Genomic DNA, 219,762 nt, shown 5'->3' with positions numbered 1-219,762 from the left:
GCTCTGTCACCCAGGCTGGAGTGCAGTGGCCGGATCTCAGCTCACTACAAGCTCCGCCTCCCGGGTTCACGCCATTCTCCTGCCTCAGCCTCCCCAGTAGCTGGGACTACAGGCGCCCGCCGCCACGCCCGGCTAAGTTTTTGTATTTTTAGTAGAGACGGGGTTTCACCGTGTTAGCCAGGATGGTCTCGATCTCCTGACCTCCTGATCCGCCCGTCTCGGCCTCCCAAAGTGCTGGGATTACAGGCTTGAGCCACCGCGCCCGGCCAAACCTGACTTTTAAACATAGCTCTGCCACTTGCTGGTTGGGTCACCTGGGGCAAAATGGCTTCATTTTCTGAGCCCAGTTTTCTCATCTACAAAATAGAGGAACATACTTGCCTCTCCTTCCAGAATATTGCAAAGATTTTGTGAGTCCATGCACAATCTCCTGGCACAGTGATTGGTACATGGCAAGTGCTCAGTAAATGACAACTTTGTCATTAGCACGATTGTCAAGGTGGAGGAAGGAGAATGTGAGCTAAGTCTGTACAATTATAAGTCAGACCCACTCACTGGAACCTGTCACAAAATAAAAAAGACAGCCATCGGTGCCTGGAACAGGCGAGCATATGATAAGTATGTGTCACTTGCATGGCAGTTAATACAGGTATTTGCCATTGCAAAGGTAACACTTTCTGGGACAGAGCTAGATCAAGAAATGTCTGGGTGAATTTGTGCCAGGAGAACACATGCGACCCTGGAGAGAAGGGAGTGAGGGCCTCACCATGCCAACCAGTCGGAGTAGGGCAGGTGTGTCTGGGAAAGGACCTTCCTGCAGGTGACGGGGAAGAAGGCAAGCCTGGCAGGTGAGACCGGGTGTGGAGAGGATGGGGGCTGATGAGCCAGTGGGTGTCCCAGCAGGTGAGTGGAAGAACACAGCCACTTGTGAGCAGCTGAGGGGCGGAGACCCAGGCAGGTAGGTGGGAGACAGTTGGCACCCACTGCGTGTGGAGGTGCAGAGGAGGGTTCTGGGTTTGGGGACAGGGATGGCCAGAAGAGAGAGTGAGACACTCAGCAGGGGCTTGGGTCTAAGAAGCAGGCTTCATTCAGTTTGGCAGCCAAAGGGAAGTGCAAGGTCAGAAAGCTTTGTCATCTATCCCCCAGAATCAGCAGTGATCTGGGGGTGGGTGTGCTGTGAATCCCCCCGAGGCTGCCCTCAGTGCTATTGAGATGCCCCAGCCCCTGGCTTCCCCAAGCAGCTCCCTCGTGCTCAGCAGGGTGGCACAAACATCACTCGCTCTCCTTGTCAGTGGCTGTCACAGCACATTTGTGGCAGCAGCGTTCATCCACGCTTCAGGAAGTCGGTGAGGCTGGGTGCTTCAGGGGATGGCCAGATTTAGCGATGCCTCATATCCTCGGATGACATCAGAGGACTCACTCCCTGACCAAAGCAGTGGAAAATGGGACTGGAAAACAAAAAAGGAGGAAGAATACATCTATTCAAATGCTACCACCTTGATTGCATGGGGCCTTTTAAACCTGTCCTGAGCAGGGACAGAGAGAGAGGCCTCAGTTCTCATCCTTAGCTCTGTCATGAAGTAACTGTGTGTTGCAGAAAATATCACTCTGGGCTTCAGTCTCTTCACCTGTAAAATGAAGATAATTACACCTGCCTGGACAAATGGGGCAAAAGTGAAGCTCGAATGGAGAGCACAGACTCATAGGCAAGGTGACAAGTGCAGGTTATCTTGGGTGTCAACTCTGCCTGGTGGTGGCTGCCTGATCCCTGTGTTGAGAACAATGCTGAAGCCAAGGCCAAGCTGAGCCAGAGAGAGTGCTGTGATCGATTAGTTATGCCTGCCTCAGGTGCCAGATTGGAGGGCGCTCCTGCTATGCTATGTTGGCCATTTCTGTCCTAAATGGCTTTTAGGTATCATTATTATCATTTCTTCTTTACCCAAAGCCAAAAGCACCCTGAGAAGAGGCCAAAGGGCAGGTCTGCACCCAGGAGGCTTTGGTGCTAATCCCACAGCCCACTTCTTCCTTTTTCTTGGTTTTGTTTATTATCTTTTTTTTTTTTTCCTTTTTCTTCCTTTATTTTATTTTATGGGTAGCATAACCAGGTGAAGGAGACCCAGGCGACACTTCAGGATGAAGATCAACAATGTCAAGCTCTGAAAGGCAGAAGGAACCAGAAGCCAAGGTCAAGTTGGCAGAAGTCAGAGACAGTAGAAAGACGGCAGACAACCGAGCCCAGCAGCAGAGTGAGGGAAGGCGCCTTTCAGTGGGCAGAGGTCAGACACACCTGAGGGCTGGGGGTGGAAATGAGCATGAGGAAACTCGGCAAGGAGAGCAAACCTTTCCTCTGTGCGCCTTCAAAAAGCCCCAGCTCTGCCGTTGGCTCAGCGCTCTCCAGCTGTGCGGCTCAGGGGAGCTACTGCTCTCAGAGCTTCAGTTTCCTCACCTGCAAAACAGGTTGTTGTGAAGACTAAATGACATTATGTCATAGCAGTGTCTGATGGCATCCCCCTCCCACCAGCCTTTGGGTCCCAAGGTCACCCTTGCAGGCCCAGCCCATCGGCTCTGTCTGGGAGACCCAGGGCCAAAGAAGCAGAGTGGGCCCATGAAAGACAGGAAGTGTGGTCTGGGCCATCAGACATTGAGAGCCACTCTTGTGCCTGCTCCCAGCCTCTGAGCCATTCACCATATCCCAGATTCTAAGTTGCCCGGGATTTAGACCTGTTTCTGCTGGGGGATCTCCAGTCCCTCTAGAAGCAGCTTGGAGGGGTCTGGGAGGGAGGACACGCGTGGCTGCTCCTTTGTAGCAGTTCTAGAACTTTCCAGCAAGGGACAAAGATCATCATGATCATTTTGTTCATCCTTCAGGGCTCCAGCCCCTTCCCAGAGAGTACTGTCAGGTTCAGGGCCCTGCATTCCAGTCCCCACGGGCCACTTCCTGGCTTGGTGACCTCCGGCACCACTCTGGGCCTCAGTTTCCTCATCTGTCAGCTCCCTCCCAGCTGGGTGGCCATAGGTCTAAATAAGATCATGTGAATATATGAAAGGCCTCTGCAAACGGCAAAGTATTAGCTATACGTTAACCTCTGTCCTCCCTGAAATTCACAACTCATGGAATTACTGGGGGCCTTCTCTAGCAGGACAGTGACGGGAGCAGACGGCCCCGGTTCTCTGAGTCACACTGCACGGTTGTCCCGCCCCCACAACTGCCTCATTTTCAACTGCATCCTCTTCCCTCCACTCCAGTTCAAAGAGCCTTTCAGTTACTCTAATCACTCTATACATTAATCGCAGGCCTCGGGGCCTGTGCTCAAGCTGATCCTTCTGCCTGGAATGCCCTTTGCCTCCCTGCTTGGCAAACTCCTATGCATCCTTCAAGACTCAATGCCAATGACAGTTCCTGCCTGATACCTTCCCAAGGCAAAGGGTGTGCCTCCCTCACTGGGCTCCCCAGCCTCTATTTTCGAACTGGACGAGTGAGAACAAACCGAGTTGGCTTGACAGACACACTCCTGCGCTGCACACAGTAGGTGCTTAGCTGGTGTGTGGATTTGAACCTGTTGCCTTTGCCTCACTCACCCAGGACTGGTCTTGACATTCAGAGCTCAACTCACACCCTGGGTTGTGTCCAAGCCTTCAATTCTGTTTGGCTTAGATGGCCCCACACTCCCCGGGGTAGAGCCGTCCCGAGGCAGCCTCTGCCTTCATGATGCTGTGTCTCTGTGTGTTGGGGTGTGTGGCCGTGGAGGGGCTGTGGTCACAGAGGAGCCAACCAGGAGCACTGAAGGCTGCCCGTAGCCATGGAGACAGGGCCCCTGGGCCAGCCAGGCCCGGGCTGGTCAGTGAATGAATAAACGTGGCCCATTTTTCTGCCTTTGTCCGGAGCCTCCCTGGGGCTTCCTGCTGTCAGCCCCAGCTGTGGGGAAGGCGGAATTTGCCTGATATCGCGGAGCCGCCGCCTGGCAGCGCTGAGCCTGGCCCCGGCCGCCCCACGCCAAGATTCATGCCCAGCTAACAAGCCCCACTTTGTTCCTGTGGGAAAGTCCAGCCTCTCAGGAAAGAGCCCTCTCTCCGGCCGGCCCCTGGTCTGGGGACTCAGTGAGGCAAACAAAGCCTCCATCCGCTGGCAACGATTCTCAGGCCCCAAAGTCCACCTCCGTTCCCTGGCCAGGGGAGGAGCTGCTCTGGGAGGCGGAATTCCAGCACATCCCTTTGTCCCACTCATCTGGGAGGCCTGAGATGCCACCTGTCTGGCAGGTCTCCCCCACTGCCCTGCCTCGCCTCTGGCCACAAAGTGTGGGCTGTGTCAGAGCAGCTGGCCTGAGCTGGGGCACTCAAGGCCTTGGGGAGCTCGGCCTGGCCCCTGCTCCCTGAAGTTGAGGCCCAATGGACCTGCAGATACGCCCCAGGGACTGGGTGGAGTCCTGATTGCACTGCTGTTCAGACGGTGACCTTGGCCTCATCATAGCACCTCAGCAGGCTCAGGACAAGGACACTAAGCCCGGCTGCCCCCTCCGGTGTTGGAGTTATCTTCTCTAACCACAATGATAAGGAGTGGCTTTATTTAGCACTGGGCCTGTGCTGGGCTCTCCACCGAGGGCATTGCATGGGTGAACCATTGGAGAGATTCTCCCATGTGTGAGCTCGGCTCAGACGTCTATAGGGGAGGACAGAAAGGTTATGGGAAGGACGGATGCTGCTCTGGGGATGGAGCAGCAGGCACTCTGCCCTGCCTACCACGTCCTCAGCGATGCAGCTCTGGCAGCTATTACCCTGTAGAAACGTGGGTCCAGCCTTGTCCGATCTTCCGATTGTCTTTCAAGGGAGTTGAACATTTCTATTTTGATGTGAAATTTCCCAATTGTAAAAACGTAAAACGAAGCAATATATCGTGGCTGAAAGCCCTCAGAGTCCAAGTTTTCTCATCTGTAAGGGAGGTGTCAGAAACAGGTGGCCTAGGTGCAGCCAGCAAGTAGGGTTTATCTGGTCCCCAGATAATTTTACAATAATTTATTATGGAGTCTATGCCATGCATTCCAAAGAGGAATATATAATGTATGGGTAAGGCATGAAGAATTATGAAATACATATCCCTGAACCCACCTCCCAGATAAGAAAATAGACCAACCCCAAGACTGCCCCTGCCAGCCCCTCTCCCTGCACCCCAGAGAGGTACCCACTGTGCTGAATTTTGTGTCTACTATCCCCAAGCTTTATATGTAGTTTTATTTTGTGTCAGTTAGTGTATTCAAGGTCACACAACACAACTCTCGCTGACTCCCATCTTTTGGGTCCTTCCAGAAGCAGAGTCTGAGACAAGGGTAGGAGGGCAGGAGATTCCAGAAAACACGAGCTGGGCAGTGGGAAGTGAGACAAGGACAGCAAGGGGGCCCATGAAAGGTGTATTATCAAGTGGCCGCTGTGTGGCAACTGGAGCTCAATCCTGCTGGGGGCATCTGGGAGACTGGGTAGAGCATGCACCTCCAAGCTATCCTACCTAACGGACCAGGAAGCTGGGGTATTTATACCCCACTCCCATCAGTCACTGGTTCAGGGCTGCTCCCAGGAAGTGCTAATTCTCCAGCATTTCCAGCCTGCTATTTGCAAGGGCAGAGTGGCTCTAGGGCCAGAGAGAGACCTCAGGAAAGGGATGCAGAGCGGGCAGTGGAAGTCAGGCAGATGTGCACTGAAGGGGTCAGGCGAGGGGCTAGACCAGGACACCCACAGTCTCTGCTACACTACTTGAACTGACTTTGAATCCAGCAGCTGGGCTTCCTACACTATAAAGTCATTTGCCTGCTCAAATTCACCCACCAGAGGCGCTTTCTATCCCACACCTACTGAACAAAAATTATATATGGGGGGAGGTCTAGGCAGTCCTGTTTTCAACACAGTTTCACAGCATCTGGATACTCACTGAGGTCCGAGCCACTGGCCCAGGAGATAAAGTGCATATGCTCAGCCTGTCATTCAAATCTGCTACCGCACTCTGCTCCCACCTTTCCCTTCCTGTCCCTGTCCTGCTCCCTAGGCCACAGTCCCCTCAACCTGATGGATTGCCTCTCAGAGGAACAGCCAGCCTCAGGAAATGCAACACTTGCAGGGAAGTTCATGTGCACTAATTGCAGAGTGGTAGGATTTAAGAAATGGCCCAAATTAAGGGTTTCTGAATTACTGTACTTATCTCTTCTTGGCCTTAAGACTGCTTTTTATAAATTGAGATGATGGAAATGTTTCTCTCTTCCCCTGAGAGGCATAAAGGGAACCAATTCCATTTCATAATCCAAAACGTAAGCCTTAATTTTCCATTTCCTCTGCAGCCACAGTAAAGCTGCTAATCCTTAAACCTGTGCTGATAGTCCCCATGTTGGATATCAAAGGAATCTATAAGCTTACCCTGCTTCCCTGTGGTTTATCTGAATTGAACCCGGTACAACAGACATGGGAAGCAAAAGCCTTGAGGTTATTAGGGGCTCCTTTAAGACAAGGGATGTATTTGCACTCTGTTGTGCAACATTTAGTGAGTAACTACTATGTGCCTGGCACTGCACTGGATCAGGGAGACACAGAGGTGAGTAAGTCCCAACCTCTACCTACAGATGGAGCAACTGATTACTTTCTTACTATACGGTGAGTGGGGAGGTACAAGATGCAGGAGTATGACCCTGATGGTGGTACCCTGGCCCCATGAGTTATCAAGTGATGCAGCAGTCAAGACTCCCCTTTGTCCTACCCAGGGATGACTCAAGATTGAACCTATGTGGAATACAGCTGGGACTGCTTCTACATTAGCCTCTTCCTCACTCTTTGCAGGTTCAGTTCTAAAGACCACTGGCCCATCTGGACTGTCCTGGACATTCTGGCTGCAGCCTGTCTATTCGGCAAGTGCAAGAAACTGCTACCAATCCACCCCAGCCTCTTCTTGAGTGTTAACTGCTAGATCAACCCTGTGGACAGCCAATTCCTATATGGATCATCCCCATAAAAGTGGTTCCCAAACCTGGCTGCCCATTGGAATCATGAGGGGGATGTGGACAGCATTTAGAAAATGCCCATGCTTGTTCTGCCAACAGAGATGGTAAGGATATTGGTCTGGGGTGCAGCTTGGCCATCAGGATGGCCTTAAAAGTTCCGCGGCTGATTCTAATGTGCAGCTAAAATGACGAACACTGACCTAGAAGGACAAGGCAGTGGCCCCGTGGACTATCTCCTTCTTTAAAATGGACAATTCACTTGGTATTAAAGGCTCTGACACCCTGCAGTAAAGACTCCTGTTTAACTCAGTGGTTCCCAAACTTATTTAACCATGGAACCCTTTCCTCTCCCAACAACTGTTGACATTGGAAAAATAACATTCTGCAGAACACACGTTAGGGCATGCCAGGGATGGAGCATCCACGGAGCCAGGGGTATGTGGAATGAAGAGGTTTCAGACAAGCCATCCTCGAGGGTGAGAAGGTCCTGGGAATACTAGAAACAAAAGCTCTATAGAGGCAGAACTCATTCTGACCTTTGCCCATCATGAAGATTGTATTGTTGATCAAAAGATGCGCTCTCCATATGCTGACCACTGGCTTGCCTATGTGACTTGCTCTGACTAATGAAATACAATAATAATGACACTTATCCCTTCTGGGTTGAAGCTTTAAAAGCTGTTGCCTGACACCATTGAGTTCTCTGGTTTCCTTTCATCATGAGACCTCAACATCCCTGATAGGGGCTACTCCCTTAACCCAGGTCCCGGGGTAAAGGAGACACAGAACAGAGTACAGCCAATCCCCCATGGACAAGTAACTTCAGCAAGAAAGAAATCTTTGTAGTTGCAAGCCACTGATATTTGGGGGCTCACTTGTTACCACAGCATAGCATAGCTTACACTGACCGATGCACTCATGGAAATGGTTCTGGTAACATGCTTGTTCTCGCCATAAAGCACTGCACATTTAGGCTGAGCATTCAGATCATCTCTATCATGTGAATCTTCCCTCTTGAGCATGTATTCCATTAAAAAAGGAAAATGTGTTTCAAGTTTCACCCTCATGATGACCCTTGTAGATGAAATCTCTCTTCTGCTCAGGCTGGCAGGGTCAATTGGAAGCTCTAAGTGCATTCTTTGCTCAAATAAGACAACAAAATGCCTTTCCTGGAGGAGATGCCTAACCTTTAAAAAGTATTATTTCAGAACTTAGATGTGCAGAAGGGAACGCTTTGGGGGACATGACTTTAAAACCAGTGAATGTTATTTTTGGTCTCTGCCCAATACACACAGGCTCTGGGTCACCCACCTGGAGGGGAAATGGCTCAGTCAAAATGTCAAGGCAATAACTTCCACAAGACCTTTTGGTTTGCTGCTCTGGGGACAATTAGGCAACAGAGAGTAATGTATATCCAGCCCCAAAAGAGATGTCCAGGAACAGCATGGAGCTCGGCCTCCCGCTGGTTCACCGAAGCCAGCTGGATTCCCTAAATCTGACCGCTGCTGAAAAACATCTCCCTCACTCAGCCTATCTACCGTGGTTCCTGTGGTCCCGCATTGCTGCCTTATCCCTTGAAGTTTCCCGTAAAGCTCTGTGATGGTGCTTTGCCCAATGGAGGCCAAAAGTGAGCTGCTGACTTGTGAATACGAATGTGTGATTGGCGTAAGTTTTGAGGATCAAAAGCGTGATGTTATGGGATGCAGGTGAGCCAGAGGCAGCAGCACATGCTGTTCCTTCTGCGCCCAGGCAGGGATGAGGCTAAGATGAAAATCAGCCCAACGCCACAGACCTGGTCAGGGCTCAGCAACAGGCAAACTGGGATTCAGCTGGTACACACTGGGGCACCTGAGCCTGCAGTTGAAATACGGAAATAGTTCCCCCATGTTGTAAATAGCTGCTGTCATTGAGGATTAAAGGTTTAGTTGGGGAGTCCCAGGTGCAGTGACAGGCAGTAGGAGGGTGCCAGCTACTCCCTGAGGTCCCATTCCCACCCTCCTTACACTCCCATCCATGCAGAAACCAAAAGACATGGAGCTACCTGGTCACCATGCCCCTTAAAAGTGATTTTTTTGTTTTGTTTTGTTTGCCAGCTGAGAGAAAGGCCCATGGAAACAGAACCTAGCTGGTAGGTTACCAAAAAGTGAAAAAGAGGCACAGAGGGAGGTAGAGGCAAGAGGAACCCAGAGACAAAATTCTCCAGCTTCTTTATGTGCAGTGGAGCCACAGTGCACTCTGAAGAAGGCAGCATCAAGCTGCTATTGAGAGGTAGGGAGGAGTCTCTCAAATGATTGTATTCAGTGGGTTTCCATTGGGACCAGAACTGAAGTCCTCAGGATGAAATATCTGAGTAAGAGGTAGGGAGGCTTCATAAAGGACCTAAATACCTCAAGAGTGTCCATCAAAAATAAAAAGCTCCTGAAAATCAATAAAAAGTCAGATATTCCAATAGACATCCAGGTAAAAGATTAGAACAGGCACTTTACAAAATGGCCAATAAGTATATGTAAGGAGGTTCGACCTCATTAACAATCAGGGAAAGGCAAATTAAAATCACTAACATAACATCAAAGTAAAGAAGCCAGACAGCAAACAAACACTACACACTGTAGGACTTATTCATACACAGTTAAAGAGCAGACTGGTAGAACTCAGGATAGTGGTTATGCTTGCTGTGGGCGGGGGGCTCATGACTGGGAGGGGACTTTGGGTCAACAGAAACTCTAAGATGCTGGTGCTAGAAGCTTTTTGACCTGGGTGCAAATTTCATGGATGTCTCATGGTTAGTTTGTGAAACCCATTGAGCTATCATTTAGGATCGTGCATTTTCCTATATGTCTGTTAAATTTCAGTAAGGATCAGTGGGGAGAATCTCTCAAGAAGATAATTTTATATTCATTCTCTCAATTTTCACACATCTGGGGGCAGAAAAAGTACTGAGAGAAAGATCTTCCCCGAAAAATATTTACCTGACTACATTTCCACCCCTTTCCTCAACAGTGAAGGAACAGCCATGTCTGCTAGCTAACACATGCTGTTTATAAGATGTGTTTGATGTGCAGAATCTCCACGTGAACAAGCCAGAGGCCTCCCTCTGAGAATTGTTTGTGTATCCCCTTCTAGGGGACAATTGTCTATCCAGCAACTGTGCATGCTGGGAACTTCCGCCTGCGTCGTCCCAAATCAGGCTCCCAGGAAGCTGTGAGGGAGATTTGGTGAAGGAGGGTTGGCGGCCTGCACTTTACAGCCAAGGAAGCTGAGACTCAGAGAGGGATAGCAGCACTCACAAGACACCCAGCCATGTGCCAGGCTGGGAGGCGAGCCCCTGGGCATCTGGCTCCATGTCTGGCCTTCCTCTGTCGGGTCACAGCTGTCTGTTCTCATGGGAGCAATATTCTGAAAGTTGAAAGCAATGGAAATTCCAAACCAAGCACCATCATTTATTAATTGTACGCAGTTTCCCTTCCATCCATCTATTTCCTTTTAATTCAGGCAAACACACATCCACATGCTGCGCAAGCAGCCTGCGCCCAGGCCTGGGGACTGGGTGCCCCAGGGACCCCAGGGTTCTGGGGGTGGGTCATGGGAAAAGGCTGACTCGGTCCATGTTTGGGCAGTTCGAGGATGGCTGTGGCTTTTTCCTGGACAGCAGGGACCTGATACCTGTCCAGGGGCCTGACACAGCCTTCAAGACAAACTTACAGATGCCAAGCCCTGATACTAACTAGAGGGAGGAACTTCTGTCCCACTGCAGAAAGTGGGGAGGGGTTTTCTGACCCTGAGTGATGGAGGGACAGACGCCTGGGACTGGGTGTCAACTCCAGCCTCCCGGAGGTAGGGATGTTCAAGTCCATCTGCATTCGGGTTGATGGAGCTCTTCCTTTCTCCCTCTCACCTCCTCCAGGTTCCTGGAGAGCCCACACCTCTCTCTTCTCCTGTCCTCAAGGAAAGGCCCAACCACCCTGATGTGTGACCTTGGCCAAGACCCCTTCTCCCTCCCAGCTTCAGTCTTCTCATCCAGAAAACAGGAAATCTGGACTCTGTAATGTCACAGTCCCTTTCGGCTTTCATATTCAGGAGTTTTCAGGCTTTGTTAAAAGCAAAATGCCCAGGCCCATTCCCTACAGATTCAGGATGTGGTGCAGGCTCAGGTCAGGGCTGGGACTTCTGCAGATTTCAACATCATCCCTGAGGAGCTGTCTGATACCTATTAAAGTGAACCCTCTACGACAATGTGTCCCGAACATGGCTGAGTCAGTCTCTTGAGAGCTCTTGCTGGAAATCAGCATTTTTGAACACCTCCCAGGAGATTCCAATGAGTACAGGTATGAAAAATGCTGGTCTCCAGAGAAGGCAATTTCTGCTGGCCCAAGCTCCCCCAGTTGGTACCCCAGTCTAGCTGTCTAACTGTGCCTCAGTTTCCTTATGTATAATGTGGAAATCATGCTTTCCTTTAGCCTCTAATGGGCAGGCAGTAGACACAGCAGGTTCCTGGAGCTGTGTGGCAGAGTGCCTGATCCTGGGGCCCCACTGGGGAGAATTCCAGCCTCTGCATCTCCTGGACTGGGCAGGGTCAGGCCGTGGAGGGAGGCAAGCCCAGCCCCATCTCATAAATCACAGGCCAGGAAATGCAGGGCAGGCGCCCCTGCCTCCATATATCCCACATATTAGATGCTTCACTGGTGTCCCACAAGCGAGCTTTGTGAAGCCAGGCTCAAGGAAGAGGGGTGGGCAGTTACCAGAAATGAAACCTCAGCCAGCTCCCTCCGGGGTCGTCCGGCCCCACAAGTCTCCTAGTGCAGGGGCTGGAAGCACGGCTGTTATTTTTTTTTTTCTTTTGGAGGGGGAGCATTTGGCCCCAGGTTTGACGGCACATAAAAGGCCCTCAAAACGGAGACAGAAATCTATTACCCGCCTGGCCAGAAATAGCCCCGGGGGAGGCTGGGCTGAAGCCAAGGCCAGAAGCTGTCCAGGGGACCTCGCAGAGGCCTCTGCCAGGGGAGCAGGGGACAGCTCGCTGGCTCCCCCGTGGGGCTGTCGGCTGCAGGGAAGGGCTGTGAGGGATGTTTTAGCCTCAGGAAATCTTGGGTTTCATTTCAGGCTCTCCAATAGCAGGGGTTCCTGTTGAGGAGTGACTCAGGGCATCTGGAAGCCATGACTGGTCAGGGTTCAGGTAGGCGGGCTGTGTCCTGAACTGAGGGCACTCAGGTGAGGCTGGAACCCCAGGGCTGCACCCACCAGAGAGGGCACCCTTGTGTCATTCATCTGCCCAGAGTGGGAGCCTCAGCCCCACTTAGACAAAGACTCCAACAGGCATCAGGAGACCCTGGACAGATTTCCCCCACTTTACCTGGCTCAGGAGAACGTCGAGGAAAGGGATACACCTGTGCATGATGGCTGAGCAGGGGACAGCAGACCAGTAAGGGCACTGGATAGAGGTGGAGGGGAGTTGATGTTAGTCACCAGCAGATGGGGCAGTGGAGCATCAGGCAACAGGATAAGCTGCAAGTACACCCACGTCAGTGCCTAGAGGAGGAGATGCTCCTGGGGTGTGCATTTGCTCAGCCTAATTAACAGTGACTGTGCCCATTTGTGAAACACTCACTCTGTGCCGGGCACTGTATTGAATGCTATCCATGCGTTGGGGAACAGTTCAACTTAATGGTTAAGAACACAGATTTATTGTCAGATCTAGTACTTCCTAGCTGTGTGATCTTGGGTATATAATTTCACCTCTCTGTGCTTGAGTTTCCCCAGCTATAAAATGTGGATAATGTAGTTGATTTGAGGATTAAGTGAGACAGACCATTCATGTTAAGAACAGCACCTGGCACACAGTAAATGCTCATTTCACGTAACTGCTATGTGTATGCTCCCTTTAGCTCTTCATAACATGGAGATATGATTAGGTATTGGCTAGGGTAATGCCAGCTGCTATAACAAATAAACCTCCACAATTCAGTAGCTTAATGAATATTTTTTGCTCAAATAATACAATGCTGGTACTTCTGGTTAACAGGCAGCTCTCCTCCATATGGTGATTCAGGGACCCAGGCTTAGAACTCTGGAGTCCCCTGCATCTGGGGGGATGCTGGGAGAGATGGTGAAAAAGGTAAGTTGGTACCTCAACCACACTGGCCTGGAAGTGACAGGCCTCCCTTCCACTCATTTTGTTGGTGACAACTAAATGATAAATAGCAGTCAGTTCAGTGTAAGGAATGCTCAGAAATGTAGTCCCTGCCCACGCAGCCTCGATCTCACTTGTGCTCTAGAAGAGGGGGGACAAACCATGGGGGATGGTTAGCCATCTCTGCCACATATCATTTAAGTGTTAAGATGCTGAATCTCAGAGAAATTAACTCACCCAAGGCAGAGCAGCTTGCAAATGGCAGTGCTGAGGTAGGAGCACATAGCTGTTTGCCTCCTACTCTTGATATCTTTCCACCAAACGTGACTGCCTCAGTCCAGGGCATTTCATCTCTTTCTGCCTGTCTGAGGTCAGGTTCTTCAACTGATGGGAGGGGAAGAGTGAGGACCTGACTCTCAGGTTGCAGCTGTACCAGTCTCATGGCCCGACAGATTCAAGGGCCTTAGCTGATGCTGGGAATGGCTGCTGCCACTGGGACAGATAGAGAGAAGGGTGGGACCCAGATGATGGGCCGTATTTAAGACCTCAGTGGGCAAGACCCCAGCTGGGAGTCAGGCCTCAGTCCTGAAGGTGGCCTGAGATGCAAGTTGGAAAGGAAGTGCAGGGAGAGAGGGAGGCCCAGCTGCTGGGCTGAACCATGTGGCTGATCAGCAAGGGAGAGTCCTTGGGGGCGCTTGTCCCTGAGCAGGGGGCAGCCAGGAGATTCTGGGAATGATGTGTGTGGCTGTCCTGGTTTGGTGCTCTCTGAAATACACTTGAGACAAGTGGTCAAGCATGAACAGTTTATGTGGCAGGCGATCCTAGGAAATACCAGTTGAGTGGGGCTGGGGAGGAGGAGGCAGGGGCAGGAAGGCTGTTATGGAGCACATGACCCTGTGGGTAGATGGAGCTTAGTCTTGCTGTGGACCTCTGAAAGACACTGTAGAACATCCCTCAAAGTCATCCCAGCAGGGGCTTTTACCCACCAGTTCTCTATAGGAAACCCACCAGCATGCAGAGGGAAAGTGGGGCGTCAGCAGCACCTGCCCACTGGGTGTTATTTTCCTGGGGCTCAGAATTGTCAGGCGTGACTGGATATTGATGCCAATGCTGCTGGCATATTTCCTGGGTTGACTTAGAGATTGGGGTGCATGTTCAGGCAGCGAATGGCCAGGTATGACCCATGAATGGGAAAGAAGGGGAGTAAGTGTATTCTCCTGAGGCAGGAACAAAGGCAGGGGGAGGGTGGCCCAGGAGCCGCAGCCATGCTTCCAGGGATTCCCCACCAGCAGAACGCGTCCATTCTCTCTGCTTCCCCTCTCTGTACTTGCTAAGTCCACATCCAGGCTGCCTCACTCGAGAGCACACAGCAGTTCTCCATTCTGCACATCAGGGCGGTCAAGCAGGTACCCATGTGAGCAGGGAAGCCGGGTGGCTGGGGGCTCCTTCTGAAGTATGCAGGGCCCCGCATGTGACCATCCCAGCTCCAGAGAGAAGGCCCTTTAAATCATACCTTTGAGGTATTTTCTCTCCTGTTTCAAAAGTTTCCGTGGAAAATTCAGGAATGAATGCCCCATTAAATACATTTAACGGTAATGAAGTATAATTTCCCTGCCAGAAATACAAAGGTGGCAGGTGGCTGGTGGGAACAGCAGCGCCTTTCAGCCAATTCTTGAGCTCCCAGATTTGTGTCCAGAGAGGGATGGAGAGTTTGGAGGGGTGAGGAAGGATGCTGGGCTTGGGTCGGTGACTTTGTCCTACAAGAACAGCACAAGGACACTCAGAAGCGCCTGGTGAGTGCAGGGTAACTGTTCCATGGACGGGAGATGCGGGCTTACACCAGCAGTCAGTACTGAAGCCCCTCGGCCTGGCTGTAGAGGGCTGAGTGGGGAAGAATGCCCCAAATGGGGCTGAAGGTTCAATGTTCAAGTTGGAGAGAGCCTGAGCTTTGCACCAGACAAGATTGGGGTTGAATCCCTGGTTCATTACTCACAAGTTCCTTGACCTTGACCAAGGAACCTCACTTCTTGAGCAGCAACTTCCTTATCTGTAAAATAGGAACTATGATTGTTGAATCTACCTTCTAGGGTGGAGCAGAATTAAATGGGAGAAGCCATAGAAAGCACCTGACATATAGCAGGCGCTCGAGTGTCATTGATTAAGGAAGACAGACGGTTGTAATAAAATGGATAGAAACTCATGAGGTGCCTACTATGTGCAGACACTCCCAACTGTGCTACAGGCATTTGCTGATTTACTTAAGCAAGAAGCCGGGATGAGACAGAAGTGGAGACTGCACAGACTAAGCCGGCAATAGGGAGGGTCCCACGGATGGTCAGCCAGGGACAGTGGGAACACCACTCCTGGGGTTGGCTGTGGCAGGCATCCATAGAGAGGGCGCCTGATGTTCTGGGTGTGGCAGGAGAATGCAGGTTGCAACGACACTTGAAGTCTAGCAAGCAGTGGATGTGACCTAATTGGGATGCCATGTCTGTGGCCTGCCTGCCACCACTCTGCAGCCTATGTCTCTGGCTGACATGACAAACCCATTGCAGAATATACCCCCTGGGAATCTCTATGTCCTTCTCAATGAGAGTTGCCAAGTGAAGTTACATCAACTCGCCACCTTTGTTTTTACAGATGAATCCACAGAGAAGGGGGTGGGTGTGAGAAACAGAGCCTTTCACCTGATATTGGGGTGCTGCTCTTGGACCCCGGCCTTAAAACAACTTCCCCTTCCCCCATAACATACACAACCCTGTGGGACAGGATGAACCCAGGAAAGGACTGGAAGCTGAGTCTCCAAGTTCAAGAGCTCCAGGACTGCAGCTGAGCAAAGGCTGGGGCTGGCAGAGGCCACTGACAGATGGAAGATGCAGGGCATGTGCAGGCTCTCCAATGGCCTCCACTTTCCTAAAACCCAGCCAGCCAACCCTGCTGCAAGAATGTCTCCAGAGAAGATATTTGTGGCAAGGAGCCCACATTTGGGTCTGGCCCCCAGGAACTCCCCCTGGGAAAAGTTGAGGGTGCACAACCAAGATTGGAAACCACAAGTCTGACAGAAACCAGCTCCATCAGGCATATTGTGGCATTTCTCAGAGTCTCTCCTGTTCTCCAGCTTCCTCCAAGTGTAAATTGTTCATTTTATGTTTTCCCTGATTTCACCACTCAATTAACCCCACAGCAGGTGCCACCTCCTCCATGCCACCTCTAGCACAGTACAGGAATTACTAGAAACTTCTGCCCTGTGAGGACTGGCATTCCTTCTGTTTCATGTTCTGCTCCATCCGGGACACTACCCTCCCCTGCCAGTTTCTCCTGCTCACCTTCATTTCCATGTGTGTCACTTGTATTTCTTCGCTGTCACTCATCTGAGTTTTCTCAGCTCAGAGTTGTAAACTGTGACTTAAAATTCTTCTTCACCCTGTTTCATATGCATTTTGACTGATGACATGTGTGTTGATGCCTTCTTAGAGACTGATCATGACTCAGACTGAGCATGTGCATGGATTTTAGGAAAGGATAAAGGAATTGTGTAGATCACAATGCTGAAGCCATTATTGAGATTGTTTTCAGTGTCTGAAACCCTTTTCAATGCCTCTGGCTTTCTGTTCCCCACAGGTGCTCCTTTCCCCTTATTCTTGTTCATTACCTGCTCAGAATGATTTCCGCCCCTTCCTCCCACCTGGAATCAGATCCAGGCGCTGGTGAGTGAGCTCGGGCATAGTGGGAGGCCCCAAAGCCACAAAGGGTGTGAAAGGCAGGTTGCAGCCAGGACAGACGCGGAGATTACAGGCCAAGGTCAAAGAACCGGGAATGTTAGCTGAGGTTGCAGGGTGATAGCGATAGGTAATCTGTTGCTAAGGCAAAACTGGGCTTGGCATTGAGAACCAAGAAAACTACATCTTGGGGTAAGGTCTGAAAGCAAAGTCTCCAGGGCCAAAGTCCTCACTGTGCATCTCTCTATACAGCCCAGTGCCACCAGGCAACTTTTCCGGGTGTTTTTGAGAGCACACCCCATTCCCAATAGCACCATTCACACGGCAAGTAGGTGTATTACCCTGCATTGCTCATTACTGTTGCATTTGTGGACACCTTATCTCGTAAGTGAGACTATAAGACTTAGTGAGGGGATACAGGGTCTCTGTCTTCTTTTTAAGACCCCAGGCGCTCAGCACAGATGATTGTGGAAGTAGCAGTGATGTAACTCTGGCTGGCCTGGGTTTGGATAACAGGTCTGCTGCTTATGGCTGTGTCTAGGGGCAAGTCACCAAACCTCTCTGCATTATTCAGCTCGGATGAATAAGGTACAATGGAAAGGGCTGTTGTGAGGATTGAATGAGATTATATAGAAATCACAGGGTCCCTGGATGCACACAGTAACCGTCCATTGTCTGTTCTTCTTTATCAATTAGTATATGTCTACTGATTGCTTTTCTTGAATGAACGACTTATTTATTTGCAAATGTCAGGGCACTAAAGCATAGGAAATGTTCTCATCCTTCAAGCCGCTTCTGCTATTTTGGGGTGAAAAGGAGATTCAGGAAGCAGGAGTTGAACGGCTGCAGCAAGTGTGGTGAATGAGAGATGCCATGACTTCCTAATTCCCATGATCATCTTGCCTTCTGTGTTAGTTTGCTGCGGCTGCTGTAACAAAACACTGTCAATCAGGGGTGGGCTTAAGCAATAGACATCAATAGACATTCATTTTGTCAGCGTTCTGGAAGCTGGATGTCTAAGGTCAAGGTGCTGGCAGGGCTGGTTTCCTCTGAGGCTTCTGTCCTGGGCTGTTTCTCTACATGGCCATTCCCCAGTGTGGGCACCCCTGGTATCTCCTTCTGTTTCAGAGGGACACCAGTCAGATTGGATTAGGACCCACTCTAATGGCCTCTTTTTAACATAATCACCTATTTGAAGACCCTCTCTCCAAATCCAGTCCTATTCTGAGGTACGGGGGGTTAGGGCTTCAACATGGAATTTGCAGGGGATGCAATTCAGCCCATAGCACCTTCCCCTCTTGCTAACTATGCCACTGCACAGGGCTTCGTGCCCTCCTATGAGCTCAGTTCCTCAAGAGTCCCAGCACCCCTGAGCTCCAGCCACAGGGATCACCTTTTCCAGGCCCTGCTGAACTGGGCTGGCAGCAGGCCTACCTCATGAACAGCTCACTTATGCAGGCTCTGCTCTCTCTCCTGGGGGTCTCACCTGAGCCACTCACTCCCCAACCCACAGGGCCTCCCAGGAACTGCAGCCACCTTCTGAGCAACATGGCAGGCAGGCATCAGGAAATTGCCTGGCGTGGAGCTCTCCTCTGCTCTCGGCCCCTGCATTCCCCAGTCCAAGGTCCTGCTCCTGGGAGCGGAAGGAGGCAAATCTCAGCCCCTCCCTCCCACTCCCCATGGCTAGGGTGGGGTATGGCTCATGGATCCCAAACTCCTCCTGCAGGGGCACCTGAACTGGACTCCGAGTTCAACCTCTGGTGCCTTGTGCCGCGGAGGTTCTCCATATAAGACAGTCTTTCTAAAGCACAAAGAAGGTGGTGACACTCCCCCATGCAGCCTTCAGTGACTGTGGCCCGAAGACTCACCGGAGGTGACACGTGAGGCTCTACACCCTGGGGTCCACCTTCTTGCAGGCACATCTGCTGCCACACCCCAGCAAGCAAGCTGTCCACGTGTCCCTCTCTGCTGTTTGCTCAAGCAGTCACCTCTCCCTGGATGCCTGTGGCCCTTCTTCCACCTGGCCAGCCCCTGCCAGCTCTGCCCTGTTCTCTGCTCCCCTAGTATGGGGGTCGGAGCTTTGGGAACTGACCTCTGTTTCCACCCTAGTACCATCACGCTGCAGCTAGGTGGTCTCAGCCACACCAGCAAACATACCAGGCATGCTATTTAAAAAAAAAAATCCCATTTTCAGAGTACTGGGGTTAATTCAGACTCACATTAAATGTTCACCCTGTTTCTTATCCATCTTCACAGCCAGCAGAATGAAGTGCCTGGGATACCTGGCAAACCTTATCATCAAAGACAGATTCAGTGATATCCCCTGGACACATGGGTGGCCTAAGGCCCTGACTGCCACCCTGTGGCTGGAAAAAAGGGACACCCTGGGTGTGGGGAGCCTGAGGCCCTTGAGTCATTGGTGAGTGCTCTGTATGACCCAGCAAGTGAGGTCGCCCTCTCTCTCACCATCCTCCTTTCTCTCTCACTTGAAAGCACTGTTCGGTGCTCACTCAACACAGTCCCTGTTGGTCATCTCACCCACCTCCGCGACCTCACACCTACCCAGGCCCCAATGACACCCAGACATATTTCCCTCTCTGGCCTCTCCCACACACTCCAACCCACACAGCCAACAGCTGCCTGGACACATCCACCTGGATGCCCCCTGGGCAATACCACTTCATGTGTTCAACATCAAAGTCATCGTTTCCTCTGATGGCCAGTCAGCTCTTTCTCCTGGGCTCCACAGCTCAGGAATGTAGCCTGTATCCAGTCAACCAGGCCAGGGCTTGAGCACCTCATGAAGTTCTTCCTTCACTCACTGTGTCTGGCCAAACCTACCTGGCTTGCCAAGTGGTTCTGTCATCCAGCCCTCCTCGTCCTCCGAGGTCCATCCCTGATGTAGGCCACCCGCATCTGTCTTGAGGATGAAAGCACATCCTCATCATATCACAGTCTTCCACTTCACTGTCATCTAGTGATTCTTCCAGAACATACATATCTGCTCCGGTCATTCTCTTGCTTATGCGAGTGCAAGCTGCACTTCATGAGAGCTGGGATCTCGATTATTATTTTTGTGAGTAATGGTCCTGCGGAGAGACAATGGCACACATACCAAGCTGAGGAACTGAGCAAAGTTTGATAAAGGGACTACTTACAAGGACGTGGGCAGAGTTTAAAGAGAGCAGCAAAGATGGTGTGACACCCAGGATGAGTAACGGTGGGGATCCATTGCCAACCTAGCCTGGAGGGTCCTGAGAGGCAGCGGTTTCCTTGACCCAGAGAGAGTTGTTTGGAGAGGGCAGCCTGCCAGCAGCAGTGGTCAGGGGATTCAGTCTCCGCGGGCCCACAGGGGAGGGGCCTGGGGTGATAAATAGCCCATCACTCTCTCCCTTCGCCCTCTGGTCTCTTGCTGGTGCGACTAATTTGCCACCTCTAACCAGCAGCCAGAGGGCAGGTGGCCTGCTGATGTGGTCAGCCTCCCAGGTCAGAGGAGGGTTCCCAGAGGCTCTGAGGAACCAACCGAAGATCCCAGTTCATCACTGTTTCTCTGGCACCCAGGGACCAACCAAGCAATGAATCAATAAAGGTTTCCAAATGCACGTGAGGATGATGCCAGACTTCTTGGCCTGGCATTTAAAGTCCTTCGTGAATCTTACCCTTTCACATGTCCTACACACAACTTCCTGCTAGGTGGGTACTTCTCCTTCTCTAAGGCACAGCTCAAGTGGCATCTCTTCTGGGAAGCCCTCCTTCACTCTCCTGAAAAATCAGCCATTCTGCTCCTACAGACCTCACTCACCCCTCACCTTTCCAATAATATGTATTGCTTTCTGTTCAGATCTCTTCACAGGTCTCTCTTTCCCAGCCACGATGAGCACCATCATATTTACCTCTCTGTCCCCAACATCTGGCACATAGTAGGTGCTTAATACAACATTAGTAAGTTAATTAAAAATGTCAGGATATAATTGAGATACGATCATTCCTAATGCCTACAATGGAGACATTGAGTTTTTCTGTGCATTGTCAAAGATGCTTAGGGGCTTTTTTTCACCTTATGATTTTAAAAAAATGATTGTGATATCTTACAGATTTGACATGGAAAGTTGATTTAATTTTTTTAATGTATAATAAAAGGACCAAAGTAAAGGATCAAAGGTGCTTCCATTCAGACCCAAGCAAAGCCAAAACCAATGAAGCTGGCACAGAGGGAGAGCTCCCCCATTGACCCTGAGGTGTGCCAGCTTGCAATTCCTGCTTAGCCTCTCAAGCATCATAAACTAATGGAATTGAAAGCCACTACTTGGAAGCAGAGTTTACAGTCCACTTACCGATGAAGAGGCATTTTGCGGACACAGGCTATGAAGCCTGTTTTCATTTCGATGTTTTTAAAATCTAATTTCCATGCAAATAGGAAAGGATGTGTTTAAGAGTGTCGACTTTGGGATTTGTTTGAGTGTCAAACGGCATGACTAATATTTGGGAATTGAAAAGTGTCCAAGGACACTTAAGGAATTCCAGTACTACAAAGGAAGCCAAATATGTTGTGATTAGAGCATTCACTGTCCCAAGAAAATAAATGAGCTGGCTCAGAAGACAAGCCACTTTGCACTGCCCATTGGCTTCTGAGCAATTCTGTTCCCAAGAATCTGCGATCATGGAAGAAGACCCATTGTTGCAACACTGGTTAAAAACTCATTTATTCAAGTGTTTTTAAAATGAAATCTTAAATATCCAGAGGGAAAAAAATTGCCAACGTTTAGGCCCGAGGGGAAGGGCTGTACTAGTAGAGTTTTAACAGGTAGTTTGTTTTTGCATTGTTTGCAGTGAATAACACTGACAGTCTGAAATTTAAAAGCAGTAGTAAGAAGGGAAGTAAGAATTTAGTTGTCTGGGATAATTCTTCTGCTTAAAAAGGAGAACTGTCATGCAAAACTGGTATGAGGAAATTGGATAGGTTTTAAGGATATTTTAAGAAATCTTTTAAGGAACCAGGCATGGTGGCTCATGCCTGTAAGCTCAACACTTTGGGAGGCCAAGGTGGGGGAATCTCTTGAGCCCAGAAGTTCAAGACCAGCCTGGTCAACATGGTGAGACCATATCTCTGTAATAAACTAAAACACAAAAAATTTAGCCAGGCATGGTGGTTCATACCTGTGGCAAGAGGATCACTTAAGCTCAGGAGTAGGAGGCTATAGTGAGCTATGATTACACCAGCTATGATCACGCCACTGTACTCCAGCCTGAGTGACAGAGTGAGACCCTGTCTCAAAAAAAAGTCTTGGAGTATGACATACAAGAATGGAGCTTTGCCCTTCAGGTAGAAAAAAAATTCTTATATTTGAATAGTGTGGGGTGGAGGCGGGGGGCAGGGCGGTGGGCAGAAAGGAGACAAGAGAGGTAGTTAGCACAGAAAATTCTCAAGTTGAAATAGTTTGAAAAGGGTAATTACCTCCTTCTATCTGAAAAGAGCAAATGAATAGTTAAAGGCTTTTAAGATAAATAACTTGAAACCCTCACAGAGAGAAATAAAAAGTTGAGCGGGGGACCCAGGAGGCCCAGAAAGCCACTGTTTCTTTCTAATGTCACACCAAGGACCAACTCTACATATACAACATTAGAAACCAGTTGAAGTTTAATACAAGAGGATATCCAAATTGGATTTGTAATTTCCCTATTTTATTCTAAATTTGATATCAAGACTTTATAGTTTTAGAGTAGTTGAATAATATTTGCCATTGTTCTGATAAAGAGTTGGACCTTTCTAAGAAAAAACAGACACATACACATGCACACACATACCATTTGATCTTAGTTACACACACTGGTTCTATTGCCCCAAATCTTCACGAATCACTGCCTCCCCTAGTGGCCATTTACATAATTGCAGGCTTGTGTCGTTTGCCCATTGGCAAAGGCCCCCAGGGAAATTTACTCTCAGTGAATTTGATTTTACAAAGATTCCTGGTGTCTTCTTTGTTCCAGGGCACCACTGACATGGAGGTATGAATACCAGGGGCTCTGAAGGTTCAAACTGTGACTTTCTTATCACATGCCTGGAAGCTTCCATTTTGAAGTGGAGCCTCTGGTTCTGGAAAGTACATTTGCCTCCTTCCTTCCTTCCTTCCTTCCTTCCTTCCTTCCTTCCTTCCTTCCTTTCTTTTCTTTCTTTTCTTTCTTTTCTTTCTTTTCTTTCTTTCTTTCTTTCTTTTTTTCTTTCTCTATATTTAAATTTAATTTGCAATTTCTTTCTTCTTTCTTGATTTCTTGGTGCATACCACAAGAAGTACAGCTATGTAGCCCTTCTCTGTCCCAAGCATAAGTCCCCTTAAAGGGCCAAAGAACTATTGGTCCTTCCTTCCAGACAGGAAAAGCTGGTTGAACCCAAAAGGTCTGTGACTTGACATCTATTGATGTGCATATCGGTTTAATTCTTACTCCTGCTCACAAATCTCCCAGAGTGCATTTCTGTCCCCGCTTCAGTCTGGTGTCCTGGCAACCACCTCCAGGTGGTAACCACCTCCAGGGTTCTACTCTCTGACAGGAAATGCAGTTGGGATGGAGGGTGGCAGAAATGTTTCTTAATCACTTCCTCCAATGTTGGGGAACTCAGTTTTCTGACTCATGCACTATTTTAACAGCTTCCAGGAAATCCTTAGCCTGAATATTTGGAGTGATTGCAGGAAGTGATTTCTAGAAACATCGGAGGAAACATTGAGGAAAGAAGACTGGACATGAGGAAGGGGAACGTGGAGAGAATGTGGAGAAGGAGGAAAGGAGAGAGGAAGGGAGAGAAGGAAGGGATGATGGGGAGGGAAAGAAAACATAGAGAGAGAAAGGAAAACAAGGAGAAACCACAGCAGGGAAAGAGAATACTGTGGCCACCAGGTGAGAAGTCGCCTATAGGCCCTAATACCTCAGTAGTGACCCAGGACCAATGAGTGGGTAAAATTACTACCCTGACATTTGCCCTGTTCCAGTCAAAGATGGCTCACTCAGTGACCCTGGGAACTTAGGACAGTCCCTGCTTCCTAAATGAGAGGATCGGGCAGGCTGCTGGGCAGAGGTGAGTTTAGCTGAGGGACTCATGGCTTGGCCTGCACTTGTTTCTGAACTGGATGGACCTTGCTAGCATCACCCTCAGATCCTAGAGAATTATTTTCTGACTCATGCACTATTTTAACAGCATCCAGGAAATTCTTGGCTTATTTGGGGTGATTGGAGGAAGTGATTTCTAGATTGGTTCTTTACCGACCAAAAGAAGGTCAACTCTCCTGATACTCCTGATAGTGTAAACACATACAGCAGTTTTCCTTGGAAGTTAAGAGACTCCTGAGACTCCTAGCAACCTATATTTTCCATTTTATCTTAGCACAGAAGATAGGCTTAGCAAAAGAATGCCTCAGGCACTCTAAAATATACCCCCACCCTGCTGGAAACCAACAACAACCTTTAAGCATACACTTAACAACAAGTGAAATGTGGTCACACACTCCTGTAATATTTTCCCCCAAAATGTTGAGATGACTTTTCTGGATTTGCCCATTGGCCACATTCGTGTGTTGATAAGCTAGAGTAACCTCTCTGGTTCAGGAAACTTAACGGGGAGCTGACATTCATACTATCATGCTGAAAGGGGAATGTTATGCCATTATCCCTTGAAAAACACAACTTGCTGAAACAGAAACAGAAAAAAATAGTGAATCTGAGCAGTCCTATATTCCTTTTTAAAAAAAGACAAATAACTCTTCCAATACTTTAAAAAATGCCAATCTTACATTGTCTTTTCCAGAAAACAAAGAGGGAACATTTCCTGCCTTTTTATTTTGAGACAAGCATACACCTGATAACCAAAACTGACAAAGATATTACCAGCAAAGACCATTATAGGACAATATTTATCTTGAATACAGATGCAAAATCAGAAACAAAATATTAGCAAATTTATATACAGTGATACATATAAAAGGATAACACAGCATAACTGAGTGAGGTTTAATTTAAAAATGCAAGAGCCATTTAACATTCAAATATCAATATATTTTACCATATTAACAGAAATAAACTCAAGAGATTTAGAAAAAAAAGCCTTTGAGAAAATTAACACCTATTCATGATAAAAATCTCTCAGCATTAGGAATAGAAAGGAACTTCTTTAAACACATAATGCATATGTACAAGATATCCACGCCTAGTATGATGAAATGTTGCATTTAATGATGAAATATTTCTCTCTTTCCCCTGTGGTTGGGAATAATGTAAGGATGTTCATAACCTTGCTCCCAATCTCAGGGCCAAAGCAAATAATTAGAATAAATACATGAAATTGTCAAGGTCACTAGATGCAAAATCAATACAAAAAATTAATAAATGTAAAATAATTTAAATTATGTAAATCAGATTCTTAAATCACAGTGGAATTAAATTAGAAATCAATAGTGGAAAGAATATGGAAAATTCCAAAATATTAAAATACTAAGCAACAAAGTTCTAATTAAGCTATGGGTCAAAGGAGAAATTACAAGGAAAACTAGAAAATATTTTGAATTGAATGAAAATAAAAACACAACATATCAAAATATGTGAGTTTACAGTGCTTAAGTAAAATTTGATACTAACAAATTTATACTAATGTACTAATTTTATAATAAGTATAACATTTATACTTTAAAAAGAAGACAGGTTCTATGACCTAGCTTCTTAATAATCTAGAATAAGAACATAAATGTAAATTTTTAAAAAAACAGAAAAAAAGATGAAGCTAAAAAAATCAATGAAACAGAAAACAGAAAAATAACAAATAATACAGGCAATCAAAATCCCTTTTTAAGATCAACAAAAGTGATGAACCTCAAGCCAGATTAATCAAAACAATTAAAGAAAAGAAGAGATAAATTAATACAGAAATGAAAGAAGAGACATCACTATAGATCCTATTGATGGTAAAGTTATTAGAGGAATATTATATACAATCATATACCAATAAATTCAACAACTTAGATCAAGTGGAAAATTTCTTGAAAGACACAAACTACCAAAGCTTACAGAAGAATAAATTTATATCCTAAATAGCCCTATGCCCATTAAATAACTTGAATTTGTAGTTAAAATCCTTCCCACAAAGAAAACTCCAGACCCAGATGGCTTTACTGGCATTTTCTATGAGGCATTTAAGAAAGATAATATCAGTTCTACACAAACTCTTCCAGAAAATTGAGTAGAAAGCATCACTTCCCAAAAAATTACATGAGGTCAGCATTAACTCAATAGCAAAACTGAAGACATTACAAGAAGGAAAAGAAGGAAGAGGAAGATGAGAAAAACTACAGATTAACACATTCATAAACATCATTATAAAAGCATAAAATTTGAATAAATCATAACTATCATATACAAAAAGATTACGACCAAGTAAAGTTTATTCCAAGAATGTAAGGTTGGTTTTACAACTAAAAATAAATTAATTCACCATACTTAAAGACTAAAAGAGAACAAAAAAGAGTGCAAGCATATAATCATCTCAATAGATACAAAAAATAAGAAATAAAAAATTGACATAATTCAACAACCATTTATGGCAGAAACTATGAATAGAAACAAACTTCTTCAACTTGATAAAGATGTTCTATAAAAACCTAGCTAATATCATCATACTTAGTGGTGAAAGACTAATTTCCCCACTAAGATCAGAAGAGGGGCAAGGATGTGCAGTCCCTCTATTTCTATTCCACAATATCTGGAAGTTCTAGTCAGTACAAAAAGGCAATAAAAAGAAACATACAGTTTGAAAAGGAAGAAGTACAACTCTACTTATTTGCATGCCAACATTCTATCTTTGTAGAAAATCCTTAAGATTATACAAAAAAAGTACTGGAACTAACAAGTGAGTTTAAAAAGATTACAGGATACAAAGTTAACATACAAAATTAATTATACTTTTATATACCAGCAAGAAACAATTTGGAATTGAAAAATTTTTTAAAAACTTAATAATAACATCAAAAATATGAAATACGTTGTGATAGATTTGAAAAAACTGATACACAAGTCTTGCACATCAAAAACTACAAAACACTGCTGAGACAAATTAAAGAACACCTAAGTAGATGGAGAAATACATGATATTCATGAATTGGAAAACTAAATATTGCTAAGATGCTAATTCTTCCCAAATTGTTCTAAAGATGTAATCAATTCCAGTCAAAATCCAAGAAGGATTTTTTGGAGAAATTTGACAAATTTATTATAAAAGTCATATGGAAATCAAAGGACCTAGAATACCCAAAGTAATTTTGAAAAAGAATAAAGTTGGATGACTTAGCCTATCTGATTTCAAGACTTATTATGACTCACACTGTAATTGAGGCAGTGTAGTATTGGCAAAAGGTACAACTTCAATGGAACAGAAGAAAAAATCCAAATATAGACCCTCAGATATATGGTCAATTGATTTTCAATGAAGGTGCTAAGGAAGTTCAATGGGGGAAAGGATATCTTTTCAACACATGGTCCTTGAACAATTGAATACTCAAAAGTAAAAATTGAATCCAGGTTCTTACCATATCATTCTATGTATAGGCATTGACTGAAAATGGATAATAGACTTATATGTAAAGACTAAAACTATAAAACACTAGAAGAAACCATGAAAGAAAACCGTAGTGACCTTGGATTTGGCCAAAGATTTCTTTAAAAGGACATAAAAGGCACACAATATAAAGGGGAAAAAATAGGCTAATTGGACTCTTTCAAAATTTAAAACCATTGCTCCTCAATGGATACTGTTAGAAAAATGAAAAGGCATGCCACCAACTGAGAGAAAACATTTGCAAAATATACATCCAACAAAGGACTTGTATCTACAACCCAATTAGAGATGGCCAAGAGGTTTGAACTGACACTTCACCAAAGATATTCTGGTGGCAAATAAGTGTATGAAAAGGTGCTCGACATCATTAGTCATTGGGGAAATGCAATTTCACATCACCATGAGATAGATATCACTATGCAGCCAATAGAAGGACTAAAATTAAGACTGACCACTCCAAATGTTAGCAAGGATATGAGGCAACTGGAAATTTCACTCTGCTAGTGAGAGAGCAAAATAACATAGTAACTCTGAAAAACAGATTGCAGTTTCTCAAACTGTTAAACATACCTTTATGACCTAATCATCTCATTCCTAGGTATTTTTTCCCCAAGACAAGAGAAATGGAAGTAAATATCCACCGGAAGTCTTGTGCATGAATGTTCACAGCTGCTTTATTTTTAACAGCCCCAGTGTGGAAATAGTTAAAATATTCATCAGCACATGAATGGATAAGTGAACTGTGTTGTATCTGAACACTCAGCAACAACTATTGATACATGAAGCAACATAAGGGATAGGAGTGTGGATAGCAAAGTGGCACAAGGAAACCTCTGGGGGTGACGCACGTCTGCATTATCTTGATTGTGTGATGTTTCACGGTGTGTATGTTCCTCGAAATTCCCCAGCTGTATACTTCAGTCATGTGCAGTTTTTTTGTACCTCAATTATACCTTAATCAAGCTGTAAAAATTAATTATATTCAACTATATTTTTATATATTAAGCAACAGGCACTGGGAAAATGAAATTTTAAAAATATCATCTATAAGAGCACCAAGAATGTCAAATACATGAAAATAAATCTAATAAAAGATGTGCAATCCCTCTGCATTGAAAGTTAGATGACATGACTGAGAGAAATTACAGAGAACATACTAAAATGGAAAGATATTCCATGTTAATGATAGGAAAACCCAATATTTTCAAGATGTCAATTATCCTCTGAGTGATCCATAGATTCAACACAACTGCAATCAAAACCCCCAATGGGTTGATTCCAAGTCTTTGCTATTGTGAATAGTGCCGCAATAAACATACGTGTGCATGTGTCTTTATAGCAGCATGATTTATAATCCTTTGGGTATATACCCAGTAATGGGATGGCTGGGTCATATGGTACATCTAGTTCTAGATCCTTGAGGAATCGCCATACTGTTTTCCATAATGGTTGAACTAGTTTACAATCCCACCAACAGTGTAAAAGTGTTCCTATTTCTCCACATCCTCTCCAGCACCTGTTGTTTCCTGACTTTTTAATGATTGCCATTCTGACTGGTGTGAGTCCTTTGTAGGGACATGGATGCAGCTGGAAACCATCATTCTTAGCAAACTATCACAAGAACAGAAAACCAAACACCACATGTTCTCACTCATAGGTGGGAACTGAACAACGAGATCACTTGGATTCGGGAAGGGGAACATCACACACTGGGGCCTGTCATGGGGACGGGGGAGCGGGGAGGGATTGCATTGGGAGTTATACCTGATGTAAATGACGAGTTGATGGGTGCTGATGAGTTGATGGGTGCAGCACACCAACATGGCACAAGTATACATATGTAACAAACCTGCACGTTATGCACATGTACCCTAGAACTTAAAGTATAATAATAATTTAAAAAAAAGAAAAAAAAAACCCCAATGGGTTGGAGGGGTAGAAATTGAGAAATTATTTTTAAAATGTATATGGAAATGCAAAAGATCTAGGATAGTTAAGATAATGTTAAAGAACAAGACAAAGTTTGGTGGACTTATGTTACTAGATTTCAAGACCTAGTAAAAAAACTACAGTAGTTAAGACAGTGTGGTATTGACACAAGAAGGAACAAATAGACTGATGGAACAGAAGGTCTTGAAGAGATTCACATGTATATGGTTACACAAGTTTCACTGCAATTAAGTCAAGAAAGGATGTTTTTTCAATAAAGGCTGCTAGAGTAATTAGATATCCACATAGAAAAAAAATAATCTTGCCTCCTAGCTCGTAACATACACAAAAGTAAATTCCAGATGGTTCATAATCTAAATATGAAAGGCAAAACAATGTAATTTTTAGAGGAAAACATAAGAGAAAATATATACACCCCTGAGTATGCAAAGATTTCTTAAACTGAAAAAAAGCACAAAACTTGAAGAAAAAAAATGATGAATTGCATTTCATTATAAGTAATTAAAATGTTGGAAAGGAAAGCCACATAGTGGGAGAAATATTTGTGTTACATATATCCAATGAGACTCATATTCACAATTTAATAAGAATTCCTACAAAAAGTAAATTTAAAAGGCAAACAGCCCAATGGAAAAATGGACAGACAACCTGAACAAGCATTCCACAAAGGGTAATATCTAAATGGTCAATAGACATATGAAATGTGCAAAGTGTCATTACCCTCAGATAAATATAAAAAGGTAAATTAAAAACCCAAAACAATACTGTTACACACCCAGGAGAATGGCTAAAATGGAAAAGGCAGACAATACCAAGTGTTGACAAGAACAAGGAGCAAATGGAACTCTCCAACATTACTGTTAGGTGTTCACTATATAACCATAGTGAAAACTCTAGCAGAATTGACTAAAACTGAGCACATATATATCCCATGATTTAACATTTCTACTTCTTGGGTATATACCCAACAGGAATGTGTGCAAGTGTTCACTGAAAGACACATAGAAATATTCACAGTAGCACTTGCACTATCAGTCAAAACCAGAAACAATTCAAATGGCCATCAAACTATAGAATAAATAAATGGCAGTATCTGCACATCGTGGAAACAAACAATACCATAACTATGTAGAGGAAGCTCAACCATGTGGTTATAATGTTGAAAAAAAGAGCCAGATACCAAAGAGAACATATGGTAGGATTCCATTTACATAAAGCTCATACCCAGAGAAGAGTAATCTACAATGTTGAACTCAAGGTAGTAGCCACTCTCAGGAGCAGTAGTGACTGAGAGGGGATGTGAAGGGGGCTCCGTGTGCTGGCCCGGCTCCATGACTTAATCTGGGTTCTGGTTATGAAGGTGTGTTCACCCTGTGAAAATTCACCCAGCTGTACCATTGTGATTGCTACCCTTTTCTTATATATGTATGTCACACTTTAAAAAAAAAAAAAAAGATTTGTTTGGCTTACTGTGGAAAGTGCTGTGATGGAAAGCAACAGGGTGCTGGAGAGAAAATCTGGCTGGGGTGGTCAGTCAGGGAGGGCTCTTTGGAGGAAGGGATGTTTGGCTGAGAGCTGGAGGGTGAGGTGGAGCCTGCTATGAGAAAAGCAGCCGGGAAGAGCTTCCAAGGCAGGGGGAACTGATGGACAAAGGCAGGAAGGTTGGGACATGAGTGAAGCTGTGATGCGCAGGAAGCTGGCTTGTGCCATCAATGAGAGCCAGTTCTGAGCATCTGGCCCCAACTCTGTGTTCAGTGAGGTCACCATGGTGACTTGGAATATGCAAATGATGTGGGAAATCAGCAAATTGTATCAATCTGGATTTTTTTTTCCTCAGAAAATCGCCAGCTGTACAGCAATGACCATAGCTTGGCAGACCTGTCATGATTGGTCATTTAACCGTCTTTAAAATTCACTCTATTACATCCTTGGCTTTCTTCTCTATCCTGCTAGGAAAAAAAAAAAAAAAAAAGTTTCTTTGGATGCAACCAAAGAGAACCTCTGGCTTCAGCTTGTCTGTTACTTACCCTTAGCTGTTAATTATTTTTGTTTTGTGTAAAACAAGAGTTGGCAAACTGCGGCCCTTGTGTCAAATATGATCCACGGCCTGCTTTTGTAAAGAATTTTATTTGTTTTTCATATTTGTCTATGGTTGCTTTTGCATTACAACAGCGGAGCTGAGTTGCTGCCACAGAAATCTTACAGATGGCAAAGCCTAAAATATTTGCTATTGGCCCTTTAAGGAAATCATTTGCCGACCCCTGTAGCTTGGCAATAGTCATCCAATCCCATGCACCCTTATGGCCAGTATTTTCTGCACCCACGTCAAATACCCAGTGCAGTATGCTGCTAGTGCATTCCCTTCCACAGGTACACCCTACCAATCCCTGCTGGTTAAATGTTTAGCTTTTGGGCTATCTCTGCTCAACAGCCACCAGTGATGGGGACCTTCCCCCCAGCCAGAGGTGAGGGATCTATTTCCCAGAGGCCATCTCCTCATCTGCTCTCTCAGACCAGTCCTGGTGCCAACTGTTGAAGGTTGGGTTCCCCAAAAGTAGAGGCTGACAAAGAGTTTGAGTGCAAGATGCTTATTAGGGGGTCAATACCTGTGGAAGGAAGAGGGAAAAGTCTTGAGGTTGTGATTTTGTTGGGGGAAAGGGGAGCTCTGGTCCAGTCCTGACTACCAGGGTAGCCTGCACCAGCCAAAATGGCTGGAGATCTATGGAAGGGCATGATCTCAGTGAGGGTTCTCCACAGCTGAAGCTGACCCCGAAGGAGCCAGTGCTAGAGGCTGCTTGCAGATAGCACTCTGCCATTGGCAGCAATGTGTCCCTAAAGGAGGGTCTGGACAGCATGCACCAAGGTCTGCCATAATCCCCACCATGCGTCCCTGATGTCCCCACTTTCTCCCCACTGTGGCACCCTTTTATCATTTCTTCACACCTTCCAAAGCACTACATCTGAAAAACTACCACACTGATAAAAAGGAAGAGAACTTCTGTCTGTCGGCAGGCTACTGTGTGCCAGTTGCCCTACAGAGGTGACCTCATGAGGGAAACCCGTTGACGCTCCACTCTGCAGACAGGGAGACTGAGGCTCCCCAAGGGGAACTGAACTGCCCAGGGTCACACAGCTGGGGAGTGCAGGGCTGGTATTCAGATATAGTTTGCCTGGCATTGCAATTAACCTGCTGTTTTATGTTTTGTTTGTTTTGTTTTGTTTTGTTTTTCCGCTCTAGGTCACCACCTCTTATAAAGCAATTATTATGTATCATAACACTTTATCAATCAAAGACAAATAATGGGCCATCAGATCTTCTGGTCTGTGTGAGCTGGTCAGAGTCACTCTTGCACAGACATAGGGACTTGCTGAATTGCACGCTCACCAGGGGTCAGGTGCCGCACTGAGCAGTGTGGATAATCCCCACGGCAGCGCCTGAGGTAGGTGCTGCTATTATCTCATTTTACAGATGAGAAATTGAGGCTTAGGAGAGGTTGAGTAATCTGTTGAAAGCAAGACATAGGTCTGTTTAATGACTGGACACAACTTCCTTCTTTCCTGGGTGGAAGAAAGTCTACCTCCAACAAAAGCAATTACTGTGTTTTTTCCCTTGTGTCCTCCTAAAGTGGGGATCTGCATAATCTTAAACTCTTGGAAATATGTAATGTAGCCCAAGCAGTCTCCATTGCCTTCACAGACCTGCAGGACCCTGGGCACACAGGATGAGACCTACTTGCTTATGGCAATGACAGGGCCTGGGAACAGAGTGCTGGAGCGGTGTCCAAGTATAAGGAGAGGTGTAGGGAAGAAAGCCAAGTGATCTGGGATTCTTTTCTCTCCACTGTTTTTGTTGTTTCATTTCTCCCTTGAAGATCCAGAATTACACAAGGAAGCATTTACTTCACTTAGTTTTGTTTTGTAACATGATGTTGTTAAACAGCATGGGCTCTGGAATCAGGCAGACCAGCATTCAAATCTGGATTCTGCTTCTTACTACCTGTGTGGCATCCACCCAAATGGCTTCACCTCTCTGAGCCTCACTTTCCTCATCTGTCAGGTCTGACTTAGAACATCCCTATCTCCTGAGCTGTTGTGAGGGAATGTTGATAAATCTAAACACACAGCACAGCCTGCAGAAACCTCAACAAATGGCAGTTGAGCTCTGGTCTCTATGGGACCCCAGCTCTTTGGCCACTCAGGTTGATGCCTCTTGTTTTCAGCCCAAGATCATCCTCTCAGCACAGAAGCATCAGTTCATATGTGGCATCTCTTCTTCCCTCTTCAATTGCCAGAGAGTACTATCTCCCTGACCAAGGATGGATTTTTCCCATCACTTCTGAAGAACCACATAGTGAAGAAGTGAGGAGTTGGCCCTGGGAGTCAGGCTGGTTTGAGTTTCATTTGAGTCATTTCTTAGCTGGGTCACCCTGGACAAGTTTCTTAACCTCTCTGAGCTTCCAATGTCTCATCTGCACAATAGGTAAAATTGTACTCATGACATGGTACCATGGTGAGGGATCAATGGGCATGGCATGCAGAGGCTCCTTACATACTGACTGGTACACAGAAGGTGCTCAATAGATGCCTGTTCTCATCTCCTTCTGCTATTTTCACTTATTCTAAGCCAATACTTTCCAAGAGACTCCTAAGAGGTTGTATCCTAGCCCAGGCCTTTCTACAATCTCGGTATAGCTATTTAAAGAGACAAAAATCGGTCATAACTTTGTTCTTAATAACGACCACAATAATAAAATGGCTACAATTTTGCATATAAAATCAGTCCCAGTTCATGCCCACATGATGCATGATGGGGAGAGTGGACATTCATCCACAACCACAATCTCTGGGAATGAGAGGTACATGTGACAGTGCACTTACTTCTCAGAAGGACCCTATAAGTTGGAGACTATTATTATACTCACATTTCAAATAAAGAAACTGAGACTTGGAGAAGTTATGCTTTTTTTCTCTGGGCCACCCAATTGGTAAGAGGCAGAACTAGGATTTGAGCCCATGTTCTTCTCATATTCTAGCTGTGAAACAAATGTGGGAGCAATAGATAGACCTCTCTTGTTAGGCAGAGGCTAGCCATTCAAAATTTTCTAGCAGGAGTCAGCTTCGGTTATTAAAATTGTTATTTGAAGTGTATCTGAGAAGGAGAGAGGGAGGACAGACCCCCAAAGAAGCCAGTGCTGTGATGTCTTGATTTATTCACAGTCACAGAGAAATCACTAGCAACAGATCACTCTTTGTGGCTATATAGCAAATCCAGAAAAGACTTTGATTGGTTCTTCTGGATCACTTGTTCATTCTTGCACCAATCATTGTGGCCAGAGGGCAGCCATAGCAATGAAAAGGAGGGCAGAGAAGACACCCCGAGTGACAGTTCCATCAAAACCAACCATTCCTCCTTGAGATGCCACACTACTGGATGCTGTTCAGGGCATGGGCATGAATGTTACTTCCTCAGGAGGCTGCTCCCAAACACTTTACCAAAAGTAGACCCCACCCCTGACCCTGTTTGCCTGTTTAATGTTCTCAATAAAACTCACTGCTCTGCTATTATCTTCTTTATTTTTCTTTCCTTGCTAGAATATAAATAAACTCCTTGAAAAGAGGGGCTTTGTCTGATTTCTTGATTACTCTGTTCCTGGTGTCTAGAACATTTATAAAGTTGCTCAATAAATATTTTTGAATAAAGAAATGAGTAGGTGCCAAGAAGACACCACAGGGAAACGATAGTCTATTCCACAAATGGTGCTGGGAAAATTGAACATCCACGTGCAGAAGAATGAAATTGGATTCTTACACCATACACAAAAATTAAAATGAATTAAAGACTTAAACATAAGACTTGAAACACTGAATTCTGAAAAGAGAACATAGAGAAAAACCATGTTGACATTGGACTTGGCAATGATTTCTTGGATAGGCCACCAAAATCACAGAAAACAAAAGTAAAAATAAAAGTAGGACTACATCAAACTAAAAATCTTCTGCACAGAAAAGGAAACTATCAACTAAATAAAAAGGCAGCTTATGGAATGGGAGAGAATATTTACAAGCCATATATCTGATACAGGATTACTATCCAAAATATATAGGGAACTACTATAATGTAACTGTAAAAACCTCTGAAATTTTATAATGATTTTACAATGGGCAATGGAATTGAATAGACATTTCTCAAGAGAAGACATACAAGTTGCCTATATATATATATATATATGAAAAGGTGCTCAATATCACTAATCATCAAGGAAATGTAAATCAAAATCATGAGATATCACCTCACATCTGTTAGGATGGCTATTATTTTAAAAATAGCAGAAGATAACAAGTGTTGTCAAAGATGTGGAGAAAAGAGAACCTTTGTACACTGTTGGTGAGAAAGTAAATTGGTGCAGCCTCTATGGAAAAGCGTGTAGGGGTTCCTAAAAAAATTAAAAATAGTACTACTGTGTGATCCAGCAATCCCACTTTTGGGTATATACCCAAAGAAACTGAAATCAGGACCTAGAGAGATATCTGGATTACATGTTGATTGCAGCATTATTCATGATAGCCAAGAAATGGAAGCAACCATTTTCATGATATTGATTCTTCCTATCCATGAGCATGGTATGTTCTTCCATTTGTTTGTGTCCTCTTTTATTTCACTGAGCAGTGGTTTGTAGTTCTCCTTGAAGAGGTCCTCCAAATTGCTTGTAAGTTGGATTGCTAGGTATTTTATTCTCTTTGAAGCAATTGTGAATGGGAGTTCATTCATGATTTGGCTCTCTGTTTGTCTGTTATTGGTGTATAAGAATGCTTGTGAATTTTGCACATTGATTTTGCATCCTGAGACTTTGCTGAAGTTGCTTATCAGCTTAAGGAGATTTTGGGCTGAGATGATGGGGTTTTCTAAATATACAATCATGTCATCTGCAAACAGGGACAATTTGACTTCTTCTTTTCCTAATCGAATACCTTTTCTTTCTTTCTCTTGCCGGATTGCCCTCGCCAGAATTTTCAACACTATGTTGAATAGGAGTGGTGAGAGAAGGCATCCCTGTCTTGTGCCAGTTTTCAAAGGGAATGCTTCCAGTTTTTGCCCATTCAGTATGATATTGGCTGTGGGTTTGTCATAAATAGCTCTTATTATTTTGAGATACGTTCCATCAATACCGAATTTGTTGAGAGTTTTTAGCATGAAAGGCTGTTGAATTTTGTCAAAGGCCTTTTCTGCATCTATGGAGATAATCATGTGGTTTTTTGTCTTTGATTCTGTTTATATGCTGGATTATGTTTATTGATTTGCATATGTTGAACCCGCCTTGCATTCCAGGGATGAAGCCCACTTGATCATGGTGGATAAGCTTTTTGATGTGCTGCTGGATTCGGTTTGCCAGTATTTTATTGAGGATTTTTGCATCGATGTCCATCAGGGATATTGGTCTAAAAGTCTCTTTTTTTGTTGTGTCTCTGCCAGGCTTTGGTATCAGGATGATGTTGGCCTCATAAAATGAGTCAGGGAGGATTCCCTCTTTTTCTATTGATTGGAATAGTTTCAGAAGGAATGGTACCAGCTCCTCCTTGTACCTCTGGTAGAATTTGGCTGTGAATCCGTCTGGTCCTGGACTTTTTTTGGTTGGTAGGCTATTAATTATTGCCTCAATTTCAGAGCCTGCTATTGGTCTATTCAGGGTTTCAACTTCTTCCTGGTTTAGTCTTGGGAGGGTGTATGTGTCCAGGAATTTATCTATTTCTTCTAGGTTTTCTAGTTTATTTGCATAGAGGTGTTTATAGTATTCTCTGATGGTAGTTTGTATTTCTGTGGGGTCGGTGGTGATATCCCCTTTATCATCTTTTATTGCATCTATTTGATTCTTCTCAATTTTCTTCTTTATTAGTCTTGCTAGCAGTCTATCAATTTTGTTGATCTTTTCAAAAAACCAGCTCCTGGATTCATTGATTTTTTGAAGGGTTTTTTGTGTCTCTATCTCCTTCAGTTCTGTTCTGAATCAATATCATGAAAATGGCCATACTGCCCAAGGTAATTTATAGATTCAATACCATCCCCATTAAGCTGCCAATGACTTTCTTCACAGAATTGGAAAAAAACTGCTTTAAAGTTCATATGGAACCAAAAAAGAGCCTGCATTGCCAAGACAATCCTAAGCCAAAAGAACGAAACTGGAGGCATCATGCTACCTGACTTCAAACTATACTACAAGGCTACAGTAACCAAAACAGCATGGTACTGGTACCAAAACAGAGATATGGACCAATGGAACAGAACAGAGCCCTCAGACATAATACCACACATCTACGGCCATCTGATCTTTGACAAACCTGACAAACACAAGAAATGGGGAAAGGATTCCCTATTTAATAAATGGTGCTGGGAAAATTGGCTAGTCATAAGTAGAAAGCTGAAACTGGATCCTTTCCTTACTCCTGATATGAAAATTAATTCAAGATGGATTAGAGACTTAAATGTTAGACCTAAAACCATAAAAACCCTAGAAGAAAACCTAGGTAATACCATTCAAGACAGGCATGGGCAAGGACTTCATGTCTAAAACACCAAAAGCAATGGCAACAAAAGCCGAAATTAACAAATGGGACCTAATTAAACTAAAGAGCTTCTGCACAGCAAAAGAAACTACCATCCGAGTGAACAGGCAACCTACAGAATGGGAGAAAAATTTTTGCAATCTACTCATCTGCCAAAGGGCTAATATTCAGAATCTTCAAAGAACTCAAACAAATTTACAAGAAAAAAACAAACAACCCCATCAAAAAGTGGGCAAAGGATATGAACAGACACTTCTCAAAAGAAAACATTTACACAGCTGACAGCCACATGAAAAAAATGCTCATCATCACTCGCCATCAGAGAAATGCAAATCAAAACCACAATGAGATACCATCTCACACCAGTTAGAATGGCAATCATTAAAAAGTCAGGAAACAACAGGTGCTGGAGAGGATGTGGAGAAATAGAAACACTTTTACACTGTTGGTGGGACTGTAAACTAGTTCAACCATTGTGGAAAACAGTGTGGTGATTCCCCAAGGATCTAGAACTAGAATACCATTTGACCCAGCCATCCCATTACTGGGTATATACCCAAAGGATTATAAATCATGCTGCTATAAAGACACATGCACACGTATGTTTATTGTGGCACTATTCACAGTAACAAAGACTTGGAATCAACCCAGATGTCCATCAGTGACAGACTGGATTAAGAAAATGTGGCACATATACACCATGGAATACTATGCAGCCATAAAAAACGATGAGTTCGTGTCCTTGGAACTCATCGTTCCAAGGGACATGGATGCAGCTGGAAACCATCATTCTCAGCCAACTATCACAAGAACAGAAAACCAAACACTGCATGTTCTCACTCATAGGTGGGAAGTGAACAATGAGATCACTTGGACAGAGGAAGGGGAACATCACACACTGGGGCCTATTGTGGGGAGGGGGCGGGGAGAGATAGCATTAGGAGATATACCTAATGTAAATGACGAGTTAATGGGTGCAGCACACCAACGTGGCACAAGTATACATATGTAACAAACCTGCACATTGTGCACATGTACCCTAGAACTTAAAGTATATATATAAAAAAAGAAATGGAAGCAACCTCAGTGTTCATTGACAGATGAATGGATAAAGAAATGTGATATATACATACAACAGAATGTTTTTCAACTTTTATTAGAGAAGAAAATCCTGTCATTCAAGAAAACGTTGATGAACCTGGAGGACATTATGCTAAGTGGAATAAGCCAGATACTAAGCACAAATATTACACAATACCACGTATAGGAGGAATCTAAAATAGTCTCATAGAAACCCAGAGTAGAATGGTGGTTCCCTGAGGCTTGGGGGAAGGGGAAACAGGGAGATATCAGTCAAAGGGTACAATGTTTTGATTATACAATATGAATAAGTTCTAGAGATTTGTTGTGCATAGCACCTATAGTTAACAATACTGTAATCCATGCTTGGAATTTGCTAAAAGAGTAGATATTATGCTAAGTGTTCTTATAATCATCATCACAATAACAACAACAATCATAAAGAGGGCCCCAGGTAGAAAAAATCTAGGAAATACCATTTGGGACATAGGCCCTGGCAAAGATTTTGTGATGAAGACTCCAAAAGCAATTGCAACAAAAATAAATTGGCAAGTAGGACCTACTTAAAGAGCTTCTGCACAGCAAAAGAAACTATCAACATAGTGAACGGCCAACCTACAGAATGTAAGAAAACATTTGCAAATTATGTACCTGACAAAGGTCTAATATCCATAATCTATAAGGAACTTAATTAAGCAAATTAACAAGCAAAAAACAAAGAACCCCCTTAAAAATAGGCAAAGGACATGAACAGACACTTCTCAAAAGAAGACATATACATGGCCAAAAAGCATATGAAAAAATGGTCAACATCACTAATCTTTAGAGAAATGCAAATAAAAACTAATATGAGATACCATCTCACATCAGTCAGAATGGCTGTTATTAAAAAGTCAAAAAACAACAGATGCTGGTGAGGTTGTGGAGAAAAGAGAACACTTATACACTGCAGACGGGAATGTAAATTAGTTCAGCCCCCGTGGAAAGCAGTGTGAAGATTCTGCAAGTAACTTAAAGCCGAAGTACCATTCAACCCAGCTATCCCATTACTGGGTATACAGCTAAAGTAACATAAATTGTTCTATCAAAAAGACACATGCACTCATTTATCCACCATAGCACTATTCATACTAGCAAAGACATAGAATCAACCTAGATGCCCATTAACAGTGGACTGGATGAGGAAAATGCAGTACAAACATACCATGGAATACTGCACAGGTATAAAAAAGAACAAAATAATGTCCTTTGCAGCATGAAGGATGCAGCTAGAGGTCATTATCCTAAGTGAATTAATGCAGGAACAGAAAACCACAAACCACATGTTCTCACTTATAAGGAGGAGCTAAACACTGAGAAAACATGGACACAAAGAAAGGAACAATAGACACTGGGCCCCACCTGAGGGTGGAGGTTGGGAGGAGGGACAAGATAAAAAAACTAATGAGTGCTATGCTCATTACCTGGGTGATTAAATTATTTGTACACCAAACCCCAGTGACATGCAATTTACCCACGTAACAAAACTGCACATGTACCCCCTGAACCTAAAATAAAAGTTGGAAGAAAAAGAAGGGCAGGAGGAAACTTTAGGAGGTGGTGGGTGGGCTTATGGCACAGATTGTGGTGATGGTTTCACAAGTATATACTTCTCTCCAAACTCATCGAGGTGTATACATTAAATATGCATAGCTTTTTGTATGTCAGTCATACCTCAATAACATAGTTTAAAAAGAATGAGTGGGGCAAAATTTTCCAGAGGATCTGGAGGAAGATAAAAGGGAAAAGAAACATAGCTTCTGAGCAGACATATACCACTGCCCACAGCAGCTTGCTATGGAGTTCTTGGCAATCATTTTTTTAGAAAAAGCGATAAAACAATTATTTTTTCAATCACAGAAAAAGGATGTCGGTGGGAGGTCTGGGATCTTTGGCTTCTCACCTATCTCCTGGACTAGATAGGCACCTTCTTGATGGCAGAAAGGGGGAACTTATTCTTCTCTGTATGCTTAGCACTTATCAGAGCCTGGCACATAGTAAGTGCTGAAATCAGGGTTCTAGATGAATAAGCCCAGCTGTAATAGCTTAGTCTGGGTTTCTGAAATGTTACTGTGTATTTGAATCACCTGAACATCTTGTTAAAACGCAGACTCTGACTCAGTAGGTCTGAAGGGAGACCAGAAATCCTGCATTTCTGACAAGCTCCCAGGTGATGCCAATGCTGCTGGTATGGACCACCCTTTGAGCAGCATATCTCAGTCTTCTGACAAGGAATCTCTGGGCGCCTCATTATGCAAAGAGAGCGGGCTCTAGGAAAAAAAAGTGATAGGAGGGTCAAGAGACCTGGATTCTAGCTCCAGATCTCCTGCCTAGGAGCTGGGGAACTTGGGCAAATTTCCACACTCCTCTGAACAACAATTCCAGCTGCCAGGTTAGGATTCCCTGCCCTGCGCTGTCCTGCCCTGTCCTGCCCTGTCCTGCCCTGTCCTGCCCTGCCCTCTCACACAGTGTCTGAGCTGCTGCAGTGAAGGCTGGGACTAAAAGGGCAGCATTTAAGGCTGAACCAGACTCATCACCGCCCTGGATAAGCTTTGAGATCACATACATTAATATGCTTTGCAAGGATGTGAGGAAAAGTTAAGATCAACCAACATACCCTGCAGAAAAGAATGCCTGAACTCTCGCAGCTGCCACCCAGCAGGCTGATCTCAGATTTTATATTTAGCCCTACCTCATAAATTCTCTGCCATCCATATTCTGGTAGTCGTCATTTTTTCTAAGCCGGCTCTTTCTAACCAGATGGACCCCCTCTTTACTAAGGACCTTCTGATCTCTCACTCCCACCCCATCCTCTTCTTGAAGAAAACAAAATCAAAGCCCCTTTTCTACCTTTGTCAATGCCTCACGAGCAATAATAAAATAATAGCTCAACATTTATTAAGTACTAACTCTATGCCAGTTCTACGATAAGATCCTTACCTAGACTGTATTAGGGTTTCCCAAATGGTAAACATTGATTATAGCATGTGATACAGACACATGTTGTTTTGATCATTATGTTATTTATAAGTCACCTTGTATTTATGGTAACTAGTACTGTCTTTCCACTTAGGGTAGCACTGTAAAGTCTAGTTTAAAATAAATATAGATAAAATGAGTCAACACAAGAGGAAAGCAAATCAAAACCATAATGAGATACCACTTCATGCCAACTAGAATGGCTGCAAGAAAACATACCAACAAACAAAGAAAAACCTAGATACTAACAAATGTTGGCAAGGATGTGGAGAGGTTGGAATTCTCATCCACAGATGGTGGGAATATAAAATGGTTCAGCTACTTTGGAAAAGAGACTGGTAGTTTCTCAAAAGGTTAAACAGAAAATTACTATGCAATCCAGCAATCTCACTTCTAACTATATACCCACAAAGAAAATGTATGCCCATGTCAAAATTTATACAGGGATCTTCCTAGAATTATTCATAATAGCCCCAAACTGAAAACAACCCAAATGTCCATTAACTGATGAATGGATTAATAAAACACTATGGAACATTATTCAGCATTGAAAGGAATGCAGTACTCATGAATGCTGCAACATGAATGAATCTTGAAAATATTTTGCTAAGTAAAAGAAGCCAGCCACAAAAGGTCACATATTTTATAATTCTATTCATATGAAGTGTCCTGAATAGGCAAATCCATGGAGACAGAAAGTAGATTAGTGGTTGTCTATGGCTGACAGGAGGAGTTTTAGGTGGGGAGAATAAGGAGTGACTACTGAAGGGTGCAGGGTTTGTTTTGTGGGGGTTAACAAAAATTGGGATGCCTGAAAATGTCCTGTGTTGATGGTTTGCACAACTCTGTGAATATACTAAAACCACTGAGTTGTATGCTTTCAACTGGTAAATTGTATGATATGTGAAGTATGTATTAATAAAACCATTATAAAACATGTAAAGAATGTATTAGATAATACTATAGTTGGAAAGCTGATCACAATCTCAAAAGGCACAATCTCCAGTGCCATAATCCCAAATGTTGAAATCCAGAAAGATCACAACCCGAAAATATAATTCTGGAAAAAGAATTTTACAAATTATTTTAAAGGTATTTATTTACATTTTTAAAAGGAGATTTGGGGCTGGGCACGATGGCTTATGCCTGTAATCCCAGCACTTTGGGAGTCCGAGGCAGGAGGATCACGAGGTCAGGAGATTGAGACCATCCTGGCTAACACGGTGAAACCCCATCTCTACTAAAAATACAAAAAATTAGCCAGGCATGGTGGCGGGCATCTATAATCCCAGCTACTTGGGAGGCTGAGGCAGGAGAGTCGCTTGAACCCGGAGGTGGAAGTTGCAGTGAACCGGGATCGCGCCACTGCACTCCAGCCTGGGAAACAGAGGGAGACTTCGTTCTAAAAAAAAAAAAAAAAAAAAAAAAAAGAGGAGGTTTATTAAAAAACAAAAAAAACAAAAAAAAACCATAAATCCACAACAGAACTCCTCATAGGGCACTTTATATAATAAAAGAGGCAATCATAGATATATATTTTTGCGAAAACAGGGGCATAACTGTTATGAACAGGTGACTCTTATTCATAAAGGAATAGTATAAGTGTACATCACTATGGTTGGTAATTGCGTGCACCCGACTCTATAACTGCAGTCACCTGAAATACCATGATGGACAGTCTAAGCCTATTGGCGAGACTGGCCAAAAACATGGACGGGTCTGCACTGCTTTATCATAGCACCAACCGCCCAATAGTCAAGATCTTGACAAATTTTAACTTTCACAAATGTAGATGCACAAAAAGGACATGCTTTCACTTACTGGGGGAGTTTTAATGTTTTTATGGATTTGCACAATGCTTACACACTAAATCAATGTTGTGACAATGAACTTTCAAGGAGTCACATTTGCAAAAAGAATGCATGCAGAGAATTACAACTCTCTAAAAGTCTTTACGTAATTTACACTTTCAGGATTGGAGATGATGTGAAGAAATAGATAGCATAGTGATTGTAAAAAACAATGCTGACAATTTAAAACAGTAAAAAAAAAACTAAAGAAAAAACAAAAAAGAAAAAGAAAATTTGACATATGAAAATGTATATTACAGGGTTGGGTAGATTATGAGCAATCGCGCAGTTAGTCCATAAGAGCTGGCCAGCTTTCACGATCATTAACTCTATTTTGAAGTCATGTATCACAATGAATAGCTGTTTTTCTTTTTCTTTTAGGACATCGCTTTCCTTGGAGAATATATTCATATTCAATTTCTACCTGGCACTTCTCTTTTTAAAATTCTTCTATGATTCGATATACATGAACATGAGCATTCCCTATTCAGTTTTCCCCTCTTCTGTGCCATGATTCTAATCCTGTTTTGGGTACCCAGAAGTCCATTTCATGAGTACTTACACAGAACACAAATTTGGTGGAAAAAATATTGGTGATCAAATAGCAGCACCATTGCATAAGTGTCTTCTTATCCTACCATTTACATAATTATTTTTGAACCAGTCAGTAACTTTGCTTAGTTTCTTCAGACAAATGTAGCTTTAATTCATTAAAAGCTCCTGGAATGTCATCAGCTGGAAAGGAATGCCAATGCAGGAAAATAACACATTTTTAACCCAAAGTTTCCCTTGTATGGCATAGTAAGCCAAGCTACTCATCTGAATTTTCTGCCAAATGCATTGGGCTGAATGGAAAAAACAAACTTTATTGGTAACACCTTGAAACTCACTTTTAGAAACCTTAATCACACCTAATTCCAAATCTGTTACTATGGTTTGGAGATTGAAATTGGTTTTCTTCTCCATAAAGGAAATATCAAGGTAATAATTCTTCTTGACATAATGCAACTATTCTGTGATTGAGATTTTCAGAATTTTAGATGACAGGGATTTTAGACTTCAGGAAGTTTGATATTTAGGGATTTCAACGTACGGGATTATAGCTTCTGAGACTGTGTTTTCAGGATTATGATCCAAATCCCTACAGATGGCACATGAATATTAAAAAAAATTGAAGAGGCTGGGCTCAGTGCTCACACCTGTAATCCCAGCACTTTGGGAGACTGAGGTGGGCGGATCACAAAGTCAGGAGATCGAGACCATCCTGGCTAACATGGTGAAGCCACGTCTCTACTAAAAAAACAAACAAACAAAAAAACAAACAAACAAAAACCATAGCTGGACTTGGTGGTGAGAACCTATAGTCCCAGCAGTTTGGGAGGCTGAGGCAGGAGAATCGCTTGAACCCAGGAGGCGGAGGTTGCAGTGAGCTGAGATCATGCCACTGCACTCCAGCCTGGGCAACAGAGTGAGACTCCATCTAAAAAAAAAAAAAAATTGAAGAGATAGTTATGGTAAAGTTTAGGAAACACTAGATATAGATCAGTAGTCCTTCCAATAACCCTTTGAGATAAATGCTACTTTCTTTTCCTGTTATATAGGAAACTGGCTTCCAAGAGTTAAATTACTCATCCAAGGATATAGACTTCAAGTGAGTTTTGAACCCAGACAACTGACTCCAGAACCAGTGCTCCTACCTGACATGCTATACTGCTTCCAGTGTCCCCAACCCCCAAGTTCAGCCCTAGTCAAGCTTTGTATAATGATGCCCCTTGCCAGTCTCTCTGACTTGGATCTGACCTGTACCAGTGAGCATCACCTACTGCTTGACAGAGGCTGTAAGACGACACAGAAAATACTAGTAATAATTCCAGGCAGTGGGAAAGAACAAACTCATTGTACAGAGGGGGAAACTGAGGACGAGGTCATATAGATAGTCAGAGACACCACCAGGACTCCTTGGGAGAGCTCTATGGCCAAGATGGCCAGTTATTCACCAAATATCATCCCTTCCAGAAGAAGGGCTATCGCTGGGAAATGCCTGCTCAGCCAGGGACGTCATTTTCCAGATGCCCTTACAACTACATGTGACCTCAGTGGTAGCCAGTCTTCAAGATGGTCCTCAATGACCCCTGCCCCCTGTGTGGCGTCCTCCCACAGTGAATATGACTGGCCTGTGTAACTAATAGCTATTACTACAAAAATGATGGTGTATAATTTCCGAGGGTAGATCATAAAAGATATTATAGCTTCTACCTTGCTCTCCTGGATCACTTACTTTGGGGAAAACCAGCTGCCACGTTCTGAGGATACTCATGCAGCTCTATGGAGTAGTCTATATGACAAAGAATTGAGGCCTTTTGCCAACAGTCATGTGAGTGAACCATCTGGGAAGCAGGTCATCTGGCTCCAGTCAATCCTTCTGAGCACTGCAACCTCATGAGAAGCCTTGAGCCAAAACTACCCAGCTAAGCTTCTCCTTAACTCTTGACCCACAGAAACCATAAGGTAATAATACTTATGGCTTTATCCACTAAGTTTTGGGATAATTTGTCATGTTGTAAGACATAACTAGTATACCCTATGACTAATTCTTGCCAATGGAATGTGACCTCACAGGTTATGTGCCACTGCCAAGCACGTATGGTTAAGATCCAGTTTCTTCCCCCTCCCACAGAGATTTTTTTTTGAACAGATATCTATACACTCAGGTCCATAGCAGCATTATTCATACTAGCCAAGAGGTGGAAGCAACCCAAGTGTCCATCAATGGATGAATGCAAAAACAAAGTGTGGTCTACACATACAACGGAATATTATTCAGCCTTAAGAAGGAGAGAAGTTCTGACACATGCTCTGTACAGCATGGAAGAACATTGAAGACATTATGCCAAGTGAAATAACCCAGTTGCAAAAGGACAAATACTATATGATTTCACTTATGTGAAGTACTCAGAATAGCCAAATTCATAGACATAAAGTAGGATGGTGGTTGCCAGGGGCTCAGCGGGAGGGAATGCAGAGTTAGTGTTTGATTGCTATGAAGTTTCAGCTTGGGATGATGAAAACATTCTGATGATGAATAGTGGTGATGGTTGCATGACAATGTGAATGTACTTAATACTACTGAACTGTACACTTGAACATAGTTAAAATGCCAAATTCTATGTTATGTATATTTTACCACAATAAAAAAAGGCATTGTGTGCCGAAAAGGAGTTATTTCTTCTGCTGTCTCGTACACACTCAACTAAATTTCTGCAAGAGCTGGGGCTTGTGGGTTGAGTAACATGTTTTTCTAGCCAATATTTGCTGGGCAGTGTACTGCTGTGAACAAAAAGGGCAGGATCCCTGTACTTAGGATCTAGGTTCAGCAGCATGTGACAGGTATCCAAAGCAATAGTGGCTTAAGCCAGACAGAAATTCATTTCTCCTGCATACAGTCTGGAGATGGCAGTGTCAGGCTGGCTGCTGACTCCGTTCCATGAGGTTATTCAGGGAACCAGGCTCCTCTCTTGTATTCTGCCATCCCTAGGATGTTTCTCTCACCGATGTGGCTCAAGACAGTTTACTACTACATCCGCTTTAAGCAGCAAAGAGAAGAAAGAAGGGAAGAAGAGGCATGTTTTCTGCCTTCAAGAAACAGCCATTTTGGTTCTCTGTACTAGAAGTGGAATGTAACTACCACTTGCCGTACTGTCTGTCCCTCACATCCTCCAATGGGAAGCCCCCACAGAGATCTTGGGAGCCCCATGTTGACAATGATAGAGCCCCAGCATGGGTAGAATCTGGATCCCTGCATCACTTCATGGAAGGTTGTCTGCCAAACATCTGCATAGGACTTTGAATAAGTAAGAATAAACCTCAAAGGTGTTAAAGTACTGAGATTTCAGAGTTTATCTGGTATAGCCACCAGCATTATTTTAACTAACACAGTCTTATGATTGAAGCTTGGGAAGCTGGATGACACTATAAGACTGAGGCCAGGTTGGGCAATGAAAAGATGGTTCTAGAGTTGGGAGACCTTCGTGCAAGTCCCTTTGACCCCACTTACAAACTATGTGGGCTATTCAAACTCTTCCAGTCTTGGTTTGCTCAAATGTAAATTGGAGATAATGAGAATACAAACTACACTATTTGTTGTGTGGACTGAATGAGGGAATCTGCAAAAGAGACAGCTGAGAAAGATCTGCTTGGGGCAGTGACAGACACCTGTACCCTTGCCATTCTCCAAAGAGGAGAACAGATGGGCAGTTAGACTTGGGCACAGCACATCATAACTCACAGCTTGATGTGAAGCAAATGGCCCACTGGGGGTGCCTAATCTCTAAGTCACGGCTGAATACCCAGACTCAGGCAGGAAGCCATCTGACTTGGATTTGGCAGTATCTCCAATTTGAGACCTAAAATAGCCCAGCCAAGAACTTACTTGGTTGGCTTTTGGGTACTTAAATTGGGTTTGCCACATGGGCCGATTTTTTTTTCCCAGGTAGCCCAGGAATGACAGTCAAGTCCTCCTGTCTTTAAATCTCAACTGGACAGTGCTGGCTTAGAAAAGCAGGCATGCTCACTGCTCGGGCTGCCACTCCAGGGAGTATGACAACCACACAAGTGTCAGGGTCAAAGCCACAGATACTTCAGAGGCTGCACAGAGAATGTAAGAGTGTGAAGATGCCGGGGCTCACATAGCAGCAGGTGGTGGGTATTGTGAATCTTATGGCACATCAGGCAGGTCCACAGGCTCATTTAATCCCATAGCTGAACGAAAGGCTCAAATCTGAGTTTATTGCCTTCTGGTGCCCCAACTTTTCCAGATTAATCCCCATTAATTGAAATATAACATGAGTCACATAAGTAGTCTTCTTAGTTTGCTAGTGTTACTATAACGAAAATGCTACAGACTAGATGACTTAAACAACAGAAGTTTATTTTCCCACAGTTCTGGAGGCTGGATGTCCAAGATCAAAGTGTCAGCAGGGTTGGCTTCTTCAGATGCCTCTCTCCTTGGCTTGTGGGTGGCCATCTTCCCCTGTGTCTCAATGTGGCCTTTTCCTTGGACATACACATCACTGTCTCTTCCCCTTCTCATGAGGACACTAGTCCTATTGGATGGAGTCCTCTATGAACCTTAATCACCTCTTTAAAGGTCTTATCTCCAAATACAGTCGCACTCTCAGGTACTAGGAGTTAGGGCTTCAACATAGGAATTTTAGGGGAATGCAATTCAGTCCATAATAGTAATTTAAAGTATTCTAGGAGCCACACTTTTAAAAATATGAAGAAAATAATGAGATTAATTTACTTATTTAACCCAATATATCCAAAATATCATCATTTCAATATGTAATCATTAATAAATATTAATGAGACATTTTACATTCCTTTTAAAAATACTAAGTCTTCAAAATCTAGACTGTGTTTTATACAGCTCCATTAGGACCAGCCACATTTAAAAAACCTAGTAACTACATGTTCTAGGTACTTGATGCCCTCAAACCCACCAGGAACTGTCCCATATCTGGGCCTTTGCCTACACTGTTCCCTCTGCCTGGAATAGCCTTCTCTCCTTTCCCCACTCATACTTCAAGGGCTTAGCATTACATGTTACCTTGTCCCCAAAGTCTTATGCAATCCCCCAGAAGGAGGGTTTCCCTTTTTCCCTGTGTCCTCACAGGACCCCATACCCATCTCTGTTTGAGTGCCTGCCATACCAGCTTATTATCTTTTCAATGTCACTGAAAGGCCAAAACCATTTCTGAGCCACCAGCACATAGCACATTGCTTGGCACATGGTAGACACGCAATAGTCATTGCTGGTTTTAGGGGCAATTGGGGGCTTGCTCTGAGATGAAGGTATTAGATTACCAGGAAAATTTGTTCTAAAGTTCCCCCATTATTGTGTGTGTGTGTGTGTGTGTGTGTGTGTGTGTGTGTGTGTGAGAGAGAGAGAGAGAGAGAGAGAGAGAGAGAGATGGGTCACAGTAAAGAAAGTGGTAGAAAATATTGCTTAGGGTATTATTGTTTCCAGAGAGACTCTGAACCAAGGAGTTAGGATTTGAGGCTGTATGTAGCTTTACTAGTTGTTCCATTCTTAGTTTACGATCTTCTCTAAGAAATGTTTGGGCCTTGATATACAGCTACAAGGCACTGTACATCTGAAGCTGATGGGCTTATAATCATCAAGAAATACATGATTAATTTCACAAGGGTGGCAGGGCAGTTTACCAGCTGAGTGACCTAAGGGCAGTTTTGACCTATAATATGGGTCTCAGGGTCCCCCTGTTGCACAACTCCAGGGCACTGCAGAGTGACCATATGAATGGTGTCCCTGGAGCTGAGCATGCACAGCCTGTGTGGCTGGATGCATTCATCCTGAAAGTCTACCTGTGGGTGAACATCTATGACAGACCACTGACTTTAGACATCTGAGCCAGGATCTCAGGAGATTAAACACAGGGAAACTCAGAACATAAGAAACTGTGTGCATTCACACACACAGATGCTGCCCACATCCAGAAGAACTGTAGCACAAAGGCCTAGTATAAACTCAGTGTTTTGGAAATTGGAAAGCATTCTCTCATAGAAACAGGGCCCACATAGGGGCTTTTCTCCCCAGGTTAGCATTCGACACAATGATTATCTTTAAAAACAAAATAGCTGGCTGGGCGCGGTGGCTCAAGCCTGTAATCCCAGCACTTTGGGAGGCCGAGACGGGTGGATCACGAGGTCAGGAGATCGAGACCATCCTGGCTAACACGGTGAAACCCTGTCTCTACTAAAAATACAAAAAACTAGCCGGGTGAGGTGGCGGGCGCCTGTAGTCCCAGCTACTCGGGAGGCTGAGGCAGGAGAATGGCATAAACCCAGGAGGCGGAGCTTGCAGTGAGCTGAGATCCAGCCACTGCACTCCAGCCTGGGCGACAGAGCGAGACTCCGTCTCAAAAAAAAAAAAAAAAGAATTAAAAACAAAATAAAAATGAGTCTCACAATATTGTCCAGGCTTGTCTCTAACTCCTGAGCTCAAGCAGTCCTCCCACCTTAGCCTCCCAAAGTGCTGGAATTACAGGCATGAGCCACTGCCATGCCCAGCCCAATGATTAAGTTTTAAGCTAACATTCTTGGGCTTTTCCCTTCAGATGAAAAAAAGGACATGAACTTCCTCCTTTGTCCCATCTATTTTCTACTTAAATCAATTATAGAAGACAAACTTCATGTGGGTGAAACCTCTTCTGGCTAGAAGAGGTCTGAAGTGGGACCCACTAGGATGTAGAGTGTAAGTCAGAGAACTGGGTTTGAATTCTGGCTCCACTGTGTGATTTTGGACAAGTTGCTCAATCTGAGCTTCAGTTTCTTTATCTGTAAAGATATTCCCATCCCTATCCCATAATGCTGTGTAGCATAATAGAGACAGGGTACATGAGGGCCTAAGCACAGGCTGTGCGAAGTGTATCAGTCAGTTGTACTGTGTAACAATCTCGAAATGTCAGTGGCATATAACAATGAGCATTTATCTCTCATTCCTGTGATTGTAGGGTTGGCTGGGACAGCTCTGCTTCAGGCTATGGATCTGAAGTTTTGGCTAAGGTATCTCTGCTCCATTATCTCCTTTTGGGGCCCAGTCTGGAGAGGCAGCAGCTAAGTGAAGTGTGTTCTTTCCACAGTAATGTAGGCAGATAAGGGGGCAAGCCCAACTATGCAAGTACATTTCAAACCTCTGCTTGGCCAAAGTGAATCATATGGCTGAGCCCAAAGTCAAGGTCTGGAGAAGCAAAGTCTGTCAACCATGGGCCACAGCAGGAGTGAGGATGTAGCATATAATTATGAGGGAGTGAGAAGTTAGGACCAGTAATTCGTTACTACAAATAGAAATAGTATACACATAGAATTATCATCTGTTCATGTTCACTCATCCAAATATTTCAGTGGAACAAAATGGGTAGTTCTTAGAGTATCTTCTTCTTTCAAAGAAATGTCTTAGGCATTGTGGCAGAAGATGAGTATATGGTATAAAAACGTAGGAGATTGCCGATGGGTAAGGGGAAGGACATGTTACCAGAAGAGGTCGCCCCATGCTTCCATCTTGATTCTGGCCCTAACAGTAAAAAGATCATGCCCCGAACCAGCACTGAGGCCATCAAAGGAAGAAATGTTTCTACAGTTACCTGGCCAGGGTAGCTCCTAAACAGGTATGTAAAGGTTGCAAAATGATGCTTCATCTTGGGCATTAATGTCATCAAGGAGCCCTGAGAGTTGAGAGGGTAGAGAAATCATTTTAGAATTCACCCAGAAGGTAAGCATTAACCTGGGCTTAAGAGGATAGGTTATATCTGATAAGCAGAGGGGAGCTTATCCCCTTTCAGAAAGGGGAAGGGCATGAGCAGAAGCCAATACTCGGTGGCAGAAAGCAGCAGACATTTATTATTGTAGCTTGTAAGTCATAAGGCTGGAGGTTGGCTGATGTGGGTTGGGTTTGCTCATACATCTTTGAGTCTGGTGAGGCCTCTGCATTAGTCTGGGATTTCCTGGGGGCACCTCAGCTGGGGCCATTCTACTCTGTGTGTATCTAGTTTTCCTCTTGGACCCGCAGACTGACCTGGGGACATCCTTCTTGTGGTCATGGCAGAAGTTGAAGAAGGCAAGGTTTGGGATTGACACATATCAGTATATCAATTCTGCCTCATTCTAGAGGCCAAAGCAAGTCATATGGCTGAACTTGTGTATTGCAGGGGGTGCTACAAAGTTACATGGCAGATGGCATGCATACAGGGAAGGGTAAAGAATTGGGATCATATGTGCAAACCTACTAGAAAAAGTCTGGTGGTAGTAACAAGGTAAGGGTTTTACAGAACGTTGCAATTGAAGACTCATGATTCAGAAATCCCATCTCAGACTCCAGTGACTGGGAAGTCCCCTCATGGTATCCCTGCCTTAGGCTATGACAGTCCAGCTTCTATGTCTACCTCTCCCGTGCGGCTTACCATGCCTGGGGAAGATTATTCTGTCACTGAATGACTTGTAGGAAGTTCTTCCTGGCATCTAACTTCTTCCTGCTTCCTCCCCAATTCTAGTTCACCATGTAGGCTTTTGGCTTGGCAGCCATTCACGCATCTGAAGACAATCCACTGACCCAGTGGTTCTGGTTTATCACACCCTAAGTGAGACAACCATGGATGCATTGGCACAAAGCGGAGGGGGACTTTTACCCTCTCGATGGGCTGCTGTAGCTCTACTAACCCAGGAGATGTACTTGACATCTTCCCTTCCCTCATGCTCATATCCAGACCTAGTTAAGTCCTCTGAGTTTAGCCTTCAATGTCACTCTCCTCTCTCCAGTCTAAGCTGCCATCACCTCTTGCTTGGACCAGTGTGGTAGCTTCTTCACTGCCCCCCACCACCACCCCGCCCTATAATCTACTTTTCACGCTGTGTCAGAAGTCATCTTTTTACAATGTGAGTGTGTTCTCATGGCACCCACTGCTAAAAATGCTTCACCTTCAAGCACATCTTGTTCCACACCATGCTCTCCAGCCTTGACCCTGGCAAGCATCCTCCGGAACCCCAGAACCTCCTTGTTCAGTTCACTGTTTTTCTCCCTTCAGGCTCCCGCTCATCTGTCAACTTGCTCAGGGAGCTCTGCCTTATCTCCTTGCCAAGGCTAGATGGCTGGGTTACAAGCTCTCTAGCAACACAGCCTTTTCCCTTGCACATCGCTGAGCACCTCTAACTTTCATTTCTATGATGGCTTGGTTAACATCTGCCTCCACCACCATCCTGTAATGGGGCATGCACACTGGCTGGTGAGGGTAGGGCTGATCTGTGGCACTTGCAAATTCCCACGGTGTAAATGCAACCACCTTGGAAGATTTCAAGATACCAACAATGGCGCCTTGCAAAATCCCTGAAAATGCAATAATCGGCTGTCATGAGCTAGTGTGAGCCAGCTCGAGCATACCATTGAGGTGAGGCTTATATCTGGTGTTGCTCCCTAGTGACCGATATTGCATCCGGAAAATAATTAAAGAGCCAAAGCAAGGCCGGGCATGGTGGATTACGCCTGTAATTCTACCACTTTGGGAAGCTGAGGCAGGCAGATCACTTGAGGTCAGGAGTTTGAGACCAGCCTGGCCAACATGGTAAAATCCCATCTCTAATAAAAATACAAAAAAAAAAAAAAAAAAAAAGCACCAAAGCATTTGGTGAATGAATGAATGAATGAGCAATGGTGAAGTTTCAATGAGCCTCAGGCCAGCAACTGCTGTTTCCAGAAGATGGAAAACATTGAGTGCTTGCCCCAAGAAAGGAATAAGGGAGCCATGACATTTCTGTCCTCTGAAGACTGCTTATAACAAACATGTCTATCAGGCACAAATCCAAGTGCTTTACAAATACTAACCCACTCAATCCTCATGACAACTAAAAGGCAGATACTATTACTACCCTGGTTTTACAGCTAAGGAAACGGAAACTCAGAGACATGAAGTCATTTTCCAAGGTCATTTGGAGTTGGCTTTGAAACCAGGCAGTGTCACTGCAGAACCAACATTCTTACCCACTGTGCTGTGTTGCATTAGGGCCAGCCCTGGGGATAAGATGTGTGTTCCATTTGTGTCCCAATCCCTGTATATCGACCCCACAATCAGTGTGTGCTCTTCAGCCCACTGTCCCTCAACAAAGAAATGAAGTGGCAAAGGTCTAGAGATGAGGTCCTGCAATGATGAAGCAGATGTGGACTCTTCTGGAGAAGGACAGAGTAAAAAGATCAAGGCTTTTCAAGGGCCATATAATAACCAAGGAGATGGACTTTAAATATTTACTTACTAAATTCAAATAGGAAATTGACCTGGCTAACTTTTACAAAGGGAACCATTCAAACCTGAGAGGTGAGTTTGCAACATTAGTATTTGTACAATGTTCTTCCCTGCATGTGATCTCATTTTGCCTTGATGACCACCCTGGGACGTGGGAATAATTGTGCTCATTTGAATAAAATGAGGACACCAGAGCTCAGAGAGATTGGGTGATGTACCCAAAGCCACAAAACCATCCATCAGCAGAACTGGGCCTGGGTCCCAGACCAGATGATGGCCAGCCCCAGCCCTCTGTTGCTGGTTCAGTGTTACTTCCCAAGCAGGTCTGGTAGAATCACAGCTGCTCAGAGGAAGTCAATTCCTGGAGCTAATTATGCTGAGCGCCAGCAGAAGCGAAAATGTAATTAGTTTCAAAGGAGCTTTGTACAGATTCTGGAGCGACAGCCTAATATTGCAATAGTAAGATTCAGGAATATGTCTAACTTTTGATGTACTTGTTCATTTAACAAATTGGCTCCTAGCTACTATGTGCCTACTCTGCATAAGGATCATTGGGGTTGAAGGTAAATTCCTTCCTTTATTCTATATACGGCATTGAGGATCATCCAAAAGAAAACAAAAATAATGATGTCTTAGTGTGGGAGAAAAATGGCATTCAAAAATGGTAGAAGGAAAGGTTGGGACCATTTGATTGAGGGGGAATTTTGAATATTGGGGCCAGGAATTTGGTTTTATCCTGTAGGAAAAGGAAGTTCAATGAAGGTTTTTTTGTTTGTTTTTGCAGTCAGGATCTTGTGCTGCGCTCCAGATTGGAATGCAGTGACATGATCATGGCTCACTGCAGCTTCGAACTCCTGGGGGAGTTCAAGCTTATGCCATCCTCCTGCCTCAGCCTCCTGAGTAATTGGGACTATAGGTGTGCACTCCCACATCTGGCTACGTATTTTATTTTAATTTTAAAGATAGGGTCTTGCTACGTTGGCCCCCCATTAGGGCTTTTAAGCAAGGGAATGAACTAACCATCCTCCTCCTCCTCACAATACAAACAATAGCTACTGGCCAAGCGTGGTGGCTCACGCCTGTAATCCTAGCACTTTGGGAGGCTGAGGCGGGCAGATCACCTAAGGTCAGGAGTTCAAGACCAGCCTGGCCAACATGGTGAAACCCTGTCTCTACTAAAAATACAAAAATTAGCTGGGTGTGGTGGTGGACACCTGTAATCCCAGCTACTCGGGAGGCTGAGGCAGGAGAATTGCTTGAACCTGGGAGGTGGAGGTTGCAGTGAGTCAAGATTGTGCTATTGTACTCCAGCCTGGGTGACAGAGTGAGACTCCATCTTTTAAAAAATAGAGATAATAAATAACAATAATAGCTACTATTCACAGAGCTCCTGCTGAAGCTTTTAACCCTCACACCCACCCTATGAGGTCAGAACGCATGTGAAGCCCACTTAACAGGTGAGAAGCGTGAGGCAAAGAGGTAACAGAGCACCTAAGGGGCAGAGCTTGGATGCGAAGCCACATCGATCTGAATTCAGTATACTCTCACCCTGAACACCGCAGCATCTTTGCTTTTAAACGTAACCTGGGCAGCACATGGGGACACAGGTTTGGGAGGCACCCACATTTAGTTCAGTGGTTCAAGATATGAGAAAGGCTGAATTTAAGGAGAGAGAAAGGAGAACCAGAGAAGCAGGGAGAGAAACGGTAGCTGTGTCAGGCAATGCCAAGAAAACCACACCAGTGGGAATTTTAAGAAGCAAAGGAGGGAGCAACGGTGCAGAAAGTTACCTAGAGGCCAGGCAGGATGGGGATGGAAAAGGAACCGCAGAATTTGCCAAACTGAGAGGGCGTCCAGGACTTCACAGCATTTTCAGAGGAGTGGTGGGGGTGGGTGCCAGATTGCTGTGGGCTGAGGAACGCGTGGGAGGTGAAGACAGGGCTGGCAGCCTGTCAACTTACTCTTTCAAGAAATATGATAGTGGGGGGGAGGGGAAAAGGGAAGATGGTGGAAGGAAAGGCTTTCTGGGGAGATGGAGGTTGGGAGAGACTTGAGCAGTTGTGAGCCAGAACGAAAGAAGCTGAAGGCAAGAGTTTGAAGCCTACAAGGCAGGGAGCCTGTCCCTAAGAGAGGTCCAGAGGGAGGTCCAAGGAACAGATGGAGAGCAGAGCTGGTGGGGGCTCATGTGGCTGGACTTCTCCAGGCCTGTGCAATGGAAGAGGTGGAAGTATCCATCTCTGTGGCCCCCAGCAGCTTTAATAGTCTTTCCTTCTTCCCCTTTTCCTCTTCCTTCCTTCCTTTCTCTCTAGCCACAAATATTTATTGAGCACATACTATGCACCAAGTCTTGTGCTAGGTTCTGTGGCTATTATAATGAACAGGACAGTGTATATCATCCTTACAAATGAGGAGACAAATATTATACAAGAAGATGGACAAATGTGTGTATGTTTACACGTTGTATAATACTAAAGTGGGCAATGTTCATTGGGCACTTTCAAGGTATCAAGACTTTTATAAGCATTTAATAACCTTTTACCTAAAAATCCATCCCCTACATTAAAACCTACAAGACCCTACTGGTATTACCTTTTGCAGACCAGGAAACTGAGGCACAGAGGGATCAGATGACTGACCAAAATCACACAACTTAGATTTACCTGTTTCTAGACACAAGCACTTAACTGCCACCCGGTCCTGACTATGTTGAGAGCTGCGGACACCAGTATGAACAAGACCTGCAGGGTGTCTAGGGCTGGGAAGAAGCCACAAGTTCATTTGCACCCTTTCCCTCAAGGTGTGGTCCCTGGACCAGACATAATGGCATCACTGGGGAGCTCGTCAGACACGCAGGCTCTTCAGCCTACTGTGATCTACTAGACCGTGATGTGTAGTTTAAACATGACCCGCAGGTGTCTGGTGTGTAAGTTCAAGTTGGAGAAGTCTGGTCTAGAGCCCATTCCTCTTATTAGAGACGGGAAACTGAGGCCCAAGCATTTGAAGGTTATGGACGGTGGTAGAACTTTGGCGTTTAGTGAGTGGTGCCAGCCTAGGCCTAAATAGGCGCTTCCACTCTTGTCCCAGCAGGTCAGTGGGTAGGGCTGCGGGAAGGATGGGCGCTGCAGGGGCTCGGCGCGCGCAAGGTGCTCGCGGGCTCTCTGGCCCAGCCGGGCTGGGGTGGCGTGGGCGTCCTGCGGGCCGGGCCTCCGCGCCGCGCCGCGTCCCAGTCCCAGTCTCCGCGCTGGCCTGGCCCGGTCCCTCAGCTCCACCCCCTGCCTCCCCCTCCCGCCTGCTCGCGCCTCCTGAAAAGCCAGCCCGCCCGGGGCGGCGGCGCAGAGCCGGGCCGGCGCACGAGGCAGCCAGCGCGGCCATGACGGCGGAGAAGGCGCTGCCCCTGGGCAATGGGAAGGCTGCAGAGGAGGCGCGGGAGTCCGAGGCGCCGGGTGGCAGCGGCAGCAGCGGGGGCGCGGCGCCCGCGCGCGACCCGCGCGACAAGCGCGACAAGGCGGTCCACGAGCGCGGCCACTGGAACAACAAGGTTGAGTTCGTGCTGAGCGTGGCCGGGGAGATCATTGGGCTGGGCAACGTGTGGCGCTTCCCCTACCTGTGCTACAAGAACGGAGGAGGTGAGGTGATAGGGAGGAGAAGGGGAGGTGGCGCCACCCGCCCGGTGGGGGCGGGGAACCAGGGGCTAGCGCGAGACCCCCTCCCGCGCCTGCGTGGAGCGGAACCCGAGCGGAGAACCTCGACTCCAGGCACCTGGCGCGTGAGCTCGCTCCGGAGCGCGGCCCACCTGTGCCAGTGCGCACGCGCACGTGCCAATTCGCGCCTGAGGGTTCCACCGGCCAGCGCGGGGACTTGCCCGCGTTCTGTCCTCAGCGTGAGATGCAGAGCGAGGCCAGGGAGCCCTTGCTTTGGGTACGCGCCCTGATGTTTCAGGCACTTGGCCCCTTTGAGCCTCAGCTTTCCTAACTGGGAAAAAGGCCTGTGGAGAAGGGACTCCTGATGATCAAAGTGGTCTCAGTTTTTGCACGCTTACTGAAGTGCCGAGCACCTTTGACCTATATCATCTCATCTCATCCCCTCGGTCACTTTCGTAGGCAGGGGTCTACCCATTTTGCAGATGAGGACACTGAGGGTCAGAGAAGTCTCACTCGACCAAAAATAAAGATGGGATTCTGATGTCAAAGGCCTTGTTTTAAACTGGAACTGGACTCATCACAGGGAGAACTTTTAGGCGAGGCATTGCTCGATGGTTTCCTGTCTAGTCTTTCGTCTACTCTTAAGCCCATTTTAGGGCCACTATTTGGGGCCCCTCTGGTGGAAGAATTGGCAACAAACAGTTTATTTTACGGGTCTGAGAGTCACCCACGACAAACAGCAACACTGGTTTAATGCTGATGCTCTGCCGTAGAGATGTAGAAGGGCAGAGGGAAAGGATGGTGACGAGAGAGTCCTTTCTAGTGACAGCCTCTCAAAGTCAGTTTGACAAAAGATGCAGCAGCGAATCCGTAACTCTCCCAGCTCAGGGAAGGGGCTCCAGCCTTCAGGACCCCCTCCTGTCATATCAGCAGGACAGCTGGGCTGGTCCATGGCAAGGGATCTTATAAAACCTCCTTCGGTGGCACAGTTTCTCCAAGGAAGAGCCTGTATCTGTATATTCCCTCTTCTCTTTCCTGTGCCCCTGCCCCTCCAGCAAATTCCCAAACCCCAGCGAAGGTGGCTCAGAAGTTGGCTGGCAGGGACCGCGTTGTCTGAGCAGAGCAGGACTTCCTGTGCGAGCAGCTGCCGGGAGAGCGAGAAGGGTACTGCTTGGCCCAGGCCCTTTCTTTGGGGACATTCATCCTGAAGGCACAGGCTGCTCCAAGCCTGCTCTGCACTGGTAATGAAGTGGCCGCCGGTGTTGATGGCTTGGCAAGGGAGAGAGAGGGAGTGGACTTGGAGACCCCCAACGTGCCCTGTGCTCTCGGCTCTGAATCCCGCCTCTCTTTGCAGATTCAGCGTTTGTAAACTGCGTCCACTTGGAAACCTGTGGAAATCTAGGGTAGTCCCCAGGCACAAATTGTTTTAACATCTTTTTTTTCCATACAGGAAATGTTGTGCCCAAACAAAAAGCATTCCTAAAAGCAGAAAACAGGGTAAATTGGGTTAATTACAAATTCTGTCACAGATTTTTTTTTTTCTTAAAAAAAAAGGGTTGTAGTGAGTAAAGTTTTTAAAATGAGTCATTTTTTTTTCTTCTGACTTGTCAAGAGTTTCCATGAGATGCATAGATCTCCTGGTTTGATTGAGTTTATTATCCTAAGGATTAGTAGCTTTGTGAATACACAGGTCAAAAGGCTTTCCGAAAGTGTCATACGTTATACGTTAGATTCTAGAGGTTTCACAGGTAAATAACAGCATGTTAGGGGACCTGCTGCAACTGATTTTAATCACTTAGATTTAGATTCAGTAAACAGATCCTCTTATCTCCTTTTCCACACTTTTTGCTTTCTAATGTAGTTGGGATATCTGCTTCTCAACTGTTTACCTTTTAAAAAACGTCCATTCTGCCCTCCTTATAGATCCCAACAATAGTTTAAAGTATTTATTTCCCAATATGAAACTTTAAATTAGCTGCTTGCCCAGAAAAGCTAAGACACTTTCAAACGCTGGTAGATACGGTCCTGCTATCAGGATTGATCAAAATTGTTGCTATTAATCCTTGCAGTTAAGGAGACTTCATTTAGCAAAAAGCACTTTCAGTTAAAGCCTTCATTTGTGAGATCAGATGGTAGCAAATAGCATGTGTTTCCATGCTTTGTTATTAGACAGGAGGGACAGAATGAGGGATTTGGAAAAATCCCCATTCTGGGTGTAATAGTTCATGCTCACCTCAGTTATTTAATTTGTTTCACAGAAAAACCCAGGCAATGGGTATTGTGTTTCAAATAGAAACACTAATGCTTAGGGTGGTCTCTTCCTGGACCAATTCAAAGCCAGCCTTTGCTAGATAGATTCTTTTTGCAGACTCCTTGCAAGTTGACACCACACCTGGGCCTCATGTGTAGGGGTACTTAATTCTTTGAGGCCTGATATTGTTCATTGTATAATTCCCTGAGAATGCTCTTTATGACAAAGATTGTTTGCAGGTCACTTCCAAAGTAAGAGGAAGGGGTGCCCCTCACCTGGTCTGTTGAGGTCACTTTAAAATGAAAAAGGGTGCAACATTCAGGGAAGGAATGAATTTGACCCATGCTGGAGGATGAGATGTAATTTTTTTTTTAATGAGCCAATGAAACAATTTCTTTTACATTATCATCTTAGCTGCATTACAATTCTATGAGGGAAGCAGTGCAGATGTTAAAAACTGAAGCTCCATTTTACAGATGGAGAAGTTGAGGCTTGGAGATGTGAGGTGGACTCACATAAACGTAGCCCTGTTTTCTGACTCTGGTCCTCATAATGGGAACTTGAACTCAAGTTCAAAGAACATCATGTCTGGCCTGTAGTAGGTGTTTATTAAAGAGTTCTTGTGCCAAGTATGAAACGGCAGGGACAGTTTTCATCTCATTCCTTTGCATCCTTACAGGGGCATTCCTGATTCCCTACGTGGTGTTTTTTATTTGCTGTGGAATTCCTGTTTTTTTCCTGGAGACAGCTCTGGGGCAGTTCACAAGTGAAGGTGGCATTACGTGTTGGAGGAAAGTTTGCCCTTTATTTGAAGGTATGTGTTGAGTTAATGAGAAAATAAAATTTTGCACAGGGAATGTAAACTGCAAAGGCAGATTGTTTTGAAAAGATAGACTCAAGTTGCTTCCTTTCTCTTGTCCCTTCAGGCATTGGCTATGCAACGCAGGTGATTGAGGCCCATCTGAATGTGTACTACATCATCATCCTGGCATGGGCCATTTTTTACCTGAGCAACTGCTTCACTACTGAGCTACCCTGGGCTACCTGTGGGCATGAGTGGAACACAGGTATGGCCCCACGGAGGTCTCTCTGCTGGTCCTGCTGGGTGACCTGGGATTGGGGTTTGTTTGTGCCCTCCAGGCCAGTCCTGGTCCCTGGCCTCTCATCAAGAGTCTAGTTTTCTAGGGTAGTCTTGCTGAAACAGGGGTCAGCTCTGCACCTGTTCTGGTACGTTCTGTGAGTTGCAGCCCTAAAGGCTGAGCTGAGCATTGGCCCATAGACTGGCATGGTTAGGAGAATGGAGATGTTCTGTCTTCTGTCAAATGCAGAGACTGAACCCTTTGGGGGTAGCATGGGGGTGTGAGGAAGAACACTAGACTTAGACTTAGGGGACTAGGGCTCCAATACCAGTCTTGCCTCTCGTGTCAAGTTTTCCCCTGTAAAACTGGGGTTAGACCAGATCAAGGGCTGCAGACAGAGGACCTACAGGCCAACCAGGCTTTAGATCAGTGAATGGCAAACTTAAAAAATGGATTTGGTTGCCAAAATTTAAAAAGTTGGAAGACTTCACCTGAAAAATTCAGGTTTCCAGCCTATCTTAAAAACTTAAACAATCTGGTGACACCAGACCCACTTTCCTGCTTGACGGCAGTGGCTATAGCCAAAAGGTGGCTATTGCCTTCAGTGACAAATCTGTCATTGAGTTACCACAAACCCCACCCAGCTCACTTTATTCATTTACTTTATCAATCCAACCCAGCTGACATTTGAATTTAACCCCCAACCCCACTCCTGTTGGAATGGATAATCTTTTAGATTATTTTTGATTCCGATATATTCTTTGTTTTTCCATATATCCTCCTATTAGCATTGAGTTTGATAATCCAAGGAAGGCATTTCCCTGCCCAATCCCTGTCTAAGCTGGCCATACTCACAGAAGACATCGCTAATCAATTGTAGCACTCTTTCCTTCTCAGTCTAGTCTTGGCCTTAGAACCCTTCTCCAATAGTGCTCCAGACAGCTGCTGCCTTTTGACTGGAATTGGCACACACACTTTGACCTGTTCACCATCCATATGATAACCTGTGTTAGATTGTGTCTGGAAGTGGCCTGCCATCCTGAGGGCTGAGATCCAGTAAGATTGGGTAGGATGTTGGTGACCAGTAGAAGGAACCGCAGGTGGTAGACCTAGAGATGCTGCAGTGTGGCTTCTAGCCCTATGCAATGCCTGACTCTGCCCTACTCCCCCACTCCCCCAACCCCTGGCTGTTGCATTTTGTGGAGCTTTTGCTGTTTCTCTCTTTAGGGCCCTAGTTTTTAACCTTCCTTTGGCCAGGGAACTCATAGAAATGTTTATCAAACTATAATTCAAGGACATTTTCTTGGAGGCCTGTGAGTCCTCTAGGATAATTTAATTGTGTGTACTTATTTTGAGGATACTCTAAAAATATGCACATGTTCTGGATGGTCTGAGCAAACACCTTATAACTGAGGACAGTCAGGAGGTTCCAGTGGCTTACTTTATGCATGTTTGTAATTTAAGATGCATTCGTGGCAAATAGAATGATGGTGGCCAAGGGAAAAAGACCAGAAAGATTTAATTCATAAATAGAGCATTATTACTAAGTGAAGTCCAGTTGAGAATGCAACACACCATGGGAATGAAAGTTTTGCAGAAGTGTAACCAGAGGAAAATGGTGTAATCAAATCTCAAATAGTTCATGGAGGAATAAACCACCTGAACTCAACAGATTCTGCTTCTTATATGTCAGTTTCATTTTTCTGTTGGGAAAGCAATATAATTTTACCAAATGGCATTATCCTATGCATCTATTTTCTGTTATCACTTTAAATTGTGTTGGTTCTGTAGTTTGCTTGGTATTTAATTTATACATTTAATTTGGCTTTTATAATTGTATGAATACTACAATCACAAAGACTTTATAACTCATTGTTTATTTGTACGTGGTTAAATATTTTAATAAAAATAACTGGTCAACTTGGGTGTCCAAGAAATTTTTTTTTTAATCTAGGAAGAAAAAAAGAATTGAGAAATCCTATTTTAGGGAATCTGATAAAAGTCAAGGTCTCCTCTCTCCAGAAAAAGGCACAGGACACATTCAGAAATCTTGCTTATAATTTCAGGTTTCCAGGCTCCTCTCAAGCCTGACTGAGGACCCACAGACCACCTCCTTTCAGAACATAGGTAGCGCTTGCCAAGAGGATCAACAAGCAGGCAGACAATCTGGATTTTCCCCAGTGGACTGCAAACCTCTTTCTTCAAATGGTTTGCAATCCCCTTTCTCTAAAGGTGTGTGAACACTTGCAATGTGTGAACCATCACATATAGGAGGTGATTCCTGCCTGCAGAGATTACAGATGTGATTTGGAGCATTCATACGTATGTGAGATGGAAGACATGCAAGAGTGAAGCCAACCGGGCACCTGCTCCATGCTGGCCATGGTGCAGGGTGCAGGGGCCTCTGAGGTGAATGGATACAGGAGGCCTTGCCCTCGGGGAGCTCATGGTCTGGTGCCCCAGGTGTCTCTAAACAGAGGGACATGGGTCCCATGGTGGTGGACTTTTCTGGGCAATACCCATGGCAAAGTAGATGGAGCCCTGGCTGGAGTTTATTTCAGTTCTATCCACAACTGGTCAGTGACTTTATATAGGAGGAAAAGGGTATAGGTGGGGGTCCCTTGACTATTTCTGAACCTTAGATTCTTCTTCCTCAAAATAAAGGGAGTTGGAGCAGGTGATTCCTTGGAGGGCCTTTGAATTCTTGCTTTCTTAGATTTCAGGGGAGGGAGGTTGGGGAAGCCCTCCTGGAGGGAGGGGTTAAGGCCCAGGGGCACTGGGCCTTGAAGGATGAATACTAGGTTGCTTTTACTTGAGATTAAATCTCCCTGGGACATCAAATTTCATGAAATGAGAAGAGGCATTCAGTAAATCCTTTCTGATTGACTGGATCGAGTGAGGGAATGATGAAGAAACCAGGGATTCTTGACATATGTTGGCTCACACCATTTCCTCCAATCATCACATTTTGATGAGACAGCTGTGGCATTAGCCCCTTTTCACATAAAGTAAAACAGTCTCAGCTGCATTACTGCCCCAAGGTCACCATGGATGATCCATTCCTTTAGTCCTTCTATTCCACTAGAGCCCTTCAGCCAGACAACTAAATGCTACTGATGGGCATCAGATAGGGAAGTGGAAAAAAGAAAAGAAGATTTGGGAACAAGGGTAGAGGAGACGGTTTGATAGGGAGTGTTGGTTGGGAATGGGAGAGAGAAGGTCCCCTTCCCCATAAACTTTTCCTCCTGTTCTAATCAGTCCAAACCTCTTAACTGTTTGTAAAATATTGATTTTCCCCAATGCCCTTTGACGCATGTTTACTTGGAGCGGCTACATGAAAATGCCTAGTTGCACATCCTGAATGTTTTTCAGGATTCAGCTTTCATGGAGGTTAATTTTCTTCTATTTCTTGTCTGTTTCCACTGTAGAGAATTGTGTGGAGTTCCAGAAACTGAATGTGAGCAACTACAGCCATGTGTCTCTGCAGAATGCCACCTCCCCCGTCATGGAGTTTTGGGAGTAAGTGGAGAAGAACTTGTCTCCTTTGGCCTGTGGGGGCTCTGTCCTGGTTCTGCTCACTTGGTCTTGCCCGTATTCCTGGAAAAAGCCTGATCCTTCATTCCAGCCTGGCACTTCCTGGCTTCTGTGAGCATTCGACGGCTTCGGAAGCAAGAGTGCACATCTTCAGAGGTTTCCCAAAGGGGCAGCTGAGAGAAATGTTTTCTTGTTCTTTGATAACATGTCAGCGTGCATAGTTGCTTATTAGGGCAGGAAGTGCTTAGTGAAAGGATAGACAGTTTAAAAATTCATTTTGAGCAAAAGAAGAGATGCAGCCTGTTTGCAATAAGCTAAGTCAAGAGTGTATTTAGCCTGGAAAGCGTAAATCTCTGGGGGGGATGGATTAGCTTTCTTTCAGTAGCTGAATTGTCATATGGAAAGGAAGGAGATCAACTTTAATGGATAGAGATTATAAAGAAGCAGGTTTTAAATGTGCATAGGGAAGAGCTTGGTCTCACAGCATTGCATTGTCTGGAAGTACTTCAGAAGGTTGTGAGCACCCGTCCCTGGAAGTTGACCAGTATAGGGTTGCCAATCATCGTTGGGGGTGTGTCTGAATGCACTGAAATTGTAAGTAGTACTTGTGTGGATGGGCATTTTCCCAGAAATTGGCCTAGTTTTATCAGAGTTCCAAAGGATCTGTGACCCTCACAGGTCTGCCGAGTGTGGTTGTGTACACTGCACACTGAACAACCCAAGGGGTCATAATTTACATTATGAAATATACATTCCAGAATTGTGTGGTGCCCGACCTGTATAACCATACGCAGTGGCCCTGACTTGCAAGTTTGTTATAAAGGTAGAAGGATCCCTTGCCCCAGGTATTGGAGAGAAGTTTCCTGTATGGGTCAAAGGCTGGACTAAATGCTTTCTGAAGCTTTGCAATCTAAAAAGTCCTGGCTTCATTGAAGAAGCCTCCATTACTCTGATGATGATTAATAGTAGTGTATGTGTGTGTGGTGGGGCAGTGATTTATGAGTGATTTTTATTCTTTTCCCAGATACCATTCATCTCCTGCCCTCTCTAGAGGTCATTATGCTGAATTTAGATTTACCACTCTCATGTACATCTTTATACTGGCGTATATATATCCCAAATAGCACCTAGGTATTTCTTGCATATTTTTCAAATTTTATGTTACTAGTATCTATTACTTACATTTTCTATAACAACTTTATTTCTTTTCTCAATATTGGTTCTTAGATGTATCCATATTGGCACATGTAGCTTTGGTTCTTTCATTTTTCTACCAGAGTATTTCATTGTATGAATGGCCTATATTGTATTTATCCAGGTCGTCTGATGGGCATTTAGACTATTGCCCATTTCTCACTATTATTAAGTACACTGAGTAAAAATGTCTAGTCTGTTCTTCCTTGAGTGGAATTGCTGGGTTGTGGCATACATGCATTGTCAGTTTTATCATATAATGTAAAATTGCTTTAGAAAGAAATTAATCTAGGCCAGGCATGGAGGCTCACATCTGTAATCCCAGCACTTTGGAAGGCCTAGGTGGGCGGATCACCTGAGGTCAGGAGTTTGAGGCCAGCCTGGCCAACATGGTGAAACCCTGTCTTTGCTAAAAATACAAAAATTAGCTGGGTGTGGTGGTTCATGCCTGTAATCCCATCTACTCAGGAGGTTGAGGCAGGAGAATCGCTTGAATATGGAAGGCGAAGGTTGCAGTGAGCTGAGATCACGCCACTGCACTCTAGCCTGGGCGACAGAGCGAGACTCTGTCTCAAAAAAAAAAAAAAAAAAAAATTAATCTAATACACTCCAAACAAGAGTTTGTGAGAATTTCTATAGCTTCACATTTTGGACAGCACTTGGTCTGTTCAGTTTTTGTTTTGCCAGTGTAATGGGCATTAAATGATATCTTAATTCACATTTCTGTGATTACTTGTGAGGTTAAGCACCCTTTCATGTTTTGTTTTGTTGTCTGTTTTTTGCTATTTGATTTCTGTACCTGTGAACTTCAGGTTTATATTATTTTCTATTTGGATTGTTTGTCTTTTCTTACAGATGGAAATTGTTGATACATTCTAGATATTATCTTTTCCCAGTGTGTGGCTTTTCTTTGTTATTTACGGTATACCGAAGTTTCCATTTTACTGAAGTCGAATTTGTCAATTTTTCTTCTGGGTTTGCACAGTTGGTGTCTTATTTAAGATATATTTCCCTACCCCAAAGTTGAAAAAATTTTCCATAGTTTCTTCTAAGAGTTTTACAGTTTTTTGTTGTTTTTTTTTCACATTTAGGAGTATAATCCATCTGGAATTTTATGTTTTTAATGTTGTTTTAGGTAGAAATCCAGGTTTTAATGTATAAATAACCTATTTTCCCAGCAGGAGTTACTGATCATTCATTCTTGTCTGATTTGTAGTGCCATCTTCTACACATAATTTCCTTTAAGCACAAGTCTGTGTTTGGGCTCTCTGTTCTGTTCCATTGGTCTCTTTGTCTCTGTGCCCATACCACACCTATAGTTTTTTTGTAAGCCTTGAGCCTGTAAGGCAAGTCTCTCACTTGTTCTTTTCCAAAATTGTTTTAGTCTTCTAAATGAATGTCAGAATCAGTTTGTTGAATTAAACAAGAACAGCAATTAAAAAAAAAAACTCTGTGAGAGTTTTGATTAAAAGTCTATTGAACTCATGGGTTAATTTGAGAAAATTTGACATCTTTATGATCCAACCTCTCTGTCTATGGACATGGTGTAGCTAGTTCTCCATTTGTTTACATCTTTTAAAGTGCTTTATAGAGTAGTGCTACTTAAATATGGTCTACAGAGTAGCAGTATTTTAATCACCTGGTTACCTACCCCAGGCCTACTGAATCATAGTCTCAAATCCATTAGATTTGTACTTGAAAGGAGACTTCTGTGCTGGGTGGGCCTTTGTGGTCTTTCCCAGTCTCATTGGGCTGAGGTTTCCTGGAAGAATGTCAGAGACTTGTATTGGACCTGCACATTTGGGGTTCTGCAGAACAGTTTCTGTGCTCCTTTAGAGAATTCACCCTGAAACTCCAGACTGGACAAGGTCTCTGTGTTAGTTACTGTTGTTTTTGCACCATTCATTTCCTTTGTAACATATATGGAAAACCTTAATTAAATCATTATTTGTATAATATTTGTTCATTGTCTGTATTCCCCAATAGGCAATCATGAAGCGGCACCTTGTCTGGTTTTACTCATCATTGCCAGGCTATGGAAGGCCCTCGGTGAATATTTATAGACTAGATGGACAGATGAGGAAGGCAGACAGGCAGGCAATATGTCCTAGAAAATACTATATGAGAAGAGTCAAAGTGGGCTCTGGCAAGAACACATGCTGTCATTAAGCCTCTCACCCAACAGCATTGATTAATTCCAGGACCCCTTTGCAATATCCATATTATCCATTTATTTGGACACCAAGTGCAGGCAAGGGCAGTTTGTCTGCATGCTCATCAGTATGGACCATCCTGCCAGCTACTTGGTTACTCAAGATGAAAGTTCATGAGAAAATGAACCCATGGTTCTAGTTTTCTATTCAGATTGCATCTCTGTTTGTATCATCCATGCAGTGTTGAATCCTGTATCCTAAAAGTACTCAAATACTAGTGGGACACACACCCCTTCATACAATTATGCTTTTGTCAGACACCTCTAATTCTTCTTTACCCCTGAGCTGAGATTGGAATATAGAGATTGTGTGAGATGTTCATATCATCCTATGAAAAGCTTTTGAGCCATCTAAGTTTGAGAAGGGATGAAAGCTGTGTCGTTCAGTGAGAATATCCATTTACCTTTGCTGAACCCAAATTCCCAAACTTATTTTCCTATGGACTAAATTAGAATCCCTTCCCTCTCTCTGACCCCGCCCCAGTGTACTCCACCCCCTGAATGCTCGCATTCTGCTAAATGCAGTCTGGGAAACATTTTGCTAGGAATAAGTTCTTCCTTAAATTCAGCCAAAAGTTGATTTCTGGGGCTTTGATATAGCATACCTAATTGCTTTTCTGTGTGACAGCACTCTTCAAGTATTGGATCAAGCTTCCTCAAAAACATTTCTTCATCTTTCTTTGTTGTTTCCTTGTGTGTCTGGTTTCATGGGATCCTGTTGTCCTTTTCATACTGCCTCCAACTCCAGGGACTTCAGTGAAGGCCACATTGCTCAAAGTAGACTGCCTAGGCTGTCTGTTATTATAGTTCATTCATTTGACAAACATCTGAGCTCCTGGTACACGTAAGAAAGACACGGTGTCTTCTTTAGGGGAAGCAAAGATGGAAGATGAAGTTCTAGTCTCTGGAAGCAGAGGTGAGACAAGCCCACAGATAACCTTAAAATCATTTATATAGGGCACTACTTCTCTGCCTGGATCTGGCCATGGCTTTGCCTTGGCCATGGGCACCTGGCCTGCCCACCCCCATCTTGAAGTGTCAATTCCCTTTTCAGATGTAATTAAATTTGCTGGCTTAGCCCATGAGAGAAGCTCGGGCCCTAGATCAGTCCTGGATTCTGACTGTTATGGGGGGTCCTACAGGGCCAGGGCTGCTTGTCTTCCTAATGTCAGGCTTCAAAATTAGGCCACCCTCGTTTCCCTTAGTAACCCATTATGCATCTGGCATCCGTGCATTTATCTAAATGTGTCTGCAGTTCTAAATTTTGAGCCTGTACCCTCTGGTGGGATTGAATGCTATTTAGTGCATAACCAATATTGTGGCATCAGATGGACATTGATTCATCTTCACTTCCCTTTCTCAAGCCTCCAAGTCCTGTTAGTCCAGGGTTGGGGGAGCAACTCCGTTCTTGCTATGTATACAACCAAAATTGTTTTTGCGCAGCGTCCATTCAGCAAGCACATGTTGAGCACATATTGTGTGCTGGGCCCAAATTAAGCTCTAAGGGTATTCAGTTCTATTTATTCAGAAGGATGAGGCCTTATTTTTCTGGTTTATCTTCACTGGAGGAGTTTTGTTTTTAGTGTTTATTTTTGAGTCACGTGGATATTTTAATTGTTTTTCTTTGGACATGAGATTTGGGATCAGAGGAACTAGAGTGAAGGTTGGTTCTTTCTGTGGGACTGGGGTGACTCCCTGCCTCTTTCCCAGGCCTGTCTTCCCTCTGCACATTACTCTCCTCCACACTGGCCTTCTTTCTGTATATTCGGATATACGGGCCTTGTCCCAGGGTCAGTCTCTTGGCTTTTGCTTTTCCTTTTGCTAGAAGATTTCTCACCAGATCCTGTGTGTCTGGCTCCTTCTTACCATTGAATCTTCATTCAAATGTCAGTGTCATATGGGGAGCCCTCCTTGACCATGCCCATGGAATCTGCACCCCAGTCCCTCTCAACCCCATCACTCTTTCTTAATGCCCCATCACTCTTTCTTAATAGTTCTTATATTATCTGAAATCCTTGTATATTTATTTGATTATTCTGTCTTTCTCCATCAGAATTTAAGTTCCATGCTGGCAAGGACGATATCTGTTTTGTTCATTATTGTCTTGCCAGCACATTCTAGGTGCTCAATAAATATTTGTTGAAATGGATGAATGGAAGAGTGAATGAATGAATGTTTCTTACCCCCTTGGATCTCAGTGTCCACATCTGTAAATTGGAAATGATGATAACACCTACCTGAACACCCACCTGCAAGGCTGAGATGAAGATTGAATGAATGAGACTTCTCCTGTAGGAAGCCCAGCCCATCTTAAGCTCTTTGGAAAGGTTTTAATATGTAAATAGATTTTTGCAATTGGTTCTCCCATATATGAAATGGGGTTAACTCTGTTCCTTGCCTTACCAACCTCTCCGGGCTGCTGTGAAGATTAAATGAGATAACACATTCTGAGAACTTTGATGGGTCATAAGTGGGGTGCCTGTGTTAGTTCTGGCTACTGGAGGCACAGGGTCCCTTCCAGCCCCATCTCTACAGCTACAGAGTCATGGTTGGGCCCAAGCTGCCAAGGCCTGTGCACAGTTGGTCTGTTGGCCTACAATAGCCTTCCTGCCTCCTGATTCAGCATCAGAAGTGCCCTTCGGACCCTTTCCTAGGTCAGCACTGCATGCTGTGTGGCAACATCCTGTTCTGCTAGTTTGGATTACCTGGCCCCACCATACCCCCAACACATCACCCCATAGCTAAAGTGCAGATTTTAGTGGCAAGTTCTACAGCCCAGTTTAAGCAGCTGCCCCTTCCACCTGTCAGGTGTGTGACCCTGATTAACCTGTAGAGCCTCTGTCTGCTCCTCTGAAAACGGGATGACATATGGTAAACGTACCCACCCCGCTGTCAAGAGCATGGAATGAGATGATGCTTACAAAACTCCTAGCATGTGGTAAGTGCTAATAAATAGTAGCTGTTTTTACACAGGAGACTTTATCCAGATCTCTACAAGTCTGTGTGGATTCTTTTGAAGATTCTTTACAGAAGGCTTATCAAGCAAGGCCTTGTTTTCCCCTCACAGTAGGCATGGTGAGCTTTCTCAGTGTATTTTTTCTTCACTTAATTGTTCTTTTGACATTTTTCTAAGTAAATACTGGGTGCTGGACATCTTATAAGTAGCCAGAAAGATGAGGAGGAGGACACTGGCTCTCCCTGAAGAAGCACATAGCCTGGCAGGGGAAGCTGGGAAGTAGGAAAAAAAAAAAAAAGAGTTTTTGAATTATGAGGTAACAGATATATCTGTAGGAGGCTTGCAGAGCGAGGCTGGGGAAACCTGGATACCTGGACTTTGGGGAAGGCTACATGGAGTTGGTGATACTTTAGCTGGGTTTTGCAGGATGAATAGAAGTTCTTGTGGTTGGCTATGGAGTGAGTAAGTGACATACCAGGTGGAGAGAATAAAAAAAGCAAGAGCGCAGAGATCTGAAGTTGTGTGTTGCAGCTTATGGATTTTACCCACAATGCTACTGCATTTAGATCCTAGGGGCTAAGGGTAAACTTTACTGAAGAGCAGGCAGGGGCCAGAGCATCTATGCACTTACAGGTCTTTATTGAGCACCTACTATATGTCAGGTCTCATTGCAAGTTCTGGAATGCAACATGAACAAAACAAAAACTCATCCTTACAGATCTGAGAGCACCAATAACCAAATAAGCAGAAAATATTGGATTAAGCTGAGTTCAGTTTCCTGAAGAAAAAGTCAGCAGGGTTAGAGGGCAGAAAGTGTCCGAGGGTCAGCGAAGGCTTCTCTGAGGAGGTGGCATGTCAGTCAGGGAACTGAGAGAAGTGAGGGAGCAAGCTGTGTGGAGGTCCCAGGAGCTACAGGACCGAGGGAGCAGCGGGGGTGGTAACCCCATAGTGGGAGGCTCTTTGGGGAATGGCAAGGCAGTCAAAGAGCCTGGAGAAGAGCATGAAGGGCCTCTGTACACTTCTAAAGGGTTTGCAGTGATTCTGTGGGATGCCTGCAAATGTTCTATTCTTAGAGTTGTGTAATCAGGCCTGAGGATAAGGCAGCCTCCCCAGGTTGCGGGTGGAGGCCATGGATGTGGTCCAGGTGCAGGAACCTAAGGCCCCTTCCTGCGGAGGTGGAAGCTGGGTGGTGGTGCCCTGCACTGTTGGGAAAGACAGGGTAGAAGCAGTCTTGCCATGCTTGTCCATAGAATACACTGAAGGGAGTAAGAGAACGGTCTCTCTGATGTATTAATTCCTCCGTAGCCTCCCACTTGCTGTGAGGTCTTCTAACCTCATGCGTCCTCAGCGAACTTGTTCTGATGAAGGCAGATGGGCAGCTCTTAATCTGCCTGAACTCTCAAGGCCCCATTTTTTTTCTAAACAACAGCAACAGAAGCCAATTTAGCAATAACCTGCAGCACTGGGGCTGCACATAAGTTTTGTCCCCAAATCCTACTTCTGAAAGTTTATTCGCGATATGACCTCGCTAGTTACATAGAACCTGCGCGTGTCCTCAGCACCACTGTATATGATAGTTAAAAAGGACATGTAAAATGTTCTTAAATATGATACCAATTAGATAAAATTATACAACTGCTAAAAAAGAATTAGGCAGAAAATGTGTTGACACAGAGAAGCTAACAGTAAGTGAAAAAGGTGAGTTGTAGAATGTTGTGTATGATATCGTATGTAATACATGTGTTGTATATGCCTTTATAACCATAAACCATGTCTGGAAGTATACATAAGAAACTATTAACAGATTACCCAGGAGTGGGACTCGGGGGCAAGTGAGGTTATAGAGAGAGGCTTACTTTTTGCTTTGTACTTTTTTGTATTATTTAAATTAGAAACAAAACTAGGAACATGATTTCATAATTTAAAAAATAGGAGCCACAGGGTTAGTGAATAAGCTGTTATTTATCATTATGAACCCTCCTGTTTGTGTAACAAATCCCATTTACAGTAGTTTGTAGGCAGACATTGTGAAGAAACTAGTAGTTCTTTCTTTCTCCTATATGTGCCTACAGGCCCACAGAGATATCTAGCCCTGAAGAGTAAAATGAAGCTTGCTTTCTGAATGCTTCATCATTTACTGTTTCCTTCCAGTGAATGGAAGATTGTAACACAAAGGGGAGTTTGTAGGCAGACGTTGAGAAGAAGCTAGTAGAAGCTTCCACCTTGTTAATCTTTATGTATTTATTTGTTTAGTTACCATTTGTCTTGATTTTAGTTCATTTAATTTTTTAAATGAACTAATGCCTGTAATGCAGGCAGAAGAAAAAAAATTCAATTTTACCATTAACTAAACATAATTTTGGAAACGCTGAGGGATTTCCCAGAACCCAAAACCAGCTTCTTGGCTCCTAGTGGCCCCAAGCAGCCCTGGTGCCCCAAACCCACCAACCAGCTGCCCCACAGAGGATCTCTTCTCTCAAGGAGAGGGCCGTTGTTACTCCTCCCCACCAGGGAGGCACTGGGGATCCTTGGTTAGGGTTTGGGGGAACAGGAAGAGGTCCCATTGAGGACACATACCAGACTTGTGCTGAGTGGGAGCTTGGGCCACATGCAGTACTCTCAGGAGATTCACCAATTCACCAAAGCAAACCCAGATTGACACTTTGTTGCCCTAACAGGGTGTTGTGACCTTCTTGTTCTAATTGTTGAATATTTAACTGATGTTAAAAATGGTGATTATTGGCCGGGCGCAGTGGCTCACGCCTGTAATCCCAGCACTTTGGGAGGCCGAGGCAGGCAGATCACGAGGTCAGGAGATCGAGACCATCCTGGCTAACATGATGAAACCCCGTCTCTACTAAAAATACAAAATATTAGCCAGGTGTGGTGGTAGTGGGCGCCTGTAGTCCCAGCTACTCAGGAGGCTGAGGCAGGAGAATGGCGTGAACCCAGGAGGCGGAGCTTGCAGTGAGCTGAGATCACGCCACTGCACTCCAGCCTGGGCAACAGAGCCAGACTCCATCTCAAAAAAAAAAAGTGATTATTGTTGTAAGCAGTGAAAACACAATAGACATATAAATGGGATACGTTTGTATGTCAGATTAAATATAACCTATAAATGTGTCTCCCCTAGCCCTTTTCCCTAAGAGAGAACTCTGTTCACAGTTGAGTCTCCTCCTGCCCATATTTCCCTGTACTCTTGGTACCACTCTTCTTACTCTCCTTTTTGCCCTGTCTGTCAAAGCATACAAGTTCCCAGGTTCAGAAATTTAATTCTCCTCTTCCGTTGGTTCCCTTTCATAGAAACAGGTTTTCCAGTGGACATTTGATTTCTTTAGTGCAAAAGTGATCTGTGTCCTTTTTTGTAGAAAATGCAGGAAGTAGGTTTAAGTAAAAGAAGAAAATACAGCATACAACAGGATTTGGGTTTCCAAGCTGCTGAAGTAGGGAGGGGCATGCCAAGTCTGCAATTTCACTCCCTTGTCCCCAGCCAGACCCACCCTGGTGGCCATCCCTGAAGCAAGAGCCAGGACCCCTATCTGCCAGGCACCAAGAAGCACTTCTCCACTGCCAATTAAGTTTTTTTTTTTTTTTTTTCTTGAGACAGAGTTTCGCTCTTGTCGCCCAGCCTGGAGTGCAATGGTACGATCTCAGCTCACTGCAACCTCCACCTCCTGGGTTCAACCATTTCTCCCACCTCAACCTCCCACGTAGCTGGGGTTACAGGCACTCGCCACCACACCTAGCTATGTTTGTATTTTTAGTAGAGTTGGGGTTTTACCATGTTGGCCAGGCTGGTCTCAAACTCCTGACGTCAGATAATCCACCCACCTTGGCTCCCAAAGTGCTGGGATTACAGGCATGAGGCACCAAGCCTGGCCCACTGCCAATTAAGTGTAAGGGGTGGAGGCCTGAGGGAGAACCCAAGGTCTGTTTGCCTTAAACCATCAATGCCAGGGATGGCCTCCTGCCCAGAACACCTCCCCAGAAGGACCGATTAATGCTTCTAGTGATGACACCATCCGAATACTATACTGAAAGCCCTTCAGCCGAGGATCAAGGTTCTGCTTGTATGCACAGTTGTTGAAACGCTATTTAAAAGTGCCGTGCTGTGGTGTGGTGTGGGGACCTAGAGACTTGGGCTTTGGCGCCAGAAAGCAAGAATTTGAATCCTGCTGCTTCCACTTGTTGCTTAAATCTTTCTGCAATTCACTGTCTTTGTCTGCAAAATGGGAATAATTGTTGTTATAGCACTACTAGTAGTAATTGGGCTTAATAAATACTGAATAGCTGTGGTCGCCTGTTATTATTAGTTCTTGATCATTACAGTAAACATATTTGTGTATAAAATTAGCCAGATGGTTATTTGTATTTTTCACACTAGATGTCTTACAGTATAGAACAGGAAGCAGCAACTTACTGAACTGCAAGAGTTTTGTATGAGGTTCTTTCTACATCCTGATGGGTGCAATAGAGAAAAGGAAGTCACATTTGGTTACTAAGCACCTACTGTATACCCTGGCCCTGCACAGGGCCCTCTAAGCACATGACCTCATTTAACCCATCCACCCAGGTTATAAATGATGTGGTATCAGTATCTGAGTTCTCATCTCACACGGGGGATTCTGAGGACGTGAGATACTAAGGGACCTGACCAAAATGCCTCTCATGGTGGGCCAGAGCCCGAGCTGGTCTGAAACCCAGCCACCTGCATCTCTCCGCCGTTCCAGGCTTCTTCCTGTGTGTGAAATATGGTCAGCTGCCTGCTTTATCCCAGGTGCAGAGTTGGACTGCTGTATGCCGCCTCTCTGCAGCCCCATGGATTCAGGCTCTGGAAAGAAGTTTTTTTTGTTTGTTTTTTTGTTCTTTGTTTTTCAGCAGATGGGGAATATATTTGATAGGAAAAGGGAGGAAGGGATGAAGGAAGAAACTCATGAGGAAGTTATCAACTGATGCTGGCCTCTAGTGTGTGATATGTGGCCCTCCAGCCAGTGGCACAAGGCACTGATGAGTGAATGATTTAATTCAGGGTCAGGAGCAGAATAACTTGACTAGGTTGTTTTTAATAAAACAATGAGGAAGTATATAAAACTCTCCAGGGTCACACATGCACACCCAAACACACACATCCCTTGCTTGTGCTTTGCACTCTTCTCACTAAGGGGCAGATGGAAGACATGCAGGATGGGGGAGAAGCACCAGAGCTGGGGCAACGTGACCTTTTCATTTAGGAATTGGGACCCTGAGCAGGTAATGCCGAAGCTCAAGATTCCTCCTCTGTAGAACGGGTGTAAATAGACAGCACTTAAAAGTGCAGTTGGTGTGAAGTGAGCTGTGGACAGTGCGACATTGCCGGTCAGCGGTAACTCCTCACAATCCAGTCCCCTTCCACAGACCTCCCATCCTCACTTTCATTTTAGAGCTGAGGTGGATGAAGTGACATTCCAAAAACAGGTGACCACCTGTGGTCTCCCAGTGGGATGCGCCCAGACTGGGACCAGACATCCACTCCCCGCTCTGACCTCCTTGGGCAGGGCTGCTCCTGAGGCTCTCATGCCTATCCTGGCCACCACCCATCCAGGGCACACAGTGGCTTCTTGCAATCCTTAATGCAGACCACTTCGGAGGGGCCAGGGCACAGATGGGCCAGCTTTGAGCTTCTGGCTGCTCCTGAATGCAGATTTGCTTCCCCTTGGGCACGTGTGGGGAACCTGTGGGGCAGCCGTGACCTGGGTGGCATTTTTGAGCTGCTTGAGTCCTGGGAGGAGGAATAAGGGGCAGGAATCTAAGGACCCGGACCCCCGCTGTGGGGTGGGGGAGGCCCTTCCTGCCACCTGGGATCCACGTTCTGCAAGTGAGAATGGCTGCGTTATGACCCGTGGTGGATTCCTCACAGCTGCAGCAGCTCCTCTGTCTCTCACCTTCCCCTTATGCACTCTGCCTCCTGACCTTCAGGACCTCTGTTCACTTCTCCCTGTGAGTCCTAAGTTTTGAGGCATTTCCCTGGGTTCCTGCTCCTCTGGAAAGTCCCCACTTCTAGATTCACTTTCCTCCCTGCACTCTCTCCTGCTGCCCTCAGTCTCACCCTCCAGCCACAGAGGGGCAGCACAGGCATTAAACTTGGGATCAAGGAACAGGTTCAAGACCAGGCTCTGCTACCTACCGGTTTTGTGATCTTGGACAAGGTAGCTATTTCTGTGGAGCCTGAGTTTCCTCTGAACAATGGGTGTGCAAGATAGCACACGAAAGTGCCTGACACGCCTTCCCAAGTGTGTGTTCTCCAGGATGTTAGGAAGTATTGCTTTGGAAAAGCAGAAACAGGGATGGGAGAGGGGAGCCCTTCCTTCTTAACTTTTTAGAAAGTTTATTGTAGTTTACATGCCATAAAATGCACTCCTCTTAAGTGTACAGTTTTGAGTAAATTTACCAAGTGTGAAGCCCTCACCACGATACAAGTTTAGAGTGTTTCTATCCCCCGAATAAGAGCTCTCTGCCCATTCACCATTAATCTCCATTCCCACTTCCAAGCAACACTCAGCTATTTTTTTTTTATCTCTGTGAATTTGCCTTGTTCAGACATTGCATATAAATGGAACCATACAACTTGTGGTCTTTCGTGATTGGTTTCTTTCGTGTAGCATAACACTTTCAAGGTTTATCTATGTTGTAGCATGAATCAGTACTTCATTCCTTTTTGTAGCTATATAAAATACTGTTGCATGGATAGACCATATTTTGTGTATCCATTCATCAGTTGATGAACATTTGGATTGTTTCTACCTTGGGCTATTACGAAAAATGCTGCCATGAACATTTGTGTACAAATTTTTGTTTGAACATATGTTTATTCTCTTGGGCTTATATCCAGGAGTGAAATTGTTGGGTTTTGTGTTTAACTTTTTAAGAAAATGCCAAACTGCTTTCCAAAGTGGCTGAACTATTTTGCATTCCCACCAGTAATATATCAGGGTTCCATTTCTTCACATCTTCACCAACATTTGTTGTTGTCTGACTTTTTGATTATAGCTATCCTAGTAGGTGTGAAGTGGTATGTCTTGTGGTTTTAATTTTCATTTCAATGAGGAACACTTCTCAATAAATTTGAGAAACATTGAGTTAGATAAAGCTATGCAAATGTTGTTTCAGGACTTCTCAGAGCCTTTAATATTCTGCTAAGCAATGAACATCTCTAAGAAACTCTAGTGTGCAGTAGTTTCTCAAATGAGAGCCCAGCCTGACCTGGGAACTCAGGACATTGGAGGATTAGTGTTCTTTGGGAAACATTAGCCTAGGACAGGGGTCAGCAAACTACTGGCCAAATCTCAGCTGCTGCCTGTTTTTGTAAATAAAGTTTTATTGGAAGAAAGCCACACCCATTCATTTACAAATGACCTGTGGTTGCTTTCACCCTGCAGGAATAGAGAATAGTTCGGACAGAGACTGTATGCCTTGCCCTTTACAGAAAAAGCTTGCTGAGCTCTGGCCTAGAAGTCCCTGGTACACAGTGAGGTGCTCTTTTGCTTAGCGTGAATGGCAGAAGGGGCTGGTCCTGGGGTTGGGGTGGGGACCAAGGAAGCACTTGTGAGGCTTAGTGTTATTTGAGCTGGTGCTTGAAGGATGGTTAGAATATAGATAGCTGGGGAGAATTGGGAAGGATGTTCCCAGCTGAGGGAATCATGGGAGTGAATGCTGCAATGTGAGGAAGTGCAGGATGTTTGGGGACTGATGGAGTCTGGTGTGTGGACAAAGAGTAGGATTTTGCAGGGTCAGAGGGAATTGGAGAGGTAGCTCCAGACCCCTTAGGCCTATGTCGGTCCCTGATTGCACTCCCTGGCTCCCCAGGGTCCTGGCTCCACTGACACCCATAATCACACAATTCCCCATCTTTCCCAAGACAGGGCAGTGATTCTGAGCTCTGCCTCTGACATTGAACCAATACGGCTTCAAGATCTGTCCCCGCTTTCTGGGCATGTCACCTGCCTGAGCCACACTTTCCTTATCTGTAGAGTGGGAATAATAGCTGTCCTCGCCTGAGAAGATGCAGAGAAGGTCAGATCAGATTTTACACGTGGCATGGTGAGCAGGTGCGAAATGCAAGCTGTAACTATCCTTGTTGATACCTTTATACCCCTAGACAGTAAGTTCCCTAAGGTGGAACAGCCTGCTTATTCATCACTGTAGCGTGGACTGAATGAGTGTGTGATGCAGAGGCCTGAAATTCCTGCAGAGGAGGCCTGGCTGAGTCCCTGGCTTGGTTTAGGGGCCCCTGCTGTGGACTCTGTCAGAGTCCCCCGTGAATGTGGAGAGTGCAGGGGACTGTACTTCTTTCTTCCTGGAGAAGTGAGAGCAGACTCCCCAAGGCAGCGGCCAGCTCCCCGGCAGGGGCCAGGAAAGCACATTTGTTTTGGTGATGGGCCTTTTTTGGTTTGTGTGTTTGTTGCTTTGGGAGACCAGCAGGGCTATTTATAGCTCAGCCCCTCAGCGCCAGCTTTTAGGGCGGTCTCCAGGGCCCTGGCAGCACTTTCCGCGGTGGCAGGTTAAAGAAAGGTGATCTGTTTGCCGGCTCCGTGCGCGACATGAAGATGAGGCCACCCCAGGCTGGGCTGGGAGCTGTTCCCACGTGGCCCTCCTGGGTGCCAGGCTGGAGGGAGTTCTGCTCCAGCTCTGCTCTCCGTGCAAACCAGCCCTTGTGCTGGGAGCCGGAAGCTTCAGGTGGGACGCTGTTTCCTTCTCTCCAGACTCAGCAGCTGTGTGTATGTGAGCTGCCCAGAGGGAACAGACATGGGATTCCAGCCACTATCCTTTGACCATCAGGCACAGGAGAAGGCCTGAGTGAGAGACACCCTCTCAACCTTGGGCTCACTTTCTGGTGTAGCCAGAAGTTCTTGGCATCAGAAGAACTTGGTTTCAACTCTCAGTCTGGGGCAGGGCATGGTTGGCTCACACTTGTCATCCCAGTACTTTGTGAAGTCAGGATAGGAGGATCACTTGAGGTCAGGAGTTCAAGACAAGCCTGGCCAATATGGTGAAATCCTGTCTTTATTAAAAATACAAAAATTAGGCAGGCATGATGGCAGGCACCTGTAGTCCTAGCTACTCAGGAGGCTGAGGCAGGAGAATCACTTGAACCCGGGTGGTGGACGTTGCAGCAAGCCAAGATTGTACCACTGCACTCCAGCCTGGGCTATAGAGTGAGACTCTGTCTCAAAAAAAAAAAAAAAAAGACTCAATTTGGGCAAGTTGCTTCACCTCCCTGAGCTTCCTCATCCATGAAATGGATATAATCATGCCCCAGCAGTGGTGTTGCCATGAAGACTGAATGAAGCGAGATGGGGGAGGGTGTCAGGTGGTGCTGAGCACAGTGCTCACCACTGCCATCTCCTCCCAGTTCCGCTCCTTCCTCCAAGTCTCTTAATAAGGAAGGATGTAGTTTGCTTTTGAGCCACCCTCTTAGCTTCCCCCACTCCTTCCCTCTTGTTGAGTAGAAAGGACATCTCCATGCCTGGCTGGCCTAACACCTCCGCCTATGGATTCTCTCCCTTCCACCATCGTAAGGGCCTTCACTTCTTCTCCTCCTCTCTTATCCCCTGTTCCCTCCTGTTTCTGAAATTTCTCCCTTCTTCCATATCTTTCTGGTGAATTAGCCCAGTTACACCAACCTGAAAGCAAAACAAATGTGGATCAAACAACCCTTGTACCCTGTGGCCCCTTTAGCTGCTGCCACCTCTCCCTAACTCATCGTGGCTAAACTTCCTGAAGGAGCCACGTGGCTCAGGGTCTCACCTCTCATCTGCCCCCAGCCCAGTCTACTCTAAGATCAAACAGTGGCTCTCCGGGCCTCCTTACTGCTGGTCCCAAGTCCCGCAGGCATTGCCCTCTCACAAGGCTGGCCTGCAGCCTTTGCAGGTCAGCTACTTGCCTGCTGGAGATGCCCCTTCCTCTGCCTTGAGGATACCCCCTCCTTGGGTTGCTCCCCTGACTTTCTGCCCACTCCTTCCCTGCTTCTCCAAGGGCTACTCCCTTCCTTTTGCTGCCTTAAGATGTTGGGGTTCTGGGGGCTTGGTTGTAGGCCCCATCTTCCCCCTTCTCTGGTCTCCCGCGATACTCTGAAGGCTGAGGGCTCAGGTATGAATTCCCTGTCTGCATGTCGTTTCTGGGGGGCATTCAGAGACCCAGTAGCCTCTGGGCATTGCAGCAACCTGAGTGTCTTGCCAACAGCTCCACATCATCTTATCTAAAAGAATGATTGGCCATCATCTCTTCCTCTGTTCCGAGCACCACTTCACTCCTGCTCAGCCTAAAGACCCACCCTACCCATCCAAGGATCTGTGGTGTGAACCTGGTGTCAGCCTAGCCCTGGCTCTTTCCTGCCGCTGGCTGCCCCAGGCAGTCACCTTGTTCCTCTGCTGCTCTCCAGCCACCCATTCCTCTCTAGGACTATTCCCTTCCCTATTGCTTGCTCAAATGGAGGCAAACTCCTCTGCCCCACCCTGACCGTTCATTCTTCCCATGGCAGCCACAGTGTTCTAAAACGCACATCTGATGGGGTCTCACCACTGTTGAACACTTCCCTAGGCTTCTGTCACCCGCAGGAAGAAGCCCTGGCCCCTCAGCAAGGCTCACAGTCTAGCCCCTGCTCCCCATGTGGCCGCCTCCTCACCCTACTTCTCACCCAGCCCAAGCTGCACTCACCTAGCCCACCGTGCCCTTCTTTGGCCTTGTGGTGTTCTTCCCAGCCTCCTGGCTTTTGCCCTTGGGGGCCTTTCTCCTGCATATGCCCCCTCTTCTTTGCTAACTTTCCTCCTACCCTTCAGGACCCCCAAACCCCCACTCTGATACTGATCCCCACAGGGGTCTCCTGCTGTGCCTGGGAGCTTCCCCCACCTTTCTCTGTGCCCACCCTCTCCATGTGCTGCTGTTTCCTTATCTGCTTTCTCCACTAGACCACGGGCTCTTTAAAGACCCCCAGGCTTAGCTCCGTGTCTGGCACACCGATGATGCTTTCGTAAGTATTGTTTAAATAAATTACTGAATGTGTGAATGCCATGTTCCGTACACTCCTCTCTCCTAGTACACAAAGACATGTAAGACAGCTTTGGGGTGTGCATTTACTGTAGCTTTAATTTGTTAAGAAAGGAAAGTGGTGGGTGATGCTAGGGTTATGGAGGAATCAAGGCTGAAAGTGTGGGCTCTGGAGCCAAGATCCCGGGGCTCAAATCCAAGCTCTGTTTCTTGCTGAGGATGTGAGTTTGGGCAAGTTACTTCGCCTCTCTACACCTCAGGTTCGCTGTCTTTGAAATGGTGATGATAACTGTGCTCATCTCAAGAACTGTGGGGGAGGGTTAGATGCATTCATGCTTGAAAAGCCATTGAAGGTAGGTATCATTATTCCCATTTTACAGATGAGGAAGCTGAGACTCAGAGAGGTGATGCCGCTTCCCCGAGGTGGAGCAGCTGGTAAGGAGAGGGCTGGGATTTGAGCAGCTTCTGGGTGGAAAGCTCCAGATATACTACTCTACTATGGCCTGAAAAGGGTGCTTCGTGAAGAATCTGCTGTAGGGCCTGGCGCATAGTAGGTACACACTAAATATTACTCATGTAAACGGATCCCTCTGCAGAGACCCATCTAGGCTTCAGCATTTCCCGCTCCCTTAACAGTGTCGGGGGAGGTCTGTCTCTGGGTCCTTTTTGGCCAGGGTGTTGGCAGCAAACTCTTCCTTATTCAGACCTTTCTTCTGTCCCAGCATTTCATGGGGGAGGGTCATTAAGAAAGCTTTTTCCCAGGAAGAGCTGTGCCTTCTCCAAGTCTCCGGAGTTGAGTGCCCCAGCCCCCATCCTCTCAAAGGCTGCCCTTGTGGGTTTCAAAACAACCCCACTGCCCTACAGGCTGAGAACCTGGCCCCTGAGCCCCCTTTCCTTTAGAAACCAAAGGTCCATTCCTAGTTAAAGTCAGCGTTGGTAAAACCTGAGGAAAATAGTTTGAGGATGTTTTCAAACAGTGTCTGGTAAAACAAAAGAGCAATTCATCCTCCGTAGCTTTTAGTAATCTGCTTCCCATTCTGGGAATTAGATTGTTCAATTAAGCGAGAGGGTGCCGGAGCAGGCTGCATGACTCAAAAGTTTGCAGCATCCACATTGTGGAAGAGAGGGGATCTGAGCCAGCTTGTGCCTGGCGGGCCTGCCCCGCTTTCTCCCTCTGTCCCCATGCGGGTTCCAGTTTTCAGGTCCCAGGTTCAGAAAACAACTACTTCAACAAGAAGGCACGTGTGTGTGTGTGTGTATGTGTGTGTGTGTGTGTACATGCATGTGTGCATGTGCATACGCGTGCATACACCCCGGCTCAGTAGGGACCTCATGTGTTCCTCCAGTGACAAGCTCAGCATCTCGAGTGGGCTGGTGCAGAGTACACCTGGGCTGTTTCTGTCAGCAGCAGCCCTGATTCCTTGCAGCTCTGGGTTGTCCCTTGTAGTTCACCAGCTGATAGGCATTGGGGATGCTTTGGGTGGCCGTGTGTAAGGCAGGGTAAGCCCACACAGCTCTTAATCTGGGCAAAGGAGAGCCAGTAGGTACCTGAAATTCCTGCAGCATTTTGGGAGCCAGTGTGTTTCTCTGGGGAGAAAGTCCATCCCTTCGGTAACTTCTCAAGGGATCCATGACTTCCTCCCTCAAACCCCTCTCCTCCTCCCTCCAAAAAAAATAAGTTTAAAAATGATTCGGGTGGCATTTGGAGATCACTCCTTCATTACCAAAAACTGTACTTCTGTAGTGCTCAAGCCTTACTGTGTATGAGAACTCCTAGGGGAAATCACAAAGTGTAGCTCCCTGGGAGCCACTTTGCAAAGGTTGGGACCCAGTGGGTCTGTGGGGGTGCAGAAAGGTTTGTATTTCTGGCAAACCTTTGGGATCAGGGATCATGCCCAGGGATCATGCTCGGGAACATGCTACTCTGTTATACTCATAGATTCTCTTAAAGGCCTCATTTAATAAGGCCTGTGGTTTTAAAATGAATTAAAGCCAGAGACTGCTAAGACATAAGAAGCAAATAAAATAACAATTGTTATTATAATTAAATGGCTGCCTCCTTTCCTTCATAAATAACTGGGACCTTTTTTTGGTCCACCTTATTCTAGTAGAGAGCAAGGGCCATATGATGCTTATCTTTTTTATCCTAGGGTCTGACATAGTGCCTGGCACCTAGTAGGTGCTCAGTAAATGTGTATTGTATTTCAGTGGATGTTCCCATTTCTCCTGGCTAAGGGTATGAAAGCTGATTTCCTTTTGAGTAAATCTATGACTGCACACAGTCTGATTTTGTTTGGGGGCCTGCCTGATTTCTCTGGCGGGGCTGGGGCTGGAGGGAGCCTGTAGACCAGTGCTAATTGGTGTCATTGAGTAATTAATGCAGAATCAGGCCCTGAGCGGATTCCCAGGGAGACAGACACTGAGGGTGGCTTTCATGCTTGGTGGGATGGGAGCTCCTTTCTCAAAGGACGTTCCCAGAGTGCCGAGGCGACTGGCTTGGTCTGGTGGGGGTTGGTTTGGCAGCCGGAATGGGATTCGTGGAGCAAGCTTGGAGAGGGGGTTTGTGTTGGTGCCATAGTTCTGCACAATATGGAGCGTGGCGAGTTTGACTTTAAAGGAACACAAACCCCAGGCATGGGCTCTGAGAGCCAGGCCTGCGTCAACTCTGAAGAATTGATGGGTTCTGAGGGAAGTGAGCCTGGTGGCATTAGCTTAGCTCACCCAGAGTCCTCCCTGTCCTGTGGCCTGGGCCCTCTGGGAAGCCTCTACACTTTGGCATGATAGTCAAGGCTCCCCCTGGTACCACCTCTGCTTACCTTTCCTGCTGTTTCCTTCTGATCCCTGCACCCCAGCTTGCTGTTCCCAAAGCACACCATCCTCTACTTCTGGTCATGCCGTTCCTTCCACCTAAAACCATCTCTACTTCCTTCTTCTTCTGACCAAATTCCACTTACCTTTCACAATTTGGCTCACATATCACTTCTTTCAGGAAGCTCTCCCTGACCCGCTGTAGCAGTCAGGATATATTGGGTTATGCTGCAGTGACAAATGTCCCCAAAGAGCTCAGTAGCTTCAAGCAACAAAGTTATTTCCTGCTCAGACTATGTCTCTGACACAGTAGCAGGTGGTCACTCAGGAACTCAGGTTTTTCAAGGCTCTGTCTTGACACATGCTTCTGTAATGACAGCAGAGTTAGGGAGAAGAGATGATGGAGAACCATACCCCCAGTCTCTGGAAGCTTCTATCTGAAATGGCACGTGTTTTATTGTTGGTCAAACAATGGTCAAAGCAAGTCCTATGGCCCCCCTCAAGTTTGTCAGGGCAGGATGTAGGGGCTCCCTTCAGGGAGGAATATAGGATATTTATGGCTGGTAATATGATCTCCTGGGAACCCCAAGGTAGGCTGGATGCATCCTCCATCGGAGCCCTTTCCATGCTGTTCTTGTCCTACATTTGTAGACTTGCCTGTCTTTTTCCCCAGAGAATGAATCCATGATCCAAGGTCCAGAGGGCTGCGTCTTGTTCCTCTCGGAGGCCCCATGTCCTCCCCAGAGGAGACATTTGGCCCATGGTGGACGTGGGTGAATGAGCACATGGGCCAATCCCTGCTCCTCTGCAGCACTAGCTTTGCTGAAGATGGGCCAGCCCCAGCCCCAGCCCCAGCCCCAGTGACTCTCCACCCTACCTTCTGCAGGCGCCGGGTCTTGGCCATCTCTGATGGGATCGAGCACATCGGGAACCTTCGCTGGGAGCTGGCCTTGTGTCTCCTGGCAGCCTGGACCATCTGTTACTTCTGTATCTGGAAGGGGACCAAGTCTACAGGAAAGGTAAGAGGTCAATCTTCAAGCAGCTAATCGTGGCAGGGGAAGGCATGAGCTCACAGATGACCCAGAGAATAATGGGGAGTTCATGTTGCAGAGGCTAGCACTTAAGTTGGGAGGCGGGAGGAACACTGGACCAGAGTGAGCTCTACCCACCCTCAGCACTTATTGGCCGCCCACGTTAGGACAGTTCAATTTTACCTTCTGAGCCTCAGTTTGCGCGTCTATGAAATAATAAAGCCTTGCCCTGTCTGTCTTATTGAGTTGAGAGTTATACAAGGTAAGAGGGTTAAAGTGCTTTGAAAATTGGGAAATGCTGAACTACTACAAGGATTCTTTGGTAATGAAGACAGGGGTTCTAGGTGTGCATGAGGGCAGGTGATGCTGGCTGCCTCCACTGACAGACCCCAAGATCTCAGGGGTGTATTCCTCCCTCACCTGGAGTCTGGAGGAAAGAGAAACTGCTTCATCTTGCAGCCTTGCCGTGTCACCTGCACCATGCAGTCTCCCGGGTTGCTGCCTTACCAGGGAAGAGAAACTGGAGGAGGCTAGCTTTTAACTGCCATGGTCTGGGAGTTACACGTGGCTCTTCCACTCACAGGCTGTTGGCCAGAACCTGAGACACGGTGTCACCTACCTGAGACACGGTGTCACCTACTGCACAGGGGCTGGGAAGCAGAGGGGACCATGGGGACATTTGGGGAGTGAAAATGCTGTGCACTGCAAGGATCAGTACAGAGGTTAGAAACTTGCAGCCAAATCCAACTCACTTCTGTGTTTACTTTAAAAAGGCGGGGAGGGGAAGAATTCGTTGACAACATTTAAAAATCAGGATATTTCATGTGGAAAAAAAAAATCTGATTCTGGCATCCCTTGGAAAGTAAGATTTGGCAACCCTGGACTTGCCTGCCCACACAGCGGCATGTGTTTGAACTGAGCAGCTGCCACCTTCTTCCAGGGAGCTCTGGTTGGCCACAGTCCCCACCATTCCCTATCGCCGCCAATCCTGTGGCTGATTGTCGATGCCAATGGTTTCCTCATTTTGCTATTCATTTTTTTCTTACAAAAAAGGGGGAAATGAAGCATCTCTTATGCCTGGGTTGCACTGACCACATCCCTCCTTGCCTGCCTCCTTCCCATAGGCCATTGCTCATAAACTCTAAGTTCTTGGCTGGGGCTGCTGCTGGAGATAAAACCTCCAGGGAAACAGGAACTTAACAATTCTGGGCCCTTTTCCAAAAGATGTTCCCCTCAGCTCCCACAGTGGTGGGTAGGATGAAGAAGAAACTGCTAGAATGTTTGAGGTGGGCAGATCTGCAGGAAGGAAGCCAAGGTGTTCCGTGCTACGGGCTATCTGGAAGCTGAGGGTGCACTTAAAACAGTCACACAGATGCAGAGGGACCGCAGAAAGTAGAGCAGAGATTCTCATGTCCCTGCAGCCAAGGTGATTTTGCTTATATTTGCTTTTTGTAGTTTGTATCATGAAGAAAATAGGATTTTTCTTTTTCCAACTATAAAACTGTGTCATTATTGATCTACTTCTTCAGACTCCACACACAGTCTCCCATCGTCTTCCTTGCTGCCTCTTCCAGGAAAAAAGCTGGAGGGTATAAGAGTAAGGATTCAAACCCCAGGTCTGTCACTCTCTAGTCGTGACCTTGGGCATGTCGCTCCACTTCTCTGAGCCTCAGTTTCCTCTTCTGTAAGATGTGATTGATAAGTGAGCTTACCACCACATGAGGTGGTTGTGAGGATGAAATGCAAGGAGAGTTGAGTATGGCCCGTGCTCAACAGAGAGAGTAACTAATAGTAAATGCTGACTAAGTGGCAATCTTTAAAAATCTCATTATAAAGATAATTCAAGTTGTTGTTTCTGAGTATTTACTATATACTTAGCATTATTCAGCAGGTTTCTAAAGATGAATAAAACACAGCCTCTACCCTACCCAGACAATATATGAAAGTGCTTCATGAACCGTGAAGAGAAGGGAGGAGGTATCATGGTTGGTATTATTACTAATTCTGCTATGGTTACCACCTCTTGGGAGTTGACACAGAGGCCTGTGGGGCTTGGCGGGATGGCGGCTGTGCGTGGGTGCAGGAAAGGTTGCCTGCACGAGGCTTGTGTATAGACATGGTTGGACTGTTCCAGGACCTCATATGGCCTTGAGCTGCAGGCCCCAGACTGTGGGCTGCAGCAGTGCGGTTTTGCTTAGCCAGCAGGAGAAGACTCAGTCCGGTAGTGGGGCCCTTCGCTGCTGACTGGGCAATTAAGTCTGAGCGCTGGAGAATTCTAATGCAAAGAACTGAGTTCGACGAAGGGCCGACAGCTAGAATCTCAGAGATTTCACAAGAGGCTTATGGGGAAGGCAAGGGAGTGAACACTTATCCACTGCTTTCCACTCCCTGGCATCTTGCAAGAGCTACAGATCCTCACAGCCTGGCGAGCTGCTGCCTCTACCTTACCAGTGGAGAACCTGGGGCTAAGGGAGGGCGGGCAGCCTGGCCATCGTTGCATAGTGACCCTGCTTCAACACTGACCCCAGGCAACTCCCTCCTTGCCTCCCCCTGGACTCTCAATTAAGATGTAGAACATTGTGTTGTTTTGAGTGGTGTCTTTTCACACATCTTCCCTGAACCTCGTTTTTCTCATCTCTGGTAGGAGTGGTAGTGATGGCAGCATGATAATTATCAGTAGTAATGGTTAATATTTATGAGTGCTTCCTTTGTGCTTCTCATGCCTACTGCATTTAGGCTTTGAACAGCCCCATGAGATGGGGGCTGTCGTTATCCCCATTTTACAGATGAGGAAACTGAGGCATGGAGGGATCAATAATTTGCTCAAGGATCCTCCAGTAGGAAGCAGAAGACTGGGATTAACTTCCAGCATTGGGGACCATGCAGTCCATGTCCTGGATATACTGTCATACCTGTCATCTGTGATGGGAGGACTATGGTGATTTTCTTATGGACTGGTTATGAAGAGGTATTTAATGAGATAGCACATAGTAGGTGCTCAAGGATTATTGGCTGCAGCTCTTTCTAAATGGTGCTTTTAAGGGAAATGCTGAAACCAGATGAGCCAAGTAAGTATTTTCCTGAAGACTGGGTTTCTCCTCCAAGTGTCCTGTGCCCAAGGCCAGCATTAGTATCCTGGATGAGATGCAGTTTGCTGGAGCTGTAAGAATCCTTAGAAATGGTTTGGTTCACCTCTGCCCTTATTTTATGGATGAAGAAACTGAGACTCAGAGAGTGGAAGGGCTTGCCTGAGGTCACATAGTGAATAAGTATCAGGCCAGGAGTGACAGCCTGGTCCCCAGTTTCCCAGCTTGTTATGAATGATGAGGTTCTGTGGGGGCACATCTGGCAGTTTAGAGAAACCCCAAGTCCGTGAATTGATAGGTAGGCTTTTCAGGGGAGGATCTGGCACTTTTGTTCCTGTTTACAACTTGCTTCACTTTGGAGACGAGCCCAGCACCCAAAGGTTTTTTTGTGTTCTGTACAAAAACAGCTAAAAATAAAACATGGGGTCATTTGAAACTTCCCAAGTGGGCAGAGGTCACCCCTGCCCCTGGCCTGTGGGAACCTAGCCAGATCCTTTTTCACGAGGCTGTTCGAATAGGAAGAAACCCATCTCCCAGCTATTGTCCAGCTGCGACTAGCTTTGTGTTCCCTCTTCATCTCTTCCCTGAAGTTCCAGCTTGCTGCCCATACTCAAGCCTCAGCACAAATTTCCATTTATAATAAATGTTTGTTAATTCAAGAAAAAGTCCCCAGACCCCACCTATCTCCAAGGGATAGTAAAACAATATCCCCAACTTTAAGTCAATTCAGTGAGCATTTCACCTGCTCAGGGAGGCAGACACTGTAGACCTGGCCTTTCAGCAGGTGGTTCTGTAAGTGAGGATTTGGGATCAGGTCATGAATAAGTTGATCTGAAATGGGGCTATAACAACACCAGAGGTGAAGTCCTAGAAGCACTGGTGTTAGCGTCTCCCTGCCGGGACAACATCCACACATGTTCTTCTCCACGAACCCCCTTGGGCACCTCCCAGTATGCCTCACAATCTTTTGACGTTAGGCATGTGGGATTTCCCCCAACCTCGGGGTCTGATGAGCAATCTGTTCGCTCAGAAGCAGTTTTTTTAGTTCTTGCTCTAGACACTACTGGAAATTTCAGAAATCTCCTATTTAAAAAAAGCCTTTCTCAATTGTGTGTTAAGTCCTGCGAAAACATAGGATTCTAAAGTGCTTGCTTTCTTCAGGAGAAAACTTCCAGACTGTTTGTATCTTCTGGATGATGCAAAGTTTCAGTTTGGATAATTGGAGTGGGGATAATTGAAATTAAGTGACCAGAAAGTGGAGACGTCTTTGTGATTTTCCTGTGTCTTTGTTTTTTTCATCAATTGAATCCATCTTGCCCATTCCTGTCACCAGCTCCTTCTCCTGGTCTCCTGGGTCTGAAACCACTCAGGCATGTTGGATACCTCTCATCCAATTATTGACCAAGTCTATTTTTGTTTAAAAAGAAAAACACCAAAAACATCCTGTCCTCTCCATTTTTGTTTCCCACCCACACATTCAAGAAACATTGAACCTTCAGTAGTTCCCTAGTACCTCCAGAATGAAAATTGCCCTTAGAATTTCCCATTTGCACAAACATTGCAGACATGCAGAATGATAACAACTGAAATGCTTTATATTCTATGAAACAACAATTTCACATAAATTCAGAATTGTAAACTCTATCTTAGGCCAAAGCATGCACAGCAATATTAATGTTTTGTGATATTTTTCTAGTATCTCTGTGCATATTTGTTGAAGCCAAAAAAAAAAAAAAAAAACCTTTTCATTACTGTGTGTCCTTCTCTTGTGGTTTTGGTAAGCTTTAATCTAATCCAGGGATTGGCCAACTATGGTTTTAGGGCCAAATCCAGTCTGCGGCCTGCTTTTGTAAATAAAGTTTTAATGGAACACAGCCACATCCATTCACCCACATATTATCCCTGGATGTTTTTGTGTTTCTACGGAGGCAGCGTGGAGTAATTGCCGTAGTGTGGCCCATAAAACCTAATATATCTGTGACCTGGCCCTTTATAGAAAAAATTTATGGACTGATGGTCTAATTTATTAAAATAATTTATGCAAACAAATTCTCACTTAACAAGAAGCTAATATGTAAATTGCTATCACCCAAAGTGTGAACTATTTCAAATATTAAAAAGCAACATGATGGTTTTCAGTGGAGAGCTTTTCTAAAGGATCCTTAAAAATTTCACTCCAGCCTTCCAGCCCCAAATGGGATATTTCCCATGTCCACATGTTCACTTGCTAGAGAGGTTGCTCATTCACTCGCTTATTCATTCACTCACCCAGCAAGTATTTACTGTGTACCTGCTACACCAGGCACCAGGCTGGGGATTCTTTTCAATGGCCAGTGAACCAGACCATGGGGCTTACCATGGGCTAGAGAGATGGAAGATAAACCAGCAACATAAGTACAGTGAGAGGAAGCATGGGGCTGGGAGAGGGAAGCATGAGGGCAGGTGTCCTCCTCAGAGAGGTCAGGGATGGCCTCTGTCTGTGATGAGAAGGATGGGACGGGGCCAGTGAGTGGCATATGTGAAGTCTCAAGTGGGAAGGACCTGGTGAACTTGTGAGGCAAAGCAAAGTCAGTGATTGAGAAAGATGGTGGCATGAGATCAGAAGGGAAGCGGTGGGGGTCAGGCATTGCTGAATTTTTTCTAAGTGCATTGGAGAACCACTGCAGGTGTTCCAAAAGGGATAGCACAGTCTCTTTTCATCCCTGCAAGCTGGCTCTGGCTGCTTGTTGTGAATGGACTGGTGGGGAGTGGTGGGGCTGTGGCAGGGTGTGGCCCTGTTAGCATAGGACCAGGGAGGAGGTGGCAGGAGAATGGAGAGAGGTGGTCAGATCAGAGACACCTCTCGGGGTTTCATCCTTGTTCTTCAGGGCCTGGTTCCATATAAGATTTTGAGACCTTGCTGTCCTTTGCCTTTTGAACAGGCGTGGCTGACCCGACCTTTGGCCCGGACACTGCCCTTGCAGACAGCCACCTCCACCTAGCAGACAGTCGAGTGTCCCCCCACTCTGCCCCTATACCCTCCCCAGCTGGCTCCTGTTCCTTGCTCTCCCTACTGCCTGGTTCCTTCTTCTGTCCTTCTCTTGGTGGATGATTTATGGATTTTTCCCCCTCATTTCCTGGTCTCCAAGAGCAGTGGCTGGGAGGGGAGGGTGCTTCAGAAACAATTCTGGTCCCTTCACCGCCTCCTCCTATTGCCACTTTAAAGGAAGCAGGATTAACTGGGATTTTAAGAAGAATCATGCCTTTTCACTGCTTTGGGGCTCTGTTTTTATTCTTTTCAAAGCTCTAGGACACCAAGGCAAGGAAAAAAAAAACACACACACACACAGACAGACAGACACACTCACACAGAAACAGCTGCAAAGAGCCTTGAATTGATTTTTTTCTTTCCCTTCCTTCATTCACCCACAAGTAGAGGAATTGGAGGTGGCACAGGACTCTTAAGCAGATCGTGTCGTCTGGAGGATGGTCATTGCAAGGCCGAGGCCTGAGTGGCGCCTTCTTCCCTCCAGGCCCTGCTCCAAAGCCTTAACTCATTCAGTGCTCACAACAACCCTATGCAGAAGGTGTGAGGATCGTCCCCATTTCACAGATGAGAAAACAAAGGTGCATGGTGCGTAAGCCTTAAGATCACAATGGGGGGATGCTCTCAGAGCCCATCATGGCTTACCATGGTGTAAGCCAGCAGGTCTTGGATCTGCAGATGGAGGCATTTCTCAGAGGGGCTGCAGGAGGCTCCTCCCCTCCCCTACTGCCACCAAGGTGGGCTGGAGCACCAGCAGGGAGAGCCATCAGGAGCCCCACACAGAAAATTTATTCTACAGGAGCACCCTATTAAGTGTCTAATGGCTCAATGAGGCATAAAGCAGGAGTAGAGGGGGGCTGGGGAAATAAAAGGAAGGGATGTGTGAAAGAGCAGAGGACAGGCCCAGGAAAGGAACTGGGCAGCGCTGTCTCTGGGCCCTCAAGTGGCCTTTGTTGCAGTCTCAAGTGAGAGGAGAGCTGCCTTGGTGGCAGGACTCTCCCAGGGGCCAGGACTGATGTCTGCATTCAGAGAGGAAACTAGAGCGTTCATGAGATGCATGCAGAACGCCTGGGCGGCCAAACAGGAGAGCCCCTGCCCCGGGGCCCTGAACCCGAGGACACCGAAGCTGCCATACCGTTGGGAGCACTTCTCACACCACTGTGGTTTGGGGAGAGCGGTAGATTGTGACATTAAGTCAAAAGAGTTCAGCATCTTGATTCAGCCCTTTCTCTGGCCTTGAATGACAGGGCTTCACCTTTAGCAGGAACCCTGGCAGCAAGGAAGCTTGGAAAGGAGGGAAGTTTTGCGACTTGGTAATACCGTCTTTATTAAAGCACAAAGGCCCCCCAAAGTCCCAGTGATTGCTGGGTGGGAGGGGGTCCTGTGGCTGGCGGCCTGGAGAAGGCCAGAAGTCCCAGTGGCAGGGGCGGGCAGTGATGCTGCAGTTAACCCTTACCGAGCCCCTCCTGGCACCTGGTGCCTATGCAGTCCTGTCCCTGTGCACATGGGTCTCCCTGGGAAACCGGAAGCCACCCTCCTGTTTGGCAGGCACCAAATATTCAAAGTGGCTTTGCTCTCAGTGCAGGATGAGGCACAGTGCTTTGGAAAACTAAGCCAGAAACGAGTGGGGAATTTGTTTTGTGTTTACTGAATATTAGCTCTGTGCTAGGTGCTATGGAGAATGGTAAAAGAATGATTAGCTCTCAAGAATTGGGGAAATAAGAGAAGATGAGGCACAGATGGTGGGGGGAGTGGAACGAGCAGGAGCTGGGAGTCGGGAGCCCTGCCCCACCACTTGCCAACTGTGTGAGTTAGTGTGGGCCAACCAGGGCTGTTTCACCTCTCTGGGCCTCAGTTTCCCCTTCTGTCAGGGTTAAAGCATGACGCATGCAGTGACAGTGGAGTGTTGTTACTTGTGAAAGAATGAGCCCAGGCTGGGATGATTGAGTCAGGTGAGCCTGGCAGCCAAGGTGGGCTGCAGTGAAGAAAGATACCCTGGGGCCAGCATGTCTGGGCAGCTCCAGGCAGGGGGACCTGTGAGCCGCCTTGGACAGATGTGGCAGGAACAGTGATGAGCTAAAGCTCAAAGGGGCATTTGAGGTAGCAGGGAGAGATAACACAAGCCTGAGACTGGATGGCTAAGCCGCAGCTGGCATGTTGCAAGGGCACCCCCACTTGCTGTTGCCTGCGGGCAATGACCCACTCGCCCCAGTGCAGTCAGGATTGATGTGGAGCTGGGTCCCCCTCCAGAGCACCTGCCAAGGCCACCCCTCCCCTCCATCCCTCTTGCCACCCGTGTCAGTTGGCATCCAACCAGAGAAGCAGAACCAGTAGGAGATACAGAGGAAGAGCTCGAGTGGAGGAATTAGTAACTGTGGGGGCAGGCCATCGGGAGAGGTAGGCTGGGACTCTCCACGCAGCTGAAGCTGCTGTTCACAGGCAGAACTTCTTCCTCATTGGGGAAGTCTCCACTCTGCTCTGTAGGCCTTTCCTCTGAGTGACTGAGCCTACCCCGGTTATCCCACATAATCTCCTGGATGTAAAGTCACCTGACCGTGGATGTGAATCACATCTATGAAATACCTTCACGGCAACACCTTGATTCATGTTGGATGGATGACTGGGAACCATAGCCTTAGCCACCTTGCACATGGCAGAGCCAGCACAGTACCTTCATGCAGGCATGCCCTGTCTCACACCTGGATGGTAGCACCAGTGGGCCACCCTACTGTGTACCCTGCCGGGGTCCTGGCTTTCTTGTGTACCATGGCCAGACGCAGCTTCCTTCCATATGGCTTTCATTGTGTAGCTCTCCCCTCAGAACCTGGCAGTAACTCCCCGTCACCTATGGCACTGACACTGATTTTCAGAAATTGTCCAAACAATACTTTTAACAAGCTATTTCTAATCAAAATAATAGTCTCACTCATGTCTCTAATTCCAACACTTTGGGAGACTGAGGCAGGCAGATCACCTGAGGTTAGGAGTTCAAGACCAGTCTGGCCAACATGGCGAAACCCCGTCTCTACTAAAAATACAAAAAATTAGCCAGGTGTGATGCTGCATGCCTGTAATCCCAGCTACTCGGGAGGCTGAGGCAGGAGAACCACTTGAACCTAGGAGGCGGAGGTTGTGGTGAGCCGAGATCGCACCACAGCACTCCAGCCTAGGCAACAAGAGCGAAACTCCATCTCAAAAAAAAAAAAAAAAAGAAAAAAAGAGAAAGAATAGTTCCCTCCAATCCCACCACTATACATTCTCTCCTTGTTTGTGTGTTGCCTTCTAATCCTTAGCATGTGTAATCAGAGCTAACACTGCGGGAGGCTTGGCCACAGCCAGGCGTTGTGCTAAGCACCATGCAGCATCTTCTCTGTTAATTTTCCCAGCAGCCTCCCAGGATCTCATGCTGTTATCCCCCTCCTGCCTTTTATAAGGCAGAGAGAGGCTGAGGAAGCCACTCGAGGTCTCAGAGACAGTACGTAATAGAGCCAAGATGCAGATGCACATCTGTCTGATTTGAGTCCTTGCCTTAATATCACTCCTGAGCCCAGCATTCAACGTCCTTCTCTGTTTCAGTCCAGTCTCCCTACCTCCTGTAGTGTAGACTTATAACTTTTCTGTATGTTTATACACACGTTTGACCCATTATAAAATAAGCTCCCAAAGGACAGACTGCCTGGTGCTGAACCAGGTGCCTAAATAAAAAATGGTGAATAGGTGAGTAGATGGATGGGTGCGTGAGTAGATGTGTGGATGGGTGCGTAGATGGATGGGTGAACGGGTGGGTAAGTAGATGGATGGGTGGGTGAGTAGATGGATGGGTGGGTGGGTGAGTGAGTAGGCGGGTAGGTAGATATGTGGGGAATGGGGAGATGGGTAGGGGCGCAGTGAATAGCTATGTGGATGGATAGACAGAGGGCTAATCAGCAAATTCAGTCCTCTAACTTTACTAATGAGGCTGTGATATGCTTGAGAACACACGAGTGACAATTAGCTAAGTAAATATCTCCCGTTGATACAAGCACCCTGTGGAGTAGATACTAATCACCCCATTTTGCAGATGTGAAAAACTGAGGCTCTAAAGGTTTAAGTAATGGGCTGAAGTCAATTTTTAGTGGCAGAACTATGATAATGAATCCAGAGCAACTTTCTGCCTCTAGAACACTGCACAGACCTAGATTCTCCATCCCTCACTTCTTCATCTCTTTTGTTTCCGCCACACCCTGCTGTCTTCTGCTCCTGCAGGAAGCCTTCCCTGACTTCTCCTACCCTCATCCTTCTCGGCCATCTCCTCACTCCTGCCATAGCTCTTAGCAGCAGCAGCATCCAGCTGAGCATCCCTAAGTTTGCCTCTTGTGTCTCTGTCAAGCTTGTGGGTCCAGGGAGATTTCTTACTCCATGAGACAAATATTTACTAAGCCTGTCCTGTGTACCATGTCCTGTGCCAGGCACTGCAGATACCAACTCTAAACAAGATTACAGGCTGGAGTGCGAGTCAGACTAGTAAACAGACAGTTACAAAATCTCCCTGTGGTAAAGAAAAATATGACCCTGGGGAGCCAGTGGTGTTAAGCTGAGGTGTGAAATGTGGATAGTTGTTAATTTCCCAGAAGCAGGAGAAGTAGGGGATTCTAGGGAAAAGAAACCATGTGTACAATGACCAGAAAGCTTACCTCCTTCCCTTTTCCCTCTTTCCTCTCTTCGGTTTTCCTTCCTCTGCCTATGTTGATTGGGAACCTATTGCATGCCAGGGACTCTAAGAGCATGTATTTTTTTATTCCTAGTGTGAGCCACATGGGATGTGCTATGAGTGGTCACTTGTTGATTGATTCCATCAGCCAGCAAGTCTGTGATGCCTGTCATGTGCTAGCACCCATTTGATTGATTGGAGTGAAAATGCTAGCATTTCCTGGCAGTCACTCAACCAATTGCTCTTCTCCCTCACCCCCAGCGGAGGCTAAGGGAAGAGCAGAGGGAAAACTTGTCTTGGGGAAAAGGAGTGACAATCAAGAAAGGATTGATAGAAATTGTGTGTGGTTCTGAGAGTGCAGCTCTAGGTGCGAGACCCTTGTCTGATAACCAGGAGCAAATGGAGGGAGACTGCAGGTTGAGAAGGAAGCAGGGAAATGATGGGAAGAGAGAGTCCCGAAAGCAGTGGAGTCAGACAGACCCAGGTCCTTCCTGCTGAGCTGAGGCACATCATTTGCAGAGCACTGCTGGACTTTGTCCTGGGCCCTCTACTTTCATGATTTAACTTAACCTTCACAATAGGCTGTCAGGCGAGTGTTGGCAAATCCACTTTACAAATGAAGATATTGAGGCCCAGAGAGGTAAGTGATGTGCACAGGGTCCCACAGCTGGTGGAGGAGTCAGGATTTAAACCCAGGTCTTCCAAGGTGGACCCTAAAACCGGTGCTTTTCTCCCTGGTACCCACAGAGTCCTCAACAAGCATGGGCCCTCCCTCCCACCCACCAGGACAAGCGCTTATGATGTGCCGGGTACCTGTGGTGGGCTGGGTAATTTGAAAATGAATGGGTGGAAGAGAGCAGAGCCCATGGGCTCCACCACCTCTGGAACCAGGCAGGCCCAGGTCTGAATGGTTGCTCTGCCTCCCCGGTGACCTTGGGCACAGGCCTTCTTTTCTTCTGAGCTGTTTCCTCAGCTTTACCGGGGGCACTGAGAGCCCCCCACCTCACGGGTTGTTATAAGGCTCAAGTGAGGCGATGTGTCGAAATGCTCCCCCATGCTCGTATGCAGGGAACACCCCGATGTAAGTCTCATCATTATTGCTTGTAGTTTTTACAAATCCATGCTCCAACATCAAAGTGGTCTCGATTTAGTGGGGGAAGTAAGATTGGATTCACTCAACTGAAGATAATCAACATGATTCTGGAGTAAGTATTATCAAATCCTGGCACAGTCTGTGTTGGTACCGAGTTTGGATAAGGAGGTTATAGTGGCCCGGGGTGGTCTGGAAAGACCTCCTGGAAGAGGTGTGATTTCAGCATCACTTTGAGCAAGGGGAGGGGCTAGAACTGGACCTCACATTGGAGGAGGGTTGTGGAAAGGTAGAGCCAAGGATGGCTATAGAGGTTGGGAAGCCATAGGCTGGGCCAGACTTCAGAGTAGAGGAAGCACAATTATCAGAGGAAGGTCCCATGGGCAGCGGGGAGCCATTGATGTTCCTGAGTAGGGGGTGTATTTTGGGAAAGTGGAGGTGGCACCAACAGGCTTCACATTGTGCTCTATGCTGGGTAGCAGCTGTCTTCCTTCCTGTTTGACAACCCCTGGTGTGTAATGAACTAGAACCCCCAGTGAGAACATTGGAGCAGACAATAATTCACTCGGCTGAAGCCACACAAGAGTCTTATCCTGAATCACAATTAAGTTGTGTCATAATTGTGATCGGCTCAGTATATTGATAATAATAGTACCAACACCCAGGAAACAAATGCTTGCTCTATGCCAGCCTTGGTGCCAGGGCTTTTACAAGCCACTCACAGACCCTGCACCCCTTGTTTGTGACAAGGATTTTGTAACATGGCTTTTGTCACCCTGAAATGCAACTCATAAATAATCTGCACAGTTACGTTCAAGAAAATTGATATGATGCCCTAGCTATATTATAAAGGAAAAGCAAAAAGAGAGCAAATTATAAATAAAACAGCATGTATTTCAATATGTAAATGCTCGAGCACACAAGAAAACATAATGAAGTAGTCAGGTGCTGGCACCAGCTTGTAAAAAATACATATGGATGTGAGACAAGAGAGCCGATGCACCACTGAATATTGTCCATACTTTTTCTCCATGTTTTACATCTTTAAAAAAGAACTAGTCACATATGTTATTATAGAATCACCATGAATGCAATAGCTGAAATAGTGACTAATACAATGGTGGTTGTGTCAATCACTCACATTCCGTGGACAGTGCAGCCATTAGTGACATGATTTTCTGAAATGATGAACAATGCTTGGTAAAGTACTGAGTTAAAGAGACAGCCTTTCCTCACTTTACATGGTAATTGCATTTCTGGAAAATTCAGTCTATATTAAAATGAGGTTAAAAAAAACTTCGAGGATATATGTAAAACAGAGTTAGCTTCTCACTCGAATAATTATAAACAGCTCCTCCCCACCCCACAGGAAGTGGCACATGCGGAAATCTTGAGAAGCAGGAGAGTTTTTTGCTGTGTGAGGATGGCCCCACACACTGTAGGATTCTCAACATCTCTAGTTATTGGCCATCAAATGCATCACCTCTATCTTTATGATGACTCGAAATGCCTCTACATGTCTCCAGGTTGACCCTTAGAGGATGTACTGCTCTTGTTGTGACCACTAACTTACGTTATGTCATTTAATCTTCACAATAATTCTTTGAAGTAGTTATTTTTGTTTCCACTTTGTAGGTGGGCACACTGAGACTTAGCGAGGTACAGTAACCTGCTCAAGGTCACAGAGCTGGGACTGGAACCCACTCTGTTTCTCTATCTCACTATGGCATTTAATACTGTGTTATTGTTTTACAGAGCTATGTGCCTTCAAATTAATTCAACATACACTTATTAAACACCTACTGGTTTTTAGGTATTCTGGTAAGTCAAGGAGATATAAAGGCAAATATCTAAGACTTGGTCCTGTGCAGCATGTGGGATTGTCCAGAGAGAGAGAGAGAACATGGCTCTGGAAAGGAATGGAACAAGTTCTTTATCCCCAGAATGGGCAGCCCTTGAGGGTGTATGAAGAGAAGCAGGCTGGATTGGTAGGTAGAGATCAGCTTATGAAGGGCTTGTAGACAAGCCTGGTAAGAAATGGAGAGCAATGCAGAGGCACCAGAAGGCTTAAAGCCAGGGGATGCTATGACCAAGCTTTATAAAAAGACCACCATAAAATGTGGCATGTGGAATGAATAGGAGGGGCTGAGACCAGAACACAAGCCATTCAGTAGTTTGGGTAGGAGATAGTGACAACTTTGAGGTGGAGAGAAGAGTAAGTATTTGTGAAATATGCAAGAGTATGAGTCAGCCCTCTGTGACCCAATGTAGAGGGTAAAGGAGACACAGCAGCCCCAGATGAAGCCTGGCTTTCTGGCTTGAGTGCCCAGTGCTCAGTGGTGCTGGTAGGTGAAATGGAGAAATATGGTAGCAGGCCGAGTTTTGGCTGGAGTTGAGGGAGACCATTCTTTGGGGACCCATTAAGTCTGCAATGTCTGTGACTCTGCAGGTAGAGATGTTTGGGTAGCAGACAGGTATGTCTGAGCTCAGATGGAGTGGAATTGTTAGCATATATGTTAGGATTTCTTTACCTGGAGCCCGTGGATGTTTCAACGTGTCCATGAACCCCTTGGAATTGTATAAAAATTCTGAGATTGTGTGATATATACATTTTTCTAGGGTGAGGGTCTGTAGATACCATCGTGTTTTTGAAGGGACCTGTGTCTTCCCAAAATGAGAAACCTCTAATATGCCATATTTTGTCTAACCTAAGTTACGTCATTATTTTATGTACCAGAAGGTACATAATGCTTTCAGTTAAGAACATTTACCAGAAGTAAAAACACTCCCAATTAATCTACTATCCATTGCTTTAACATTGTTCCTGTGTGACACATAGAATAGTCATACCAGACTCTCTTGTTGCTTTGAAGTTTCTTCCAAAGGAATTGGCAGATTCTTCTTCTCAGGTGTGTTTTCTGGGGTATTTTTTGGCAATCAGTTTGTATGTATTGTAGTAACAGAATGTAACATAGCTTCATTTACTTGGGGATATCTTCTTTTCTTGGATCCACAAAATAATTGGTTGTTTCTTTACAAGAAAATATGGAAGTGTGATCATTTCACCAATGATTTCTATTTTCTTTAGAGTATCAAAATTTATCCCTATTTCTGTGCCTTTCTGCAGAGACATAGTGTAATCTTTTTAAAAGACATTCTAAATCTCACATAGTAATTGACTAAATTAATTTAAAATATTTTATCCAACAAAGCCCTTAGCTCAGCTATAGTGATGACAATAGGAACAGCTATGTCCTTGGTCCCTTCTATTCTGGCAGTGGAAACTACATTGCAGCTGCCACTTGGGAACCATCCTGATTTCAGAGATAATAAGGTGAACCGTTTTTAAAACATTTATCTTAGAATTGATGGAATTGGAGCTCTGGGAACAAGTGGGATAGCCAGGAAGAGAATGCAAGAGAGAAGAGCACAAGAGTGAAGATGGGACTTGGGGAGCACCAACATGTAAGAGGCTGAGAGGAAGAGGAAGTTGAAGGGTTCCCTAAGAAGGGAAAATCCAGGCTAAAGAGGCTTCAAGGTGGGAGAAGGAGGGCGAGGGTTGTAAGACGTGTGCTGGGCTGGGCACGTCCATTGGAACTGGCCATACTGGGTAAGAGCACCTTCCATGGAGTGCTGGAACTTCTGGGAAGTGGAGTCAGACTATGCATTCCTCCCTGTCAAAAGGTTTATCCTTGAAGAGTGGGAAGCAGGGAGGCTGAAATCAAAGAAGACACATAGAGGTTGTAGCTTGGATGACACCATTATCTAAAAGGGGGACACAGAAGGAGGAACAGATTTGGGGGAGACAGTGATAATTTTGGTGTTGAGTATCCACATACTCAACTTTGTAGGTCTTCATAGAAATTGTAGGTCTTCATAGGAAATCCAGGTAGACATATACATAAGAGAGTTGAAAATATGTGCTTAAATTCAAGAGATACCACTGCATGAGGAGGATTAAAGAGCATCAGTACATTGGTGGCTCCTAAACCCATAGGAATAGGAAAGAAAACCCAGGAGAGTGGAGAATAGGATCTGGATGAGGCCCCACTTCTGGGAAACAGTTTGGAAATCTGTAGAGAGCAGCTTCCTTTGAGAGCTACCTGTGAGGCAGGACTTGCTCCTGTGCCTAACACAGTAGCTGGCAGATAACAGATGCTAATTGAAGTTGATTGATTGATTGGTTATTTGATTCATTGATTGAAAGAATGCATGAAGAGGCTGGGCACGGCCTGTAATCTCAACATTTTGGGAGGCCAAGGTGGGAGGCTTGCTTGAGCCCAGGAGTTCAAGACCAGTCTGGGCAACATAGCGAGACCCCATGTCTACAAATAATTTAAAAAATTAGCTGGGCATGGTGGTGAACACCTGTAGTCCTAGCTACTTTGGAGGCTGAGGTGGGAGGATCACTTGAGCCCAGGAAGTCAAGGCTGCAGCAAGCAATGACTGCACCACTGCACTCTAGCCTGGGCGATAAAGTGAGAGTCTGTCTCAAAAACAAAAACAAACAAATAAAAAAAGCACGAAGTAATGAATCTGTGAAAGAGACTTAAGAAAATCATGGAGAAAGGAAGCAGAAAACTAGAAAAGTCCAATGAAGGAGAGTTTTAAAGCTGCAAAGATAGGAGACGAGCAAGCATGAAGAAGTCATTAGGTTGGACGATTGTAATAGTCCCTGGGGGGCCCTGGTGTCCTGTGGGATGGCTGCCAAGTGAGAAGTGAAAGAAAGAGGATAGAGTGTCTTCAAGTGAGGTGAGAACAAGAGGCGAGCATTGATTCTTCTTCCAAGAAGTGAAGCAGTTTTGAAAGGAGCATGTTGCAACCAGCATGGGTGAGCTGGGAGGGATCTTGTTGTTCAGGATCCCTGAGGAAGGACCCAGGAGAACCCAGAGTCCTTGGTCAATTGGATGGATGGGAGGAGAGTCTGCCTTTCAGAACAGGAGATGCTTGTAGGAACAAGGCAGCACCTTGCTCTTTCTGGCTCCAAATGCAGCCCCTGAATATCGGATCCCTCCTCTCTGCAACTCCATCATGTGTTTTTAAGGGAGTGAGAGGACATGGGGTGGTGCTTGTTGTCTGGCAGTGTCCCGCCACTGGTACATCCTTGCCTGGGGAACGTGTGCTTTAATGGTGACCTTGGTCGCCACAGTGACACCAGCCTTCTAGTCTAAGAGAGATGGACGGGATTTAAATCATTATTAGCCAAGGTTCCTCGTATGTTTTCCAGGCAGTAAATAATAGCTCCTAATACCAGTGTAAGCTTGGCTGGGCACTGTGTGGAATGTTTATGTTGCTCGGGCTTGGTTTGTTTTCTTTTCGTGGTCTTTATGGTACAGCTGTGTAAAAATCAATAGCACTGACTCCCTCGCTAACCTTAATTCACCATGAAATAGGCTTAAACACTAGACTGCCTCGTCCAGTGAATTTTAGATATCCTGTGGACAGGGATTTAAATTGTGCTTAGCCTTCTTAATGAGCATGGTTGCTATTTAAGTATCTTGTCACCGTTGCATACAGGGCTCATGTCTTTCCTTGGAGGTGATTTTTCCCAGCTTGAAGAATTCTGCCTGCTTTGTGTTCTGGGTTCTTCTTGCTTTAAGGACTTTCTTCATGTAGCACATTCCAGATCAGGACTCTAGAGCAATGGGAACATGCTGTTCCCCCTTCAGAGTTCAGCTCCAGGTGGAGATCTCTGGCACACCACTGCCACCCAACCTGCTCACACCACTGTGCATGTGCCTGAGGCCCTCTGCTGTCATCCTGTGAACTGTCAGTCATATACATCTGTGCTAGGGTTAGCTCACACACCCTTGAGGGCAGGGACCCAGGTCATTCATCAGCATGCTCTCAGAATCCAGCACAGGGCCTGGCACACTGTGGGCTCCATGGATGGATATGAACGGAATTCAACTGCGAGTGTTTTGCTCTCAGATGGAGAGGCTGAAATGCGAACATGGACTGTTCACACCAGAGCCTATTGCAGACATATGGGGTTATGTCCTGTTATGTTCTGTTTGTTCTTACCATGTTATTGAGGTCTGAATTTATTCATTCATCAACTATTTACAGTCTATGTAGGTCTTCTCAGGAAGTGTTTCAGAGCCTGTAGAGATGAAAAAAGCCCTTGCCTTTGAGTAGATACCAAGTAAAGAGAGAGCCAGGTCTGTGAACAGCTGCCCGTGTTACAAGGCAGAATGAAATAAGGGCTAAGTAGAAGGAGGAAGGGGAGCTACTGTCTCCTGAGGGCTGATGTGTCAGGTCACTGTACCTGGTGCTGTGTAGATATGGGCTCATTTAATCCTCACACCTACCAAGAGAGGTGGGAACTATGGTCTGTGATTCACAGATTAAGAGCCTGAGGCTTAAAGGGATTGAATTCATCTGCTTCATTGCTATCCCCACTTTACAGAAGAGAATATCAAGACCTAGAAAGATAATAGCTTGCCAAAAGTCAGCCACATGCATACAGAGTGCCAGAGGCTGGATGTGAACTTTGATTTTCTGAAGCCAAGATGGCTCTCCATATCTGTATGCTACATTGCTCAGTGTGTTGTAGGCTGTGACAGGAGTGTTTTGTTCTGCCTGGATGGCCTCTGACTGAGTCCTGGAAGACATGGTCATTGAACTGGTCTCGAAGGTCAGCAAGATTTTCATAGGTAGAGAAGAGAAAAGGACCTTCCTTTGCTCACCTCCACTGTCCCACTCAGGTGAAGGGTGACACGAAAGCAAAGGTTTGCAGGCAGGGAAGTGCAGGGTTTGTTCAGGGGACACAAGAGGACATGGTGTGAGATGAACATAGTTGGCTCATAGGGGAACTTGAACTCCCGAGGGGTCCATTCAGGGCTTCGGAGCTGAGTGGCTCTGAGTTTGAATCCTGCCTTTATCTAGCTTTGTAACCACAGGTCAAATGCTCAACTTCTGGGTGCTTCAGCGTCCATCTCTGTGAAATGGGAATGATATTTTCTGTCTTCTAGAATTGGGTAATGTAAGAATAAGGCACATCAAGCAAACGATAAATGTCAGTCCTATTATTATTAGGTATCTTCTGATCTTCCATTTCTCCCAAGTGAAGCATTTTTTCCTCTTGAGCCCTCTGTGTCCAACTAGGATATCTCTCATTACCAAATAATAGAGTCTTGGACTCTCAGGGCTGGAATGAGCCATGGGTGTAGGTGATCTTTATGTTCCCAACCATTGGTGAGAAGAAAGAGTGACACTATTCCCTAAGCTCCTAGCTGTGTGGTTTCTTACCCCAGCCCCGATGATGCCTGACAGGAAAACGCCCCTCCCTTGTGACCTCTCAGGGCTGGGAGGGGTGTTTTCCTGTCAGTATCTGAGAAGTCTCAACCACTTTTCCCCCACAACTGTGCATGAGCCCCCAGCAACCATGTGCCCCTCAATGGAGAGCCCCCAAGCTCCTTCCTCTCCAGGTTCCTGGTGCATCCGAAAGGTTGGAGATGTTTGTTGACCTTGGCTACTCCTGAAAGCCTGGCATCCCTCTTTACAGGGCAGGCTTCCTCCCTGTTATGTGTATCTGTGGTGGTGCAGTTGGGTCCCCTGCTTCCCTTCAACTCAGCTTTGAGTGCGTTCTATCATTTTAAATTGGAGTATGATCTTATTTGGTTTCATCCAGATATAATTTTTTCCCTTCCTTCTAGGCACTGTCTGCACCCTGGCCCATCAGCTGCCACAGTTAGGACTTCAGAGAGGATTCTCATCCATAGTGGCCACTCTGGCTGATTCCCTCTGTCCTTCATTCGAGTCTGGCTGCTGCAGCTCCTCCAAACAGCTGTGTATGCTTCTCCTCTGTCCTGAGGTCTTTCTTGTCTCTGGGTTCTATTCACTCAGATTTTCCCAGCCAATGAATTATCACCTCTTAACACCAGCCTTCCACTGCCACCCCCATCTATCAGGGAGAAGATCCACAAGGATTATCAAGAGCCATTTCCCAGTGCCCTTCACAGCTGAGACAGAGCTGATTCCTGCCTCTTTGTCTGTAGTCTTGAACCCCCAGATAGGTTGTTCTCTGCCAGCCAAGGCCACTCGCTCACTGGGTTGGACAGACATTGCTTATTGCACAGTGATGGTGAGTGAAGGCAGCCACAAGCTTTCTAATTATTGAGCAGTCTTCATGTCAGATGCTTTGCAGAGTGATCTCTAACCAATCCTCACGACATCATTTGAAATAGGCATTATCCTCATTTCACACAGAAGGAAGATGGAAGCTTAGGAAGGTCTCATGGACCGCCAAGCCCATGCTTGTGCTTGGTGATGGGGCCTATGCCAAATCTGGCCATCCCGTCAGGCCCATTTTAAACTGTGGCAGAGAAAGCTAAAACTGTGGTGGCCGGGCACGGTGGCTCACGCCTGTAATCCCGACACTTTGGTAGGCTGAGGTGGGCAGATCACAAGGTCAGGAGATCAAGACCATCCTAGCTAACACGGTGAAACCCCGTCTCTACTAAAGATACAAAAAATTAGCTGGGTGTGGTAGCAAGCACCTGTAGTCCCAGCTACTCGGGAGGCTGAGGCAGGAAATCACTTGAACCCAGGAGGCGGAGGCTGCAGTGAGCCAAGATCTCACCATTGCTCTGCAGCCTGGCGACAGAGTGAGACTCTGTCTCAACAACAAAAACAAAAGCAAAAACAACAACAACAACAACAAAAAAAAAAAAACTGTGGCTTCCCAAGACATAGTGATATCTTTGGCAAAGCTGTTCTAACTGCTCTTTACACAGACAAAACTTTCTGAAGACTTCCTGATTCCATTTATTGCTGTTCCTGGTTGACTCCAGGTGTAGAAGGATGGTCACTCTTAAGGGTCCACCTTCAGCTCCTGGGTTGTCCTCAGAATCTTCTCTTCATGTCTGAGTAGAAGGAAACAGTGTGGATCATTTGGGCTAGTGCCTCCGTTTGGTGAAAAACAACAAACTCAGGGCAGAAACAGGACCCACCCAAGATCACAGAGGCAATTGGTGGTTTGATATTTAGCTTCCATCCTTATAGTGGAGGCCTCAGAGAACAGGAGCACAAATAGGATAGTTTATTTCTCTCTCCCATAACAGTATGGGTGTGAGCTGGCTGGTTTCAGGGACCCAGACTCCTTCTGTTCTGTTGCTTTGCTTTCCTTAGGGTGTTGCCCTCATTTACATGGCTTAAGATGGCCCAAGACTTTGTTTTCATTTCAGCCCATGGGAAGGGCAAGAAAGGAAGGATGGGATGCAGCCCTTCCCTTTAAGGACGTGACCTGGAAGCTGTACATGGCACCTTCATTTCTATCTTGCTGGCCAAAACATAGATGGCCATATCTATCTACAAAGGAAGCTGGGAGATGTCTTTATTCAGGGCAGCCATAGGTCTTTTCGAAAATGAGGGGTTTTGTTACTGCAGAAGAGGGAGAATAGAGTCATGGTCTTTGTGCTGTGGTGGGATGGGGACCGCCTGCTGGGCTGTTCCCAGCTCCAGTCCTGCCTCTCAATACCTTTCTTCTCTTCCTCCTCAACCCAGCCCAGGGATAGTGCCCTGAAATGTGGATCCCACATGGGTCAGTGTTTAGTTAGATTATTTTAGGCCCCACACACGGGCTAATTTTCACAGCTAATGATACACCACTTACACTTGTACAAAAAATTATAACTTTAACTCTTCATGGAAATACCACTGCATTGTTAAAATACCATTACCCCTTGAAGAAATGCCACTGTTTTCTTGTGAAAACATGACTCTACCTATTTAGAATTTGGTTGCTTAAAACAGAAAGTTTTCCCCTACACTTACTATTTCTGTTAGAATGTTCTAGAACAACACCTCCAACAGTGGTAAAAATTGTGAGGAGGCCAGATGTGTCCAGGGTGGCCTTCCTTCTTTAGATATGCATTCTCTTAGCATTTTATTCCCAAAGATAAATAGTGTCTTTGTGGGAGTTATGCCAGACTGTTAGTTGACTGCTCTAGTGTTCTTTCCTGGGAACGCAGGTAGTGGTCTCTAAGAAACCAAAGGGGAGAAAAATCAGTTGATATTTAAAAGAGTGATTGTCTAGGGATTGGATGTTCAGTGCCATGCTTTCCAGCCATATGGGATGGGCAGATGCACCTGAGAGATAGAGGCGAGACTGACTGGAAGTGGACGTGGGGGAGGGGTGGAACTGCACAGTGTCCCCCTGGCTGGGAGAGTGGGCGATGGATTATGAGTTGCTGCCAAATGTCAGGCAAACTGAACACTTGAGGTTAAAGACAGCCAGAGGAGACGACAAGATGGCAGCACCTGGCCACATGTGTGGCAGAGTGCAGCATGTGTGCTGGAGAGAGCAGACTTCTGAATACTTCCAGCTCTGTGACCTAGAGCTCCCTAGGCTCAGAGGGATTTTTGTCTGCCTAGGCTCAGAGGAATTTTTGTCTGCAAAGTGTGGAAAGAACCTACTCAAGTTGTGTGAAAATTAGTTAGAGATACTGTATGAGATATTTCTGGCACCCGGTAGGTGTTCTGTTAATAGCAGCATTTTCCAAGGCTCTGGGTAGCAGGTTCACAGAAGGTTCAACCCAAATCCGTGTCAGGACCCTGGATAGCTCCAAGGAGTCCTGGCTGTGGACTCAAGTCATTTGTGGCTGACTGAGAGAGCAGGGAAGGACCTCAGAAAGCATCCATCTGGTCCTTTCCCACAAATCCAGAAAGAGCTCTTTCCGCTGGTAGTTCACAGGATGATTTCAGTGATAATCCATGAACCCAGACTGCAGAGCATCCAATTACGAAGTGAGACAGCTCTTCCCTTTTCATGTCCCTTAAGGTGAAAGGTACGCTGAGGTGCTGGTTTATCTTTAGCACCTCTCTAGAACTTGCTTCTCCTGCTTTTGAACAAAGACAGAACACAGCTCAGACTCAGAGCCGTTGGCTAGAATTTAATCACATTTTATTTTCATCACATTTATTTTTGTAGTTACTTTCCATTTGCAGTAAGAGATCATAGTTTTCTGTTTATGGTGGTAATTCACAGTTTTCTCATTATGCATATTTGTTTAATATTAAAGAATGTACTAATTAATATTAGTACAATTAAAAAATATTAAATAAATAATACAAAGGTGATATGTGTATATGGCAAAAAAAAAAAAAAATACTGGGAAGATACTATGACTGATTGAAGTTTGGATTAGTCTATCCTTGCCTCTTTGTAGATGGTAAATGCCAGCCCAGAGAGGGTGTGGAACTGGCCCCAGCTGCCCAGAACATTAGATCTTCTGATTTTGTGGTCCTAGGTTCTTGCCCCACACTACTCTGCTTTTTTGGATGCCTTTTGAACAAGACTTGGCTTTCCAATTGACTCCATTATCCTGGAAAACTTAGGGTGGGGTGGCCCTTCTACAATGTTTGTGGCATTCCAAATGATCAGACAATCTCCTTGCTCTGAAATAAATGGCCGTGTCCTGGAAGTAGGGGGAAAACCACCCCACAATCCCAGAATTGGGATGTAAATGAGCAATTAGCGTCAATTAAAACAGGATACAGTATAATTACCACCAATTGTGCTAACCTTTATATTCAGAAAGCCTTGACCTGTGAAAAGGGAATTAAACAATAATGAAAACTCTTTCTTAACCAAGGGGTGTGTTTTGGGCAGTGATGCCTCCTTTCATGGACTGAGGGTTCTGACAGATTAGACCCTCCCTTCTCCACACCCACCCTTCTGGGCCTGGGCCACTACTGGCAGTGGCCAGGAACAGCCAGGCTTGATGATACCTTGTCAGAGACCTTATTAGACCCATCACCAAATGCTGCATAATTCAGCATAATGCCTGACCCCTGCTGTGGCCTCTTGCCTCTTCCAGACAAATTCTGGGGCCTCACACATCTTGAAAGGGACACTTTGCATCTGAGCTGCCCTGCCCTCTGTATCTGACCTGGTCTGTCTTTTAAAGCCAAATCCTTTGTGATGTCCTTGTTTATAAACATGCCTCTGAAAATCCTATTCAATTTTCTGAATCCTGTTTTATGTGGACCCAGCATCACATATGGATGCAGCACAGAGCAGTGTTCCTAATGACCTGCATTGTAACCTCAGAGTTCCAGATCTCAGCCTGCTGCTTTGTTCCTCTGTTCAACAAATATGTATTGAGCACACCTTATGTGCTATACACTGTTCTGGGTGCTGAGGATACAGCAGGGAAAACAAAAGACCAAACCCTTATATTGTAGAAATCTTAAACTTACAAGGCAAGAAAAATGCTGATGGAGAGCAATTTTAGGTGCTGGGAGGATGCAGAATGACAAGGGTGATGAATGTGGGATGGGGCTCAGGGAGGACAGGATAATTCATCCTCTCAGCAACATCTGGGCAGGCAGTATGGTTTATGAGGCTAAGAGGGTGGCTTCTATAGCGAGACAGACATTCTAAATGGACCACTCTGAGCCTTGGCTTCCAGACCTTTAAGATAGAGAGGACAATAAGTTCTCAACTGGAGGGCAGGGCCCTGACTTGGAGGAATCCTCTGCCTGTGGGGACTCAGACACACACAGGACGAACATCTTGGGTGGCCAAGGAGCTGGGGATGGACTCTGTGGACAAAGAGAGACTGAGAAACTGCAAGGAGGCCTAAGAGGCCTGGCACATTCCCCAACAGCAGGGAACCTGGTAGTCTGGGGAAGGGTGGAGACTGGCCAAGTCACACGGCAAGCCCGGGCAGAGCCAGGACTGAACCAGCATTATCCAACTCTAAACCCAACCCTTTCATCATATCCCACAACCTTGAATGCGAGGCTGAGGTTAGACTCAGGAACAGGGAAGACACATACAGGATTATTATTTTTGTAACTGCAGCTGCAGTGTGGACAGTATGGGCTGTCAGTGACCAAGAAGAAAGGTGATGAATGGCACCAGCAGTGGGGGTGAAAAGGGGGTGTAACTTCAGAATGTAGTTGGATATCTAGTTGGCAAGACTTGATCACTGATTGAATGTGGGGGAAGCTGAGAAGAGAGGTGAAGCTAACTCTGAGCACACCTGAGTGACAACCTGGAGGTTCCTGGATATACGAGGGGGCAGACAATGCCCTCTGCCTATTTCTACATCCTTGGCTAGTTCCACATCTTCCCTGCCTGACCCAGCCTCTCCCATTCCTGCTTATCTTTGGAAACCCTGCTCCAGCCCATGTTCACAGACAGGAGAAGGCTGGATCCCTTCCCAGAGACACTGGAAGCACCTTCCCAACCTGTCTGCATAGCCTCCTTTTCTTGTGTGACTCTCATTGTATGGTGTCATGATCCCAGGAGTTTCATTCCTAGATGCTCATGTGCATAAATTCCTTCCTCAAGGACAAGACCTGGGTCTTACCATTCTGTTGACCTGCAGGAGAGTCTGCAAAAGCATAAATGAAACATGGACTAGACCAAGGGTAGCAGATAGATGGGTTTCATCCCAGCTGATTACGGCGGGCTGCCTGGAGTGGTGTGTAGAGGGCTCTGAGGCTGCATCCAAGCTTAGCTGCAAAGAATGCTGTGATCTATTAGTGGTATCTGGCAAGGCACAAGAGGGAAGAGTAGCAGTATGTGTGTCACTTATGTGCAGTCTCTGGATGACAAGAATCTGTGTGGTTTTGACAATACATAGTTGTTCTTGGGAAAAGTGAAAGATGATGTCCAAGTGTCTGGTGTGGCCAAGGGTAGAAACAGATTAGAAGTAACTTTTAAAGAGCCACTTTTTAAAGTGGCTTTAAAAGAACTATAGACACAGGCTATCCTCAGCATTGAATTTCAACCTTCATACCACTCTCCGCTTGTGTGCCTTACATAATGATGCCCCTAAACCACCTTTTGTACCCTGACTCGAGGTTCTCAAACCTCAGCTTACAAATGATTTTTTTCTGCGCTAATGCCTGCCAGCCAGTGGTTTCATTTTGGCAGCCTAACTCTTTGTCTGCACTGTGATCTTTGGGCAATTGATTTGAATATTTTATTTCCCTTGGTTTTATTTCCCTTGGTTTGTGGTTTTATAAAAGAAGTGTAAAAATGAAGGTGTGGATACCAGTGGAGGGAATGTAGTTCTCCTGAATATAATGTAGAAGCAGAGCATCGATTCAGAACTCTAAACAATGGAATTGCTTCAAAATTATCCTCAACCACCTAATAAACCATGTCACTGTAGTAATTGAGGAGCAGTCTTCTGTACATGGTGCCTGGGCACAGTGAGGTTGCATTTGGCCAGGTTGTAAGTGACCCTCTTAATGACACCCCACTGGTTTAGTCCACCCAATATAGACTGCACATAGCATAACCAGCAAGTGTAGTCACATCGAAGTACTCCCACAGGTGAAGCACAAATTTTTATGATTTTTGAGTTGTTCTTATGTTTTACACGGTAATGTTATTTTCCTTAAATTTTGTGAGCATTGGGAATTAAGATAGCTGAGTTCCAAATATTATGTATCCGGAACAGGTCAGCTCTTGGACATTCTGGATAATTAATCTTCTACCACACAATACAGGCAAAAGTGGAAACTACTAAATGAAAGCAATGGGTTTTTAGCCTCACCCTGATGTTTTACAGACTTAAGCTGATTGGCTTCGGGAGGGGGTGGTAATTTTGAAGGAAATGAATCAAGAATGTATATGAAATGCCAAAGATCTATCATAGATGCTGCATGCAAAGCTAAGTGAAACTGGAGATTTTATAGCACTTTTAGCTCTCTGCAGAAACCATCAAGCCTTATTGATTACTGGCCTCTTATTTTTATTAATATTAATATTGATTTCTGCTCTTTTATAATATATTTGACCTGCACCTTTTCTGAATTACATTACATATGATAGCAAGAGATTGTGTCGATTATGTGACGTGTCAATTGAGCTGATGGTTGATTTGGAAACAGGGATGCAGAAATTGGTGGTGCGGGGGCCATGAGTGGGCTGGGGAGGTTGCCATCATTGTAGAATAGAGACATTTTCTGAATAAAATAATCCAGCCTTTCAGGGTGTGTCCACAGGACCCACTGTCACCAATCTTTGCTGGTTCTAATTTCCCATTTTTGAGGACTGTGTTTAAAATCTCTGCTTTGTCACTTACAAACTGAATGACTTGACTTTTCTGAGAGCATTGATTCAGAACTCTAAACAATGGAATTGCTTCAAAATTATCCTCAGCCACCTAATAAACCGTGTCACTGTAGTAATTGAGGAGCAGTCTTCTGTACATGGTGCCTGGGCACAGTGAGGGTACATTTGGCCAGGTTATAAGTGACCCTCTTAATGACTCCCCACTGGTTTAGTCCACCCAATATAGACTGGACATAGCATAACCAGCAAGCGTAGTCACATCAAAATGTGAAAATAACACAGGGTTTGCATGGCTGTCATGAGTGTTGCAGGTTGTGTACATAGGTAGCCTGGTGGTTGAATGTGTGACCTTGGAGTCAGGCAGGACTTGCTGTGACCCCCATGTCTGGTTGCCATTCATTCACTGGGCAATCCTGGGCAAGTTATGAGTAGCTTCTCTGACCTTTGTTATGTGTAAAAGGATAATCATGCCTACTCATTCATGTTGAATGCTTCGTGTGTGGAAGTGCTAAGTAAATGCAGCCATTGTTATTACCACGTATAAAGGGCTGGGCATGGAGTGGGGATGTCTTGTTGCCTTCTTCCTTCCATCCCCATTTTCCAAGTCCTGAATTCCTCATCATCCTTTATGGGCTGACACCTCCTTGGAGAAGCCCTTCTGGACTGCTCTTGCAGTGAGGGACTCACTCTTTCTGTGCTCTTCCATTCTTTTTGCTCCCCTGATGACATAAGGCATGACCTCCTGTCTATAAGTCTTTCTTTCCTACCACCTGGAAGTTGCTTGAAGCAGAAATTTCCCTCCTGTGATTCAGTCTTATTTTTACCTTCCAGGACCTAGCTCAGTGCTTGGTGCATGAGAGTGTTTTGGTGAGCAAGTGAGTAGGTGGATGAGCTGAGTGAGTAAAGGAATATATGAATGAACAAATGGGTGGAGGACTGAAGCACTGGTCAAAGAAACCCTGGGTTGAACGGGAGTGAGAGGCTGACTTAGAAAGCTGGAAGTCTCAGGGCATAGATTCTAATATCTGGGAAATGGGAGTCTCTGAACCAAAGCTTGCATGCATATCTGCATCTGAGCACATTTGGAGGGAAGGTCCTTAGATTCTCACAAGTGTCCCTGGACCCCAAATGTCAACAAGTTGCTGATCTGAACAGATGGAGAGGGCAGGCCCCACTGAGAGGACAGAACCAAGTGATTGGAGGTGTGAATGTGACAAAAGAGAGAAGTTAAAACTGGCAGGACACTGAGTCCTGCAGGGACCTCAATTAAGGGGTGTGGCCGGCACCACAGGCAGCCCCTGGGACAGGAACTCCTACAGTCCCTGCGGGCCTTAATGCCTCCGTCTAGGCAGCTCTTGTGCGAGGAAGCTCAGAGGAGGTTTGTGTCTTTGACTGTCTTGATTCCTATCCAGAATCCACTAGCTAAAAGGGTCTCTCGGGTTCATTGGGTCCAATCACCTGCCTCCAAATAGACTAAGCCCAAATGGTTCCAGGCAGGCCCTAGGTTTTTACTGCCCCCAAAGTCTTCTGCCCTTTTCTTCCTTTCCCTCCCCTCTTCTCACCTTCATTATTTTATCCTGTTCTATCCTATCCCATCCTATCCTATCCTATCCTATCCTATGCCATGCTATCCTAGCCTAGCCTAGCCTATGCTATCCTATGCCATGCTATGCTATCCTATAATATGCTCTGCTCTGCTATGCTATGCTATCCTATCCTGTGCTATGTTATCCTATGCTACTCTATGCTGTCCTATGCTATGCTATGCTGCACTATCCTATGTTATGCTATGCTGTGCTATCCTATGCTATGCTATCCTATGTTATGCTATGCCATCCTATGCTATGTTATGCTATGCTATGCTATGCTATGCTATGCTATGCCATCCTATCCTATTGTACATTAGTCTAGCCTATACTATCCTGTGCTATCCTAGTCTCTCTTTAGCTATGAATACTTAACTTTCAGTAAGAGCTGTGGCTTTTAAAATATGAGTTTTGACCCAATAGTGAATTCTGAAGTGGATTTAGAACATCATGACCAGCTTATTAAAAAAAAAGAATATGATACAAAATATTAGCATGTATCACACATGTGTTATTTTGTGAAACTTCCTTTTCAGCTCTACGTGTGGTGGATTGTGATGTATATTTCTTTCTGTGTTGTGGTCAAAAAAATTCAACAAGCATCACTCTCAAGCACATCACAGGCACTCAGTAGATAGCACCGAAAGACCTCGCCTTTGGTGAGGTATGAGGCAGGAGGACAGACCATGTTAGGGGTCACTTCTTGTTGCTGCACCAGGAAGCCCTTCTTTCCTTTACCCCTTCTGTGGCCCACTCCTGTCACCCCTGCTTCCTTTTCCTTTTTAATTTTATTTATTGTGGTAAGAACACTTAACATGAGATCTGCTCTCTTAACGTATTTGTAAGTATCCAATGCATTGTTGTTGACTGTAGGGGCAATGCTGTCCAGCAGGTCTCTGGAGCTGATGCATCTCACTACTGAAACTTTACACCTCTTCATTAGTAATGCCCCATTTCACCCCTCCCAGTTCCCCACAACTGCCATCCCACTCTTTGATTCTGTGAATTTGACTCTTTTAGGTACCTCACATGAGTGGAGTCATGCAGTATTTGTCCTTCTGTGACTGGCTTGTGCAGATGAATGGATCAAGCAAGTGTGGTCTATACACAGGGGGGAATGCTAGTCAGCCTTGGGAGACAGGGTCCTGGTGCAACATGCAACAACACGGATGCACCCAGAGGACGTTGTGCTGAGTGAAGTAAGCCCATTGCTCTCACCCTCTTCTTGATTCTCTCCTCTCCTCTTGTGCCCAGGTTGTATACGTGACCGCAACATTCCCCTACATCATGCTGCTGATCCTCCTGATACGAGGGGTCACATTGCCTGGGGCCTCGGAGGGCATCAAGTTCTACTTGTACCCTGACCTCTCCCGGCTCTCCGACCCACAGGTAAGAGTCGCTTGCTCAATGTGCAGCATCAACCACCACCACTGGGAAGCCTTCTGCAGAGCCCCTGCCACTGGCCACTGGGATTCAACAGCTGGTTGAACAGTGGAAAGCCTGTGAACTCTTTCCCAGAATAATTTTAAATGCATAAATTTAATACGTAGGAAATCAAATATTTTAAAATACCGTTACCAAAACATTTTAAACAGACCAATTTGTGACATGGGGATAGATGTACATTTTAAAATGAGGACATTACATAGCCAGATCCAGCAGCAAGTCTGACGACTACTGTGACTTTAAAGCAGCAATGAGCCTAAGTGACGTTTCAAGATAGCTATACCATGATATGAAAACATCTGGAATTTCTATTGCTAACAGGACTGCAGTTTGTTGCCTGCATCTAAAATTGAAACAAATACTACATTTCAGTTAGAAGTTAACTAAAAATTAAAAAAACAACAAAAAAACATTTCTACCCCAAATCACAGATCTCTGCAGTAGTACCTCTCGGTGAGAGAAACTGGGTCTTTGTTCGTGATTGATTTTCTTTGTGGGAGTAGCTCATAGTAAAAAAAAGAGTTGGAGAAACTGGCTAAGCTATCAGTTGTCTTTGGTAAGGCATTTGTTGTTCTGAGTGGTGAGTAGTAATTGTGCCTAAGGTTCTCTAAGTGGGCACGTGGTGGTGTGCCCTGGACTATATTAAACAGATAAAACCAGAACATCTCACAAGCCCGGTGGTTCTCAACCTCAACTACATGTCAGAAGCTCTTGGGGAGCTTTTGAAAACGTGAATTCCCAGAGCACAACCCAGACCAATTAAAATGAACTCTCTGGTTGCAGGTGTCAGTATCTTTTAAAGGCCTCTAGGTCATTCTAGTGTGTGAAGTAACTTAATCAAAGACATTTGAGCGGGCGAGCAGGCACTAATTTTTCTATTAAAACACAGAACACATGGAATCAGTACAGTTTCCAAACAGGAAATGAGGCTTGCAGGAAATTTCAAGTCTGCGATCTGTGGCTTCCAGCCACCTCCTGTTAGGGGAGCTTGAGGGGGAAGCATTTGTTGGGGGGATGGTTAGTGCAGCTCAGAAGCCCCTCATCATGGTGGGCGGAGTGGGAGGTGAGCTCATTTTTGTCTCAGTTTGCCATGCCTTGCAGGGCCTTGAGGCTGAGGATACCCCTAGGCACCTGCATGGCATTCTGAATTGCAGGCAGAATCCCTGGGAAGAAGGAAATTAGCTTCAAATGTTGGCTTTGCCAGTTCCTGATCTCTGATGGCAAAGGCTCAGTTGAAGGAGCAGTTTTGGAGAACATATTCTACAAACCACTGGTCGGTCTGTTTTTATGATGGCCATGCATTCTGCCTTGATCCAAGACAGATTTCCCCTTCTCTCCTCTGCTTATGGGCTTCTTTTTTCCTGGTAGTCATTCAAGAGCCACTGAGTGTCACCCAGAGTTTCCAGATCTGGCTGATCATCCGAATACCTCGGAACTGGTTAAAAATGCTGATTCCAGGCTCTACTCCTGGAGATCCAGTTGCAGTGGGTCTGTGATGGCACCTGGGCATCCATATTACTAAGAACCCTCAGAGGCGATTCTTATAATCAAAAAAGTTTGGGAAAATCCAGGTGGCACCTAAAACTTCAGAGCCCTGCACACACACACACACACACACACACGCACACACACACACACACAGAGAGAGAGAGAGAGAGAGAGAGAGAGAGAGAGAGAGAGAACGAACACAGAAGTGAGTCAGGCCAGGCCATTTTCTACCATCTCCTTCCTTTTAGGCCCTGGCCACCAGCCAGTATTAAGTAGTGGAGAGCACATTGGTCTGAGAGTTGGGACTTGGGTTCTCCTGGTTCTGCCATGGATCCTGAGTGACCGTGGACAAGTTCCTTCTCCCTTCCCTCTTTCTGGGCCTCAGTTTCTCCACTGGTGACATGAAAGAGTTTTCAAAATGGATTTGGAGAGTCCCTGCTTTTCCATGAGCATAGGCTGGCAAACTCTGGCCTCTAGGCCACATCCAGCCTTCTGTCCATTTTTATAAATAATGTTTTATTGGAACACAGCCTGTTATTTGTTTACATATTATTGTCCATGGCTGTTCTAGCACTCAAAGGTAGAGTTGAGTAGTTGAGACAGAAACCCTGTGGACCTCTGTGTCGGGGGGTGGTCCCAAGATTACCTACATATTTGGTAATTTAGAAGGATTCACAGGACACAGAAGCAGTTATACTCATGGATGTGGTTTGTTTCTATCATCAGTAAGACAAAGACAGTCACCAGGCAGAATGTGGAGGAATCCATACACAGGTTTCTCACTTTCCCTCCCTCCTGTCTGGAGCAGGTATGCAGACTGTGTTCCTTCCTCCAGCAAGGAAATGTGGCAGCATGCATGCAGGGTTTCTGCCCAGAGAAGCCTTCCTGCAATGCAGAGTCCAGGTTTTTAGTGAAGGTGTTTTATTACTGCACAGGTACTCCCTGCCTCCATGATCAGCCACAACCCTCTGACTTCCAGACTGTCAGAGGAAACACAGGCGTTTACCAGAAATCACATTGCTGTACAAATGGTCTAAGCAGGCAGCCTTTATGGGATTCAGTGTTCCAGGCATACAAAACAACCATGTCACTTAGTACCACAGGGAGCATCCTAAAAGCCCAATTCCCAGACACCAGGCAAGAGCCAACACTACAAATGGGCCCAACTTTGGAGCGACATTGGGCCTGCTCTGTTGACTCTTTCCTACAGGCCTGCAAAATCTCAAGTGTTTACTGCTTGGCTCTTTCTAGAAAAAGTTTGCTGACAGTGCACTGGAGTACCCTCAGGGGCGTGTGAGCAGGGGCTGATGGGCCCCACTCCACCTGACCCCCGGCTCCGTCCTTATTGCTCTCCACCCCTGCTGCCACCAGCCTAGTCCGGGCCACCACCATCTCCCACGTGAAAACTGTAGCAGCCCCCTAACTGGTCATCCGGAAACGGCTCCTTGACCATCTAGGCCACTCCCCACCCAGCAACAGAGGGATCTTTTTGAGATGTAAATTCGATGGGCACCTCTTTTGCTTAAATCCCTCCTGGGATTCCCTGTGGTCTTCGGCACAAGATCCAAATGGTGGGGTCCCCACTGTCCTCTGTGAGCTGCCTCCTGGCTGCATCCCCTACCGTTTTCCCCCTCTTTCAGCTCATTCCAGATATTGGCCTCCTCTCTGGGCCTCCAGAAGACATGGCCTTTCTAACTCAGGGCCTTCACACATGCTGTTTCTCTGCTGGAAACACTCCTTCTTTCTTCCCCAGACCCGCCTTCCCCACCTTGGCTGAGCCACCATCCACTCATCCTTTTTTTTTTTTTTTTTTGAGATGGGGTCTTGTTCTGTCATCTAAGCTAGAGTGCAATGGTGCGATCTCGGCTCACTGCAACCTCCACCTCCCAGATTCAAGCAATTCTCCTCCTCAGCCTCCCGAGTAGCTGGGATTACAGGTGTGCGCCACCACACCTGGCTAATTTTTGTATTTTTTTTTTTTTTATAGTAGAGGTGGGGTTTTGCCATGTTGGCCGGGCTGGTCTTGAACTCCTGAGCTCGTGATCCACCCACCTTGGCCTTCCAAAGTGCTGGGATTACAGGTGTGATCCACCGTGCCCAGACCACCCATCCTTTAGGACTTAGTTTAAACATCACTTTCTCAGGCAAGTCTTTTCTGACTGCTCAACCATGCACCACCCCCCAGCACCCAATACTTATTTTCCAAAGCACCTACATATCCTATATATTTACAGTAAAATATTTGTGTGTATATATAATTGTGTGTGATCTTTATTTGTTCAATGTCCATTTATTGTTGAACAGATATTTTCCGAGTGCCTACTCTGTGTCAGAGATTATTGTAGGCATTGACAATTTTCCACAGGGTGGCCACTGGCTGAGATGGCAGCTTGGGAGCAAGGTCTGTATCTGCCTTTCCTACCATTGTATCCTTAGTCCCTGATGAGCTCAATGCCTGATACACAGTAGGTGTTCCTTAAATGTTTGTTGAATGATAGGAATAAGGGCTATTTTCATTTTTCACGAGAAGGTTCTCTTTAATAAAAAGTCTAATGACCTCCAGATCACCAAATCCGTGAGCTGTAATGTTTTTTGATTCTCTATCAGTGATGGCTAGGAAGCGTGCGTGTGTGTTTGTGTGTGTCCCAAAAGCAACTATGTCCCCAAAAAGCAACTGCTGATTTTCTGTGGCATAAATAAGGATAGCGACCCCAAGAGGGAAAGAAAAACAAAACCCCATGTATGTTGGTGATTTTTGGAAGCTGGGGTATGCTGTAGGAAGAAGCCCAATGTGGCCTGATTCCAACTGTCCCCATTTGTGGATACCCAGCCCATGAAGAAGCAGGAAGCACTGGTTTCCATTCCTGTTCTCCTGCAGTGGTGATATGACCTTAAGTAAGGCCCCTAGCCTCTAGGGGGCCTTGTCCCCTCCTCCCTCAGTCACACGTTGCACTTGCCTGCCCCAGCAGATGGCCTTGAAGGTGGAGTCATTTGATGGCCCAGTCATGGAGAAATGTTTTTTCTTTTCAATTATGTATGTATGTTAATAAGCATTAGGAATAAAACCAGGACATAAACCATATCAAAACCATGGCTTTATTGCTATTATTGCTAGAATGAAGCTATATATATGATATGTATGATCTCATACACACACATATATACATACATACATATATATACAGATTGAGTATCCCTAAACGCTCCAACGTTTGAAACTTTCTGTGTGCTGACATGGCTCTCAAAGGAAATGCTTCAATGAGCACTGGAGCTCATTGGACATATATATGCCATGTATACGATTAAAAGTGAGGCTAATTTAAAGGCAAATGTTAAAAAATTATTAAAACAAACATGGACATGACAAATGTAGTGCAGGTGGAAGGTGGCTGGCCAACATCTGAGGCATGGTGCTGTGGGGGTAGAGAAACATCCTAAGCTAGTCTTAGGACTTCCATAGCCACATGGTCACCCTACAGACAACTGAGGCACAGCTCCCAAATTTAGAGAGAGTAGATTAGTAAGAGGGGTCGACTGGAAGTATTTTATCATGAAGTCAGTGAAAGTTTCAATCTTGTATCTCTTTGTAATGTTGCCCTCTTAGCAAGTCCGGATTATTTGTTTGTTTTCTGAAAATGATCCTTAGTTTTCCTATACTTCTAGATATGATCCTGCACTTCAAATTGCACCAAGAAGAAAAGTTCCCAGATAGTGGAAGAAAAGTTCCCAGCTGTAGGCCTGGCTGTTGGGCTAGTTTGGGAGTATGGGCACCTTTGTTTCTTTGGGATAATCCAGCAGTTGTAGTATTCGCGCCTCTTGCAGCTGTGAGAAATTAAAGGGGTGACTCTGTAGCCAGTAAAATCTCTCCTACAAGTGGAGAAATAGGAAATAGGAAGGAGAGATGATTAGGGGAGGAAGAGAAGCCTGCAGGAAGTCAGAGGGCTGGGCCTCAGGCTGAGCTCCAGGACACATTCAAGTCTCCAGCCTCTGAGCCCCATTGGTCCCCAGGGCTGCTCCATCTAGTCCCTTGGAGGATGAGGATGAGCTCAGGTGGACTGAGGGCCGGGAGGGGATGAAATGAGCACTTGGCAGGGAGTCCTTCCTAGTCTGTGGACTCCAGGAGGGCAGGAATTACAACAATCATGTGTCCCACTCATCTATCACCAGAGCCCAGCAACCCTTCCTTAATTTGTTCCACTGGTAGTTATTCCCCTGTGCCTGTGACAGGTACTCAGCATGTAGAATGAGTAAGAGCCTCCTTGTCCCCAGGGAGCACACAGTCTGATAGGTAAGGGTGGAGTCTCACCTCTTCTGGGGTTCCCTCCCTAGAGGAAGAGGGAAGTGCGGTTGGATGAGACCAGAAGTTCTCCTCCATTCTTACAGTTTGTTGAGAAGGAGTAGCAAATTTTTGTTGGTAATCATCTGAGTGCCAGAGCCTGTAAACGACTTATGCCTTTTATACATTAGAGTGGGCTTAAAGTGACTGCATTTAGGCTGGACACAGTGGCTCACCCCTGTAATCCAGCACCTTAGGAGGCTGAGGCAGGCGGATCACTTGAAGTCAGGAGTTCGAGACCAGCCTGGCCAACATGGTGAAACCCCGTATCTACTAAAAATATAAAAATTAGCCAGGTGTTATGGCACATGCCCGTAATCCTAGCTACTCTGGAGGCTGAGGCAGGAGGATTGCTTGAACCTGGGAGGTGGAGATTGCAGGGAGCCAAGATAGTACCACTACACTCCAGCCTGAAGGACAGAGCGAGACTCTGTCTCAAAAATAAATAAATAAGTAAATAAAATAGAGTGGCTGCATTTGTACCGTCACTTTCCCTCTCTTGCCTTTCTAGGAAATTCCTGGGAAGGTCCACTGGGAAGTCAGGAGGGCTGTTAGCTGGTGCACCTTGCGTTAGAACCCCAAAATTGCCTTGTCTCTTGTGGCTCCATGAGGGGCCAGCCTGCCATCATGCTCCAGTAATAACCATGGGGATGGCATGTTATCAGCAGAGCTTACTTCTCTGCAAACGTGTGTGGGGTTCATGAAGACTGGGCCTGGGCATGTGCACCCAGTTTAGCCCTGTGGCCCCTCCATGATCCAGGATCTCCATTAATTCCAGACTGACCCCAGCTCCCCTTCCCTCAGGATTACAAGGGGCTCAGACATGCCTATTTGCTATGTCATTTACATTTCTAAAGGGGACACAGGGCATCCAACTGGTGCAAAGCTCTGCACTCCAGCTTCCAGCCTTATACAAGGACGTTCCCTGGGAGGGTGTTCCTGCCCCTCCACTTGCGGGCGGCAGGGATTCTGCATGAAGGCTGATGAAGTGTTGAGCCGGGTGGCTGTGGCTGCCTTCACGGTGGCCCCTTCATCCTCCCTCCCAGCCAGTAAAGCCAGAAAGGGTGAGAAGAGCTTAGCTGGGAAACCTGAGGACTGAGATGGCACAGCAAGTCATTTCTACTCCTTCTTTGGAGACGTGGGAGCCATTTTACTTTCCTGCTCTTTATGCAAAAGTGGGGAGAATACCTTCTCCACTGATCAAGAGAGAGAACTGTGAAAATTGCTTGAAAGTCTAACGGGGTGCGCACCCAACCAGTGCAGTCACAATGAAGGTCCCAACCACCTTATTTAAAATCGCACCACCACCCCCCGTGCTCCTGGCACATCTCATCCGTCCTCCTGGCTTTCACTCATCACCATCGCAGACACCATTCATTTTGCATCACCGTTCTCCACCCACTAGGATGTACGCCCCATGTGGGTGGAGGATGTATCTGTTACCCGCCCTGTTCAATCTCCAGACCTGGAACAGTCCCTGCAACACAGGAAGTGCTCAGAGATATTTTTTGAATGAGTCAAAGGAAGGACCAAACAAACAAACAAACGAAGGAAGGAAAGACAGAAGGAAGAACAATTTCTAGTACAGCCTGTGTTATTTTGTGTTATGGTTGCAGTTGTGGGTGTGCTCTTCAGAAAGAAGTATTCTTGGTGTAGTGGGATCTGGTGTGGAGGGGAGGAAATGGGAGTCACTCTGCTGCCACTGGCCAGAAGGTGACCAACAGCCTGCCCCTTGACCTCTCTGGGCTCCAGGTTCTCACCTGTGCATTGTGGGTGAGAATATCGGCTGCACAGGGAGGAGGCAGTGGGGCAAGTGTGCACATGAGGCCCAGAGCACCTCCACTTCTCCCTTCTGGCACCCAGCCCAGGGCCTGGGAGCCAGAAGGGCTCTGGAACACCAGCGGCAGTCCTCATTTTTGCCTCCACCTCACCAGCTCTGGGCAGGATGAGTCAGGGTCCCACAGCCCAAGTGGGGGTCTTTGAACTTGGAACCGAGGACCTTTATTGTGGATCCAGTAAATTAAGTTTCTCGTCAAGAACTGGAAGTGACACAGCAGCTTGCCGCTTTTGTCCCCCAGCAGTTTGCATTCTGTGGTCTGTTATACTTTCTAAACATTTGTTCGTCTTCACTGTCAGCCCCGTGTTCTCTCTGAAGTGTGAAGTACTTCCACTCCATTTTTCTCCCCTCAAATTTTTACTTTCTGTCTTTTCAGTCTTTGGGGAGCTAAGGGGATCTTGCAAGAAATCATATTGTTCCTGCCCCAGATTCCCGCTCCTCTCACTCTTCATTGTGTTTCAAGTGTGTGTTTTCAGGGCAAGAACAGAAAGGCCTGTCACAGATCCAAATGGCGGGGTCTGCTTTCCCGGGGCACTGGTGCACCAGTTCCCCAGATCCACCTCCTCTGTGCAGGGAACTGGAGCCTGAGGCTAAAGCGTCCAAACTCTGGGGCTGGCATGAAAGATGCCCACACTGTGAGAGCACCTCAGAACACCAAATGTTCCCTGCCTCCCCACCCCACAAAAGGATGAATCAGGGAAAACAAGACCCCAGTTCAAGACCCTACCTGCTGAACCTCACAGCTGTTACCATGGAATTGCTGCCACCTGGTGGCAGTGTACTCTGATTCTAAGCAAGGACCCAAAGAAAATTGGGCCTTCTGGCTGCTGGACTTTCAAACCAAAATGTCTGTATTGCCGTCAACGTAGAGACATCATATACGGTTTTGAAAATATTGCAAACCTCACTGAGGTGGGAGCCACTCCTTGAGACTGAAAGTCCCCCAAGGTTTCCTTTCAGTGTATTTGTTTCTGGGTTAGCTTCACTGTTCCTAATACCAAGCACTGGAATGTAAAGTCAGATCATCACACATGGCTCTTATTTTCAAGGGAATGACAGTCTCTTGACACAGACACATGATTAAGCCAGTGACAACAGTGGTGCAGGGCGGTGCTGGGGTTGGAACTGACCTGACAGATGCACTCCTTCCAGTCAGAGGGTAAATTCCTCCGTAATTAGAGTTGCATTACTGATCTAACATCGCGCACATTTAAAGGTAGTGGATGTTTATTCTTTTCTTGTTTCATTCCTGGCTGTTTCAGCAGTGTCTTACGATCCACAGTCCTGGAGGTTGAAACACTGCTTGGGTACTCATAAAACTACTGATGCTAGTTATCATTGATTGATTGCTGACTCTATGCCAGGTATTGTGCTTTAGAAACTTGTCTTTTAATTTATCCAATCAGCAAATAGTTGAAAATTATTATATTTTAGACATAGGAGCTAAATGCTCTATATAAGTAAAATTCTCATGACCTATAAGATAGGACCTGAGGTCCTTATACGTCATCTTATAAGTCACGAGAATAAGCCTATGTCTTAAAGGTTTTACCAATGAGGGGACTGAGGCTCTGAGAGGCTGAAGCTTGCACAGCCAGCAGCTGAACCCAGGTGAGTCTGACTTGGCTGTGTAAGGGATGCAGTGCTGAAACTGTGTCGTGTCTGATTTTCCTGACCTCTCTCTGTCCCTGCCCAGTCATGAGCTGGCAATCTGGCTCTGGAGTCTCTGAGCATCCCAAAGCTATGTGACAGCTTTGCAAGAATCCTAGAATCTTAGCCTTGGGCAGCTTTAATCTCCCTTCAGCGCAGGAATCTTCTCTGTGGTAACCTGGTCAGCCTCCACTTGGCCCCTAATGTGAGAGGGAGGCCTGTCACCTCCACTTTGGGACAGGGTTTCATCACCTGCTTCCCAAGTTGAGACATTTGTTCATTCTATAATTTGATTATTCTTTCTTCACTTATCTGCTTTAGTTTGTCAGTCCCCCACTTTGGGAGTATCTACCAAGGTCCAGCATACTAAGTTAAGTGCAGCCTGAACAACTGAGGCACAAGTCGGCCTCCTCCGGGTGAACAGAATAGAATCAAATCACCTCCAAGGTGGGTTCCTGCCTCCTCTTGCTCCCCGCTGCTCCCTTTCTCACATGGCAGACCAGGGAAGCTTTATAAAAGGGATCCTGGATCGTACAACCTTCTGGCATTGTTCTTTGAATGTATTTTCCTTTAATTATTTGAATGTATTTATATTATATATTTATAGTAGCTACTTTAAAATCTTTTATACTACGTAGTTTAATTACCGGGTGACAACCTTAACCTTGTGTAGGCTCAACATTGTTTTCTTAGTGCAGGTCTGTAGAAATCTGGACTGTTCCCAAGCCCCTCTAACTCAATAGGACTTGATAGGATTCCAAGCTCTGTCTCCCCTGTAAATCTCATCAGGGCTTGGCTTTAGACTTAATTAGGATGGGTGTAAAGTAGTTCTGACTCTACAGCATGGGTCTCAACTGAGGAAGCTTTACCTCCCAGGAGACATTTGGTAATGTCTAGAGACATTTTTTGATTGTTACAATTGGGGGATGTTGCCAGCCCCACCTCTACTAAAAATACAAAAATTAGCCGGGTGTGATGGCGTGCGCCTGTAGTCCTAGCTACTGGGGAGGCTGAGACTGGAGAATTGCTTGAACCAGGGAGGTGGAGGTTGCAGTGAGCCAAGATCGTGCCACTGCACTCCAGCCTGGGCAACAAAAGCAGGACTCCATCTCAAAAAAATAAATAAATAAATCCCTCCCTAGACCCTATGACCTAACAAAGCCCTTGTTTTATTCACAGGGCTGATGGCTGTCTGAAGTAATCTCATGCTTATTTGTTGATGTGTTCATTGTTAGTATCCCCATTTAGAAAGTGACCTCCATGTGAGCAAAGAATTTGTCTGTCTTATCCATTGTGAACTTCTCAGCACCTGGCACAGAGCCTGGTGTATGAGAGGCTCCCAGTCAGCACTGGATGAATGGATGGATGGATGGACAGACGGATGGGTGGACAGATGGATGGATGGATGGATGGATGGATGGATGGAAGGAAGGATGCACAGATGGATGATAGATGGATGCATGGATAGATGGATGCATGAATGGGTAGATGGATGATAGATGGACAGATGGATAGATGAATGATAAATGGATAATGAATGGGCATATGGACAGATAGATGCATGGCTGGATGATGAATGGATGGATGGTTAATGAATGGATGATGGATGATAGATGGATGTATGATGGAGGCTTGGATGGATGGATGGGTGGATGGATGGATGGTGGATGCCATATAGTGATTTAGATGAAGGAACATAGACAATCAGAGAACAACAACATTATTTTCAGTCACATGTCCTGGAAAAGACTTTATGAAACAGTCTTTTTTTTTTTTCTTTTTTGAGATGGAGTCTCACTCTGTCACCCAGGCTGGAGTACAGTGGCTTGATCTCAGCTCACTGCAACCTCTGTCTCTCATGTTCAAGTGATTCTCCTGCCTCAGCCTCCTGAGCAACTGGGATTACAGCTGTGTGCCACCACATCTGGCTAATTTTTGTATTTTCAGTAGAGACAGGGTTTCACCATGTTGGCCAGGCTGGTCTCGAACTCCTGACCTCAAGTGATCTGCCCGTCTCAGGCTCCCAAAGTGCTGGGATTACAGGTGTGAGCTACCATGCCCTGCTGAAACAGACAGTCTTTGATTTGATCTCTGCAGGATTAGGAAGAAAAGTCTTTTCAGAAATAAGCAAACATCAGAGGTGGAAAGTCTGTGTATATGCAGGATATATATGGTCCATAGTTCAGTGTAGCTACAGGATAGATTTTGTGATAGGGAATCATAAGAAATAAGATGAAGTCATTAGGCTGAAGCCCCTTCGTTAAGAACCTTGACTGCTAAGCCAAAGAGTTCAGATTTCATTCATTGGTCTGGAGGGAGCTGTTGAATGTTTTTGAGCAAGAGATGATTGGCATGAAGAGAGCTGTAATTTCAGAAGATTACTCAGATAAGAGAGAGGCTCAGCAAAGCTCATCAACGAAGAGTATGTGTTTTCAGAGCAGCATGTGAATGCCTGCTCTTCATTCTCCACTGTGTGACATTAGGCAGGAGGCTCATCCTTTCTGAGCCTCAGTATCCTCTCGTAAACTTCTAGAGGAGAGGGCCTTTTCCTTTACTCATCTCCTTCCTCCATGCAGATTTGGTAAGGTTAGGTGAAAAAGCACATATTAGCTGTTTAGAAGGGGCAAGCAAATAGAATGAATTTGGATAATACAATGAGTTTGGAGGAAAAGGAGGCTGCCATCAAATGACCTTGAGTTTTGAGGAGTATGGCAAGGAAGAATTTAACTGAGGATGGAGAAGGCTTTGCAATGTCTTGGGGGTCTGAGAAGAAGCCTGGCAGCTGTGATGTTACAGCCTATGGGCAGTTGTGACTGGAGCTAGTGCCATCGTGTGAGTTTGTCTGGCTACCTCCAGAAGTTCAAGAGGATCAACACAGGAAGGAGAAGTGGAGTCACTTCAAAGAGATGTCAGCAAACATTCAAGGTGCACCTACTGTATGCAAGGCCCAGCCAAGCAGTGAGAGTACGGGATGAAATGGTGGTGTTTTCACCCTTGATAATTTTGCTGTCTCATAGAGGAGAGATGTTGTCATATTAGGGGCTGGTGAGAACCTTGGAGAGTCATGAACTGAGCTGTGCCAGCACAAAAAAGTAACAACTGAGTGCCTGTTTTCAGGTATTCTCAAGCTGTTTTGTTAGAATTCCCACCTCATGTTTATTTATCCACCAAATATTTGTTGAGTACCTACTCTGTGCCAGGCATGATGCCAGGTTTTGCTTTTTAAATTAATCGGGAGAAATTTACCAAGTATCCATTCTTGGTAGACATTTCCTGGGCACTGTGGGAGTGGGGTGGAGGTTGGGTGGGGAGGATGAGTGAGGCACATTTCCTGTTTTCTCAGACAGGAGTTTTTAAGTGGGGGAGGGTCTTTAACCCCCCCTCCCCCAAAATTGCACATTAAATTTTGCAGATTAAGTATAGTTTTTTTAGATCAATAGATTGTTATTAATTTTAGCTGTTTTAAGTTTACAGAAAAATGGAGCAGAAAGTACAGAAAGCTCCCATATACACCCCACACCTCTTCCCAATGCCCATTTCCCATATTAGGAGCATCTTGCATTTGGGTGGTACATTTGCTACAATCAAGGGGCCAATATTGATACATTATTATTAATTAAAGTCCATAGTTGACATTGGGGTTCTCTCTTGGTGTTGTACCTCCTATGGGTTTGGAGGTACCTCCAAATGTGCAATGTTGTACCTCCAGTGAATGTGTAATGACATACCCACCATTGCAGTATCACACCGAGTAGTTTTCCTGCCTTAGAAATCCCCTGTGCTCTGCCTGTTCAGCCCCCACTGCCCCAAACTGATCTTTTCCCTACCTCCATAGTGTTGCCTTTGCCAGAATGTCATATAGTTGGAATCATACAGTATGTAGCCTTTTCAGAGGAGCTTCTGTCTCTAAAATCTTATTACTACTCAAAGTGTCTCCAGGCCAGTAGCACCAGCCTTATTTGGGAGCTTGTCAGACATACTGACTCTCTCAGGCCCCATCCCAAGTCTGCTCAATCAGAACCTGCATTTTAGCAACACTCCTGGTGGTTTTTATGCACATGAAAATTTGAGGAGCACTGGTCTAAGAGAGTGCTCAAGGCAGGCTGAGGCCTGTCAGACAAACAAGTGAGGGCTTGTGGTCAGAGGAAGCAGAAGTTCTGGGGCCAAGTAGTCCAGACAAGAAGGAGTTCCTTCTTGGGGCCACCCACCTGCCCTCGCTCCCACTCCAGGGGAGAGAGAGAGAGAAACACCTCAGAGCTTCCCAAAAAGGGAATGGAATGGATCCCTTCAGCGATTTCCACTTTCTAGAACTACATTGTCCCATACAGTAGCCACAAACCACATCTGTCTATTTAAATTGAAATTAAATAAAATTTACAGCTCAGTTTCTCTGTTTCATTAGTCAAATTTCCCATGCTGAATGCCCACCTGTGACTAGTGGCCACCATATCAGACAGCACATAAATAGAACATGTCTATCATCATAGAACATTCTATTGGACAGTAGTGCTTTACAAGAAAAAAGGCCCAAGAAGCAGGAGGGTGTGTAGAATCTGGAGCTCCAATTGTGCCAGGTGCTGGAAATGGAGCAGTCACTCCTGGGGCCCTGAAGGCATGCTGACAGGCCTTGTGGGTTTCCTTCCTAAGAATGAAACAATAGAGTTCTAAGAATGCCCACTGAAGAGTCAGGACCAGAACCATGGCCACAATTGTCTTTGGCAGAAAGGACTGCAACTGAAGTCCATCTGTGAAGTGCCGTGGGAGGCTGTGATAGCTGTGCATGCAGCACCACTGGGCTGGGAGGAAAGGATCTATCCCTGAGTGCAGTGGAGAGATAGGAGGTGTGGTGCTGACTCAGTCAGTGTGGCTGTTAACTATCTTTGTCCTCTTTCTGAATAAGAAAAAATACTCTAGGACACAAATTCTGCTCCAAATCCCACACTCTCATCATCCCTGTGATATCTTGATTTTGCCTTATTACTTCTTAAGAGTTGATACTTGTATTTCACAACATGCTTTACTGATATGTTTGCTACCCATTGTTTTCATTCCTTTCTACAGGATTGCATATTCTTCTTGTTGGAGTTAATCCTTTAGTAGTTCTTTGAGCAAGGACCTGGAGTAACTAAGCTCTCTTAGTCTGTGTATTTCTGGAAAGACATTTATTTCACTTGAATGGTAGTTTAGCTGGGTATGGAATTGTAGGATGGTAATTTTTAAGTTATATTTTGAACTTGGATACCCATATTGCAAGAGCAGTGTGTAATCATACCCACATCTGGCACTTTCATGGTGAGCTGAGGGGTAGAGTTTCTAACTTCTGGTTCACTATGGGACAATCCTTTCTAGTGCTCTTTTCAGTAAGCCTAATTAGCTTTTGGTCATACCCACAGCATGCAATCTTAACTCTACAATTGGGAAGGAGTGAAGCCTCAGCCTCTCAGACTTCTATTTGCTCAGATGTCCCTATGGGTTGCTAGATCTATTCCTCCTCCTCCTCAACTTTCAATTTTGACTTCTCATTTCTAGCATCTGGGAGAATTTTCTATCTTCCTTAAAATGGATTTAAAATGTTACAGATTTAAAAGCCTGTGATTTAAAATATTTCATAATTATCTGTTTTCTGTAACTCTCATAACAATCTTAACCCTCAGCATTTACTTTTCTTTATCTGCTAGTCTTGAACACGATATATTGAATGTTCAAGTAGCCAATTAATATTAAGGGAGATACCCTTAGTCACTCATGCTTAATTCATTAGCTCAATTTTATTCATAAAGTCATGTGTCAGTGGTGGTGATGGCATATTTCATAATTTCCATGGTTTTACATTCTGACACTAAATTTGTTTCTTACACACAGAGGAAAATTATACTCATGAAGGTATTTGGCAAAGAACTCCATGAAGCTCATTTATTTGCTACTTTAATAAGTTTGAGAGCCAGTATATAGGTCCATCTTCTTCTTTTGTTGATGAGTACCTGAGTGCCAGAGAGAGGATATGGCTCACCCAAGGCCACAGCTGGTGGAGAACTGGACCAGGACCGAGAACCTCCAGTTGAAACATCTGCCACTTTTCCACCCCTTTGAGTCTATTTGCTCATCTATGAAATGAAGAAGTTAGACCAGACGTGGAATCAGGTCCTGCCTCACTAATTTTGTGTCCTTGGGCAGGTCACATAACCTCTCTGGGCTTCCATATTAATAAACCCTACTCTGTCCACCTCAAATGGCTGTGGAAAGCATCAAATAGGCAGATGTGTGTGAAAGAGCTCTGAGCAACACAAGGGCTACAGAGAGGTGTACGCAGCTCTTGTTATTAAGTTGCTATGACTGGTTCTTGCAGCTCCTCCATAGTTGGGAAGAAGTGTGCTTTGCAGATGCAGTGTGTTCTGATGACTTCTGATCTAGCACTGCTTTGTAAAAGAGCAGGAATTTCTTCTGTGAGCAGCAAGATGCCGGGTCTTTGATACCTCTTAGTTGGCTGGGATTGTGACACTTGATGTCCTTCTCTGAAAATTCATTGGTGTGTGAATCTCATGTTCCATTTCTCTCACTTCTCATATGCAAGCCAAGTGCTGGAAAGCCCTACAGGGTGAGTGCTGAGTCCTGCATAATATTCATACAGAGGCCAGACATAGCTCTGGCTCCTTGCTTAGGGTCTCAGTGATGTTCCAAACAGTAGAGGCCAGTGGGTGCTGCTTAGCCTCCTATGCTGTATCCATCTCAGTCCTTCACGTCCCACTGCTCACCCCAGGAGGCATTGTTGCATGGTAGGAAACTCCCAGGCTGAGAATCAGGAAACCTAGCTACACCACCGACTTTGAACTGTCACTGTACTTCCCTGTGCCAGAGTTCCGTCAGCCGTAAAATGGGAGTGTAGTAAAATCACTGTCTTCCACTTTTTTTTTACTATCAATAATCCCTTTTATTTTCCCCCTTATGACCCACCAACACGGGCCATGTTGTGCTGACAGGAAGTTCCTATTAGCAGTTGTATGTGTCTGACTAATAAAAGCTGGCAAAGCCCAGAAATTATTCTTTAAAATGTACTTTGGGGGAGATAAAGCCCAGAGAGAAGGGATGATTTACCTGTGGTCATGAGAAGATTTTTATATCATAAATCACCTGGAAGGGGGAAACTGCACGTCTCCAAGGTTATAGATGATAGTGCATTAGGATTTCCCAAGGCTGTGGGAGTGCGTGGGGGAAACGGGTTGGGTGAATGTCATTCTAAGCAAGCGTATGATTAACTTTCCTGGGGGTTAATCCAAGCTACACTTGACCAACCCTTCCAGAATGTGAACATTTTATTCAACTCTACCTCTCCTATGATGGCTTGCAAACTGCCTAGCACATAGTAGCTGCTCATTAAGTGCATATTGTAGAATGTGTTTGTCATCTCAGAGTTAAGCTCCTGCCTGGGACAGTGGGTACCATGATAATTGTTCTTCTCCAGTCCTGTCACCTGTTCGGAGCTTTAAAGAAAATATTCCCTAAGAAAGACAGATGAGGAAAATAAATAACAGGTACAGACCTCTTTAGTGAATACCTCAGAGACAGAATATAAAATTAATCCATAGGTTTGTGCAAGGTGAGGTTGGAGGAATACAAACTTCTATCTTCTTATACTTGCTCCCCTTTCTCTCTTGACTCATGAAAGACTTATACCTTGCCCAGAAGGGGAACAGCTGAAAATGAGGTTTAACAACTGCTCAGATGAATCTGTGAATCATAGATGGATAATATCAGGAGTTCAGAGGTGTTTTTAATCTTTGAGGGGATGTCAAGGAGGAGACAACTGATCCCAGAAAACTCAGTTTTTCTGATCTGAGACTGACATTGGTTTTGGTTTCTGACATCACCTGGGCAGGGTAGGAGTTTCCTCAGTTCCCGCCCCCCTGCCCCAATACAAGCATGAGTTACTGGGCACAAAGCATAGTCTCACAAAAGGATTCCTGAGAAGTGTCATGAACGCATCTCTTCCAGTGAGACCGCCAGTTCCCACTGTGGGACAAGAGTATTCCTTCTGCTGTCTTGTGGGTTGGTTCTGCCTGCACAGGGAACACCCACATGCCCACCCCCTGGACTCTACCATGGGTGTTTCACTATGTCAACTTCACCACAAACCTTTCTAGCCCCATCCATGCATTCTATTTTATTTTTTGATACACTTCAAAGTAAGTTGTAGACGTCGGTACACTTCAGCCTTAAGCATGTTGGCATTGATGTCTGTAACTTACTTTATTTTTACCTAATCATTCTTGGCTTTGCGGCTCAACCCAAAGCCCTGAAAAATCTCTGAGGGAAGCATGAGGAATGAAGACAGCCCCTCCCTCACAGTGGCTTTGCCCCAAAGCCAAGGCCACTGTGTCCCACACATTATCCAGGAGGGCATGTTGTGGTGGCCTGCCATCTCCCGTTAATCCACCGAGGTTAGCCGCCCCTCCTGGTTTCCTGCCTGACACAGCCCTGCATGTTTACCCATTCCCCCAGGCCCCTGGGTCCTGCTGCTCCCACTGGCCTATGTGAACCAGGATGCTCCATTAGTCAGATTCCCAAGGAACTGGAGCCATTTAAAGCTGTTGCCTCTTCCATTCAGATGAGCATAGGAGAGGCCGTGTGAGCAGGTGGCAGTGCGACCCTGAAGGCTGGCAGGACCTGAGAGGTGGAAGGAGAATGGTATGTAAGCAGGGCAGGCAGGTCAGTGAGTGTCAAGCAGTGAAATTGGTTTGGACATTGGGCCTGCGGAGAACAGAGAGACAGGATAAGAGCGTTTGGCTCCAGGCTCATTTACACCACCTCTCCTCTTGGTAAAGATGATGGCAGTCTACTGGGAAGATGAAAGTGAGCTGCAGCTGGACACTGCACAGAAAGACAAACACCACGTGATCTCACTTACTCTGTGTGTAGAATCTAGAAAAGTCAAACTCACAGGAGCAGAGAGTAGAATGGTGGTTCCCAGGGGTTGGGTGGGCAGGGTTGGAGAGATCGGGTCAAAGGATATAAGATGTCAATGCCACAGGTGGAGTGAGTTCAGGAGATCTATCGTACAGCGTGGTGACATAGGCAATGACATGCAATACAATCATGTGTACTTGAAAATCACTAAGAGAATAATATTAAGTGTTCTCACCACACAGAAAGTAAGCAAGGCAATGCATATGTTATTTAGCCTGATTTAGCCTTTCCATAGTGTTTATGAATTTCAAAACATCATGTCTAAACCACAAATATATAGAATTTTTGTCAATTAAAAATTAAATAAAATAATTTGGAGCATATTTTTTAAAAAGTGAGGGCTTTGGGATCATACAGATCTGGGATTGAGTCTTCTAGGCATCAGCTGAGTGATCTCCCAGGGCCTCGTGTTCTTCCTCTGTGAAGTGGAGATGATAATAGTACCAGCCTATGGTGTTATTGTGAGAACTGAGGGAGAAAAACAGCCTGGAAGTGCCCAGTAAAGAGAGGGAGGCTGGTGAGGATTCCAAGGGCTGGTTTTCTGCTGCTGAGATAATGCAAGAGAATCCACTCACCTTTTTTAAAATTTAATTTTTTTAATTTGAGTGCATTTTATTGATTAAAAAAGAAAGTTGGTAATATTACTTTTTGTAGAAATATGAAGACAACATGAAGTTTGGACTAATGACTCTTGGGAACTTGGTACTTTTTTTTCCTAATTTTATTTTATTTAAGTTCCAGGATATATGTGCAGGACATATGCACCATGGAATATTATGCAGCCATAAAAAAGACTGAGATCATGTCCTTTGCAGGGACATGAATGGAGCTGGAAGCCATTATCCTCAGCAAACTAACACAGGGACAGGAAACCAAACACCGCATGTTCTTGCTTATAAGTGGGAGCTGAACAATAAGAACACATAGACACAGGGAGGGAAACAACACACACCAGGGCATGTTGGGGAATAGAGGGAGGGAGAGCATCAGGATAAATAGCTAATGCGTATGGGGCTTACTACCTAGGTGATGGGTTGGTAGGTGCAGCAAACCACCATGGCACACATTTACCCATGTAAACTTTTTTAGGAGCAAAGGTCATCTTTGCATGTGCAGGTGATGCTCATATGGGCAGCTCACGTGGCTTCTCAATGGCCCATGAGGAGAGGATGTCTCCTCCTTTCTCACTCCTAATGCTGCCCAAGGCGAATGCCTGCAGAGAGACTGAGAGGCCCCAAGGCCCGGTTCCTTGAGGTCTGTCCACTAGGCCTGGGAGAGGAGGCATTGACCCTGCAGTGAAGGCTGGGCAGGGCCAGCTGTTGTAGCATTTCTGGGACAGAACAGGTGGGCCTGGCCTCCTGTCCTTTGTAGAACATTCACACCAGGGTGGGGAGGAGACAGTCAGGGCCTCTGAGGCCAGCTCCTCCCAGGGCTAGAAAAGCTGGCTTTTCTTCTGTTACCCCAAGTGGGACCTACCCAGTCAGCCCCACACACACCTTCAAAGATGCTTTTTCAGGCCCAAATGAATGACCCCTCTCTAGCCACTTAGCATTTACTGTGAGCCAGGTACTCTGTGCACACTCTACAAACCTAGTCTCATTTTGTCTTCAGAACAACTCTGGCAGCTTGAAATGATGATTTTCCCCATTGTACCCACAAAGAAACTGAGGCTCAAAGAAGTGACCTCCTCAAGGTGGCCCAGCAGAGCTGGAACTCAACCAGATCTGTCTGATTTTGTGAGATTTTATACCTGCTCTCCTTTCTCTCTTGACCCGTGGAAAGCTTCTACCTCACCCAGAAGGGAAACAGCTAAAAATAAGGTTTAAGAACTGCTCAGATGAATCTGTCAATCACAGACGGATGATATCAGGGGCTTGCTCGACTTTCTTTTTCCTCATATGCTTTCTAGATTGCAAGGCCCTGAGCACGGGGTGGGGAGCTTCATTCTTGCTATAGTCTCCATGTGCTATACAGAGTGCTCAGGAAATGATGAGGGGCATAGACCCCTTAACATTAAGCTTCTTAGCAGCAGAAAGCCCCAAACACCTTTTGCCCTGAGTTCCAATGCAATACATGTATTAGTCCATATTCACGTTGCTGATAAACACATACCTGAGACTGGACAATTTACAAAAGAAAGAGGTTTATTGGTCTTACAGTTCCACATGGCTGGGGAAGCCTCACAGTCATGGCAGAAGAAGAAAGGCACATCTCACGTGGTGGTGGCAAGACAGAGGTTGAGAGCCAAGTGAAAGGGTTTCCCCTTATCAAACCATCAGATCTCGTGAGACTTATTCACTACCATGAGAACAAGTGTGGGGGAAACTGCCCCCGTGATTCAATTATCTCCCACCAGGTCCCTCCTATAAAACGTAGGAATTGTGGGAATACAATTCGAGATGAGATTTGAGTGGGGACACAGAGCCAAACCATAACATTCTGCCCCTGGCTCCTCCCAGACCTCATGTCTTCACATTTCAAAACCAATCATGCCTTCCCAACAGTCCCCCAAAGTCTTAACTCATTTCAGCATTAACTAAAAAGTCCACAGTCCAAAGTCTCATCTGAAACAAGGCAAGTCCCTTCTGCCTATGAGTCTGTAAAATCAAAAGCAAGTTAATTACTTCCTAGATACAGTGGAGGTACAGGCATTAGGTAAATACAACTGTTCCAAATGAAAGGAGTTGGCCAAAACAAAGGGGCTACAGGGCCCATACAGGTCTGGTCAGCAGGGTGGTCAAATCTTAAAGCTCCAAAATGATCTCCTTTGAATCCATGTCTCATATCCAGGTCACGGTCACGCTGATCCAAGGGGTGAATTCCCATGGTCTTGGGCAGCTCCACCCCTGTGGCTTTGCAGGGTACAGCCTCCCTCCCGGCTGCTTTCACCGGCTAGTGTTGAGTGTCAGCGACTTTTCCAGGCACAGGGTGCAAACTGTCAGTGTATCTACCATTCTGGGGTCTGCAGGACAGTGGCCCTTTTCTCACAGCTCCACTAGGTGGTGTCCCAGTAGGGACTCTGTGTGGAGGTTCTGACCCCACATTTCCCTTCTGCACTGCCTTAGCAGAGGTTCTCCATGAGCACCCTGCCCCTGTAGCAAACTTCTATCTGGACGTCCAGGCATTTCCATACATCTTCTGAAATCTAGGCAGAGATTCCCAAACCCCAATTCTTGACTTCTGTGCACTTCCAGGCCCAAAACCATGTGGAAGCTGCCAAGGCTTGGGGCTTGCACCCTCTGAAGCCATGACCGGAGCTCTACATTGGCCCCTTTCAGCCATGACTGGAGTGGCTGGGATGCAGGGCACCATGTCCCCAGGCTGCAGATAGCATGAGACAGGAACTCTGGGACCAGCCCAGGACACCATTTTCTCCTAGGCCTGTGGGCCTGTGATGGGAGGGGCTGCTGTGAAGACTTCTGACATGCCCTGGAGACATTTTCCCCATTGTCTTGGGGATTAACATTTGGCTCGTCATTACTTAGGCAAATGTCTGCAGTCTGCTTGAATTTCTCCTCAGAAAATGGGTTTTTCTTTCCTTTTTTTTTTTTATTATTATACTTTAAGTTCTAGGGTACATGTGCACAACGTGCAGGTTTGTTACATATGTATACTTGTGCCATGTTGGTGTGCTGCACCCATTAACTCGTCAGCACCCATCAACTCGTCATTTACATCAGGTATAACTCCCAATGCAATCCCTCCCTCCTCCCCCGTCCCCATCATAGGTCCCGGTGTGTGATGTTCCCCTTCCCGAGTCCAAGTGATCTCATTGTTCAGTTCCCACCTATGAGTGAGAACATGCGGTAGGTTTTTCTTTTCTATCACATTGCTACAAATTTTCCAAACTTTTATGCTCTGCTTCCCTTATAAAACTGAATGCCTTCAACAGAACCCAAGTCACCTCTTAAATGCTTTGCTGCTTAGAAATTTCTTCCACCAGATACCCTAAATCATCTCTCTTAAGTTCAAAGTTCCGCAAATATCTAGGATAGTGGCAAAATGCTACCAGCCTCTTTGCTAAAACACAAGAGTCACGTTTGCTCCAGTTTCCAACAAGTTCCTCATCTCCATCTGAGACCACCTCAGCCTGGATTTCATTGTCCATGTCATTATCAGCATTTTTGTCAAAGCCATTCAACAAATCTCGAGGGAGTTCCACACTTTCCCACATTTTTCTGAGCCCTTTAAACTGTCCCAACCTTTGCCTGTTACCGATTTCCAAAGTCGCTTCCACATTTTTGGGTATCTTTTTAGCAGCACCCCACTCCCAATACTAATTTACTGTAGTAGTCCATTTTCACGTTGCTGATAAAGACATACCTGAGACTGGGCAATTCACAAAAGAAAGAGGTTTATTGGACTTACAGTTCCATGCAGCTGGGGAAGTCTCACAATCGTGGCAGAAAATGAAAGGCATGTCTCACGTGGTGGCAGCAAGAGAGAGAATGAGAGCCAAGCAAAACAGGTTTCCCCTTATCAAACCATCAGATCTCATGAGATGTATTCACTACCATGAGAACAGTATGGGGGAACCGCTCCCATGATTCAGTTATCTCCCACTGGGTCCCTCCCACAACATGTGGAAATTATGCAAGTACAACTCAAGATGAGATTTGGATGGGACACAGTGACAAACCATATCAATGCAGAAATTTCCTCTCTCTGTCTCTGACTGTGCTTGGTTCCTTCTAGCCACAGGAGCTCATCCCAAGACTGGAGCTCTCAGGCAGGGAAGAGGCTCTTCCACTGTTGGCTGTGCCTGTTCCCACTCCTCAGCCACCACAGATATCCCCTGGGAGGCTCCTTGGGGCATAAATTTGAGTGTGTTCCCATTCACTGTCAGAATTCTGTTTCACACAGAATTGAGCGGTGTCTTTCTATATCCTTGATATGGCTGCCACAAGCATTCTCCTACTTGGGAACTTTGAGTGGCTTCTGCCCAAAGGTACAGAGATGAATGAAACACCAGCTCTGTGAATTCCATGAGGCTCTAGAAGGTCTATTCCATCTCCCCTCTCAGCCTCTTGCTTAGAAGCATTTCTGCTGGGCAGCTTCTGACAGATTTCTCCTTTCCTGCCCTCTAGGCCTTTGTTTGTAGCATTTGTTCCACTGGAATAGCCTGCCACTTTCTGCCAGCCTTCTAGGCCAGCATAAGTGCCAGAAATCCACTAAAAACACATATCTCCATGAGTATGGTGTCATTTTCCTCCTTCCTTTCTGTGTCCCTTGTGTTTCATGTGAAGTTTGTCCCTAGTATGGAGCAGGAGCTTAAACACAGGTGTTCCAGTGTCTTCCTGGGCTCTTAAAACTGCAAGGTTGAAACGCCCCATGTAAAATGGGTTCAGCTGACCCAAAACCATAACCCTGTTATAAAGCCTGGGATGGCTGGGCTGGACGATTCTGTCTTGCAGGTTTCTGCTCACTCACTATCTCTGACAGGTGGTGGATGTCTTTCCCCATAGCTACACTGAAGGCAGAAGAGTGCTGTGATTGATCAGTAATGCCTCCCCTGGGCAGAAATGGGGGTTGGATGTGCATGTCACATAGTTGCCATCTCCTTTGCAATGTAGTTCCCTTATTTTACAAGTTGGAAAACTGGGGCTAGGAGAAAACAATGAACTTTAGGGAGAACACACAGGAACTTTAAGGGCAAGCTGCAATTGGATCCAGGTGTCCTGTCCCTCTCAGTCCAGTATGTTCTCCACTTGGCCTGGTAGTTAGGACTCGGTGTGAGCTTTGAGCACTCCTTTCCTGTGTGCTGGAGACCCTAAGCAGCTGTGGGCACCCTATAGACATTTCTTGAGTGCTTATCCTGCACCAGCAATGCGCAAAGGGTTGGGGATTCAGCAGTGAGAAAGCAGAGCACCCTGCTCTCGGGAAGCTTCCATTCTAGTTGGGGGAGACCGACAATAAACAATGAATGCCACAATATGATCTCAGATATTCATCTATCTGCAGCCAGACACAGAAGTGATTACCTTCACCATTGCGGCTGTTTTCTTTTCTGTTCTCCTCCCAAGGACATCTTTTCTATTGCTTGAAGTTTAGCTCCCATTCGGGTCCTCCAGCGCATGGAGCACCCTGGCTTGGCATTTCATTTCCTGGCTTTGAACAAGTTCCATGGTTATTAGCAAAGAAATGTGGTTCTAGGGGGAGATGATGAGGCTTCATCCTAACAGCTTGCTCGGCTGACACAAAAGAACCTGCCTGATCAGGCTGCCTGATTGGGAGCTGAAGTCTGGCTTGGGCTGGGAGCCCCTGGCCCAGTGTTGCCCATGGGATGTGGGTTCTGCAGCCCCACAATCATTGCCCGCTCTGACTTCCCCTGCCTCAGTGGCTTCTAGCCAGGACTAGGTAGCACTGCTGGCCTGGGGTCATTTACAAACAAGTGGGGGTGTAGTTTTGGCTGCTAGAATGACTGGGAGACCTCTAGCATTTGGAGAGTGGGGGCTGGTGGGTAGACATCCTACAGGGAGCGGGACAGTCCTGCCCAGTGAATTGTCTTGTCCAAGATGCCAAGAGCCTCCTCCTTAAGCAGCACTCCTTGGGGAAAAGCCTGGTCTAAACTGTCTTTCCCTGAGTCTGTGTGGACATCCTGGGAAGAGCTTGGGGCTGGGAATTGCCATCTTCAGGCGTTGCTCAGGCTCATCCTTCTCTGAGCCTCCTGCATTTAGCATTTTGGTAAAATGGGGCTCAAGCAACTGATGTGATAGATTAAGGGGAGGCCAACTGCCCATCTGCCCTCTGCACTCTCCATGCCTGGACATGGCTGTCCAGCCTCCTGGGCAAAAGCCCCGCCACAGTCACCCTCGTTCCCTGCTCCACACAAAGGGGCCACTGGGGTCAGCCTACACACCCAAACTCCCCCTGCACAGAACTGAACGGCTCCTCACCACCCGCAGCGCAACCCTTTAGCCCAGTGACACTTTACTGGCAGGGCCCTGGTTGGCCGCAGGGCCGGCTGCCCAGGGAAGGGCTTGGCACCAGAGCGAGAGGCTGCAGAACATATTTCCAGTTGGGTTTACAGGCCAAGAGCCTCAGTCCCTTCCCACCACTGTTCCCACTGGCCCTGCCCGCCTGCCCAGCACATTAGCATTTAAATATCTCCAAAGTCGTCTCCACCAAAGCCCTCTCCCCCCATGGAATCCACCAGGGAGGGAGCATTTGAATCCCTCTCCCAGACTCCCCTTTCCTCATAATGGCCATACTGTATTCATCAGCTTCTGTATGTGGCATTAGCCGAAAGAAGGAGCAAGGGCGCCTAGCAACCCAGAGGAGGCTGAGAAAGAGGTGGGAAGGAAGTGATTTTCATGTAATCATTCACTTCTACAAAAGCCGTTGTCAGGTACACACTGGAAACACAGCTGTTTTATTATTCTCCTAACCTACTTTTAATCTTTTGAGAATCCTTACCAATATAAAAGGCAAAAAGAAAGAGCTTAATTCAGCCATTTTCTGCCGGGCCATATAAGTTATATTTTTGCCTCAAACTAAGGCTCTGCTTACAAAAGTTGTGTGTGCGTGTGTCTGTGTGTGTGTGTGTGAGTCTGTGGGTGTGTGTCTGTGTGTGTGTGTGTAGCTGTCTGTTTGAAGGAAAATGTCGAAGAAAGAAAAGGCTGTGGGTTGGAAGCCCCAGGAGGGCCACCAAGCTCTGTTCTGGCTTCTTGGATCCAAAAGCCCATACCGCATGTGCTGTTGGGTCTGGCGGTTTTCACGCATCTTCTTGGCCAGGCGCTGGAAAAGCAAGCAGCCTAGGAGGGATGAAGTGTTGGTTCTTCTCATCCATCCCTGTTGGACCCAAGCTGGTAGCCCTAAGAGGCATGTGTATCTGCTTTAGTGATGGGCTGTTCAGCTTTTGTGCTTCTCAGAAATCTGATTAGTTCACCTGATGGGAACGGAAGCTGGGATGTTGGAAAGGACGTGGGAGCTTGTTTGCATAGTATAATTGAGTATCGTCAGCCACCAAAAGAAACCAGATTAAGGGGATGGTACCAGGTACTCCACTATACACTTTACATTCATTATGTCTTTCTTTCACAGGCAAGGAAGTTGAGGTTCAAAGAGGTGAAGTAATTTGCCCAGGGTTGCTTAGCAGTAAGCAGAAGAGTAGAGCTCCAAGCTGGGTCTGCTGACCCCAAAGTTTTTGCCCTTTTCAGTAAGCCCCTGCAAGGCTTAAGGCATGCAGCCTGGCTAGAGCTCTCTTGTTTAACTTAGGCCCCTTTGGCTTGGTGTTTCAGTGCCTTCTCCCAACGTGGGCTAGGTTCCCGGGGCAATTAGAAGATTCGTTTGTTTGTAAGCCCAAAGTGACTCCTCACACTGGCCAGTGTGTACATTTCTCTAAAGTAAATGACAAGTGACTCCCTCTCCCTGGGTGTTAGTTTTTTCATCTATAAAAGGGAGCTAATAAATAACAATGGCACCCACCTTAACAGTGTAGATGAGGTGAGTTTAATACCTGTACAGCGCTTTCCATCTGGTATGTCATAGGTGCTAAGAAAAGTTAGTTGGTGTCATTGTGATCATCAGCATGACTATCATCATACACCCTCTTACTGGTGCTTTCATGGCAGGATGGGTTAATGCTGCATTTGTCAAAGACCTAAGGCATTACCACAGCAAACACCAGCCAATTCCAGGACATAGAGATGGATTTAATTGGTCGGCCTGCTGATGCTGGCTTTGGTGACAAGCAGAGGCGTGCCCTTCTGCTCTGACCGGTGGCTCTCTTTGCAGATTTGAAATCACATTTCTAGGGTAGCTTTTTCTGAAAGCTGTGCTGCCATAGATGCTGTAGAAAATCCCAGAGCAGCATTTGTACCTTCATGGGTAGGCGGGACCCTGGCCCCTACTGCCACTGAACTCACTACTACACTGAACTCATCTCCCATGCCCCTCCCCACAAGTTGCTCCTCTCTGCCAGATGTTGTTTGAGAGCTTATCTGCCTTTGCTTGCTCTCTATCTCTCCTGCTAAAGTGTAAGCTCCTTAAGGGTAGGAGCTCTGTAACATTTAGTGACAGCTTCAGCCTCCATTCCTGGGACTCGTGCCTGGCACATGGTAGACACTAAATGCATGCTTATGGTGGGGGGAAGAGGGAATAGGCTTTTTCATTTCCTCCAGGTTTTTGAGTACTGGAATATCCTGAGAGGGAATAAATGTTGACTAAGCACCTGCTGCTCATGAGGGCTCCAGTGCTGGAGGTTTGTTTCACAAATGTTATTTCATGTTCTGTGTGTGTGAGAGACATGCTGCCCACATATGCACGATGACCGTCTCCCCAGTCTCCCCTATTGGATAAGTTACTCGAAGAGGTAGGAAAAAGAAGTGAAGCTTTCTCCCCCAAACATCTAAGAAATTAGACATTCTACTTGCATGATCAAGGCAGAAATGTGGAGAAAAGGTGAGCATGTTTCCAGCAGCTCACCTGTGTCTAACCTGGGGATGACAATGCTCACCTCAGAGCAGTGTGTGGGATACACAGGTCATAGGACATACAGTCTTGTAAACTGTGAGGTGCTGTCCATGTGGACTGGGACAGCGTATGCTGAGTATCCGTCATGATGACTGTAGCTAAAGTGTGGGTGGGGAAAATTTGTCCTCGTCCATCCATCCTTTCTTGCTTCTCCCAGCAAATGTCATCAAGGAGCTACTCTGTGCAGCCCTGTGGCCCTAGCTGGGAAGGTGGGCTACACCCTTATTCATTGTTCTCTGTACCTACCGTGCACCAGGGCTCATTGGAACCAGTTGCCTTGAAAGAGGTGAGGTTGCCCCAGAGCTGGAGGCGGGACCACCTCTCTTCTAAAGGGGCCCCACTCCCCTGTTCCCATGCAAATCTGTCCTCCAAACATCTGAATGTGGACCGCCCACAGCTGTGCTGCCAGAACGCCCCCCATTCATTGCTGCAGAACATGGGGAGTGATCCCTTTCTCAGCTGCTGACCCAGCTTCCTTAGGGTTTGTTTTGTTGAGACTGTTTTCCCTTCAAATTGTGTTGAGAAATAGGAAGCCCTTTCTCTGCTGAGCTGCTCCCTTTGTAGCGTCCTGGGAGATGCTGGTCAGTAGGCTCAGTTGCCTGGTCTTCCTTTCATTGAGGTGGGGTTGCCTTTGTTCTGTTTGACTTGACAGCTGCAGAGCGTTTAAATCCCAGCTGAGACTCCAGGCCTACTCGGCAGACCAGGAGGTCCTAGTTTTTCTCTGTAAAGTGTAGAGCCAGAACGCGCTGGGTTCAAACCCAACTCTCTCCCTTATAAGCTGTTTGACTTTGCAGGAGCCTATTTCCACTTCTGAAAAAAATGGAGACAATAATACTTACCTAGTAAGATCATTAGGCAAATTATGAGATTGTGTACATGAGAGTCTGTAGTATGCAGTAGGTTTCAACAAACATTAACTCAAGTTTTTCACTTCTTAAGTCATTACCAAAGCGATGGAAGGGCTGGTTCATGAATGTTCTGTTAGCTTATTTTACTAACTTTCTTTTCCCCTTTTGCCAAGTCATTCTAATGGCCACTATGATTTTGTTTGTTTGTGCTTGTGGGATTTTTAGTTGAAGAAAGTAGCTGTAGGTGAAATAGACTTGAAATAATGCTTTGGCGGAGATAATGCTGTGTTCACCAGTCATTTATTTTTCTCTTCCTGAGTAAATGGGAAGACTACATTCCCCAGACTTCCTTGTCTTTAGGTTGCAACCAAGTCACTTGGATGTGGCCAATAATGTGTATTTGGGAGTGACAGAAACCCTCAGGCCTAACCCTTAAAACTTTCCCAAGCAAACCTCCAGTTTCTCTGCCTCAGAGGCTGTGCTGGAAGCTTGTGTTAAGAGATGGTGGTATCATAAAGGAAAAACACTTAATATCACAAATCATTGGGTGGAAGAGAGCCCCTTCACAGGGGTTGTGCTTTAATCTTTGTGTGGGTGAGAAATAAACTTTTATTGTGCTAAACTACTGAAATCTGGGGATTTATTGTTTAATACAACATAACCTAGCAGTAATTATCTTAACAAATACACCACCTCACTGATGAGTTAATTAGTTCCTTTCTAGACTGAGAGGCAAGGATGACAATTGGAGCCATGTTGCATTTTCACAACCACAGGCATCTGTGTAAGAACACAAACATATATCAGTTATGCTTTCTGTAAAGGAGCCTAATGATGCAGACTCCATGTGAAAGCATCCCATGGTTCTTCATGGGATGTTTTCAAGAAATCCAATCCCATACATTCTCAGGCTCTGCTATGCCCAAATGAGCATGTGTCTCAGCAGAAAAGCTGATCTCAAAATTGGTTTTTCAAATGTGAAAAATAGAAGAGGCCAGGGAAGAAAATGTTAGATCTGGAGTCAGGGAGATGTTAAGTTGCTGCTAAAATCCTGATGATGTTCAAATCTATGTCTCTAGCCCAGACATCTATATGTAGCCCCAGACTTTCCATGTGTCTCTTGAACATCTCACTTGATGTCTCAAACTTCCCTTCTCCAAATTAATACCCATTTCCCCACTTTATACCTTCAACCACCCTTAAAAAAACCTGGATCACCCTCTAGTGTTGCACCCCTACCCATCATATCTGGGTATTCATCCAGCCAAGATCAATCTTCTATAACCTGCCCTCTAAAGATTTCTTGAGAATCAAGAAGATAAGGTGGCAACAGAAAAAAAAAAAAATTGTTTTAACTTCCTAGGATCTTCCCATCCAAACAGAGAAACAAGAGTAGTAAAACAAAAACCCTATGGACAGCACCTTCAGCACAACTAGGTGACTCCATGAACCACAAAATGTGAATAGATGGGGCCAGATGCCAACAGCAATGACATCTGCATGATATCAGTTCTGCAGGATAAGATGAAGATGAACATAAAGGTAAAGGGAATTCTGACGATCCAGCACCAGGAAACCCAGAAAGCTCTAACATGTACTGGGAGAGGACTCTCTTTGGGGGTAGAAGCTTGGTGGACTTATCTGAGAACATCACCTCAAACGAGGAGGGAGCCTATGCAGTCTCTAACCCCTAGGAAGTAGGGGAGGACTGCAACAAATTTGGGCAGAGGTCTGGGCCCTGTGAACACTACACACTAACCAGTTGAGGCCCCATTGTCATTAAGAAGAAATTACGGGAAGCAGAATCCAAATTGAGCAGGACAGAGACACTAGAGGAAGTGAAAGGAGAAATTTTGGATAGGAGTGGGAGAAAATAATAGAGAACAATAATTTCAGAAAGAACTATCTGTATGGCCATAGTTTTTAAGAGTTTTTGGCAATAAAAGAAGAAGGAAAGTTCAGATTGTGAGTCTGGAAAAATCTATCCTGGACCACTCTCATTCCTCTACACAAGAAAATCCTCTCCTAAGAGTACAGGAAAATCTATCTCACCTACACGTGAGCAACAGAAGACGACTGTGATCAAAACTTATGCAAAGCTATGATAAAGAAAATAATTATGGGGAGGATATTGTCCCAAGGCATTGCACAAAGACAGACTTACAAAACAGCGGAACACTGAAACTTAATATTTCAAAACAAGCTAAAGGAAATTAATAAACCAATAGATACTATGAGGCAAATAGCATAAATGAAATTGTTAGACAAAAAGACTATTTTAAAAAAGAGCTGACAGGAAGGACAACTTACAAAAGAAAAACTTAAAAAAAAAATAACTAAAATGAAGGAATAACAGTGAATACAGACCATGGATAATATGACAAAGTAAACAGAAGATGGAAAGGAGGAACAATGTAAAAATAAAGTCAGAAATGAACAAAGACTTTTTAAAGAATGAAAGAAAAAGCGATAGGTATAGAAGGTGAACAAAGAAGGTCCAACATGCATACGAGTCCCCAAAGAAGAGACCCAAAGCAATGGAAGAGAATAAATACAACAATAATTTTGGAATCTTTTTTCTCCTGAAAGAGAAGACTTGAACTTGCATCTTGAAAAAATATACCATGAGCCTGAGAAAATCAACACAGATTAGTCACTGTTGGACTTTATTAAATTATAGAACAAAACCTGTTGGACATCCAGACCAAAAGAATAAGTGCTTTATAAGGGGAAGCAAGTTATATTGGCACCAGACTTTTCTACAGCAGCACTTTGTGCCAGAAAACAACTAAGCAATATATTCCAGATACTCAGGAAAAGAAAAAGAGAGCCAAGGATTTTATATACAGCCAAATTGCCTTTCAAGTATGAAAGTGACAGATCAACTATTCTAAACATGCAAGAACTCAGCAAATATTATTTCCTATGAGCCTTTCCAGAGGAATTTACTACAGAACAAGCTACAGATAACAAAATTGACTGGAAAGGCATTAACATAAGGGCTGGGGATGATCATTAAATTCATAGTTACCTATCAAATTCACATTAAATAATGACTATAAGGAGCCTGGCATGGTGGTGCATGCCTGTAGTCACAGCTACTCAGGAGGCTGAGGCAGAAGGATCATTTGAACCCAAGATTTCAAGGCTGCTGTGAGCCATGATCACACCACTGCACTCCAGCCTTGGCAACATAGCAAGATCCCATCTCAATCAATCAATCAATCATTCAATCAATCAGTAAAGGCTATTATGTGATGGTTGTATGTTCTGATAATCTAGACAGTATATGCAAAATTTGAAGATAATAGCATATATATGAAAAGTAGAAAAAGTTTACAGATTGACTTTTAAGTATTAACTGGAAGCAAATGGATTTTTCTTCAAATCAGATACTAGCAGGTAGGGAGTGAAGACAATTGGAGGCTGTAGCTAATTTCAGTATTCCTCACAGCAGAGAACCAACAGACTGTGTCAAAAAAGGGGAGGACTAAGGGTATTGTGTAAAGGTGCTGGTTTAATGGTGAACATCAGACTGAAAATGACAGACTTTTCCCCATAGAGGTAGGGGAGCAAGATGGAAAAATCATTTGAGAATATACCCACCTTTCACATGAATCTTTAAGCCCAACATGCCCTCTTTCATCTCTTCTCCAATATTGAAAGGTGTGCCTCCTCCAGGCAGCCTTCTCTGATTGTCTTAGCACAAGTTTCTCTTTCCCCACATCTGTCTTCTCCTAGCTACTGGGCACATTGTTTTGTGAATGTTTTATCTCACCTGAGGACAGAGATGGAGTGCTATGTAAAACTGAGTGGTACATCTTTCAGAGTCTGACACAGGGCTCTGCACAGTATACAGGTGAATGAACTCAGTGAATGCTGGTCCATCAGTAATTCGGGTTTGATTAGAAGATTTGGGCTCATATCCTCTGGGTTTTTCTAAGAGCTAAATGTTGCTATTAGCTTCAGTTTGAAATGAGAACAATTCAATTCAACATGACTTAAATAAAAGAGGAATTTATAGGCCTCTGAAATGAAATGTTCTAGGATAGGTCTGATTTCAGGTCTGATCCAGGGACTCAAGTCATGTGCTAATATTGGTCTGCCTTTGCTCTAGACTCTGCTTTCCTGCGTGTTGGCTTTAATTCTCAGGTAGACTCTTCCTTCATGGCCAGTGATGCCCCCAGCAGTTACAAGCTTAACATCCCCAGAAAAGAAAAAAAAAAAAAAAAAAGTGTCCCATTGACTTGCCTTGCATCATATGCTTGTCTATGAACCAGTCACTGTGGCCAAGAGAAATCCTTGGATTGGCCAAGCCTGGGTCATGTGGCCAGCCCTGAATCTACCTCTGAGTGGAGAAGAGGTAGCTTTCCAAAGTAAAATTGAGGTACTGTTACCCAAAAAGGAAAGACGGATGCTAAGTAGGCAAAAACAGCAGATGTCCATTTCGGTGTTGATGGGTCCAAAGAGCAAATTGAAAAAACAAACAAACAAACAAACAAAAAAACCTGCAAGTGACAATCATTGGTTTGGGGGACATATCTTTGGGGCTTGTGGGTTGAAAGCTTTCTTTGGTGTTGCCTAACTCACAGAGCATTTATTTACCATGTTAGGCAGAGGGCCCACTCCAATGAGTGATGGGATTCAGTAGGGATTGGGGAGCGGCTCTCCCACAAGTCTGAGGGCTTTGCTCACTCTGGCCTGCACACTCTGACCCAGGACAGTGAAGGAAGGACACCCGGTTTGTGGCAGCATTAACAAGTGTGGTGGATTGAAGGCCCAGAGTCTGGTCAGGCACTGAGTAGCTCTGTGAGTTGCCACTGAGATTTGGCCTCCCATTTCATGGGTCAGCAGCTGCACTGCTTTTTGTTTCCCCATGTGGCTCACTGGCCTTTCTAAGCAGAACAGGCAATCCACTGAGGTAGTAAATGGGGAAACTGAGACAACGCAAGAGGAATTAAAAATACAACCGTTTCTTCTCAAGTCTTGAACACTTTTTCTCCACTGGACCCTTCCTACCAACATTTCAGCATCCTTAGGCTTCTACCATTTCCAAAAACCTTCCCCAAATTGTATTTACCCTTTTACTACCAGCCTACCCCCACTCACAGCAAAATGTCTGGAGTTTGTTCTTGTATTTCCTCTTTCCAGTTTCTCCTACCCCCTCTTGGCGCACTCTGGTCTGCTGGCACTACCTGCCTCTCCCTGCCCTTGCACTTCATGAAAAAGCTCTCCCTCAGTTCCTCACAGAGCTCCAAGACCCTAAACCCAGTGAGCCTTTTGTTAGAGGAGAAAAAAATACACTTATTTCTCAGGTTCAGAGGCAGCATTATGATCTTCCATTTTAATAGGCAATTTGTTGAATGACTTAACACAGTTGAGCAGACCCACCCACAAGAATGACTTGTACCGTGTAATCCAGTTCTGAAGAGGGAGAAGATACTGATACTTTGCCTGGAAAGGAAAGAATTCTGGGGTCCATTGGGCATGAGTGTTTTCCTTGAATCGCTACCACATGGAGGAGAGGGATGTGGTCTGGGTGCCCCCAGAACGAGGAACACAGGAAGAGAGCTCATCATCTTTAAAAATGTTCTAATAGTCAGAGGTCTCTGAAGAAGAAAGGGTCTGTGTCAGGAGATAGTGAGCTCCCTGTCACTGGTGGTAAGCAAGCAGAAACTATTCTGTCAGAAGTACTCAGAAGAGAGTTCTGTGTTGAGTGAGAGGTTACACCAGAGGCCTTCTGAGGCTGATTCCATGTTGGAAATTCTGGGACTGAATGAGCATACATCTCTAGAGGCAGACCTTCATGGACTTGCACCTGCCACTTCCCAGCTGTGTGGTTTGGGCACATTACGCAACCTCTCTGTTCCTCAGTCTCCTCAGCTGTAAAAGGGGGCCAATAATAGCACCTACCACATAGGGTTGCTGTGATTTTTTAATTTTTTTTAATTTTTTATTTTTTGAGACAGAGTCTTGCTCTGTCACACAGGCTGGAGTGCAGTGGTGTGATCTAGGCTCACTGTAACCTTCGCCTCCCAGTTCAAGCAATTCTTGTGCCTCAGCCTCCCATGCAGCTGGGATTACAGGTGCCCGCCACAATGCCCGACTAATTTTTGTATTTTTAGTAGAGACAGGGTTTCACCATGTTGGCCAGGCTGCTGTCAAACTCCTGACCCCAGGTGATCCACTCGCCTCAGCCTCCCTAAGAGCTGGGATTATAGGCATGAGCCACCCACCATGCCCTGCCGGGTTGCTGTGAATATTCAGTAATACATGAAGGGCAGTAATGCATGGTGCCTGTACATTGAGAGGTCTGTGTTTCCTGTTTTGTATTTTTAGTGTGAGCCCTGTTCTCTAGATGGCATTTGATACCTAAGCATGAGTCTCCTCAGCTGCATTGGGATTTGAGCTCTGGATTTTCCTTGGCAACTTCTAGGGGCTGGGCTCAAAGAGAGCCTGGGGAACGTGTTTGAGAAGCCACTGTCATTTCCGTTGTGCATGTCATGCTGTCCACAGCAGTTTTTATCAAAAGGGAGCTTGGGGACTAAGAAAGTAGTTATCTTATGTACCACGCAGGAAGCCGAGATGGGGGAATCTGTTCTGAAAGGGAGAAGGACATGGTGGGCCTCCCTCAGTCCTCCTCTCCCTGCCACCTTTTATGCTGAGTTCAGCTATGTAAATGCATCATCCTGGACAGAATCTTATGACACTTTTCTCATGGTGGCCTTAATCATAAGGAAAAGGAAGCATTCGTTTTACCTTAAACATGACTTACCTTGGAAGCAGGCACTAGATCCCAGGGGCTCGTGGTCCTTGTTGCATGAATCCTTACAACAGTCCTGATAGGGAAGTTTCTTCCCTACTTTGCTGATAAGGAAACTAAGCCTCAGAGAGGTTAAGTAACTTGTCCAGGGTCACACAGCTGAGGCTGGGGTCCTAAGCATTCAAGTTCTTGCTATTCACTGAGCTGTTATTCATAATGTCTGGCAAATTCCCAAATTAATTGAGGACATTTACACTTGATCATGTGGTCCCCAAGAATAGAACTCTTTTAAAGGGGATCCTGGGTAGGTTAGGAAGTTTAATTATCCATTGTGGAGTTTTTCTGAAGGGTAGAGTGTGGGTGGGGGATTTCAGAGACCAGGGCCACCCTCTCACCACACATCTGACTTCTGTTTATGCCATCATCTTTGTGCCTTCCTACAGGTCTGGGTAGATGCTGGAACGCAGATCTTTTTCTCCTATGCCATTTGCCTGGGCTGTCTGACTGCTCTGGGAAGTTATAACAATTATAACAACAACTGCTACAGGTGAGCATTTCCCTGGGCCCTGCCAGCTCTCCACCAAACCCTCAGAGCCCTCTAACCTGCCAGGCTAGTTTATATTTGTCTGCCCACCTTGCAGGGCCCCAGGAGGAGACAGATAGGCTGTTTGTTGACCTCCCGCTACCCAAGGGTCAAAGAGTGGGCCACCAAGGAGCTAGGAGAATAACAAATGTAACCAGAGTCTCTCTCAGGCACAAAGCCAATCCCCCACCACCACCAGCATCTCATTCAAGTCTCAGTGCCACCTCGTATGGGTAAAGACACATCCCAGGGTGGATAAGTGACTTGCCTGATCACAGAGCTAGTACATACACCAAGGGCCTTGTTCTGCCACCTACTATTTAGAAACCTGCTTCCTGCCCCTTCATACTTGACTGTAGGGTCCTCTTGTGCCCCACCTTGCCCCTCAGCCTAACACGTCTCTTTGGCCTCCTGTAGATGGCTGCACCAGGGCTGGGAGGGAGTTCAGGTGAGAAGGTGAGCCCCAGGCTGTCTGACCCTTGGCTTCCTGGCCTCTTATGCCTGCAGCTTGAGTTCTACAGCAAGGCTGACACCCGTGGAGGGCAGAAGACCTGCCCAAGGTCACCCAGCAGTGTGTGGTGGAAGTGCTGGTCTAGGATGATGGTCAGTCTGTTGACGTTTCAGTCTACTGGGGTCTCTGCACCCCTGAACTCAGTGCCTGGTACACAATAGGCTAATATTTCATGGTAGATGGACAGCACATCTCTTCCTTAGAGTCTAAGAGCTCCTGAAGCATGGAATGACAGTGCAAAAATCCCTTATCACAGAATAGTGGAGAAAGGAAGGCTTTTGTTGTTGTTGTTGTTGTTGTTGTTGTTTAACAAATGGTTCTGACATAGGATAAGTATTTTGGGGAAGTCATCAAATTAGATTCTCATATATCATCTCATCTTTCCACTGTAATAAATGTCAGATTGATTAAAGAGTTAAACATTTTTTGAAAGAAAACCATCCTGTAAGTAGGAATGAAATACTGATTTCAGAATGGGAAAAGATGTAGAAAGCATCAAAAATAATTAAAGAAATCACAAAAGAACTAACTAAGTGATAGATTGGTCCACATAAATATGGAGAACTTCTAAATTTCTGGAAAGAAACACAGAAACTATTCAAAGTAGCCACCTCCATAAAGTGAGACTGGGAAGTCAGAGGTGGGGAGGTGGGCTTTTCCCACTACTACCTTCTATACAGCTTAAATGGGTTTGTTTTGTTTAGTTTCTTTTGTTTAACTCTGAGTACATATTGCTTTTATAATTTTTTTTAAATTGTTAATACAAATATCATCCACATTATTTTATTTCCAAATATGAGAATTTTCTGTAAGATTAACGAGCATCCCCACAATGTACGATACTCAAGGGGTTCATATCCACAACATATGAATAATACAAACAGATCTATAGGAAAAACACTAAAATACCAGTAGAAAAACAAGCAACACACTCTTTTTTTCTTTTTGAGATGGAGTCTCGCTCTGTCGCCCAGGCTGGACTGCAGTGGCGTGATTTTGGCTCACTGCAAGCTCCGCCTCCCGGGTTCACGCTATTCTCCTGACTCAGCCTCCCCAAGCTGGTGGGAGTGCCCACCACCACGCCCAGCTAATTTTTTGTATTTTTCGTAGAGACGGGGTTTCACTGTGTTAGCCAGGATGGTCTGGATCTCCTGACTTTGTGATCCGCCCGCCTCGGCCTCCCAAAGTGCTGGGATTACAGGCATGAGCCACGGCACCCGGCCAACACACTCATAAAATATTGAGAGTGTTTTTCCCAAGTCCTGTTCAGCATAGGTGAGGGTAGGTGAGCAGATTGTGCCATACGCCTGCTGGTGGGACAGGAACTTGGAATTAACCACCACATCACTGGGTCATCATGTGACTTGAGTGGCACCGTGCATTTGAAAGAACTTTTATCAGTGACAGCGTCCCTCCCACATTACCCCATCTTTGAGACAGGGAAAGTGAAGCTGGTGGAGGCGGTACCTTGCTAGACATGGCAGGGCCTGGACTCTGACTGGGGTCTCTGTGTCCATCCTGGCCTCCCCACTACATCCTTTCTGAGAGCTAGCTTAGCGGTCACATTATGAACTCACTTGTTAAATCGGCAGTGTTTGCTGTGTGTCTACTAAGTGCGAGGCCCTGGAGTCGGTGCCGTGGGAGATGCAGACAGCAGTGGTGCAGCCTATAGAGTTTGTAATTTGGGGAAATCAAGACAATGGGGAAGTTAATGTGGGCAGGTCCAACATGCTGAAAAGAGCAGCTCTTGTAGAATCCACTGTGCCATCAGGCCGCCGTGAGTTCTGCTGCTCGGGTTTTTTGGATGAGAGGTATTTGGGTGACAGGACGACGACGAGATGCTAGAGACAGTCAGAGCAGGCTGTCCAGAAGAAGGCATCTAAGTTTTGTGGAGGATGTGAGCATGGGGGATGAGAAGTGAAGCACTTTGTCAGCCATGATGAAAATGTTAATTATAGACAGGAAGAAAGAGGCACCCAGATAGGAAGAACAGCACATGCAGGCTTCTGGGCTGGGCCAAGTCTGACCCCCTTGGGATACCAGAGAGGGCTACTGTCTGTGTATAGTAACACCCCATCAGTGGCTTATGGTCAGCATGGGGACCTCTGTGCTGGGACCTTCAGAGATCACTTGGTCACTCTCCTCTCCAGCTAGGCCGTCAGCACCATGAGGACGTGGGCTACATGTTCTTGTTCTCTGCTGCATCCCTTGTACTTAGTTTAGTGCTGGCTTCTATGCAGGGAAGTCAGAACAAAATCACCCCATTACACAAGCAAGGAGACAGTGGCCCGTGGAGCTTGAGTCCCTTGCTCCTGTTTACATTGCCAGAGCTGGAGTGTGGCTTTTCACCTGAGTCTTCCTGGCTCCTGCACCCCTATTCCTCACTACCAGGGGTGGCCAGCTATTTCCCAACTGCTGGAGTTGAAGAGGATTTGGTCAAAAGTGCCTTGTCTCCAGCGTGTGTCTTGGGGCAGTGGCAGTTTCATTCCCCAAGGAGTGTGTGGATGATGTGTGCTGTCAGCCGTGAGTCCCTTCTGCTTCCCCCTCCAGCAGGCAGGGTTTTATTCCATCTCTCCCATCAGCAGAAGAAAGCAAATCCCCTGGGTGGCAATGCAAAATCAGAAGGTTCATTTTATTTCCTTTTCCAAATTGTTCTGCAAGTGGGTCTTCTCAACTCCAATGGAGTAAATTAGTACCCTCTCTCCCGACAGCACAATAGCTTCTGGAGGTCTTAAAAGCCCAGTTCAGCGCCTGCCGACTTCAAAGCACTGTTACATAAGCCTTTTACCTTGACGTGGGAGCTGGGGAAGGAATTAGAGGGCTGGAAATGGAGCAAGCCAGGCAGGGAAAATCCTCACTTCCGAAGACACCACTAAGCTCTGTCTGCTTGAAGGGGTGGGTGTTCTGGGGACTGGAGGGGAGGAGGGACAGGTCATGCATGGGGCTGGAAGGGACCTCAGGTCCCTAAACAGCTTCTCTGTCTCTCCTTCTGTCTCTCCCTAATGTGAGAAAGTCACTCAACAGACGTGTGCAGGAAGATGGGACTTTTTTAACAAGGGACATTTGTTTTTCAACACCTGTGTGGATGCCCAGAGACAATTTTTTAAAGTCAGGATTTTTTCGTCATAATTTTTAGGGTGCATCGTTTTTGTTTAGCTCCTAGCAAAAGCATCGGCTTTGATCTATTTGACTCATCTCCCCCAGCCTCAGGATTCAGTGAAACGTAGCCCAGGGCTGGCACACTGCAGGTCCTAAGAGCATCACGTGGGAGAATTTCGGAATGGAGAGGCTGTAGGCAAAAGCTTTCCTCCCCGGTATCATCCAATGTCCACTGCTTGATAAGTCAGGGCCATTTTGCCTCAGACTTCAGGAAACAGGCACAAGGAGCAGATGTATCCCAGCCTTAGGAATAACTCTGCCTGACCTGGGCATAGGTGAACTTCTTTTTGAGCAGAGGTAAATCAGACTTGCAGATAAAGTCCCCAAAGTCCCCAGTTATACCAGCCCAGCCAGCATTCACAGTGCCAGAAGAGTTATTTAAAGGGATGTGTATCAGTCGTCCATGGCCACAATACTGCTATGTAACAAACAGCCCCAGCACACAGGGGCTGACCACAGCGAGTGATTGCTTGTATTGCTCACAAGTCTGCTGGTCAGCTGGGGAGACTCTCCTGCAGGCTATGGATTAAAAGACCCTGGGTTTGGCTCCAAAGTCCAAGCCAGGCTCAAGTCAGCTCCACGTGGGTACATTCTGGGGTCCAGGCCAAAGGGATAGCAGCTCCCCTGGGGAAGTTCTCATGGAAAATCACAGAAATGATATAAGACAAATCCAATCATGCAAGCATATCTCAAGCCTCTGTTTATGTCACATCTGCTAACATCCTGTTGTCCAAAGCAAGTCATGTGGCTAAGCCCAAAGTCAGTGAAGGCAGGGAAATATACTTCACTCCAAGGAAGAAGATTGTGAGAGTGAATCCTTGAGGAAAAATGATTTGATCTAGTGTAAGGCCAAGAAATTCTGTTATCCAAGCACCTTGTATAGCCAGTGAGATCAGGTTCAAAGAAAAAATATTGCAGGGAGAATTGGAACCCAAGGCTCTCGACCACCAGTTCAGTGCTCTCTCTACTCTGCCCTTGATTCCTAGGGTCATTGCAAGGCAACAGGGTGTTACAACCACCAACAATGTTAATGTAAGCTTTGGTTGCATTATAAAAAGTATGATGTCAGGAGAAGAGGAGGTGAGAGTCCTGCTGTGTTGTCGAGACTAGTTCTGGATGTGACAATTGAGGAGGGACTGGATAAGCTGGAGTGTATTACAGATTTCAAGCAAAATAAGGAATTGGTAAGGAACTGGAATGTTTAACGGAGAACAAAAAACTCAAGGGGCTATAGGGCCATTATCTTCAGATCTGCCAAGCCTGAAGGAACTCCAGGCTGTTTTGGAGGGTAAAGCTAACTTTATCAGAGAGAACAAGCATGGGTGAATACAATATGAGAAAGTTCTTAGCACTCTAAGCAGTAACAAGGGGAAAGTACCACTGGAAAAAATGGCCAGCTCCTCATTCCTGGGTGTGCAAGCAGAGGTCAGCCGGCCACCCGCAGGGATGCTATGGAGGCTAATCATGCCTCTGGCAAGAGGTTGAACAAGGTCACCTGGCAGCTCCTCCCCTACAAAATGGGGTATTAACATGGATTGTATGCGTAAGTCTCAGTCCAGGCACTGCAGTGGTTGAGATTCTAAGGGCTAACTTCCTGACTTGGTGATTTTAGGATGCCAGGCCTGAGGCAGGACCAGCCGGGACTCAAGGGTACCGTCTTCATCTTGACAAAGTTCCATTGTTTCTAGTCTGATTTCTCCTGGGCCATGGCTTTATGCTGGTGCTTCTTAGCTGGTGAGTCCCCCCTCCCAAGAGCAGGGGACAGTCACTGCTCTGATAAACCTCTCCATGCAAGGGTTCAACCTGGAAGGGGCTGCTCCCTCGCGGCAGCAGAGCAGAGACAGACTGAGGTCTGGCAGACGCTGCTCCAGTGAACAGCTTGGCCAGGATGAATGTCACCATAAAGCCTCTGCCCCGGAGGCTGCCGGAGCTTCAGGTGCAAGGCCCATGGTTGCTCCCCTGGCTGAGAAGCCCCCATTTCTCCCGTGGAGGCTTCTCCTGCCCTCTTTGCTTTGAGCTCCCAGGAATACTTTCCCAGGCTTTCTCTCCTACCAGGGACTTGGAGGAGTGTCGGTGTGTTTCGGAGCATTTTCTCATTAGTTCTGCATTTTCCCATGTGCCAGCCTCCCTTCCCACGCTGACTCCATGCTTCTGATTCCTGACCTACCTTATCTTCTAGAAATTCAGGAGAAGCTGTGTGACCATGGGCCAGCCACCTAACCTCTCTGAACCATGAGTGCTCCATCAGAAAAATGGAGCTGCCTGTGCCCGCACTTCTCTGCCTGCCCCACAGGACAGCCATGGTGCTCGGGTGGAGAACGTTCGAGCTGTGCACTGGTTCCGCCCGCTCTGACCCTAGTGCCTCTCGCTGCTTCCCCACAGGGACTGCATCATGCTCTGTTGCCTGAACAGTGGCACCAGCTTCGTGGCTGGATTTGCCATCTTCTCAGTCCTGGGTTTTATGGCGTACGAGCAGGGGGTACCCATTGCTGAGGTGGCAGAGTCAGGTAAGTTCGCCAAAGGAGGGGATGGAAAAGGCGGCGAGGGAGGCCGGGAGTGATGGTCATCATGGAAATGCCATCTTCCTCTTTGGCTCACACCTCTGGATTAAGGCCTCAGAAAGGGGCCCCACCATTCATCCACAATCCAGGATCCTGGGAATTACCGAGGAGGAAAGCCTCGATACCTCCTCCCTCCCAAATCCAAGGCATCCCCAAGTTTTGTAGATGCTGTCACCCGCTTCATTCATTTCTCCCAAGCTCCACTGTCTCCCCACTAGCCCGGGCCACCTGGATGGCTCAGAAACCTTTCACTGGACTCTGCCTCTGCTATTGTCACTTCCACTTCGTGCTCTATCCTGCAGAGGGATTTCTTTTTTTTTTCAAAATGCGAATCTGAACATGTCTTCTCTGATGAAAAGCCTTGCTTGGCTTCTCATAGTGCTGGACTCAGCATGGCCACAAAGCCCTGTGTTGCCTGGCTCCTGTGGCCTCACCAGCCTCACCACCCACCATTCCCCCATGCTCACTCTCTGCCCCACCACTGTGGTCTGCTTCACTTCTGCAAGTTAACTCTCTCCTCCTCCCTCAGGGCCTTTGCACATGCTTCCCCTTTGCTTGGAGAGCACCTCTCCCTCCCTCTCTTTCCCTGTTCTAGACACAGAATCACCATGAGCGTGACAGCCTTGAGTAGAGATTGACATGTGTGTGTAGCAAACCCACCACAAGCAGGGTTATCATCGTTTGGGTGATTGTGCAAAATGGTGAGAAACTGTTTCCTTGATTTACATGGTATTTGAATTTCCAGAGAATTAAGTGCACATGAAAAAGTACATAGTTTGTGTTTACATGACAAATGGAGTCTAACCTCAGATAAGTATAAATAGGTTTTTCACCTACAAGCATGTCCAGTGGGACTTTGTTTTTAAGAGCAGCACAGGGCATCTGGCCTCCCTGGCCTCCATCTACTCAAGGCCAGTCCTGCCCCCACTCATGTGACAACTGACCCACCTTCCTCTCGAGCTCCGGTCCAGGGTGTGGCTGTTTAGGTTTGGCCTGTGCGGTCAGGGAAGCACCCGTCTGACCCACCAAGACCAGCAGGCCACGGGGTGTGGATGTCAAAGGAGGCAGCTGATCAGCAAGCTCTGCTCTATGGCTGCTCAGAGTCCACCTTGCTCTTGATCATGTTTATCAGAGATGCAGGGGCCCCTGCTGAAATCAGGGGTACAAGCTAGACCAGAGGATATGAGTACGATCAGAGCTCTCAATCGCTGGGCACCTACTCATTGGACAGGAACTGTTACACACATCATCTCATAGGATGCTCAGCTCAGCCCTCTGAAGTGGCATTTTTGCTACCCCCATTTTACAGATGAGAAAACTGAGGCTCAGGGACGTGAGGTCATTTAACTAAGGACACGCAGGCTGGAAGAAAGAGAGCTGGAACTTAATCCAGGCCATCTGGCTATCAAACTCATGTACTTCCCACTCCATCCCACTATGGCTGGGTCACCTAGCCCTTCACAAAACACCTCTGCCTCTTCCTCACGTTCAACCACAGGCAGCCCTGTGAGGAGGGATCATTGCCTTCTCAACAATAGCGTTGCTCACCGTGAGAATCCGTGTCCTCCTCTGTAAAGTGCACACCCTGAAACTCCCTCATAGTGTTGCGTGAGACAGAGTAGCCACAGCACTGTTGTTGTTCATTTTATCATTGCTTCCGTTTTGGAAGGGAGTCCAAGAGAGGAGTGATAAGAAGAAAAAAAGCCAACTAAAATTAAATTTTGGACTTTTTCTTATTCAAACTGAAAGAATACTCACTGTGGAAAAATAGAGAAACATTAACAGAAGAAAACAATTCAAATCCAATGCAACACCTTGGGGTTATCCCGCTAGGATTTTTCATACTTATGTAGCTATAAGCGTGATGATCAAAACTGGATGATATTATCCTTGGCATTATGTAGGCTGAGTTCTTCCATTTATAATAAAGCATGAGGAGCTTGGCCCTCAGTAAAAACAGATTGTTATCATGAGTTGTGTGGTATTCCATTGAATTGATGCACTAGAATTGACTTTCTCTGTCCCACTTGTCAGGCTGTAAGACAGGTGTTTTTCATATACTACCTCATGAAATGCTCCTGGCACCTCTGCAACATAGGTTTCACCAGGGCCTCCACTCGTGGCTGTGCAGACTATGCGCTGCACAACTCCAGCAGGCACTATTCACATAGCAGTCCTAGCTTTTATAGTGCCTGTTACAGACGAGGACCTTGTAGCTCAGAAAGATGAAGTGGTTCATCCGAGAGCATATAGTCCATAAGCAGTGCAGCCTGGATCTGGTCTCTTCTGCCTCGCTTTCTTGTGTTGCTGTTGGCATCAAGCAGGAAAGCCTGCTCTGTGCCCCTGATTGGGGGTGTGGATCACACCAAGACCCTCTTTAGGAGTCTGCCAGTTGGAGCAAATGCAAGTTACAGCTGAATATGTAGTCACCTCCCCTTTCTCAGGACCTGGGCTCACTTTCTGAGGCATGATTTTTGGAAAATACTTAATTAGATGCCAGAACACTCAGTGGGATGTCCCAGAACACCTTGGAGACTGAGCTAGGGAGACAGAATGTACTTCTTGCAGGGCTCAGATTTTGTTCTGTTCTAAGCCTAGTGCCTGAGATTTGCTGACCTTCCCTGCACGTCCTGCAGTCTGTCTCTCTGATGCTGTTGCACTCAGGATGCTGTCTCCTAGGGGAGAGTTTTACATAGCTTACAGTTGGGTCTTGCTTCTTTATCTAGCCTAATAATCTCTTAACTGGAGTATGTGGTCCATTTGTATTTTGCAATGATTGATATGGTTAGGTCCAGATGTCTGTTTTAGGACAGAAAATGTCAGAATAATAATCAGAAGTGGAAAGTGTCACATGTGTGGTAGAAGTGCAAAGTGATATGTTATTAACTTGAATAAGTTATGATGTATAGTCTTGGTCCAATTGCTTAGAGAAAAATAATAAGAGGTAGAGCTAAAAAGCTAATAGATGAAACAAAATTGAAAATTAAAAATATTTATTAACCCAGAAGAATGCAGGAAAGTGCCACAGAGTAAAACTAAACAAAATAAGCAAACAAAAACAGAAAACCAAAAAGAAAACAAATACAAAATAATAGACTTAAATCTAACCATATTAATACTTATATTAATTTTTTTTTTTTTTTTTTTTTTTTTTTTTTTGAGACGGAGTCTTGCTCTGTCGCCCAGGCTGGAGTGCAGTGGCGCGATCTCGGCTCACTGCACGCTCTGCCTCCCGGGTTCACGCCATTCTCCTGCCTCAGCCTCCTGAGTAGCTGGGACTACAGGCGCCTGCCACCGCACCCGGCTAATTTTTTTTTTTTTTTTTGTATTTTTAGTAGAGACGGGGTTTCACCGTGGTCTCAATCTCCTGACCTTGTGATCCGCCCGCCTCGGCCTCCCAAAGTGCTGGGATTACAGGCGTGAGCCACTGCGCCCGGCCACTTATATTAAATTTAAATGGACCAGATACACCAATTAAAAGGCAGAGATTATCAGACCAGATTTTTTTTTAAAAAAGACCCAACTATAAAACGTCTAAAAGAGACACACTTTAAAGACATAGATAAAGTATAAAAGAATGGGTAAAGATATACCATTCAAACAATAAACATAAGAAAACTGGCTTGACTATATTAGTGTTGGACAGAGTAAACTTCAAGTCAAAAAGTATTAGCAGAGATAAAGAGGAACACCTCATATTGATAAAAGGGGCAATTCATTGAGAAGACGTAGCAATCTAGTGAGTTTGTACCTGAAAGCAGAGATTTGTTATATAGGGAGCTAAAACTGATAGAACTAGAGGGGAAAATAGACAAATCCACAAGCATAGTTGGAGATTTTAACACCCCTCTCTAATGATAGAACAATTATATGAAATGTCAATAAAGACACAGCGATCTGAACAATACTATCAACCACAATGACTTCACTAATATTTATCAAACAGTGCACTCAGTACTTACAAAGCACAATTCTTTTCCAGTGGACATGGAACATTCACCAAGATAGACCATATACTGTGCCACAAAACAAGCATCAGTGTATCTCAAGAAATTGAAATCCGTTAATATAATGCACCATGTTAATAGATCTAACAAAAAAAACATAAGATTAGCTTCATCAATGCTTAAAAAACCTTTAACAAAATTTAACACCCATTTACAACATAAAATAATCAAGAAAATAGAAATTGAGGAGTACTTTTTGAAATGATGTGTATGTGTAAAAGTTTTTTAAAAGCAGGTATCTATAGTATCCTACCCATTATGTGAAAAAAGAAGGGGAGATGAGAAAATATGTCTACTCATTTGTGCAAAAGAAATACAGAAAGGATTAACTAGAAACAGACAAGAATGGTTACCTTCAGGGATGGTCGGAAAAGGGGTGGAAGGAAGGGAGGAATGGGAATGAGGGAGGAAGAATGAGAAGGAAGCAGTGCTTCTTTGAATAGATCTTTTTTTTAAATTAGCTCTGAGTCTTGGTAATGTTTCACATACCACTCAAAATAAACCATCTTTTTTTCTGTAGTGGAACCCCAAATTGAATATAAATAGTAACAAATGAACTTAACTATACTACAAATGAAAAATGTCACCATGCTGAAGGGAATGGGGAAGGAAAAACTAACCTATGTAACTTTGAGAAACAGCATCTTGACTGGATATTATAAGGCTAAAGACAAAAATAACTGTATTGTGCTCCAATTAGTAAAGGGGTAGCAATTCTGCAACTGTTATAAGTGTGTATATTAGGATTGAACAAATAGGTAAATATTTTATAAATAGATTTTTCACTGAGAAAGAAGTTAAAAATAAGGAAAGGACAGATGCTAGAATGTCTTTTATTGGAATTGGAAGTATCAGTATATTAAAACTCATGGTTTTCATCTGTGTACAGATAGATATAGAAATATTCATGTGTATATGCATGGATAAATATACATATATTTCCTATCTTTGTGTGCTGAGAGAGCTTACAAGCAATAATACTCCATAGTTATGAGCACACCTAGGGCTCAGATCTTGGTTTCTAAACACTATTCTTCACTTTAAAACAAAAACAAAAACAAAAACAGGGCTCCTTGGCAAAGCAGTTGATTTCAGAGCTAGGGCAAGACAAGGTGAAGCTAGAACATTTTTGTGATGCCAAAAAATAAGGAAGTGCTCAGAAAAAAAGGATGGAGGCATGTCAAAAAGCCATGGAAATCAACCTGAAGGAACTCCCAATGGTCAATACTGAAATAACTTGAACAGTAAAATAAATAATGATAGTATTGGATTATAACCCATAGAATAAACTACCCAGGAGTCCATACTGACATATATAAATAATTGAATAAATAAATGGTGTGAAAGGACACTATTCCTTGGAGAAGAATTATAATTAATAAATATAGAAGGAATAAGGGAAATACCAAATCACCATTAGGCAAACACCATTGTAATCACGGTTGCAGGCAAGACCCACCAATGGATGCTAAAATCAGTAGGTAAAAGTTGGAGTAGAAACAGGATATTTTCATAATCTCAAAATATTTCCCTCCAAGAGAGTTAACAATTACAAAGAGAAAAAGAGTAACGTTACAGTGGAGAAACCTAGCAGACAACAGTTTAACCTTAACCTTAAGTGATCAAAGTAAACATCACCAGTAATAATATTGATTGACATGTACCCCCTGATATAATACACCAGAAAGGACATAACATCACTGCTGTGGTTTTCTAGCCAAAAGATGCACAGCCTCAGCATAAGTCATGAGCAAATATCAGACCAACCCACATCAAGAGACATTCTGCAAAACAACAACCAGAACTCATCAAAAATGTTGATTTTAGAAAAGACCAAAAACAGACTAAGGGACTGCCAAAGACTGGAGAAGACTAAAGAGATACAACCACTAAACGCAATCTAGAGTTCTGGATTAAATGTTGGAACAGAGAAAAGGGGGCAAAAGGAGAAAAACTGGCAGAATATGAATAACATCTGTGGCTTAATGGTATTATACCAATATTAATTTACCAGTTATTAAATATTGAATGTGTTCCCCTAAAATCAGAAACAAAGCAAGGATGTATGCTATCTCTGCCTCTATACCATATAGCAATGAACTTCCTAGAGAGTGCAATAAGGCAAGAACAATAAAAATAATTAAAGGGAAGAATAAAAATGTTCTTGATAAACATACTGACGGAGCCAAAAATCCTAAGGAACCTACTAAAAAAGTAATAGTGAACTCAGTGAGGACAAAGGACAAAATAAATAAAATCTATTGTACTTCTTTACATGCTAGCAGGAAACAACTGGAAAGTTTTTACTTCTGCTCTTCACAAGACACCGTTAAGAAAATGAAAAGGCAAGCCACAGACTGGGAGAAAATATTTGTAATAACTCCTCTGATCAAGGATTTACATCCTAAACATATAAAGAACTCTCACAATCAAATAAAAAGGAAACAACCTAATGAAAAAAAGGGGACAAAAAAATGAAGCCATCACTTCACAAAAGACGACATATGAACAGACAATATACATGTGAAGATACTCAACGTCATTAGCTCGTCATTAGCTATCAGGGAAATGCAAATGAAAACTATGATACAATATCTCTCTCCCACTGTAATGACACATCTTAAAAGACTGACAATATCAAGTGTTGGCAAGGATGTGGAGCCACTGGAAATTGGAAACATTGCTGGTAGTACTGTAAAATGGCACAGCTACTTTGAAAATCAGTTTGGAATTTCTTAGAACATTAAACACGTGATTGCCATATGACCCAGCAATTCCATTTCTAGGTAGAATAGGCAAAACTAATCCGAGGATGAAAAAAATAATTGAATTGATGGTTGCCCAAAGTGAAGATGAGGAACGGAGGCGAAGAGACAGCAGAGGGGCCCAAGGGGCCAATGGCAGTGTTCTATAGCTTGATTGCCATGGCTTGATTGTCATGGTGGTTATCTGGGTATATACACTTTTTAAAACTATTAAACTAGTGTGTAAATTATACCTTAATGAAGCTTCTCTTTAAAGTAAAAACTCATCAGAGTTCATGTCTATTAAGCATTTACCTGCTTCAGTGCTTTCCATTTATTGTGTCATCTCACTGAATTAGCAAAACTACTTTTTTTAGGTAGGACTTTATTATCCCTATTTTTCAACTAAGAAAACAGATTTGAGCCCAGGACACCTGGCTACAGAGCCTGTGCTCTTGACCACTGTGCCACAGGGCTCGACTCTCAGGTATCTGTCTGCTGACATTGATAAAGTTCATCCTGAGGACACGTTAACCCAGCCCTCTTATGTGGAGCAACTAAAACAAGGGAGTGTGGACCTGGAAATGAGAGTGGAAGCCAAAAGAAGAGGCTGCCAGGGTGGAAGAGCATTTCTCCAGCCTGGACCCGACCTACCACAACCACTGGGTGCCTGGTCCTTGCCTCTCCCTGGGCAGACGGAGTCAGAATCGCTGGGTGGGCCTGAGAATCTGCATTTTAACAAGAAACTGCACCTTGCCCCTTGAGAACAGTAGAGACATGTCTAAAGGAAGGTCCATGGGATCAGCCCAACCTAGGCTTGAATCCTTACCCTTCCAAGGCCCTTGTTTACCTCTTTCTGCCTCAACTTGTTCATTTGCAAAAGGGGCATCAGAATAGCACCAACCGCCTGGGGTGGCTGGGAAACAAGTGATTTGAGTGAGAGGCAGGCACAGTGCCTGTCGCAGAGGAGGCTCTCAGTAAATGCTGGATTAAACTAGCAATGGTATGAGGGATGGGGCTCCACCCAGTGGCTTTCTCTCTCTCCCTCACTCCAGGCCCTGGCCTGGCCTTTATTGCATACCCCAAGGCGGTCACCATGATGCCTCTCTCCCCGCTGTGGGCCACCTTATTCTTCATGATGCTCATCTTCCTAGGCCTGGACAGCCAGGTAAGGGGCCATGGGGAGGGGGAGCCCAGGAGGGAGGGGAACCTGGGCCAGGAGGCCAGACGCCACCCTTAAGAGTGGCTCCCCAGGCCCAACCACTCCCACCTGGCCCTGGCATCAGGGCCCTGCCCACCATCCCCCATTCCACCCTCCTCTTCCCTCCCAGCAACGCTTGCAACCCCCATCCACCAGGTGGGCTCCACACTTACCCACAAATGTCTGTTCCAGCCCCTCTAAGCCTCCCCAAATACTGTTTTCCTTACTGGAATTCCCAACTCTCAATTCATGTTTAGAAAAATTTGCTAAATACTTCCCTTCTGCTCAACCACTCCTGCCAACAGCACTGCCAGGCACAGCAGAAGAGAGTCTCAGAGAGTGAGTCCCACAGCATGCATGTCCCTGTCCCAACCCAGTCACTGAGGACACGGACACATACAAAAGCACCTCCTCTTCCTTCCTCCGTCTCTGTCCTGGATGCCACCACCAGCTCTGCCCCGCCACCACCTGCCTGCCTCTGTGCTTGGCCCTCCCTAGAGGCCCCTTGCCGACCTGCCTCTGCTTGGCAGCCTCCTTCCCTGGCGAAGGGGATAGACCTGGAGCTAGTAACTGACCCATGCACTCGGTTTCCCTTTGTTGTCACACAGCGGCAGGCGCTCGCTTCCCACACTGAGCACACTCCAGCCTCCCATCCCAGGTCCCCGGCCTCTTTCCCAGACTATTCCCCCATCAGTCCCTGAAACCCACCCTTTGCCTGCTACTCCGTGTAGCAGTTTTCCCTAGGAGCCCTGGAGAACTTCCCCCAGCCACAGCCTCCCTGCCTAGGAGACTAGGTCTTGGCCAGCCAGCGCTGTGCTGTGCAGGCAGCTCTGCAGGCAAAGCAGTCAGACACCCTGGGCCCCTAGGTGAAGTGGGGAGACACACCCAGCCCAGCCTATGGGAGTGCTGCCCTCACACATGACCTTGTGCCAGTTGAGTCACTTGGCACCCAAACCCCACAGCCAGTGTGTCTGTCAAGCCAGTCGAGTCCAATTTCTTCCCCTGAACAGTTTCCCAGAGGCTGCTGAGCCAAATCACCGGGTGTTTCTGCTGATAATCTTCCCTTATTGTTGCTGTTGCAGGCAGAGGCCTTGGAGGGATTGACAGCTTATGCGTGACAGGGCAGGCCTGCCTAGCAGAGGGAGGCGGGGGCTGGGGCCTCGGCTCGGCGAGTCCCTGGGCTGAGCTAAGCCAGCACTTGGGCCTGGGGGCCCAAGGTCTGGCACAAAAAGTGGCGGCCACTCTGCCTACCCCCATGCGTGCTGCCCTTGCTGTGTGCCTTGGATACATTCTCAGTTCATTGTCACCATAACCACATGGGCTTCGGGGGGGTCCTTTCATTGCCTCCATTTTATAGAAGAAGAAACTGAGGTTCAGAGATACTGAGTGACTTGCTGGAACATGCACCCGGGCCTGTCTGCCTCTTGGCCTACACAGTGCAGGTGTCTCGTCAGTTTCAATCCTGGATAAACAACCTCCCTAGCATCCCATCCTCTTCCCTAGGACCTGGAGAAAGGATAGACAGAGCCAGCCCTTGCTGCTGAGGCGGAGCAGCTGCGAGGCCACAGCCTGGGCTTGAGTCCCAGCCCCACGACTTGCGAGCTGTGTGCCTTGGGCTAGTCACCTTGCCACTCTGTGCCTCATTCCCTTTGTCTGCACAAGGAGTGTTGAAACACCTTTTCTGAGGAGGCAGAGGTAAATCAGAAAGGATTTGGAGCCAACAAATGGCTCCATGGAAGGGGTATTTCCCAACAAGGTGGCTGGCAAAAGCACCCTTAACTCCTCCTCCCTCCCTCAAGGCAGGGCAGTGGGGTGGGTAAAGCCCAGCTCTGGAGCAAGATCGCCTCATTCGAATCCAGGCGTTGCCACTTACCGCCTGCGTGACCTTGGGTAAATTGCGTACTCCCTCCTCTGTGCTTCTGTGTCTTCATTTACAAAAGGGGGATAATAATAGTACAGACCATGGAGAGACTACATAAATTAATGTATGCTAACTGCCTAGAACAGAGCCTGGCACGTTGTCGCAGGTATGATGTGTTTGCTATTATCATTACTGTTATTATTATTAATGTGGCAAACATTTCCTGAGCCTTTCCCTCCTCTGTGCCAGGGGCCCTGAGCTAGACACAGGAAATAGATAGATGACAATGATGTGGCCCCTGCCCTCCAGGATCCCACCTGCTTATAAGGAGACAGATATAATCAGGCAACGGCCCCCAGGGTGAGGGGTGTACTCAGGACACAGAGGAGAGGGTTGGGCTGTCCTGAGTGGGGGACAAGAGTGATCAGGAAAAAGTTCATGCAGATCTGCCCCCAGTGCCATGAGAACCAGGTAAGGGGGCGGTTGGTATCTTAGGATATTCAGGCTGGCTGTTAATGGGTGGGTAGGAACTGGGCAGATACCGTGTACCTGGTCATGTGCTCAGCACGCAAGATACAGATGCTTAGTGGCTCAAACTCAGCCATTGATGCCTGCACCGTTTGGCTGGGGCCCAAAGACACCCAGCAGAGACAAAGAGCTGGAAGTTGGCTCACCTCTGATTGCCCTCCACCCAACAGAGGGGCCTCATCTGCCAGAAACAAAGAGCAGGGAAGCATCCCAACCCCGGAGACCACAGAGACAGACCAGAGCCTGCCATCAGCAGAGCACGTAGCTCCCACTACAGGCACAGAAACCCCAGCCTTGCCTCAAGGGCAGGGGCTGGTCTCATTTAAGTTGTCGACCCCAGCACAGAGCCCAGCACATAGGCATGTGACAGGCAGCATGCGGGAGAAGGAAGAGTACTAGATTTGGAGTCTGGAGACCCCAGCTCAAGTCCTTACTGCCACATCCTTGCTGAATAATCTTGGGCAGGTCACTCCCCACCTCTGAGCCTCAGCATCCTCATCTGTTAAATGGGCATGACTGGAGCTCCGCTAGTTCTGGGATTACTGTTATCCTCTGGCCCCTCATCTGCATCAGTGGGTGTGGGAATGAAGGAAGCCCAGGGTTCAGGCCGGCTGCGCTTGCTCAGAGCCTGGGCCCCCAGGAGCAGCCTTTTCCTTGAGTTTCACACCATCGTATCTCCCCGTCCAGTTTGTGTGTGTGGAAAGCCTGGTGACTGCCGTGGTGGACATGTACCCCAAGGTCTTCCGGAGGGGTTACCGGCGGGAGCTGCTCATCCTAGCCTTGTCTGTTATCTCCTATTTTCTGGGCCTCGTGATGTTAACGGAGGTGAGTGGCATGGTTTGTGCTGCACGGGGTGAAGTGGGTGTGTGACGTCAACTCCCAGCTCTGAAAGTGACCAGCTGTGTGACCTGGGTCAGGTCTAGTGCCCTCTGCCACTCGGTTTATGCTTCCTCCTAGCGGGTCATGGTGAGGATCTAATGGAAGTTCTCATCAAGCCCTCAGCACAGTGTCTTCATGTGCAAGTGCTCAGCTAAAGGCCGCTGCTGTTATTCACAGAGGGGAGTCACACTCACCAGGGGAACGCTGGGTTGATCTGTCATGGTGAGCACATGGACGCCTGGGCCATCCCTCAGAATAGCTTCCGGGTGAAGCAACAGTGTCAGCTATTAGCCCTGTAACAGTTACCTATGAGTGGTCTCGCGTTCAGAGCAGGCTTTTCTGGGCATCTCTGATGATACTGGCACCTTCGGGCACCGTGTGCTCCAGCCTGGGCCTTCTGTGTGTAGCCCTCTTCTCATTGTCCCTGCTGGGCCTGCAGGTTAGGAGAGGTTCTCCATGACCTCCAAATTAAGACCATCTGATAAAACTGTATTTCTCTCCCCCACCTCCCATAGCCATTCTGTCAAATAAATACATTCTTATGTATCTTGGGAAGGTAACATTAGGTATTTTTCTCCCCATATGCACAAAATTAATTAATTTAAAAAGAAAAAAATGAACTGTTGCCTAGAAACAAGAAGAGTTTTTGTAAGAAACATGGAAAGAAATGAGGGAACTCAGAATTAGTAAAAGCAGCTGATGTAATATTGAGGTCAGGCTAGAAAGCATTTGGGTTCATGCCACCTTGTTGCATCTACTCATCCCCCCCACTTCCCAACTCATATGCTGCCTCTTCCTGGAAGCCTCCTTAGCGTCCCTTTCCTCATTCATGCCCCCAGCCCCTAGCACTTTGTTTGCAGCTCAGTTCAGTCTCCTCCTCCCCATTACCGTGATCTATGGTCCACCTGTTCACCTGTCTCCCCCACCAGACCTCAGGGCCGTGAGAACAGGAGCCAGCCCTCATTTGGCTTCATGCCCTCAGAGCCAATTCAGTGCCTGGCACGGGGTGGGTACTCAGTGCACAGTGGCTGGCATCATTACCTCGCCCAGTCATTGTCACATTAATGAGAGTGATAATCAGTGTTGGAGCAAATAAATGGTATGCCGCTTCCCAGTTTCCACCTCACCTCTCCCCACTCAGAGAAACCGGGCAGTGCAGTAAGCAGGGCCTCATTAAGCACTGATTAATTAGAGTCTCTCGTCACAGTCTTGTCACATACAAATTGGGGGGTTAGCCTGATGCGTTAAAGAGGCTAACGGACAGAATTCCAAGAGGAGCAGATGTTGGCACAGGCATCAGCTGCTTGGAGAAGGCAGGTGGTGGAGGGTGCTTCTTGAACCGCCTGCCCCAGGTGCCCCCAGCTCACCGAGTCTCTGATACCCAACCTCTGACTGAGGCCTTACATCTGCCCAAGGGGTGCTTCATGGCCCCTGGAGGCCATCAGGGAGCCAGTGCTGCAGTCACACAAGACTGTTAGTCAGCAGGCGCTTGGGCCTCCCACGCCAACCGTCCGCATCCTCGGAGGACTATCTGTGATCAATTGCACTGGAGAAGTTCAATTGCCAAATGGGCCGTGCTGCCTTGGCCTTCATGGTAATTGCTGGAAGGAACTTTCCCTCACTTACACACATTTAAAGCTCAGCTCTAAGAAAAATAGGCCACAAACGTCTTTTCTTCCACCAAGGCAGTGTGATGAGTGGTTGAGGGTATGGGCTTTGCATCCAGATGACCTGGGTTCAATCCTCAGCCCTTGACTAGCTGGCTGGATGACCTGCAGCAGGTGTTGTCGCTGCTTCGTGCCTCAGTTTCCCCATGTGAACAGTGGAGATAACACTAGTGCCTGCCTTGTAATTGCACTGTGAAGGACCAACTGGATGAAGACACAGGAAGCGGTTAAACACAGCCTGCTGCTTGCTGAATGCTGCATTGAGGTTTCTTTGTTCCTTTGTAAAGTATGATGTTCATGCGAGGGGAGCAACTGGAGGTGGGGGCAGGTCTTAGGTATTAACTCAGAAAGCCAAGCCCCGCACTCCCCAGAGAGGTGCCTCAGACCTGCTCCTGACCCCCACAGACCAGAATATTCACTGTAGTTGTCACAGATGGGAGAACCCCGGCCAGACATGGCCCACTCAGAGATCCATTTTGTTTCCCCCTCACTGTGTTTTTTAAAAACACGAAGTTGCCAACAATTATAACAGAAAAATTTCCCATAAAAATCTGTATTTCTGGTGTCTTCCAGAAAATCTGCAGATCTGGCCTCACAGCTGCATTCCCCAGCAACTGCCCTCCAGAGGTGTGTAGCTAGATGGGGCCCGTACTCTCCAGTTAGCCACGGTCCCCACCACTCCCTGGTACCACACCCAGCCCCCTTTTCTCAGTCGTATCATCTGTCTGGCCTTGTGGGCATTGAGATATTTCTCCCTGTCTAGTTGAAGACATGAACGAGTCCCATGGTGTGTGGTCTGTGAGTGACAGGAGGAAGCAGGCCCAGGGCACCCTGGGAGCACAGAGGGGAAGCAGAACTCCAAGGAAGTCCCCATGGAAGACACACGGGAGGCTCTCCAGGTTTCATTCCAGCCCCCTAATGCACTGTCCTGGTATTCAGACTATCCCACCCCACCTGATCCTTCCTAGCTCTTTGACACTTTCATTTCCCCTGAGTTTGATTGCATCCCCTAAGGACCCTCATTGTATTGTAAAGATTTTATTTAGAGACCCCCGCTCTCCCTACATCTGCAGCTGGTGTCCTTTCCCCTCTCCTCCCTCCTAGAAAACCTTTCCAGATTACCTTGGTCAGCTGAGCTCACACATTCTAGGTCATCACTAAACTCAATCGTCACGGATTTGTATGCTACAGAGCTGGCCTGTGGTCATTTCTTCATCCCGTGAAGATGGACCACATACCGCCTGTGTGCCAAGCCCTGGGCCAGAAACTGGGACCCAACCCTGGACAAAGCCAGCTGGACTCCCCCACCCATGGAGATCACACTCCACAGGATTTAACTTACATTTATCACCCCCTACTGTGCACCAGCCCCGCTCCCCTCCTTTTTTAGTTGAGTCCACAAAACATGCTGTGAAGGCCCAAAGAAAGAATGAGGCCGTCAGAAAGGGCTTCCTGAAAGAGGTGGCATTTGATCTGAGCTTTGAAGGAACTTAGCAGGTGAAAGGGAATAGCATGTGTAGAGGCACGAAGGTGAGGCTGTCCCTTGGTCTGTCCAGGAGGGGCTGTGGGAAGGGAGATGAGGCCAGTGAGGAGGGCAGCAGCCCTAACTGGCAGGCTGAAAGGAGCCAAAGGGTGACTTTAAACTGCCACGTGTTTGGTTGGATTTGCACGTTTCAGAGAAAGGTTCCTCCGAAAGCTGGCATGTAGACGGATTGGAGAGGGTGAGGCTGGAGGCAGGGAGGCCAGTCAGGAGGCTGTTATAGCCATCCAGGTAGGGGTGCTGAGCCTCCCCCATCTTGATTTTCTGTGTAGTCTCTGGCCCTTGGGGAGCTGGGAAGTGGGGGGCTGAGATAAGACAAACCATCTGCAGTCCCAGCGGCCCCCAAAGGACAGGAAATTAGGGGGCACCCAGATGGGAGGGTACAATTTTCAAACTGGGGAGACTAGGGAGAAACTGATTCCTGGCAGTGGTAGCCACAGAGCAGAGAGAGGGACCTTCCTGAGGCCAGCTGGCTGACCCTGCTCTCCCGTCTGTCCATTCACCTCCCATCCATCTGTGTGTCTGTCCCCCGACCTACAGGGTGGCATGTACATCTTCCAGCTCTTTGACTCCTATGCTGCCAGTGGGATGTGCCTTCTCTTCGTGGCCATCTTTGAGTGCATCTGCATTGGCTGGGTGTATGGTGAGTAGCAGCCAAGCCCGTCCACACCCCAGCTGCCCACCGGGTGCCCAGGATCCTGGTGCTTGGACTCTGGTGGGCTCTGGTTCTCTGTGGCTTGTCTTGGTCTATACTGGCCTCTTCTTTCTCTTCAGGGATTCCTTGGCCCTTTCCCACTGTTGGGAGGCCTCCTGCTTTCACACCCTGCAGCACAGGAAGGGGTTCAGGGCTCAGGCACTATGATCTTAGGCCAGTTCTTCTGCCCTTGAGACTCAGTTTTCCCCTTTGTAAAATAACAGTAGTCATCAACATGTCTCCAAGTAGGAGAAAGTGTAGTCGAGCAGCAGCCTGCATGGTGCCTGGCCTTCCATAGACAACCACCTCAGGTCCTCCTGCTCCCCAAGCCCAACAAGTGGGTGAGGGTTGCTGGGCTCAGTGATGGTCACTCCTGCCATGAGTGTGGCTTGGGAATGGATGCCTCTGCAGGCCCCTGCTCTGTAGCAGCCCTGCCAGGCCTCTGCCTTCGAAATCCTTATCCCCTTTTCAGGCTGCCTTGCAAAGCTGCACCCATGGGCACAGGCTCTGGCCTTGGCCAGGCAGCAGCCTCATTGCGATCCCAGTGCTGCCGTGTGACCAGGAGCACACCACTTCCCTTCTCACACCATCCCCGGCCGGGCGCAGTGGCTCACGCCTGTAGTTCCTAGCACTTTGGGAGGCCGAGGTGGGCGGATCATGGGGTCAGGAGATGGAGACCATCCTGGCTAACATGGTGAAACCCCATCTCTACTAAAAATACAAAAAATTAGCCAGGCGTGGTGGCGGGCACTTGTAGTCCCAGCTACTCGGGAGGCTGAGGCAGGAGAATGGCGTGAACCCGGGAGGTGGAGCTGGCAGTGAGCCGAGATCGAGCCACTGCGCTCCAGCCTGGGCGACAGAGTGAGACTCCGTCTCAAAAAAAAAAAAAAAAAGAAAGAAATCCTCATCCCCACCCCTGATTGCCTTGCCTCCAAAGGGATCACCTTCCACCTTTCTCCCAGCAACTCATCATTTCCTGGGCCTGAGGCCAGGAGAGCTGTCTCCAGTAGTGGGCCAGCATCCCTCCTGCTGCTTTTTATTCTGAAACCTCACACATGTAACATCCTGGTCGTTATTTCAGCAATACAAAGGTTCCTGCGGCAGTTTTTCTGTCTCAGGCTGGAGAACGCAAACACTCCTAGCCATTCCCCTGACTCATGTACAAAACTTCTCTGGGGTGTGTATGTGCCCATCTGATTTATTCCGGACAGGAAGCAACCGGTTCTATGATAACATTGAAGACATGATTGGCTACCGGCCACCGTCGCTCATTAAGTGGTGCTGGAAGATCGTGACCCCTGGGATCTGTGCGGTAAGGGCCCCACCAGGAGCCACCTCCAGCCATCTACCCACCCACCTACCCCCCAACCCACGTTTCCACTCCGCAGCCCCCAGCCTGGCCGAAGCTGGACCTGAGGAGGTTGATGTCCCCTGGTTCAGGTTGCCTTGCAAAGCCGCACCCATGGGCACAGGCTCTGGGCTTGGCCAGGGAGCAGCCTCATTGGGATCCCAGAGCTGCCGTGTGACCAGGAGCACACCGCTTCCCTTCTCAGGACCTCAGATTCTGCATAGGCAAATCAGGCACTGGATCCGCCTCGGAGGGCTGAGGACTATGTGGGGAACAAAGACCTGTCCCCGTCTTGTTGTTAACCATGAAGGCAGCAGAGCTGAGGGTGACATTGGGGCTCATGCTCTGCCCAAGACCGGACCACAGCAGGGCCTTTCTGAGCAGACATTTAATTAAAAAACGCCCAATCACTCATCCCTTTATTGGCACTGGATGTAACTCAGCATCTTCACAGACCTTGGTAGTTCTGAGAAGCAACTTTGAAACCAGTCTCAAGGAGTAACTAGAAAAAATAAAAATTTCTAACTGGGCAGAGGCTGGGGAAGAGGCTCCTGGGGGTAGGGAGAGGTTCTCACAGCCCAGCGAGGTCCCAGAACCCAGGGCCGAGTTCCCTGAGCATCTGTTGCCTGTGGGATGGGGCTCTAGCCTGCTGTGCCTCAAGCTCACTGTGGTCCTGGCAGGGCCTCACCTTTCACGGCTGTGAAATGGGGCCAGCCCCCTCCCCTGCCAGCCTCCTGCTGGTCTGCCTGGGCCCGAGACCCCTCATGGCCTAGCAGGGCTGAGGGCCCATCCCCCAGGCACCTGCCCCCATCTCTCTGCAGGGGATCTTCATCTTCTTCTTGGTCAAGTACAAGCCACTCAAGTACAACAACGTCTACACCTACCCAGCCTGGGGCTATGGCATTGGCTGGCTCATGGCCCTGTCCTCCATGCTCTGCATCCCGCTCTGGATCTGCATCAAGGTGTGGAAGACACAGGGGACACTGCCCGAGGTGAGACTGCCCCAGGAGGGCTGGTGCATGTGGGCAGGGTTCGCACCTTGGGTCCCAGTTCACTCATCTGCACGGTGCGCGATGACCACGCGCCCATCTGCCTCGGCGGGCACTGTGGCAAACTCCTCTCTGGCCAATGCTTATCAGCATGGTTGTGCCCAAGGTGTCACTGTGAGGTCTTTTGGCTGAGCCAGTTTCTAGGAGCCAAGCCTCTGTCTTCCTGTCTGTAAAATGGGATAACCGCAGTACCTAACTTATAGAGGCTGTGAGAACTCACTGAGTTCATATAGGAAAAGCCCTGGGATCCTGTCCTGGACCAGAGGGTAACAAGTGTTAGCACTGACTGTTCTGTGAATCCCAATCATTCTGACGTGTCACCCTGCCAGGCTGTCTACCTGCTGTATCTCCTGCCATCCTCAGAGCAAACTGGGGCGATAGGCATCATTTTCTGTAGTTAGCAGGTAGAGGAAACAGGTTCAGAGAAATCAGGTCACTTGCCTGGGGTTACACAGCCAACAGTTAGCAGATCACATTGTTAAAGACAATTTCATCAAAGTAGATTTTAGATATCCTAAAATTAACCCATTTCAGCTATACGATTAAACAATTTTTAGTAATGTTCCACAATGTGCAGTCATTGTCATGAAGCCATTTTAGAATACTTCCATCATCCTAATAAGAGTCCTCATGCCCATTCACCGTTAACCCTTGTTCCACCCCCAGACAACCACAGATCGACTCAGTGTCTGTGGATTTGCCTACCCTGGATGTTTCCTGTCACTGGAGTCCTACAGTGTGTGGTCCTTTGTCAGCAACTGAATCGTTACCGAGCCCATCTTACTCCAGAGCGGCACTCCCTATTCACTCTCCTTCCCTACCGCTGGCAGCGGTTTGAGTGGGTTTCTGCTTATTTAGTATACAGCACAGGGTGTTTGTTGTGTGCCAGACGCTGTTCTAAGCAGTTTACAAATACTAAGTCATTTAATCCGCATAGCAGTCCTGGGGGGTGGAGATTCTTTTTGTCTCCATGGATGAGGAAACTGAAGTACTGAGAAGTGAAGCAACTTGCCCAAGGGCACACAGCTTCTGAAGGATACAGCAGAGACTCTCACATGTGTGATCCTGTCCCCTGAGTTTTGCTGCCTCACCTTCTTCTGCTGGACCGGTTGCACTCTACTGTGTGGCCCTGTCTCTGCCCCAAGGCTACACCCCAGGGACTGCAGGAGTTGAACTTGGCCACCCGGGAGGCGATGGGGAGTGGGGGTATGCACAGCCAGAATGCAAGCTCCAGCTCAGAGTCAGCTACACCCAGCCCACCTGCCTGCCCACTGAGGGGCCCGGGCTCCAGAAATAGCCATGCATCCAGCCAGAAAGAGCCAGCCACTAAGGAAAGTCTCTTTCTCAAGCTTGCTCATGCCCCAGAGCAAGTCAGGCTCCTTGGCGCCTGTAGGTCAAGGGCAGTTGGTTAATTCTGATCTCAGGCCAAACATGTCCAGAGGGGACCTGACCTGGGGCCTTAAAACCTTGACCACTGGAAGGCCCCTGCCCAAACTTCCAGATGGTCTTTTGGTGTTCAGAAATGCCTGGTGTTGCCTGCTAAATCCTCTAGAGATCATCTCAGGCCTGGTGTGCGGGGGAAAGCAGGGGAGGGAGCATTCTTTCCTAAGCCCCCTCCATCTCCCTGAGCTCACACACTTGCCAACGTGGACAGCAGGGTTTATTAAAGAGGGAATTCTTTGGAGGTGTCAGACCCAGTTTCCAGGTCTTCCTCAGCAAGAGTCCTTGTGCCAGGTAGTCCACCACCCTGAGCCTCAGTTCCCACAAAGCTGCTGCTGGGGGATGGGAGGGATCTAGAGGGGAAAATGAGGATAGAGGTGCCTCAGAGAGGTGCTCTGAGGATGCATCCTACTGAATGGAAGGTAACATGGTGACCACTCAACTAATCTGATCCTTATACTAACCCCGGAAGGCAGGTACCATTATTATCCCCCTTTACAGATGGGGAAACTGAGGGACAGGGGGTTAAGCTTCTTGCCCTTGTTAAATGGTAGAGCCAGAACACAAACCCAAGCGCCTGGCTTTGGAACCCATGCTGTAGCCCCAGATCTGTGCCAGAGTCTGAAAGAGAAGACAGAGCCTTGATCCTGAGAAACCAGCCACCCAAAAGGCTTAGCAGCCTTCCTTGGGAAAGGGTTTATGCCCAGAAAGCACCCCCTAAATCCTAGCCTGGAGTCTTCTCCCAGGAAACCTGGGGAGTGCAGATGAAACGGAGGGATAGGGGCCTGAGGCAGGGCCACATCTGGTCTGAGGGGCAGGGCTGTGGGACAGGAGTCTGCATCCATCAGAGCTAGCCAGCTGGTGCTGGCTGCTTTGCAAGGCGGCCTGAGGCTGTGAGCCTCGGGCTTTGTGTTAATGCTCCTACCTTTGAGCACAGCTGGAGGAACACCCAACACACGCTACACCTTCCCCACATGATGGCACCCCTTCCATGGGAACGCACCCAGGTATCCAGCAATTGTCCTGTAAACAGCCCTGGAGATGCATTCCCACCCAGTGATTCACACCCCAGCTTCTCACTGTCCCCCAAGGGCAGGCACGAGGCAGGGACTCTGATGACAGCTCTGAGTCCCAGCCACCTTTCCTAGCCAGGTGTGAGGCTAAGTACTTTCCATAGCCTCTCCTTACTCTTGACCTAATGCCAGGAGTAGGGACCTCTACGGTCCCCATTTGCCAGAGGAGGAAACTGAGACCCAGGGAGGTTGTTCATCATCGAGGACAGAGCCGTAAGAGGCCAAGCTGGGGCCCGGACCTTAGTCTGAGAATTCTCCAGCACCCAGGTGTCCCCCGTGTACTTGGGAGAGGCCAAGGCAGACCCTGGACCCTGGCAGCTAATCACTCAGATCTTTCCCTCCTCTCCAACCATCCAGAAACTGCAGAAGTTGACGACCCCCAGCAGAGATCTGAAAATGCGGGGCAAGCTTGGGGTGAGCCCACGGATGGTGACAGTTAATGACTGTGATGCCAAACTCAAGAGCGACGGGACCATCGCAGCCATCACAGAGAAGGAGACGCACTTCTGAGCGGCCGCCAGCCACCTGGGGCTCTTCTTCCTTTCTTCCCCCCATGTGTGTAAATGAATTCCTGAACCCCATGCTTCACCTAATGGTAGGGGCTTGCTTGTTTTGCACAGGATTTATTAACAAGTTAATTTTAAGGTGGCCACTGTACACTGCTCTAAAGTCATATCCCCTCCCCGCCCCCAGTCATCATGGAAGTAACCACTACAAAGAGATAACACTGTACAGTGACTGCCAGATCTTCTGTCCTAGGGCAGTTTTAATCAATGTTTTCTAGGGATTAAGAAGAAGTGTATAATATTGTAAAACTTTTTTTACTGGGGTCGTGGGCCAGGTGGGGTGGGGAGTGATGGCTGTCCTCCTCTGTCAGCCTTTTAATGACTGTTCTGTGTCCCATGTTTGTCTCTGACCATCCACAGCCGCCCCTCCTCCATACCCCAGGGTATGGCCCCAAGCTGGGGCCCTGCTTGTGTTTATCCTCGGCTGCTGTCTTCCCAGTAGTTTTCCTTCAAACTTTCCCTTTCCAAGGGACACTGGGTTTGCAGACAGCAAGGCTATGTGGCAGAGAAGAAAAGGTTCAGCAGACTCAGGACTCCTGGGCTGGAGACCCCCCTCTGCCCTGATCCCATGAAGTGACCTTGGGCACTCCCTTTCCCTCCCTGGGCCTCAGTTTCCCCATCTCCCAAATGGGAGGAGGAGCCGGATTGGGTTATCTCTTAGGGATTCTCTTTGTGTGCCTTCCTGGCTCGCAGACCTGCCATGGACCTTGGCTTCCTCTGAAGACTTGCAGGCAATAATCTCTGCTCTCCCAGTTGTACCTCCTCCCCACCTGCTTATTTAAAATCAAGTTTATCGTAGAAATGGTGTGGTGTTGATGTGTGTTTTCCCTAAAACTCTAATTTCATCTCATCTGTGGGTAGCCCTGCTCTCTGGACACCAGTGGGTCCTCAGCCCCCATGGCGGGGGCTCCTCTGTCTGGCCTGCCATTTTTTCCTGGTCAGCTGCTCTTAGCCCCGGCTCTGCCTCTCCACCCTTGGCAGGGCTGGCTGGAGTTGCCTTGGGGACTGATTTTCTGGGTGGGGAAGCAGCCATCTATTCTTGCAGCCACCCCAGCCAGGATCTATGTCTTAGGACCTTCCTCTGGCCTTCCATGAGAAGGAGCCACAGTGGGGCCTGGTTTCCTCCTAAGGCCCTTCTCTATCCCAGGCCACCTCTTCTCCCTCCTCTTGTCCCCTAACGTCTGCCTACCACCATCCTCCCTCTCAGTTCTCTCCCATCCTTGCCCCTGGTTCAGGAGCCATTCTACCTGCTCCTGTGGCCAGGCGCAAGGCTACAGGTGCAGTCACCTGTTCCCTGCCACCTTCCCTCCCTTCTTTGGCAGAGAGAAGTCTCAGCTCTCACTGGAGGGAAGACCTGGGCATCGCGCTGGCTCCTCCCTCCATGGGACCTGGAGTCTGGCACTGTTCCCCAGCCAGCCTGGCTGCAGAACTCTCTGGCTGATACCGTTCTTCTTTTTCAATTGGACTTCATATCAAGCCTCTACCTTGGTTTCTGAGCTATATGAGGGTGGGGAAGGCACCCTCTTTCTTCTTTCTGTAGGTTCCCAATACTATTTGGTGGAAATGTGGGCTTTCTCTAAACCAAGGCTTTAGTTTCCTGTAAGGGTCCTCTGTGTTTGATTCACCCAAAAGTCTGCAAACCCCCAGCATCTCTGCTCTGGCCAGCCCCGATCTGAAGCCTCTGTCTGCTAAGAGAGATGCCCAGTGCCCCACTGGGCAGGACAGGAAGCCTAGCCTGGGCCCCCTCTGCACACAGCTCAGGCCTGCCCAACTTCTTATGGGCAAGCTACCATCCCACTCTTGTCTCCCTGAGCTGTCTGGTTCTGCGGACCCAGGAAGGGCCAGGCTGGGGCCCTGCTTGTGTTTATCCTCGGCCGCTGTCTTCCCAGTAGGCCCCGGGCAAGGAGGCTTCCCACTGCTGCTGCTACAGGTTCTCTACACCAACTCTCATGGATGCACAGATCCCTGTGGTCCGCCTTCGCCGACACACACATATCGTACATGTGGCTGTTAACACTTGACTCACTTAACACTACTCATGGGGCAGGGCGGAGGGTGGATTGTTGTTTTTTGTTTTTTGTAATTTCCTACTAGTATTTGGGTAACTTTGGGGGCGGGGAGGGCAATGTTGGGGCAGGGGAACATGTCATTGTGATGACTTTTTTGATATTCATTAGAAACAATACATCCTTTCTGAGATATTTACGATATTATTAAAAAATGAAAAAGGTTGTACTGTTTTGCATAATGAACATTTTTATCGGGCATTCAAAGGGTACAAGATTGTCTGCTTACTCATTTTTAAAAATTAAAGAAATGAACACTCAATGTGACTATTCCTAGCAAGGTGGTATTCGTTGGGTTTTTTGTTCTGTTTTTATTCCCTCCATGATATGCCTGCAAAACCCTCCTGGATCCCTGTGTGGAAGTTGCAGTCTCAACTCAGCACTACAGATTAGAAACAAAGGCAGTGGTGTTTTAGGAGCCCAGACTTCTTTATGTTCTTGTATTTACCATTTGCCTAGTATGTGCTAGATGCTCCACAGAAGTTGTCTTTTTAATCCTTACAACAACTCTGTAAAATAGGTACTTCTCCACTTTATTTATGTCTTGCTTTATGTATTACTTCCCCTATTTTACAGATAGCCATCTATTCTTGTAGCCACCCCAGCCAGGATCTATGTTTTAAGACCTTCCTCCAGCCTCCCATGAGGAGGAGCCACAGTGGGGCCTGGTTTTCTCCTAAGGCCCTTCTCTCCCCAGCCACCTCTTCTCCCTCCTCCTTCCAGTTAGGGGATTTTGAGGCACAGAAAAGTCAAGCAATTTGCCCGCAGTCACACAGCTGGTAAACATCAGGACCAGAAAGAGAACTCAGGTGTGTCTAACCCAAAGGCCCTTTCTCCTGACCACAGTGCCTTATTGTTTCTCATGCTGTGAGGGCTAAAGAAAGCAGCAGCTCCCTCACAGTGGTGAAAATAGCTGCCACAAAACTTATGCTTGTGTCCTAGTAGGCAGACACTCATGTTTGAGGCATGCAAGGCAGAACACAGAGAGATGAGAATTTGGAGTATGCAGCCTTGGGTTAGGCTCCAGGATCTGCCCTTGCCAGCCTCAGTTTTCTCATCTCTAAAATGGGGATAATAGCTCCTGTTTCAAATGCAGGGTGATTATGAAGATCCCATGAGCTCTGTATGTGAATGATGAGGTTCTGAATTCACACTAGTTATTATTCTGAATAAATAATGCCTAAGCTCAAAAAGTGTTTGTAGTATTGCCTAGAACTTAGACTAAAGTCTCTAAATTTGTGTCTGAGATTTCTAAATGGCCACTCGAGACCACAGGCTTGTTTTGTCCTGCCAGCTCATGACAGTAAGATCATCTTATGCAGTGTCTACTCATTCCTGTCTGGTCAACCTTTTTGCTTGAAATCCCTGATCTCAAGTCTACCTGACCCTGTCTTGGCCTTTCATCCTCTCTGAGGTGGTAATATCTGCTCATAGGAAAGCATCCCACAGAGTTCTGGAATTCAGAAAGTCTCTGTGATCCACAGCCGGGGTCCCTAAGTAATTCCTGCCCTCACAGAGCCACAGGGATTGCTGCAGTCACCTGTTCCCTGCCATCTTCCCTCCTCATGTCTGAAAGTGTCTTGCATTAAGCAGCTGTCATATGCAAGAGGAGGCTGGGTTACAGAAAGATGAGTCTCACTCATTCCCAGGAAACTTCATTTGCAGACTCTTGAGCCTATAGAATTAATAGCATGAAGAATTAATTGACGCACTAGACCCCTCCAGGCTGCAGTGTGTGCTAGTGACCCCTGCTGGCCAAGTGGGACTCTGCAGGCTGGCTCTACTAGACACTGCAAATAACCAGAGAAGGGGAAGGGAGCTTTGGAAGTGAAGTCCAGGCTACCTCAGGCCTAACAGCATTTCCCATGGAGTGGGGGGCAGATCAGGCACCAAAGAGCAGACATATTCTGCTGAAAGTGGCCAACTTTGGAAAATTGAGTCCTTTCATGCATTCAGCAGCCCTTTACTGAGCAGCCACCATATTCTTTGTGTGCACCTAGGACTAGTGTTATTATGACAAGTGAAACAGCCCCTTCCCTTGAGTGTTCCTACTGTTAGGAGGAGAGGTGTCCATACCCTTCTGGACAGGGGTAAGTTCACAGGGAGATGCTGTTCTGATTCTGACCTCCTATTCCTAGCCGTCTTCCAGCCAGTTAAGAGTTCTTCAGTGTGGCACTGAGCAACTCTGCCCACTCCTTGGACCTCAGTTAGCCACTGGTAGAATGGCAAAGAAATAAGACCCACAGCGGGAATGTGATTTGCCCAAGATTCCCCTAGAACTCTGTATTCCCATCTCATAATCAGTCCCCTGCACCATCTCAAGCTGTTAAAAAGCAAATGAGCTTGGGGCCCTCATTACCCATTAGGGATAAAAGTCAGCCTTTGTTGCCAACTCTGGCCACTTCTCTCTCATTTTTAAATAATGCCCACTTTGTGAGGGATACTGGAAAGAGTAACACATGCAGCATTTTCTGAGCGTCCAGGGTGGCTCAAGTGTCAGAGCCACTTCACAGGAAACCACATGGCAGGATGTGCCATGGACCGAGTGCTGGAGGAGTACTGCAGGCAGGAATAAGAACTGTTTATGGAGCACCTGCTGTGTTCCAGGGTCATGTCTGCGTTACCTCATCACAGCCTCACAACAAATCTAAGAAGTAAGTGTCATTAATCCCATTTTTCATATGAGGAAACTAGAGTTCAAAACTGTAAATAATTTGCCCTAAGAGATACAAATTATACCTCCTGGCAAGTGGAGGAGCTGGGCTTGGATCCAGGTTTGCTGGATCTAAATAAAGCCCATGTACCCAGCCACTTAACCAAGGATGTGGGACTTGAGTTGCACCATGGGGGATGGTAAGATTTAGGCAGAGAAGGACATTTGAGATGAGGGAACATCCCGAGTGATGACAGAGGCTTTGGGAGAGCAGGGAACCAGTGTACTCCCCATTCACTGCAGCCTCCACTTTCTGGGCTCAGGTAATACTCCTACCTCAGCCTCCTGAGTAGCTGGGACATGCCCAATTTTTTTTTTTTTTTTTTTTTTTTGCAGAGACAGGGTTTCACCCCAGTCTACTTTCTATAACCCTTCATGTATCTTCACCAATCTCTCTGGCAGAGTAAGATCAGGTAACACCATGCTTATCATGGAATGGCACCTGATGCAGGTCCCTCCACAGGACAGAAGGTTGGATTAACAAGTGCCCAGCTTGCCCCAGAGTGGGGAGCCATAGGAAAAGGAATACATAGGCATTGAAGACCTACTCAGTGCTGGAGACCATACCAGACCCTTTCCTATGCATTACCTTGCCCTCAACCACCTTGTAAGTTGGCATGGTGTTCACATTCTACCAGGAATGAGGAAACAGGCTCAGAGAGGTAGATTCAGCTACCCAAGGTCACAGAGATGGAAAATGGTAGAACTGGGGTAACAGCCCAGGTGTGTCTGGCGCCAAGGCCCGTGCACTTTCCCCCGACCACTTGTAGTAGTCAGGCTTCTCTAGAGAAACTTCTCTAAAAATTAGATATAAATATATAGAAAGAGACTTATGATAAAGGTTTGGCTCATGCAATTATGGAGGCTGAGAAGTCCCATGATCTGCCATCAGCAACATGGAGACGCAGGAAAGTCAACAGTGTAGTTCCAGTCCAAACCCAAAGGTTTGAGAGCCAAGAGTACTGATGTGCAATGGCAGAAGAAGATGGATGTCCCAGTTCAAGCAGAGAAAAATTTTCCTTTCACCTTTTTGTTGTACTTGGGTCCTCACAGGATTGGATGATGACTGTCTGCCTTGGTAAGGGCAGGTCTTGTTTACTAGGTCTACTGATTCAACTGCTAATTTCTTCTGGAAACACCCTCACAGACATGCCAGGAACAATGTGTACTAGCTATCTGGACATTCCTTAACTCAGTCAGGGTGACACATGAAATTGACCATCACAGCACTGTTGGGAACCACTAAGTGTCACCACAGTCATCAGCATTGAGAGGTTAATCAAGGCCATGGAGAGGCTACAGATGGTGGTGGAGGCCATGTGGGGAAGGTCTGAAGGTCTTCAGGGGTCTTGGAATGCCTTTGGTGACACTAGGGACCTCTGGAAACCTTCACCGTTTCCCAGAAATGATAGAAGGCCATGGGAGTTCACTGATAAAGACAAGGGGATGTTAAAGCCAGTGAGAGGCATTGGAAGTGCCTGGGACCCCCTGGAGACCTGAAAGAGATGGTGCAAGGGGAGGGGGCCTGGAGACCCGGTAGAATTATGTGGAGCCATTTGGGAGTTACAAGAGACTGAGAGTGACAGGAGTATATGGGAGTCATAATGGCTACTGAAAAAAAAAAAAAAAAAAAAAAGGCTCACTGGGGAGCATTAAGAGGTGCTGAGAGCCATCAAGAGTTATAAAAAATATCACAGCCCTTGGTCATTACTGGGGGGTATTTCAGTCATCCAGAGTCCTAGGGAGTACTTGGGATCACCTTGGGGACACCCTGCCTGGAGGAGCAATATGCAGGACGTAGCCTTGAGGAAAGGGGAAGAGGGTAGCTCGGAAAATGCTCTTACAGGGGGGCACAGAGACTGGGAGCCGGAGCCAACATGAATAAAGGGGTCAGATGCCTGACTGGCAGAGATGGAAAAGCCAGGTCAGAATTCTGCAGACCACGAGAGGCAGCCGGCGGGTACGTGATGGGACAAGGATTTTTTTTACCTTGACCTTCCTAGGCTTGTACAGGTCTGAGTTTTCTGGAGATTCCCAACCTGGTGTGTCAGATCCCCCATCTGGGTCTAGCCGACACTTGGCTTTTCTTATTCTCCTGGGAATTTTCTCTGCCTTTCTTTTCAAAGCCAACCATTCCTGGGGTGACAAGGCTCTTATAGCCCAGGCTGAGCAGGGGCTCAGCCCCCACCAGAGGTGAAGGATTTAGGGGAAACCTAACAGAGGAATCTGGGCCTGAGCTCTGGGAGCCCCTGGTCGGTTGATGGAGAGAGGGGACAGAGGACAGTGTAGAGTGAAGGCAAGTGTCCTTTATTGAGCACCTACCATGCACCTAGGATGAGGTGGGTGTTTTCCATAATCCTCACAACGACCACTGGAACTGTGATTTATTCTCATGTTACAGATGTGCACACAGGCTCGAGAGGTAAATGGAGGAACTTGCCCAACATCACACAGGCTGTGCCGGAATTCAAACCAGGTGGATCAAACCCAGAATTCTTGGCTTTTTCCCTCTATACCAGGCAACTATTGGCTTGGCCCAGGTCTCTAGCAGGGAAGAATGAGTCCTGAGCCTTCCTGCCCTTACCCACTCTCCCCGACCCCTATCCCTCCATCCCAGTCCTGGGCTCAGAGGGGCTGGTGGCTGGCAGATCCAGGCTCTATTAGCAGTAAGTCAACCACCAGATGGCGCTGCTGCTAAACCCAAGCCCCCTCCCTGTGGTCCAGGCTCAGGCCAGTGAGGTCAGAACTGGAGCTGGGACCCCACAGTTGAGACTAGAGGGTCCAGAGGTCTCACTCTGGGTGCCCAGATGAGGGACAGAAAGGTTGCCCTTGTCAAACACACACAATTCATCCTTCTCACCCTGCCCCATCCCTAGCTCATGTTTGCAGCGCTACCCCAACAGCCAGAAGTGAGAGTTCTTAACTCTCTTACTCCTTTGCTGTGTGACCTTGGGCAAATGACTTTGCTTCTCTGACTTCAACGTCCTCTTCTGTCCAAGTGGACAGAATAAGCCACTCAGGGGTGCTGAGAGAATGAGATGAGATGATGGTGTGTGCCAAGCGTCAGGCACACAGGGAGAACGTGACTCTCCCAGTGAGCCTCCTTCCTCGGGGCCACGGTCAGAAGGGCCCCAGCCAGTGTCAGGAGACCTGCACCCTAGCTCTGAATTCGCTCTATGCCTTCACAAAGACACACTGCCTCTCCAAGGCTCGGCTTCCTCATCTGTAAAGTGGCACTAATCACAGGCGCTTTCTCTTTGGTTATTCGGAGGATGAAATGAGAGCATGGCTAGATGGCATTTCTTTTATAAAGCACCATGTGATCAGGAAAGGTGATTATTGAAAATGTCTACAGCAGCTTTCAGGGTGTGGGGTTGGGTGAATGTGTAAACGGTGGTGAGGTGGGAGAGGTGACTGGGCACATGGGACAGGCTGCTGGTTTTGTTCTGTGTACCTAGCAATGACACAAGCCGCTTGGACCACACCCTACTTGGTATCTTCCCGGCCATGCCGCAAGCCCCTATCTTGCTCCATCTATCCTGGAAGCTTGCCCCAACCCATTTAAACACAAAAATGTATGAGTGCCTGCACGGAACAAAGATGAGAGGCAGAACACGGAAATGCCGAATGTGATTATCTCTGAATGATAAGGTTTGGGATGATTTTTATTTTTCTCCTTTTTCTTTTATTTTTTTCTGTACCATCCAATTTTTTTTTAACAAAGAACATCTATTGCTTTTATATTCCAAAAACCAGAATCAATAAAGCTATTTTTAAAAACTCTTTCCTTGCCATCAAGAGGTTGGTTACAAATGAAGGTTCCAGAGAAAGAAACGATGATTCTCCTGTGGCTGGAAGACGTGGCCAGAGGGAGACGCGAGGGGAGAGGAGGTGTCACCACGTAAGCTGCCTTCAGTCCTGTCTCCAGCCTCCCCTGGGAAGCCAAGGAAGAGGCAGATGCAGCAGGACCCCTCCTCCGGGCCACAGAGCTCCCCGTAACATTTATGGGCCAGCATTCCAGGGGCCTTGATCTTGCCGCTTGTCTCTGGGAGCTTGTCATGGTTGTTGAAGGAGGAAAGGAGCAAACAAGCAGGGAAGCCATGCTTGGTTGAGGGCTGACTATGTTCCAAGTGCTGCCGCCTCTATTAACTCATCAGATCTCCCTCCCCACACTCACCTGTTGAGGGAGCTGGGATTATCAGCCCAGTTTACAGATGAGAAAACTGAGATATGAACTTCCATATCTGACTGCCTTCTGGATCTCTCCTCTTGAACATCCATTCAGCATCTCAAACTCAATTTTCCCAACTGAATTCACCTCCTCCAGCCTCTACCCCTGCCCAGCCTATTCCTTCCTATCTCAATAAGCAACACCGCTGTCCAACCACTTCCTTTATTCAGCAAATACTGATGGAGCACCCACTACGGCCCTGCCCTTGAGGAACTTACACTCTCCCCAGAGGAGACAAGACCATGGACATTTTGGAAAGTAAAATTATGCAGTGTTGCAGAAGATGATAAATTATCTGGCTTAAAATAAAGCAGGGAAGAGGTATAGGAAGGGTCAGAGTAGGGAGATTGGAATTTTAAACAGGCTGGTCAGGGAAGGCCTCATGGGGAAGGTGAAGGAGGGAGGCAGTAGCTGTCCCAGGAGGAGCATTCAGGCAGAGGGAGCAGCGTGTGCAAAGGCCCTGGGGTGGGCGCTCATCTGCAGCTAAGAGGCCAGGGTTGCTGAGGCAAAGTGAGCAAAGGAGGACTGGTGGAAGGGGAGGCCAGAGAGGTGGTGGGCAGATCACGGAGGGCCCCAAGGCCAGTGCAGATGTGCGATGAGGAGGAGCGAGGGCTCTCAGCAGGAAAGGGACCTGTTTTAACAAGGCCCCTCGGGCTGCTGGCAGGGGCTTGGGTGGAAGCATGGAGACCAGAGAGGAGGCTGTTGTCCTCCAGGAAAGAGACGATGGTGGCTGTACCAGACAGAAGGGGAGACGGGATCTGATTCTGGGTCTATTTAGAAGGTAAACCAACAGGGTTTCCTGGCGGATTGAGAGAGAGAGAGGAGTTGAGGATGACTGAGGTTTGGGGCCAGCTTGTCAAGCGAGAAAACCTCCTCATTCCCTGCATTCAATCCACCTGTGAGTCTCATTGGCTCTTCCTCTTTAAACCTCTCAAGTCCACTCACTGCCTCTGCCCCAGCCACTGCTTTGACCTCCCACCATCCCCTGGGCAGCTGCTACCTCCTCCTGGCCCACTTGCCCTGCCTTCTCCTCCAAGGTGCCTTCCCCTCAACCCCTGTGATGGGGCAGTTCATGCCCATTAGCACTCATGGCAGACCTGAGCCAGAGTCGACCACTGTCAGGGAACTTCTCTTCTGCCTGAGAGTTACCCCCCAAAAAGGAAATCAGGGGTGGCCAACAGATGGAGGATGGTGCTGGTTCACCAAAAACCCACCATGTCCACCCCAAGGGCCAGCTGCATGACAACCAGGCATTGTTCAGCGAGGAGAGGAAGGAGGCCCCAGGACTGGCAAAGGCTGGGCCTTTGAAGAAGTTCATAGCTCAGCGTGGGCTCTGGCATCTCAAAGGTGTGGGTCTGAATCATCTATCTCTTACAACATCTGGGTGACCTTGAGCAAGTCTCTTCACCTCTCTGAGCCTCCCTTTGCTCATCTGCAAATTGGAACCAATAATCTCCGAGCCTCAAGATTCTTGCAAGACCTAGGAGTTCCATTAGGGTGTTGGCTTACATTAACCTAAAACAATGCCTCCCGGGGCCCGATGGGCCCCCATGAAAGGAATGGACGTAGCTTTGGAGCCAGACAGACTGGATTCCCATCCCAGCTCAGCTGAGTGACCTTGGGCAAACCTCTTCCTCTCTGAGCCTCCGTCTCCTCCCCCTGCAAAACAGAGACCCCCTCTCACCAAAGAAGCAGGTGTACATGCACCCAGCACACAGTAGGTACTCAGCCACCATGCTAGAGAGTTTGGACTTCACCCTGGAGGCAGCTGGACCCACTGCTCCCATGCCCCCCTTTCTGGGCCAGGGCAGCTGCAGGCCTGATGGGGTGTTTTTATCTCCAAGCCGCAGTGGGCTCCGCAGAGCTCGGCAGAGTCCCTGGGCGCATGGACAAAGAGCTGTTGTTCCCTCGGATCTAAAATTGCCTCCCTCTGATTGCCGCTATACAAACCCAGGCGGCTGCTCGCTTCCCCCATCCAGTTGGGTCTATTTCAAGAACACGCTGATTAGCGCTGATTGCGCCTTGATTGTGGCGGGCGCCTTGCCCAGCCCCCTCCCCATGTGCGGAATACATGCTCCTGCTCCCCCACCACGGCTCCTGCTGTCACCCAGGGGCCACCAGACCAGGAGACCAGGCGAGTGGTGCAACACACATGAGCTAGGGTCCTCTTTCTTCCTTTGGGCAGATGACCTTCCCTCTCTCTGGTCTCTACTTCCTCCTCTGCAAAATCCTTCTGGACTCAGAAGGGTATGGAATAAAATAGTACGTGGAGGAATGTAGCTTTCATGGTGGGCATTTAGACACTGTGACGGGTCAGTGGCCAGGGGAAGTGGCTCTTCAAAACACCCCATCACACACACATTTGGACACATATGCACACACACACAGACACACAGACACACAGACACACACACAAACACAGACGCCATTCATGCCGCTGGCTGCGCTTGAAGCCGCCCTTGATGGGGCGGGATGGAGCTTTAATAATTAGACTTCGCTGCACTGGGCATCTGACGCTTGCCTTGGGCACATCATCCATGCAAACTCCACAACCATCTTTTCAGCATATATTTTGTGCCCATTTTGCAGATGAGGACCCTAAGGTTAATGGAGGTGATGTGACTTGCCTCGCATCTCGCAAGGAGGGAATGGTGACGTCAGGATTTGATCCAAGCTCCTTCTGAGGCAGAAGCCAGTGTTCTCACCACCCCATAGCCCGCTCAGGGTTTGCGCCTGTTTGAATGGAAACTATGAGTGGGAACAGCTTATAAGACAACTTATGCTGGTTATTTTTACTGTATTCGTCCTGTGTGATCCTGGAAAAGTCTCTTCTCCTGATGGGGCCTGTTTCTTCCTCTGTAAAATAGGGTGCCCCTGGTCATGAACTGATTCTTGGACTTTCCTGGAAGCACATTTTAAAAATGCAGATTCTCAACTCTGTCCTTAGAGATCTGGAATCAGTCGGCCTGGGATGGGCCCAGGAATCAGTATTTTAAGATACTCTCCAGGTAACAGCAGGCACCAGTGGTTTGGGGAAAGTCTACTCCCTGGCAAGTTAAGCCTCCTCCCTGGCAAGATAGCAAGTTAAGCCATCTTGTCGCCCAAGCCAGAAACTCAAACATCAATCAATCCTGTCCCAGACTCCCTCGCTCAACTGCAATCATTGCAAGATCTACCTGTTCACTCTCAAAGGGGCCTCTCTGCACCCCTGCTGTCCCCTCAGCCCAAGCCCCATCACCCCCACACCTAGACCACTTCAGGGGCCTCCTTCCAGGACTCACTGTGGCCACAGTGCCCACCCCCACTCTCCACTTCAGTCCCTTTTCTACACAGCAGATAGAATGATCTTGAAATGCAAATCTGAACACCAGCCCTGACCGTTCCCAGCTTAAACCATCAATGACTCCCTATTGCTGCAAATATTAAGATTAAACCCTACATAGTGGCCTACAAGGCTCTGCAGAGACTGGCCCCTGTCCCTCTCCAGCCTCATTTTACACCACTAGCTTCCTGGTCTTCTCTCAGACTTCAGATTTTAATCCACTCTGTGCCTGTCCACCAGAGGGCCTCTAGCCTTGCCGTGTTTTCTTCCTGGATAGAGCATCTTGTCTCCCTTCTTCTAGTTAACTCTGGCCCATTCATTAGACTGAGCTCAGCCCTCACTTCCTGCAACTATCCTGAGAGGAACTGTGGACTGGCCTGGGTCCTTGGTCCTTGGAATCCCAGGCAGCCTAAGCCAAGGCCTGTTGGCAACAGTGGGAGCGCCAGAGCTCTGGCTCAGGGACTGGAATTCTCATTGGATTTTCCACTTAGCCCCCAGGTCCTGGGCAGTGCTAGGAAGTGGCATAATCTGAAGGCCTCTGACTCCCGGTTGGGAGGTCCTTGCAGCCTCAGGGGCTTCTGAGGGGCACACATCAGTTCCCTCCCCTCTGCCGTCTACTCCTGGGAGAGCCCTTCTCTCTCAGGCATCTCCCATCCTTTTCCCATTCCCTTCTTCTGTCTCACTGCCTCTTTTCCTCTTCAACACCTCTGCTCCTCTCTCACCTCTCCCTCTCCCCTCCTCTCGCTCCTCCCCATCCCTACTCCCCCAGGCTCCTTCCTTTTCTCTCCACACTCCTGCCACCTCGACTTCCTCCTCTCCTCTTTAGGCACCCCTTCCTGTCTGCTACTTCCATGCTGCTTATCTCCCCACCTCAAACTCTCTCTTTCTCTCTCACACCCCACTCTGTGCACCATACTGAAGAGGCCTGCAAGCGCCCTGCAGCCCTTGGGGATGTGGCTCCAACGTTCCATCCTGAGGAAGAAGAAGCGGAGGGAGACGTGGCTTTCAGAAGTCCCTCCCTGCTGTCCTGCAGCAGAGCAGAGCACTTGGGGAGTGGGGAGGAGGCCTGGGCTGTGGTGAGAGGAGGCTCAGAACAAAACAGGGACCTAGGGGAGGCCTCATCAGGTGCAGGTTCAAGAGCACAGGCTCTGGAGTCACACAGGCCTGAGTTCAAATCCTGGCTCTGCCACTTCCTGGCTGTGTGACTCAGGGCAAGTCACTTGACCTCTCTTGGCCTCAATTTCCCCATTTGTAAAATGAGGATGAAGCTAGTTCCTGCCTCCTAGGGTTGTTAAGAAAATCCAGGGAGCTCATGCAAAGTGTTTGACACCAGGCCGGACATACAGGGGGCGATCAGTATCTTGAATAGGGAGTCCGGGACTGGCCTTGGCCCCACACTTCACATCTGGGGAATGGGCTGGGCATCTGAGCCATGCATTTCTAAGCGAACCCTCAGAGGAAGGAGGGGGCTCCAGGGTTAAGACTCCCAAGGCACCTCCACAGCTGCAGTCCAAGTGAGGACTGGGATGACTTGCTGCCATATTCTTCCAATGCCCAGAAAGGTGAGGCCACAGGCCCCAAATCTCAAAGCATGCTCAGCAAGGTCAGCACTTCAACTCAGCGGCATGGCTCCTCCAAACCTGTCTCCCTCCATCACCTGGAATTGGGTCCCAACTCTGGGGATCCTCCTGAGGCTGGCACAGATAGGCTCTTCAGGGCCCATGTGTGGGATGTGGGAGACAGACAGGATGTTTGCCCAGACTCTGGGATTCTGCAGACCCCCGCCCCTACCCCCTGTTGCTAGGCAACAGCTGCTCATTGCTAAGGGTACCTGCAGAGGTGGAGCAGAGGGAGGTGGAAGCAGCTGGCTCTGTCCTTCACAAAGAGTCCTTCACAAAGAGTCCCAAGTCAGGCGCAGTGAGGATCAGAACCTCTGAGATGAGCAGGGACTTGCCCAAGGTCACTAGAGATGTGGGCTAACACATCCTACTGCCAAATGCCAGAGCTGGCAGGACCTGCAGAAAGCTGGATAACACGGGGCACATGTATTACCCTTGAGTCCTGAGCCCGGGACAGACGTCACTAAGCACCGACCATTCTCCTTCCCACCCAGCCCAGCCCTAGCCTCAGAATTCTCAGCACAGCAGTCGAGCAGCTGCTGCAGCAATGGACCAGTGCTGGCATGCAAGACAGACCTATTTATCATTTCTTATCTACCTCAACACTGTCATTTCACAGATGGATAAACTGAGGCCCAGAGATAAGATGCAGTAGAATGAAGTGCGTGTGGGGCCTGAGAGTCAGATGACCTCCAGGTCTTAGCTCTGTGCTGTCTTGCTGTGTGACTGCGAGCAAGGCCCTCTACCTCTCTGAACCTCAGACTACGTGTATAGAATGGGTCTGAGGAGAGCAAGCCCTCCCTGTTAAAATCAAATGGGGGAGTGGGTGCAAGCACTCCCTGGGTGCCAGGCACAGAGTGGCACTCGGGCATCTTTCCACCCTTCACTCCTTTCTTGTCTCTCATCCAGGGCCTGGCAGCAGGCAGGCTAACACGAAGGGCTTCTCCGCCCCCAACACACCTCCCTCAGTTCCAGCTTCTCCAGCTGCTCCATTTCTGGGCAGATGTTTGCCCCACAAATGGTTTTAACTGTGGGGGAGGTGAGGGAAGGGGTCAGATTTGGAGCTCACTGGCTCTGAGCTTAGTGGGAGGAGGATGGAAAAGGTGGTCACCCATGGGGCTGAGACAGGTATCTGCTGGAGGGGGGATGGTTGCCTGGAAACCACCACAGTGTGCACAAGTGTCTCGCTGGCTGTGGGGAGGTTTGGAGTCAGCAGTCTTCTCTCCCCCTCTCTTCTCTTTCTCTCCCATTCCCCTGGTTCAGCCCCCACAGCCAGCTCTGCTTCCATCATGGCTGCCAGGGGAAAACTCAGCAAGACTCCCCCAACACACACTCTTAAGTGAGCTCAATCACCCCCACGACATGGGGAGAGTCACTGATGCCCCAAGTCAGGCACTTACCATGGGATTTCACGGGATCTCCTGTGAGAGGATCTCTAATCCTGTGCAGGACACGCCAGGCACTGGCCCATGATGAACCCCACTCACCCCAGGCCCTGTGAGCTCCCCTTCCCTAGATGCTCTCAGCACAACATGGAAGGTCTGAACCCCTCCCTCAGGGCTCACCCAGTCTCCACATCCAGACAGGGTCTCCGCTTAGGTGTCTCTGTTCACCCTGATACACAGTAGATGCTTTTAGCAAGTGTGCGTGGCTGGCAGTCAGGGAGCATTGCTGTGTGAATGCATCAGTGAATGAATGAAAATGAATGAATGAATGAACACTGCTCTGGGCCATGAATTGTAAACTGTGTTGTTCCCCTGCAGGGAAGTGTAGTAGTTCAAGCTTTAAATTGAGAGTCAGGAGACAGGATTCTGCGCCTAGGTCAGCCCCTAACTGACTGTCCAAGCTTAAGCTGTCCCTCCTCTCCCCAGGCCTCAGTTTCCTCATCTGTCAAATAAGAAGGTTAGCATAAATGCTCAGGTTCTGCCATTAGGAGTGTCTATGGATTTGGTTTTTATTCTCCACGGTCTTCCCACCCCACTGTGGATGCAGCTGGTTTAGGAGCAGCTTACGTGGGTGAGAGGAGACAGGAAGTCTCCCCTCCCCAGTGAGTCTACACTTGGGACATCCTTTGCTAGAGACAGGCCCTCTGCCTGGATCAGGAAGGCCATTGTGGTGTTTACTATCCAATGGACTGGGAGGTGAGTGTTGAGGGGGCTGTGCAGAGAAAGGTGTTGGGGGAGCTTCCTGTAAAGATCCTCTAAACGAGGAGGTGAGATGTGAAATGAGAACCTCCAGGGAAAATGTGCACATGTGTGGACACACAATGCACACACTTCATGCATGCACACATGTAAACGTACATGCACACACCACACACAAACATGTGCATGCATACTCGGGCACATGCTACATATACGCACACATAAACACACATGCACACACTACACACATGCATTGTGTGCACATACACATGCTGCATGCATGCACACATATAGACAGACCACACACATGCACACGTACACACACATGCACCCACACGCGCGCACCACACTGCATACACACACACACATGCTGATTTTCCCTGTAGGGCTATTTAGTTTTTTCTCCCCCGGAGATGTTTCCATTGTCTTCTTGATCTTTTCATCTCAAATATGATCATTCCAGACCCAGACCCAGCCAAGGAGCACAGTCAGTTTCAATATTGAGCAGTAACCACCAGGGCTCCAGGAGAGATGGGTGACAGTGGAGGGGCCTTGGCAGCTGAGGGCAGGGGAGCAAGCACCAACTGCCCACCAGTGGTCAGCGCCACATGGCCCAGGTCTTGGCACGCTTATCCAAACTGCAAGGAGGGGCCAAAGGCCTTACTAGGGGAGCAAATGTCCCCTGACTCCAGGCCTTAGGCAGCCTTCTCTGCCCAGCCACTCTGGCTGCTCTGGTTTTCATTGTTCCTCTTTGGACGAAGGACTTCATCACAGCCTTTGTGTGTCTGTTTTGATGGGTTTGAGGACTCTCGCCAGAACCGTTGTTTGCCAGATCTCTCTATATTTTGTCAAAGTCATCTTTTCACTCTGATGTATCTGTTCCTTTTTCTCTTCCATTTTCAAAGGATCCAGAAGCGGCAGTGGGCCAGGGGCAGGAGCAAAGATCCCTAATTAGCAGCACAGGTTTGAGATCATTCACTAATCATTCATTGATTCACTAAACAAAATCTTATTGAACAGCGTTCTGAGCCAGTCACCATACTGGACACTTGTTTCTTGCCTTATGGAGTAACAGAGGAAATACACCCAACAGTAAATAAATGATGACAATGATGTGTGCTCAGAAGGGTCCCTGGGCCTGGGAAGCCTAAGGCTGGGCACAGCTGCTCCTGATGGGATGATGGGCAGAGGCCACCCTGAGAGAGACACTGTGGGGAGAAGGAGCCAGCTGGGCGGCGTGCAGAGAGCAGCATCTGGGAGAGAGGAAACCGTGAGTGGAAATTCCTCGGCAGGACACAGCAACAGGCTGAAGTGTAGAAAGGAGGCCAGGGTGACAGGAGGGTCTCGAGTCAGGGAGAGGCACGACAGAGCTCAGACAGTCGGGCAGGGCTAGTGATGGGTCAAGGCGCGGAGGCATGGAGGAGGACAGAACCACAGTTTCTGCCTTGGGCACTGCAGGCCATTCCTGCACTTTGCTGAGGGCCTACTACGTGCCAGAGCCAGACACTTGGCCATGCATCTCCTCTTCCCAGGGAGGCCATTCCAGGGAACCCATAACCATAGCCCAGCCCAGGACTGAGTGAGTCCTCTGGCCAGATGGGGCCTCAGCCATCGTTCAAAACAGCAGCTGCAAAAACATCTCCTCGCTGCCTTCGCCTGACCCACAGCCTCTCCCAGCAGAGAGCCCACGGCAGACTCTCAACAGAGGTTCAAACCTGCTGGGATTGACCGTGGAGAGCGTAAAGGAGGTCTGGCGCCCACAGAACAAATTCCCTCACGTTCCAGGCATTTCTGCCATTGTGTTCCCTGATGCTGGGAATTTAACCGAGGCAAGGACAGAAGGACACCTGGTCCCAGTTACTAGGACTCCACAGCCTGAATTTACCTTCTACATTCACATTCGTTCCTCCTTAAAATGGGGCTGCTGCCAGGACTCCTTCCCAGGCCTGGCCTCCCCCAAGCCTGGCTTTGTGGCCTGTGTTACACTAGAATAGGCATCACAGCTTATCCCACCAGAAACTTCCAAAAAATCCAGACTCCCACGCCCATCCCTTACTTGCCAGTTCCAAATCTCCCAGAGAGTTCTGTATTTTTAACAGGCTTCCTTGTGACCAGGAACCACAAGCAAGCCTCGGCAGAGAACAGAAGAAAAACCTGGGGCTCTGGAAGTAGAAAGCCCCAGGCTTAAATCCTAGTAGACTCACTGTGTGATCCTAGGCAACTTGCTTAACCTCTCTGAGCCTCCCTCTCCTCATCTTTCAGGGGAGGTTGAATATAACACTGATCCCTCCATCCATTGCAAGGAATCTTTACAAGGTATGCCAAGTTCCCAGCACATAGTGAGTGCTTAATCAATGGCAGGCATTTTCACAGTTGTCTTTGAGGCACACCCATCTTGTGGATGTGTAGACAGAAAACACGGGCTCATAATGGCTCCCCAGATAATTTCCAGGGCCAGTGAGCCGCTCCTTGTCCTTGCTCAGATGAGCATGCTGGAATCTCTCAGGCAGGTCTCTCTGACCGCGACTGAGGGTGTCAGGCACATGCTCTGCCCAGCAGATGCAGAAGCAAGAGGGAAAGATCCTCCCAGTGTCCCTGGCTCCCGTGTGGGTGGGGGACAAGCTGACTCCCCAAGTCTGACAGGAAGGGGAGGAGGGACCTGAAAAAGGCTTACAGAGAGGAAACAAGCCCCAAAGTGGGTCAGCACTGCCCTGGACACTAACCCATTTCCAGTTCCTCCTGCCCACAGGCCCGCTGGCCATGGGACTGTCATCTTGCATTCTCTCCCATCCTGCTCAGGCCTTTGACCCTGTTTTCTACCTCTTGTCAGTCTAGGGAGGAGGCCTGAACACCCAAGTACAGACCATGGGGGCTGCAGGGAGGGCCTTCTGGTTTGTGATGGATGTTCTAGGAGAATTTCCCACCCACTGTCCTGACTTTATTTGCAGTGGGGCTGATGTGGGGATGGGGGAGCAACGTGGTGTTCAAAACAGTACAGGCTTTAGGACCACCAGATGAGTTCCAAACCCAGCTTCCCCAGTTCCAGCCTTCATGGTCTTGTGCAATTGGCTCTGTTTCTTCCAAGCCTGTTTCCTGACCCATAAAATGGTTCAATGAGATGGTGCCTACACAAATCCTAACTTGGGGCTTGAGGAGAGGAACACCCTGTAAACAGTAGCAACGATGCCTATTATTCTAGTGTAACAGAGGCCACAAGCTAGGCTTGGGACAGAGCCAGACCTGGGCAGGAATCCTGGCTCTGCCCTCCTGGCTGTGTGATTTGGGACAGGACTCTGCCTTATCTCCAGCACTTTCTTCATCTGTGAGATGGAGACGCTCACCTCCTAGGCTTATGTGAGGATACGTGCATCGATGTTTGAAACAGAGCCTCGGCAGAACAAGCTGTCACCAGTGCAAGCCATTCACAGTGATAATCGGGAACGATGTGTGAACTTACTCACCACATGTTTATTGAGCATCTCTCTATGTGTGCGACCCTCAATCCAGCAGGGAGGCAGACGCACGAGCTCCAGACTCACCAACAAGGAGACTGACGATCCCAGCACAGGTTGTCACCCCACTCCATGATCCAGGACCATGTGTGGAGGACACCTGGCTTAGTCTAAGCTCTTTGCTCACCAGAGGGGTCTCAGGGAGGGTGCTGGACCCCAAGTCAACCAGCCGGGGAGGGAGGCCAGGGGACCCAGCACACCACGCAGCCTCACCCACAGCATCTACCCACTTGATAAGCCTTGGCCACTGCCCAAGTGGGCTGAGGGGAGCTGGCCTTGAGTTCTAGGGAGCGGGGCATTCAGAAGCAATCAGTGGCACTTGTGGCTTGGCGAGCTTCCCAGCTCTTTGTGACCTAGCAGTTCTCCTTCCACAGCTGCTGGAAACTGAGCCATGGAGGCCACTTGATCGGGGCAGCTATTGCTCAAGAGTTCCTGTGCCCACATCTCCAGGACATGAGCACCTTTTCCCATCAGCCACAGATGGGTGGCCAGAAGCAGAGGGACAGAGACAGGAGGGGCCTGCAGAGAGTGGCCCCAGGGCAGGCCTGAGGGGTCAGAAGGAACACCTACAGGTCCTGAGGGCCGGGGAGCCCATTCTCCCACAAGTGCCAGGGACATACTCTTCCCAATAACCCTCCCCAGGAAGTGACCTGAGCCAGCGGCTGGCCATGTGCTACTGAGGTAGAAATGTCCCAGGACTCCTCCTGGGGGTGGGCAACTTAGAATTTGGGATCTCGTAAGAGGGGAAGCAGAGCCTCAGGCTCTGGAGCCAGGTTTGTATCCAATCATTGCCACTTACTCGCTGGGTCTCAGTTTTCTCATCTGTAAAATTCAAACAATAATAATAGTACTGACCTCGCTGGGCTGTAGGAAGGTTTAAATGAGTTCATACAAATAAAGTGACTAGAGCGGGGCTTGGCACATATTGGGGACTTACTGAGTATTAGCTGCTATTGTAGTTTCCCCCCTTATCTACACTTTCACGTTTTGCAGTTTCTGTTACCTTCAGTCAACTGCAGCGTGAAAACATTATATACGATAAGAAATTTTGAGAGACAGAGAGAGAGAGACACTCTCACGACTTTGACTACAGCATATTGTTACAATTGTCCTATTTTATTGTTATCGTTGTTCATCTCTTACTGTACCTAACTGATAAATTAAGCTTCATCATAGGTCTGTATGGATAGGAAAAATCATAACATGTATAGAGTTTGGTACTATCCTTGGCTTCAGGCATCCACGGGGGATCTTGGACAGTATCCCCCACAAATAAAGGGAGACTGCTGTGTTGCTATTCAAAGTGAACAATCCTGCCAGGGGCAGGGAGCTCAGGTGAGCTGAATTATCAAGCAGTTACCTAATGAAAGCAGATGGAAATGCAGGTGTGTTTTGCTGCTGGAATGCACTTGACACCTCTGCTCCTGACCCCTCTGACCTCACCACAGCTGTCTGTGCAGGCTCTTCCTTTGCACTCACAGGTTATGCTCAAGGACATGCCAGAGTCTTTGCCTATATGCGGTTGGCAGGGGTGGGGTAGGGGGGTGGGGGGCACCCACAGAGCTCACTAGGGCCCCATGCACGTGCAGCTCAGAAGTCCAGAGAAGTTAGCACCCAGTTCTTGCACCCCTTGACAAATGGAGAATAGGAGCTGATGGGCAATTGTGGGAGGCTTTCCCTGTGCTCCTCAAACATCTCGGCAGATTCACATCCCTGTTGCCACCATGGCAGCCTGGACTGCATGGCCTTGTATTGGCTTCTCTCTCCCTGCCTCACTCTTCCGGCTCCCTGTCTCCTATTCTCGGGTGTCACCTCTCACACGAACTACCTCAAGCCAGTCCTTGCCTGAGATTCTGATGTCAGGGGAACCAGTGTCTTGTGTAGGAGCCTGGGTCCTAGCACTGGCTCTGCCATGTACACACAGTGTGGCCCTGCACAGGCCAACGCCATCTTTTGGGTCTTGGTTCTTTTGTTGGTCCCATGAGTAGGTTGGATCTTTGTGACCGTGACCTGTAGCATGGATGACACAGGTATTGGGGAAGTCTGGATGCTCCCTAGGTGGCCTCACCCTCCCTGCCAGCCTCAGGGCCCCTTCTTCCCCCAGCTTCAGTCCAAATCCCTTCCTTATCCTCCAGGTTCCTCCCACCACTTGCCTTCTGTCTGCTCCAGAGCAGTGTGTGATGATGCAGGGGCCAGGGTCTGTCCACACACAGTTTCACACATGCATGCTCATGCCCCGTGCACATGCAAGAGCATGTATCTGAATGTGCGGGCCCACGTGTGCATGTGCATGAGTTTTGCTCAACCTCCAGACCATGGCCCAGCAAGGCCTATGGGCGCTCAGACAATCCAGCCACAACTACGATTAGGTAGGGGATCCAAGGTGCCCTCTGCCTGAGTGAGAGGCCTGTAGATCGCCTTTCTGCACTGTAGGCCTGGCCAGTCAGTCCCAGGGAAAGCAGGTGGGGGCGTGAGGAGACAGAGATGTTCTCAAGGGGATGGACTAAGTAGGAGAGAGGGAAGAAAGGACCTCAGTTACTGGTACCAAGTGCTCACAGATGTCATCTCCTCTTGTCCCCGCAACCAGGAGGGAGGGATTAAGACCCCACTCTATAGATGGGGTAGTGGAGTATGGCAGGGGAGGGGGGTTTATGTAGACTCTGAAGTTCAAATCCTGGATCCATTACTCACAGGCTTTGGGAAGGGGCCTTGAGATCTCTAAGTTTCAGTATCCTAGTCTGTAAAATGGGCCAAGGATTTCTCCTTCTCAGGATTTTACTGGGTGTTGGGGGAAAAATGAGCACAAAATGCTTTTATAAAGCCCAGCATCCGGCACAGAGAAAGTCTCTCTAAAGGAGGACTATAATTATAGCTGAGATGACATGAAGTGGGAGCCAGAGACTATGGACCCAGACTCCCACCTTCCCCCGTTACTGTCCCTTTGGTGGTGCTGGTCAGTCCCTTGTCCTTGATGCAAGGTGGAAGGTGAGTTCCTGAGGGCCTCCCCTTTGCCCTGCCACAGGTGCACCCACTGCTCATAAGCAGAACATTAGGGAAGGCAGCTCTGGGTGGGTGCCTGAGCCCCTCCCACCCTCCGAGACAAAAATAAAGTAACTGTCAGAAGCATTATGGAACTGTCAAAGGTAAATGAAGTCATTCCCGTGAATTATTAATAAATCACGAGCCTACCTAGTCAATGACAGTATAAAAAAGAAAAAAATGTTTATCAAAAAATTTTTTTAAATTAGGGTGGACAAAGTGGCTCATACCTGTAATCCCAACACTTTGGGAGGCTGAGGTGGGAGGATTGCCTGGAGCTTGAGACTAGCCTGGGCAACATAATCAGGCCCGGTCTCTACAAAAAATAACTTTCAACAAATGAGCCAGGCATGGTGGTGTGCACCTGTAGTCCCAGCTACTCAGGAGGCTGGGGTGGGAGGATCTCTCAAGCCCAGGAATTTGAAGTTGCAGTGCAGTGGCTGTGATCACGCCACTACCCTCCAGCCTGGGTGACAGAGTAAGACCTTCTCTCTTAAATAAAAAAGAGAGATTTTTTAAAAATTCTAAATCAAAAGGAAAAAAGACATGCTGCGGGCTGTGGGAATAGTTTGCCACGAGTTTGCAGAACCCAGGAGCCAAGCGTTAGGAGAAGCCATGGGCCCTGGGCACAGAATGTTTCGGAGCCATGGAAAGCGATGTCCATGTGGGAAGAGGGGCCCATCAGCGTCACCGAGGCACTTGGTCCACATGGAGCGCTAGATGAACAGGGAGAATTGCCCCTGACATCGCTTCCTGTCCTCATGGCTCATTGAATCCCAGAGCAGCAGCCTCAGCTGTCTGGATCTTCACCCATCCTGCTCCAACCTAATTGCCTTTGCCTAGACCACAGTCAGAGCTGGTGACTTTGCCAGCTATGGCCTCACCTCCCTAGACTCCAGCTCACTGTGGAAACTACAGAGCCCAGTGACCCATCACTTCCACTGCAAGAAAGGCTGGGGATGCAGTCTGACAATCATTGTCTTTCTCCGAGCAATTCAAGGTAACTATCAGCACCATGATGCTGGCAGCTGTGACTGCTAATGGAGCTAGAAACTGTCAAACTGAAGGTAATAATTGTCTCCTTAAAAAAAAAAAAAAGAAAAAAAACTAGTTAATTAGCATAATCAGGGAATATATGGGCCAATATTCCTCACCTAATGTGGGAGATGAATATGAACTATGGGGCCTTCGGGGTTTCCAATGGAGAGAGCAACTCCAGCCAGGAAGTTGGGGGCCACCAGCACAGAAGGAAGAGAAGAGGGTAGGAAATGCCTGTGTATTTGGAGGTATTATTGTATGAGTGCTTCTGGAGACGTTATTTTATGTAAAATGCACGCCTGTCTTCAAGGCAGTGATGTTCATCTTGGCATTTCTCCAATCTATCCCTTTGATGTGTACTTACTGAGCACCTGCTGGGAAGGCAGCCAGGATTTGTTCTTGGCAAAAAAAAAAAAAAAAAAAAAAAAGTGAAGTTCACGAAGCATACTCCCATCTTCTAAGCCTAAGCTGCTTATCCACCTTCCCACCCCCAAAAGGGTCTGTTCTCTGGGTTGTCAAAGTAAGACGAGAGCTCATCTGAAGCCATACATGACTGGTAAGGATACCTAGGGGGCCCTGGGAATTGAAAAACAATCTCTCAAAGTCATCTCTCAAATCATGGCAGGCACTGACTGCCTAATATTTGTACCCTTCCGATGGGTGTGTTCAGGGAGACTGGGGAGAGGCATGAACTAATCAGAGTAAAGCAACCCTTCTCTAGACTCACTGTGTGCTGGGAGTTTACCACAACTATACAGACATTTGTTTAGTTCTCCTCATGAGACTGTTAGGTGGCTACCATTATCCCCATTTTATAGAGGAAGAAACAGAGGCAGAGAAATGGTTAAATAACTTATTCAACATCAACCTGATAGTGAGTCCCAGAGCCAGGATTTGAATGCAGGAAGCCTAAATCCAGAGATCATGCTCTTAAGTCTCAGTTTAATACAGGAGAGTTAAGCTTGACAAAGCCAAGCTTCCATAAGAGAGGGCAGGAAGTAGAAGAGAAGCATCACAAACTGAGCACCTAGCACATGGAAGGCATTGAGCTGAGGACCCTCAAGAGCTAGTCCCTATCGCCAAGGCACTAGCAGCAGAAGCCAGGAGTGGCCGACACATCTACAGTGCAGGGCCCCTGGGCGGTCACTCCATGTGCTCTGGGTCTGAATTCTTGTTCTCCACTTACGAGGTAAGCGCCCCTGGCAAGGGACTAAATTTGGGTTCCCCTGGAAGCTGCCCATGAAACAAGGATTCAAGCCTAAAAAGTTCATTTGGAAGGTAAACCCAGGACATATTGATAATGAAGTGAGAAAATTTATTAATATTATCTATTGTAAAACAAATTATCCCAAAATTTAGCAGCTTAAAACAACCGAGACTTATTACCTAATGGTTTCTGAGGGTCAGGAATCTGCGAGTGGCTTAGCTGGGTGGTTCTGACTCAGGGACCCTCACGGGGTTGCAGTCAAGGAGTCAGCCAGTGCTCCAGTCATCTGAAGGCTTAACCAAGGCTACAGGATCCACTGCCAAACTCTCTCAGGTCATTACTCAGGGCCGCAGGCTTCAGTTCCTCACTACATGGGCCTCTCCATCTGGCTTCCCATGACAGGAAAGCAGGATTTTCTCCAGAGTGAGTGATCTGAGAGATAGAGAAATCAGACAGAGACAGAGAGAGAGAAATCAAGACTGAAGCTATAATGTCTTTTATAGCCTAATCTCAGAAGTGACATACCATCACTTTTGTCATATTCTACTGGCTACAGAGTCCAACACTAATACAGTGTGGGAGGGGCTGCAAGGATATGGATACCAGGTGGAGTTCACAGAAAGTAAGATGGGGGGAGCCATAGAGGTCAATAGTGGATGTGATATCAAGCCAGGTCCCACTGTGGGCACCGAGAGGCTAATCCCACAGGGGAACGCTGGGAGAAAGTGTAGAACATGTCTCAGAGTTATCTCCAACAAACAGGTGAGGATGCTGGGGGCATTTTCCCATCCAATCCTCATTCATCATTGGTCGAAGGTTGCCTCTATGGGCCCTAACACCAGCATCTTCAGCTGTGACTTCCTCTCTCTCGACCCAAGTTTCCTGGTCTGTAAGTGGGGATGGCATCAACACTTTCATGATAGAGTAATTGTGCAGTGGTTATGCCTGGCACACAGTAAGTGTTCAATAAAGCTGCTGGTGGTGTGGTGATGTGGCTATGATGGTCATTCTGATGGCTGGTTGGGATGAAATGAGATGATGTCAACACCACTCTTGGTAAATCCCTACTTGCAGATTCTCATTCCTGTGTTCTTTCCAGCTCAGCACAAAACTTCTCAAGCTCCAGATAATAACACTGCAGGACTCATTGCTCTGATGTTCATATGAGCCCAGAAACAGACTGGGACTGGGAGCAGATTATGTCAAAAGTTCCCGCCAACTTCTGCATCCATGAGATGTGTAGGGCCCTGGGAGCAATGTGGTATCAGAACCTTGGACAGTTTCCAAAGGCGTGGGCCTGGCCCTGGTTGCTCCCCTCCTTCTTAGCAAGGACTACACAGTACTTAGATGTCTTGAGGCCCTCCTGCATATTAGTAAAGTGATTTGTCTGAGACTCCACAGCTAGAAAGGGGCAGAGCCAGGACTCATAACCGTCTTTGAGAAGTGCCTTACCTCTCTATTCCTCAGTTTGTAACACGGAAACAAGGCAGGCTCCGTGAGTATGTGACTTAGTTTATGCACACTATGCTCTTCAATCGCTGTCTTGAAATTCTTAGCAATTTTTAAACAAGGGGGCCAGTATTTTCATTTTGCACTGAGCCCCTCAAATCACATAACCAATCCTGCAAGAGAAGAATAATACACCTCCGTCTCCCAAAGATGCTGTTTCTCCTTTTTGGCCTGCTCTCCACTCTTCTCCACCCACCGTATGGTGCATGAAGCAGGCTTATAAGGGCTACACCGACAGGATCCTTTGTCTTCTGATATGTATAGCTGGGTTCAGCTGATGGGCGGCCCTGGCAGGGGACAGGAGAGCAGGAGGAGTGGGTGCTTGGATCCGAAGGCTGCTCACTCCCCAGGGGAATGTCTTCCCCCTGCTCCTTCCCTGTTGGGTCACAGAAACTGGGGCACATCTCTGCCCCTGCATGGAAGCAAAAGCTCCATCCTTGCATGGAAACCTGTGTGGAAGCCACAGCTGTGTCAGGCAGCCCTCTCCTAGAGCTACGACCACTCTTGCAATGCTCCAAACATCTCCTTCCCTTGGTCCATCTAAATCCATGGTTGCTGACCTCAGACACCTCATCATCCTCTCGTTAAATGCTTCTCAATTTCCCCCTGTGTGTGCATCTTCTATTTCCCACTAGGAACCTGGCTAATGCACTCTCTTGTGGAGTTGATGGGAAGATTAAATAAAATCCCACATGTAGCACACTCAGCACAGTCCCTGGTACATGGTCAGTACTGGGCAGAGGTTCACTGTTACTACTGGTTACCCAGCTCCAAAGGCCCAAAGTTCTGAACCATTATCCTACACTGCCACACCCCTCCCAACACACACATGTGCATGCACACATGCACACACATGCGCCCCACTCTATGACAAACAGGTGGTTTGGTGGAGTGCAAACAACCAAAGACCTGTATCTAGGGAGTGAAGCTTGGAATCTAAATTGTCCCTAAAGACCTCTTGTTTCCATCCCATTGGCTCTGGGCCACTCTCTGACTTTCGTTGGAAATTTCTCTCTCAGGCTTGGTTCTCTGCACCCTTGATTCTCTTCTGGGAACACAGGCTCTACATAACAAGGCAGAAGCCAGGACTTGGTTTCTTTCCCTACTTGGATGAGCAAATCACATCACAGTTCTATTGCCCTTTCAAGTAGGTAATTACGGAACTTTGCAAGACCAGGAGGTATAAAAGGACCTCCATGATGTGGCCAAGATGGTACCAACACCACCAACCAAGGGTGCAAACAGTGATTGATGATGCCACGGCCCAGAGGAGTGCTAAGGACCCTAGGAGGATGGGCTCAGTTCCCTTCCCCAGGGCCCCAGTCCAATAGACTTCTAGACTCCTGAGGCTTGGAGCTACCACAGCCCTTGGGGTGGCCGTGTTGTCCTAGGGCCCTGTCTGTCCTGCTCCCCGATGCAACCTTGGACCCTGGCAGATGGGGTGGAGGCTCATAAAAGTATGATGAACAAATGAACGAATGAACACTTGAGTCCATAAGCTAGTTCAGGAGCCAGTGGAGCTCTTCCTGTATCTCAGGCCCAATGTATTTCAAAGTCCCTCCCCACACCATATATGGCCTGAGGAATCTATAGAAGAATCCCCCTGCTATCCCCACACACAAGACACTTTCCTCTTAGTAGTCTTTTGATTCAGCCAAATAAACACTCGCCAGGCCTATGACAGTTCTAGTTGGAAGGAAGAAAATGCTCCACTATTTTCATTAATACCTCCTCTCCCATGTGGTCCAGGTAGAATTTTGTAGGACAACTGCAAGGACATTTTTAAGAAAACCACAGAGAGAGCTGTTGACTGGAGAAGCTTGGCTGAGCTGGTGGGAAAGGGATGGTGCGTGTTCCCCATGAAGTGCTCCCCCAAGAGTCCACCTGTCTTCGAGTTTGGATTCCCCCAGAAACAGACCTTGAGACAAGCGAGCAGTTAAATTTAGGAGGAAGCACTAGTGGGGCAGGGAGGAGGAGAAGGAAAGGAAGCAAATAGTCTATTTCAGAACAGGTCACAACCGGCAGCAATGCAGTCTTAATCCCTCCTGCGCAGACCACACCTTGGCACCATCCCACAGAAGGGCAGCAAGCTGGGTACTCATCCTCCCACTTCTGTCCCTCTCCCTCACTGGTCAAGGGCTGCCACCAGGGCTGAGAAGCTCCCGCATGTCCAGCCTCCCCTGCACAGCCAAGAGAAACCCCTTGGGTGGAGGGCTGAAGGGCATTGCAGGGGGAGCTACCCACACCACCATAATCTGATACGCACCATTAATCAATTAATCACCCATCAGCAGGTTGGAGCCTCCCATGATGCGTGTGTGCTTAGACTGTGCCTGGGGGTCTGCCCTTCATAGCCCCGGCAACAGAGCTGTGAGATTGTGAGAACTGCTGCCTGCATTTTACAGATGAGGAAACGGAGGCATAGAGGTGACTTAACTTTCCCAAGGTCTCATCACTAATAGGCAAATAAAATAAATTAAAATTCCTGCCCTAATATAGCTTCAATTCTAGGGAAAGAAGACAAACAATAAACAAAATTGATAAACAAAATGTGTGGGGTCTTAAAACGCAATAAATGCTGTGGAGAAGGGGCAGGGGACAGGGAATACTGGGATGGGGAGAGATAGAGAATACAATAGAACAGATAATTCAAAAAAGACTTCCCAGGCCGGGCGCGGTGGCTCACGCCTGTAATCCCAGCACTTTGGGAGGCCGAGGTGGGCGGATCACAAGGTCAGGAGATCGAGACCACGGTGAAACCCCGTCTCTACTAAAAATACAAAAAATTAGCCCGGCGCGGTGGCGGGCACCTGTAGTTCCAGCTACTCAGGAGGCTGAGGCAGGAGAATGGCGTAAACCCCGGAGGCGGAGCTTGCAGTGAGCCGAGATCGCGCCACTGCACTCCAGCCAGTGGGACAGAGCGAGAGTCCGTCTAAAAAAAAAAAAAAAAAAAAGAGTTCCCAGAGATGACAGCATTAAAGCCAAGACTCGAAGGAGGTGAGAGGAGAAGGGATCCATGTGGCTATCTGAGGTCACCGAGTCCTAGGTAGAGGGAACAGCAAGTACGAAATGCTGAAGCAAGAGTCTTCCCAGGGCTGGGCATGGTGGCCTACGCCTGTAATCCTAGCACTTTGGGAGGCCAAGGCTGGCAGATTGCTTGAGACCAGCCTGCCCAACATGGTGAAATTGCATCTCTACTAAAAAGAGCAAAATTACCCGGGTGTGGTAGTGCACACCTGTGATCCTAAGGAGCTACTAAGGAGGCTGAGACACAAGAATTGCTTGAACCCAGGAGATGGAGGTTGCAGAGAGCTGAGATCGTGCCACCGCACTCCATCCTGGGCAACAGAGCAAGAATCTGTCTCAAAAAAAAAAAAAAAAAAAGAGTCTGCCCCCAGGGTGTCCAGAACAGGACTGTGTGGCTGAGACCAGGAGCTGGTCATCTCAGGGGATGGGAGCTGGGTCATACAGGTCACTGCAGGGACTCTGATTTCTACTCTGAGTGAGGTGGCTTCGGAGCAGAGGAGCAACGTGGTCTGACTTGCATTGAACAGAGTCACTCTGACTACCAGGTTGAGAGGAAAAGAAAGTAATATGTGAATGAATGAATGAGCAAGTGAATGAAAGAATCAATGAGTGTCCTTGTACCTTCTCACAGATGAGTCTGAGCCACTTACTTTAATGGGGAGACAAGGGGCAAGAGTTTAAAGGGAAGCTGGTGAAGCCCACACTGCAAAGAGTGGAATTCAAGCCCAGGACACAGCAGCTGGGCCTGGCGGGAGATGCTGGTCTTGGCTGTGTCTGCAGCTGCCCCTCCACCCCTGTGTTCCCACCCTGCCAGCACAGCCCCAGGGAGCAGCTGTGATCACAGACATGAAAGCAAGCCCTGTGCAGAAGATGATCAGAAGCCTTGTGACAACAGTTGTCCCTCAGAGTGCTGCTTTCAAGAGGCCTCGGGCCATCCTGGGGAGTCCTTCTCATCGTCCTCCAGCCCCTGGGCTGCAGAGCCCAGGCCATGACACTCTTACTCAAAAACAGCACACAGTTTCTGAAATAATAACACAGAGATGAAGGCTCCCCTGCTCTGGAGTGGGGGAGACTCACAGCTGCCTATGAAGACACCTTAGGGGTACTGGTCAAAAATGTGGCTGACAGATGCTGAAACCTACCCCCCATCAGAGCATTTTGAATCAAGCATTTTTTTTCTCTCTCCTCCTCCTCCTCTCTCTCTCTCTCTCTCTCTCTCTCTCTCTGCCTTTGTGTTGTAAATTGGGAAGTTAGAGAGGAAGGAAGATAGGAGGTGAAAGGAGAGAAAAATGAAGGAAGGGAAGGGAAAAGAAGAAAAGAAATGGCCCTTGTATGAACATCAACTGTGGGCAGGACACATTACTGAATACTTTCTAGTCTATTCATTAGTTCATTTAATTCATACAACAGCCCTATGAAGTAATTCCCATCAATAGGCCTATTTTGCAGACGTGGAAAATGACGCTCAAAAAGGTTAAGTCATCTGCCCAAAGACACAGAGTGGAGAAGTGATGGAGCTTGGGCTGTGTGTTCTAATGCTGATTCTGCCTACATGCAACCGTCTGATGGGGGACATGTTCTGTGCTCCATTTCTTGGCAGAGTCAAGACTGGACACCCTGAGAGAGCTGCATCCCAGGCTCTGCGCCTGGGGGAGTGATGGAGCCTGGTGAGGGAAAGACACCAGGTGAAGGAGCCAGGGCTCTTCCTGTTTTCAGCCCCCTGAGCTCCCCTCTGGTTCAGCCATCTAGCCTCATACAGTTCCATGTGCCCTGGTTTCTCCACTCACCCACCACCCGTGAGCTGGGCCATGCTATGGAACCCAAGAGGACTCAGACCTCAGCCCTGCCCACATGGGGCTTCTAGGCCAGGAGGCACACACAACTGAAATCCAGGATGAATGTTTTCAACTATTCCCAGAAGACATCCCTTCAATCTTCCACAGGGATTTGACTAATTCCATTTATTTCCCACCATTCCCTGCACACCGCTCCATGACATGCTATGTGCCTGACTCTGGAGCCACAATGGTGCATAAGACAAGGTACCTGTCCTCAGGAGCTCTCAGCCAGGCTACCAGGGGAGGCAGATGTGTACATCAACAGATCCAGAACAAGATTATAAGTGCCTCACAGGCAATCTTTTCAGAGTTGAGTGGAAACTCAGAAAGAGTTCACTGTAGAAGGTAGAGTAGACATTAGAGCTGGGTTTTCGAAGCATAATTAGGAGTTTTCTCAAACCAAGAAGACAGGCCTGGGCATTCCAGGTGGAGGGAAGAGCTTGGGCAAAGGCCCAGGGGTCTGAAAGGACATGGTGCATCCCTGGAACTTCCAGGAGGCCACGGGGGAAGGAGGCAGAGTGTGCCCACGTCTCTTCTTTTTTCTTCCTATGCAGTCTCTAAAAATCCCCTCTACTGTTGGAGCAATTCCACTCCACCCTCGATGTGCATCCCTCAAGTGGTAATTAGTCCAGCATTCCCACTGGAGATCTTACCCCTAGTCTCCACAAAAAAGTATACAGGCATTCATCCAAATAAAACAGGTCTCTCCTTTGGGGGACGTCTGCTGCTGATAGCATATGATTTTCCTCACATTGTTACTCAAAAGACCGGAGAGATTATTTCCTTCCATTGGAGGGCAGGAGTAAGGAGAGAGGCTGCCATTCCAACGAGGAGGCCGGGTGACTTGACAGTGCTATGGGAGTGGATTGGGGAGCCAGGAAAAGTGATGGGTGAGATGGAGAGAGAGGCTGGATCCAGATGGAGGAGGCCAAGGGACCAGGTTGGGCTGCTAGACATCCTGATGGAGTAGGGGGTGCCTTCGGCAGTTTGGCCAGCCTAGGCCCCGGATGGCACAACCAATGGCACCCCAGCCTGGCTTGGGGTGAGCACAGAGTTGGCGTTTGGAGCTGTCAGAAGTGATTAATTCATCAAAAACACAGCACACTGGAAAACTGGCTGTGACTCAATGGCTCATTAATACTCAGACTCTGATCAGCCCGCAGATGCTAATTAAAGCCACTCCGAATAAAGGGCGGCCTCCTGAGAGCTCCAGCATGAACCTTTCCCTCACTGCCCTTGGCAGGGCACCCTCAGAGCCGGGGGGGAGGTGAGCATAGTGGGTGGGCTCTAGGCCGCCAGTGAGGGCAGACTCATTCTTGGTAGCTCTTGAGTGACAGAGCCCAGTGGCATTTGGAGAGGATCTGTTCCAATCTCTGCCATTTTGCAGATGGAGAAACTGAGGCTCAGGGAGGAGCAGGGGCTTTCTCAAGGCCACTTAACAAGAATGTAACCAAGCCTGGGCTCAAATGAGGCCTGAGCCCTTCCTATTCTGTTCCTCTTGACACTGTGCAGGCTGAAGGAAGGACAGGAAGGTGAACACAGTGTAGCCACAGCCCTCAGGTTGAGTACATGTCAATGGGAGGTCATTTCTGGGAGGGTTTCAATCTCACCTTGTTCAACTCCACACCCCAGCCCCCAGCCTAGAAGTTGGTACAGAGAAGGTGCTTAACAAAATGTTGAACAAATTTATGCATGAGTGGACTATAACTTATGCCAGAATGTGATAATCAGATACAAAGGTGCTTTAATCAGATACAAAGTGCTCTGTGAGTTTGGAAGAAGAAGAAATCAACGAATGCTTCCTGGAAGAAGAAGCATCAAGTAAAGAGGCACAGACTGACCCTGCCTGAGCCTGCTCTGAGTATCTTCTCATTTCATCCTCACAACAGCCCAACCATGATTACAGCAATGATTACATCCATTTTACAGATGAGGAAACTGAGGTCCAGTCAAGTGAAGTCCTTTCCCCTAAGGTCCCACAGCCAGAAAGTAAAGGAGTTGGGACTTGGATCCAGGTCTTCCTGGCATCAAAGCCCATCCCTCACCAGTGCCTGGAAGCTCAGCTATAGAAGCCCTGCCAGAGATGTGTCTTCCCAAACTCCCCCAGGACGTGGCGGGATGCCTACATCCCTCCATCCCAAGATCATGCCTGCCAACTCCTGTCATAGGGTCTAGTCAGGTGTGTCTATGGAGGGGATCAGGATGGTATCACCACATCCACATCCAGCACGAGTTTTGCAGCCTGGGAGCCACCCACCAATATCTGTTGAGGGTACTTTAACCCAAACACCTTCGTGGAGGGCTGCTGAGGGATTCCGTGAACCAGATTCACAAACTGAACACTGGGCATGCAGTGAGTGCCCTCCAGGAGGAGCAAAGGTTGCATTTGGGCTGTTCATTGTTATTCACATTTGACCAGCCTCCCTTCCTAGATTCAAAGTCATTCTTGTCTCCAGAGAGGGGCAGACCAAGGACAGTCACGGGTCATACAGCCACGGGAGGCGCAAAGCCAAGTTTTCCAACTCCTGACTCCCCAGGAAAGCCTCCTTGTTCTCAGAAAACTGCCCACTCAGCCAAGGTTGAGGTCTGTGTCCTTTGACAACATAAAAGCCCCTTCTGATGAAATGATTCAACTGCATTTCCACCAGGGAGTCAACATCTGCTTCCCACCTCATGCTGTTCCCACCCCTCCCTGGTCCCGATCAGAGGCTGGAGGCCCTGCGCACGTCACACTCACCTGGAGCGTGCTAGGGAAAGTGCGTGAGCCCAGGGGAGTGTGTGTGTGTGTGTGCCCAGTGTGTGTGTGAGAGTGTGAGGGTGTGTGTGAGCTCAGGGGAATGTGGTTGTGTGTACTTAGTGTGAGCCTGTGTGAGTCCAGCAGGAGTGTGTGTGTGAGCCCAGGGGAAGCATGTGTGTGTGTGCACATGCCCAGTGTGAGTGTACATGAGCGTGTGGATGTGTGTAAAGGATGTGAGACCAATGTGAGTCTGTGGGTGGTGCGTGTGAATGCAGCAGGAGTTGGGGGGTGTAGTTTCAGTCGGCTACGACTGGTGATGCTGCAGTGACAAACGGCCCCCAGTCTCAACAGCTCACAGTGGCACAGATTTACTTCTCAGCATCTACCAGTTAATTTGCAGGTCACCTATGGCTCTGCTCTTTCAGCTGCATCCCAGGACCTAGAGGAAATGGGCAGCATCTGGCTGGAATATTGCGGGTCACTGTGGCAGAGGGAAAAGAGCGTGAAGTAGCCATGAGCTGGTTTTCAAGGCTCCTGCCCAGAAGCGACACCTTGCTTTTCCACCCTATTCTACGGCCAGAGTGGACACACAGCCGAGCCTGACTACAACAGGATGGGAAGTGGAATCCTCTCTTGGGGAAGGCCAGGAAATATCTGTGAACAAGGACACAGCCTATACCCCTGTGATTCCATGAGGAAAAGCACATGGCTTCCTTGACTTCTCCCTTGCACGTGGGTCCAAGTGAAAAAAGGCCAGCGTGCAAATCTGCCCTTTGGGATGCCTTGCTTCTGGGTGTGAACACATAGAGGCTTTGTGTTTCACACAAAAATGCGTGATCACTGTGTGCAAAAGCCTGTGGCCCAATGGGCAGGTGCCAGAGCACGTGTGATGGGAAGAATGTGGGAAGGGAGTGCATGTGTGTATCCTCACCTTCATCGCAGCACTGTCTGAACCCGTCTGTATACACACCGAACGCCCCCCACATTCACACCCGAGCATACGCTCCCTTCCACAGGGAAGAGGCTCTCGCAGATGGGAGGTGAGATGCTCAATTTCCCAGCTGATGATTTAGCAGGTTCATTCACCCCTCATTTGTGGCCATCTGTCACCTTCCACAAGGTGGCTGTCTCCACCTGGCCTGCACACTGTGGCTGCAAAGGAATGGTGGCAGGATGAAAATGCACAGCTTCTGTTCTTAGCTACCAACTCTGAAGATGGGGTCTCCCTCCCAGTTTCAGGACTGTCCTTCTAAGTGCTGCCCTGAGGGTTACAAGCCCCATGGGAGACAGGTCAGCCCTAAGCCACCCCAGAAGATACATCTCTTAATGCCTCAGACTCCCCCGAATCTCCAGCAACTTTTCTCTCCTCCTAGTCTGTCCCCATCTTCCTTAAACGGGCCTCTAGTGGGAAAAAGTCAGCCCCTAATAATCACTGAGAGAATCGCCACTCTTTGGGTGCTGGTCCTTGTGCCAGCACTTGACACGTCTCATTGACCTGTCGGGAAATCCAGCAGACAGGGACTTCTGTTGTTCCCATTTGACAGATGAAGAAACTGAGACTCAGAGAGGTGCCCAACCTCACACAGCCCACTTACAGCTAAACAGGGGCTTGTATCAAGGCCTCCCTGTTCAGCCTTTTTCAATGGGTCCAGGCTGCTCAGGTCACCTCCTCCAGGAAGCTAGCCAGACCAACGGCCTGGAGTGGCTGTGGCAGGACAGGAGCCCCAGATGTGGATGCTGAGGGAGGGAGGGCAGGCAGTCCAGGCCTTTGTGTCTTCTCTGGCAACACTCACTCCTCACCCAGGGAGAGACCCTCCCTCAGACAGACCTCCCTTTGGCCCTGACTCTGGCCTCTAACACATCCTTGAAACCAGCCTTCTGAGCTGTGAGTGATTTTGTCAAGTCACATCTCAACCACCGCCTGCCCTGGTGCCCCATCCCCCTTGGGATGAGACTCAGCCTCACACATGCCCTATGAGGCCTGTACACCTCTCTAGCTCTGGCACCCCATGCTCCCTCCTCTCTTCCTTCCTCACACCTCACACCCGCTGCACTCCTTACTCCCTGGTCCCCTACCAGGAGCCCTTTCCTTCTCCTTCCCACTTTCCCTGTTGAACTCCTGACCAACTCAGCAAAGTCTTCCTACAACAGGGATCCCATAGTTCCCTACCCCACCCAACGGTGGACTAGCACCCCTCACTCCACAAGGCAACTGCATCTCCACTGCTGAATTCTAAGTTCCCTGTTAACTACTGCATCCCCAGCTCATCACTTAACAAAGATCCTTGATCTCCCCCGCCCCAGACCAGGAACTTACTATTTTAGAGGCCAGCGATACAAGTAAACGAAAATGGAAGGCAGGATGGAGAGTGACTCAGGCTGGGCAGCAGCTGTCAGAAAGGTTGTCAGGGAAGGCTGGCAGTGACAAGTGTGCAGAGACCCGAACGATGAAGGGAGCCATCCCATCCGTGCAAAGCTCTGAGAGAAGGACATGGCTGGCAGATGGAGGAATGGGCTTGGCATATTCAGGGCACACTCATGTGGCTGGATTTTAGGCAGCTGGGGGAAGACAGGGTTTCAGCAAGGGAGCAAAGGGTTTCAAGAACGTTTTTATTCCATCTTTGAATACTCCAGGCCACCTCCTCCAGGGAGCCTTCTCTGATTGCCCATCCTTCATGTCTCTGACCTTTCCCAGCCCTGACCAGTAAGGTAGGTTCCCAAACACCTCTTGGCCCCCTTAAGATGAAGGAGTCTCAGAGGATGGAAAAAGCATTTTACAACACGGCCTTCCTCTGGTCCCAGGCTCCATGGCCAGGAGAGCATCTGCGGGGTTTGGATGGGGTCCCAAATGGGACAGTTGTCCTCTGTGTCAGCTCCAGCTCCAGTTAGCAGGTCCCTCAGGGAGGCAGGCCGGGCTGGCTGGAATGTGAGGCTTGGTTATTTATGGATTTCAATTTCCCCACTCCTGCACCTCCTGGGTGTATCACAGGGAGGCTGCAGAAAAGAATTTTGCCTCAGACTAGCAGAGGGATCCAATTGCCACGTGAATCAAACACCCCTAGGGGACCCATGGACATTTAGGGGTAGCATCTGAGAGATAAAAAGAGACTGCACAAAGGGCTCTAGGCTGGGAGCCAGAAAACCAGGTTTCTAGTCCTGGCTCTGCCCCAACTTTAGGGAAGCCTTTCTCTGGGCCCCAATTTCCACCTTAATAAAGAAAGACATTAATCTAGGTCAGGGATCAATGAGTTTTTTTGGTAAGATGCCATACAGTAAATATTTAGGCTTTGGGGGCCTTATGGTCTCTGACACAACTACTTAATTCTGCTCTACAGCTGTAGACAGTATGTGAGCAAATGGGCATGGCCGTGTTCCAGTAAAACCTTACTACAAACAGGTGGTAGGCAGAATTTGGCCTATGGGCTGTAGATTGGTTTCCTGTGACCTAGGTGACCCTTCTGATAGGTTGCAAGCAACAAAATCCCAATGCCAGCTGCTGTAAGCTAAACATTACCTAGGTCAGAAGGACTTACCAGGTCACATAAAAGTCCCAGGGAGACATCAGGCATGGCTGGATCCAGGAACTCAAATGATATCATTAGGACTCATTAAACACTCTTTTATGGGGGGAAACATGGCTGTCAGCATCAAGAGTTCCAGGATCAATTCTGATTGGACCAGCTTGGGTCATGTGCTTCTCCCTGAACCAATCACTGTAGTGGAAGAGAGGATGTGCTCCTGATTGGCCAGGCTTGGGTCATGTGCCCATCACTAGAACTGGAGGTGAGTCCAGCCCCACCTAAACTACATGACCTGGACTGGGTGAAGGGGTGGCACTCCTGAGGAAATTTGGGGTGCTGTTGTTGAAAGAAAGGGCAGTGTACAGGGCTGCACTTGCATATAGTGAACCTTCATGTAAATTAGAACAGCACCCCTCTGGGTGGACGTAGCCCCACAGTTTGGCTTGGCCAGTGGAGCACAGACTGGATTTCAGCCCATACTCCCCCCACCCCGGGGTCAGACACCTGTGTGGGGAATGACATGCGCTCATGGCGTATGGGATGGCCCTGGAAGTAGATGCCACCAGATGTCCATGTGACCCTTCCAGGTGGACAGTCAGGGATTCCTTGTATGGAGTTTGTCCTCAAAGTTTTTTGTCACAATGTCATTGTTTCTCTCTGGATAATAGTAGCCACATCCTGGATGCCTCTGAGTCCCCAGTCACTCTTCCCATCCAACCCACACCACACACCATCACCAGATTAATTTTCCCAAAGCTTCCAAGTCAATCCCCTGCTCAAAAAACCTACTTAGCTTCCCATTGGCACCAGAACAAGGTCCTTATACCTCAGTCTCATGTTCAAGGTATCCAGTGGTCCTTCCTTAGTTTCTTTTCTCAGGCTCATCTCTTCCACTTTTTTATGCTCGACTGAGTCCAAGACTTGAGTTGGCCCCATCATTCATTAACCATGTGACCTTGAACAAATCCCTGTCCCTCTCTAGGCCCTCAACCTCCTCATCTGTGAATTTGGGGATAACCATTGATGTATCTTGAGACACATGAGTCATTTTTACACTATAAAATAGTATACAAACACCAAGTGTTACTATTATATCTCCTCCCCTTGTAACAGAAGCCCTCATAACAGTCATAATTCACATTTCACTAGAGTGTAGGCCCTAGATTGACCTGAAAATTTCACCCAAATATGTCTGGGAAGCCCCAAGAGACATCTCCTAGGTGCTCACCAACCAGCCTGGCAACACCAGTTTCCTGTGCAGCCGCCACGCTCTCTCTCTCCAGCATCCACATTTGCAGTCCCTGCTCATGCCTGGGGTCAAGGTGTTGTCCCCAGCTGTCTCTCAAGATGTTGGATTGATGCTGTAGCCAAGCATACCTGGAGACAAGAAAGGGCTCCTCTCTTTCACACCTGTAGGGCTGGGTAGAGTCCCCCAGGCCCAGAGCCTCATGCAGACCGCTGTGGAAGAGACCTCTTCAGCTTCCACCATAGCCCCTTCCTCTAACAGCCCAGCCCAGGAGTTCCTGGCCTGCCATGGTGCAAAGAGAACTCAGGAGGTCTGTGAACTTGCATGGGGAAAACATTACAGCTTTATTCTCATCCATTTCCTTACAGTAGGAATAAAGATAGCAAGCCACAATGGTGTTAGCCGTACCTATGACTCTGCAGCCAGCAGCAATCACTAATGTTTTCCTATCACCTTGCAGTTGTTACAGCAATCTTTTCAATATTGTTTACATTCATCACGACTTTGAAATCACAGTAGTGACTAGATCCAATGTTAGATCTTGCTTAACGCATTGATGGAATCGTATATATTTGTATGTGTCACAATTTTGATTTTTAAAGTATTTTGATAACCATGTTCCTTTGTCATCCAGTATATTGTATTTTATGCATTTAAATGAATTATTTTCAGAAAGGGCTATATACCAGCATGCTAAAATGGCCCATGGCACCAAAAAACGTCGTTAGATGTCAGGATTCTTACCATCCCAGGCTCTCCTCTGCCTCCTCCTCTTTTCTTCTTCTTCTTCCTCCTCTTCCAAATACATGCAAATAAGGGATGCACACTTCATCAGACAGCCCTAAACCTGTCAGAGCCGCAGCTGCAAGCAGAAGCCAAGTTCATGCCTGGCTCTCTCCCGTCTCCTGTGCCAGCCCCCACCCCACGCCCTCCCGATCCTAGTGCTTTTGAAAGTGAAAAGCAGGTAGCTACTGTGCCAATGATAAACAGCCCCTCCCCCACCTCCCCTCAGCCTGCGCCCTCTTCCTCTCTCTGCTCACCAGGGCTCCAGCATCACATTCCCATGTGCCTGGATACAGAGTGTGGTTCTGTAAACAGGGCTGTGGGCTATACCACGCTCCCTCCCTCAAAGCACTGACCTTCTCCCGATTGCTGAAGAAAAGGGACTTGTGCATGTGGCCCCCTGGGCACTGAGTCTGACCTAGAAATCATGATGACCGGCAGGCTCACCCCAAAAGAATGAGAGGCATTTATTTCTCTTCTGTTCTCTGAAGAGGAAGAGCTCAGTTGTGTGTTCTGAAGATTGCAGGCTTCCCCGTTGTGTCTGAGATGGAAGGAGTCTACTGCAAGGAAAGCAGACCCCAAACCTGCCAGAGAAATGGGGCAGTCGTGTCCAGGCAGACCTGGTTGCAAGCATGACTGCCTCTCTGTGAGATGGAGTATGCAATCTCATGAAGGGACGTCACCCATCTCGGTCTCCATTAGCAGCTGAGATTGTATTAAAAGAGGTGTATCGGCCAGGCACGGTGTCGCATGCCTGTAATCCCAGCACTCTGGGAGGCCGAGGTAGATGGATTACCTAAAGTCAGGCATTCGAGACCAGCCTGGCCAACATGGTGAAACCCTGTCTCTACTAAAAAAAAAAATACAAAAAATTCGCTGGGCGTGGTGGTGCACGCCTGTAATCCCAGCTACTCGGGAGGCTGAAGCAGAAGTTGCAGTGAATCTGGGAGGCAGAATCTGGGAGATTCTTGAATCTGGGAGGCAGAGGTTGCAGTGAGCTGTGATCACGCCATGGCACTCCAGCCTGGGCAACAAGAGCAAAACTCCATCTCAAAAAAAAAAAAAAAAAAAAAAA

The 219,762-nt window shown here is 47.0% G+C and overlaps 1 protein-coding gene and 1 long non-coding RNA gene across 3 annotated transcripts in view; one reads left to right on the top strand and one right to left on the bottom strand.

Annotated features, from left to right (window-relative positions):
- Nucleotides 1-3,728, bottom strand: part of LOC112619531 — a 5,249-nt gene extending 1,521 nt beyond the window's left edge. Inside the window, exons 1-3 of the long non-coding RNA XR_003118244.1 lie at nucleotides 3,580-3,728; nucleotides 2,722-3,018; nucleotides 273-1,448 (exon numbers count right to left, since the gene is read on the bottom strand). This is a non-coding gene — a long non-coding RNA (uncharacterized LOC112619531). The remainder of the gene's footprint in view (nucleotides 1-272; nucleotides 1,449-2,721; nucleotides 3,019-3,579) is intronic.
- A 54,258-nt stretch (nucleotides 3,729-57,986) lies between these two features.
- SLC6A11 (solute carrier family 6 member 11) lies at nucleotides 57,987-179,322 on the top strand. Of its 2 annotated transcripts, XM_025376316.1 has the most exons (14): nucleotides 57,987-58,302; nucleotides 61,248-61,382; nucleotides 61,495-61,635; nucleotides 65,076-65,166; nucleotides 86,260-86,392; nucleotides 116,176-116,310; nucleotides 152,168-152,271; nucleotides 158,360-158,484; nucleotides 166,345-166,457; nucleotides 169,567-169,704; nucleotides 173,506-173,608; nucleotides 174,871-174,971; nucleotides 175,829-175,999; nucleotides 178,927-179,322. In XM_025376316.1, exons 1-14 carry the CDS (start codon nucleotides 58,047-58,049, stop codon nucleotides 179,077-179,079), a joined length of 1,899 nt encoding a protein of 632 aa, XP_025232101.1. In that variant the 5' UTR covers nucleotides 57,987-58,046; the 3' UTR covers nucleotides 179,080-179,322. The 2 variants fall into 2 exon arrangements, with proteins under 2 accessions (XP_025232101.1, XP_025232102.1); XM_025376317.1 differs by lacking the exons at nucleotides 61,248-61,382; nucleotides 61,495-61,635 and having other exon boundaries at nucleotides 58,017-58,302.
- The last annotated feature ends 40,440 nt before the right edge of the window (nucleotides 179,323-219,762 follow it).

Source organism: Theropithecus gelada, chromosome 2, assembly GCF_003255815.1.
Source record: "Theropithecus gelada isolate Dixy chromosome 2, Tgel_1.0, whole genome shotgun sequence".
In the NCBI taxonomy this organism is placed as follows: Eukaryota; Metazoa; Chordata; class Mammalia; order Primates; family Cercopithecidae; genus Theropithecus; species Theropithecus gelada.
The sequence above is the reverse complement of the archived record's forward strand: the minus strand, read 5'-3'. Positions and strand labels throughout refer to the sequence as shown.

What these genes read in the sequence shown, in the direction of transcription:
- SLC6A11 (XM_025376316.1), top strand. Translation starts at nt 58,047, where the DNA reads ATGACGGCGGAGAAGGCGCTGCCCCTGGGCAATGGGAAGGCTGCAGAG. An exon ending in TATAACAACAACTGCTACAG is followed by an intron (nt 152,272 to 158,359) that starts GTGAGCATTTCC and finishes GCTTCCCCACAG; the next exon opens with GGACTGCATCATGCTCTGTT. An exon ending in CACAGGGGACACTGCCCGAG is followed by an intron (nt 176,000 to 178,926) that starts GTGAGACTGCCC and finishes CCAACCATCCAG; the next exon opens with AAACTGCAGAAGTTGACGAC.